Source organism: Giraffa tippelskirchi, chromosome 1 (genome assembly GCF_054371585.1).
Source record: "Giraffa tippelskirchi isolate mGirTip1 chromosome 1, T2T-mGirTip1v1.2.pri, whole genome shotgun sequence".
NCBI classification, from domain to species: domain Eukaryota; kingdom Metazoa; phylum Chordata; class Mammalia; order Artiodactyla; family Giraffidae; genus Giraffa; species Giraffa tippelskirchi.
The window spans coordinates 209,255,688-209,544,045 of NC_137275.1; the positions used below are offsets into that span (position 1 = coordinate 209,255,688).

Genomic DNA, 288,358 nt, shown 5'->3' on the forward strand with positions numbered 1-288,358 from the left:
TTCACAGTATTAAGGAAAGAAGACAAGGGGGGATGGAGGAGAGAGAGGTGACCTGGGGGAGAAGATGGAAAGTCAAAAGGGGAGAGAGCAATCAAGCCAGTAATCACACCCCTAAGTGATAATGAATCCTGAAGATTAGATTCTTAAAGGTTTAAAATCAATAACAAATACCAAAAAGCAAAGATTAAAAATCAAGAGTAGAAGTTAGACTCTCAAAAATACAATATTAAAAATACAAATCAAAATCAATTGCAAAAATTATAATATATATATATATGAAATTTGCTTTAAAAATGGGGTATTTTTGTTGCAAGGTAATAGTAAGTTATAAAAATGAAAATTAAAGGAGTAATAAAGAACTCAAAAATTAAAAAATTTAAAAATGATAAGAGTAAAAATATATCTAGGAATTTCTCTGGAGTTGTTGTGGACAGTGTGGGGTCAGTTCAATTTCAGATAGTTCCTTGTTCCAGCTTGTACTTCTTCTCAAGGTCTATAGGCCCCTTCCTATGCTTAATCAATGTTAACTAGAGTGTTTTAATCTGTTGCACCTGTCACTTCCAGAGCAGTTCCCTCTTCTTTGTTTATTTTGGCTTCCTCTGTTTCCAAGTTTCTTCAGTGTCTAATTTCTGCCCTGACACAAGGGGGCAAAAGTGGTCACTTATTTAGGCTCACTTGTTCAGTTCTGTTGCAGCTCTGGCTGTTGCCCGCCTGCCTCTCTGCCTCCAGCAGTGGGCAAGGGGCCTATATGCAGCCAGCTAGCTCTCCTTTGGTATTCCCTCAATCTTTTGTTCTGTGAGCAGGCCAGGCTGTGTGTTAGGTTAGAGCCTTTCATAGGAAACTTCACTCTCTTTTTTTTTCCTCTCTCTGGCTATCCCCCTTTGGGTTGCTATCTCATGTTAACTTCCTCAGGTTATCCTCAGGGCATTCAGGCCTGGTCCTTACCCTAAGCATGCAGCCCGCTCCTCCCTGTCCAGGCCCTGCTCGCTGGTGGAGGACATGAGTGTCTGGGCTACTTCTCCACTGCAGTTAGGCACGGATTCTGTGAGTTTTGTTTCTTTTCTTTTTTCTTTCTACCAGTTTGCCCTCTGAGATTCCAAAACTCCCCACAGACCCACCAGTGAGTGAGCTTTCTGATGTTTGGAAACTTCTCCTCCTTCGTGACTCCCTCGCCAGGACAGGTCTCCATTTCTAACTCTTTTGCCTCTCTTTTTGTCTTTTATATTTTGTCCTACCTCCTTTCAAAGAGAATGAGCTGCCTTTCTGGGTGCCTGGTGTCCTCCGCCAGCGTTCACAAGTTGTTTTGTGGAAGTTGCTCAGCATTCAAATGATATTTTGATGAATTTGTGGGGGAGAAAGTGGTCTACCCATCCTATTCCTCCACCATCTTGGGACCGTCCCCTGATATTCTTGTTAACGGACACAGAATCCATCAAAACCATTCTAATTCATTTACAAAACAGACAGGCACTTAACACATAGACCATTTCTCCTTATTCAAGAAATTTGGCACAAAATTTAGGTCTCAACTGAATCATTTGGAACTATTCTGCCACCTTCTAAACACCTTTATCTGCCCTTTGGCCACTATCAGGATACTTCTCCTTTCATTTTATGTTTTCCTTATTTCAATCAACCTAACCTGTCATGCTTTTGGATTCTTCTATACCCTAAAGATGCATGGTTCTTTTACTCTGAGTCCCATATTCACCTTCTTAATGGTAGGTGATAAAGAAAGGCACTCAAGTCCCAATTATCTGGTAAGTGATGAATGAGAAGCAGTTTTATTCTGTAAACTCACTTTCTTGGATAGAATATCCTTTTTTTTTTTTGGTATGAAGTTGAGATTTTTATAACATGCACATGTGCTTTAATATTTCTATAAAAGGATTCTTCAAACAACAGAAAACTTCTAGCATGAAGTCACAAGATATTAAAAATATTACATCACAATAAATATAACTACACTCTCCATAGCCTCAACCACAGAGAGGACTAGGCAGCTATCAAGTTTGGAGGGAAACATGCTTTGAGATGACCTTCACAGTGGACAGGCAGAAGTTCAAAGCACTACCAGAGCAGAGGACCTGTGGCAAGTCTGTGCTGCAGAAACAGCTACATGGGCCCCCATTTCTTGCTTCCCAGCTTTGTTGCTATTTTTGTTTAGTCGCTAAGTTAAGTCTGACTCTTCTGTGACCCCAGGGACTGTAGCCCATCAGGCTCCTCTGTCCACAGGATTTCCCAAGCAAGAATACTGGAGTGGGTTGCCATTTCCTTTTCCAGGGGAGCTTCTCGACCCAGGGATCAAACTCACATCTCTTGCATTGCAGGCAGATTCTTTACCACTGAACCACCTGGGAAACCCCTTTCCTAGCTTTATATTTTTCCAAATTTATCCCACCTGGTAGTGCACATCCACTAAAAGCTGTAGCTTCAATCCTGCTGCTCAACTCAGGCCTCACTGAAACCATCTTGTATGTGGACTGGATGGATAACAGGTCTCTGTCTTTGTGAAGAATATATGAACACACTCTATACATGATTTCCCTACGGATTAAGCCTGTTGCTGGCCAGAAGTGACCACAGGACTAGGGTCCTTCATCCATATCCTTTCTGCTAACAGGACCAGTTACTAACTATGTGATTTTGAACAAATAATTTTATATCTCAATATTCTCACCTACACCATGGAGATTTTTTTCTTTAACATATAATTTATTGATTTCTTCAATCCCCTAAATTTTATTGTCCAAAGTTGACTAAGATGATTAGCAGCTGAAGGATTTTCAGAGCAACCATTTTCAGGTGGCTAACACAGATAAAGAACAATATGAATTGTAAATATATTTTGGAATATTCAATTTTAGGTATTATATTGCCCTGCTGAATGTTACCATGGGGATTTCAAAGATAAAGTTTAAATGCATAAATGCATCTGGCACATGGTAAACACTATTTTGGTTTCCTTCATCTTCAATTGTTCATTTTTTCAAATTCTTTCATGTTTCCCCAGTTTCACATACCTACAAAGGTACCAGTAAATTTTTATCAATCAGACCTGTTCAGGTATATGTTCTCTCCTTACCCAACCAACCATGTATAATTTTCATCATACATGATATAATATTGATGCATGTTATATCAAACTTTCCTCACTTGGTGGTGAAGAGTGTATACCACTGTAGCAAAAGCCAACATCACTTAAAACAAGGAACTTACAGGTTGTTTTTTTAAAGCCTATCTCAATTCATTCTGTTAAATGTTAAATGAGTGTGTGTGTGTGCATCACAAACATCATGGTCTTGTGGGTTTGATCCCTGGTCTAACGTTTTCACAGGAACACATCACCAGCCACAACAACTACAAAAAAAATTTTTTTAATTTCTCAAAACAATTCCAAAAATACTCATGCACACATAACTATGAAAGTCAAAATTCTTTTCTGTTAGCCAAGGACTCATTGTTCCATTTCATTTTCACACAAATCAGAAAATGTATTCAAGAACAAGTAATAAAGTTTTCAAAATAGAGAGGCTGCAGGGTAGGGAATGGCTGTCTGTTCATAATTAGCACTGTAAAAAATGTTTGTAACCAAACCAAAGAAAACTGAATCGGTGCCATGAGGTAAACTGTTATAGAATCAGAACTCTTGTGACATCAGCCTAATTTATATTCTGGATAAGACTGCAAATCTGCTGCCTATTTCACAGGAACCTCACTGGACCAGTAAGAAATGACACCAGTAGACATGTACACACTTACATTGAACCAAAGACCAGGAAACTATATTCTGATTAAATGATGGATTCTTGACCTAATATACAGCTTTTGGGGATATTCAAATTACTTCAGATTTCAAATTGCTGTTTTGGTTCTATTTTTCATTTTTCTCCTCAGTATATTGAAGAAAATATTATCTTAGAATTTTTAAAATTCCTATTCCTTATAGATGCTTCATGATAAAAATATATTCTATCTCCAAAACACATGGCTTACTTTGACTCAGTTCAATATCCCCTTGGAAATATGTTTTCAGTACGTTCTCAGTTATTACCTTAAATGGAAGGTCAACTTTCCTCCTAGGTTGCAACACAGAGCACATTGCTTTGCACTGGTCTTCTATTTGTAGCTTATTGTACAAAATTTTCCACAAGGTTGATAAATTTCTGAAGGTATTACCACTGAGGAGCCATAATATCACAGGACTTCTCTGGAAAACATCGATAGCAAAGGCATTACTCCCAATTGTTTTAAAAGCTCCTATACATTAGAGCCAAATAACATTGTTTACAAAGGGAGTATATTTTGATTCTGCTAGTACAAAAGTAAGAGGGAAGTTAATATTTGAGAATATGGAAGATTTCATCTGCCCTTCAAACCCAAGTAGAAACACTGCCCCATTGTGCAGACCCAGGAATTTCTCTAAAGAATCTTCTCCAGACTCAGGAAGGCAATTTAAATATTTCTTGCTCCTAGGGATTCATGAAATTTTCTAAGCCATAAGTTTAAATTGATCAGGGGGAATATGTTTAAAACTTTTGAAAAATTCAAGAATAATGCCCTAAAGACTTAATTATATTAAACTCATTACTGTATTTCAAATAACCAATCAGGAGTATTGAGAATATGTCTTATCCCATTCTTAATCTTATGATATACTTCTGGAATTCTTAATCCAAACATATTTTAATATTTTTAACAAATATTAAAATTTGTTCATCCTACTGTGTCTTATTCATAATATTGCAAAAAGACCTCATTTAGCTACATGAACTCTTGGTTATTAAAAATAATAATAAAAAGACAAATTTCTAGGCACTGTTGTAAGAATTTTATATATATTACTTAATTCTAATTTGTTAATCAATTAGTGAGTAAAGAAAAAAGGGTTTTATTGTACAAAATAATTATTGCATCTGGCTCTGAAACTCAGAATTTATATGTGCTATGTGAATATGAGTGGCACTTTGAAATTCACAACAAATTCAGAAGTCTGAAATCATGTAATTGAAACCTACAAGCCACCACGCTATGCAGTTTTCTATTGTAACTCCACAACCTAACTTCTAACTCAATCCCATTCCATTATATAAGCATCTCCAAAGAATTTACTCAAAGAGATATACCCAAATTAACTGACATATAGTCACCATCTATCTAATTTACACAACTAAGAGGTAATGGTGAATATATACATATATTCCAAGTGACCTCGGGTGTTTTTTGTTTGTTTGTTTTACTTCTGCAGGCAGAACTCACCTTTCCTTGAACTGCTTCACCCAAATAGTGAACACAGTTTGTTTACCACAAACCACTAACATAGGTAAAACAAATTTTGACTAAAAGTCTGAAGATAATGGGGGGAAAAACAGCAATTGAACAGGGAAGTAGTTAAAACTGGGTATCCAACATCATTGTTTCTAAAGTTTATTGATCTGATTACAAGGAATTGCTTTCTGAACGTTATATTAGGTCCTGGTCTGTCACCATAAGATTAAGCGTCTCTCCAGGAACAGAGCTCTTCAACTATTTCTTCCTTTCTTCACCCCAAGTCACAAGGGGTCCTCAAAATCCTATGTCCAACATTACTTAAGTGAAGCACCCAAATAGGTAACATCAGAACAATGTTTCAAGCAAATTAAATTATTATTTTACATTTTTTGACAGAGATATTTTAGTTTCTATTTTTTAACCTATCTCATAACAGATATTTATTAAAAATGCAAATCATTCTTCCCTGCTTCAGATTTTGTGTATCACAGCCCCAGGAAATGGAATATAGCAGCCTGTATTTTTAATAAGTTACCAATGTTGCTCAGCTGTTTTATGCTCTAGAAGAGAAATCCCATGCGCTGATCTTATTGCTATTACCAATACTCCAGATAGTGCTCACATAGTTGTTAAATCTTCCACCCCAATTACCTCTTACTTTATGTAACATAAGACAACTCGTTTAACTTATGTGCTATTTCTTTTTCTGGATCATTTCAAGAAAGAAAAAGAAAATGCAAAGAACCATCTGGACAACTGAAATTGAATTCATTCTGAGAGACCTTTCTGAGTACCAAGGAACTGACAAATATTCATTTTTGTCATGTCTTAAGTAATGTGCCTGATAAATCCTGAAAACAGTACCTTAGTCATCTTCACCCTCTAAGAATCCCTCCTCCACATGCCATGAACACCATGGACTTCTTTTTTGGTAACCTCTCCTTCCTGGATATCTGGCACACGTTGTCTCTTGTCCCCCTTCCTATTATTTAAAAAAAAACAAAACTATCTCATTCATAACTTTAAAAATGTCTATCTCTTAATGTAATTTAGTCCACAGATTGTGCATTCCTGGCAGTGATGGCATGAGATTTCTACATGACCATAAATAAATTTCTGAGATAAAAGTGAAAGTGAAGTCACTCAGTCGTGTCTGACTCTTTGTGATCCTATGGACTGTAGCCTACCAGCCTCCTCCGTCCATGGGATTCTCCAGGCAAGCATACTGGAGTGGGTTGCCATTCCTTCTCCAGGGGATCTTCCCAACACAGGGATCAAACCCAGGTCTCCTGCATTGCAGGCCGACGCTTTACCCTATGAGCCACGAGGGAAGTTCCAAAACTACCATATGACCCAGCAATCCCACTGCTGGGCATATACCCTGAGAAACAATAATTCAAAAAGACAAACGTACACTAGTGTTCATTGCACAATTATTTACAATAGGCAGGACATGGAAGCAACATAGATGTCCATCGATATATGAATGGATAAAAAAGTTGTGGGATACATATATACAATAGAATACTACTCAGCCATAAAAAAGAATGCATTTGAGTCAATTCTAGTGAAGTGGATTAAACTAGAGCTTGTTATACACAGTGAAGTTAAATCAGAAAGAGAAAAACAAATATTGTATATTAACACATATATATGGAATCTAGAAAAATGGTACTGATGAAACTATTTGCAGGGCAGGAATAGAGACAGACAAAGAGAAGAGAGTTGTAGATACAGTGGGGGAATGAGAGGGTGGATGAATTGAGAGAGCAGCATTGAAACATACACATTACATTACCATATGTAAAACAGATAGCTAGCGGGAAGCAGTTGTATAACATAGGGAGTCCTATCCAGTGCTCTGTGACAACCTAGAGGGGTTGGATGGGGTGGGGGGTGGGAGGGCAGTTTAAGGGGAAAAGGAAACATGCATACATGTATACTTATGGCTGAGGCTTCCCATGTGACACAGTTGTCAAGAACTCGATTGCCAATGCAGAAGACTTAAGAGAACTTGGGTTTGATCCCTGGGTGGGGAGGATCCCCTGGAGGAGGGCATGGCAACCAATATTCTTGCCTGGGAAACTCCATGGACGGAGGAGCCTGGCGGCTTACAGTCTATGGGGTCACAAAGAGTCGGACACGACTAAGAGACTCAGGATGCATGCACTCGGGGTAAAAATCAATATAGCATTGTAAAGCAATTATCCTCCAATTAAATTTTTTTAAAAAAAAATTAGGGTTCAGAGAAAGACTGGCTAAAGAGGCCTTCTGATCACCAACTATAAGAGGCTCGAAAAAAGACTCTGATAGGGCCATAACTCCTGTGGCATAGGCAGTCCATGTCCCTGCACACTTGGCGCCGCCAGGGTCCCCGCAAGCCAAGCAGCTGTGCCACCTTCTCACTCAACTCTCACTGGAGCAGAGCTGCCACAGGCAAAAATAGTCTTGTGTCTATCCATGCAAGGTCGCTTCAGTCGTGTCCGACTCTTTACGACCCTGTAGACTGTGGCCTGCCAGGCTTCTCTGTCAGAGAGAGGCATTCTCCAGGCAAGAATACCGGAGTGTATTGGCTAATACTGGTTGTCATACCCTTCTAGAGCACTATATTTCCTGCTGCCCTAGCCGCCAACTCCCCTGAGTATCTGCTGCTGCCAGAACCCCTGCGACCCAAGCAGCTGCACCACCTCCACACCTGGCCCTCACAGGGGAAAACCCAAGTCCTCCAGGGCAGCCTCAGGAGCTAAACCCCAGAGGACGACTCACATGTAGGGGTGGAAATAAAACCACAATTGAAATCCGGGGGCAGTCTGGCTAAGGAAGAAGACCCAAAACCTTCCCACCAGCTGTATAAGCTGCAGATTTAAATCCACACGATCAACTAAGCAGACTCTGTGTCTATGGAATATATGAAAGGCCATTGAGAGCTCCCACAAAAGAGAAAACACTATTTCTGATAGCTGCGGACACTGGAGGTAGGAACACAGAGAGAGTAGGACCAGATTAGAATCTGAGCTGCCCCCACAGCAGGTCCAGAGATCACCACAGTGCTGGAGGGCACCCTAGGGAGGTAAGGTGGACTGTGACTCTCAGCAAGGGAAGGACACTGACAGCAGTGACTCAAAAAAACATTTATTATTCTTATTTTTTTACTTGTTCTGTAGATTCTTTTGGATTTTTTCCTCCCCCCCCCCCATTTTTTCCACCCTCTGTTGTACTTGTCGATTTTCTAGGCACTAAGAAATCCAGTTAAGCTTTTGAGCTTTTTTTTTCCCTCAGTCACATGTTTTATTGTTGTCATAAACCTCTGCCTCTACGTCATGTTTTTGCAGTTCTGGGAAGTTTTCCTCTTTTTTTTCTTTTCTCTTTTTTTAAATTTTAATTTTTTAAACCTATTATTATTTCTTCTACATTTATTCCTTTGTTTGCTTTTCCTACTGTTCTTTTCCCCTTGCAGTTAGTCTTTAATGTATATAATTCTTCTTTTTCTAACTCTATTTAACTTTGCATAGCTATCCTTTCTTTCTTTTCTTATTCTCCTTTCCTCTCAACATATTTGTTAGTTTTATTTTTATTGCTTTATTCACCAATTGGCACCTTGCTTTAGTTTTGTTTTCCAGCTTGTGCTTTAATTAGTTTTGTTCTGGTAGATATATTTGGTTTCCTTTCTTCACCAGGTCAATCTATTGTACTTTATTTTTGTTGGACTGTTTTGATTTTGCTTACGGGTATGTATTCAGTCACACTTTCTATTGTTATAAACCTCTGCCTCTACATTGGGCTTTTGAAGTTCTGTGGAGTTTTTCTTTTTTTAAACTTCTTCCATTTTTTTTTATCTTTTCTCTTTTTTATAATTTTAACTTTTAATTTTTTAAACCTATTATCCTTTTTCTACATTTATTCTACATTTATAAGAAGAATGGAGCTGGAGGAATCAACCTTCCTGACTTCAAATTATACTACAAAGTTACAGTCATCAAGACAGTATGGTACTGGCACAAAAACAGAAATATAGACAATGGAAAAAGATAGAAAGCCCAGAAATAAACCCATGCACCTTTGGGTACCTTGTTTTTGACAAAGGAGTCAAGAATATACAATGTGGCAAAGACAGCCTCTTCAATAAACTGTGCTGGGAAAACTGGACAGCTATGTGTAAAAGAATGAAATTAGAACACTTCTAACACCATACACAAGATAAAGTCAAAATGGATTAAAGACCTAAGTGTAAGACCAGAAACTAAAAAACGCTTGAGGAAAACATAGGCAGAACACTCAATGACATAAATCAAAGTAAGATCCTCTATGACCCACCTCCTAGAGTAGTGGTGGTTTAGTGGCTAGGTCGTGTCCAACTCGTATGATCCCATGGACTGTAGCCTGCCAGGCTCCTCTGTCCATGGGATTCTCCAGGCAAGAATACTGGAGTGGTTTGCCATTTCCTTCTCCAGGGGATCTTCCTGATCCAGGAGTCAAACCCAGGTGTCCTGCATTGCAGGCAGATGATTTACAAACTGAGTTATAAGGGAAACCCTCTCCTAGAGTAATAGAAATAAAAACAAAAGTAAACAAGTGGGACCTGATTAAACTTAAAAGCTTTTGCACAGCAAAGGAAATTATAAGGAAGGTGAAAAGACAACCCTCAGAATGGGAGAAAATAATAGCAAATGAAACAACTGAGAAAGGATTAATTTCCAAAATATACAAGCAGCTCATACAGCTCAATACCAGAAAAACAAACAACCCAATCAAAAAGTGGGAAAAAGACCTAAACAGACATTTCTCCAAAGAAGACTGACAGATGGCTAACAAACACATGATAAGATGCTCAACATCACTCATTATTAGAGAAATGCAAATCAAAACTACAATGAGGTTATCACCTAACACAGATCAGAATGGTCATCATCAGAAAGTCTACAAACAATAAATGCTGGAAAGGGTGTAGAGAAAAGGGAACACTCTTGCACTGTTGGTGGAAATGTAAACTGATACAGCCACTATGGAAGTCGGTATGGAGATTTATTTAAAAACTAGGAATAAAACCACCATGTGACCCAGAAATTCCACTCCTAGGCATATATCCTGAGGAAATAAAAACTGAAAGAGACACATGTATCCCATTGTTCATTGCAGCACTATTTACAATAGCTAGAACATCAAAGCAACTTAGATGTCCATTACAGGTGAATGGATAAAGAAGTTGTGGTGCCTATACATAATGGAATATTACTCAGCCATAAAAAGGAACTCATTTGAGTCAGTTCTGATGAGGTGGATGAACCTTGAATCTATTATACAGAGTGCAGTGAGTCAGAAAGAGAAAGATAAATACTGTATTCTAATACATATATATGGAATCTAGAAAAATGTTACTGAAGAATTTATTTACAGGGCAGCAATGGAGAAACAGACATAGAGAATAGACTTATGGACATGAGGAGAGGGAGGAGAGGGTGAGATGTATGAAAAGAGTAACATGGAAACTTATATTACCATATGTAAAACAGATAGCCAACAGGAATTTGCTGTATTGCTCAGGAAACTCAAACAGGGGCTCTGTGTCAGCCTGGAGGGGTGGGATGGGGAGGGAGGTGGGAGGGAGGTTCAAAAGGGAGGGCATGTATGTATACCTATGGCTGAGTCATGTTGTGGTCTGACAGAAAACAGCAAAATTCCATAAAGCAATTATCTTTCAATAAAAAATAAATAATTTTTTTTAAAAGTAGGGTTAAGTAATCTAAGAAATGTAAGTAAACTTAGGAGGACAAAACAAAAAATATATTTAAAATTGTCTTTCCCAGAAAATCCATCACATAAATATTTTCAGTAGCCTTTATCTGAAATATTTTTGATATATGTTTGCTTATTTTTTTTACCTAGAGACCTCATCTGTCCCAGCATACATTTTGAACCATATATTTCAACTTCGGGTTTCTGGCCAACGTTGCCCCCTTTCCTTATCATCTACTGTGCTGCACTCAGTGTGGTTACCCAATTATTTCATGTTCTTTCTCATGTAAGGACAATAATACACACAATTTCCTCTGCATTGTTACATTTCTCCTTCTCTGGTGAAATCTTAGCAACAATAGATGACACAGGTCAAATGTTACATCCCCTGTAGAGCCTTCTAAGATTCCCTTGAGTTAGCTACTCCCTCCTCTATGCTACCCTGACCCTTACCTACTCCAGAAACTTTTCTTTTATGCTATAACCACTTATTAGCTTCTGAAATCTTCCCAATGACATACTATCATCCACTGTTCTCTGTAAAAAGTCCAGTGCCAAGTTAATTAAAAATAGTGGGCCATCATTAACTGTTGAATTAGTTAAAATGAAAAAAATAGTGTAAGTATAAATCCAAGTATCTAAAATACTGCACAATAAGAAAAATTTATGCATTATTATATCCCCCAAACCACAACTCCAAATATTTTTGTAAAATAGAACATAATCTTTATATGTAGGGTAAAACAAGGGAAGATAAACAACTGAGTAGAATATGCTGAAGAACTTAAAAATTTTCCCTTTGATTGATGAGTTATAATACATGGTGGTGTTTCTTAAGATCCCATTGACCCTCTTATTTTATATTTTCACTCTAATTCTGCACTATAAACTCATGTTTTATTTTTAAGAACAAATTTTAAGTTAACTCCACATATATGCTGGTGATAAGTATGTTGTCAGAAGTCTATGGAAGATAAAGATTTTTTGTTGTTTTGTTTTGCCATGAAAGAAATTCAGTTTACAGCACAAATAGAAAGATTTCTCAGATTCAAAATAAAAATTAAGAATCAAAATTGTAATACTCCTTCAGAGAAGTGGCAGTAATATTAATAGACAACCTTTTTTTTTTCTTTTTAAGGATTCCTCAGAATTCTTCTTGTCTTCCTGAAATATTTGCTCATATTTAGCTTACTCCTCAAATATATTCTAAAAGTAATGTAGGGAATACAGGCATACAATGGGCTCAAGTCCTGGCCACCATGTATGACCTGTGTGATCTTTATTCAAGCCCAAGTTTTCTCATCTATCTTACAACATTATCTGGTGATAATCCTTAAGGGTAGGGAAAATGTCATATTTATAATGAATCCTTAGTCCACACAAGGCACACCCACAGTGTTGACTAAATTAAAGAAGAAATCAACCTCAAGTCAGCACTTACATTAACACTATCTATCATTATTAATTAATGAAACAAATTTTAAAAGATGTGTATCAACCTAGAGGGGTGGGATGGTGAAGGAGATGGGAGGGAGGTTCAAAAGGGAGGGGATATATGTATACCCTTGGCTGATTCATGTTGAGGTTTGACAGAAAACAACAAAATTCTGTAAAGTAATTATCCTTCAATTAAAAAATAAATAAATTTTTTAAAGATGGTGTATACAAGACACCTAGCACACCACAAAGATGTCTTATAAATTAATTAAATTATACTGCCTCTTCCACCTACTGCCTTCCTTATTTGCTCTCTGGTTTTTGAAAATAAAGAAGTTAAACAATGACTCATGGGTGACTGTACCTGAATGAGGCAGTGAGAGACAATCTTATGCTGCACTTTTCACTGTTATTACCTAATTAAAAGAAACATTAAGATAGTATAAATGAGCTTCCTATTATTTTTTTTTACCTAGTACATTTTATGTACATACCAATTATCTATTGTTCTCTGAGTTTGGTTCCATTTGAGTAAAGCACAAATCGGAGGAAGCACTAGTAGGAAGTGACTGAAGAGGAGGAGTTGACCAAAGGAAGTAAACTCTGGAGTTCAGCCTTCATTTTACCTGATCAAGAAAGGAAAGGGTGATGGGGAGGTTTGAGGTGGAAAGAGACTAACAACCTAGATAGAAAAAAAAGAGAAATACAAAATGTAATGAGGCCCTCCTATGAGCCAGATGCTTTCAAATAATGCCTCATTTAACCCTTAGTAAGATAACAATACATTCAAATTTGACTGCTAAGTTACTCTTAATAGTTTAACCCTTATGGTATTCTCAAATCTGGCCTCAAGAGAATTTCCTTATTCATTGTAGCATATTCTCCATTCCACATATCAGCATTACTTTCTTTTTGACATATACTAGGAAATGACATAAGTATGATTAATTAATGAATTAGGAAGAGGGCAATCTCAGAGAAAAGAAGAGGTGTAAAACTTCTTAGTCATAAAATATGTTGTGGGAGCTTCTAATTTTTCTATTGTTTTCACTGTGACTAAAAGAGTTCCTATAAAACTCAATATTCTCAGAGATGACAACTATAAACTTTGTACAAAGTATCAAAAGAGTTACTCAGAACAAGTAATGTTTTGATGTGAGTTTCACATTTATCGAGCTATTGGCTGAACTAGGCCTTGTATGGAATGGGAAAAACTTTGACATTAAACTAGCACTTTCTCTGGACAAGCCAGTTGTGTTCTGGGAAAACACAGCCACTGTAACTTAAGGAGAGAATTCCAGAAAGGAGCGATACAGAAAAAGCATCATGTTCTATGTTAAAATCTTAACCAGGTTCTCTGATTGACTCCTATGCTGTGTATGCACAACTAAAGATAAAAATGTATATTTAAGTAAAATATGAACAGTTAACAAAAAGACCACATTTACAGTTTGATTCAAACCAGGTTCATCACAAAACCAGCACACTAAAAGTAGACATAGGAATTTATTGGATCTACACCCTGGTCTTGGCGGTCGTAAAAGGAGGAATAGTAGTACTGAAACTGTGCTCGTGGTGTGTGCTGTACAGCATGTGGGCTAGTTTCAGACAAGGTTGAAGGAAAAAAAGAAAAAAAAAAAGGAATTTATTGTAATTCAGAGTCTCCAAATATCACATTGTCCAGGAAACGATCCAAAATTACTCATCATATAAAGAATCTGAAATAAGTGACACACTCTCAAGATAATGGGCAGTCAGTAGAAACTAAAACTCTGAGATAGCCCAAAAGTTGAAATTATAAGAAAGGATGATAAACAACTAGTATAACTATTTAGATAAAGTAAAGGAAAAAATATTCACAAACAAGGAAAAGATACCAAATCTCAGTGGAGAAATAACTACAGAAAGAACCAAATGGAAGTCTATAATTGGAAAGTATTACTATAATATGAGAAATTTAAAATTCATGGAATGGGTTTAACAAAAGAATACAGGTGATCCAACTGATCTATCAGGGAAGCCCAAATAGAGGTGATAAAGAATCCAAAACCATGTCCAATTCTCTGCAACCCCATGGACTGCAGCATGCCAGGCTTCCCTGTCCATCACCAACTCCCAGAGCTTGTTCAAACTCATGTCCATCGAGTTAGTGATGCCATCCAACCATCTCATCCTCTGTCATCCCCTTCTCCTCTTGCCTTCAATCTTTCCCAACATCAGGGTCTTTTCAAATGAGTCAGTTCTTCGCTTCAGGTGGCCGAAGTATTGGAGTTTCAGATTCAGCATCAGTCCTTCCAATGAATATTCAGGACTGATTTCCTTTAGGATGGACTGGTTGGATTTCCTTGCAGTCTTCCAACACCACAGTTCAAAAGCATCAATTCTTCAGAGCTCAGCTTTCTTTCTGGAGAAGGAAATGGCAACCCACTCCAGTACTCTTGCCTGGAAAGTTCCATGGACTGAGGAGCCTGGTAGGCTACACTCCATGGGGTTGCAAAGAGTCGGACACGACTGAGCGACTTCACTCACCCACTCACTCAGCTCTCTTTATGGTCCAGCTCTCACATCTATACATGACTACTGGAAAAACCATAGCTTTGATTATACAGACCTTTGTCAGAAAGGTAATGTCTCTGCCTTTTAATATGCTGTCTAAGTTTTTCGACTGTTACTGTCCCATATATGGGCTTCCCAGGTAACTCAGATGGTAAAGAATCTGCCTGCAATGCAGGAAACCCAGGCTTGATCCCTGGGTCGGGAGGATACCCTCAGGAAGGGAATGCAACCCACTCCAGTATTCTTGCCTGGAGAATTCCATGAACAGAGAAGCCTTGAGGGCTATAGTCCACAGGGTCACAAAGAGTTGGACACAACTGAAGCAAAATAGCAGCAGCAGCAGCATTGTCATATATAATATATATACATGCAATATACAAGATCTATGATAAGATATAAAGAGTGCAAATCTAGGCATAATATGTTCCAGAAGGAGAACAGAGAGATAAGGTGATTGAAAACATATATAAAGAAATTATGGCTGAAAACATCCCAAATCTAAAAAAAGGTTAGGTGAAGGAATCACAGAGGGTCCCAAACAAGATGAAATCAAACAGACTCACATCAAGACACATCACAACTAATTAAAATGGCAAAAAATAAAGAGAGGATTCTAAAGGTTTCAAGAGATAAATAGTTAGTTACAAGAGAACCTCCATAAGGCTATCAGTTGATTTCTCTGCAGAAACTTTTCAGGGCAGAAGGGAATGGCATGAGATATTCAAAATCCTGGAAGGAAAAAAACATGAACTCCAGGATACTCTCCTCAGCAAGATTCTCATTTAGAATAGGAGGACAAATAAAGGATTTCTCAGGCAAGCAAAAATTAAAAGATTACAGCAATACTAAACCTAACCTAAAAGAAATACTGAAATGTCCTCTCCAAACAGCAAAGAACCAAGAGTCTATAGGGAAGGGAAAAATACAAAAGGACTGAAGATCACTCTAAGCCAGTACATAGATTAAAAAAAAAAATTGTAAAAGCATTTATAGCTACAATGAATAGATAAACATGAACGTTTAAAGTAGCAAAGGAAAATCACAAAATTTGGGGGAGGGAAGTAAAAAAACGTAGATCTTTTAGAATGCATTTTAATTTATATGACTATTAGTCTGAAGCATGTAGATATTATTGTCGGTTAACATTCTTGAAAACTAGGGTAACCAGAAATCAGAAACGTACAATAGATTCACAAAAAAACAAACAAAAAAAAAAAATCAAGAAAAGTAACTCAAGCATAAAAATCAAAGAAAACCATCAAAATCAAAAGATAAAAAACAAAAAGAAGAAAAAATAAACAAAAATGAACTACAAAATCAACTGGAAAATGGGGTTAAAGTGGCAGTAAGTATATATCTATCAATAATTACTTTCAATGACACTGGACTAACTGCTCTAATCAAAACATATAGGGTGAAATTTAGAATGATGGCACTGATGAACAAAATTGCAGAGCAGCAAAGGAGACGCAGACATAAAGAACAGACTTTTGGACACAGTAGGGGAAAGGAGGAGGGGTAGGATATGAGATAGTAGTACTGAAATATATATATTACTGTCTGTAAAACAGATAGCCAGTAGAAATTCGCTGTATGATGCAGGGAAATCAAATCTGGTGCTCTGTGACAACCTAGAGGGGTACGGGGTAGGAGGTGGCAGGAATGTTCATGTTGATGTAGGGCAGAAACCAACACAATATTGAAATTATCCTCCAATTTAAAAAATTTTAAAGAGACAAACAAACAAAAAAGACACAATAGACCAGATAGACTTAATGTCACCGAAAGGACACTACATTCAAAAATATTACAACATACACATTCTTTTCAAGTGTGCATGAACCACATACTAGGACAGAACATAAGCCTCTACAAATTTGAGGACAGAAATTATTTTAAGTATCTTTTCTGACCCTAGCATTATGAAACTAGAAAATCAAACAGAAAGAAAAATAGGAAAAAACAAATACATGGAGACTAAACAAGATGATACTAAAAAAACCAATGAGCCCACAATGAAATAAATGAGGAAATCAGAAAATACCTCAATATAAATGACAATGAATAACAACCCTACAAAATTGATGGGATGCAGCAAAATTAGTTCTAATAGGGAAGTTCATAGTGATACAGGATCTGGTCTTGAGATCTGATCTGATATTGAGAAACTAATGAATAAAATAATCATATTTCCCATTTTTCTAGTACTTTAAAGTTTTCAAACATTTTCATATAAAGGATTGCATTCTATACTCACCTCACACTGATCAACTGATCCTTTTCAAGTTGAATTTTAATAACTGTAGAACTCAGAGAATGTGTGATTTCAGAGATGGTCTAACACCATACTATCTGACTCCAGGTTTCCTTAAAATGTTCTTTACATTTTCATATATGAATACATTTGTAAACACAAATGAACAAGGTAGAATAATATAAATACTGAACAGTTGAGGGGGAAATACTATAGAGCATAGTGTTAGTCAGTGACAAAAAAACATACAGTAAGTACTTAGTGAAGTTTAAAACCAAAAAAGGAACAGAAATACAAGGAAAGAATGAGGAAGGAAACTTGTATTCAGGAGTCAAATTGGTTCTCTTATATCAGAGCTAATTCTGGCAAAGTCTGGAAGATTTTTTAAACCTGTGGAATGTTCCCATTCATGTTACCTTCTTTTTTTTCTCTGTTGCCTCTATTAATTAAAGTAAAACTTTAAAGGAAAGACTCATGAAAGTTATGTGAGAAAACTTGTTCTGTAACCCATCAGGATGGGAATAAAAACTGCAAGGAAATGGATGCATCTCAGTACTCTGAAGCCTACACGAAGGAAAACAAGGTAAGGGCAAGTGGCTGGTCAAGAAATGTGAAAGTGAGCTGGGAATTTATCAGCAGGAGGTTTACCACTTCATCCTCTGCAGTTCCAAAATGACTCCTCTAAAACACCAATCCAAAAGTAACCAGTTCTTTCTTAAAACTCTTACTGGATTCTATAGTACACCATAGTAGTTTTTAAACTTTTCCCAGCAACTTTTATTTTTCCCAAATAAAATAGTATGAAGAAACACAGAGCGTATAAAACAAACAAAGGCAGAGGCAGCTAGAGGGTTAGGGGGTATCAGAGATCTGACTTCTTGGAATGTCCTATTCTACCCTCACTCCTTCGGGCAATAAAGATCCAACATACTATGAGTGCATTCCCTTTGAATGCAAACAAAGGAACCAGTTTAGGAAACAGTGGAGAAGGAAAATCTTTAATATTAAATATTCTTTATATTTTGTTCAAGTCAGTCTATATTCCACAAGATTGTGCACCCCTTGGTGATTTTTTGGTTTTTGTTTCCATGTTGTTTATATATATAGCTAACAGGTAGCATAATGCCTGAAACAAAGTAGATACTCAGTAAACACTGGTTGATTGAATAATTGAATTAAGGAAGAGATGACTCAATGAATGAATGGAAAGCTCATATTTTACAGGAAATTCATGTAACAGTAAAAACACCTAATCTGTGATACTTTAAATTCATTATTACAAAGTTCTCAGAGAACTGTACAACCAAGTTCTTCAGAAACTAAGTAATTTTTATGTCACTTAACAGTAATTATCATTTTCACTCAAAGTCACCGCTGCTCATCTGTTGAAACAAAATAGACCAAATTTCCTCATCAGTTGGGATGTATGCACAAAGCCTCACATTCCTTCAGACAGCTCTGTACAGAAGTATGCTTGCCAGATTGCAGGCAAGAGAATATCAGCCCTAGGAAAAATAGCATCATTTTTCTACTCTTTCCTATGATATACACACAGCCAGGTATCTAACATCCAAAAGTGGTCATCCCTCTCTAAGGTCAAACACTACCTCATTATGAATCATTTAGTGTTGAATTTATGTAGCACTCTGACCCTTAAAAGGCACTTTGTACTTTACCTTCCTAGGAAAGTTTTGAAACTAGAAAATTGATGCACATAGAAGACAAGAGGTTAAACTAGTTAAATGCTACTTCCATTTACATAAGATTATAGAACTCATCATTCTAGAGTAACACTAACTGTGGTTTGGATGAGAATCTTTTCTACCTATAGATTTCTTTCCCTTTTCTCTTTAAGAGTCATGAAGAACGTAGGCCTTAGATTTCCCTCACATTTAGACCCTAGGTACAGAAAAATGAGAATTTCAAGAATCAGTGGTGCTATCAATCCTTACATTTATTTTGGAACTTACAGGTGAGAACTAGTCCTGCATTCTGAGTAAATAAATTTTTTAAAGCAACATTCCCTTTCCCCCTGAGAAGCATTTCTGACAGAGTATATTCTTCACAGCTGCCTTCACATCTTTGTTCCTCAAACTGTAGATGAGGGGATTGAGCATAGGAGTCACAACTCCATAGAAGAGAGAGATGATTTTGTCTATGCCTTGGACTTTGTCTGCACCAGAGGAATCTTTAGCCTTGGGCTTTGCATACATGAAGAGGATGGTTCCATAGAATATAATCACCACTGTTAAGTGGGCAGAGCAGGTGGAGAAGGCTTTGTGTCTTCCCTCTGAAGAAGGAATCCTCAGGATGGTGGAGAGAATGAAAACATAGGAAATGAAAATAAAAAGTACTGGGACCACAAGAAAAATCATATTAGCAACAACCATGCTAATAACATTTATGGAGATATCAGCACAGGCCAATTTTAAGACAGCTAAGATTTCACAAGTAAAATGATTAATGACATTATCCCCACAGAAAGGAAGCCTCATCGCAAGAGAAGTTTGCAACATAGAATTGACACCCCCTGCAATCCAGGACCCTGCAGCCATAGGCACATACGAATTCTTGCTCATAATGATGGGGTATCTCAGAGGATTGCAGATGGCCACATAGCGGTCAAATGCCATCATGCTTAGAAGGACACACTCTGTGGCTCCCATAGCAAAGGAGAGAAACATTTGCACTCCACATCCAGAGAAGGAAATGGTCTTCTTTGAAGTTAAGAAGCTGCTGAGAAATAAGGGGATAGAAGAACTGGTGTAGCAAATATCCAAGAATGATAAGTTACTGAGGAAAAAGTACATGGGAGTGTGCAGGTGAGAGTCACAGACACTTACAGTGATGATGACTCCATTTCCCAGCAGGATCACCAGGTACATAAATAACACCAGCACGAAATAAATGGCTTCAAGCTCTGGGTAGCCAGAAAGCCCCACTAGGACAAATTCTGTAACAGAAGACTGATTGGTCTTTCCCATGTTAACAGTCTTTCCATTAACTAATGGTCTTTCCCATTTTCTTTCAACAAAAGAAATTATGCAGCAGTTGGAATACATGTGGATCTGTTATCGAAGTGTTTGTAAGAGTTGTTTGCATCCTTAAGTGGCTTTCCTTATGGGTAATGTGAACCTATAATTGGATACACAGATAGCATAAGAATATGCCAAAATCCTCTAAGCTAAAATCAGTTAGACTTTCAGAACTCGTGAAGAAGGCTTAAATTCAAAGAAAAAAAAATGTGCCCTTTTTAGAAGAGATTCAGAACAAATACAGCTGGGTTAGAATTATGTCTCACATTATGAGTTTGAAATTATTTTGAATGCAATGTTACCATAACATTTTAATCAAACATTCCAGAATACAACTAATGTTATCCGTAACAAAAATAATTGTTTTACAGCTACTAAAATAAAATGGTATGTGTTATCCTGCTTCAACAGTAATATAACCTCAGTTGCAAATAGATTGTGACTAGAAAAACAAACTGAAAAGATACATCTTTAGCAAAAGGATGTTTGGTAATTTCTAATTTGAGGATAAATGTATACCTATACTATCCTAAAATATTAATTAATGCATTAGTAACTTATAAAGGAAAATATTTTATATACAATTATTCTTCTTAGTCTCTTTTGGTACAAATTGGCAAATCTAGGTAACTCTATTGTCCTGCCAGATAAAGAATAACAAGTTGATCTCAGAAAACTTTAGTGCACCTGTCATAATCTCCAGTCGAAACAAATATATATATATATATATGAACTTAAAGATTTAAGGGACAGGGAATTTACTCTTTTACCTCCATGTTTAAGAAAATATAGATTAGCTTCTCCCTCCACAGAAATCTAGCAGCTTAACATCTGCTCTAAGAGCTGCTCTGCTGATGATCTTCTCACTGCATATTCGGAAAACCTATAATAAAGAGAGGTGAGTCATTCTAAAATAGTCTTAAGCATTAGCAATATGTTATAATTACTTGTATAATTACTTCTATATTAAAATAACAGAAACAGAAGTCGACTTACTTTTTTATGAGATTGCTAGTCTCATAACTTCCAACTCAGTAAATTCAGTACAATTCAGTAAATTCAGTAAAACAACTAAAAGAAGAACTATTTATCATTTTTTTCATTAATTTCAAGTAGCTGCCATTTCTACATTGTGGGAAAAAAGGCAACTAACCATTAGCAAAACAGAACTGACTTTCAGTAAAATGAAAACTGGAGCTTTTTACAGTCATTTATTTCACTAGTAAAGGATCCCTTAAAGGATCAGCCAATGGAGTATCAAAACAACTTAAGATCTTTGCTGCTTTGAGGATGTTTTTAATCCCAAAAGCAATTTAAACTTCACAGTCTTGTTTGAGTAGAATTTAGAAAATTCCTAGTACTTTGGGGATGAAGTCCCTTAGAAGCAATTAAAACAAAGTTGCTAACTAATATAATTTAATTAAGCTGTAACTCACTAGCCAGGTAAAATCATTGACATGAAAATTAGAATTGACTACATCTGATGAAAAGACATGGTAGTAATCTGTGACACTTAGGTCAAAATGAACTTATTATCTGGATACAAAGAAGATGGTAAGATACTGGAATGAAATAAGGAATGATATATAGTGATGAATGTTCTTGTATCTAAAACTACAATATTTTTAGAAACTGAAGTTCCAACAGGACATGCTACCTGTTGTGTGTGGAGAAGGTAAGAATATAACACAAAAATTAAATAGGAAGTACTGAGAAAGAGTTGTAAAGAGTCATTTCAGAGGAAGAAAGAGAAACAGAAATCATCGGTTCAGCTCAGCCGCTCAGTAGTGTTCGACACTTTGTGACCCCATGGACTGCAGCACGCCAGGCTTCCCCGTCCATCACCAACTCCCAGAGTTTACTCAAACTCCTGTCCATTGAGTCAGTGATGTCATCCAACCATCGCATCCTTTGTCGTCCCCTTGTCCTCCTCCCTTCAATATTTCCCAGAATCAGGGTCTTTTCAAACGAGTCAGTTCTTGGCATCAGGTGGCCAAAGTATTGGAGTTTCAGCTTCAGCATCAATCCTTCCAATGAATATTCAGGACTGATCTCCTTTAGGATGGACTGGTTGTATCTCCTTGCAGTCCAAGGGACTCTCAAGAGTCTTCTCCAACACCACTGTTCAAAAGCATCAATTCTTCGGTGCTCAGCTTTCTTCACAGTCCAACTCTCACATCCATACATGACCACTGGATAAACCATAGCCTTGACTAGACGGACCTTTGTTGGAAAAGTAATGTCTCTGCTTTTTAATATGCTATCTAGGTTGGTCATAACTTTCCTTCCAAGGAGTAAGCGTCTTTTAAGTTCATGGCTGCAATCACCATCTGCAGTGATTTTGGAGCCCAAAAAAATAAAGTCTGACACGGTTTCCACCGTTTCCCCATCTATTTCCCATGAAGTGACGGGATCAGATGCCATGATCTTAGTTTTCTGAATGTTGAGCTTTAAGCCAACTTTTTCACTCTCCTCTCTCACTTTCATCAAGAGGCTCTTTAGTTCTTCTTCACTTTCTGCCATAAGGGTGGTATCGTTTGCATATCTGAAGTTATTGATATTTCTCCCAGCAATCTTGATTCCAGCTTGTGTTTCTTCCAGCCCAGCGTTTCTCATGATGTACTCTGCATATAAGTTAAATAAGCAGGGTGACAATATACAGCCTTGACGGACTCCTTTTCCTATTTGGAACCAGTCTGTTGTTCCATGTCCAGTTCTAACTGTTGCTTTCTGACTTGCATACAGGTTTCTCAAGAGGTAGGTCAGGTGGTCTGGTATTCCGTACTCTGCATATAATTAAATAAGCAGGGTGACAATACACAGCCTTGACGTACTCCTCTCCCTATTTGGAACCAGTCTGTTGTTCCATGTCCAGTTCTAACTTTTGCTTCCTAACTTGTATACAGATTTCTCAAGAGGCAGGTCACATGGTCTGGTATTTCCATCTCTTTCAGAATTTTCCAGTTTGTTGCGATCTATACAGTCAAAGGCTTTGGCATAGTCAATAAAGCAGAAATAGATGTTTTTCTGGAACTCTCTTGCTTTTTCAATGATCCAGTGAATGTTGGCAATTTGATCTCTGGTTCCTCTGCATTTTCTAAATCCAGTTGAATATCTGGAAGTTCACAGTTCACGTACTATTGAAACCTGGCTTGGAGAATTTTGAGCATTACTTTTATTAGCATGTGAGATGAGTACAATTGTGTGGTAGTTGAGCATTCTTTGGCATTGTCTTTCCTTTGGATTTGAATGAAAACTGACCTTTTCCATTATTGTGGCCACTGCTGAGTTTTCCAAATTAGCTGGCATATTGAGTGAAGCACTTTTACAGCATCATCTTTTAGGATCATAAGTTTTAAATAATCGATTTTTAGATATTTTGAACTGATTTTAAATGTTTAAAAAATTTACAAAATTAATTCAAAGGCCCTTACATCTCTCAACTAAACTCTAATCTTAATATCTTACATAACCACAGTATAATTTCCAAGAGTGAGAAATTCAGCTTGCTTTGTTGTTGTTGTTTAGCTGCTAAGTCATGTCTGACTCATTTGCAACCCTGTGGACTGTAGCCCACCAGGCTCCTCTGTCCATGGGATTTCCCAGGCAAGGATACTGTCATGAGTTGCCATTACCTCTTACAGGGGACCTTTCTGACTCAGAAATCAAAGCCATGGCTCCTGCATTGGCAGGCAGATTCTTTGCTACTGAGCCACCAGGGAAGCCCTGGATCTGGACTGACAGTTATTAAATCCTGCTTCTAGCTATATGATCTTGAGCAAGCTACTTTAACTTCCCTTTATCTGTTTGCTCTGTAAAATAGGGATAATGATAGTTTCTCATACTATTATTATATATAACACTTACCGGCTTGCAGTGAAATGATAAATGACTTAATAAACTGCTTATCAAAGTATCTGGCACAGAGTTAGTTCTCAATATATTAGCTAGCTATCATTGATCCAGCCATACTAATACTTATCAGTATTCATAAGATTTTTGTGCCACACTGTGATAAGGACATTTTATATTTTATCAAAACTTCTATGTCATAAAATAAAAATACTATAGGAGATTTAGAGACATACTTCTGGGTATTCCTAAACTTACAGTAGGGCAACCCACTCCAGTATTCTTGAGAATCCCATGGACAGAGGAGCCTAGGGGGCTGCTGTCCATAGAGTCGCCCAGAGTCAGACATGACTGAAGCGACTTAGCATGCATGCATACCTTAGGGAAGGAAATGGCAACTCACTCCGGTATTTGTGCCTGGAGAATCCCAGGGACAGAGGAGTCTGGTGGGCTGCCATCTATAGGGTCACACAGAGTTGGACATGACTAAAGCAGCCTAGCAACACAACACCCAGTCTGCAGTCCATGGATTAAGGAATCATTTTCATTTTCAAGTTGTATTATTTAAGAAACACATTTCATAAGGCTATATCTGCTATGGATGGTGATTCCTCTGATGTATCTGGGCAAAGTCAACTGAAAATCTTCTGGAACTGATTCACTATTCTGGATGCCATTAAGAATATTCCTGATTCATGGGAAGAGTTCAAAATCTAAAAATTAACAAAAGTTTGGAAGAAGCTGGTTCCAACCTTCATGGATGACTTTGAGGGGTTCAAGAATTCAGAAGAATAAGAAACTGCAGATGTGGTATAAACAGCAAGAGAACTAGAATTAGAAGTGAGCTTGAAGATGTGACTGAATTGCTGCATTTTCATGATAAAACTATAAAGGATAAGGAGTTGCTTTTCAAGCATGAACAAAAAAAGTAGTTTCTTGACATGGAATCTACTTCTAGTGAAGATCTACTCCTATGAAAACTGTTAAAATGACAACAAAGGATTTAAAATATTACATAAACTTAGTTGATAAAGTAGTGGCAGGGTTGAGAGGTTTGACTCCAATTTTGAAAGAAGTTCTACTTTGGGTAAAATGGTACCAAACAGTATTGCATGCTACAGAGAAATCATTCATGAAAGGAAGAGTCCATCAATGTGGCAAGCTTCATTGTTGTCTTATTTGAAGAAATTGCCACACTCACCCCAAACTTCAGCAACAACACGATGATGGGTCATCAGCCAACAACATCAAGGCAAGACTCTCAACCAGCAAAACGATTATGAGTCACTGAAGACTCAGTTGATGGCAAGCATTTTTCAGTAACAAAAGTATTTTTAATTAAGTTATGTATGTCATCGAAGGTAGGGAATTTGAAAAGCTATGTTAAGTACAATGATGAAATCATAACAAATTCTAACGGGCTTCCCTCATAGCTCAGTTGGTGAAGAATCCGCCTGCAGTGCAAGAGACCCAAGTTCCAATCCTGGGTCCGGAAGATCCCCTGGAGAAAGAAATGGCAACCCACTCCAGCATTCTTGCCTGGAAAATACCACAAACAGAGGAGCCTGGAGGGCTACAGTCCATGGGGTTGTAGGAGTTGTACACGACTTAGCAACTAAACCACCCACTACCACATAATGATGTAACAGTAGAGTAATTAACATTATCTTTCAATAAGAATAATACTGATATAACCTGTCAGTATTTTCCCTTGACAACTATCCTCAGTTTTCAAAACAAAACACAGAATTTTTTTGACTTGCCTTTTACAAGACAGAGAGCAAAGTAACAAATCCTAGACTATGTTCTATATAGTTGCTACAAAGATGTCTTTCTGCATTTTCTTTTGTGTGCATCATACAGTCAACACCTTATGGTTTGGCAGGAACACTTACATTTCACATTTTAAAACATACATAAGAGTTTTTGTGCATGTGCTCAGTCATGTCCACTCTTTGTGGGATTCTTTGCAGGACTGTTTGCAACCCCAAGGACTGTAGGCAAGGCTCCTCTGCCCACCGAATTTTCCAGGTGAAACCTATCCAACCCAGGGATCGAACCAGTCTCTTTTCCTGCACTGGCAGGTGGATTCTTTACCACTAGTGCCACCTGGGAAGCCCCATAAGAGATTTTGTGTGTGCATGCTAAGTTGCTTCGTCATGTCCTACTCTGCGACCTTATGGACTGTAGCCTGCGAGGCTCCTCTTGATGAGATTCTCTAGGCAAGAATACTGGTGTGGGTTGCCATTTCCTTCTTGAGGGTATCTTCCCAACCCAGGAATCAACTGATACTAAATAAATGAGTACTAATATTTATAATAATAATGTAAAATATGTTAGCAGAGCTAGTGCAATAATAAACATGGAAGTTGGTCTAAAAAGAAGTCATAATGTTTTCTACACAACATTTGTTTAGATTTTTAAAAAGGAAGCACAATCTGTTTTTAATAACAAATAATTCTACATTATTTTATGAGTACTTATTATATACATAAAGAATAAAATATGTTATCAGCAAAATAGAATTCAAATGATAATGGAATCAAATCTTCAAATTACTGGAGCAAACTAACTGTAAACTGAAGTAACTAAACTATCTTTCAAGACTGAACAGAAATTACTTTTTAGACAAAAAAAGAGAGATGTTTATCATTCAAAGAGCATACTGAATGAACTATTAAACCATGTACCTAAGGAGGAAGTAAATTTAACCTAATGGAAAGAGTAGAATGAAAAAAGAAAGATAGCAAATAATAAACATTAACAAAAAATAGATAAATATATGAAGAAATATATAAAATTGCCTTTACAGAAAAACAAAGAAAACAAATTCTTGCCTGGAGAATCCCCATGGACAAAGGAGTCTGGCAGGCTATAGTCCATGGGGTCACAAAGAGTTGGACATGACTGAGCAACTAAGAACAGCACACGTGTCACACATACACATAATATGAAAATAAGAAAAAATTGATACTCTAAGCATTCAATTCAAACACTAAGAAAAAACAAAGGCAAGGAATTACTGAATAAGTTGCTTGAAAAATTGCCAGGCCAAAACAATTTCCCTTGAAAAGTCTAATAAAATTTAAAGAATAGAAAAACTCTATTATATGCATTTATTTCAGAAAATATAAAAATCGGAAGAGCATCTCAAACTAATATTTTGAGCCTAGTATAAAGTGAAACAAAAACTGCATAAGAATAATAAAAAGAAAAATATGTCATTCTACTATAAACATACATATAAAAATACTAAATATTATCAAGCATAATCCTGCAATATACTGAGTAATAATACCCAGTGTCTAAGTAAGAGTTATTCCAGGGATTCAAAAAAGTTTTAACATTAGAAAATGTTTTTATTTTCACACAATATCAATAATTCACAGTGTCAATTTAAGAAGAAAAAAATAACCATTTTAATAAATGCAGGAAAACCGTTTGACAAATTCAACATGCAATTATAATTTTTTTAATCTTGGTAGATTAGAACAGAAACAATCTTTTTCAATCTGATACAATACCCAGTCAAAATCCACAGCAAACATCATAGTTAATGATGAAATATTAAATATATTCATTTTAATCTTCAACATGAGATTTTAAACGTCTGGGTTTGCTTCTTCTATAACACTGGACTAGAATCAAATTTTAAAAAGAAGAAGAAATAAGATTAAGTATTACAAAGGCAGAAATGAAATTATCATTATCCCAGACAATACAATTATACACATAGAAAATGAAGAAAAATTATAAACAAATCATTTGGGTTAGTAATGGTTGCAAGTAAAAGATAAATGGGCTTCCCTTATAGCTCAGTTGGTAAAGAATCCACCTGTAATGCAAGAGACCTGGGTTCGATCCCTGGGTTAGGAAGATCCCCTGGAGAAGGGAAAGGCTACCCACTCCAGTATTCTGGCCTGGAGAATTCCACAGACTGTATAGTCCATGGGGTTGGAAGAGTCAGACACAACTGAGCGATAACCCATTATTATCTGGGTTTACCCAAAGGGTTTACCCAGATAACCCATTATTTTCTAGGTTAATAATGGTTGCAAATCAAAGATAGATATTCAACAATTGTGTCTCTGGTATCAGTCACAAAGGTCAAAAAATTATCTTAAATATAATCTCATTCACAGTAACAACATATATGTAAAAATGCCTATGAATAAATCTAATAAAAAGAGTACAAGTACTTTATGAGAAAAAATTGTAAATCTTTACTTTAAAAAAAAGACGAGAAAACCTGAGTATACAGGAAGCTATATTTTCTGTATAGTCAGGAAATTAAAAAATATTTATCCCCTAAAATCTCTCTATTAATGCAATTTCTTTTAAAAGTTAACAGACTGAGGTTTTCTTTCCCCTCTTTGGATATTAAGTTAATCCTAAAATTTACATAAAGAATAAAAGACTAAGAATCACCAAGAAAAAAAACTGCAGGATGAGAATATTGCAAAATAAGAACAGTAATCACTATACCAGATCTCATGACAGGATACAAATTTGTAGATATTTAAATAATATAGTATCGGTGAAGACAGAAAACAAAAGGATCAACAGAATAGGATAGAAAGTCTAAGAACATTCTAGGCATCTATAAGAGTTTGATAACATGTATTATCAGAGGGTTTGATGACTGATATGGCACTGTAAATCAGTACATATTAAGTGAACTGTCTGATAAATTGTGTCACGATGTTTATTCATGGGCTTCCCTGGTGGCTCAGACAGTAAAGAATCCGCTACAATGCTGGAGACCTGGATTCAATCCCTGGGTTGGGAAGATCCCCAGATCCCTTGGAGGAGGGCATGGCAACCCATTCCAGTATTCTTGCCTGGAGAATACCACAAACAGAGGAGCCTGGCGGGCTACAGTCCATGGGGTCACAAAGCGTCAGACACAACTAAGCAACTAAGCATACAGCACACACACTGATTATTTGTACTGACAAAAAAAGATAGCAATAGATGTCTACCTCATACTATACCACATGTAAATTTAGAAAGACTGAATAGCCAAGTTCTAAAAGTTAAATTCTAGAACTTCTATAGAAACTTATGGGAAAATATCACTATAGTATATGGGCAGGAATGGTATTTATTAAATAAGACACAAAACAAAAAGTAAGGGGACTTCCCTGGTGGTCCAGTGGTTAAGACTCCAGGCTCCCAATGCAGTGGCCAGGGTTTGATCCCTCATCAGGGAAGTAGATCCTGCATGCCACAACTAAGACCAGCACAGCCAAATTAAAAAAAAAAAAAAAAATCACCTATCCTCAGTTTAAAAAAAAATAGAAAAGTGAAAAGAATGACAAAATTAGCCTCCTTAAAATTAAAAGTTCTATATGACAAAAGACACCATTAAGAAAGTTTAAACATTAGACATAAATGAGAGAATTTATCTGTAGTAAACACACAAACATACACAAAGGTGGCTAGTACAGAATGTTTCTAAAAGTACAAGCTATCCAATAACAACTGTAAAGGAACCCCAATACAAACAAAAATATAAAAATAATCATATCACAACTTATCAAAGAAACAAAAAAAAATTAAAATAAGATACTGCATACCCCCAAAATAGTTAAATAGTAAATTATGACAATAATGTGGAGAAGCACAAAATCTAATTTATTGCCATGAGGAAAATGAATTGACATTCTGAATAGCAAATAAGCAAGATCAGGTAAAATTAATCCCGTAACCCCACATCCAGATATGTATGCAAAGAAAGAATGAAGAAAAAAGCTAGTCTATGCCACCATCTAGTGGTCTCAGAATATAATAAAAAATACAATTCCTTCAGCAATGTTTACAAAGGAATTCTGAAAGTACCTGCACAGGGATGCACCAACAACTTATAAACATGTAGAGCTCATATATGCAGTAACTTCCCTTAGTGACCTATTGGGCCAGCATTGGACTCCACCTATGCTGTTTCCCTCTCCAGATGTGCATGAACCTAACCTTGTGACAGGGCCTTCCTCATAGCTCAGTCAGTAAAGAATCTGCCTTCAATGCAGGAGACCTGGATTCAATTCCTGGGTCATGCAGATCCCCTGGAGAAGGAAATAGCACCCAACTTCAGTATTCTCGCCTAGAGAATCCCATGGACAGAGGAAAATCACAGGCTACAGTCCATGGCTTAGTGACTAAACCATCACCAACCTTGTGAAAACAACAAGTAGAAATACCTTCCTTAATGTCTATTGTTGCTATTGTCACTCAGTCATGTCCAACTCATTTAGACCCCATGGACTGCAGCATGTCAGGCTTCCCTGTCCTTCACAATCTCCCAGGGTTTGCTCAAATTCATGCCCATCGAGTCATTGATGTCATGCAACCATCTCATCCTCTGCCGTCCCCTTCTCCTCCTGCCTTCAATCCTTCCCAGCATCAGAGTCTTTTCCAATAAGTCAGCTCTTCACACAGGTGGCCAAAGTATTGGAGTTTAAGCTTCAGCATTAGTCCTTCCAAAGACTATTCAGGGTTGATTTCCTTTAGGATTGACTGGTTTGATCTCCTTGCAGTTCAAGGGACTCTCAAGAGTCTTCTCTAACATCACAGTTTGAAGACATCAATTCTTCAGCACTCAGCATTTTTTATTGTCCAGCTCTCACATTGCACATGACTACTGGAAAAACCATAGCTTTGACTACATGGACCTTTCTTGGCAAAGTGACGTCTCTGCTTCTTTAATATGCTGTCTGGGTTTGTCATTGTTTTTCTTCCAAGGAGCAAGTGTTTTTTAATTTCATGCCTGCAGTCACCATCTGCAGTGATTTTGGAGCCCAAGAAAATAAAGTCTCTCACTGTTTCCACTGTCTCCCCATCTATTTGCCATGAAGTGATAGTTCCCAATGCCATGATCTTGGTTTTTTGAATGTTGAGCTTTAAGCCAACTATTTCACGCTCTTCTTTCACCTTCAACAACAGGTTCTTTAGTTCCTCTTTGCTTTCTGCCATAAGGGTGGTGTTATCTGTATATCTGAGGCTATTGATATTTCTCCCCCAAATCTTGATTCCAGCTTGTGCTTCATCCAACCTGGCATTTCACATGATGTACTCTACATATAGGTTAAATAAGCAGGGTAACAATATACAGCCTTGACGTACTCCTTTCCTAATTTGGAACAAGTCCATTGTTCCATGTCCAGTTCTAACTGTTGCTTCTTGAGACCTGCATACAGGTTTTGCAGGAGGGAGTTAAGGTGGTCTGGTACTCCCATCTCTTTGTTGTGATCTACAAAGCCAAAGGCTTTGCTGTAGTCAATGAAGCAGAAGTAGATGTTTTTCTGGAATTCTCTTATTTTTTCTATGATCCAACGGGTTTTGGCAATTTGATCTTTGGCTCCTCTACCTTTTCTAAATGCAGCCTGTACATCTGAAAGTTCTCGGTTCACATACTGTTAAGTCTAGCTTGAAGGATTTTGAGCATTAGTTTGCTAGCACATGAAGAGAGTGCAATTGTGCAGTAGTTTGAACATTCTTTGGCATTGCCCTTCTTTGGAATTGGAATAAAAACTGACCTTTTCCAGTTTTCCTGTGGCTACTGCTGAATTTTTCAAATTTGCTGGCATATTGAGTGCAGCGCTTTAACATCATCTTTTAGGATTTGAAATAGCTCAGCTGGAATTCCACCACCTCCACTAGCTTTGTTCATAGTGATGGCCCACTTGACTTTGCACTCCAAGATGTCTGGCTCTAGGTGAGTGATCACACCATCATTGTTATACCAAAAAAAATTAAATAAAATCTTTTTTGTATAGTTCTTCTGTGTATTCTTGCCACCTCTTCTTAATATCTTCTGCTTCTGTTAGGTCCCTAACATTTCTGTCCTTTATCGAGCCCATTTTTACATGAAATATTCCCTTGGTATCTCTAATTTTCTTGAAGAGAACTCTAGTCTTTCCCATTCTATTGTTTTCCTCTATTTCTTTGCATTGTTCACTTAAGGAAGGCTTTCTTATCTCTCCTTGCTATTCTCTGGAACTCTGCATTCAGATGGGTATTCTTATTCTTATGTCTACCTTATATATTTCCAATACCCTTCAAATGATATCTCTTGTTCTGTAAGGCTGAAAGAATGCTTCTCCAAAATAACCAGACTAGATTGTATTGACAAGAATATGGTGCAAAAGGAGCCCTTATACACTTCTCTTAGGGTACAAATTTGGAAATTTAGTAAGGATAAATGTATATCCCAGAAGCAAATGAAAATAAAAGAAACAATTTTGACTATTAAAATTAACCAAAAAATTACAAAAAAAAAGATGAATATGTATATAAACCATGACACAGAAATTTCTCTCCTGGGTAGATTTTCTAGTCATAGTTCTTAATTCCAAAGGACATCTAAGAATTTAAAACTGTCAGACTCACAGAAGCAGACAATAGAATGGTGGTTGCTACAGGTTGAGAGGAGGAGTAAAGAGGAAATTGCTTTTTAGTATAAAATTTCAGATATCTAAGATGGGTAAGTTCTCCAGATCGGCTGAACAAATTGTGCTATAGTTAACAATACTGCACTGTACACTTAAAGTTTTGTTACACGGGGTTTATATTTCATTTTAGTTTTTAATCACAATAAAAAACAAAGCAAGACCTTCCTGAAGCAGCCAAAAATATCCAGAAAATGAACAAGGGCAGTCAACTTTTATAAGAAGGATTGGCACTGTATGAGTTTCCGTTTTAGAGATTTTAAGCTAAGGGAAGGACAGTCACCACCACAAAGTGCCTCAAATTCAGACAGAAAACTTCAGTCTTACTGACCCAAACAAACAGAGTGAGAGAGTCAATTCCTAGGCAGGTTGATAAGAAGTCCAGGGGTCCCCAAAGAGAGAGGGGTCTGGAATTCTCAAGGAGGAAGAAAGGACAAACATTTTTTCCTCTACATTTCTAGGATTATATAACAATAATGTATCCTGCTTGAGGACAGGGTCTGGAAAAAACCTTCTGGCTAATCCTGTTATCTTAAAATGTAAATTATGGGAGTGGGTCTAGTAAGGTCTTTACAACATCCAGACATTCTTTTGCTTCACTGTAATAAGTAATTAAAAAGTATATAATTCCATTGCTAACACTGGCAAGGGGGTACTCTTTCTGCCCCCTTCTGATGTCTATGTCAGAAGCTTTCTCTATCCCTTTTATACTTTAATAAAACTCTATTACACAAAAGCTCTAAGTGATCAAGCCTTGTCTCCGGCCCCCGATTGAATTCTTCTCCTCCGGAGGCCAAGAATCCCGGTGTCTTTCGTGGCTCAGCAACAACCTTTCATCTTGGGGGCTCATCCAGGATTCTTCAAGACAAGGTAAGGATGCTTGGGGCTCTAGCTCTTTGTTCTCCTAGCAAACACGTTTTCTGCTGTACTTTACTAACCCTACATTGTGTGAACGAATGACACGCCGTGCGCAAAACAAGTGAGGAGCCCGGCTTTGTGGTTCCGCAGTGACCTCATATGGCTTATGGCAGAAACCTGTCGGGGGTTTATATCGACCTGCCAATGCCAAGAGGCACTCAATGTCTCTCCTTCGGGGACCGAGCAGAAATGGGCAAAGTGTGTAGACCAAACTCTCCTTTCTTGGTCAAACTTCCCAGTCTCTTTGACCATTTCATAACTTCTTGGGAATTAGAACTACTAACCTATCTGTTGGATCATAGACTTTCAAGGGACTTGTGATCTATGCTGTTACTGTGTACTGTTACTTAGGTCCCAAACCTGGATTTGTAGTCAGGAAGTGCCTAGCCTCGCTAGGAGTCGAAAGTTCAGAAGTTAGATGGAGCTCTAGCTCCAAGAGCATCTCTGAGGTTAAAGGTTACTCAGATTGGAAGTGCAATGAGTTTCTTTCTTTGGTAACACTAGCTCTCAGTGGACCAGAGGAGGCTTTCCAGTGGCTTTTGTCCCATCTCTTTAGATATTCTTTCTGTGGAATCTGTGGGAATGAACTGGAAGGATTGGACCTAATAACTCGAGGACAAAAATCACTTTTTCCTCACTGGCCAGCCCTTCACTATCTCTTTTGCTATCACTTATACTGGTGTGGTGACGCTTGGAAGGAACATTTCAGTTTTGTTCGTACTGGTCTTACTGTGGTCAGGAATATACTCAGGGTCATGTACAGGCACTCAGGTGATGAATGTTTCCCCTGGGAGAAATATTAGCTTGGGAGACATTCCGGAAGGTTACTCTGATTGCACCCTGGGTGGCATCAGAGGCAAGCAAGGTTTTAATGGTGAGGAACTGGACATCAGTCTGTGATGCCATCAGGTCTACCCCTGGTGTATCTCCACCCCATCTCAGTGGTAGAACCAGGAGGGACGAGTATGGCACCTGCATAGGTAAGGGACAGACTAAGTCCGACCATGGAAGGAAAGCTTTGGTGTAAAGTCTGTCTACACCTCCATCTAGAGCAGGGAGAGACACCTCTGGTAGAAAGATGGTGCTTGTCACTTTTTTTCTCTCTTACAGATGGGAGTTAACAATTCCAGCCTCACATCTTTGAACTGTATCTTGAAAAACTGGGATAGATTTGATCCCTAGAGCTTAAATAAGCCACTCCTGATCTTCTTCTGTGACACTGAATGGTCACAGTATCCTTTAGAAGACAGGGAATAACTGACCTATTGAAAGATCTCAATTATTACTGTTTTACAATTAGGCCGGTTCTGTAGAAAACAAGGGAAATGGGTAGAAGTAGCATATGTGTTGCCCTTTTTCTCTCTTGGAGGTATGCCAGACTTATGTCCTAAGGGTATAGATTTGAGTGTGAAACCTTCAGCTCCCTCCTATCCTCCTACTTTGCCCCTGTACCCGGGGCTCCAAACTGAACAAACTGAAAGTCAGAGAAACACACCCCCCCACCCACCCAAGAAGGTTACCTTGGTCTCAGTAAAAACCCAAACTGAGACTCAAACTGCCCAAATAGAGATCCAAACAACTCCTGTCTCAGTACGACCTCAGACAGTCAAAGAGAAACTCAGACAATAGACGTAAGAGAAGCTCAGACAGCAAAAACTAAGGGTGAAATACAGGATGAGATGGAGGATAGGAGACAAAGAGATAAAGAAAAGTAGGTTTCTCCAATCTATCCCTGGGATTGTATGCGCAGAGCAGCCAGAGAAGCTGAGGAACAGCCACACAAGCTGTTGCCTCTTCATGAAGCACCCACTGGGAGAAATAATCAGTCTATGAGAGTTAATAAACCATTTTCTTATCAAGAAATACAAAGAATCAAGGAGGATCTGGGAGACTATTTAGAGGACCCAGAAAAATATATTAGAGCTTTTAAAGGCATTACTCTGCTTTATGACCTTACTTGGAAGGATGTGTTGTATATCTTGGGACAAAAACTGACTCCCAACTCAAAAAGTCGAGTTTTGGGGAAAGCTGTTGCTTATGGAGATGAATGGCTTGGTAATGAATCAGTAGGGAAAAGGGAGGACGAATAGCTGCCCTCCCCACTGGGAATCAGGAGGTCCCAACTATAGAACTAGCCTGGACTATAGTACAGCTAAAGGAAGATGGGATCAGAGTCATTTTGTCAGATGTATTCTTGAAGGACTCAGGCAAGCACGTGCTAAGACTTTAAACTATGCCAAACTGGCAAACATAGAACAGGAGAAGGAAGCTCCTGATAAATTCCTAGACAGACTGAAAGAAGCCCTTCACGGATTCATTGAGATTGATCCCAAAAGTGAAGAGGGAAGAGTGATCTTAAAAGATAGATTTCTCACTCAGTTGGCTCCAAATATCCGCTGTAAGCTATTAAAACAGGCGTATGGGCCAAATCAGTCTTCAGATAATCTGTTGCAACTGGTTCAAACAGTCTATTGTGGTAGGGAATATGAGGAAAAGAAAGAAAGGCAGAAAAAGACAAGGGAACAGGCGGAAGCCCTTGTAATGGCTGTAAGAACCGTTCTTAAACAGCCTGAGAAAAATGCCCAGAGGGACCCAGATGAAAAGGGGATGGGCTTGCTATTACTGTGGAAAGGAAGGACACCTCAAGCGGGATTGCCCTCAAGCATCTAAGCCGCCCCCGGCTCCATGTCTGGTCTGCAAGGGCCCACACTGGAGGAGAGATTGCGCCCAAGGCATGGGTTTCAGGAGTCGGACTCTCAAGACAATCAGGACTGAAGGTGCCCGGGGGTCCCCACACAAGCTCCCATCCTAATTACACCTGAGGATCAACGGGTATTAATAACTGTGGGGGGGTGGGGGGAAATCCGTCAATTTCCTTTTAGATACTGGGACAATTTACTCTGTGCTTACTGAAGCCCCTGGCCCACTTCTTCCCAATCCACTTCCATAATGGGACTGTCTGGACGAGCCAAAAGGTATTAATTCAGTTGTTCTTTAAGCTGTAACTGGAATTCTGTGTTATTTTTCACCCGAGTTTCTGATCTTGCCAGAGTCTCCCTCACCCCTTTTGGGGAGGGATATACTGAGCAAGGTCCATGCCTCTGTTTTCATGAATATGGAGCCCTCCCTTTCTCTCCCTTTAATTGAACAAAATGTAAATCCCAGAGTATGGGCTGATGGAAAATCTGTGGGTCAAGCACAAAGTGCTATTCCTGTAGTTGTCAAGCTCAAAGACCCACACTTAATCCCACATAAGAAGCAGTATCCGGGGGAGAGCAGAAGATGGCGGAGGAATAGGACGGGGAGACCACTCTCTCCTCCACAAATTTATCGAAAGAACATCTGAACGCTGACCAAACTTCACAAAACTACTTCTGAAGGCTGGCTGAGGACGTCAGGCTTTCACAAAAACTGCGCATTATCTTCAAAAGAGGTAGGAGAAATTATAAAAGATAAAAAGAGAGACAAAAGAGTTAGGGACGGAGACCCGTCCCGGGGAGGGAGTCGTAAAAGAGGAGGAATTTCCAAGCACCAGGAAACCCTCTCACCGGCGGGTGTGGGGGAGGATTTTTTATCTCGGAGGGCAACGTAACTGGGAGGAAAAAATAAATAAAATCGACAGATTACGTGCCTAAAGCAACTCCCAGCAAAGAACCCCAGACGCTCGCATCATCCGCCACCAGCAAGTGGGGGCTGAACGGAGAGGAGCGGGCGGCATTGCCTAGGGTAAGGACCGGGCCCGAGTGCCCCGAGGGCAATCTGAGGGAGCTAACGTGAGATAGTAACCTAAACTGTGGGACAGCGAGAGAGAGAGAGAACTATCCCGCGAAAAGCCCAACTCTAAGGCACTGCCGGCCCGCTCACAGAACAAAGGACTGAGCGATACCAGAGGAGAGCTAGCCGGCTGCGGACTGCGCCATCCCCCGCCGGACACAGCGGGCAGGCGGGGCCCGCCAGAGCCGGAAAGGGGCAAACTCGGCTCCAGAGAGGGCACCCCCTACCAAACTGCAAACAGGCTCCCAGTTTTTAAGCAAAGACTGCCTGAGATCCCGGAGGGTCGACAGCAGCCGGGAGGGTCGCAGCCAGAGACCAGCTCCCCAGAACCGACACAAAGCACACCGGAGCCGGGCGCGCCCGTAAACCGAGGCGGGGACCAGGGAGGTGATAAGCCGCACCGCCCCAACAGGGGACAGCGCCCTCGCCAAACTCCTGGCCGCCTGGGCAGCTCCGACCGGGAACGGCACAAGCCGCGGGCAAAATCGAGTCTGCGCCTTTGTGGAGTAACCGGGAGCCTGAACCTGAGCGGCTTAGTCCTGGGAAGTGCACGCAGCTCAGGGCCCGCTCCCCGGCCGAGTAACCTGAAGCCTGAGCAGGGTAGACGGGGAAAGCACACACGCCGTGAGCGGGGGCGAACCCAGTGCGGCCGAGACACTGCGAGCTTACCACACACACGCCAGAATTGCAGTGTTCCTTCCTCCCCACAGCACGATTGAACAAGCGAACCTAAAGAGATCACCTCCACCGCTTTGTTGCAGGGCGGAAATTAGATACTGAAGAGATCTCCAAACAGAAGCCAAATAAACAGAGGGAAGTGCTTTGGAAGGGACAGGCCAACAGATTAAGATCCCTGTAGCTAATACCGACTGCATTAAAAAGGACCTACAGATCTTGAAAAGTATAAGCAGGAATAAGGATCTATCTAAAACTGAGCAGATCCCACACTGCTCACAACAGCTCCAGAGAAAGTCCGGGATATATATATTTTTTACTATTATTATTTTTTTTAATTTTTTTTTTTAATTTTTTTTTAATTAAAAAAATTTTTTTTTCTCTTCTTTCCTTTTTCTTCAAGTCCTCTATTACACCTTTAACTTTCATTTTCATAACCCACTATTAACTTGCAAAAAAAAAAAAAAACCCCTATTTTTGAAGCAAACTACATACATATATCTTATACCTTTTGTGTTTTTTTTTTTTTAATGTTTTTTTCCTGTTCTACATTTTTTTACTGTTTCTTTTTTTACTGTTTTACTGTTTTTTTTTCTTTTTACACTGTTCCCTTTTTTCTTTTTTTTTTTTTTTTTTTTAGATTGTAAGTTTTATAAGAGTCTAACCTCTACTCTAGATTTTTAATCTGTGTTTTACATATTTGATATCAACTTTGTACATTTAAGAACCCAATCTTTAGGACCCATTTTTACTCAGGAGTGTGATCACTGGCCTGATCACTCTCTCCCCCTATTGATGCTCTTTCTTCTCCCCCAGGGAACCTCTATCTCCCACCCTCCTCCTTCTCTTCTCAACCCAATTCTGTGAATCTCTGAGGGTGTTCTGGGTACCGGAGAACACTTCAGGAACAGGATACTGCCCAGATCTCTCTCTCCCCTCTTAATTCCTCCCTTTCTACTCATGCTCACCTCTGTTACCTTCCTCCCCCCTCTCTATGTATCTCTGTGAATCACTCTGAGGGTTCCAAACTGTGGAAAGCACAGAGGGAAGTGCTTACTGGCTAGATTGCTCTCTCCACATTTGAATTCCCCTCTTCCCCTCCTGGTCACTACAACCCACCCCCCCCACCTCATCTCTCCATGTAACTCAGTGAACCTTTCTGGGTATCCCTCACTGTGGAGAATCTTTTCACCATTAACCTAAAAGTTTTATTATTGAGGCTGTATGGAAGGAGAAGTCTTGAGGCTACTGCAAGAATAAGACTGAAAGCCAGGGGAAACATTAATTAATAAGAGACCATCCAATAGCCTCCATAAATTCACTGAAACCAAGCTCCACCCAAGAGATAATAAGTTCCAGAGCAAGACATACCACGCAAATTCTCCAGCAACGCAGGAACATAGACCTGAGCATCAATATACAGGCTGCCCAGAGGCACACCAAATCCATAGACATCTCAAAAATTAATACTGGTCACTCCATTACACTCAAGAGAGCAGAAATCCAGCTCCACCCACCAGAACACCGACACAAGCTCCCCCAACCAGGAAACCTTGACAAGCCACCTGTCCAACCCCAACCGCAGTGAGGAACCTCCACAACAAAGAGGAACTTCATACTACCAGAATACAGAAGGGCCACGCCTAACACAGCAATCTAAACAAGATGAAAAGGCAGAGAAATACTCAGCAAGTAAAGGAAAATGAGAAATGCCCACAAAGCCAAACAAAAGAGGAGGAGATAGGGAATCTATCCGAAAAAGAATTTAGAATAAGGATAATAAAAATGATCCAAAATCTTGAAAGCAAAATGGAGTTACAGATAAATAGCCTGGAGACAAAGATTGAGAAGATGCAAGAAATGTTTATCAAGGACTTAGAAGAAATAAAAAGGAATCAATATAGAATGAATAATGAAATAAAGGAGATAAAAGACACTCTGGAGGGAACCAACAGTAGAATAACGGAGGCAGAAGATAGGATAAGTGAGGTAGAAGATAGAATGATGGAAATAAACGAAGCAGAGAGGAAAAAAGAAAAAAGAATCAAAAGAAATGAGGAAAACCTCCGGGACCTCTGGGACAATATGAAACGCCCCAACATTCGAATCATAGGAGTCCCAGAAGAAGAAGATAAAAGGAAAGGCCATGAAAAAATACTCGAGGAGATAATAGTTGAGAATTTCCCTAAATTGAGGAAAGAAATAGTCACAGAAGTCCAAGAAACCCAGAGAGTTCCAAACAGGATAAACCCAAGGCGAAACACCCCAAGACACATATTAATCAAATTAACAAAGATCAAACACAAAGAACAAATATTAAAAGCAGCAAGGGAAAAACAACAAATAACACACAAGGGGATCCCCATAAGGATAACAGCTGATCTTTCAATAGAAACCCTTCAGGCTAGAAGGGAATGGCAGGACATACTTAAAGTAATGAAAGAGAATAATCTACAACCCAGATTACTGTACCCAGCAAGGATCTCATTCAGATATGAAGGAGAATTCAAAAGCTTTACAGACAAGCAAGAGCTGAGGGAATTCAGCACCACCAAACCAGCTCTCCAGCAAATGCTAAAGGATCTTCTCTAAACAGGAAACACAGAAAGGATGTTTCAACACGACCTCAAAACAACAAAGTAAATGGCAACGGGATCATACTTATCAATAATTACCTTAAATGTAAATGGGTTGAATGCCCCAACCAAAAGGCAAAGGGTTGCTGAATGGATACAAAAACAAGACCCCTATATATGCTGTCTACAAGAGACCCACCTCAAAACTAGGGACACACACAGGCTGAAAGTGAAAGGATGGAAAAACATATTCCATGCAAACGGAGACCAAAAGAAAGCAGGAGTCGCAATACTCATTTCAGATAAAATAGACTTTAAAATAAAGGATGTGAAAAGGGACAAAGAAGGACACTACATAAAGATCAAAGGATCAATTCAAGGAGAAGACGTAACAATCATAAATATATATGCACCCAACATAGGAGCACCACAATATATAAGGCAAATACTAACAAGTATGAAAGGGGAAATTAACAATAACACAATAATAGTGGGAGACTTTAATACTCCACTCACGCATATGGATAGATCAACTAAACAGAAAATTAACAAGGAAACACAAACTTTAAATGATACAATAGACAAATTAGATTTAATTGATATTTACAGGAGTTTCCACCCCAAAACAATCAATTTTACCTTTTTCTCAAGTGCACATGGAACTTTCTCCAGGATAGATCACATCCTGGGCCATAAATCTAGCCTTGGTAAATTCAAAAAAATTGAAATCATCCCAGCCATCTTCTCTGACCACAATGCAGTAAGATTAGACCTCAATTACAGGAAAAAAACTATTAAAAGTTCCAACATATGGAGGCTAAACAACACGCTTCTGAATAACCAACAAATCACAGAAGAAATCAAAAAAGAAATAAAATTATGCATAGAAACGAATGAAAATGAAAACACAACAACCCAAAACCTATGGGACACTGTAAAAGCAATACTAAGGGGAAGGTTCATAGCAATACAGGCGTACCTCAAGAAACAAGAAAAAAATCAAATAAATCAACTAACTCTACACCTAAAGCAACTAGAGAAGGAAGAAATGAAAAACCCCAGGGTCAGTAGAAGGAAAGAAATCTTAAAAATTAGGGCAGAAATAAATGCAAAAGAAACAAAAGAGACCATAGCAAAAATCAACAAAACTAAAAGCTGGTTTTTCGAGAAGATAAACAAAATTGATAAGCCATTAGCCAGACTCATCAAGAAACAAAGGGAGAAGAATCAGATCAACAAAATTAGAAATGAAAATGGAGAGATCACAACAGATTCCACAGAAATACAAAGGATCATAAGAGACTACTACCAACAGCTATATGCCAATAAAATGGACAACTTGGAAGAAATGGACAAATTCTTAGAAAAGTATAACTTTCCAAAACTGAACCAGGAAGAAATAGAAGATCTTAACAGACCCATCACAAGCACGGAAATCGAAAGTGTAATCAGAAATCTTCCAGCAAACAAAAGCCCAGGACCAGACGGCTTCACAGCGGAATTCTACCAAAAATTTAGAGAAGAGCTAACACCTATCCTGCTCAAACTCTTCCAGAAAATTGCAGAAGATGGTAAACTTCCAAACTCATTCTATGAGGCCACCATCACCCTAATTCCAAAACTAGACAAAGATGTCACAAAAAAGGAAAACTACAGGCCAATATCACTGATGAACATAGATGCAAAAATCCTTAATAAAATTCTAGCAAACAGAATCCAACATCATATTAAAAAGATCATACATCATGACCAAGTGGGCTTTATCCCAGGAATGCAAGGTTTTTTTAACATCCGCAAATCAATCAATGTAATACACCACATTAACAAATTGAAAGAAAAAAACCATATGGTTATCTCAATAGATGCAGAAAAAGCCTTTGACAAAATTCAGCATCCATTTATGATTAAAACCCTCCAGAAAGCAGGAATAGAAGGAACATATCTCAACATAATAAAAGCTATATATGACAAACCCACAGCAAACATTATCCTCAATGGTGAAAAATTGAAAGCATTTCCCCTAAAGTCAGGAACAAGGCAAGGATGCCCACTTTCACCACTACTATTCAACATAGTTTTGGAAGTTTTGGCCACAGCAATCAGAGCTGAAAAAGAAATAAAAGGAATACAGATAGGAAAAGAAGAAGTAAAACTCTCACTGTTTGCAGATGACATGATCCTCTACATAGAAAACCCTAAAGACTCTACTAGAAAATTACTAGAGTTGATCAATGAATATAGTAAAGTTGCAGGATATAAAATTAACACACAGAAATCCCTTGCATTCCTATACTCCAATCATGAGAAAACAGAAAGAGAAATTAAGGAAACAATACCATTCACCATTGCATCAAAAAGAATAAAATACTTAGGAATATATCTACCTAAAGAAACAAAAGACTTATATATAGAAAACTATAAAACACTGATGAAAGAAATCAAAGAGGACACAAACAGATGGAGAAATATACCGTGTTCATGGATTGGAAGAATTAATATAGTGAAAATGAGTATTCTACCCAAAGCAATCTACAGATTCAATGCAATCCCTATCAAGCTACCAATGGTATTTTTCACAGAACTAGAACAAATCATCTCACAATTTGTATGGAAATATAAGAAACCTCGAATAGCCAAAGCAATCTTGAGGAAGAAGAATGGAACTGGAGGAATCAACCTGCCTGACTTCAGACTCTACTACAAAGCCACAGTCATCAAGACAGTATGGTACTGGCACAAAGATAGAAATATAGATCAATGGAACAAAATAGAAAGCCCAGAGATAAACCCACGCACATATGGACACCTTATCTTCGACAAAGGAGGCAAGAATATACAATGGAGAAAAGACAACCTCTTTAACAAGTGGTGCTGGGAAAACTGGTCAACCACTTGTAAAAGAATGAAACTAGAACACTTCCTAACACCGTACACAAAAATAAACTCAAAATGGATTAAAGATCTAAACATAAGACCAGAAACAATAAAACTCCTAGAGGAAAACATAGGCAAAACACTCTCCGACATAAATCACAGCAGGATCCTCCATGACCCACCTCCCAGAATATTGGAAATAAAAGCAAAAATAAACAAATGGGACCTTATTAAAATTAAAAGCTTTTGCACAACAAAGGAAACTATAAACAAGGTGAAAAGACAGCCTTCAGAATGGGAGAAAATAATAGCAAATGAAGCAACAGACAAACAATTAATCTCAAAAATATACAAGCAACTTCTGCAGCTGAATTCCCGAAAAATAAATGACCCAATCAAAAAATGGGCCAAAGAACTAAACAGACATTTCTCCAAAGAAGACATACAGATGGCTAACAAACACATGAAAAGATGCTCAACATCACTCATTATTAGAGAAATGCAAATCAAAACCACAATGAGGTATCATTTCACACCAGTCAGAATGGCTGCTATCCAAAAGTCTACAAGCAATAAATGCTGGAGAGGGTGTGGAGAAAAGGGAACCCTCTTACACTGTTGGTGGGAATGCAAACTAGTACAGCCACTATGGAGAACAGTGTGGAGATTCCTTAAAAAACTGGGAATAGAACTGCCATATGACCCAGCAATCCCACTGCTGGGCATATACACCGAGGAAACCAGAATTGAAAGAGACGCGTGTACCCCAATGTTCATCGCAGCACTGTTTACAATAGCCAGGACATGGAAGCAACCTAGATGTCCATCAGCAGATGAATGGATAAGGAAGCTGTGGTACATATACACAATGGAATATTACTCAGCCATTAAAAAAAATACATTTGAACCGGTTCTACTGAGATGGATGAAACTGGAGCCCATTATACAGAGTGAAGTAAGCCAGAAAGAAAAACAACAATACAGTATACTAATGCATATATATGGAATCTGAAAGATGGTAACGATAACCCTATATGCGGGACAGAATGAGAGACACAGATGCATGGAACAATTTTATGGACTCTGAGGGAGAAGGTGAGGGTGGGACGTTCTGGGAGAATGGCATTGAGACATGTGTATTGTCATATGTGAAACAGAGCACCATTCCATGTTCGATGCATGTGACAAGGGCTCGGGGCCGGGGCAGTGGGATGATCCAGAGGGATGGGAGGGGGAGGGAGGTGGGTGGGGGGTTCGGGAAGGGGAACACATGTAAACCCATGGCTGATTCTTGTCAATGTATGGCAAAAACTATTACAATATTGTAAAGTAATTAGCCCCCAAGTAAAATAAATAAATTTATTAAAAAAAAAAAAAAAAAAAAAAAGAAGCAGTATCCACTGAAACCTGAGGTTAAGGAGGGGTTAAAACCCATCATTGAGAATTTAAAGGAGCAGGGATGGGAGTAAAGTAGCTGAAGGTAATCAGCTGGCTGACTGTCAATCCAGAAAAGAAACACTTTATGAAACCCCTTCACTGCAGACACCTTTGATCTGGACAGGTCCTGTGGAACAGGAAAAACCACAATATACTGAGGAAGAATTAGAAAGATATGAGAAAAGAGGAGCAAAGATTACTGATAAAGGATGGTTACGGTCTGTGGATGAACGATTACTAATTCCTGAAATTCCCCAATGGAAAAGTTTTCCTAAAGCCTTGGAATTAACTAATTATGTAACTCAGCTCTCAGCTTTTCAACAGGCCTTAAGGGAACACCGGGAGGGGACTCCTGACCCAGCCTCTGAGTCAAGCAAGCCTTTATTTGAGCCAGGAACCGAGGTCCTGATAAAAACATTGGGATCTGGGGGCCAATCCCTCGAGCCCCTCTGGGAAGGCCCTTACCAGTTATCCTTTTTACTCCCACAGCTGTCAAAGTGCCAGGAATTGATTCATGGGTACATCACACTCGAGTTAAGAGATGGCACCCTGACCAGAATTAAGTGATGTCATTTTATGTCTTTACTTTCTATGCTTTGACTTTGTACTTTTCAGATGGGCCTTATAATCTATGTGGGCCTACTTCTGCTGACTCCAAAAATCCTGGAGTCTTGACCCTCAAGACAACGCCTTCCTGTCCTGGGCTCATTCCTACCCCACATTCCACAATCAGTCTAATTGCAGGGCTTGTGGAGCACTCCCATCTTCATCAATTGAAGACTTCCCATGGTGGGTTTCTCTACTTCAAGGAAAGGACTTTCTTCAACTCTGTGATGACATCTAACAATCCTAAGACAGACTGATGTAACTATGGACATCATGTGACTTTTAATTTTGATTTTAACTTGGTTTAATGACTATTTTACCTTACATCTGTAACTGTAAAACAGGGTTTGCTTCTAGTCGCACGAAGGCTTTTAAGTTACAAATGGTTGTTCAGACTCAAATGCGTGCCTTAGCCTCCTCCAACTATTACTTGGGGTCCCTAGATCAGAGACCCTCAATATGAGGGTTAGAAGAATATGTTGCCTCAACAATTTAGGGACCATGCCCCTCAACAGCAGGAAGTAGTTATGGAATGAAAACGACACTCTTTTCCCTTGGCAACATAATTCTCCTAAAAGAAAAGGGGGGAATGAGAGAGTCAATTCCTAGGCAGGTTGATAAGAAGTCCAGGGGTCCCCAAGGAGAGACAGGTCTGGAATTCTCAAGGAGGAAGAAAGAACAAACATTTTTTTTCCTCTACGTTCCTTAGGATTATATAACAATAATATATCCTGCTTGAGGACACTCTCTGGAAAAAATCTTCTGGCTAATCCTGTTATCTTAAAATGTAAATTATGGGAGTGGGTCTAGTAAGGTCTTTACAACCTCCAGACATTCTTTTGATTCACTGTAATAAATAATTAAAAAGTATATAACTCCATTGCTAACACTAGCAAGGGGGTGCTCTTTCTGCCCTCTTCTGATGTCTATGTCAGAAGCTTTCTCTATCCCTTTTATACTTTAATAAAACTCAATTACACAAAAGCTCTGAGCGATCAAGCCTCATCTCTGGCCCCAGATTGAGTTCTCCTCCAGAGGCCAAGAATCCCAGCGTCTTTTGTGGTTCAGCAACAACATTTCAAGAGGATAGAGTTCAGGAAGATCAGAGCAATTGAAAATGTAGGCAAAAAACCATAGCCAGATACCACCAGAGAGTGGGAGCCCCATGTTTCCATATAAACTCTGCCCAAATAAATACTCACTGATCCCTAAACTACACATAAACAGAGTTAAGGCTAGAAGACCTGAACAGAGATTTCTGTTGCTGCCCACCTCAGAGAAGACAAGTCTGCAATTTGAATCCTGTCAAAGTGTTGCCTGCTAAAGTAAAACATCAATACTTGTGGAAAATTCCATTTCCACAAATAGTCACAGAAGTACTTTTACTCCAAGTTCTGAAATCATGCGAGTCCCCTGATCAGGAACTAGAGTCTTTTTCACCTATGACCATATCACAACATTGAGGGAACACATCTGGAATCAAAATTGAGCAAAAGGCCTGGCAAATATTTGGATCTTAAAATACAAATAGAACTGTGTTCTTCCAAGGCCTACCCAATTTTGGAGTGCTAGAAGAATGTAAGTGTGGATGGAGTTAAAACACTAAGACATGAAAGTGAGAGAGTCAATTCCTAGGCAGGTTGATAAGAAGTCTAGGGGTCCCCAAGGAGAGAGGTGTCTGGAATTCTCAAGGAGGCGGAAAGGACAAACTTTTTTTTTCCTCTACCTTCCTTAGGATTATATAACAATAATGTATCCTGCTTCAGAAGAGTCTCTGGAAAAAACCTTCTGGCTAATCCTGTTATCTTAAAAATGTAAATTATGGGGGTGATCTAGTAAGGTCTTTATAATCTCCAGAAATAATTATAAAGTATATAACTCTGTTGCTAACACTGGTGAGAGGGCACTCTTTCTGTCCCCTTCTGATGTCTATGTCAGAAGCTTTCTCTACCTCTTTTATACTTTAATAAAACTTTATTACACAGAAACTCTGAGCGATGAAGCCTCATCTCTGGCCCCGGATTGAATTCTCCTCTGGAGGCCAAGAATCCCGGCATCTTTCGTGGTTCAGCAACAACCTTTCAGATGTGCATGGTAGGATCAGGGGCCAGAAAGTCAACAGAAGACAAGTGGAGTGAGCAAGGACAGTTGGGAAGCAATGGCAGGAGGGTGCTGGACATCCTTGAGGCTGTGTATCCACAGGGTTGGTTATCATACCCTTATATCTGCTTCACCCCAAAAAGAAAAACTGCCTCACACTGATATTCCATTCCATAAAACTGGCTTTGTGATACGTTCTGACAATGAGAACCAGCTTTTACACACATGAAATAAAATGAAGGGAATCTCTGACCTCAGTCCTCCAACTTACAAAAAGCAAAAACAAAAAAAAGTGAAAAGTTGCTGAGAATCTAGCAAAAAACTCTTTAGTCTCCATTCTTACATGTTTTTGCTATTTATTATTTAAAGATATTAGGAAATTGATTAAAATTACTTAGTAATATGATAGTGGAAAATATATGCACTACATTGTTAATTATAAAAAAGCAGGTAGTAAATCAAGAAATACAATGTGCTCTCAGGTATGTAAATATGAAAATATTAATATTTATCCTATAATTATGTATGACTTCCATTTCTTCCTTTGGGTTTTCCTGAACATATCAAATTTTCTATACTGAATATGTATTGTTTGTATAATCAGGGAAGCAAAAATTCAGAGAAGGAAGATTAGTGTTAGTAATTTTGGTACAATTAGTTCTCTGAGCTATCAACCCTAATGCATCTGAAAGTTACTACTTTCTATATTATTTAAAAATTCAACTTTAAATCACTTCTGGGATTAGAGAGTCTCTTAGCAATTTAAAAGGATTTAAATTGGCTACCAGAACCACTGTGGGGCCTCTGTAAATATTTAAGGCTCAGAGGTAGGAAAGAATTCATGTGACATATTAGTTTACTACTGCAAGTTTATAACATGGCATTCTGTTTTGGCAGAAAGCTTTATTTTTTCCTTTCCTTTACCACTATTTATAGTTGTCTGTGACTGTGGTATACTTGAATGTGAGTCCCAGAGCATGACTATAGCTCTAGAAGGAACACTAAGAAGTCATTCATTGAGGAGGAGCAACTGTCAAAAGAAGTTAGTGAAACCCTGATGAAAAAGAATGTTTTCCCTGTTTTGAAAACTGAAACCTCAAATAGCCATGCTATCTTTTATAAATGAAGACGATGAAGATCCTATACTGAAGATTTAATAGGGAACATTAGAACACATTTAAGAAGAGATATTTCCAGAAAGGAAAAGATGAATGGGAACTGGGAATTATGAATAACTTATTTTATTTTTAAAGTGCTGAATATAGCAATGAAAAAAACTAAGGTATTATTGGGTGAAGAAAATATCATGATATACACGAACATAATTTAAATAAGTCACATTTATCATGGAAAATGAAAGAATAGCAGCCTAGGGGTACAGAATAAACTGACATCTATTGTGCACACAATCTATGTCAAGAACTTTCAGGTATGTTACATCAATCCTAAAAAAAACAAACAGACAAAAAAAAAAAAAAAAACCTCTAAAAATAAGTACCATTACCCCATTTTAAATGACACATCATGATGAGAGATTGTGTTTTGCCCAAGTTTATACAGCCAATATGCCAAGGAGCCAAGACTGAAGTTTAGGTCCTTCAAGCCAAGTGCTTTCATAATACATAGCTAAGGGGAAAATGGAGTAAGAGGACTGAGACACAACAGGCTTTCTGAGACACGAGACCACTGTACTCTAGCACAGCCCTAGAGGTGGTCAGAGCATGAAGAACACAATCCCAGGAGTGAGTCCAGCTCACTGAAGTTTCCAGCAACAAAGAAGTGTTCTTGGTTTCCACACAGAAATGTGAATGAGAAAACCCAATAAAATTCTCAAAACCATGTAGGAAAATGAGAAGATGCTTTGTTCTGACTAGAGCACTATTGCCTATTATTAGCAACTTTGGGGCTCAGAAATTTGGACACGCCCTCAAGATCTAGCACCTATCTGATCTTACAAAAAATACATTATTTTATAAGTAGAAGGAAAAAATAGCTGAAGTGGGAGATAGCAAGCAATACTTAGTGCATTGGATTTCCTTCTGAGGAGAATGGCACAGCTTGTTTCAAGAGGTTCCTTGCATTAAAATCAGGAAGTCAGGTAAGTACATGTGTTTTACAAACAACTACTACTTTCTTCTATCAGTAAACATAGCGAGAAGGGTGAATACTTTATGATCCAAGTCCTCAAGTGGAGTTTGCTTCCCTTCTGTAGGCAATATCCAAAGATGAATATCAAAAGCTTTTAATTTTAATTAGGTCCCATTTGTTTATTTTTGCTTTTATTTCCAATATTCTGGGAGGTGGGTCATGGAGGATCCTGCTGTGATTTATGTCAGAGAGAGTTTTGTCTATGTTTTCCTCTAGGAGTTTTATAGTTTCTGGTCTTACGTTTAGATCTTTAATCCATTTTGAGTTTATTTTTGTGTATGGTGTTAGGGAGTGTTCTAGTTTCATTCTTTTACAAGTGGTTGACCAGTTTTCCAAGCACCACTTGTTAAAGAGATTGTCTTTTCTCCATTGTATATTCTTGCCTCCTTTGTCGAAGATAAGGTGTCCATAGGTGCGTGGGTTTATCTCTGGGCTTTCTATTTTGTTCCATTGATCTATATTTCTGTCCTTGTGCCAGTACCATACTGTCTTGATGACTGTGGCTTTGTAGTAGAGCCTGAAGTCAGACAGGTTGATTCCTCCAGTTCCATTCTTCTTTCTCAAGATTGCTTTGGCTATTCGAGGTTTCTTATATTTCCCTACAAATTGTGAAACGATTTGTTCTAGTGAAAAATACCATTGGTAGCTTGCTAGGGATTGCATTGAATCTATAGATTGCTTTGGGTAGTATACTCATTTTCACTATATTTCACTATATTAATTCTTCCAATCCATGAACATGGTATATTTCTCCATCTGTTTGTGTCCTGTTTGATTTCTTTCATCAGTGTTTTATAGTTTTCTATATATAAGCTTTTGCACAACAAAGGAAACTATAAGCAAGGTGAAAATACAGCCTTCAGAATGGGAGAAAATAATAGCAAACGAAGCAACAGACAAACAATTAATCTCAAAAATATACAAGTAACTCCTGCAGCTCAATTCCAGAAAAATAAATGACCCAATCAAAACATGGGCCAAAGAACTAAACAGACATTTCTCCAAAGAAGACATACAGATGGCTAACAAACACATGAAAAGATGCTCAACATCACTCATTATTAGAGAAATGCAAATCAAAACCACAATGAGGTACCATTTCACACCAGTCAGAATGGCTGCTATCCAAAAGTCTACAAGCAATAAATGCTGGAGAGGGTGTGGAGAAAAGGGAACCCTCTTACACTGTTGGTGGGAATGCAAACTAGTACAGCCACTATGGAGAACAGTGTGGAGATTCCTTAAAAAACTGGGAATAGAACTGCCATATGACCCAGCAATCCCACTGCTGGGCATACACACCAAGGAAACCAGAATTGAAAGAGACACGTGTACCCCAATGTTCATCGCAGCACTGTTTACAATAGCCAGGACATGGAAGCAACCTAGATGTCCATCAGCAGACGAATGGATAAGGAAGCTGTGGTACATATACACAATGGACTATTACTCAGCCATTAAAAAAAATACATTTGAATCGGTTCTACTGAGATGGATGAAACTGGAGCCCATTATACAGAGTGAAGCCAGAAAGAAAAACACCAATACAGTATACCAATGCATATATATGGAATTTGAAAGATGGTAATGATAACCCTTTTCCATGGGGATTTTCTTGATCCCTGCCTCCTGTACAACGTCACGAACCTCTGTCCATAGTTCATCAGGCATTCTGTCTATCAGGTCTAGTCCCTTAAATCTATTTTTCACTTCCACTGTATACTCATAAGGGATTTGATCTAGGTCATACCTGAATGGTCTAGTGGTTTTCCCTACTTTCTTCAATTTCAGTCTGAATTTGAAAATAAACAGTTTATGATCTGAGCCACAGTCTGCTCCCGGTCTTGTTTTTGCTGACTGTATAGAGCTTCTCCATCTTTGGCTGCAAAGAATATAATCAATCTGATTTCGGTGTTGACCATCTGGTGATGTCCACGTGTAGAGTCTTCTCTTGTGTTGTTGGAATAGGGTGTTTGCTATTACCAGTGCGTTCTCGTGGCAAAACTCTATTAGCCTTTGCCCTGCTTCATTCTGTACTCCAAGGCCAAACCTGCCTGTTACGCCAGGTGTTTCTTGACTTCCTACTTTTGCATTCCAGTCCCCTATAATGAAAAGGACATCTTTTTTGGGTGTTAGTTCTAGAAGGTCTTGTAGGTCTTCATAGAATCATTCAACTTCAGCTTCTTCGGCGTTACTGGTCGGGGCATAGACTTAGATTACCGTGATATTGAACGGTTTGCCTTGGAAGCGAACAGAGATCATTCTGTCGTTTTTGAGATTGCATCCAAGTACTGCATTTCGGACTCTTCTGTTGACCATGATGGCTACTCCATTTCTTCTAAGGGATTCTTGCCCACAGTAGTAGATATAATGGTCATCTGAGTTAAATTCACCCATTCCAGTCCATCTTAGTTCGCTGATTCCTAGAATGTCAACGTTCACTCTTGCCATCTCCTGTTTGACCACTTCCAGTTTGAAAGCTGAGCGCCGCAGAATTGATGCTTTTGAACTGTGGTGTTGGAGAAGACTCTTGAGAGTTTCTTGGACTGCAAGGAGATCCAATCAATCCATCCTAAAAGAGATCAATCCTGGGTGTTCATTGGAAGGTCTGATGTTGAAGCTGAAGCTCCAATACTTTGGCCACCTCATGCGAAGGGTTGACTCATTGGAAAAGACCCTAATGCTGGGTAGGATTGGGGGCGGGAGGAGAAGGGGACGACAGAGGATGAGATGGTTGGATGGCATTACCGACTCGATGAACATGGGTTTGGGTAGACTCCGGGAGTTGGTGATGGACAGGGAGGCCTGGCGTGCTGCAATTCATGGGGTCGCAGAGAGTCGGACACGACTGAGCGACTGAACTGAACTGAATGATAACCCTATATGCGAGACAGAATAAGAGACAGAGATGCATAGAACAGTCTTATGGACTCTGAGGGAGAAGGTGAGGGTGGGACGTTCTGGGAGAATAGCATTGAAACATGTATATTATCATATGTGAAACAGAACACCATTCCAGGTTCGATGCATGAGACAAATGCTCAGGGCTGGGGCAATGGGATGACCCAGAGGGATGGGATGGGGAGGGAGGTGGGAGGGGGGTTCAGGATGGGGAACACATGTAAACCCATGGCTGATTCTTGTCAATGTATGGCAAAAACTACTACAATATTGTAAAGTAATTAGCCCCCAACTAAAATAAATAAATTTATTAAAAAAAAAGAAGACAAAGATGAATATCAACCTAATGTTTGATCCTTTGGAGAAAGATGCACAAAAAACAGAGAGCCAGAAAGCTGAAATTTTTACCTCCTTTTGGCAGAGATAAAGAAGCCAAGGTAATAGCTCTCACGAATATCCCTCACATTTCTCACCATGGGTATCTCCTCTGCCTAATCTTTTTACTGTGTAATACAATTGCATGCCTCATAAAATGCACCCCATATTGCCCACCCAGGCCATTCTAAATAGTAGACTCTAGAATTCTGTTCCAAGAGTTAAGACTATGACAGTGTGTCTGCTCAGGAGGTAATTCTGTGAAGCGATTACCTGAAATCAAAACATTAAATGGCATTAAGTCAGTCTATATAATAAATCAACAAAAAAAATTCTCCAATTTCCTTTCCATTAACTGTTTTTATCCTTTCTTGAGTGTTAATGAAAACTAGGGACAAGATTTGGCAAATCTTTGCCACTATTTCCTTCGAAGAAAAACTTTTTAATATTTCTTATGTTTACAGTCATATCCATTCCTTAAATTGAATATGGAGAATGAGAAAAAGTTAATAATAATTATTATTACCCAAGTCCCACATGCTAGAGAAAACAAGTTAACATTTTCCTGTGACTTTTTTCAGCCACATGTATATAAATTGTGATTGTTTTATAGATATGAAACTTCCATTTTAATACTATACCATGGCCATCTTCCTTTGTTTGTACTGTTCTCTAAGATTACAATTTTGTTTGTATGACACATAAGGATGTGTCTTCTCACATGTGTTGCATGACCCACAACCAACACAAACCAGAATTCCAGCAGTCTAGAGGAAAAAAGCAAAACAAAACTGTTTTAACTATTTAAATCATGATTGAACTTGAAACATGAAATGTCATTATTTTTTTCTTATTCTAGTCTATTGGATGGATCATTAAGGGGAAAAACTGTTAAGTAATAATAATAGTCTAATACCAATCTTTTGACTATTTTTATGCATATACTCCAGAGTTTCATTATTTTGAACTATGAGACCAAATAATTTTTTAAAAAGACAATCTTCATTATCTAAATTATGCATCCTCCTTTAACTATATTACTAAGAGATTTTCATTTTACCAAGAATGAGTACTGTATTTTATCAAATGTTTTTTGGCATCTTGTTAGTTATGTTTTATTAGTTAACAAAACCATGTGTTTTGCTTTGTTTTTTGCCTAGCTGTTTAGTACACTATATTAATAGATTTTCAGATAATAATTTGAAATTTCATGAATTCATAAAATAAATTATATCACTTTAGTATATAGTTTAGATATATTTATGATTCTTGCACATATATGCATAAGTAATGATAATTCCATAGTTTTATTCTACCCTTGACAATTTAGAATAACAGACTAGTTTAATAAAATGTTTTTGTAAAATATTCCATAATTTTTTCATATTGAAACATGCTATGTAGCACAGAAATTGTTTCTTAAAAGAACAAAATAACTCTCACAACATTCTGCATTCAGTACCCATTTTGAAAAACAAGACCTCACAATGGGATCCCTATTACCTACTACAGTATATATGGCATAGTTTGAAATGAATAAATGAATATATGAAAGACCTTACAAGAGATATAAAGTATGGAGTGCGTGACAGTGCATACAAGGGGCATCCTCCTTACAACAGAAAGTGGGAAAGCTTTCCATGAAAAGGTAATATCTAAGATAAGAGGGGCCCTTCTAACAAGAAAATACTTTGAACAAAGCATAAAGAAGAAAGAGGGTAGTAGTATAAGGAGACTGATAAGAAACTCAGCATGGTCATTGCAGAACATTTAGGGTGACAGTAGTGCATCCATAATTTCCACGTTAGAAGAATCTGGGAGTAACAATGTGATTGGATGAGGGGCTATAGACTTTGGTTGAAGTTGTACTGTATGGCCAGCACAGTTTTTACATAGATATTTCTCTGTTAGAATATTTTGCGGGGTTGCTGATGAAGATCATGGAGAAAAAAAAAAAAAACTTTCCTTAACAGTATCACAAAAGAAGAAATGGTGTATGTGAGAAAAAAGGTAACTGAAGAGGTTCGGATAAGCCTACATGATGGATTGATTCAGTGTTTTTGGTGATGTTACTATTTCCATTTTCTCTTATTTTGACCTAAATTCTGAAAAATAGTGTCCTTCACCTGGGACCTTTTTTGAACAGAAAGAAAAGGAGATGTTCTTCCTTCACCTTTATATGTATATGGAAATATACACTAATATTGCTATATTACAGAAAGTAAATATAATTATATATCACATATATATGCCATGTTGGAACCATTACTTTTAGGTACTTAACAGATTTTTATCAACTTTAATTCTAATGACAACTTGACAATTAAGTATTGCTTTTTCCTACTTTTCCATTTGAGACTTAAAAATTGAACAAATTACCAAAGTTATATCCAGGTTAAACGATATGGTAATATATTTATATAATCTTTTAAATAGAGGCCATCTTCATCAGAACACAGATTCAAAATTTCCTTAATGAAGGCATCTTGATACTCCTACACTGAAAAGTAGTTCCTCCTAAATCTTATCTGGCACTTCCCATAAGAACTCTTGGAACATTAGTAGCCTTGACTGTGCTGCTGTGTAGATCTGTGTTTTGGATTTCTTAAAGCCTTACATCTATCATCAATACAAGTAATATTAATATAATATCGCTGCCCTTTCTTATTCCTATTAAGTGTTCCAAGAGTCAAGCACATTGCTTCAGGATCTTGAGATGAAATCATCCTGGATTTAGACTGAGCCCTAAATCCAATGACTGAGGTCCTCGTAAAAGAGACACACAGAGAAGAAGCCGCATAAAGACAGAGGCAAAGGGAATTCCCTGGTGGTCCAGCAGCTAAGACGCTGTGCTCCAGCATAGGGGGCCTGGGTTCGATCCCTGGTCAGGGATCTAGATCCCACATGCTGCAACTGAGTTTGCATACTGCAACTAAAGATCCCACCCTACAACTAAGACCCAGTGCAGCCAAAAAATTAAATACACATTAAAAAAAAACAAAAAACAGAAGCAGAGACAGGAGAGCTGTGGCCACAAGCTAAGGAGCACCAGGCACCCCCAGAAGGTGGAAGGATCCTCCTCTATAGCCATAGGAGGGAGCACAAGCCTGCCAACATCTTTATCTCAGACTTCTGGCTTCCAGACTGCAAGAGAATCCATTTCTTTTGTTTTAAGCTACCAAGTTTGTGGTAATTTGGTTTGGCAGCACTAGGAAACTGATACAGTATGTCTGTGCTTCTATATTAAACATGGGATTTTTTTGTGTTCCCCTAATCCCTCCAAAACGAATCTGCAACCCCTTGAGGGTGGTGTGGTCCCTGTTAAACACGCTCTTGAGACTTTTAAACAAACAAACAAAACAAAACAAAAAAAGAGTCAAGCACAATACTGGAAGTGAAGGTGTGCTGAAAATCTACATTATAAATGTAAATTTTCCTGAGTCATGTCCTTTTCTAAACCATGAAGGTTAGTCACATGGACACAAAGAAATGGGAAATTACTCAGCTCTGACTGAATTCTTCCTGGTGGGGACTTCCCAATACCCAGCACTCCAGTTTTGTCTGTTCATGCTCTGCCTCATCACGTACATGATCATCTTCCTGGAAACAGCCTCCTCATTATCATCAGCATACTGGATTCTTGCCTCCACACTCCCCTGTATTTCTTCCTTGGGAACCTCCCATTCTTAGACACCTGTTACACGTCATCATCCATCCCCCCAGTGCTCATTATATTTAGGTCTGAGAGAAAATCCATCACTTTCATTGGCTGTGCTCTGCAGATGGTTGTCTCTCTTGGGTTAGGCTCCACTGAGTGTGTCCTCCTGGCTGTGATGACATATGATTGATATGTGGCCATCTGCAACCCCCTAAGGTACCCCACCATCATGAACAGGGTGCTATATGTGCACATGGCTACATGGTCTTGGATCATAGGTTGTCTGACTTCTCTATTACAATTATTACAATGATATTGCCTTTCTGTGGTAATAATATCATTGATCATATGACCTGTGAGATCTTGGCCCTTCTTAAAATCATCTGTTGGGATATCAATGTGATTATCATGACAGTGACAAATATTGTTATACTGGTGATTCCTGTCCTATTAATTTTCATCTCTTATGTTTTCATCCTCTCTTCCATCCTGAGAATTAATTCTGCTGAAGGGAGAAAAAAGCCTTTTCTATCCTGTTCAGCCCACCTGACTGTGGTCATCTTATTCTATGGTTCAGCCCTTTTTATGTACATGAAGCCCAAGTCAAAGGACACAAACAATTCTGATGAGATCATTGGACTGTCTTATGGAGTGGTAACTCCAATGTTGAACCCCATCATCTACATCTTGAGAAATAAGGAGGTGAAAGAAGCTGTGAAGAAAATACTAAGTCAACACTTGCATCCATGGAAAATGTGAAAGGACATGAGGTATATTATATCCTCAGTATGGGACCAGATCAGGTCTTCTGTATTCTGAGATGAAGTCATAGAACCTGGTGTCAAGAAAACTTACCAGCTTATAAGTACAAAGATGAGACTCCCATTCTTTTAAATACAGAATGTTCATGTAAACCTTCTGAACACTCTCTTGTTGGCAGAGTTTTTAGTTGTTTTCAGCTCAGGCAATTGGGCCCATATAAAGCACATGGCTTTTCTCTTCTCTCTCTTCCTTTCTCCTCTCTCTTTTCCCTATTTCCTCCTACTTCTTATCCTTTCCCCTCCTCCATCTACTTTCTTCCTCTCCCTTTCTTCCAGGAATGTTTACACTTCCCTAGTTTCTGGTTTTCATTTGGTGGCTCAGTGGTAAAGAATCCACCGGCCAAAGCAGAAGACACAGGTTTGATCCCTGGGTCAGAAAGATCCCCTGAAAAAGGAAATAGCCCCCCACTCCAGTATTCTTGCCTGGTAAGTCCCATGGACAGAGAAGCCTGGCGAGCTACAGTACATGGGGTCACTAAAGAGTTGGACACAACTTAGCAACTAAACAACAAGAACTTTTCTAAACTTTTCCATCATTCCTCTCTGATAATCTTTCACGCTTCTGTATTGCTTAAGCTCTCAATAGCACACTTTGCCCACAAATAATAGACATAAACCACACAAAGTTATTATAAACTATTAGCTATATTCCTTATACTGTATACATCCCTATGACTTGTTTATTTTATAACTTGTACTTTATACCTCTTAATGGTTGTTGCTACTCTTATCACCAGGAATATCCTATTGAAGTCATTCTTATCTAATATAATACTGACTTCAAAAAAAGAACAGACATAAAATCTCATAAATATCCATATTCAAAAGACCACTATATTTAAAACCTGTGTTTAGGCTTACAAATAATGTAAAGGTATTATGATCAGTAAGAAAAATAAACCAATATTAAATATTATTGCTCTTGGTATCTATTAGCCATTAACTTCACATGGGTCCTCTTAAGTCCATTTTCCTATTTAGTTCCTGTCCTGCTATAAGATTGATAGTATCTATTTACTTCCTTCTTCCATAAGAATACACACTTCTCTCAATAAAAATAAATGGACACCTAACTCAAAGTGCACTCCTAAACAGGATTCTCCCCAAAATGATGAGTGAGTGAGCTCCTCCTCAAAACTAACTACAGCTTCTACTCTTACAACCACAGGAAAGAAATTTCAAGAAGTTTTAAAAGACCAGCATTTCTTCACCAGCAATGATTTAGAAATACTGAAGTCTAATCCACAAGCACCTTGAGTGATATGTACCACTTGTGAAAATACATCAAACATAATCCTACTTTTGTTCTCCTATAATTTATTCTCTGCACAGTAACTAGAGTGTTGTTTCTAGAAAAGTATATACTGAAGTTCTAGAACACACAAAATTAACCTATGGTATTTTAAAAATCAGAATAGTGGTTGCCAATGTAGGTGAGTGGATAAAGCAAGAATCAACTGGGTCAGAACATGAAGGAACTTTTCTGAGGCTGTGTTTATGTCCTGTATTTTAATAGGAATTTGAGTGACACAGGTGTGCATTTGTTAAAACTATTAATATTACGTTAAGATTTGTGAATTTAATGTATGTGAATTTCAAATTAAAAGAAAAAACTGTGAACACATATAACTTTAAACTCTAGTTAATAATATATGCTGAAGTATTTAGGGGAAAGGGTAATGATTCCCACAGATTATTTTGAAATGCATCAAAAATCACATGGATTGAATAGAGGGACAGAGAGAGGAATAGACACACGGCATGAGACAAGCAAATCTAGCCAATATTTGTGGCACAATCTAGTTGGTGAGTATTTGATCTTCAATGTAAAATATTTCAATTTTACTTCATGTCTGAAATTTTCCATAATATGTATGGTGTTGGGAAAAAATTATACAAAAACTGTCAGGAATACAGCTCTTGACTAAATGTTGTATAAATGAATAAGGCAAAGGCAGAAATTGGATCAAATATACTGTCACTGTAAACTCTCTTAATTAATTTCTGAAAAAGTTCCACTATTCTAAAAAGGAAAACTTTTTAACAGGTTACTTACAACGCTTACAAGAGAGAAATTAAAAATAAATGTTCATGGTCCCAGTGAAACTTAATTTACTACAGTGAAGTCTTGTTAGGGTTCAGTTGCTATTCCTGGGGGATGGTGTAAGGGGAGGAGAATGAAAAGAAATATATCAGAAGATTTACCAGAATTAGGTTAAAGGTATAAGGAAAAAGAAAACAGCAAACTTTTTTGGCATGATGTGTTGTTTGCCATACTCCTTCATGTGCTCTTCAGTAATTTTGATTCCCCAGGAATATCAGATTGTATAGACCTTAACAAGAGAAAGCTCATTCTTTCTACAGCATTTATTCTGCAATTGCACAAAATTTTAGATGTTACTACCATATATTCACATGATAATCACTTAATAACACTGCTATTCTTAAAACAATCAATTTACATAATCATTCATATTTCCCAGAAACTTTTTGGTCTAGAACTTAACCAAATTAAGAAGTTGATGTTCATTCAAACACTGTAAATTGAGTAAACTATTTCTTTTCTATGCTATTAATTTTCCTACAACAGATGTGACACAAACAATGATTATAAATGTGAAGGCACTATAGGTTAAAGACAACATACATTAATAGTGGCTGTATTATAATAATGATTCAGGTGATTAGAGAATGCAAGTGTTAATACGTATGCTGAAATATGGTGGCTCAGGACAGTAAAAAATCTGCCTGCAGGGCGGCAGACCTGGGTTGGATCCCTTGGTTGGGAAGATCCTCTGAAGGAGGGCATGGCAACCGACTCCAGTATTCTTACCTGAAGAATCCCCATGGACAGAGGAGCCTGGCGGGCTGCAGTCACTGGGGTTGCAAAGAGTCGGACACAACTGAGTGACTAAGCACACACACAATACACAACATTATATAAAAATGGAGAATGAGACATTACTTGATATGATGAACACTATTGGTATTAGTGATAAAAGGACTATTAAAAATAAATCTTATGCTTCTGATCAAAAGGTTTGAATTTCAAAGCATTTTGAAAGATAAGTGTACAACTCAAAACTGAAGAAAAAATGAAACAAACTATTGAAGTAAATCAATCAACAATTACATGACAAAGTCTATGCATCACACTGATCCTGTTTCAGATGGAAATAGTGTCTTCATAAGAAATAAATGCACACAGACTTGGATATCTATGTGTTTAATGTCTTAGATTTTTTTCATACAGTAAAGTTCAAGAACATAAGCCACCCTCCTCCACCCCTCCCAACTTTCTGGCATAGGAAAAGAGACAAATATCAAAATAATTATATAAAGGCACAAAGCAAAACAGACTTTAAGAATCCTTGTGCTCTATATTTCTTAGCTTTGGGCTAGGCTAGGATAATTTATCAAATTTTAAAACTAGTTGTCTTATTTTAATTGTGAAATCATCTGAAGTCAAGAGAATGATTTGCAGTTTAAAGTGTGTGCAAAACTGCATTGTTTCAATATGTATGCACAGCATTAACATTTGTCTTAAATCTCTTCTCAAAGATATCAAATTATGAAATACAGACTTTCTTTCTTCTTTTTATACTGTAAAGAAGAGACTAGATAATCCCTTGAATAAGTTCTCGGTATAGACGCTACAGAAGATATTTTCCTCTCTGTTTTTTTGAACATACAATACAGTTTAAGTTTTTACAGTATGATTTGGATGGTACATTTAAATTTCAAAATCTACAATTTGTAAAAAGTAGTTTTGATCAATGTTTGTAGAATATGTAATAATGTTTATAATAAAGGAAAGGTGATTACAGAATAACATATAATAAATGCATAAAACGAAAGTGAAATCACTCAGTCGTGTCCGACTTTTTGCAACTCCATGGATCATACAGTCCATGGAATTCTCCAGACCAGAATACTAGAGTGGGTAGCCATTCCCTTCACCAGGGGATCTTCCCAACCCAGGTATTGAACCCAAGTCTCCCGTATTGCAGGCGGATTCTTTACCAGCTGAGCCACTAGGGAAGCCTATAATAAATGCATAAGCATGTTTATAATTAAACATAATGTAATAGCAAAATGAGGGTCTAAAAGGGTCCACAAAAGTTCATCTAAGAATGTCATGATGCTTTCCACATAGAATATTTATAGCAGTTTTTTAAAAAAAATGAAACAGTCTGTTCTTAATAATGAATGATCTCATTATATTTTAATATCATATAATATCATATAGCATTTATTTTTCTCAAATGCTTCAAAATTAAGAAGAGAGTAAAATGAAATCAGTGTACATGCACCCCAATGTTTATAGCAGCACTATTTACAATAGCCAAGACATGGAAGCAACCTCAATGTTCATGGAGAGATAAGCAGATAAAGAAGATGTGGCATGTCCCCCCACCCCCGACACACACACACACACAAACACACTGGAATACTATTCAGCCATAAAAAAGAATGAAATAATGCCATTTACAGCAACATGGATAGACCCAGAGATTATCATACTAGGTGAAGCAAATCAGACAAAGAAAGTCAGATACCAGATGATATGAATTATATGTGGAATATAAAATATGATATGAATGAACTTATTTTAAAACAGACACAGACTCACACACATAGAAAGTAAACTTATGGTTTCCAAAGGGCAAAGGGAGTGGGGGAGGGCTAAATTAGGAGTTTGCGATTAGCAGATATAAGCTATTATACATAACATAGGTAAATAACAAGGTCCTATAGTACAGCACATGGAATTATATTCAATATCATGTAATAAACCATAGTGGGGAAAAAATTTTTTAAACGACATCAGTGAAAATAGAGGCCCAAAGTCAATGAAATAATATATTCAAATTGTTCAAGCAAAACCAAAAACCTAGAATTCTATACTAAATTTAACCATCTTTCAAGAGAAAAGACAAAATAAAGACATTTTTATTAAAAAAAAACTAAAAGATTTTTCCATAAAGACAACTCTAGAAAGAAACTGTTTCTGAACGAAAGGAACAGAATGAAAAAGTAATAGTAAACAAAGAAATTAGTAAATATGTGAGTGGATCCAAATTGTCACTACATTAAATAGTAAGAGAGAGAGAGAATGCTCACAAATGGGGAACATAAAAATGAGATAAAAATGAAACCTGAGATATAATGAGAGGGATTAGAAATAAGAGATAAACATGTTAAGATCCTTGGTACTACTTAGGAGGATTGCTGAGATATTAGAAACTGTGTTAAGTCAAGCATCTTAAAAAATTACAGCAATTATACAATGTATGTATATGTGTGTATAACTTTGTACTTATAACTGCAAACAATGTTTTCAAATCCAATAAAATGTTTACAAAACTTATGCATTAGGAAAGAAAGTCTCAATAAATATCTAACAAGTAATATCATTCAAACCACAATCTATAGCCATAATGTAATAATAGGAATCAATATTGAAAAAAGAAACCCCCAAAATGTGTTTTAAACATGGAAATTTTAAAACATACTTTATATGTTTAAAAAATGATGAAAATTTCAACATATTTATTACTTAACAGGACTATCAAAATTGGTGAGATAAAAACATTTTTATAATTTTAAATAAATATATTGGAAAATAAGAAAGATTGAAAATTAATACACTAAGAATCCAACTCAAAGATTTATAAAAAGAAGAACTGAAAAAATCTAAAGACAGGTAAACCCAAATCAGTAGTTTAAAATTTTAACCAGGCCCAACCCATTTCCCTAAGTACTTTTAATACACTTCCCCAAAACAGGTAACCCTTATCATATTCAAATTGTTTCATAAAATACAAAAAGGAATGGAAACCTCCCCCAACTCTTTTCTATAAGCCTAAAATAACATTGAAATGGAAACTGAACAAGGACAATAGGAGAAAGGAAAACTTAAGAGCCAGTCTCACTTACAAACATAGAAAAACTCTATACAAAATACTAGCAAACAGAATCTAACAACATTCAAAATAATAATACCTAACATCCAGGTAGGATTTATACCTGGAAGGTAAGACTACCAAGGAAGTCTTAACATTATAAAAATATGTCACTGCAATTCACCACAATATCAATTACAGAATAAAAACAAATAATTTCAGCAAATTCAGGAAAAGTCTTGATAAAATTTTAATGGGCATTCACAAATTTTTAAAAATTAAAAACTGAGCAAACTAAAAACAAGAAAATTTCTTTAATCTAAAAAAGAATATTTATTAAAAAAATTTTTTATCTTTTTTTTTTAATACATTTATTTATTTTAGTTGGGGGCTAATTACTTTACAATATTGTAGTGGTTTTTGCCATACATTGACATGAATCAGCCATGGGTTTACATGTGTTACAAGTTCCCTTAAAGTTCCAAACAAACTCAACATTGCACAGAAATCCTATCCAGTTAGAGAGAGAGAGAGAAAGAAAGGAGAAAGGGAGGAAGCAAAGAAGGAAAGAAAGAAAAATTGGAAGGAAGGGGGAAACAAGGGCAGGAGAGAGGGGAGAAAGAATGGAAGGAAAGAGGGTATGAATATTGGAAAGCAAGAAACAAAATTTTCATTATTTTATGAAAATAAAGTTTTCTCACTAGAAAAAAATCTATAAAAGGAAAATCTTAAAATTTAAATTAATAAGAAAATCTAGCAAGGCTGCTAAAGACATGATCAATATACAAAGCTCAATAGTGTTCTGTGCAGAAGTTACAACTGGTTAGAAAATGCACTTTGGAAAGCATCTTACAATACCAACAAAAGTAAAGTTCTCACAAATAAATCTATGAAAGCTACATAAGAAATTTTTGAAGAAAAGTATTACTCTTCATTAAAACACATATAAGAAAACCTCCCACAAATTGGGAGCTTTATTTTGTTCATGTTAAGAAATTTAAGAATAACTATGTCAATTTATCCCAAATTTCTCTATAAAGTTAGTATAATTTCAATCAAAATGAAATTGAGAATTTTTTTATTTTCTGAAGTTTACCCCTAAATTCAACTTGAATAGTAAAGATCAAGAATAGCCAAGACAATGTAAGAATAAAAACTATAAATTTACTGTATCAAATGTCAAGATGGATGATAAAGCTACAATAATTCAGATAGCATAGCACTAGTATAAGTAAAGAAAAATACATCAAAGAAATAGGGTATTCAAAAATGGCCTGGGCATATGTGGAAGTTTATACCCTAAAAACATGGTATTTCTGTATAGAATGAATGAAGTATTTAATAAATTATGCTCTGGTAATGGACTACCAACATCAAACGGAAACATAAAAATCAAATTAAACCTCCATCTCACACTGTGAGCAAAATACATTTGAGACAAATCAAATACCTAAATGCCAAAAGCAAAACTGTAAATTATTATACAGGAAAATGTCTTCATACACAGGGATAGGAAAAGTATATCTCAAATGAGTCCAAAAAAGACATAAGAAACTACTAAAACATAAGGAACAACTAATTAAGAAACATCTATATGGCAAAAATGCATCATTAAGAAGGCTTAAATACTAGCACAAATGGAAGATTATGTCAGTAACAAATATAACAAAAGAGGATTATTATGCAAACTGTTCTTTTTTTTAAGTTATCAGATTACTAAGATAAACAACATAACAGAAAATAGGGCAGAGGATATAAACAGGGACCCAAAAGAAAATAAAATGGCATGACCTACAAAATTATGAGAAGATGCTTAATTCACATGAAATCAGAAAAAATGTAAATTAAATCAATGAGATATTTATCGGCCAAAAGATACAAAAATATTAAACTCTTAACAAGAATTGTTAAGAATATGGAGAAGAAGAAATCCTATTCACTGCCAGTGAGAGTATAATCAATTTAAAAATCAACAAAAAAATATGAAATTGACTCACTAATTCCACTTACAGTTATATGACCAAGGGGACCTGTACAGTTATTTACTGAAGCATTCTTTATAAAATAAGCATAAGGGAACACTTAAATACCAATATGGGAAAGAATAAGTTACATATTCTATAACACTGGATTATGAGAGAGCAATTAAAATGGGTGAGCCATTTCTAAACTACTCATTCTGTTACCCCTTGGCAGTCACTTGGCTTCTTTGAGCTTCTTGCTTGCTGTTTTTGTTTTACTCTAAAAATGGAAAATCAACCTAACAAGGTGAAATGAAAAAGAACAATTAAGAAATAAGTAAGAGACATAATATAACAGCTCCTATGTAATATAAGGTACATTAGAATCTAATGTTCTCTTGTCTGTGAAGAAAGCTGAGCGCCGAAGAATTGATGCTTTTGAACTGTGGTGTTGGAGAAGACTCTTGAGAGTCCCTTGGACTGCAAGGAGATCCAATCAATCCATCCTAAAAGAGATCAATCCTGGGTGTTCATTGGAAGGTCTGATGTTGAAGCTGAAACTCCAATACTTTGGCCACCTCATGCGAAGGGTTGACTCATTGGAAAAGACCCTAATGCTGGGTAGGATTGGGGGCAGGAGGAGAAGGGGACGACAGAGGATGAGATGGTTGGATGGCATCACCGACTCGATGGACATGGGTTGGGGTAGACTCCGGGAGTTGGTGATGGACAGGGAGGCCTGGCGTGCTGCAATTCATGGGGTCGCAAAGAGTCGGACACGACTGAGCGACTGAACTGAACTGAACTGTGAAATAGGTATCACCAACATTCTTTGGAAGAGTGACAGGTATACAATATAAGATTTGAGAACAATCAATGTTCATTAAAATCTCCTTAAAAACAAGAAAGGGAGCTAGATAGGAAAGAAAGTGAAGTCGCTCAGTCGTGTCCGACTCTTTGCGACCCCATGGACTGTAGCCTACCAGGCTCCTCCGTCCATGGGATTCTCCAGGCAGAGGGCCAACCAAATGAGGGCCTAGCTCTCACTGAAAAGCTAATCACAAATGAGACTCTAGTCATATGAATCTACCAACAGACCCCATTCCAAATCACTTACAGGCTCAGGATTACTATTCAAAGGGAAACACTATGAAACAGGAATTATACTGAAGCAGCCTGTAAAGTTATGACTTTTCACTCCTTTTGGTTTTGTGTGTGTATGTGTGTGTGTGCTGAATGGAAGCTTCTGAGACACCAAGGCAGTGGGGAAATTGGGGACCCTATTTCTTAATTTTCAGCATCTATACAAGATGAAAATCATCTTGAATCTGAAGGCCAACTTCAGTAATATTATTAAGCTATCTTGAGAAGTCAATTTACATTTTTTTCAGGAAAAATTTTAATCTAAATAGTGCTGATTTCCCATAAGCTATGAGTCTGTCAACTTTCATAAGAGATAGAGGGACATTTGAGCTTCAATCATAAAGTGTGCTTGGGAAAATCTTAGACTATATCCTGAAGGACTTGAAAAGGCGCAAAATAAACAACAGATCCCCTGGGTTTGGATATACTCTACAAGCCTCTTACATTAATGCTTTAGCCCTCAATACAATGTTGAGAATAAATTTTTAAAATAAAAAATTATAAAAATGCTGCAAAAGCAATTAAAGATGGTCAACTAAAGCTAAAACAGATTAAAAAATGTGTTGATTACTCAACTAGTAGGTGTCCATGACAATTTGCAAAGGTGAACAGAATTACATTAGAGAGTGTCAGATAATGCATATTCATTTGAAAGAGGAATTTCTTGGGGAAAAAAATGTGCCACAAACTAAGCATACTAGTCCCTGAAGGTAATGGGTGTAGTAGCTCAGACGGCTGCAATGCAGGAACCCGGGTTTGATCCTTGCTTCAAAAAGATCCCCTGGAGAAGGAAATGGCAACCTATTCCAGTATTTTTGCCTAGAGAATTCCACGGACAGAGGAGCCAGGCGGGCTACAGTACACGGGGTAGCAAAAAAGTCAGACACGACTAAGCGACTAACACATACACAGGAAAGAAATCAGCCATATTTTGTAATAAAAATCCGAAACAAGTAGCAAAAGGTCCAGAAATACCTCCCTCCCCTTTACCATTTTCCCCCAACTGCAGCTGTGAGGCACAAGGATTATTCAAAGCAATAGACTTGCAAAGCCTATCTTAGGAAATAATTGCTTCTTTATTGAGAGTTTTTAAAGGTCATTGGCACTAGAATTCACTTTCAAATACAAAACTTAAAGTCAATTAATTAAGGATTTCTTAAACTCATGTTTATATGTTTTAGTAATGAAAACAATTTATTTTATTAATAGAAATAATGTTAAATAAAATTCACATTATATGTAATTTTGAGCTTTCCACAAGTCTTTCCTGCTGCTTAGTCTAAGAATGCTAGCAGCAAAGAGGCTGATATAGAACCATCAAGACATTGACAAGCTCAAGAAAAGGCATCCAGTCTTCTTTCTTTCCCATAGCACTTAATTTAATACTCAACACACAACAGGTGCTTAATACATATTCACCAATATGAACAAAATATTTGCTAACAAACACCGCATGAAAATTTGTTACTTTATTACCGTTTATTTATATTTATAATAAAGCAACTCATAAAAAAAGTAATTCATCTTTCCTGAAGGTGTTCTCTTCAGTATATAATATCATATGACAAAAAAAGAACTGAGAGAACTCCACTCTAAATACCCATAGGTTAAGTTACAGGAACTCAAAAGTAACAAAAATAGCTCACACTATGCAAGGTCTAAAGAAAGAAACCAGTTTATACCACCACCTAGTGACCACAGAATGCAGCACAAAGAAAGTACTTACCAGGGACATCACCAGAGTTCAAGTATCTGGAGTTTACATGTAAAGCTACTGCCCTCCTATCCAGCTGGGCTAGTGTTGAATCCACCTCTCCCACTTCCTTTTGCAGATGTGATGAGCCTGACCTTTGGACGAAACCAAGTAGAGACATCATCAAGTGGACTGTTGCCTTTACCCACCTCATATAATTTCCTCCACCCTTTAACCGATAACTATTTGTTATGTACAGTGTAAAAAATGCACTTTCACACTCACTGAACCAGATGAGCAATAATTAAAAGTGGTACTGGCTGGGCCACTTAGCACTTAGCAGCAGTGAACCTGAGGAAATTATTTATCTCTCAAAATCGTACCATTTAGATAAAGTTTAAATATAGCACTTTGAGGACAATTAAAATCTGTGAGAAACTAAATAGGAGACTGTCTTGGGCCCCTAACAGTATTTAACAATGTTTATCTAATTCTAAGTTGTAGCCATAAATTTTACTCCTATCTTGTAAGCATTCTCCTCTTGGAAATATTCTTTGAGATTTCCTCTATCTTGCTCTTGGTTGGATGCACTTAATGATGAGACTAGCGGATGGTCAAGCCACAGCATTGAAGACATCTAGATCCTTATGTATGGAAGAGCTGCCTGCCATCTAAGTAAATGCACTCTGCTCATTTAAAAAAACAAAATTCATTAGTGTTTGAGTCACAATACACTTTTGGTGTCAATTTGTAACAGCAAATTAGCCCAGATTATACACATTACAATATATATGTAATATGTATTACAGCCTAAACTATATATCTGTATATATAGATGGCATATATATTAGCCTATATGGTATACATTAGCCTAGTGTATATATTTATGTATATATATGTGTGTATATATATATATATATGTATACACATATATGTGTGTGTGTGTATATATATATATATATATATATATATATATATATATATATATATGTTCTTGAAGTGTGAATGAGTGATAGTCACTCCATTGTGTCTGACTTCTGTGTGTGTCTTCTGCCCATGGAATTCTCCAGGCAAAGAATACTGGAGTGGACTGTCCTTTCTTTCTCTAAAGATACTGCCAAATATCGAGATCTCTGGCCTTCTCCTCTTTTTAGCCTCAAAAACTTGACAATAAAGATTAGACCTCACAGGTAGGACACCAGAAGTTTCCTCGCAGAGAAAGCTGACAAGGAATAGCTTATAGGTAATAACAGCTGGGGTGATGGATATCTAATGAAGGAAATTACACAGTCAGATCACCCTACAGTAAAGATCATGACTTGGCAAAACCCACCATACTCACAGAGCTTTCAAATTTTTTATAGTCTCACTTTAAAAAATGAGTTGACAGACAAATTTAAAAACATTTCAGGAAAAACTTTGGTACCAGAGAGAGGAAAAATAATAAAATACATAGAAAACAAAACTCAAATGAAGACTTGAAACCATTTTTCAGCCCCCAGAGAGACAGAAATATTAAACTGATGAAACAAAAAGATGATAATACTTCTGAAGACAGTAGGGGAAAAAAGCATTCTGGGAAAAAGAGGTTAAAAAGAGCTTTTGGAAATAAACTGAACATTTAAATTAGACATTTAAAAGTTTATTAGGTGAGTTACAAAATAAATGTGGAACATTTCATGACCCCCTCTCCCCCCAGAAAAAGCAAAAAAAAAAGATTAAAAACTTAGCAGGAATAAAGAAAATTAGAGGATCAAGTGGAGGCATGATGTTTGAATAACAAAAGTTCCAGAGATAGAGGAGGAAGAAAAAAATCCAAGAAACACAACAAATTTCTCATAATTTAAGAGTTTCCAGATTAGGGTGGGAGAGTGTTGGGAGAAAGCAAATTAGCCAAGATGTCATGGTTAGGCTCTCTCACCCCACGTTTTGTAAATAATGACTATGGAACAGATGAGATCACTTATAGCACTACACATGCAGTCATGAGCTTTATGTAACAGCTGAGATCATTTATGGCACGGCACATGTACGTCACAAGGTACTCACTTGATCATGGGCTACTTTGTGTAGCACACCTGTATAAGCTTCACCTGGAGAAGCCCTAAAGGTTGTGTGTGATTATGTTGTGTTATGTCTGCTGCTAAGGCTGCTATGCCAGCCAAGAGAGAATAAACCCATCTGCAGTTCCCACATCTCCTCACATTTTCTTCCAGCCTCCTAGCTTGCGCCTTGCCCACCACGGGTTCAGCAAGCAGTGAGCACAGGGAAATACAGTAAGGCAATCGGCATCACGAACAGGATCAGCAAGACAGCTGAATGAGACACATGGATGAAAAAAGATCTATCCCAAGGAATATCACTGTGAAATTTCAGAAAACTAGGGATGAGAAGAACATAAAAGCTTCCAGACAAGTCACATACAAAGGACCAAGAATTAAAATGGGATGAACATCTCACTGGAAGCTATAAGGCAGTGGAGCAGTACCTTAAAAAAAAAAAGGAAAAATTATTTCCAGTGTAGAAGTTTACATCCACCTAAACTATAAATTAAGGAGGTTAACAAATTTTTAGAGCTGAGAGCCTCAGAAGTTTAATTCCCATATACCTTCTCCTAAAATTAGGAGGGGGAAAAAAAAAGATATAAGATCCTGGAAAAAGGATATCCTCTCCAAGGCAAATGAGATTTCCCAGGAGATGAGTGAAAGGAGATTCAAGAATTACTACAGGGCCACTTTAGAGAACATTTAGTCCACACTGGACCAAGAGACCAAAAGATTCCTTAAAGATAACTCTAGAAGAGGAAGCTGAAAAGCTGATTAACAGTTTCAACCATTTTGAGTTTGGGCAAAGATTTTGGTAATTAACAAATAAAAGGAAAAGAAGAGAAACAAATGAAAAATAAATAAAAGAAACAATCACCTTTCTGTGATTAAGATCATAGGTATATGCCACACAGCAGTGGCTTAAACTAGAAGATGAATTCTCTCCTAAAATAAGTCCAGAGACAGGCAGGCCAGGGCTCCTAGTATTCCATGGTGTCAGAACCTAGGCTGCTGCTTTTGTTGTTCTGCCAACTCCAGCACCTGGCTTCTACCTCAAAGTCCAAGAACTCATTACTTTCACATTCCAGCAAGCAGAAATAAGAAAAAGACAAAGAGTGAAAAAAAACCCTCCTACATTATTTTAAGATGCTTACAGTAGGTCATAAATGTGCTAAAATATCCCACTGGCTAGGACTTAGTCACATGGCTGCACCACGCTGCCTGGGTTCTATTGGTATTTTTTTAAGGGGCTTTGGGAGAATGACTATTGGGAAATAGCCAGCAGTCTCTGCTACCTCCCTCCAGCACTCTCTATTCTCCCTATTCTACTCTGTTTTTCCTCATTTTAATCCCTGATATATTTTTCCTTCATTTGTCTGCCTCCCCTAACCTGGAAGTTCCAAGGACACACAGACTTTGTGTTTTGTTCACCTGTGAACCCCAGTTTCTGGAAAAGTGATTCAGTCAGCATAGAGGAAATTTAATTAATACAGGTTGAATGGGGGAAGGAATTGTTAATTCCAGCGTAGGGGAGGGAGGTCTAAGAAAATTAATTTAAACATAAAGATCCAATCTGGGCACAGATAATGCTTTGTTTTGTAAAAGCATCTTTTCCTCTGAAGGAATGATTCAAGTATTGCACAAGGCACAACTAACCCCCCTAGTCCTGATAATATAAGAAATATGACATTAATGTTTTCAATAATGTAACCATTAGCAAGAATAACATCAACATTAATATGATGTAGATAATGTAAATTAGTGATGTAATTAATTGATTTTTTTAGCAGAAACACAATTAGATGCAGAAAGGGAAATTAGTTGGGGGGAGTGCTATACTAGAGACGTAAATTCTCTTCTTCCATAGACAGTCAAAAGATGCTATCTAAACAGAAAAGAAAAAAATAAATAAACAGCAGAATATGCCTATTATTTTAAAATATAGAACCAGGCATTAGAAGAAACAGCTCGAAATGTTAGAAGGTAGTTATTCTGGTGAGCAATAATCAGAGATAAGAAAGACTAGACCAGAGGTTTTGCTTTTAAGGGTTACAGAATTTTGACAATGTATGTTTAGTTTTGAATTGTTCATATCTAGGCTGCAGTCTGTGGGGTCGCTAAGAGTCGGACACGACTGAGCTACTTCACTTTCACTTTTCACTTTTCTGCATTGGAGAAGGAAATGGCAACCCACTCCAGTGTTCTTGTCTGGAGAATCCCAGGGACGGGGGAGCCTGGTGGGCTGCCGTCTATGGGATCGCACAGAGTCGGACACGACTGAAGCGACTCAGCAGCAGCAGCAGCTCGGTACCCCTATTCCTCTGAGCTCCTGAAAAATGCAATGTAAATTATTTGGAGCCTTACAGCTTCACGCTGAGTAGGACGGGGAAGGAAAATGCACTGAGAAAAGTGATGGCTCCCTGGTCACACACTCGCCTTCCACACGCGCGCTTTTACGAATTAATTGTAAGCAGGTGCGCGAGACGAGGTGATGGGCCCAGACAGGTGGTATAGGAACGAGGACGTCAACATTCTACTAATTCTAATATCACTTCTGACGCTGAGGATAACCACGTTTTAGAGAACAAACGGAGAGGGTCAGAGCTGACACCAAATGCTCTGACGCTCGGCTTGAGGAGGATGCCTGGCTGACGGGGCGGTCCGCCCCACCCTCTGCCCCCTCAGGAGGAGGAGCCGACCCGCCCAGAGCCGGCCTCCCGCAGTTGTGCAGGCGCTACTCCCTGCCAGTCAGGAAGACACAAGAGGAGGAATTTAAGGAAGAGTACCGGCCGCTGCCTTTCTCAGCGCTCGAAGCCGCACCATGCTTGCCCTCCGCAGGAGCCTGACCAGGGCCCTGACCGCTCCAACGATGGCGCCTCAGGTACCGGCCGCCGGCACGCGCCCAAAACGTTTCCTGGGGGAGGGGAGGAGGGGGCGGGGGCGTCTGCGGGGCAGAGCGCGGGCCGCGCATGCGTCAGTGGGCCCAGACCAGCCCGCGTGGTGCTGCCCGAGAAGTTCTAGCCAGTCTCGGAATCCGGAGGCGGGGATCCCTGGGATGCGCGGAAGGAGGAAGGGTGCCATTAAGAGAAGACCCACGGCCAGGGTCGCCTAGCCTAGGTGCCCGTTGGTCGTGAGGACACGCCTGAAGCGCCAGCTGCTGCGTCTTTGCGGACCCGCGAGTTTGCTGTTGCCGCATTGGGGCCTGTACCAGGCACTGGTCCAGCCTATGTTTTGACAAGCCCCTCCAGACTGAAGGAGCAACAGAACAATTCTCCCCCTTTTAAATGAAATACACAACCTCCCAGCATTTTGCAGGCCGAGAACCTTAAATAGAGGGCCCAGGGTTCGGGTGGTGGAGCATCTGCCCAGCTGTCACTGTCTCCTGAGGTTAGTGCCCGAGTCAGCCACTGTCAGGAACCTCGTAGCAAATATGATGATGACAACTTCATTTAATCTGGATGAGAAATGTACAAAATAGATTACTGTGATTAAGCTTTAAGTGTCTGGGATTGGCCTGTTCTGTGAATCTAACATAGAGATTTTTCCTTTTGTTGTTCAGGCGTTTACTTCCTTCTCAAACTGACTGAGAAACCATGATGGCTCCTTCACCCGAGATTAGCATTACAGCCTTTATCCTGACTCTCTCTACTGGGGCAGGATCAAGAATTATTCCTTAGAATTTTATTCTGTACTTTGACGTTATTAAATGTCAACCAGATGTTCTCTTATAAATGAATTGGAAGTCACTGCTAAGGAGAATGAGCCCTAAGTTAGAGATAAGGAAGCACTCATGATCCCTTCCCCTGCAGTTCTAGTGGCCCTGCAACAAAAATCACTTCATGACTCCTCACAAACCACATACCCCTTGCTGTTAACCTTTCCCTGAGTTTTCCTACTGTATATTTCTTCTGCCAGTGATAATAAAATGTGTGCCGTTGATCACATATTTTGATCTCCAAATATGAATTCCCTGAAAAGTTGTTACAACTACTCCATTGACCCATTTTCTGATATCTGATATATTTTATTTATAATATTTTTAAACTATAAATAGTAGGCAGCTTTTATTTGCTTAACATTCTGTTAGTAAAGTTGGTAAAATGGCACCAAAAGAACATCTGCCAAATGCAGGGGCAGCTGCACTTGTTTTTGATGGCAAGCGTAGTCAATTGGGCAATAAGAATATGACTCATCATAGACTTGGAATGACCTCAAAAGAGATTATAATTAAGTCTTATACACAGTTTAGTAAAATATATGTATTATTGTGTTCAATAAACAAAATATATGTCACAGCATGAAGCATACTGCTTTCTTTGACATATCAGGTAGTCAAAATAAGGCCAAAATTCATCAATAGCTTTGTAAGTACCTAAACTAGTTTAATAGATAATTCTGGTATAATCAACTTCAGGAAATGTGCGCATGCTAACAAAACTTAAATAGGATGGATATGTAAACTAGAATACTATATGAGTGTATGTGTATATTCGTGTGTGTGTATATATATGTGTATATATATATATATATTATGTATTTGTATATACCTATGTATACACACAAACACATACAATACTCAAAGCATTTCCTACTGAAAGTTAAGTTCACTCAGAGAACCAAATTAGAAATTTACATTGTGAGCATTTGACTATTACAGAAGTAACTAATGGTTCTTAACTGATATTTATATCAACCTGCTATAATTGGGTGGATTAAATGCCCTTCTGCAGATTGCATCTGTAATTAAAACCTAGTAACTATTCAGACAATTCTGACACTGATTTTTTTTTTTCTTTTTCTAGGGTTTACACAGGATATCACCATATTATACAATACAATTGGCTAGGTCATAGTTTCCTATTACATTAGTTAAACTCCTGTCCTATTTTTGACCAGTGGTCTACTTCATTGGATTTAAAAAATACTTTGACCAGGAATTTCCGTTGTTTTAGGAATCTTAAAAAAATGAATTTTTGCCAGTAAACACATTTTCATTGTGCTAGCCAAAATATGTGTATATTTAGAAATTGTTTTAAATGTTTTAACTCTAACATATATACTATTCAATAAAGATGGAATATTGGCTAAATAAGAGGTAATAAACTATTTGTAAAGACTATTAGGATCCTAATTGTCCTTTGGTAAAGAAAGTGCCCCAGTGCTTTCCTGTGAGCAACTTCTCATGAAAAAGTGACTAATGGTGGACTCCCTCCTAGGGAACAGTAGCTATAGAATGTTTAAAAGTGGGCATCTTTATTGACATATCTCTAAAATTATACAGAGAGAGGAAAACAGAAGTCCAAATAGATTATAAATCTAATGCGTGTCTCTTGTTTCCAGACTCAGATTTGGTTGTAACATAATATTATAAACCCTTCTTTCCCAGAATATTTAAATTTTCCTTATCTTTCTTTAGGTGTGTTCATCTTTTGCTACAGGCCCCAGACAATATGATGGAACATTCTATGAATTTCGTACCTATTATCTTAAGCCCTCAAAGATGAATGAGTTCCTGGAAAATGTTAAGAAAAACATTCATCTTCGGACAGCTCACTCTGAATTGGTTGGATACTGGAATGTAGAATTTGGAGGCAGAGTGAATAAAGTGTTTCATATTTGGAAGTATGGTATGAGTCAATAGCTTGAAGCATTCAGTACAGATGTCCATTCTGTTAGATATTACATGAAACTTAGTTCTTGGATCTATGTTACTTTAAATACACACAGGTTAAGTAAAGCCTTTAAAAAGCAATACCAAAAATATATTCAGTGATTATTCTTCCCAAGAGTACACCTAACAGCCCATCACTGGAACCTTTATATTATGAACTAAACTTTAATTCTAAAAAAAAAAAAGTTTAGAGTGGCTTATTGTAAAGATTTTTTATGAAAAATTTAAAGCAGTGATTGCAAGAACCCAAGTGGGTTAGGGTCGTAAAGAAAAGAATAATTTTTCTTTATATTGACGCTGTATCTGGATATTAATGTTTTAGCAAAAATCATTCAAACATCTAGGGGACTTTAGGGAAATAGAAGTTGATAGGGGATTCCTGGACCTGTAAGATCCACTGGAGAAGGCATAGGCTACCCACTCCAGTATTCTTGGGCTTCCCTGGTGGCTCAGATGGTAAAGAATCCACCTGCAATGCAGGAGAACTGGGTTCGATCCCTGGGTTGGGAAGATCCCTTGGACAAGGGAACAGCTACCCACTCCAGTATTCTGGCCTGGAGAATTCCATGGACTCTATGGTCTATGGGGTCACAAAGAGTCAGACACAACTGAGTGACTTTCACTTTCAGGGGATGATAGTTAACTTCAAACCATTCATCCACCTGTAAGATTCAATAATTCTGTTGTTTTCAGGACCACTTTTGATTTTTTCTGCCCCCAGAGTTTCAAGGAATTCACTGTCATTATACTAGTCTATGGAGGTAAAGGAAAAGGGACTGAATGAGTTCTTCTGATACTGAAGCTGACCAACCACTGGCTTAGAAAAAGGAGAACGATTACAGGAATCTCCAGAATATTTATTACTGCAGTATCAGATCTTTGTGAAGTCACTTAAGAACTTGATGATACCTAAATAATTTTTGGAGAAGGAAATGGCAACCCACTCCAGAATTCTTGCCTGGGAAACCCTATGGGCTACAGTCCATGGGGTCATAGGAGTCAGACACAACTTAATTTCATTTAATGTCTGGTCATCAGTGTCCAAATAGTCATAAAGTAGTTTTATATGTAAAGGGCTTCCCAGGTGGTGCAGTGGTAAAGAATCCGCCTGCCAATGCAGGAGATGCAAGAGAATCGAGTTCCATTCCTGGGTCAGGAAGATCCCCTGGAGTAGGAAATGCCAACCCACTCCACTATTCTTGCTTGGAGAATTCCATGGACAGAGGAGCCTGATGGGCTACAGTCCATGGAGTCACAAAGTTGGACACGACTGAGCATTACTCATTCTGTATTTAACAAGGCCATAGTTTAGGGGCTCTCCCTCTTGTAATAGAACAAATCCCATCAAAATACAACTTATGCCTTTATGCACCACCAGTTGAATCGTGTCCCACTAAGAAAATTACTAGTAACATCTAATATAACTTACATTATCTCTAAGATAACTGTTATTCCTTATCTACACAGCATAAACCATAGAAAACTCTTTTACCATTAGTCTTAAAAGGTCCTATTACTAAATATAGTAGTACTAGGCCCATATGTTACTAACATATGGGTAACAAACAGGATAAATAGTACTGGGTAAAAAAGAATGGGTGACAAGTAAGAGAAGGAGCACTACTTCTTTAGAAGCTGTTTGTTCAGAGAGGCTGAAAAGCAAATCTTAACTTCATTTCATGTTAATTTAACTTCATGTTAAATTTAATTCAATTGTACTTTGACCTGACCACTCTTCACCGTCATCACTAACAAAGTGTTTTTCTAAACTGGCACTATAATTTAAATGCCTCAATAAAATTAATAAGTACAGTTAACGTATATTGAGTACTCACTAGGTATCAAACACTGTGCTGTGCTGAGCTCATTTCATGTACTAATTCATTTAATCCTCATGTCAGCCCTGGAATTAGACACAGAAAGAATCAATAACTTAACCTAACTCTCACAAATACCTATTAAGTGGTAGAGCATCTAAAGCTCATTACTGTATGACATTATCATTAATTGATTACATTGCTGCTCCCATTTTAAGACCATGAACAATTGGGAACAATGTTGGTATTTCCAGTAATATAGCACAGTTCTTATGTGGCCTCGATGAATGTTTATAAAATTGAATGAAACCCAGAAAAAGTAGAGGTAGTTTCAAATCAAACATTTTTATTTTTCTTACTCCTTCCTATAGACAATTTTGCTCATCGAACTGAAGTTCGGAAAGCCTTGGCCAAAAATAAGGAATGGCAAGAACAATTTCTCATTCCAAATTTGGCTCTTATTGATAAACAAGAGAGTGAAATCACTTATCTGGTGCCATGGTGCAAATTAGAAAAACCTCCAAAAGAAGGTAAGTCCCTCTGTCTTGTTCACTTTGAACTCTGATGGAGAAACTACTTAAGATTTTAAACTATAAAAACTAAACTTCTAATGGGAAAAATGAAGTTAATCTTTTGCTTAATATAGGAATATATGTTGATTGTTGAGATAAAAATAAATTGGAGCTCTTAATTTTAAAAATGAGCATTAAATAATGAAGTATTTTTCCAAATTAGTATTGTACTGATGCTTAAAATTTAGCTGTATTATAGAAAAAGTTGACATGGTCACTAAAGGTTGAGAATTTGGGCCTTGGGAACAAGGAACACGTGTGGGTAAAGGAGGGATAATGTATGATTTTTTATCATAATTTTAAAACAATATAAACTTTTAAAAGTATTTTCCATAAATCACTATCAATCTCAAATCATTAAGTATAAATTTGCTTATAAAATTGACTGTTTGGGGGGAATGAATTAACTGAAACTGCCAAGCTATATTACTATAGTCTAACGTTTGTGTCTTCCTCTTTCTTATTTCTCAGTTTGAAAATAATTCCTAAAGATTTGTCTTCTTCCTGATTTCACTTCTTGCTGACTTAAAGAAATTATTACCTCAATCCAGTTTTAACCAAAGGTCAGATTAGAAAAAGCATAAACTAAATGATATTTTATTCCCATTATTCCCAACTCTATAGTGCATTTTAGATTACAGGAGATTGAAAAGTCTTATTTAGATCCTTATCTGCCTAGATCCCCCTCAGCGTTTTGCACCATCTAAATGAACTACTGGACTTCAGAGATAATATCAAGTCTTGGTTCTCTTCCTCTGTGTTATTCATGATTCTTCAGTAACTTGCATGTTTTTCCTCTACTTCTTAAATCTACTGGTCCTGTGGTTTCTTTTTGTCCATCCACTCTATACTTCTATCCAAAGGTAAAATGCTTTTCAAGTATTTACCTGGATATTTAGGAATAATAAAAGCATCTGCTTTAGGGTTCATTTTCCCTCAAAAACTCTGAGGTCCATTGTTTGCCTGCTGTTGCTGGTAGAAATGCAAACCTATAGGAGGCAATTATATAAAGCAAAAAAGTAGTGAAAGTTGAAAAGATTAGTAGAGCTATAAGAAATTGGAAAATACTTTCTTATTCATTTCTATTATGAAAGTGTAGATGCAAGCAGCTAAAAAGTCCTATTATAAATTCTCACTATTTTATTAATAAATTTTATAGGTTAAAAATATTTTAGATAATAACTTACCTGTATCTTCTAGACCCTTTTTCTTTGTTCTGTACTTTAAGCTAAAACAACTCACCCTTAAACTAGAACAAAGACTTTCTAAACATAAAAGCACAGAAAAACAGTGCAAATTATTTTAAATATGTCTACATAAACATGTATACATGTATGATCCTCCAAATCTATATATGTAGATTAGCTTTTCACCAGAACCAAACTAGACAGGACAAACTGCTTGAATGTGTTCTGTAAAATATTTTTCTCCCTATTCTAGGAGTCTATGAACTGGCTACTTTTCAGATGAAACCTGGTGGGCCAGCTCTGTGGGGTGACCCATTTAAAAGGGCAGTTCATACTCACATCAATCAAGGCTACACAAAATTAGTTGGAGTGTTCCATGCAGAATATGGAGTACTCAACAGAGGTACAGATGTCCATCTCTCCTATGAATTTACAAAGTATACTATTGATCTACTGTTAAGCTCCTTGGGTCAGTTTGTTTCTGTTCTCATTATTGAGTGTATTTTACTTTTTATTGCCAAATTATTAGTTATTTTGTAATTTTAAGAGTTAAGTAAACCTGTTTTCAATCTTATTTAGAATATCAATACCTTATGAAGCATTTTTCAAATACTGAACTGCTCTTTTCTCTGATATATCAAAATGATAAAATTTTAAAAAACTAGAAATAATCTCAAGAAATCACCTGTTCATCATTTTTTTAATGTACTTTTACTATTTTTTTTAGCTTTATTGCAATATAATTGACATATAACCTTGTGTAAGTTTAAGGTGTAGAACATAATGATCTGATGTATGGATATATTGTGAAATGATTACCACAATAAATTTAGTTAACATCCATCACCTCACATAGTTACAAATTTTTTTTTCTTATGATGGAAACTTTTAAAATTTACTGTCTTAACAACTTATTTTTTTATACATGAAAGCTTGTACTATTTCTACCTTTTGTGATTTTTTTAAAAATAATATTACTTGACGTAGGGAGATTGTTTTGGGGTGAAAAGTAATATATAGTTATTATAATATTAAAAACACGGACAAACCCAAAGAAATAAATTAACCAATCTCTCACTACTTAGATACACATAGTATATATACCATACTGATTTATTTAATGAAAAACATCTGTTTGGTATACTGAACTTTTAAAGTTGAAAGATACTCCAATCAGAATTTGAGTGGGGTTTTTTTGTGGCAAACTCAGAAAATGTTTATAAAGTTTATCTGAAAGAATAAATGATTAAGACCTTTAATATTTGAAAACCCATAATATCCAGTTGCCTTATGTCTAATAGACATCTCAAACCTAAGATATCCAAAAACTGAGTTAATCATTCCCCAGAAATCTGATAATATATTGTAAAAAAAGAAATAAAAAGTTAGACTGTGCAAAAACACATGTTTGTCCCAGTTGAGAAATACATAAAGAAAAGAAAAATTATGATAATTATTAAATGCCCATCTCATACCATACACTGAAATAAAATCAAGATGGATTATATATCTCAGTTAAAAATTGAATTCATAGAATTACTGAAACAAAATATAGATAAATTTATTAATATGTGAAAACAACATTTGTAAGCCAAAAACAAATGAAGAAACTATGAAGGAAAAAAAGAATCAACTGATAATTTTATTATTCAAAGGCTCAAATTTTGTGCATTTATATGTGTGTGTGTATATATATATATGTGTGTGTGTGTGTGTGTATTTTTATATATATATAAATGAAATCCAAAAGAAAAGCTTATGCCAAGATGACACAGGTGACATATATATTAAAGAAGATGCAGATTAAAACAATAATGAGATGACCTTTTTTACCTAATAAAAATGTATTATAAAGATACAGTATTAGAGGGGCCAGGGAAAAACAAATACTGTCGTACTGTGTTAGGCTTAAGCTTGCCCCTCTCCAGTAGTTTGGCAAATAAGTATAAATAAAAAGCTTTAATATTTCAATGGTTTTTGCCTATATTGTAAGGAAACATGAATGTTTTCAGTTCTACGAGAAGGAAATTTGAAAGGACATAAAATACATAGTCATATTTAAATGATCACATTAAAGGTTTTTTAAATCTCTAATTTACTATAATGAATGTGTATACTTTTTTATTTAAAAAACTACTGAAATGTGTGTACACACATCTTTTAATCTTAAATTCATTCTCAGTGTACTAGGAGTATGATAATATGCTAACTATAAATCAGTACTTCACTTCTTGAGGATAGTGTATAATATATACACTGTATATTTGTGTGTATATATGTATATAAGATACTCTTCGCTTCTCTCAGTTTAAATTTTAGGAGTTTATATTAAGAAAATAATCAGATCCAGACTGCCTGGGTTTGAATCCCAGCTCCACCAATTAAAACTCTATGACCTTGAGTGAGTTACTTAACCTTATTGTGCCTTACTTATTTTCCTCATCCAAAAGTGATAATAACCTGCACCTAAGGTTATTATGAAAACTAAATGAGTTAACACATGCAAAATTTAAACCAGGCCCAGCACTGTAGCAAGCACCCAACAAATTTTAGTGGTAAATGTTCTTATCATAGATGTACATGTACTGCTGCTCTAATCAAGTTTATGTCAGCTGTTTATAGTAAGGAAACTTTGGAAACAATGTAGTATGACCTTTATGTAATACACATGTGATACATAAATAGATATATAAATATGTGTCATATATAATGTAATTATAACTATAAACATATATTCTTATACATGTTTATATGTATTGTTATTGTTTAGTCACTAAGTCATGTCTGACTCTTTTGCAACTCCATGGACTGTAGCCCACCGTGCTCCACTGTCCATGGGATTTCCCAGGCAAGAATACTGGAGTGGGTTGCCATTTCCTTATCCAGGGGATCTTCCTGACCCAAGGATTGAACCTGCATCTCCTTCCTTGGCAGGCGGGTTCTTTATCACAAAGCCACTAGGGAAGCGTGTGTGTGTGTGTGTGTGTGTGTGTGTGTGTGTGTGTGTGTGAAGCGTGTGTGTGTGTGTGTGTAAATACAAATATATATGCATAACTAGGGAAGCGTGTGTGTGTGTGTGTGTGTGTGTGTAAATACAAATATATATGCATAACTAGGGAAGCGTGTGTGTGTGTGTGTGTGTGTGTGTAAATACAAATATATATGCATAACTGTGGACAGAGTTACACCAGTCAGTATTAAAACGGTTTTTTCTGGGTGGTATAGAAATGCCTCGTACTTTCTCTGCATTTTCCTATATAGATAGTGTATATTATAAAAATTTATCCATAAGAACATTATCCCAGTATTTCAAAGAATATTGAATTAGTGAAAATAATTTAATTGGCTAATAATAAGGGGTTGGGATGAAATGTTGTTACAAGAAGGAATTCCCATAGCCATTAAAAATTAATGTTATTTCCAGAAGAAGTACAAATTGTTGATTTTTAAAAATCTGTTACTAAGCATAATATACAGCAAGATCCTAATGTGATTTTACTCCCATTTTTTTAAAGGAAATGCACTTAATAGAATTTTTCCTTGACGCTTAATATCCTCCATTTTTTTCTTTCCATCACCCAAATATTCAATAGTAAGCACAACTTTTTTATAATCTTGCTTTTTTAAAATAAAGTTAACATGTATTAGGAAGTCATACAATTTGGGTCTTGGCCTGATTATGTCTTTAGCTGCATTATTTTACTTCTCTTTTCCAGCTTTTTCTTTCTTCATCTACAAAACTAGGTTGACTAATTATAAATTTCTCTCCCAAATCTCTGTCCCCTCTGAAATCTTATCAGTAACATACTTAGCATTACCTGTGATAATCAGTATTTTGATTGAAAGAATAGAACTTTCAGTTTCTGGTTAATGTTTCTGTCTCTTATTGGTAGTAACGCCACAGTCTTGAACATCTATTTCTGGTTTATTTCTGCAGTTCATGTACTTTGGTGGAATGAGAGTGCAGACAGCCGTGCAGCTGGAAGACATCAGTCTCATGAGGATCCCAGGGTAGTGGCAGCTGGTAAGCTATTTCACTAGGAATGAGTTATTCTTACAACAAATCGGATTTAGTCAATAACTTTATATGCCTTCTTACAAATTTATTTCCAGTTCGGGAAAGTGTTAACTTCCTTGAGTCTCAGCAGAATATGCTTCTGATTCCTGCATCATTTTCACCATTGAAATAGTTTTCCAGTGATATACAGAGAATTTCATGAAATGCCATAAGATGTATCTGCTATTGGTGCTTAAATTCTCACAAGAGATTCTCACTTTATTTGAAGGAGGTGGTAAGTTAATTTGCTGTGTCCTTTGCATATTTAAAAGCTACATCTGTCCATTGTCACTACCACTTCAGGAAACAGTCTGTTCATTTTCCCCTTGGCATTTTAGTATCTGTCATATATTAAAAATACTTGCCTTTACTACCAGATCTTGATTTTTCATTTGTTTGAGAATATCTGTCATCCTCTCTTTTGATAACCCTCTGCTTTTGTAGCATTTTCTTACATTCAAATGATTATTACATTTCCATATCTATGATAATATCTTTAAATTATTTGTATACATTGTTACCTTTTTCACCATATCTGTTTTTCTGAGATTTTAAAAGTTTTTGTCCAGTCAGGTTTATTTTATAATACCAAACGGGGTACATAAAAATATTAAACATATTTCTTTACTATGGAAGAGTACAATGTTATCTGTGTCATCTGTATTAATAATGTTTTTCACATTAATTACTTACTTGGAAAATGTTATTAGCTCCTGGTATTAAACATCAGTGATGAATCATTGGTTTATATGCTGCAGTGTCTTCATTTAGAGTCAGTTTTACTATTTTTTACTTCATTTTGGATCACTTTTAATAAAGATATTTGATCATCTGTTTTAATGAGATATTTATGCTTATGGAAATGTTTGCCTTAATAAAAGTCTACCTATACAATCTGATTCTTTTTATTGTGTTTTATATTTTTATCCTCATTTCTGGAGCTGTTGTTGTATTGCCATAAGGTAATGAGACAATAATAATGTACTGTCTTTATTGTAAACGTTAAGTCACCTCAAGTAAATACCCTGCTAGTAACATTAAAAGAATTTCTTCATACCATCATAGATAATACAAGATCTTCCTACAAACAACTTCAGTTTTTAAGTTGAGTGCCTCAGCCTTCTTAAACTAGATTTGGTACTACCAACCTCTCCTGGTAATCTGTACTTACAGCTATGTTATTTAATGTTTCTAACACATTGCAAAAACAATATAGTAAGTTATGAATTAGCTCTCCGTGGGGAAACTGAAAAAACAGGGAGCTCGATCACCTCTCAGGTTACCTGGTCCTCAGGAATTTGGAGGACAGATGAGTTTCCTAGTAAATCAAAGAACACCTTGACTCTGGAGGTTCAAATCCATCAAACATATTAGAGGCATTAGCTTTGAGTTTTAACTGAGAGTCTTCCACCTCAGCTTCTTTGAAAGGTTCTCAGGGAATGAGGTGGTAGCTGTATTAACTGCCATCCATGTGGACATATTTGCTCTAGTGTGAGATCAGCTCTGTTTTTAATGCCATGTTTGGTGACGTGAAAGGATACAGCTCTGTCTGCCTTTTCTTCTTTCATTAATCTTTGGATAGCTAGAACACTTCCTGCTGAAGGCCAGAGGCTCTTTCATCCGTCCAATCTAGAGCCCTGAGGAGGTTTATGAAGCAGCAGCAGGCGGGTGGTCTTACCATGTCCCAGACAAAATTGGAGAGCCAGTCGATGACGGGCTTCACGCCACTGATGAACTGCAGGTGCTTCGCTTTGCTGACGAGCCCCTGGACTAGGAACACGACAAAGCTGGCTGGGAAGAAGGACGTCACAACGGTGACACAGATGGACATAAGCATGTCCACGGACGTGCTGTTCCTGCAAAGAGAAAATTAATGAGGATCTGAGGGATCACTGATGCAACTGAGGACTCACTAGAGGTGGACACACACATACACACATGCACACATATCTATCTGAAGAATATCCCAGGGATATTCTAAAAACACCTGTTCAATAAGTGAAATTATTTTATTCAGAGTTAAAACATCATTTTCAAGTCAAAAACCTGACAGCTTTTGCAAATGCAAAACTGACTTCTCTGAGTCCAGTACCAAAATGAAACTATTGAAAGAGGTCTGAGAGGGAATTCCCTGGGGGGTGCCCAGGTGCCATCCCTGGTCTGGGAATGGCCTAGCCAAAAGTGAATAAATAAATAAATAGAATAAAATTAAAAAGAAAGGTTTGAAAGTTTCAAAACTAACAGGTTTGAACCACCAATGCCTAATGGTGGTTCAGTTTGATTCACTATTTTTTACCTTGTAAGAGCAGTAATTTGTAAATTCTCAGACACAAAGGACTGCTTTGGTTTGAAAACTTAAATGTAGAAATATTAGTGTGAAATTACCCAAATAAGTTAAATTCTCCTGGCTGTAAGTAAACTGGGAAGCAACAACATATAGCATATTAATCAAACAGAAACAAAAATTCTAACATGCCTGTTATAAGAACAGTCTTATACACCCATTATGCATGGTCATATAAAATTCCTAGTGACCTACACTGATATTTTGTAGAAGATAAGCAGAAACAATAATTGCCATGCTCCACGAAGCAATATAGGATCTACAATTTCACGTATTAACTGGAGCTCAGTCTGGACTGGTATAAGATCACTAAATGCCAGTGATGACTTTCTACTTAAAGTCTTAAATAATAAACTGTTAGGTGATCCTGTTTACCTGTCAGCTACTCAGATGTACCATTTACTCACTGGAACAATACTTACATGGAAACACTCAAAAATCAGTGGGGAGAAATAAAAGTTATGGTACATATGTCCCTTGATATTTCAAAGGATTGGTTTCAGGACCCGGGAAGATACCCAAATCTGCAATGATCAAGTCCTTTATATAGAACAGTATACTATTTGCATACAGTCTATGTACATCCTCTTTAGATTTCATCATCTCTAGATTACTGATAATACCTACTAAAATGCAAATGCTATGGAATTAGTTGTATATAAAATGTAAATACCAGGTAAATAGTTGCCTGCAGGCAGCATATTCATGTTTTCCTTTTTTGAACTTTCTGGAATTATTTTTAAATGTTTCTGATCCGCAGGTAGAGAACCTGGTAAAGCGGAACACGCCAATGCATACCAACTGTCTACTCTAACACTGGATTACTGGGGAGTATTAAAATGAATGACCCATCTCTGAATGACTTAGCTACCTTTGGCTCTTAGCCTCTCTGAGTTTGTTGGTTGCTGTTTTTGTTTTAATCTGTAAAATGGAAATACCAACTTCACAAAGTGAAAGGAAAGAGAACAAGAAAAAACTAAGTACAAGTCATTAATACACATGACAGCTCCTACATGAATTTGATGTACTCTTATCTGTGAAACAGGTATCACTGATGTTCTCTGAAATAGAAGAATAAGATTATGATTTGAAAATAATCAATGTTTAAAAAAGAATGTTTATTAGAAACTCTTAAAATGAGAAGGGCAGCTAAATAGGAATGATGAAAGAATTAACCATTCTAATTAGGGCCTAGCTCTCATTGAAGAGGTAATCACAAATGAAACTCTAGTCACATGAACCTACTGACAGACCTCATTCCACACTAACAGGCTCAGGGCCCTTATTCAATGAGAAATACTATGAGGTAGAATTTATACTGAGGCAGCCTGTAAAGTTATTACTTTTCCCTACTTTCCATGTTTATTTGTACTAAGTGTGAACTTCCAATGATTCCAAAAACTTGGGTAAATTGGGAACTATATTTTTTAATATCCAGTGTCTGTATAAGAATAAAATTGTCTCAAATATAAAGACTACTTCAACTAATGCCATTAAGTTATCTTCAGAAGACAGCACAATGATTTTGAGGGAATTTTAATCTAAGTAGTGCTGCTTTGCTATAAACAATGTTTCTGCCAACCTTCACAAGAGATAGAAGGACATCTGAGCTTCAATCATAAAGTGTGTTTGAGAAAATTCTAGGCAATATCCTGAAGGATATAACAAGGGGCAAAAGAGACAGGTCCCATGGGTTTGGATACATCCTGTTGGCCCTTTGCATTATTAATACTCTCGTCCGCCATACAATGTTGAGAATAATAAAGCATGACAAATTATAAAGATGCTGTAAAAACAATCCATGATGGTCAAGTAAAGGTAAAACATTAAAAAGTTAATTGATTACTCAACTGATTTAAAATAAATGTAAACTGAACTAGGGTTTAAAATCTGGCCTTAAACCCTGGTTGTGCCACTTAGCAGCAGTCAACATGAGAAAATTACTGCTCTTTCAGAAATTCAGCTTTCTCACTTGGAGATAAAGCTTAACTCACAGGGTTTTGAGGATAATTAAAACCTGTGAGAAACGGAGGAAACTTTCTTAGCACTTAGCAATGTTTCCCTTCTATAATTTACAGTCATGGGTTTTACTCTTCAGTATCTGGTAAGTATTTTCTCCTTGGAAATTCTCTCTTCTTCTGCTGACTAGATGCAGTTGGCGATGGGGCTCTAAGGATGGAAGAGTCACAGAGTAGAGAATACTGGGTCATTAATTCACCATGTACAGAAGAGCTACCTGCCAACTAGGAAAACCCATTTTAGATCTTAAGGATCAAGAAATAAAATCCTGTTACGTTTGAGACATACATGTTGGTGTCTATTTGTTGTAGCAGTTTAGCATATCCTATTTAATACATTCTTGAAAGGCTGAACAACATTCCAGAATGCCAGATATAGCTGACAGTGTCAAAACTAGTCTTAAACAAGTCAATTATGTGAATAATTATCAACCAAATACTGAGATAGTCAGCAATTCTACCTTCCTCAGTCATAGGAAACTGGCAGTAAGGCTTAGAACTCACAGATGGGACCCTGGAAGATTCCTCATGGGGACAATTGGCTAGGCTAAGAGAAATGACTTACACATTGTAACAATGAGGCCATTTCCCGAGCACTGAAATGGTCCAGTCAGAAAACCCTACAGTGACGACCACTGTTTAACAGCCCCTTTCCTCCAGGTACTGAACGAGCTCTCAGCTTTCTTTTTGTCGCTGTCCAAAATGTGAACTGACAATCAAGGATCACAAACATAACAATATTATAGGAAAAACCCAGTATCAAGAGAGGAAAGAAATCAATGAGAAAATATAGTAAAACTTGAAAGAAAAAGAAATACTGCAGGAAGAAGGCCTTAAAGCAATGACTAAAATAAATACCTGTAATTAATGTCCAAGATACAAAAATATTTAAGCCATGAAAAAAATATTATTTCTAAAAAGAGAAAAATATTCTGGGGAATATCCAGAAAGTAGACATTTAGAATTCAGTAGACAACTCAGAAGATAAAATTGCAGTACGTAAAGTCAAAAAAGTAGAGATATAGTAGAAAAAGAAAAATGAGAAGATAAGTGGAGGCAGAATGTTTCAATCACAGAAGTTCCAGAGACTGGCAAGAGAAGGAAAAAACTCCAAGAAACACAAATATTTTGGGGACCTGTAGAGTGCCCAGATTAAGAGGGTACACTGAGTGAAGGATAGTGGGTCAGATCATAGGTTTAAACAACTAGAAAATGATTTGTCATGTAAAAAACAAGTACAGAGACAGGCAATACAGGGCTCCTAGCATGGTGTTCCACGGTGTCAGAACCTAGGCTGCTTCATCATTCTGCCATCTTCAGCATGTGGTTTCCCCTCATACTCCAAGAAGTCAAGACATTACATCCAATTTCAGCAAGCAGAAATAAGAAAGAGATGAAGAGGGCAACAACCAACACTGCTTTAAGATCGGTACAGTAGGTCATAAATGCATTTACATATCCCACTGTCCAGGACTTAGTCACATGGCTGCACTAAGCTGCATAAGTTCTGTTGCTAACTTTCAAAAAAGGTGGGGTGTGAGAAGAATTGCCGTTGAAAATAGGTACCAGTCTATGCTACCTCCCTTCAGCACTTTATATACTACTTGTTTTTTCTCATATCCTACTTGTTTTTCCTCATCATATTTAATAATACCTTCGCTGGTTCATCTGGAAAAAGAATCCACCTGCAATGCGGGAGACCTGTGTTCGATCCATGGGTTGGGAAGATCCCCTGGAGAAGGGAATGGCTACCCACTCTAGTATTCCGGCCTGGAGATTTTTATGGACTGTATAGCCCATGGGGCCGTCAAGAGTCGGACAGGATTGAGCGACTTTCACTTTCAACATATATTTCCTTCATTTGTTCATGTGTTTCCTCTAACTTGAGGAAACCAAGAGGACACTAACTTTGTCTTTTGTTCAACTCTGCACCCCAGTTTTTGGAAAAGTTCATGAAGAATAATAGAATTTAAGTAATACCGGTTGAATGAGAGAATTGAGAATTCTAGAGGGAAAAAGTCTAAGAAATTAAACTTAAAGATCCAGTCCAGGTACAGATGACACTTTTTATCTTGTTTGATTAGATATGGATGCCCATCAACTAGAAAACTGACCCACCACCTTTGGGATTACTAATTTTAAAAGCCTCCCTTCTTCTGAACACAAGATTCAAAAGTCTTTGAAAAGGCACAATCAATGCAACCACAAACCATAGCCTTGCAGTAATTCCTTAGCCTTAATAGTATAAGTAATATCACTTAGGTGTGTGCATAAATGTAATTATTGTGTAACTGGATTTAGTTATATATTATGTGTCTAGTTATGTGTGAAACAAGGTAATGTAATAATAAAAGTATAAACATCAATACAGTATAAAAGTAACTATTCTTAATGTAATTAATCAGATGAGGGAAAGGAAGTATTTTGGGTGGGGTGGTATGTAACAGACCTAAATCAATTTCCAGCAATAGGAAACATGTATAACTGAAAATATCAAGAAGCACCAGGAAGTGTATATAATTCATAAAAAGGGAAAGAGCATTGAAAAAACAGCTGAAAATTATGAAAGGGGTTACTCTGCGGGCCAATAACAGGAATAAGGACAGCATCACAGGTCTGCTCCTTTTTTTTTTTTTTTTTTTGCTTCTGTTTTTAAAGCTTACAAACTACTTGATTTCAAAATATGAATGTATTTTCATTATCTAGTTCGGTGCCCCCATTCCTCTGAGTAACTGAGAAATCCTCTCTGTAATTAGCCCTGAATAAGGTTAGACTCATCGAAAAAGCAAGAGAGTTCCAGAAAAACATCTATTTCTGCTTTATTGACTATGCCAAAGCCTTTGACTGTGTGGATCACAATAAACTGTGGAAAATTCTGAAAGAGATGGCAATACCAGACCATCTGACCTGCCTCTTGAGAAACCTGTATGCAGGTCAGGAATCAACAGTTAGAACTGGACATGGAACAACAGACTGGTTCCAAATAGGAAAGGTTCCAAGGAGTACATCAAGGCTGTATATTGTCACCCTGCTTATTTAAGTTATATATAGAGTACATCATGAGAAACGCTGGGCTGGATGAAGCCCAAGCTGGAATCAAGATTGCCGGGAGAAATATCAATAACCTCAGATATGCGGATGTCACCACCCTTATGGCAGAAAGCGAAGAAGAACTAAAGAGCCTCTTGATGAAGGTGAAAGAGGAGAGTGAAAAAGTTGGCTTAAAGCTCAACATTCAGAAAACTAAGATCATGGCATCCAGTCCCATCACTTCATGGCAGATAGATGGGGAAACAGTGGAAAAAGTGGCTGACTTCCTTTTTCTGGGTTCCAAAATCACTGCAGATGGTGATTGCAGCCATGAAATTCAAAGACACTTACTCCTTGGAAGGAAAGTTATGACCAACCTAGATAGCATATTAAAAAGCAGAGACATTACTTTGCCAACAAAGGTCCGTCTAGTCAAGCTATGTTTTTTCCAATAGTCATGTATGGATGTGAGAGATGGTCTATAAAGAAAGCTGAGCAATGAAGAATTGATGCTTTGAACTGTGGTGTTGGAGAAGACTCTTGAAAGCCCCATGGACAGAAAGGAGATTGAACCAGTCCATCCTAAAGGAAATCAGTCCTGAATATTCACTGGAAGGACTGATGCTGAAGCTGAAATTCCAATACTTTGGGCACCTGATGCAAAGAACTGATTCATTTGAAAAGACCCTGATGCTGGGAAAGATTGAAGGCGGGAGGAGAAGAGGATGACAGAGGATGAGATGGTTGGATGGGAGATGGTTGGACGGCATCACCGACTCAATGGACATGAGCTTGAGTAAACTCAGTGAGTTGGTGATAGCCAGGGAGGCCTGGTGTGCTGCAGTCCATGGGGTCGGGAAGAGTCCGACACGACTGAGCGATTGAACTGAACTGATGACACGCACAGGAATCCATACTACCTTCCCAGTCATCTTACACACTTGCATTTTACACACGAACTTTTACTAATTGTACACAGGTGAGCCAACTCTAAAGCCACACAGTTGACACTGGGGGTAAGACCCGTCGAAGAAACAAAAGGACACCAAGGGGTCAAGACCGACACCAAATTCCTGGCTCTGGGGCAGATGCAGATGCCTCCCTGACTAGGCTGACCTGCCGCCCAGTCCCCACAGGACGAGCGGACCCGCCCCGAAGCTTCATCTACCCTGATGCAGGGAGCACCCTGCCGGCCCGGAGGTCACAGGAGGAGGAACTTGAGGAAGCATACCAGCCGCTGCCCCCCTCAGAGCTCGAAGCGCCAACATGCGTGTCCTCTAGAGAAGCCTGACTAGGGCTCTGGTCGCTCAGACACCAGCGCCTCAGGTACCTGCCGCGGGGACGCCCACAGAGATTCCTGTAGGGGGAGGGGAGGGGCCGGGAGAGTCTTCTGACGTAAGCGCACGGGCCGCGCATGCGCTTACGGGCCAGCGGCCAGGAGTCTGCGAGCTCTGTTCACACGTGCAAGTTCTAGTGCAAGTCTCAACCTGGGGGTTAGGGACCCCAGGACGCCTGGGATGACAGAGGAAAGGGTGGCGTTAGAGGAAGACCCACTGCCAGAGTCGCCTCGGACCGGCTTGCAAACTGCCATGGACAAGAAGCTTTTCGAGCCTCGGTGCCCAGCGGCCCTGAGGACACCCCTGAAGCGGTAGCTGCTGCCTTCTTGCCAACCCTAGAGCGGGCTGTCGCCTCAGTGGCCTGAGACGTTTTCGTTCAGCCTCTTGTCTTTTGACAAGCCCCTCCAGACTGAAGGGGGAAGGAGAGAAAGGTCAGCCAGACGCTGGTAACAGAACTGGCCTCCCCGTTTTAAACGAAATACACAACCTCCCAGCATTTTGCAGACAGAGAACTTTAAAGAGGGGGCCCAGGGTACAGGGGATGGAGCATCTGCCCAGCTGCCCCTGTCTCCTGCTGTCAGTGCCCAAGTCAAGCAGGCTCAGGAACCTCACAGCACATAAGATGACAACCTCATTTAAACTTGATGAGAAATGTACAAAATACACAGCTTTAACTGTGGGGAATTGGACTTATGTGCGAATCTAACAGAGAGATTTTTCTTCTTTTGATGTTTAGGTTTGTAGTCCTTTCTCAAGGGATAGGGCAGGAAGAGATAACTTGCTGTAAAAACTGAAGCGGAGCCATCATGGTCCCTTCACTTAAGATTCACAATATAGTCTTTACCCTGAGTCTCTCTACTGGGGCAAAGCAAAAAAGTATCCCTCAAACGTTATTCTGAATTTGATTTTACTAAATGTTGATCACATACTATCTGACAGGTGACTTGGAAGTTACTGCTGCTGAAAATGAGCCCCAACCTGAATATAAGGGAACTTGAAGTACTCATGATTCTTCCTCCAGGACAGTCCTCATTCCTGCTGTGCAACAAAAATCACCTCCAGGCAAGCACACAGACTTACCTCACAGCTGTTAAAGCTTTCCCTGGGCTCGCCCTGTTGAAAGTAACAAAATTATGTGTGCCTTGTCCATGTATTTGTTTTCAAATACAAATTCCTGAAAGTCAACTGAAAAAGCAATAGTAACAAATAACCTACTAGCTCATTTTCTGATGTATTTTATTTATAATACCTGTTAAACTATTATACCAAGCAGTTGTGTATTTGTGTAACATTGTCTACTTTTATTTGGATAAAATGACACAGCAAACATGTCTACCAAATCAGGGAGTAGCTGCGGTTGTTTTGAGAGGAACACCTGCTTTCATTGTAAGCTTAGACACTTGGGCACTAGGAACATAGCTTGTAGCAGACACAAGCAGGATGAACTCATAATATAAATAGGACATCATACATAATTAAATCACACACATAGGCAATTGTGTGTCAAAACCAAAGATATATCAGTGAAAGGTGCCTACTGGTTTAATCTGACATATCATCTAGACAACATAAGCTCCAAATCGTCCATAGCTTTGTTTGTACCAACACTTGTAATAGACAAATCTGATTAATCAGCTTCAGAAATTGGCACAGGATATCCGAAACAATCAGACTTATAACCACAAATGCCATATGAGTGTGTATATATACACACACATAGGCATACATAGAAGATACTTTCTGGCAGGGCATTTCCTACCCAAAGTTAAGTTCACTAAGTCTCAGGATATTAAACAGAGCAAAGTTTATATAGTAAGCATCCATCTAATACAAAAAGAATTAATTATTCTTAAGAGTTATTTCCATCTACCTGGTATAATTGGATGGTTTAAATGTCCTTCATGTTGCATCTGTAATTAAACATAATAATAATAATAATGATTAGCAAGGACAGATAAGAAAGACTTCGTAAGAGATAAATGCAAAGAAATAGAGAAAAAAAATAGAATGGGAAAGACTAGAGATCTCAAGAAAATTAGAGATACCAAGGGAACATTTCATGCAAAGATGGGCACAATAAAGGACAGAAATGGTATGGATCTAACAGAAGCAGAAGATATTAAGAAGAGGTGGCAAGAATATAAAGAAAAACTATACAAAAAAGATCTTAGTGACTCATAACCATGATGATGTGATCACTCAGCTAGAGCCAGACATCCTGGAGTGCAAAGTCAAGTGGGACTTAGGAAGCATCACTACGAACAAAGCTAGTGGAGGTGATGGAATTCCAGTTGAGCTATTTCAAATCCTAAAAGATGGTTCTGTGAAAGTGCTGCACTCAATATGCCAGCAAATTTGGAAAATTCAGCAGTGGCCACAGGACTGGAAAAAGTCAGTTTTCATTCCAATCCCAAAGAAAGGCAATGCCAAAGAATTTTCAAACTAACGCACAATTGCACTCATCTTACTCACTAGCAAAGTAATGCTCAAAATTCTCCAAGATAGGCTTCAACAGTATGTGAACTGAGAACTTCCTGATGTTCAAACTGTATTTAGAAAAGGCAGAGGAACCAGAGATCAAATTGCCAACATTCATTGGATCATAGAAAAAGCAAGAGAGTTCCAGAAATACATCTACTTCTACTTCTACTTCATTGGCATCCAGTCGCATCACTTCATGGCAAATAGATGGGGAAACAATGGAAACAGTGACAGACTTTATATTCTTGGGCTCCAAAATCACTGCAGATGGTGACTGCAGCCATGAAATTAAAAGACGCTTGCTCCTTAGGAGAAAAGCTATGACAAACCTAGACAACATATTAAAAAGCAGAAACATTACTTTGCCAACAAAGGTCCGTCTAGTCAAGGCTATGGTTTTTCCAGTAGTCATGTATGGATGTGAGAGCTGGATCATAAAGAAGGCTGAGAGCCAAAGAATTGATGCTTTTGAACTATGGTATTGAAGAAGACTCTTGAGAGTTCCTTGGACTGCAAGGAGATCAAACCAGTAAATCCTAAAGAAATCAGTCCTGAAATTCATTGAAAGGACTGATGCTGAAACTGAAGCTCCAATACTTTGGCCACCGGATGTGAAGAACTGACTTCTTAAAAAAGATCCTGATACTGGGAAAGATTGAAGGCAGGAGGAGAAGGGAACGACAGAGGATGAGTTGATTGGGTGGCATCACCGATTCAATGGACATGAATTTGAGCAAGCTCCGGGAGTTGGTGATGGACAAGGAAGCCTGGCGTGCTGCAATCCATGGGGTCACAGAGTCAGACATGACTGAGTGACTGAACGGAACCAACTGCTTCATTGACTACACTAAAGCCTTTGTGGATCACAAAAAACCATGGAAAATTCTTAAAGAGATGGGAATACCAGACCACCTTGCCTGCTTCCTGAGAAATCTGCATGCAGGTCAATCTGCCTGCCAATGCAGGAGACATGGATTTGAACCCTAGTCCCAGAAGATCTCACATACTGTGAAGCAAGTAAGCCCAGGCACCACAACTACTGTGCCTGTGCTCCAGAGCCCAGAAGCCACAACTGTTGAGCCCACGTGCCACAGCTACTGAAACCCACATGCCCCAGAGCCCGTGCTGTGCAACAAGAGAAGCCACTGCAATGAGAAGCCCACGCACTGCAATAAGAGAGAAGCCCTCACTCACCACAACTAGAAAAAGGTGGCACAGCAACAAAGATCCAGCACAGCCAAAAATAAATAAAATTATTTTAAAAAGAAGGTGATAATGAGATGCCATTTTCACCAAGTAAGACATCAGTTCAGTTCAATTCAGTCGCTCAGTTGTGTCCAACTCTTTGTGACCCCATGGACTGCAGCACACCTGGCTTCCTTATCCATCACCAACTCCCAGAGTCCACAAAGAGTGTTCAGACATACTCATACATCATATATATCATGTATGTTATATAAGCATAAACATATATGCTCTGTGTACATAAGTATATAAACATATAAAATATATACACATATACATAAATATGGAAAGTGAAAGTCGCTCAGTTGTATCCGACTCTTTGTCACCCCACAGACTGTAGCCTGCCAGGCTCCTCTGTCAACGGAATCCTCCAGGCAAGAATACTGGAGTGGGTAGCCATTCCCTTCTCCCGGAGATCTTCCCAACCCAGGAATCAAACCCAGGTCTCCTGCATCGCGGGTGGATTCTTCACCATCTGAGCCACCAGGGAAACCCAAAATAGAAAAGTGGTAGGATTAATCCTGGGTGGTAGGATTAGAAACTATTCCTGCTTTCTCTTTTTGTTTATCTGCATTCTCCAAAATCTATACAAGTAACATGCGTTATATTATAAGTATTTTTAACTTTTTAAGTAATTTAAGTACAAGAACATGTATTTCAATCTTCTTTAGAATATCACACTATTTTGAAGAACACAAATAATAAACAATATGCAGTTGGGATAAAAAGATGTTATAGTTATGAGAAGAAATTCACATAAGTGCTAAAAACGAATATCATTGTTGCCATAGAGAATTTTCATTGTTGACTTTTTAGAATCTATTAATAAATATAACAGCAAGACCTTTATTTCCTACTTCTTATCTTTACAAAGAAATACAATAAATATTAATACAGGTTTTCCCTGGGAGGTTAAGTTTCGGCTACTTTTTAATTGCTTCTGGGCATCAGTCAAATATTCAGTAACTACAATTGTTTTATAATCTCGCTTTTTAAAAATAAAGTAAAAGCTTTCAGTTTCTTCATTTATAAAACCAGTTTGACTAATTCATTTATAAATTTCTCACCCAAATCTCTGACCTCTCTGAAATCTCGTCACCAGCATACTTAGTGCTACCTTTTTGATACTCATTATTTTCATTGAAAGAATATGACTTTCAGTTTTGGGTTAGTTTCTGTCTTTCTTATTGGTAGTAATGCCACAGTCTTTAGTATCTATTTCTGGTTTATTTCTGCAGTTCATGTGCCCTGGTGGACCTAGAGTGCAGACAGCCGTGCAGCTGGGAGACATCAGTCTCATGAGGACCCCAGAGTGGTGGCAGCTGGTAAGCTACTTCACTAGGCACAAGTTATTCTTACAACAAATCAGATTTAGTCAATAACTTTATATGCCTTCTTATGAATTTCTGTTTCAGTTCGAGAAAGTGTCAATTACCTAGTGTCTCAGCAGAATATGCTTCTGATTCCTACGTCATACTCACCATTGAAATAATTTTCCACTGATATAAGAAGCATTTTGTTAACTGTCATAAGATGTGTCTGCTAATCTGCTTCAATTCTTCAAAGAGATTCTCACTTTTGTTTGAAAAAAGTAGTAAGTTAATTTGCTATGCCTCTACATTTTTAAAGCCACCTCTGTCCTTTGTCACTACCACGTCAGGATAGTTCTGTTCATTTTCCCCTAGGCATTTCAGTATCTATTATATATTAGAAATATGTAGTTGCCACTACTTCTTGATCATGATTTTTCATTTGTTTCAGAATATTTCTTCTCATTTTAATAACCTTTTGTTCTATAGGATTTTCTTATATTCATATGATGATTTTACATTTCTGTGCCTGACAGTTTTTAATTTATATACAATGGCCATGTTTTTTTTTATCTTATCTGTGATATCTGAGCTTTTTAAAAAGATTTTTGCCCAGTAAAATTTATTTTATGATGTCAAATGGGATCCAGAAGAATATTACATCAAATATACTTCTTTACCTTGGGAAAGTACAGTATCACCTGTTTTAATTATGGTTTTCACATTATTTGTCACTTTCACTTGGAAAATAATTTTTTAAAAATTTTGGAAGACTTGTTTTATATCCTTAAATGCATTCAATTACAGTTTTATTAATTTTTGTTCATTTTGGATCACCATTTAATGATGATCTGTGGGACATCTATTTGTTTTAAAGATATCTTTATGTTTATGGGCTTCCCTGATAGCTCAGTTGGTAGAGAATCTGCCTGCAATGCGGGAGACCTGGGTTTGATCCCTGGGTTGGGAAGATCCCCTGGAAAAGGGAAAGGCTACCCACTCCAGTATTCTGGCCTGGAGAATTCCATGGACTGTATAGTCCATGGGGTCGCAAAGAGTCAAACATGACTGAGTGACTTTCACTTTCATGTTTATGGAAATGCTTGCTCTAATAAAAGCCTACATATCTGTTTTGTTTTTTCTTAATTTGCATTTTATGTTGATATTATCAACTCTGGAGGTTTTATTGTGTTACTATAGGATGGTGATGGGCTTCCCAGGTGGCACTAGTGGTAAAGAACCCGCCTGCCAATGCAGGAGACATAGAGATGCAACTTCACATGCACTCACCCATAGGATGCTAACACAGTGATAATTTACTAACTTTATTGTAAATGTTAAGTTACATCAAGAAAATAGCAGATAGTAATCCCAGAAGGAGGGTTTCTTTAGTACTACCACAGACATGCTAGAGTTTTCCTTGAAACACCTTTAATTTCCATTTTAGTTGTGTACCTCTGCTGCTAAAACTAGGTTTGGTAAATCCAAGCTCTTTTGATAGTCTATATTTATAGCTATATTATTTTAAATTTCTAAAACAGACTGTAAATGTAAAGTAGTATATAATGAATTAGCTAAGGGAGATTTGGAAAACAAGGTACAGTGTGTTAGGCTCCTGATATGTCTAAAGGATTAAAAAAATAATTAGAAAGGAATAGTGAGATGGTGTTCAGGTGCTATCAATACTATTAGCAGACAAGAAAAGAATCCAAAGAGAAGTTTTGTAATCCAAATATTGTCATGTTTTCTGTTTCCCTTCAGAGCAAAATCTCCTTTAGAGTTGTGTATACTCACCATCAGGCTTCCCTGGTGACTCATATGGTAAAGAATCTGCCTGCAATGCAGGAGACTGGGGTTCAATCCCTGGATCGGGAAGATCCCCTGGAGAAGGGAATGGCTACCCACTCTACTGTTCTTGCCTGGAGAATTCCATGGACAGAGGGATCTGGCAGCTACAGTCCATAGGGTTGCAAAGAGTCAGCCATGACTGAGCAACTAACACTTCACTTCATACTCACCATCTTCCCTTCCTTACCCCGTATTCTTTCTTGAACCAAATCCAATTAGGTGTGTATCTTTGTCAGTCTGCTGAAGTGATTGTTCTGAAGATCACCAAAGATCTCTTTCTTACCAAATTCAGTTGCCCTTACCTTGCTCATCTTCTCCGCAGTAATGGACACAGTTGACCACTTCTGCCTTCTTGAAAGTATTTGATTCTGGTATCTTCTGCAATGCCGGAGACCTGGGTTCGATCCCTGAGTTGGGAAGATACCCTGGAGAAAGGAAAGGCTACCCACTCCAGTATTCTGGCCTAGAGAATTCCATGGACTGTATAGTCCCTGGGGTCGCAAAGAGTCGGACACGACAGAGCAACTCTCACGTCTTCACATCTTACTCTTAGAGCTTCCTCCTCTTCACTGGCCAGTCCCTCTATTCTCTTTGCTGGCTTGTCTTCTAAATGTGGGTAGCATCTCAGACCTCAAGCATATTCTCTTCCTTCTCTCCAGGTAAGCTCCTTCAGTCCCAAGGCTTAATCATATAAGCCTTCACACATTTTTATCTTTTTTTCCATATTTGCCTCTGAGCTCTAGACTGAAATACGAACTGCCTTTTGAACACAACAAACTACGTAGTTTGACAAACTAGAAATCACTTTGATATCTCTCTTTCCCTCATCTCCTTCATGCAGCCTGTCAGCAGGTCCTGTTGGCTGTATCTCTAAACAGATCCTCAATGTTACCATTCCTCCCTCTGTTTGGACCCATCCTGGTCCAAACCACCATCATCTCCTACTTAGCACTCCCCCAACCACCACTGTCCTTTCTTCCCATGTAACCAACAAAGTTCTTTCTGAAACAAAGATTGGATCAAACCACTACTTTGTTTAAAACTCGCCAGTGGCTCCTCATTGCACTCATAATATAATCCAAGTACCTTAAAGACCTGGAAGATGAGGCCCCACAAGTTCTGGTTCCCACCATCTCTGATTCCATCCCCTATAACTCCAGAGACACTAAAATTCTCTCCAACTTGCCAAGCTCTTTCCCACTTGTGGTTTTTGCACAGAGTGTTCTTTCTTCTGGGAACATTCTTCCTCAGTTAACATTCTTCCTCAGTTCAGTTCGGTTCAGTCGCTCAGTTGTGTCTGACTCTCTGTGATCCCGTGGATTGCAGCACACCAGGCTTCCCTGTCCATCACCATTTCCTGGAGTGTTCTCAAGCTCATGTCTGTTGAGTCGGTGATGCCATCCAACCATCTCATCCTACATTCTTCCTACACACCTTCAAATGTTGGCTCCTGTTTGTTTTGTTTACATTTGAACTTATATGTCACTCTGCAGAAGCCTGACTCCTCTCTGTCAGCACGCGGTATTTTCTACTTAGCATTTAGTGCTATTACATTTTTTTGCCCACACATCCATTGTGACTATAACTTCTTCAGTGAAATTCAATCCATTAGAGCAGGAATTCTGTCTTCTTCAACACCATATCCCCAGAACTCTAAGGGTATCTGGTGCACGATAATGTTCAGTAAATATTTGTTATGTTATTGCAGAATGAGACTGAAGTGATTTTACAAGGACAATTTTAACTGGATATGGGGTAAACTCCGGAAGTTGGTGATGGACAGGGAGGCCTGGCGTGCTATGATTCATGGGGTTGCAAAGAGTCGGACACGACTGAGGACTGAACTGAGCTGAACTGACCTAACTTCACCAAAAGAATCCTCTGCTAATTACTAGCTGTGTCACTCTGGACAAGTTCCTTATTCTCTGAGCCACAGTCTACTCCTATGTCAAATGGTACTACTTACTTCATAGGGCAGGTCCTGAGGATTCAATGAAATATCTGACAACACAGTACAACACTTGAAAAGGGTAGCTAATCTTCTCAAGGTTTTTCGTATTCAATGTGCACATTAGCATTCCAAAGTTTCCAGAGCTTTTTTGAATCTGTAAATGTTTATATACAAAGAGGGTACACCCATGAGTCCTTGTACTTTTGTTTGAATAAACAAAAGTTCTGTTTTGCTGCCTTTGTGCTTCCTCAGTATCAAGAGAAACAATGAAGTTTTTGTTAAATGACTTAGCTACAGGGTAATCATGGAGATCTCTGCAGCTTCATAATCATTAAGCAAAATAAGTTTATCTAAAGCCTCTTAAACTGAACCATGAAAGTTCGAAACACCCTTTATTTTCAAGCAGTCCCCTTGATTCTCTTGTGATTAACAGGGCATTTAGTCTTTTCTAAATTTCTGCTTTTGATCCACGTATCTTCCCTTCTCCAAGCAGACACTTCTTACTTCTGTAATGACTTTATAAGCTCTAACAGTAGGTGGTGCTATGAATGCATGAAAATAAATTAGTATAGACCACAACAGAACCATCACAGGTTTATTTCGTGACTTATAACAACATAGAAATATGCCTTTTTTAATACTTTCTATAAAGTTATTGACAATACAAAATTTTTTTCTTTTTTTTCTTTTAATGAAAATGATATAACTTAGAAATCTATTGTGAAACTTTTGTCTAGTTTTGCAGTTCTCAGATATTCCAGTGCAAAAATAGATCCCATTACAGACAGCATAAAGTGCTTGGAATGAAGGGTCAATGATAAAGAAAAAGCACAAAAACATGGTTTCATCCTAGGGTATAAGAAGGGAGAACAGAATTCTTAAACCTTATGGAAGTATAAACATTCTATAAAAAGGGATACAACAATCCTGAAGAGAATTAGAACAATATTTCTATAATACTATATTACTAGTAAATGGTAACAAGAGTAGAAATTAATATCTCAATGTCAAAGTGGTTCAATATAATATGACACATGGCTCTTTGGAAAAAAAATTTTACCTGATATATACAACCACAAGAAGGAAACAGACAAATCCCTTTAGTCAATGATTACTATACAGTGAATGCTGTGCAACACTTAATAGTCACAATGCATATGCCTTCAGTACAGATAATGAAATACAGTAGCTTGAGGTTTGGTTATTGGTTTTTTAACAATGACCTATGCTGGGTATTTGTGTATAGAGGGCTTTGTTATTGTTTTCTTTTGTATTTTTTCATATTCACAGTTATATAAGGCTTTAGGTGTTCAAAAGGAACAAAAGCAGAAATCTCTGAACACTTAAAAAAAAATTTTTTTTTGTTAAACTCACATGGTTACATTTCCACAGGGATGATATAGAAATTTTACTTGACTGAGCAGAGAGTTGGTAAAAATCTCTACTATAATTAGGCTTACCCAGAAAAATTTTAAAGACTGCAATTTGGATATCTAATAACAGTACTAATGAAGTAGATGAGTAGCTGTAGATAGTTTCTAGCTTAAGATAGCCTTTAAATCTATATTGAAATGTTACATTTTTCAAAGTAGTTCACAGTATCTTTTGATTTTTTAAAATATGGCCTTGAAGTAGAATAATCAAAAAAAGGAGCTGCTCATGGTTTTAATACAATATAGATTTAGGACATAATTCTGCTGAAATGGGGAATCTAGCAGAAGCTTGATTTTGGAAAATGCTAAACAAGGAGAACAATCATTCTATGAATTTTATATCATTAAAGATAGCATAAAATATGAGTCTAGGCCAATAATTATTGGGAAAATGTCTTTATTACTTGTTTATCATTTTAGAAAATATTGGGAATAATCTCTAAAGGTCATTTTCTTTCCCCAAGCAACAAGCTGCATGATAGCATGCAGTAAATTTTAAAATAAAAAATTTATATTTGGAATAGATCTGAAATATTGTACTTTTAGAGTTAATATCTAATGTTTTAAAAGGAAAAGACATTAGTAATGATATTAAAAGATCACTTTAACTTCAAACAGTATTTCTCTCATAATTTTGTTGTCTCAAGACAGATATTATTTTTAACAAGTGTTTACTGACTAAAAACAATTAAATTGACTTGGAAAAGTCTGAAATAATTTTCATGTGGGGGCATTTGCTGTTTTTTTTCCCCTGATAGTGAAAAATTTGAGATTGTCAGAATGGGGTATCTAAGATTTTCAAAGCCAATATTCAAAGGTACTAAATGCCATAAGCACAAGTTTTATGTTATTCAACAAATTTTGAAGCTAATCTGGTGACCCTATGACATAAACTTTCTTGCCTTTTGCATTGTTGCTATTTTCAAAAAGTGGGCTGCCCAATATTCTTTCAGTGGGTTCCCACAACCACAACAAAACCTGTATTTGTAAACCAGTTATCTGATGAACATGGCACAGGAAATCTACTGAAACTTAATTTCTCCCCACGCCACCCATCCATACTCACTCAGTTATAACATACACTCAAAGAATACTTGACTAATGCACTGATACTAAATGTATGCTTAACAATCTTAAAGATACTTAAACATAATGTTGTCATGAGATCTTGGCCATCATACTGTTTTCAAGTCACTAGGCATTAGTCAGATAATCCATTTGCAAACATACGTGAAAAAATAAAGCTAGCGAGGCAGTGTGGCCATATTTCTCTGTGCCACAGGGTTCTACAAAGAGGCCACTCTAAGTTTTCAGAAGTCACTAATAGAACTTACAATTCCAAATAACATTAGAAGTACAAAGATTGTTCTCAAAATACAACTCCATCTTTTCATATTCTAGATTAATTCAAAAAGCCAGAAATAATACTATGCTTGTGTCAAACAACAAGATCTTGAGATGCACTGTACCGTGTTAGTAGACAAGCAGGACAAACGGACACAGACCTCCCTTGATTCCAAATACATCATCTCTTTCATCACATGCCATGGCCTCCCCAGCTTGCAGCCCCAACAATGTGGTTGCTGAGTCTTTGCTTCTTACCTGGATCTAAGTATACTTAGAGTCCCAGAAAGATAATCTTGGAGACTCATGGTTCCAAGCAAGGGACAACAATGAAACCAAGTTTTGCTTTTGCATGTCACCGTGCAGTTTTCATGTCACCATCACCAGAGCAGCTCAAAGAGGGAATCAAAGCAGGACTTTCCCCACACATGGCACCATTTCATCACCTGGTATTTGATGATGTCAACAGACTCTGAGTAGCGCAGCTTTCACAAAAGTGTGCAAGGCATACCATGGTGCTTCAGGCTTTCTGAGAAACTTGGCACTAGTAATTCTGGCACACTCAATGCCAGCAGTGGCTATGTCACCAGGAAGCCAGTCTCTTGGTATGGCACGGTGTAATGAATGAGCATGTGCATGCCTTTTGATTTGAAAAATAATCACTGGCCATGATTACTTGATGAATTATTGTTGCAACCCCAGTAAGAATACAAAGGAACAAAAAAAAGTATGTCAAACTCATATGTCCACTGGGTTCCATACTAGAGTTTCACATGAGTATAAGGTAATAAACTAAATTCAAGTCTTTTTCACTCGAGAGCCATATGAGACATAGGCTACAAAGGCACTGCCCTTGTAATGGAATTTTGTTTTCATTGCATTGAATTGCATTGCATTGAATAGTATCAGTACAGTATCCAGTTTACTTCTTCCCACAAAATCTTCTAGCTCATTCCTCTGGAACACTTCACGTGGTGCAAAGGAAGGGCTAGTTCCTCCTTTCTTCCAGCCACCCTATATGGACAAGATTCTTCATACATAACTTTCTTTCACTTTCTCATCCTGCAGGAAAGATGTGAGGACTGCAACATCCACTACTGTCTGGTTTTTGTGTAATGACAGGTCCTTTAAGTGGTCATCATCACTTTGGTCCTTGGCAAAGTTTACAAATACCTGTCAAAATAAAGATGGACCATTATAAACACCTCTAACTTGCTCTCTCTTTATTCAAGTTGTACTTTTCCCCATGTGGAAATTAGGTCATATAGAAGAATCTGAGATTGAATAAATAGATTAACTAGAAAACTTTGTGTAGGAAGGAGAAAGGAATGATTGAAAAAGCATTAATCATGAAAAAAAGTAAAAAACTGCCCTTATATATTGCCCCTCCAAATCAACCAACCGCTCAATCATCTATTTACTTTGACTCATACAGACTTGATTAAAGGGGATGAAAACAAACATTTGCTGAATATCTACTAAGTGCCAGGATCTCTTTCGTACCTGATGTCATTTAATTTAAATGGGATACTGCACTTGGCCTAATACCTGCCCATGGCAGATACTCAACAAATTGCAGTTTTTATGATTAGTAGGACAATTTATTCTCATAATAACCCTATGAAATCAGTAGCATCATCTCCTTTTTCAGATTTAGGGAGGTTAGGTAAAAAGTATAACTGACAGTAGATGATCAGGAGTTCACGCTCAGATAATCTATACTGTTCTAGGGCCCACAGTGAAGGCGGGGGGTGGGGGGGGGATCCTCATCCTGAAAAGCAAATCTACTTTTGACACTCAAAGCTTACTTGGTCAAGTGTTGTCTGAGAGACGGAGTAGTCTTCTATGTGGAGTCGCTTTTTGCTCTGGGAAAGGATGCTGAAGATCCTGGCCAGGGAAGACAGTGAAGACGGAAGCTGGTACTGCAGCATGTTCCGATGCTTCTCCTTCAGGACGCTTCCTGGAAAGGCGAGTTCAAAGAACTCCTGCACAGGCTTCAGGTCAGGGTTCGACCCTGCTATTCGTACGACTATTGTATAACCATCTCCAAACCTGAAAGCAGGAAAAAGAAAATCCTAAAAGCAGGGGAAAAAAATAATCCTGAAAGCAGGAAAAAGAAAATCAAATTGAAGACTCTGGGGAAACTTCTCAAAAGAATACTTAACTCTTGGGTCCTGAAAGAGAAAGTGGTCCCTGCCAGACCCAGAAATCAGTTTCAGAGAAAAGGAACCAGTTGTCAAATACTGAATACCTATTCTATTTGAGCTGCCTTGCTGAGGGCTTTAGACATGACTTCATTTAATCCACATTTGGACCTGTGAAATGTTACAGAGAAATTGAAACCTAGAGAGCTGGTCACTTGCTCCTGATACAAAACTCAGAAGTGGTAGGGCTGGGGTGTGGACCCAACACCAGTCAAATCAGCTGGTGTGTTTGACTCCAAAGTCTATGCTCCAACCTTACTGGCACGTATAAATCTTCCCATTACATCTCTGTAACAAAACCAGAAAGTAGCTATTCCTAGAATACTGACTCTCAGAGAGGTTAAATAACTTGCCCAAGTGCATACAACCAGTAAAAGGTAGAGAGAGAATTTGCACGCAGCTCTGTTGGACTTCAAAGTCCTCATTCTTTGCACTATACTGTTTTGTTCAGTTTATTTCCCTTTATTTTAGAACCACCATGTATACACTCACAAAAGAATAAATACACAATTTCTCATTATGTGGGATCCCAAAGAAATTGTCTTTGTTACCTATTTTTCAGATGTTGAACACTGCCAAGACACCTGAACCGTCCATTGACCATAATTGCCATCCTAGTGCAAAGAGCTTCACATTCTTCCATACTATGGGGAAACAGAATGAGGGTTAGTTTGAAGAAGATGCTCCTGTGACCATCAGAACATCACCATGACATCTGGCGTTTCAAAGAAACAGATTCTTAGCTTCCTAGCGTATAACTGCATCCTGCTAGAAATTTCATGAAGATGTAAGGAAAATAATGCTCACTGCCGTTTCGTTTACAATTGTCAAAAAGCTGAGAATGATCCAAGTGTCTACACAAGAGAGGAATGGTTAAATAAATTAGGGTATATCCTAATGGAATACTGTTCACTAATAGCTATAAGAAATGATGACACATCTAAATTAAACTGACTCGGAATATTGTTTTCAATATTGCTAAGTGAAAAAGAACTTGGTATATATGCCAAAGCTTGCATTTTTGCTTGTAAAAAACATATACACTGTGTATAGATTTGCAGAGGAAAACTCTGCAAAGATATATTGCCCAGTGATAATAATAGTTGTCTCCTGGTGATACATCAGGTGACCATAATTTTTTTTTCTTTGCCTTTCTGTGTTTTCTGTTTTTACACAGTGATCATATATACTACTTGGAAAACCTAAAAATTATACAACAACGAAGTCAAGCCAACTCTTCACTACAGACCTGTGAGAGGTAAGCACTACTGATCTCCCTTCCTTGATGATACTTAGGGCACAATTCCACAGGAAGCGCCGGGCTTTGGGGTCCATGCCTGTGGTTGGTTCATCCTGTAGACAGAATAAAATAAGTCCTATTATGTGTTGGAAAAAAATCAAAGATAGGTTTGGTCTTAAATGCAGAAGCATTTTAGAAATAGCCTAAGGTTTAACTTACCATTCTATTTATTTCTTGATGGATCAAAAAACCAGACCTTACATAAAAGAATATTTCATACTTGTTTATAACCAGTTCACTTTTATAACTGTCACTGAGGTAGAAAACTCAAATTTAATTTTTGTGAAATTAAATTTCTCCAAATAAGCAGAAAGGAAAAGGGAAAAGTCATTTAGTTTCAATCATCTTTTCATGACTGACAAGCATATACTAAAAATTATTTTTGTCTGAAATGCTACTGAAGTCAGTTCAAAAATTGAATAAATTTCTTTTTTTTTTATTCTAGTTCACTCTGGCTTAGCCTGTTATACTCTACTTGCTGGTCTTCAGTTCAGTTCAGTTCAGTTCCATCGTTCAGTTGGGTCCAACTCTTTGCGACCCCATGCATTGCAGCATGCCAGGCTTCCCTGTCCATCACCAACGCCCAGAGCTTACTCAAACTCATGTCCATCAAGTCTGTGATGCCATCCAAAGATCTTATCCTCTGTCATCCTCTTCTCCTCCTGTCTTAAATCTTTCCCAGAATCAGGGTATTTTCTAATGGGTCACTTCTTCGCATCAGGTGGCCAGAGTATTGGAGTTTCAGCTTCAGCATCAGTCCTTCCAATGAATATTCAGGACTGATTTCCTTTAGGATTGACTGGTTTGATCTCCTTGCAGTCCAAGGGAATCTCAAGAGTCTTCACCAACACACAGTTCAAAAGCATCAATTCTTTGGCACTCAATTTTGTTTATAGTCCAACTCTCACATTCATACACGACTACTGGAAAAACCACAGCTTTGACTAGATGCACCTTTGTCAGCAAAGTAATGTTTCTGCTTTTTAATATGCTGTCTAGGTTGGTCATAGATTTTCTTCCAAGGAGCAAGCATCTTTTAATTTCATGGCTACAGTAACCATCTGCAGTGATTTTGGAGCCCAAAAAAATAAAGGCTGTCAGTGTTTCCATTGTTTCCCCATCTATTTGCCATGAAGTGATGGGATCGGGTGCCATGATCTTAGACTTGCTGGTCTTAGAGAAACAAATTCTAAGTCTAAACACTCTGGATAACTTTAAAAGCCTCAGTCCAAGGCTTCTTCCTGTAATAACCTCAGTGCCCTCTCCTTTGCAGAAGAAAAAGGTCAAGGGCTACTGTTGGTCTGATCTTCTGTTTTCCATTTATCCATACGTAAGGAACTATGACCCAAAGGTGCTACTTAGGAATCCTGAAGCTGTATCAACACTCTCCATCTCCAGAGGATGAACACATAGATGGCATACAGAATGGTCCAGAGAAAGTTAAATCCTACACCCAGCCTCATTAACACTTGTTGGGATTCTCCATGCCAGAGAAACAAGGGCCCTGGAGTATCTCCCCTTCTGGAATATTGAGGGCAAGGCAGATACACCCCATGTGTGTTAAGAAGAGGGACAAGGGAGCTTCCCTCTGGTTCTCTGAGGCTATTCCTCATCGGGTGAGGTGGGGCTTGCCATTGCCGAGCCAGTCATGCACATCCTGGACATCCAGGACTTTAGAATAGAGATGCTTTCCATTCAGGCCAGAACAGGGTTTTCCATGCAATCACACTCACCAGAAACACCACTGGTGGCCCACCAATCAAAGCCATGGCTGTTGAGAGCTTGCGCTTATTGCCTCCACTGTAGTTCCCAGCATATTTTTCTCCATACTTCACAAGGCCCAGTTTCCGAATCGCCCACTCGCCAACCTAAGAGTGATAAAAAAAGCGCCTTGACCTTTGCTGGGTTTGGTAATTTTACCATGCTTTCTTACACTTGCATGTGAGAACTCTTTCACTGAGTAGGACCAGGTTCTATACAATCATGACCTGGATAGTGCCCACAGCACAGAGAGCAACAGTCCCTCTCTGCCCTCCAGAGTGAGCCTGATCTCACATCCCTACCCCACCGCCGCAACTTCCCACTTTGAAAGTAGCTGCAAAGAGCCAGCACTTCCTGTCGCTGCATCCATAAGGAAGAACCGCCTGAAGCCGATGGCCATGTGTGAAGGGCACAGCCATAAGCTAGGCTGTCAGGATGCCAAAGGAGGCAGGCTGGCTTTCCAGTGCTCACAGTACCTTGCCTACTTCTTTCTCCGGGACTCCTCTCAAAAGGGCAAAGAACTCCACGTGTTCTCTTCCAGTCAGCAGCTCTGTGATGGCATCAAACTGAGGGCAATAGCCCATGTTCTGATGGACTTCGTGGATGTCTGATAAGATACTGCAAAGAAAAACAAAACTGGTCAGGTTTTTAAGCATTTTGGTACTCTGGTCAGGCCATCTTGCCTAACATTCTATACAGTGTGCTTGTGCATGACAAACAGACCAGTGAGCATACTTGCTTATAGCTTCAAGGAACAGCCTTCCTGCCCTCAAGATGCCAGCCCCTCCCGTAAGTCAGGGTTCCTGCCTCCATCCTGCCCCATCCTTGCCCCTGGTTCCCCCAGCACCTCAATCTGCAGGCTTGGTCCCATTTCAGAATTCCCAAGTTCACCCCAACTGTGGCGCAATCTATATCAACAATCTCGGTCACGCTATCCAGGGGCTTTAACACGAAGTGTCCGTTCCTGACTTGATTCTGTGGCCTGTTGCTTCATCTAAGCCAGAGGAGGCCCAGCAATTTGGGTGACTTCCCTCTGCTTTTTGCTGCCTATACACTGACTTGGCCACAGCATGATCCAAACCCCATAGTCCTACTAGATATTCAACCCAGAAACTCCCCTGGTTTTGAAGGTTTTCATGATGAGAACCTGATGACAACAAAAAATGTAACTATGGACACAATTTTACATACAATGGTGGGGGCAGCTTTTAGGCCCCATGAAGCCAATCTGGGGTTAAGGATTCCTGATGTAGGAGGAAGCTCAGTGTCACATCCAGTCTGATGGCTGCACTTCAGTCACCTCTGGACAGCCATGGGTTTGGCCTGTCAGCAGTATTCATTCCTCTCTGCACATCAATTAGTAGGCCCAGGTCCAGTGTTTTCCAGAATTGAAGTGCTCACAGACCCTGTGCCTAGACCTCACAGCTACACTGCCCATACCAGTATTCAGAACCAGGCAATGTGATGAACCTTAGTTTGGATCAGTTATTGCTGCTATTGCTATATACCCCAGGAGCCTGGTACTAGAAACAAACCTGGGGAAGCAGGTATGTAGCCTCAGGCCTGCTATTCTAGAAATTCTGTTCTCTTAAACCTCCTTTACACTGTTACTTAAAAAAATGTAAGATGCAGAGAAAAGTCATGAGAACATTAAGTTCCTTGACGTTTTCAATTTTGTTGGCTAGTAGCCCTTTGTCCAAATTGTGAGTCATCCCCCATTTGTACATTATGAAATAAATTTAGTGGGTCACAACTAGTATTATTACAATGGCATGGTAGAGAGTGGAGTAAGAAATATCAAATGCACTACAAGCAGTAAGAGTAGGTAGTATTTTACAAAATTTTTATTTAAGCTGTATGCCTGTTTACATGTTTTTGTGTGTTTACTTGACTGAGAGGTAAAATGTATTTGCTATTATGGGACATGATCAAAAAGTTTGAAAGCCACAGAGTTGTACCATTTCTCCATAGAGAAGTTCCACATATTTAGAATGCTTGAGGGTTTCACTTTCAAGGTTGCCTAGCAGGACTGTACTGTAGGTATACTGTAGGCATACTCTACTCCTTAAGATCAGACTCCTCAGTGATCTCTGCATTCTCAAATAATACCCCAGTGGTGACATCCATTGCTGGCATACCCTTTAAAGAGGGCAATTTCATAAGTATATAACCTTTTATCTTGATGAAACAATCAAAATGAATACAAGGACATATTTAGTGAAAAACATAAACAAATATCCAACAATAAGGAATTTGTGAAATAAAAGTCCAACAATAAGGAAATAGTGAAATAAACTACAGGTACATGTACATAGAGGCATTTTATGCAACAATGTAAAATTCTACATTTTAGAATATGTAACCCATTGGGCGGAGAAGGCAATGGCACCCCACTCCAGTACTCTTGCCTGGAAAATCCCATGGACGGAGGAGCCTGATAGGCTACAGTCCATGGGGTCGCTAAGAGTCGGACACTACTGAGTGACTTTACTTTCACTTTTCCCTTTCATGCACTGGAGAAGGAAATGGCAACCCACTCCAGTATTCTTGCCTGGAGAATCCCAGGGACGGGGGAGCCTGGTGGGCTGCCGTCTATGGGGTCGCACAGAGTCGGACATGACTGAAGCGACTTAGCAGCAGCAGCAGCAGCAACCCATTGGGAAATAGTCATAATACAGTCATTAGCAACAAAAAACTGATTTAAAAATCTAGATCTAATATAATCTCAATTTTATAATATATTTATATGTGTATATAAAATAGAGATTTGGGTTGATGGGAATGTTGTAAAATTGTATTGTGATATCAGCTGTACAACTCTGCATATTGCTTAAAAGTCACTGAATTGTACTCTTAAAACAAGTAAACTGTATGGTACCTAAATTATACCTGAATAAACCTGTTAAAAAAATAAAGTGAGACTAAAAGGAAATGTAAATAGTAGTTATCTGTAGGTACTGGGATTATGGATTTTTATTTTCTTCTTTACAGTTTACTATATATCAACATTTTTAGAAACTATATAGTGCTGTTATATCAACAAAATCACAATATATTCATCTAAATAAAGTTTAAAAAAAGTCTCTGTGGCGAAATACAACTTGTTTTCTCACCTATTTTTGTTAAGGAAGGCATCTCCTCTGGTAACAGTGGTATCTCCCGTTAACATCTTGAAAGTTGATGATTTCCCAGCTCCATTAACACCCAGAAGTCCAAAGCACTGAAAATGATTGGGTCAGTAATATTAGCAAACTACTAAAAATCTGAATATAAATGACTCATAAATAGTCACCTCAGCTTCATTTTTATGTAACACGATCCTAAAATGTCACTATTAATGAAGAGTAAAATATTTTCTAGGTTTTCAGAAGTCATATGGATGCTTAATCATACATTTTATAATGGAACCATTTTAAATGTGGATGTATTTGTAAATATTCTTTGAGTAGTTGGGCTAAAGCCAAAGTTAATGAATGAAAAACAGTAATGAGAGCCAACAAGTCAAATTTCACCATTGAATCTAGCTAAAGGGCATACAAGAATACAAATATAAATAAAAAAGGAGAAAATCTTTTTTTAAATCTATTTGAATTTCATTATCATCTTAAATGGATCACAAAATCACTTTCTGGATGTACATACTTTTCTTAAATTGTTTGAGATTATCCAAAATTGTTGATACATGGAGCCACTACTTTTGACATATGGGGCCCTCAAACTTTCAATGACTGACTGCTACATGTAGATATAAATGGAGTAGCCTTTTTAAATCACTTTTAACTTTTTACAGACATTGTTGTTTGACTGGAGTAGAGACAGTCTGAATTAACAGGGGCAAACACAATGTAGATAAAGTGTCTTTACCTCACCAGGAGGAATGCCAACGCAAATCCTGTCAACAGCAGGTTTCCTCTTTCTCCTGTATACCTGCAACCAGCAAAATGCAAAAAGTCATGAGCTGCAGTGACTCACGGATGTCCCCGGCAACTGTGGAAGAGGGAATTATGACCTAAACACACCACGAAATTAGAAGACTCATCGATAAGACTAAGTCAGATATTTGATGTGCTAAAGCCTTGGTCTGTCTCTGTGGCAACTGGCTTCTGAATGACCCTGATGCTCAAAATATAAGTGAATTTCTTTGTATTTTTTAATCGAATATCAGACTTTAAAAAAATATATTTGTCATTAACATCTACATACTTTTATTTAATATAAAGACATTGTAGATATTTTAAAAATTGAATTCTATGGGATAAAAATTTGTTATCAAAACATTGCAAATATTGAACATATTATGAAAAAGTGAATTGTGATTCTGGCACCTAGAAAGGGCTGAAACAGATCCTCCTCTTAATCAATGGGGATTTATGAGCTTTTTTGAAATTCAAAATCAATTATTTATTCTCCCAACTTCAGCTTTGACTCGATATACAATATTAGATGTTTCAATAACTAACACATAAATGTAAAAGTGAAAAACAAACATACTCAAAAATGAGAATTCACATTACAGTTATGCTCAGTAGGATTTCTTTAATTAGAGAAATCTCCATAGTGCATTTTAAGTAAAGTTAAACTGACAGAAACTGGGTATAGATGCACATTTTAGGAAGCATGCTCCTTTTATGAAAAGGCAAAAAGATAGCACACTGAAAGATGAACTCCCCAGGTCAGTAGTTGCCCAATATGCTACTGGAGATCAGTGGAGAAATAACTCCAGAAAGAATGATGGGATGGAGCCAAATCAAAAACAATACCCAGCTGTGGATGTGACTGGTGATAGAAGCAAAGTCCGATGCTGTAAAGAGCAATATTGCATAAGAACCTGGAATGTTAGGTCCATGAATCAAGGCAAATTGGAAGTGGTCAAACAGGAGATGGCAAGAGTGAACGTCGACATTCTAGCAATCAGTGAACTATGATGGACTGGAATGGGTGAATTTAACTCAGATGACCATTATATCTACTACTGTGGACAGGAATCCCTTAGAAGAAATGGAGTAGCCTTCATGGTCAATAAAAGAATCCAAAATGCAGTACTTGGATGCAATCTCAAAAATGACAGAATGATCTCTGTTCGTTTCCAAGGCAAACCATTCAATATCACAGTAACCAAGACTATGCCCCGACCAGTAGCGCCGAAGAAGCTGAAGTTGAACAGTTCTATGAAGACCTACAAGACCTTTTAGAACTAACACCCAAAAAAGATGTCCTTTTAATTATAGGGGACTGGAATGCAAAAGTAGGAAGTCAGGAAACACCTGGCATAACAGGCAAATTTGGCCTTGGAGTAAAGAATGAAGCAGGGCAAAGGCTAATAGAGTTTTGCCAAGAGAACGCACTGGTCATAGCAAACACCCTCTTCCAACAATACAAGAGAAGACTCTACACATGGACATCACCAGATGGTCAACACCAAAATCAGATTGATTATATTCTTTGCAGCCAAAGATGGAGAAGCTCTATACAGTCAGCAAAAACAAGACCAGGAGCTGACTGGCTCAGATCATGAACTCCTTATTGCCAAATTCAGACTGAAATTGAAGAAAGTAGGGAAAACCACTACACCATTCAGGTATTACCTAAATCAAATCCCTTATGATTATACAGTGGAAGTGACAAATAGATTTAAGGGACTAGATCTGATAGAGTGCCTGATGAACTATGGACAGAGGTTCATGACATTGTACAGGAGACAGGGATCAAGACCATCCCCATGGAAAAGAAATGCAAAAAAGCAAAATGGCTGTCTGAGGAGGCATTACAGATAGCTGGGAAGAGAAGAGAAGTGAAAAGCAAAGGAGAAAAGGAAAGATATTCCCATCTGAATGCAGAGTTCCAAAGAATAGCAAGGAGAGATAAGAAAGCCTTCCTCAGCGATCAATGCAAAGAAATAGAGGAAAACAACAGAATGGGAAAGACTAGAGATCACTTCAAGAAAATCAGAGTTACCAAGGGAACATTTCATGCAAAGATGGGCTCGATAAAGGACAGAAATGATATGGACCTAACAGAAGCAGAAGATATTAAGAAGAGGTGGCAAGAATACACAGAAGAACTATACAGAAGAGATATTCACGACCCAGATAATCACGATGGTGTGATCACTCATCTAGAGCCAGACATCCTGGAATGTTCAAGTGGGCCTTAGAAAGCATCACTACGAACAAAGCTAGTGGAGGTGATGGAATTCCAGTTGAACTATTCCAAATCCTCAAAGATGATGCTCTGAAAGTGCTGAACTTGATATGCCAGCAAATCTGGAAAACTCAGCAGCGGCCACAGGACTGGAAGAGGTCAGTTTTCATTCCCATCCCAGAGAAAGGCAATGCCAAAGAATGCTCAAACTACCACACAATTGCACTCATCTCACACACTAGTAAGGACTTCCCTGGTGGCTCAGACGGTAAAAACGTCTGCCTACAATGCGAGAGACCCCGGTGCGATCCCTGGATTGGGAAGATCCCCTGGAGAAGGAAATGGCAATCCACTCCAGTACTCTTGCCTGGAAAATCCCATGGACGGAGGAGCCTGGTAGGCTACCGTCCATGGGGTCGCAAAGAGTCGGACACGACTGAGCAACTTCACTTCACACACTAGTAAAGTAATGCTCAAAATTCTCCAGGCCAGGCTTCAGCAATACGTGAACCATGAACTTCCAGATGTTCAAGCTGGTTTTACAAAAGGCAGAGGAACCAGAGATCAAATTGCCAACATCCGCTGGATCATCGAAAAAGAAAGAGAGTTCCAGAAAAACATCTATTTCTGCTTTATTGACTATGCCAAAGCCTTTGACTGTGTGGATCACAATAAACTGTGGAAAATTCTGAAAGAGATGGGAATACCAGACCACCTGACCTGCCTCTTGAGAAACCTGTATGCAGGTCAGGAAGCAACAGTTAGAACTGGACATGGAACAACAGACTGGTTCCAAATAGGAAAAGGAGTCCGTCAAGGCTGTATATTGTCATCCTGCTTATTTAACTTATATGCAGAGTACATCATGAGAAACGCTGGGCTGGAAGAAACACAAGCTGGAATCAAGATTGCCGGGAGAAACATCAATAACCTCAGATATGCGGATGACACCACCCTTATGGCAGAAAATGAAGAAGAACTAAAGAGCCTCTTGATGAAGGTGAAAGAGGAGAGTGAAAGAATTGGCTTAAATCTCAACATTCAGAAAACTAAGATCATGGCATCTGGTCCCATCAGTTCATGGGAAATAGATGGGGAAACCGTGGAAACAGTGTCAGGCTTTATTTTTTTGGGCTCCAAAATCACTGCTGATGGTGACTGCAGCCATGAAATTAAAAGACACTTACTCCTTGGAAGGAAGGTTATGGCCAACCTAGATAGCATATTGAAAAGCAGAGACATTACTTTGCCAACAAAAGTACGTCTAGTCAAGGCTATGGTTTTTCCAGTGGTCATGTATGGATGTGAGAGTTGGATGGTGAAGAAAGCTGAGCGCCGAAGAATTGATGCTTTTGAACTGTGGTGTTGGAGAAGACTCTTGAGAGTCCCTTGGACTGCAAGGAGATCCAATCAATCCATCCTAAAAGAGATCAATCCTGGGTGTTCATTGGAAGGTCTGATGTTGAAGCTGAAACTCCAATACTTTGGCAACCTCATGCGAAGGGTTAACTCATTGGAAAAGACCCTGATGCTGGGTAGGATTGGGGGTGGGAGGAGAAGGGGACGACAGAGGATGAGATGGTTGGATGGCATCACCGACTCGATGGACATGGGTTTGGGTAGACTCTGGGAGTTGGTGACGGACAGAGAGGCCTCGCGTGCTGCAATTCATGGGGTCGCAAAAAGTCGGACACGACTGAGCGACTGAACTGAACTGAACTGAACGACTGAACTGAACTGAACTGAATGTATAAAGCTGAAAAAATTGAAGGCAAGCTGTACCCTGTCTTCATTGTCTCACCTTAGTCAACTCCTTGATTTCCAAGATGTCATTCTGTCCTCCACCATCAAGAATTCTCTGTCTTTCCCTTCTCACATCTTCATCCTCATCATTCAGAGGAGGAAGCTTTCCCTTTACAGGTCTTAGGGGGAAGAAAATTATTTTCAAGTTATTTTCTAAGTCAAAGGCCCAGTTTCTACATCAGTCCTATAAAATCCATACTCCAGCACTGTCAGCACTGTTGGTCAGGGGATGCCCACATTAGGAGAACCAGTTTGATTATCTGCTTTGAGTTCAAGTCAGCCCAACCACCAGTGAGTGTTTCCCTGTGCTCCCTCCGCTGTGACCCTCAACCAAGTGCTCAGTGAGTTCTGCGAGAAAGCTCACCTGGGCCTGATGAAGAATCGGTACTGGATCAGCACAGTGATGAGGAAGAACACCACCCCTTCCACAGCCATGGCGAAGAGATTTCGTCCCACTAAGTCCCAAGACAGTGGTGAGACAAAGCGATTCTCCCCTGGACACAGTGCAGAGATCCAATCAGAATGGAGGCACTTACCAAACTCACCTATATTTTGAACCCAGGTCTCTTGCATTGCAAGTGGACTCTTTATGAGCTGAGCCACAAGGGAAGCCCAAGAATACTGAAGTGCGTAGCCTATCCCTTTTCCAGCGGATCTTCCTGACCCAGGAATCGAACCAGGGTCTCCTGTATTGCAGGCAGATTCTTTACCAACTGAGCTACCAGGGAAGCCCATTTCTACAAATACCAATGGTTATCACCCATGATAGGGATCTGGTCATGGCACTAATGGTAAAGAAACCGCCTGCGAATGCAGGAGATTTAAGAGACGTGGGTTCGACCCCTGAGTCAGGAAGATCCCCTGGAGAAGGGCATGGCAACCCACTCCAGTATTCTTGCCTGGAGAATCCCATGGACAGAGGAGGCTTGTGGGCTATACAGTCCATAGGCTTGCAAAGAGTTGGACACGACTGAAGCCACTTGGCACATCACCCACGATAAGGACAAAAAAATAAAGGAGTCGCCAGTTTCCAAGTCTGACTTAGGGCAAGGTTTTGGGGAAGCGTACTGCAATGCAGTATCAATCAGAATTTCAGAGTCAACATTATTAGATCTGTAACTTCATCTAAGAAATCTAATGCTTCCTTTTGAATTACACATGCCAAAAATTCTTTGTGAGAAGGCAAGCAATCCAGGGTAATTTTTAGGTTCAGTATTTTAACAAATTATTAGCTTCACTAAGAAAGATTAGAAAGCACATTAAAAGATGTTCCTTTCCGTAGCATATAATGTAATCTAGGGGCTTCCCTGGCAGCTCAGATGGTAAAGAATCACTTGCAATGCAGAAGACCTAGATTTGCCCCTGGGTTGGGAAGATCCCCCGGAGGAGGGCATAGCAACCTACTCCAGTATTCTTGCCTGGAGAATCCCCATGGACAGAGGAGCCTGGTGGGCTACTGTCCACGGGGTCACAGAGTCAAGACATGACTGAGCAACTAAGCACAGCACAATGTAATCTAGTAACTCAATTCACCTTGTTTTATATAAATAGTCCTTAAATTCCTTATATATTTCCTTTGTACCTCCAAGCTTAAAAAAATAGTCCCTCTTCTATACCCATTAAATAACATGGCCCATCTAACTATATGAGCAAGTCAATAAAGAATAGTAATGTGGGCACAGGAGAGATATTTTTAAAGACTCTAAAGGTAGAAAGAGCTGCAGTAAATTACCTTTTTATAGACTGTATAAAAGGTAACATATGACCCCATCTGCAGGTCCATGACTTTCCTAATAGAGCTAAAGTTTGCATCTTTCCTTTCGATTCTCTGGCCTGTATATAATTCTCAAAGCTATGGTTTGATTTTTCCAATGACTTTGACAAATGCCACCAGTGGTATCAGGCACTGGGTCCAAAAGCTAAAACTAGTATTTTCCCTACCTCCAATACTATGTTCTCACCTTTCAGACAAGTGGCTGTGTCAGACAAAACCCAAGCCACAGCCAACTGTACTGACATGAGCCCTATTCAGCAGAAGGAAGTCCTAGGCCCAGACACCAGCCTTTTTCCAAAATAAAGGCCAAAGTATCAGGACCCATACAAACACGCATCTCTATTAAAACATCCTGTAGCCACTGCTGTCACTCACCAAACCTTTCCAAGGCATCAGCCATTGCCTGGTTTTTCACCATGTCAATGAGCCCCCGTCCCAGGCAAAAATGTGGGAAGATCAAGAACACTGACTTCAGGATATCATTGATGTTATTCAGCTTCTAAAAAAATAAGAGAGAGACTGTATGTCTTTTGTGACTCAGGCTAAAAATTGACCAAAGTCTAAAACATGAGAGTGAAGAAAAAGTTTGATTCCTTGAGGTCAAACTGAATCTTTGATTCAGATACCAATAAATAGCAGCAGCCATGGCTAATGATATATAATGTAACAAAATTTTTGCTCTTTAGAAAATTTGGAATAATGCTACAAGCATGGAAGGAAAATGAGCAAAGTTTAGAAATATGATTGCATCTAATCAACAGCAAATCCAACACAAAACATTTGCTTAGCATTTTAAAAGCAAATTGGTCATGTCTGGGTCAATATATTTCAGTTTTAGGATTTTGTTGAAATTTAAATAATTCTTCTCAAATACGTCAATCCGGCAGTGGCCAAATACCTAACAACTAAGTAAGCTGCTAAGTGCTGGATGCACTGGGCTAGGGTAGAGGAGAGATAAAGACAAATAAAAAACAGTCTCTACTCTGAGGAAAAGAAATATGGAAACAGGAAATTATTACATAATTGGATGTGTTGTCCTGGAGGCATGAACTGTGTGAGTTTTGGAAGCACAGAGAAGAGAAAGAGTACCTCCTATACGGCAGGTAAGCAAAACTTCATGTTCAAGCTTAGTTTTGGCAAAGGAATCACAGAATTGGGTGGTAGCTCACATTGTTGGTGAAGAGCTACAGCAACAGAGTGGCCACACTGCCACTGACCCTGATGAAGAGCTTCACACTGGTGAGGACCATGTGGGCTGGGCTGAGGATCCTGAAGCAGGCCTGTGGGACTATAGAGGGTTTAAGGAACCATTCAGTCGAAGCCTACCATGTTGGGAAAGGGAGTGGTGGGGACTGTCCAGGAAGGATTATACGCCTCTGAAAGGTCTTGTGGGTTAAGGTGTCTGGACAAAAGCAATGACAACAGGAGTGGACAGGAAACCTTGTTTGAGAGATCTGTAACTGAAGGAGCTGGCAAGGTCACCAACTGAATGTGGGAGAAAGAAGCAAAAGCAAAGCACATAAATAGCTCTAATACTGCCAGCTGGGGTGACTAGGGGGATGGTAATGCCATCCAGTATGACAGGAATGGCAAGAGAAATACTGGGTTCTGAGGGGAAGATGACTGGGATGTGACCAGTCTAGGGTCTCTTTCAGTTAATCTAAATGGAGCCACCCACTGGACAAGTGAGACTATGGGGCGAGAGTTCAATGGAAGAGTCAGGGCTTAAGGCACAGATCTGAGAGAGATCAATGTGAGACACTGAGAGGCGGTGGTAAAAGCTTCCAGAATGAATGGCATCACCCAGAGACAGTATCTACAGTGGAAAACAAGACGGCAGAGGACCGAATGTTGGAGAAAGCAGCACTGAAACAGAAAGGAGTATAAAAGAACTTGTCAAAAGAAACAGAAAGATTTGATCAGAGACATATAAGGAAAAGGAGAAGCAAGAGATGCTATGCAAACCCAGGAAAGACAGACTGCAAAAGTTCAGACTGGTCCATGCGGTCTACGCCACAGGCAAGTAGAATACAATCATGATAAACACTATCCTCTGGCTCCAGAAATGGTCATCCCAGCATCTCTTTCCATAGAACTCACATTGTTGGTGAAGAGCTCCAGCACAAACGTGGCCACACTGCCATTGATGCCGATGAAGAGGTTCACGCTGGTGAGGACCACGTAGGCTGTGCTGGGGATCTTGAACACGAAGGAGGCTGGGTACATGAGAGGTGTGATGGACCACCTGGTGAGGCACAAAAACACATGTCCACTGGGTGTCCTCCACCTTCTTTCTGACATTGGATGCCATACGCCCCATCCAGAGGTGCCTTACCCATACAGCAAAAGTAGAAGAGCGAGCACAGGCAGGTTGGTAGAGGACACATAGGACTTCTGCTGGAAGCAGATGAAGATGATAATGACCAGCGTGGCAGGAACCACATAGTTGCACTAAAAGTGAAACAAGGAAATCAAGGTCACCCCTAAGTCAAAGACACAACACATCTCAAGGCTTCACCATCACTGGACAAGAAAGGGCAGATAAACAAATTGAAGAATAACTCTGAATTAATGAAGCCACAAAAACTATTAATCAAAATACTGGACAGTACATTTTGACAAGCCTTTTACCCCCAGCTGATTTTATAAACTGCATGTCCTTTCTGTCTTTCCAACAGATAAGCCAAGGTGTCACGCTCAGTAAACTTACTGAAGGATGGATTCCCAGTCAGAGTAATTTCAATTTCACAGGCAGCAAGTAAGCTGCCATTACTCTTCCCGAAGATGATTGTGTCTGTTTCATCATTAATGCTATATTACAGTCTGCCCAAGTTCAAGCTCTCTTGTAATCTATTTATGAGGTAAGCGCTTATAACATCAATGTCAGGACAGTTTCATCACACCAAGACTAATTTTAAAGTCTGTCCTGACAGTGTCTCAAGCATTAAAATGCAGAAATAAAGACTTGACCACAAGACAATTATAGGCATTCACAGCTGGCAGAGCACAGCACAGGCAGGGAGGTAGCAGCGGGCTTTCCAGCTGTTAGAAGAATTTGTAGCTTCAGACTACAGGGCTCTGTGCCTCAGTCCCATCCTACTCAACTGTGTTTTTCAACAACTTAGATGAAGACATGCTTACAGCAAATTTCAGAGGTTCTAGAGCAGGGAGAGATGGATAATATACAGGAAGATAATAGTGTTCCTGAGTCAGGGACTTGAACTTTCATCTCTGAATCTGTGATGCCGGCAGAGTTAGATACGTAGTGAGCAGTCAGTATGTATGTGCTTACTCAATAAAGCAATTATTGGATTAAGAAAAAAAATAAACAAATGGACATCCCGTAAAATTCAGTTTAACAGGGATAAAGTTTTATATGTGCTTTAAAAAACCTTTATGTTTATAAATAAAGCTATATATAAAGGTTGAAAAAAGTCAACTGCATGAGTAAACAGTGAAAGAGACCCCATTTAACAATACCTATGAAGCAGAGGTTTCAGTTCTCTACCAAGTTGCCAATAAGACCGTGCTACTTCCAAAATGTGGTACCCTTGGGCTAAGGAAGAGGAGTACAGGATAAAGATCAATTGCCTCTAGACCATAACCATTTGGATGACAGCCTGATTATAAGGCTAATTCTAGGCTTTGCTCTTCAAAGAGCACATTAACAATATGGAGTATGGGCCACAGAGAGGCAATCAGGTCAGAACAGTGACAAGTCTGAGAGGCTTGCTGTAACCAACACAGACACCATCATCATCACTCACACTTCTACGTGCTTTAGAGATTGCAAGGTGTGTTTTCATATATCATCTTATCTGGGGAAGATTTAAGTTAAATGATAGGTGTCTTCAAATATTTTAGGGGATATCCAATGGGAGAAGAATTAAATTTTCTGTGTGGCCTACAATTAATGGAACTCATAGGGAGATACATTTCAACTCTGCTGTATAAAAATAATTTGAACTTCAGAATTCTTTGACATCCTCCATATTGGTTCATACAGAAGCATTATATTACAGCTGACATGAAAACAGATTTGCAATGGATGGATAAGCTTCCAGTAGAACATAAGACATTTTCAAACAACAGATTGAGTTCATAGTAAGACAAAGAATATCCTGACTCTGGAGGTTAAAAATCTATCAGACGAGTTAGAGGCACTGACTTTAGAGGCACTGACTTAGAGTTCTGACTAAGAGTGTTCCACCTCAGTTCTTTCAAAGGTTGTCACTTAGGGAATGAGGTGGTGGTGGTGATCAGTTGCAGTCCCTTTGGACAGATTTTCTCTGGTGTAACATCGGCTGTGTGCTAAAGGTCATGTTTGGTGACATGAAAGTGTACAACTGTGCCTGCCTTACCCTCTTTCATTCATCTTTGATTAGCTAGAACACTTCCTGGTGAAGGCCAGAAGCCTTTTCATCCATCCAATCTAGAGCCCTGATGGAGGTTTTTGAAGCAGCAGCAGACGGGTGTTCTTACCATGTCCCAGACAAAATTGGAGAGCCAGTAGATGACGGGCTTCACGCCACTGATGAACTGCAGGTGCTTCGCTTTGCTGACGCGCTCCTGGATCAGGAACACGACAAAGCTAGCCGGGACGAAGGACATCGCAAAGATGACACAGATGGACACAAGGACATCCACTGATGTGGTCATCCTGAAAAAGACAGTGCAGCTGAGGGCACAATCAGAGGATACACACACACACATATACACACAGCAATATCTGAAGCATACCCCAGGGAAAAAGATCTGTTCACCACATATATTTTATTCAGGGTTAAAGATGATTATTTTCAAGCAAAAAAAAAAAAATCTTGATAATTCGAATGCAAAACTGCTTCTACTGAGGTCAAAAAGAGTCCAGAGCCAAAATGAAACTATTGAAGGAAGTCTAAGAGTGGCCTAATAGCATTCACTTTGTTCTACTGTTCTTGATCTTTTATGAGCAACAAGCTGTAAATTTTCACACATAAGGGAGTAGTGTAGCTTGAAAACTAAATAAAGCAGAAATATTAGTGTGAAACTATTCAAACAACAATTTCTGGCTGTAAATGAGTTTGACAACAAAAGCGCATGGCATATCAATCTAACACAAAAATTCCATCAGACCCTTATTATATGAAAAATAGTCTTATAAGCCCATTAAATGGGATATAATGTAAATTATTTCTTTATATAATTTTATATAAGCTTGGTATAAAGATCCTAGTGACATACATTGATACTCCATACAAGTGAAGCAGAAACTATAACTGTGCCATACTCCATAAACAAGAAAGGAACATAACATGTATTGAATATCAACCTTGCGCTGAAGGCCGGATTTGGCCATTTACATGAAATGCCTCACTTAATACCATGTATCTAGAAAGTTTAAAAAACCAGATTTAAACCCAGATCTCTATGATTTCAAAGGTTATACACTCTGAACTAGATCATACTGGCTTTAACTCCATACACACATACACACAGACATACATGCTGTCTCTCTCTCCTTCTCCAGGAATTAATAAACACACAAGCTGATAAAAGTGTGTTTCACTAAGTTTAAAAATAGTTGTTTCAAAACAAATGAAATTGATTTTTTAATTAAACATTGTGTTAAGAGTGAGTTAAAATATTTTAGAATCATATTAACAATTTGCTGCTGCTGCTGCTAAGTCGCTTCAGTCGTGTCCGACTCTGTGCGACCCCATAGACGGCAGCCCACCGGGCTCCCCCGTCCCTGGGATTCTCCAGGCAAGAATACTGGAGTGGGCTGCCATTTCCTTCTCCAGTGCATGAAAGTGAAAAGTGAAAGTGAAGTCGCTCAGTCGTGTCCGACCCCTAGCGACCCCATAGACTGCAGCCTACTAGGCTCCTCCGTCCATGGGATTTTCCAGGCAAGAGTACCGGAGTGGGGTGCCATTGCCTTCTCCGATTAACAATTTAACTTACTTTAAATGAATTCACTAAATGTAAAAATGGCTTTAACATATCAGAGGCATCTATCTTGTATAGTTTAATCTCTGCCCAGCCAACTCATAAACTGATCATTTTTTGTCCAGAGCCTGGACCAACCCAGACATACATAATGTACCTACTTTGCCAGCTGTTATTCTACAACCAGCCTCATACTTCTTTCCCCTGCACCACAATTCCCCAAAACACCCTCCCCTCTCCCAAACCAGACACAGTGACACTTACAGAGCCACTTCTGAGAGCTGCTGCTTGGTGAGGTTCAGCGGGTGATTGAAAGCAGTAATCCCATACTGGCTGGGGTTCGCTCCCTTCTGCAGATTGGCCCGGAGAATGGCATTGTTGATGACATTCAAGAAAGAGCTGATGGCATGCCAGCCCTTGTTGTTGAACCACACCTGAAATAAAACACAGCAGGTGCAAAGTACTGCTCCTAACTCCTGTTCCAGAAGGTAGGTGCACACACACAAAACATGCACATAAACTCCAGAAATTTCAGTCACACCTGAAGACAAAACATGATCAGAGAACATGGTAAAGAGGTAACAGGGGCCAGGGTGTGCCCAGCACTGACTGTGAGGTCAGGCAATATGCTGACTATCTTTAGTGTATTTAATCTTCACCAAAGCTTTGAGGTAGACATGATTATTGCCTCTATTTTATAGATTAGGAAACTGAGGCTTAAACAGGTTAAGTAACTCAGTCATGTTCATAATGGTTCCCCCGGTGTGACTGGCAGCAAAGTAAGTTCTTTTTACAGCCTCACCGATAAAGTTACTAGATTTTTCTGTCATGAATCAACATTATCATGAGCTGACACTTGGGGGCAACATAGGAATTATTGTTCATCAAAGAGCCACTGGAACAAAGGCCTTTACCTTGACGTTATTTTTCGTGTCCAGTCCTGTCATGAACCTTCCCAAGCTGCTGAGAAATCGGTCTGCAGAACTATCCTGTGAACAACAAAAAGCTGCCTCAGCTGGGATGGTTCACAGGGGAGGAGCAACAGGAAGTCTGGAGTCTGTGGACAGTGGGACAACCTTGTGAAGGGAAACACAGCTACTGCCTCATTCACTGAAATGCAACTTGAACCCTCTAAATAATAACTGGCTCCTGAAAAATAAGTGACTGGAAATCTAAAGCACTGATGTTGCCGTGAGTCATAGGTCTTAAAGGAACCAGAGGGAAACCCTGTGATTCAAAGTCCCAAGAGGCAGATGTCAGTCTGTAACTGGTGGTAAGGGCTCTTCACCATGTTCCCTTGACATCATCTGAAGGCCCCCAGCTACAATTAACATGAAGATGCATCAGATACGGGGTCTGTGCCTCAAGGGAGAGATTCTAGGACAATCCTTGCTGTCTGTGACCCTGGAATTCATATCATCTGACCCCCAATTCCAACTTAGAAATGGGAAACTTGGGATACAGATAAAGGAAGTGAATGTTTATCAGGTCCTAAAACTAGCTGCCAGTTTAAAGAAAGTGATTCATTTCCTGCTTAACCAATGATTGTTTTAGAAAAGTATGCTTGATGCCCAGTTTCTCTGTTCACTGGCTATGCTTAAGTTATTCTGAGAGATCTAAAATCTTTGAACTTGCTTTTTATCTCAAGCATTTTTGTTTGTTTTGGCTGCATTGGGTCTTACTTCCCTGACCAGGGACTGAACCCAGGCACCCCGCATTGGAAGTGCAGAGTCTTAACCACTGGACCACCAGGGAAGTCCCTGAACTTGTTTTTGACCTGCTCTTTCAAATAGTAAGTACACACTGGGTGACTCATTCCTGGCTGGCCCATGATCTCTAAGTGCTCGGTGATGGCTTTGTACTTGAAAATCTTAAACAATAAGCTACCAGGTAATCAGATCTACCTGTCAACTACTCCCATGTACCAGCAACTCATTTTCTGTCTGACATGTCTTGGGATGGGTACTGTACCTTGACCACCTTCAAGTGTTTCTTCATTTGCTTGATGGCATCATTAACTTCTTCACTCGGAGGAAGTGACTGAGAATTACTGGCACCCAGGGAAAATCCTCCGTACCTAAAAGAATAGCCTGACATTAAAACACAGGCAGTGTGGGGCCCATTGTCACTCAGCAGCAGACACTGCCTAAGGATGTAATGTTCAATTAGAGGAACTGTGTGTTCAAAGTAGGACCAAAATAGGACTCAGAGAAAGTTTCACCGTGGTCTCCTCTAATGGATCCTGGCAATCTCTTAATTCTTATAGCTTCTACCAAAGTGAGAGGGACCTGGGTCTGATTATACACAGGATGAGACATCTGGGATGTTGAGGAAAGAATGCTCATTCATCTCACAAATGCTCCTCCCACCCCTGGTGGCTCAGGCCTGAACATGGGTCTCAAGGCAAGCAGATGGGGAGTCAGGATGAGCAGGGAAGACATTGGCCAGAGAGGCCAGGGAGGGCTTATAGATGGGCTGTGGCCCTTTCATAGCAGGAGAACCACAGAAGGTTCTGCATCCACTCAACTCAGTTATTCAGTAGGTCCTGGCTCCTGGGAAAAAAAGGAAAAGAAGAAAGGTGGGAGATAGGGTCAAAAAACAAAGTTCTGAGGCAGCCATGTAAGGCACTTCATTCCTCATGAGTAATAATGGGCTTCAAGGATGCTTCCTTCATTTTTTTTCCCCAGTCCCATCTGCTTCTTCAAAACTCAGAGGGATATGGGCGGGGGTGGTGGTGGAGGGTGGAGAGGAGAGCGCCTGACTTCAGCAGAGGAGAAAACGATTCTTACTCTCCTGATGGAATTCTGGCCTTATTTCCTAACAGAAACATTGTTATTTTAAAAAACTCAGAAGGATAAATGAGTTGAAATGCAATGAACATAGATGGTTTTGAAGCCTCCTATTTCATCTAAGACCCTCTTGGTTATTACAAAGACCTGAAGAATTGTTCTTGAGCCCTTAGGACTCCTAGGAATCTGACTTGATAATTTTAATTAGCATAGATTTTTCCCTCACATCGTGCTTCCTGTCAAATCCCTAGAGACTCACAAGGAGCTTCTAAATCTCCTCAAGGAGATCAATATGCAAAAATTCCAAAGGCCTCTGAAGTGGCAGCTGGGTACTGAGCTAAGGGCAAAACCATCCCTAAACCAACAGCTTCCCAGGGTCCAAGAAAACTGCATCAAAAATCATCCTCATGAGCTTTAGGAGTCAAGGAAAACAGAAAAGCACAAAGGAATCAACTTACCTAAACTCATTCACCCAAATCTTGTTCTTTAAGCTGTAGTGAGGGCCAAAGACAAAGAAACCAGAAATCAGTCCAAACAAACATTGATCCTTTTCCTGATCATACAGAAGTTAGAAATATCTACCTGGGGATACAACAAAGGGACAGAAATAACTCACAATCAGGCTGGTGTTGTAGGGTTTTGCCAATGGAAAGAAGCCCTAATCAGCATGTCTTTTCTTCTCCCCATATTAAAACCTTATTATTTTTATGAAGGTCATGCCTTGTATTAAAACAATTAAAAAACCAACAAAGACATGATCAAACTACAAACTTTTTAAATTCAAAAATAATAGTTCAATTATGGCTAACATGTGGAAAGGTTATGCCTCTTTCTTGGAAACTAACAGTAACTGTCATTCAAGCATACCCTTGTCATTAAAAGTCACTAGAACTCCCAACTTAGGGGACCACATATAACCAAGCTGATGAGAATGAAGCTAGAACAAACATTTTCTGGGCATCAGCTAAGTACAGCAGTCCCCTCCTTAACTGGAGGGGACACACTCCAACACCCCCCAATGGATGCCTAAAACTATACATAATACCGACCCCTACGTATACTATTTTTTCCTATCACCTGACATTTTCTTTGAAGGTCAATAGGGCCACTATCACATAAAATAAAAGTTACTTGGACATAAGTTCTGTAATACTGTGACAGTCCATCTGATCACCAAAAGGGCCAGGGCAAGGAGCATTTATGATGTGTGGATATGCTGGACAGTGGGATGATTCCCATCCCAGGAGGGACACAGTGGGATGATTCCCATCACACCACTCAGAGAAGCATGCCATTTAAAACTTATGGATTGTCTATTACTAGAATTCTCCATTTAGTATTTTCTGACCACAGCTGATGATGGGTAACTGAAACTGAGGAAAGCAAAACTGCAAATAATGGGGGAGCTAATGCATTCAGGACTATGCAGTGATGCCCCAGGAAACTACGTGGCTCTTCTAAGCCTCCACAGAGAAGTCCTGAGAACTCAAGGCTCTCTTGATAATGCCATGTATTTATCACTCACTCCATCCATGAGAGGTACTTTACGTGTATCGTTTCATTTAATCCTTACAACAAAATACTGAGGGCAACATTATTTAAAGCCTAAGGCTTTAAAAGGATAACTGGTTGCCATGGTCAAACAGCTAATCAGTGGCAGAATTAGAATTTACATCCAGATTTCTTTTCATTCTGGAACACGGCAACCTCAGTCTTCAACCTGAATATTCACAATACTTCCCATTACCTTTTCTAATCTGAAAGAATATCCCTGAACTTCAAAAGGACAACATCAAACCAAACTGCGATGTTTCCCACCACTACTCAATCTCCTATTTTTTAGGACTTTAATTCCTCTAATCAGTAACAACTAAGCAGGGGCCAAGGATTGTAAATGATGACCTTTTGGCTATGATCTGCACGTATGTCTTCACCAGATAATCCGAAATGTTTCTTCCCGTGAGGTTCTGAAGGATATCAGCAGTACTCTGTTTTCTCTGTCATCAGAAAAACCAAGCACATGTGTCTTTATGGGCCAGAATTGGAATAGAAAACAAATCAAGAACAAAAATGACACATGTTCCTCAAACATGTACCACAGTGTGAGCAGACCCTGCCCACAGGGCCTGGATGCTGTCATCAGCCGATCACCAAGGCCCGGTCCATTCTGCCCTTTATGTCAAGTCAAGGTGATTCCCAGAAAATTACTCTGAACAGTTAAGCAACAGACCATGAAGTATCATTCTTCATGGTTACAAAAGATTTCTAGGGAGCAGCACCATTGACTATGCCTAGTGAATCTTCTTCATTGGAGTTACACTGATGAAGAGATGAAGTGCTATTTTAAGGAGCAGTAACCACTAAGGACTACTTTTTCAACACTATTTAAAATTCCTTGTCCTCATCCTGCAACCTGGATGCTGATAAGGCAGTGGAGAAGCATCACAAGCAAGCCTTTTCCTGAAATTCTCAGGGAAAAAGTGACTCAGAATTGCTTCTCTCACTCATAGTCTCAGAGGATGTCAGAGGTATAACCCTCACATAAGTTTTATGGGCCAGCCTCCCTAATTCAGCAGTGAGGAAACAGGCCCAGGGACTCAGAGTGACCCATCCAAGGTCACCAGCTCCTCCATGGCAGAGGTGGAGATGAAGCTGGGTCTGTCAGTCTGTCCTGGGACACCACTGCAGGAGAGGCTGCAGTGTGACTTCCACAGACCACTGATCCAGAGTGTTGTCTCTGGCTGAAGGACCTAGGCTGACTTCAAAATATGTCATCCATTCTCTCTTCCCAGCCCACCCTGCACCTCCCTTACTCAGTCACACCCTGAAAGGACTCACTTGAGGAGGAGGCAGCCCCCCTGCCCCCAGAGGGCACACAGGCAGCATCTTCTTGATTTTGTCGCTGCTACATTGGCAGGTGGGGGAGGGGTTCTCCATCGTCCAGTTTCCATTTCGGAAGAGGTCCTTGATGGTCTGGGGGACTGGGGCGGTGGTCCACTTCTCCTCTCCCACCAAGCAGGGCCTTTCTCTGCAAAGGGACACCAAGGATAGGATCGCCCAAGAGGGTCTGGCCTCTCCTGTCGCCTCAGAGAACAGGATCAATCAATAACAACTGCAAACACACATCCCCCCACCACTTGATTACTGATCCGTCCCACAGACTTGTCAGCTACAGACTCATTTTACAGTTAAATACCATGGAACACAGAGAAGGCCTAGGTGCTCATATACTGAACTCAAGTCAACCCAATCACCAGCATTCAATCACTCAACAAACATTCACTAAGCACCTACTATGCGCCAGACACTGTCCTGCATATTTGAGAATCTGGGGTGAAAAGACAAAGTCTCTGCCATCATGGAGTCTGTGTTCCCAGGAAAGATTAATTAACAAATAATATAATCTTTGATGGCCAAAATGGAAGCAAAATAAAGGGAGAATGACTGGTGAGAAAGGACCACCTGAAGAGGTCATATATTTCAGCCAAAACCTAAATGATGACAGAGAACAAGCCAGGCAGGGATTAGGGGGAAGAACATTACAAGCAGAAACAACAGAGCGCAGGTGAAAAGGTCCCCAGTGTCCTACGAATAAGGAACGATAGGAAGGCAGCGGGGCTGGAATATGATGAGCTATGAGGAAGAGTGATGGGAGATGAGGAGGGGAGGGAGGCAGAAGTCAGAAGACATTAGCTTCAGGAAAAGTCTATGTTTTATGCTGAAAATCTGGTGAAGAATGTCAAGATTCACTTTTACATGTTTTAAAACAAGTAAAGAATCTGGAGGTGTGAACCGAGGTGAGAGCTGTTGGCTCACGAAGAGTTAGGTTGTTTGCAAGCATCCCAGGTGACAAGTCAGGCATTTATGTCTGAGTTCTGAATTACTGTGAGACCATCAAGTCACTTGCCCTCTTGGAGCCTATTTTCTCCACAAAACTGTAAAATGACTTATTTCAATGGGTCACATTTCAACAAGGCATTTCTAATATCCATTACACTTTTAAAACTCTACCAAGTTTTGAAGCTGAGCCACAGTGTTTAGATGATTCTTACATCAAACGAACAATTTTGTGGATTGCTTTCTGGTTCCAAGTGGAATCTCATCACAAATCTTATGAAATCTGTCCTTCTCCACCTTGGTCATATTGTTCTTTAGGAACTGATATTGACTGTCAGGATTTACATTTATTAAGTACTAAATACTAGCGAATGTTCAGTAAGTCTCCAGAGTTAATTACAGCCAACAAGTACATAACAGCTATAGGTTTAATGAGCACACATTAGACCTTGCACACCCAGGTGGTGTGCTCACTGGTCTGTCACCTGCACGCTCACTATCTTCCCTTTAAAACCTGGAATTCAAGTTTGCCCTTCTCCAGTCTTCCTAAGCTTTCCCACACTCTCCATAATCCTTGAATCTGTGGTTAACAACCTCAAGTGCAAATTCTGCCCAACCCTGGAGACCTGAACCCGCTTCTACCTTCACTGAGCTCTCAGAAGCTCCTCACCACTCTTCACTGTCTTTACTCACAGAGATCTCTGGACATGCCTTCTCCCCATACACAATGACAGTCAAATGAGTATTCCACTGAATTTATTTATATGCTACCTACTTTAAAAAAAAAAAAAAGAAAGGACTTTGAAGGAGAATACGACAAAAATATGCAACTCTGAAAGAAGAAAATGTCCATTTTTATAAAAATGATGTCAACTTTTCAGGCTTTTAGAGTGAAGAAACTGATTAGCAAAACTGCAAATTATACATAATGGGAGCCTATCTCTGCAGTCAGGTATAGGAGCTGGGGGAAAGGGATCATTATGAAGTACCATTTAAATTAAATATTAATGTCTAAAGCAGAAAGCAAATGTCTATAGTCATTTTCCTGGCAGGATGCTAGAAGAGTCTACTGGTCTGTTATGTTTGTTCCTAGATGCTAGGGTTAAATCACTACATTAGCTCCTTTAAAATAAAAACTGTTTCTAAGGGTAAATGATGGTCATCACCAGGTGGCATACGAAAGCAGTGCAGAGATCAAACCAGGTGACAAGCACAAGAAGCCGTGGAGGGGCTCACAGCTCAAGTGGCACTCACGGGATCGGGCTTCCTTCCATACATCGGGTCCCAAAGCCAGGCGTTCTGGTGAGAGCATTTAAGAGTTCCTGGGTGCTCATATCCTCAGGTGCATCATTACTGTAGATATATGAGAGGCAGCCAGCTTAGCAACTCATTTAAACCATGAATGGGAGGAGAAAAGGCTTTTTTTTTTCCAAATTAAACACTTTATCAAGTACTCCCTGTGTGCCAAATCCTGCCAAGCTCTTAAATAGAAACATAGAACCCACCCACAAGTAACTCAGCCTTTGCTTGTTTATTTGGTGTCAAGATAACATACAGCACTCCAAAGTGGAACTTGTGTAAATAAGTGATAAATATGGAGGGGTGCACAAATGTGTGCCCACATACATTTACGTATGTATTTTCTAATGGGAAGTACATGAATTCATTAAAGATCAGTATTTCAAAAGTACTTTCACAATTAATCATTAGGCATAGACAAGAGGAGTTTTCTAGGAAAAGAAGGCAGATTTTATGGACTTATCATTTGCATGGACAACTGGAAAGCACAAATAATGATGGGCAAAAGTTATAAACACAAAACAAGTCCATGCTCCACAGCCCTGGGCAACACAAGGTCAGCAGCTGGGAAAGAAAAGAAGGAGGTAAATCTGCACTAAATAGAAAGGAAGAACGGAATTAGAGAAAAGGAGACTGATTTGCATGCTTATGTTTCTTTTTTCTTTTCTTTAAAGCTTCCCTGAAGCTTCCCTTGGACATCACTGGCACACTTCTCCATAGAGAGGTTTGCAAATACTGTGGGACTGAGGAAAACTCCTGCGTAAGGAGATGGAGAAATTCCTTTGTTCTTTTGTTTGAAGCACTGGATTGTTACAGAATAGCTGTATTTCTGTCTAAAAAAACCGGAACCTAAAAAATCTGTCTAAAAAAAATCTGTAACCTAAAGACTAAATAATAAATATGTGAATTGCACCATGCAGAAAACAAGAACTTGGAGGTGTGAGGGCCTGAGTCTATGGAAACCCTGTGTTCAACTGCAAAATAAAGACATAGTGTAAGAATCCAAGTATATTACAGCTCAAGCAGATTCTTCTGCAAGGGCAGATTATTTACATAAGACACGTATGTTCCTGACAACAGCGAATAGAGAAGAAAGGTGTTCAAAGCCCTGTTACTTCAGGTTTGGTTCACTGTTGTTCTCGCATCTAGCATGAGCTTGTGTGAGGGCTGTAGCCATCGATGATAAATCCATGCCTTTGTGTAACTGAGTCCCCCTCCCCTTGGCCCTCAGCACAGTAAACACTCTGGTCAGCCTGAGCCCTCCTCTCCCCCTGGGTGCAGAAGGCAAATGCATACCTGACAAATGTGTACTGTTCATTGTACATCCAGGGCTGAAGTTCCAGGTTGGGGTACTTGCCAAAGGGTGGCACAATCAAGCTGAACACCAGGGCGATGCAGACAAACACAGCTGGCAGGACAATCTATAACCAGAGGGCAAGGAGGGAGAAGAATTGCCAGAGAAGGACAAAGGTTAGAAAGAAGACCACTTCGAGTCCAGCTAGCCTCAGAATAGCCAGCACTGGGATGTGTGCAGGGCCAAGCTCCATCAAGATATTCTTGGTAGGCTGGAAGCAGGGGAGGCTGAAATCTAAACCCCTCCCCTTGGGTGAATTTCTGGAACCTGGCAATACAAGGCCTGAGTTTGTGGCCACCTGGCAGGGGCACAGAGCTGAGGACTTCACAGAGTGAACAGTAGTCACATGTCAGGGTGACTCAGAACGCTGGTCCCTCTTCTCCCTGAAAACCTAAGGAAGACCACACTGGCCATGAGCCCAGCTCAGCTCCGAGGAAAATCGAGAGCCCAAGCATGGACCAGAAGCCAGAAGAACTGCAGCTTCGTTCTGTCTCTCCTTCTTTCTGTCTCTCTCCTGTATCCATGTGAAGTCACAACACCTATGGCCTCAGTCTTCTTGTCTGTAATCTGCAGACAGACTAGGTTACCCATTCAGCTCCCAAACTCTGAGAAAATTACTATACAGCACTGCCTCCATGGAAAGGGAACAGCTGCCATTTCTTTATCTGATGGCCTCAAAAAGCACAATTAATCCTTACTAAATCACCTTAAGGGGGTTTCCCAAGTGGTGCTAGTGGTAAAGAACCCGCCTGCCAATGCAGGAGACATAAGAGATGCGGATTTGATCCCTGAATCGGGAAGATTCTCTGGAGGAGGGCATGGCAACCCACTCTACTATTCTTGCCTGGAGAATCCCATGGACAGAGGAGACTGGCAGGCTACAGGCTATGGGTTGCAACGAGTCGGTCACGATGGAAGTGACTTAGCGCATGAACAAACCACCTTAAACTTTACACTTGTACCTTTTCTGAAAACAACCTGTACATATTTTATAAGCAAACTCTAAGCTCTTTCCATTTATTCCTGAAAGATTTACCCTTTAAAAAAAAAAAAGAGTCAAATAATGCCCCTGGTTCTAATGTTCTCAAGTTTCAATGGAGAAAATTAAACATTATGTGATTAATTCTGTGGGAAAATACTGTATGAGCACTATCTCATTTAATTATCACTACAACCCTAACTAGTAATATAATTATCACCAATCAAAAAACAAGGTAACTGGGGTTCAGAAAGACTAAGCAGCTTGCCCAAGGCCACATAGCCAAGAAGTAGCAGAACTAGAATTCATACATAAATCTATATGGTCCAAACTCATATTCTTTGCATTACCCACATAGCCTGTGGGAAAGAATCTCTGTAACTTCTTTATACTTCTTGATTTTGTAGATTGGAATAATTTAATCCTCCCAACCCAACAAGTTAGCATGCAAACAGAGTATAATGAGTCTTTTCTGTTTACCATTTTTTCCTGACCCCCGGTTATCTTTTCTATCAGTTTGCAGTTAAACATCAACTTAGAGAAAAATCAAGTCTCTAATAAGTTCATATGTTGAGTGCATCTGGGCATATCATCTCTGGAGTTTTGAAAGTTTAATTTGCTCATCCAGTTTTTCTAGACTTTGTCCTTGTTACACTCTCCTCTAAGAGAAAATTAACACGCACAGAAATTTCTAATTTGAGACCCATTCCAAGTACTAACTCATAACATATCATAGGTACTATTATTATCATCCCCATTTTATGGATAAGGAGATTGAGGCTCAGAGGAGTAATCTGTCAACAGATACATAAGTGCAAGAAGCAAACTGGGATTGAAATACAGATAATCTGGCTCCAGTGTCCATCTTATAACAATGATGCTACCCTGCTTTCACTAGTTGGGAGCCTGTAGCCCACCAAGGAAGCCTGAGTCCTTGGCCAGGAACACACTTCTCACCTGAGCAAAGAATCCCTTCCGACTTCGTCTGGCAATCAGCAGTCTCTTCCACAAAAGGGCCACAAACTGCTGCTGTGTGAGCTTCCAGCCCTTCACCTGGTAGGAACCTTTACCATCCATCCCACTGAGCAGGTCTGTTTCTCTGGATTCTGCAGAAAGCCATCACTGGAGGTCATAGATTATATCAGGCATTTTTGACATCCCCAATCCCCTCCCTCCAGCATCTTCAGCAACCACCTTGGAGGCTCGTGTTTGGAGATAGAAGCAAAGGAGTGAAAGGCTTTTATGACAAATTCACGTCCATGGAAAAGGTATGACCCCAAATGTACCACAGTAGCAGTCTCTGCCTTTGGTTCTTGTCTGATGAGCACAGAAAAATGAAAGTGCCTTGAGAGAACTGAAGAGATGTGTTCACACATAATAGTTACATCAAGCCATTCAAGTGAATCAAGTCATCCTCAATTTCTTAAAGAATATTCTATAAAACAGGCCATGTCTGTAGGCTGACATACTTTGAGAACACATAACAGCAACTTGTCTCCCGCCTATTATATCTCTGGCTAAAAGGTGGACACACTCAGGTGATCTAAGTGCTGACAATGTATAAAGTTAGGGAGAACACGAGAGTTGCACATTCAACATGGCACAGGGACAGGAGAGCCAGGAAGGTTTCTGTTCAGAAAAGTTTTATAGAAATCCTCATCTGATACAAATGATTTCTAACTGCAGTGACCTGACATCTCACCAATATTTGCTTGATTTCCTGTCTCCCCTTCTGCATCCCAGTCAAACACACAGGGATACAGTCTTCGAAAATAGCTAAGTTGACGGGGACAATCAACTCTAGTAGCAAATTCATCTCACTCTTTCAAAATCATCCACCCATTCAAAGAACATTTATTCCACAATCAAACACCTAATGAATGTGAGAAAACTGGGATTCCATGGAAAAGATAATAAATGGATTCAGAGGAATAAAGGGCTGTCTTTTGATGTGTGTCTCGAGTGAGAGGTCTCAGTGCAGTGCAGAAGTGGGGAGGCAGGCTCTTTCAGGTCTGACCGTATGCACAGCACCAGAAAGGGGAAAGTGGCTTTTCTCATTCTCTCTCTTCTCTTTAGACCCTGTAGGCATCTATCATCCTGGTTCAAGGGCCTTGAAAGATAACACCAGAGAACACATGAGGGAAATTCACTTTCAAGCAACAAAACACAGATCTCGCCCAAACGGACCTGGATCTATGTCGGAATCATTTGGATCCACAGCATCGTCTTCAGTAAAAGGGCGAAGACAGCTCTGCTTGTCCCCAAAGACTCGTCTGTTTCGTCTTGCTGGTAAGGTGCCATCTGGAGACAAAAGGAAGGAACCCCATGTTTCATTTGTAATAAAACAAACTCTCTGAATCTTCAAAAGTCTGTACAGTAAAAGTAAGAATGTCATAAAACAATTTGAAGGGAAAGGCAAAACCCTGGTGAGCTAAGAGAGCCTCCAGGTGGCACAGCCCAGAGGGCGTGCAGCCCCTTTGGAGGGTTACCTGAAGTCTCAGCATCCACTCCACTCTCTTCAGCCACTTTGAGAAATATCTGAAACATGAGAATGAGAGGATTATAATAAGCACCACATTGTGAGAGCAACTGTCATGATTATTACATGACTGAACATGCTAGCCCCTAAAGACTTAACGTAAAAGCTTCATTTATTGATAACACTTTGTCAGAGTCACTTGGGAGAGAAGCCGTTTATACCAGAGAACATTTCCCCAGTGGTGACAGCTATCAATTCAGAAAGTCATTTTCAAATTAAAGCTATGACATCAGGACACTGCAGAAGGAGAAATTTGTTCTGAACCTACAGGGAATGAGCGAAGTGGCTTCTTCAAGTCTTTGGCCCGAAATCTTTGAGCAGGCTAGCACCAAAATAGGTTATCCAAGACAAGATGATCAGGAGAAGAGGTGTTCCCTTTCACTAGAAATGTTATGGCAGAGTTTCCAACATCAGAAGGCAACCTGAACTAGACAGGTGATTCCCAAACTCTGATCTACAGATGCTGCCCAGGAAGCATGCAATAAAAGCACAGACATTAAGGTCTTACCTCCAGGAATTCTGATTCAAAGACCCTGGAGTTGAGCCTTGACATTTTTAGAATATTCTCAAAGATTCTCCTGCACAGACTAACTTGGGGACTACTGGGCCAGACAACTTTTATATCCCTTCCAACCCTCAAGGTTTCTCTAAAGAGAGGCACTGCTTACACAGTAATAGAGAATGGGCTTTGAAGCTCAAAACCCCAGATCTGAATCCTAGCTCAGCATCCCTTCATGTCAATTTTCTCATCTTGTTATGAGGATTAAATGAGTTACAATGATTGAAATCCACAAAACAAAAACAAAACACACCCAGGTTAGCCCAAGACATAAGTAGGTTTTCCATAAAAGTTGGACTTTTCCTAGGTGTGGTCATGACCAGGAGCAATCCTCTTATTTCTTTCCTACCATCTCCCACTGAAATCTTAAAGGCTTAACTGGGACCAACACTGCCCAGATGCCTACGACCTAAGGGCTCAGTGTCTAGGTCCATGGTGATCCTGCTCCCAGTGGACATGCAGGCTGCCTGTCTGGCCCCGGGATTGTTGGCCCTACTCAATTCTGACAGTCAGTCACTGAACTTACTTCTTCCAGAGTAGTCTCTGAGATGCCGTAACTGGAGATGCCTAGGTCTGAGAGCCGGTCGTCAATTTCATGGAAGAGTTCTACAAAGGCTCCCTCTCTGGCAGCCTCGTAGGGCAGCACGTAGGTCAGCTCATGCCCAATGTCTTCCACCAGCCGGGCCTCTGCCACATGCTTCCTGATGAGGTTGGAGATCGCAGAGACATCTGTAGGGACCGCAGCACAAATATAATACGGCTTGGCCAGCTCAGAGGCCCCCTTCCTTCACCCTCTGCCTGCTCCTCAGAAGCCCACTGCCTGCACACCACAGCTGGCCAAGACACTGAAATCATTCCACAGGTTCATCTCTGGCCCAAGGGTTCCTGGGGGCGTGGACTGGGTCTTATTCACCTTTGCATCACCAAAGCCAGGCACAGTGTAGGCCCTCAGTTTATGGTGGGTAGGTGGGGGTGGCTGGCTGAATGACTTTCTGAGGTTGAAAGCCTAGTGTCTATTGCCAAAAAGCTAGGATTCTTCAATGGAAAACTTGACTAAAGGAACCTTAAGAGGTTCTTCATCTTTCTCTTAATCTATTCAAGGAGGCTTCTCTATTTATCTCAATAGAGGGTTAATCAAGCAGTTCATGGAAGGAGAGGTCTTCCTGGGAAGAGACAGTTGTTAGGGCAGAGCAGACTTGGCCACAGTAAAGGCTTCCGTTCCATATGTGTCACTGGGGACATTGGACTCCTAGACATCCCTCCTGAGGGAGGTGTCCAGTGTCCAGCCAGACCCATTCATCTCAGCTGAATGGGTGGGGAACCACCCCCCACCCCAATCATCTCAGCTCTCCGGGACACTGCCCTGCCGGCTCCCAGACCAAGCCCCAGGCTCCCCGGCAAGCGTTAGGCCAGTCGCCCACTAAGCTGCACCTGCTCCCGCAGCCACCCAGCCCCAGCCCAGCAGCAAACCTTGAGTCAGCGCCACCAGCCTCTGCACCTCTCCTCCTCTGCCTCCACTCTGCCCAGCTGGGGGAAGCTCAGACACCACCTGAATAAGAAACCCCAGAGTCCTTACCGATGGTCAGCGTGTCACTTTCATGGTCGCTGCCCAGGCCAGCATCAGAACTGCTCTGAGAAACACTGTCCTCCTGATGGCAAAGAAGGAGGTGAGAATGGGTCAGGCACCGAGCAAGGTACAGCCACCACCACCTTCACCAGGGCGGAGCTTCTGAGAGGCTCCTGTGTGTGAGAACTGGAGCAAAAAGTTTCTCCCAAGAGGCATGCAGCCAGTCAGTCTGGGCTTCTGAAGCCACTGTCTGATCTAACATGTGTGTGCTGTGTACACAGGAAGCAGAGCTCTCAAAAGAACTCTGCCCTGCCAATGTATGCTGTAGGGACCTCCCTGATGGTTCAGTGGTTAAGACTCTGTGCTTCCACTGCAGGGGGCATGGGTTCAATCCCTGGTCAAGGGATTAGATTCCATAAGCCATGTAGCATGGCCAAGAAACCCCCCACAAACCTATGAGTGCTGTAACCAGGCCCTCGCCAACAGCCTTGGGCATGGGATTTACCTGCCTGGTTGTGTAGTTTGGGGCTTCTCAAACTTTAATTTGTGTCTCTTCACCTCAGGACCTTGTTAAAATGCAGATTCTGATTTAGCAAGTCTGATTTGGGCCCATGTTTCTGCATTTCTCACAAGTTCTCAATTGATCCCAATGCTACTGGCCTCAGACTGTACTTTGACTCACCAGACACTAGTTAAAAGGTAAATAAGTGGACAGGAGGTCAAGGATGGGATATATTGATAAGTGTTTTGAGTGCCACTGTTGGAATACACAAATAAATCTCAGGCATGTACTGCAGTACAGGGGAGAATGTACCTTGTTATTGGGTTCTGGTCCCTCCTCTGTTATGCACTTGTTGGATGACCTTGAATGAACTAAATCCCTACAAGCCTCACTTCCGTCATCTAGGATAATAAGTACAATACCTTCTTCCCAGGGTTGCTTTGTACTCTGAGATGATGTAAAAAAAAAAAAAGCCTACAAATGATAACAATGCTACAACTATTATCATGATTTTCTTTTATGCCCAGAGTCTGCTGGATTGAGTGTTTGGCATGAAATCAGTGCTTAATAAATATTTGCTGTTTTGTAGCTTAAAAGTTTAGGTCAAGAAGATTTAAAGGGAATGAGCAGACACAGCAGGGCATTCTGCAGCCAAGGCTCTTAACTCTTGGCAAACCTCTCTTCTTCAACAACATTAAGTCTCTAAGGACCTTCTCCTACACTCACTGTGTCTCCATAAGAAAAAGGAAACAGGATTCAGCAGAGCTAACACGATGGGAACAGAAGTCTCTGTAGCTTTCCATGTAGGAGGTACAACATGACTCCACAGGGCGCAGAGCAGGGAACTGGTGGCCTCAAGGTGGCAGACTAGGGCAGGTATGGACAAGCCAGTCATCGCCAAAGAGTCCTGATTCCCTGGACACGGACCCGGCACCGGCCCAGCACTGAGACCGCAACTCACCTTTTTCAGGTATGACACAGTGCTACTGCTATTTCTGCATGAGCTGAGGGAAGACTCCACGTCCTTCTTGACCAGGGTCAGGTAGTAGCCTGTCCCCAGCTGGTTCTTCAGGAACAGGGAGGAGCCCACGCAGCAGAGCTTCCCGTGGGAAATGATGGCGATCCTGTCCCCCAGGATGTCCGCCTCATCCATGTGGTGCGTGGAGAGGATAATGGTGCGGCCTGCCAGACACAGACACAGGGACACGGCACAGGTGAGGCTGGCCATCCTCACTGCTCACAGGGGCCGAAGCTACAGAAATAAGAGCGGGGGGATGCCTGGGAAAAAGACCCCAAGGCTGCGTGCTTGTAACCCCCAGACTGGTAATGTGTGAGAACAGCTTCTGCATCCTCATAGAACAAAGGGCAGGAATGTTTATCTGGAACTAGCTTCAGGCCAGCAGCATGCTTGGTGGTCTATGTGTTAGTGTGCTAGGGCTCATTTAACTAAATCCTTCCTAAGGTAGGCTTCCCTGGTGGCTTAGTTGGTAAAAAAGATTCCACCTGCAATGTGGGAGACCTGGGTTCATTCCCTGGGTTGGGAAGATCCCCTGGAGAAGGGAATAGCTGCCCACTCCAGTATTCTTGCCTGGAGAATTCTATGGACAGAGGAGCCTGGCAGGCTACAGTCCATGGGGTCGCAAAGAGTCAGACTTCCACTTTTCATGAGGTTAGGAATTAACCACCATTATAGATAAAGACACTGAGGCAAGTTTAATGGCTTTTCCAAAGTCTTGGGCCAACTTGAGCTTACTCCAAACCTGTGCCCCTTGTACCATACCATCCTATGAATCTTCTACCCCAGTGGCTCAGGGGTAAACAATCTACCTGCAATGCAGGAGCCCCAGGGAGACGCGGATTCAAGCCCTGGGTTGGAAAGATCTCCTGGAGGAGTGCATGGCAACCCACTCCAGTATTCTTGCTTGGAGAATCCCACAGGTAGAGGAGCCTGGCAGGCTACAGTCCATGGGGGCACACAAATTGACTGCAACTCTCCCATCCACTAAAGTTTTCCTCTACTTTGTCAACATGCAAGCATAGTGCACCACGTGGGGACAGAGATATAGGACGACACAGCCTCGGCTCTCAGGAATCTGTCTGCAGGGGACCATGATTATACTAGGCAAGTGAAAGTTCTATGTTGGAGGGGGCCCAGGGGGCCCACAGAGGACGCCCTTTATCCTCATTTGTCTCCTCCATGCAGGCCCCTAGGGATTGAAGTGCACACTTGAAGTGTCTTATAAACCAGGCCTCCTACTTGCAGACCAGGGCTGAGCTCAGAGTTCAGCTCCATATTCTCCTTGAGAAGCAGTTTTGCTGCTCTAGTAGGAACAGTCCTGAGATACAGCCAGCCTTTGAGAGCCCCTCCCACCCTCCCTTCCTTCCCCCTCCCAGCCCAGAAGACAGAGTAAATACACATCAGTGACCTTGTCTGTATTTCAGCAGCAGCTCCCATATCCCCCTGCGGGAGTAAGGGTCCACACCGGCTGTGGGCTCATCCAGAATGACAACCTTGGATCCCCCAACAAAGGCCAAGGCCACAGACAGCTTTCTCTGCATTCCACCTACAGAGAGAGGAGACAGGCCTCAGACCAGCCCAGTGAATGACGGCAGAGGGGGCGAGAGACAAGTGGAGGCACCCCCCTGGGGACAAGTCCGGGACACGTTTCTGACCCACCCTTCCCCTCCCTCGAAGCAGGGGACCCTAGGGCAGCCATATTTTGTGTGTGTGTGTGTGTGTGTGTGTGTGTGTGTGTGTGTTTAGAAGGGGAGGTGGAGGAGGAAGGCAGCTCTGGGCCTCACCTGACAGCTGACTTGTTTTGCTTTTCAGTTTGCTGGGCGGCAAACCAACATCCAAGGCCATCTGCTCCATCTCAGCTTTCACATGCTTCTCAGAGAGCCCTTTCAGGCGGGCGTAGAACCAAATGTGCTCCTCGACAGTCAGCCTGGGGATGGAGAGGCAGGTCACTCTGGGCCCCCAGGACACACAGAACACAGTACCTCCTCACCCAGAACATGACAGGCACATTTTTCTTTCCCTGCTTTTTTTTTTTTAACTTTATCCATTTTTGCAAGATAATCTCCAGGAAGGATTCAAGGCAGAACCACAGTGAGCAGCCACATGAGCTGCTCGAGAAACAACACCAAAATTGTGACAGGTCACATCCACTCTATTCCCCGCAGGTCTAGTGGCCGCACATCAGGCAGCAGCAGGTCCTCAGAGAGCCTTTCTCCATGGTCCCTGCAACCACAGAGCTGCCTCGGCCTTAGCCTGGAGCAACTCCCTTGAAACTCAAAGGACCTCAGCCCTGACAGAAGAAGGACCCCTGTAGAGGACACAAGCCTGAGCTACTCACTTAGATAAGAGAAAACTGGGGCCCAGAAGGGGGTGCCCTTGCCCAAGGTCAAGTCTCTGTCTGCTCACCACAGGGGCTCCCTGACTGCTGATGGGCAGGCTGAATGGGAGCAAAGTTCTGAGCAGGAAACAAGGAGCCCACATACTGAGGGCCCTGGGGTATCACCAGGTGAAAGCTGTGGCAGCCTCAGGGAGGGTGTGTGGGAGAGAGGGTTCCTGACTCTAGAAGGACATAATAGACAGCACTACTTCCCCAGCCCCCATCCACCGGCTGGACCAATGTAACACCTCCCACCCCACAACTCACTTTTCCAAAACTGAAGGACAACCAGGTCTCAACATGTCCAAGAAGGTGAGGCCTGCCACCCCTAAAGGTGGTAAAAATGCTTAAGTCCAACTCTGCCCATCACTCCTGACACTCCTCCATAGAGGGCCTGCTGGTACTCACATGTCAAACAGCACATTATGCTGGGGACAGACCCCCAGGTTCTGCCGGATGGTGCTCATCTCGGAGCGGATGTCTTTCCCTAGGATGTACGCAGTGCCCGAGGTGGGAGGGAACAACCCAGTCAGGATGGACCTGAGGACAAAAATGTGAAAGTACAGGAGTCAGCGTTAGCCCTCCTGCCCTGGAGACACTCTATTCTAGGCTGCAGAGCCTGGGCAGAAAGCAGAGGCAGCCACCCTCCACCCTCTTTCCTTCCTAAGAGACCCCAAGGGACACCCACAAAGCACAAGACTCTTTGCCTCAGTGAACTGATAGGGGTGGGCCTATGTGTTGGAAATGGCAATTTCAGCATGCACATTTTTTAAATAAAGATTCCAATTTGCAATGAGAAGTAGACTTTAAAACACATATTTTGTATACCTAAAATCATGTTCAAGTCAAATGGAAAAGTAGAACCAATTATTTAAAGATGAAAATAATTTGTGTGTTAGGATTTTTTAGATTTTAAAGATTTTCTGCAATGTTCGCAATATATTAATTGTGCATTTAAAAAATGCATAACAGGAAAAAGAGGTTACCTCCCCCACTACCAACATACCCTCTGAAATGGTTGATGGGCTACACTGAAAGCCATTGAGGGTAACTCTGGTGTGTTTACGGCCCATGTTCCCTTCTGCAACTGATCATTATAAGGTTCTTATAGGTCCCAGAGAAGGCAGTCTTACAGCCAGCTGCCCAGCTGTTCCTCACATCTGCTTAGAGACAGAGTTTCCAGAAATTGCCTCCTCCCTCCAACACAGCCTATCTTCCTTTTCACATCCTTGCCTCCAAATCCTGACCAAACCAGCCCCAAAGAAACCCCTTCTCAGATGTGTCACAACGTCAGGTTCTAAAACACTGCAGAATTTTGAGAACCAAATGGGAAAGGTCATCAAAAGGTCCCCAGCCTATTTTGACCTGAAGAAATAGTATCTAGGAAAATCCAGCATTTGGAAAGCATTCTTGTGATAAGGTGATATTTTTACACTCATCGACTCCTCATGTGCCCTGCCCTTGCCTTAGGTATGAGTTTCTGACTGTAGGAAAGAACCTTCCTGCAGCTGATTCTGAGAGCGCCACGCCCTCTTCTTACATGGTGGTGGTCTTGCCGGCTCCATTGTGGCCCAGGAAGGAGGTGATCTGCCCCTCGTAGAAATTCAAGGCCAGGCCATCAACAGCCACCTTCATGCCATCTCGGTAAACCTTCATCAGGTTCTGAATGGACACACCCAGTTTCAGATGGGTGGGTTCCTCCTCCATGCAGACTGTGAGAAGACAGGACACAAATGAGCCCACAGAAGACACTAACAAGTGGAAGGTCAAGATGCAGGGTCTTGTAATTTTACAACTGTCCTCTTTCCATGGCTATTTCTGGTTTCTCAGGCAAGCAGGCAACAAACATTTATTTGGGGCCTAACTGGGCACTAGGGTTGGGGATCAGAATCCAGTGAGAAAGGTGCAGGGAGGCTGGGGAAGACGAGGAGGAATGGCAGGGGGAGCAGCCGGATCAGCAGGCAGGGGCGGGTGGTAAGGGATCTCGTGAGCCACACCAAGGACGTCACACGAAGAGAGCAGCAGAGGAGGGAGTTCTGAATGATTTAGGAAGCCATACCGAGCACAAAGTACATGTATACGTGTGGGGGAGACGGGTGGAGGTGAAGGGAGAGATCAAAAGTCATTTTTTTTTAATGAAGCCAAGAAAGCAAAGGAAATGTCCCTTAGGAACTCAGAGAACAACTCCCCCAGAAGTCAACAGCACTGGACACAAATGCAGTGAAGAATTTAGAAAGGGGCACCTCATGTGATGTCCCTGCCCCCAGGGCGGTTTTAGACTCTTCAGGGCGGGAGCCACCCCTTGCCCCCTCAAGGAGGGCCAGGAGGGGCAGCAGCATGGCAGTTGGGGGATGCACGTCAGCAAAACTCACTTTCTGATGCTCCCTTCTGGCTGGAACCAGGGTGGCTCTTCTCATCACATTTCTCGCCGAACCAGTAGGACTTAGTGCAAGGGAAATACCAGGGCCTGGGGATTCCATACTGGCCTGAAAGCCAAGCACAGATGTGAGCCAAACTCTGTGTAACAACCCAGCATCCCCCAGGTATCCCAGCCAGATACATCTTCCTTGGCGTCTCCCCCTGACACAGCCGTTGGGAGACAGGACAGAACGGAATGGAGGTGGGGGAGGAAGGGCTAACATTTGCTGAGCTCTACTATGTATGATAAACACCCTGCACTTCTCTGAATCTTTCCAGCAACCCCACGAGGCAGGTTATCATTCCCACTTTAGAGATGAGGAGATTGAGGGATTAGTGGCCCACTCAAGATCATTCAGCCAGCAAAGTGAAGGACTCAGAATCCGAATCCAGATCTGTACAATATAAAATTGCACATTCAGTGTGGGACATTCAGGTAGTTCAAGTAGGGATAGGTAATCAATATTTCACAGCCACTCCCTTGGAGAAAAATCAGAAAGTGAACCAGAAAGGGTTAAACCTCACTCTCTCAGAATTTGATCTTCTATGAAAATATATCCAAGGCAGGTCTCCGTCAAGAAGATTCATTAGGGAAGTATAAAAATCAACTTTTATGACTACTAATTAGATTAAAGCAAAGGCAAGGGTTTAGAGCCAATATGCATCTTGTTATTCACAAGCTGTACTCAGGAAACAGAACCTCTGCCGGTGGTAACTCGGGGGATACAGAATTTGAGACATGGTTCGGCTTGGGAGGACTCTCCTGGGCAAGCTGACTCAGTGTAACCCACTTGGGCTCACCTCCCAGCACCTACTCTTACCAGTTATGTGGCCACAGGTTAAGTTATTTAACTTCTTTGGGTCATACTCCTCTCATTAGCAAAAACTGGGTAGAACAGTAACTCCCTCACAGCAGTCTTATGAGGATTAAATTGAACCAAAGCATCATTTATAAGACACTGTGCAGGTACCTGACACACAGTGCTCAAGAAATAAGAGTTAGGTCAGTAGTAAAAGCTGTACTTTTAGCATCAGTAGCTTCTCAGAGATCATTTGTTTGCCGTAGGTCTAAAGCCCTAACCACTTTCCAAGGAGACCTGAGCCCTGCAGAAATTCTAGCATAAAAGAGAGGAAAGTGACACGGTTAGAAATTTCTTTTTCCTGGATGAAGACAAAAGCAGTGTGGAAGCCCAGTGTACCTGGAAACACAGCCTCGATGTACCACGTCATCACCCCATAGAGGAAGGTGTCAAACAGCATCATGGAGACAGAGGTAGTGAGGTTGAAGCGATCTTCCTTTGTGGGGCTTTCAAAGAGGTTGTCCCACTGTACCCCAACACCCTGCTCCTCAAAAAGGGCGAAGTACTCACAGCCGAACCCAAAAGCCACAGGAGACATCAGGCTCTGTGTAAAAGAGGCAAAATTCATTCATCCATCTCCTTGTCTCTCATTTTCCTATCACTGCTAATGTAAATGCCACCTGGAGAAATGTGAATTTGCAAAATGGATCAATTACAAGATATGGAAATATTCATCTACAGAGTCCCTTCAGGGGAGTGGGCTCCTTGACAGCATATAAAGTGATTCTATTTATAAGCACTCATTATGCACACGCATTTCAGAAATGCACATATGATGGCATATAAAACTTTTAGAATTTTATGCTTCTAAAAATGCCTCAAGGGCTCAGCAACTGTACCTTATACACACACATACACACACACACAGACACACACACAGGCATTTTTCAGGGTCCTCTCAAGCTCCCTGCTCGGTCAGCGATGGGCTCAGTCTGGGACTGCTGATGCCTAATGGGTCCAGACAGAAACACTTGGAGCATCTTATGGGAAACTCAGGAAACAACTCACTCTTACAGAGACTTGCGTACTTTCAAAGGTCTCTCCTCCTCTGTACAAGGGAAGGGAGTAAAGTCAGGGATTTGTGGGGAGATGGGGCACCTGTTCCTCAGTCTTGAAGTTTAGAAAATATAACTCAAGTTAAACTCCATACTGGGCACAAGGAAGATAAAGGTCCAGAACGAGACAGCTCTGACCTCAAGAACTTTCAGTTCTATCTGTGACTGTGACTTGTGGTGAGCTTAACATGGCCAGTAGAGCTGGGAGATAAAAGGCAGAACTGGCCTCTATGCTCTAAAGGGATTCCCCAGGGCCATTTACCCCCAGCTGGCCCATGGTGCAGTCTGGCTCCCTCAAAACTATCATTCTATTCAATTCAACCAGTGTTCACTCAGAGGCCTAAAGATAAACTACTGAGTAAGACCCAGTCCCTGCCTTCAAGGAGCATACAGTCTAGAATTGAGGTTCAAGTCCCCGTGGAAAGAGAATCTCTTATCTTCTGTTCTCAGCTTGGACTACAAAGCAGAGGTGAAATACCAGGGGTGGCTGTGACTGCAAGTACTGCCGAAGGGCCAGAGTGACTCACCATGAAGATCTTGAGGGTAAAGCCCACATAGTCTTGCCACGCCACACACAGGACGTACGGCAGGTACAGCATGAAGTAAATGATGCCCCCACAGGCAGCCGCCAGGTTGGCTCTGGAGAATAGCGTGCTGATTAAGAAGCACTGCAGGATGGTCACCATGGCGAACACAGACAGAAAGACAAACACCACGCTGGGGTCGCTGTAGGGCAGCAGGTTTCCTAACTGGGAAGAAAGAGACCGAGTAAGACTCTCAATAAGCAATGATCTATGGGAAGCAGCCAGGGCTTATTCCTAGTCATCTTAAAGACAATATAGAGAAATAGCGCTGTTCATTTTTCTGGTGAGTGAGCTGAAGTCTACAGAAGGGAAATGACCAGCCCAAGACCACACAGCAAAAGAACAGTAGAGTCAGAAACAGAACAAAGTCCAGGTTTGATATTCACCAAGGTTCATCTCAACATACAGTTCTGTTCATTGTTTCTCCAAGAAATAATATCACCGTTTATAAGGACTATGAGCACCAAGAAAGAATTGTAGGAGATAGCATCCTATGTGACCTCTCTCTCTCTGAAAGCCAAGGAAAATGGCCAGGCCATCTTAACACCCCCTGTGAGAATGTGCCATGGATTCTGGAGCCACATAACCATCCAAACTCTGTGGACCTGTCAGTTTCTCTCAAGTAGTTGGTTCTGTTTCACAAGGACCTACCAACACACAATTGGCAGAGCAGCTCACACCCACCAGCCACAGAACCCCCATCCCGGCCACAGAGCTCAGTCCTCGCAGTCAGATATCAAAGCTTGACTTCAGCAAGAACTGCTCTGCCATACTGCCGGGTGACCTCAGTGAAGTCCTTAACCTTCCTTGGCCTCATTTCCTTGTATGTTAAATGGGTCACTTAGTGAGGACGTCATAACACAGCATATGCGTGTGTTTTAAATACTGTTTGGCAATCAGTAAGTGCTCACTTGTAATGATTAGTAGCTAGTATTCAGAGGTCAGTCTTCGTTCCAATCCCAAAGAAAGGCAATGCCAAAGAATGCTCAAACTACCACACAATTGCACTCATCTCACATGCTAGTAAAGTAATGCTCAAAATTCTCCAGGCCAGGCTTCAGCAATACGTGAACCGTGAACTTCCAGATGTTCAAGCTGGTTTTACAAAAGGCAGAGGAACCAGAGATCAAATTGCCAATATCCGCTGGATCATCGAAAAAGCAAGAGAGTTCCAGAAAAACATGTATTTCTGCTTTATTGACTATGCCAAAGCCTTTGACTGTGTGGATCACAATAAACTGTGGAAAATTGTGAAAGAGATGGGAATACCAGACCATCTGACCTGTCTCTTGAGAAACCTGTATGCAGGTCAGGAAGCAACAGTTAGAACTGGACATGGAACAACAGACTGGTTCCAAATAGGAAAAGGAGTCCATCAAGGCTGTATATTGTCACCCTGCTTATTTAACTTATATGCAGAGTACATCATGAGAAATGCTGGGCTGGAAGAAACACAAGCTGGAATCAAGATTGCCGGGAGAAATATCAATAACCTCAGATATGCGGATGACACCACCCTTATGGCAGAAAGTGAAGAAGAACTAAAGAGACTCTTGATGAAGGTGAAAGAGGAGAGTGAAAAAGTTGGCTTAAAGCTCAACGTTCAGAAAACTAAGATCATGGCATCTGGTCCCATCACTTCATGGGAAATAGATGGGGACACAGTGGAAACAGTGTCAGACTTTATTTTTTTGGGCTCCAGAATCACTGCTGATGGTGACTGCAGCCATGAAATTAAAAGACGCTTACTCCTTGGAAGGAAGGTTATGGCCAACCTAGATAGCATATTGAAAAGCAGAGACATTACTTTGCCAACAAAAGTACGTCTAGTCAAGGCTATGGTTTTTCCAGTGGTCATGTATGGATGTGAGAATTGGACGGTGAAGAAAGCTGAGCGCCAAAGAATTGATGCTTTTGAACTGTGGTGTTGGAGAAGACTCTTGAGAGTCCCTTGGACTGCAAGGAGATCCAATCAATCCATCATAAAGGAGATCAATCCTGGGTGTTCATTGGAAGGTCTGATGTTGAAGCTGAAACTCCAATACTTTGGCCACCTCATGCTCATGCTCATGACTCATTGGAAAAGACCCTAATGCTGGGTAGGATTGGGGGCGGAAGGAGAAGGGGACTACAGAGGATGAGATGGTTGGATGGCATAACTGACTCGATGGACATGGGTTTGGGTGGACTCCGGGAGTTGGTGATGGACAGAGAGGCCTGGCGTGCTGCAATTCATGGGGTCGCAAAGAGTCGGAGACGACTGAGCGACTGAATTGAACTGATTCAATTAATTGTTAGTTCCTTTTCCTTGGTACTCCTCTGCTTTTAACAACGTTTATTTTTAAAAGATGCATTCTTTAATGAAACAATTGAGAAAAAATTGGCACATAAATCTATTAATGTAAGGGGTAGACACAGAACTGCGCTGTACAGAGTCCCCTTCATGGAAAGGCTTGCTGACTGGCTGTCAGTGGACAGCCTCAGGTGGCAACTGCTCTGGGTTTGTCCCAGCTGCAGAAAGTTATCCAGCCCTGGGGCACATCTTTCCAGTTACTAATTGAGAGGTCTAGGACTATGGATCGTCAGAGAGGGAAGCCTTGGGGTAACCTAAAGGGCTGGACATTTCATCTCCATGGCCAGAGTGCCCAGGGGCTCAGCCATGCACCACAGTTCACTTCTGTCTCTGCTCAATCCTGCATCCTCTCCATTCCTTGTATAGATATAGATCCTTAAGAAACAAACATACACCGAACTTCATCTTAGCCTCTGCTTCCAGAAAATCTTAACCTACAACAGTATCTATCCTTCTGATTATGGTTTTTAGAAATTCTGGCAGAATCGTCACCCAGTGCATACATCTAGGAAAATGAGTAACTCTCAGATACTGTCACAAGCCATTGCCAAGCAGATAGCATGGTGTAGATAAAAACACACTCACCTAGGACATGAGACTCCTAGGTTCAGTCCGGCTTAGCTACTAACCAGCGGGGTTGATACTGGGCAAGTTGCTGCCCTTCTTGGGTTCTCACCAAGTTTTATCACTTTTCCCAACTATAAAATGAAGGAATTGCAGGGACTGCACCTCTGACCCTATCCCTCCCAAACAATCTGTGCTTTTCTTCTGATCCGGTAGCCCAGGGGGCACAGGGAGGAGCCGGTGAAGCAGCCTTACTTTCAGGATGACCACCAGTAGGCCGGCGCTCACAAGCAGAGGGATGAGGCTGCTGATGAACCAGCTGAACCAGAGGATACCATTGTCCAGGCCCATGATGCGCATGGTCTCCTTCAGCCGTGCCTCCTTCTCGTACACAATGCCCTTGATGATCACAGCCACTGAGTAGATCCAGGCCAGTGTCATGAAGAGAGGCATGGACCGGCTCATGACCCGCAGGAAGCTGGAAGAGCAGGGGAGGATTAAAGGCAAGAGTGAGCCAGGCTCCTGGGCCAACAACTCTGGGCCTGCCTGCAAGAGAAATCACCAAGACCAAGCCCGAGCTGGGCAGACCTGTGCACCCTGACAGGAATGCTTTGTGAGCAGGGCAATGCAGTGATTAAAAACTATTAACAACGTGATGCCAAAGAAAACCTCTTTGAAGGCTTGCTTTAGTAACTAGATAACTATCAGAGGTCATTAAGCCTAAATGTGATTTTTTTTTTTCTTTTTTTTTTTTAATAAATTTATTTATTTTAGTTGGGGGCTAATTACTTTACAATATTGTAATAGTTTTTGCCATACATTGACATGAATCAGCCATGGGTTTACATGTGTTCCCCTTCCTGGACCCCCCACCCACCTCCCTCCCCATCCCATCCCTCTGGGTCATCCCATTGCCCCGGCCCTGAGCCCTTGTCTCATGCATCGAACATGGAATGGTGTTCTGTTTCACATATGATAATATACATATTTCAATGCTATTCTCCCAGAACGTCCCACCCTCACCTTCTCCCTCAGAGTCCATAAAATTGTTCTATGCATCTGTGTCTCTTATTCTGTCTCGCATATAGGGTTATCGTTACCATCTTTCAAATTCCATATATATGCATTAGTATACTGTATTGTTGTTTTTCTTTCTGGCTTACTTCACTCTGTATAATGGGCTCCAGTTTCATCCATCTCAGTAGAACCGATTCAAATGTATTTTTTTTAATGGCTGAGTAATGGTGTGGAGATTCCTTAAAAAATTGGGAATAGAACTGCCATATGACCCAGCAATCCCACTGCTGGGCATACACACCGAGGAAACCAGAATCGAAAGAGACGCGTGTACCCCAATGTTCATCGCAGCACTGTTTACAATAGCCTAAATGTGATTTTAAAGTACTAAAACAAAGCCAACAAAACCAAAAACCCAACTCTTTTCCTCATGAAAGTTCAACATCTTCAAGGTCATCTCACTATCAGCTTGCCTTGCACAACTGTTATGACAGATGGTGCAGAAACACACCTCAGGCAGCTCCTGTCAGTAACATTTCAGATTTCAGATTCCAAACTAGAAAATGAAATGCAGTGAAGTCAAAGGGACACAGAATCTAGACTCTGAAACTCAAGGTTCAAATCTCAGCTTTACCACTTATGCACTTACAGGGTATGTGACAACAGGCGTGGCCCCATCTTAATATGTCCTTTCTAGAGTAAACCCTGGCTTAGGGGGGTCTTGGAAAAATCTTCCTTTGGAAAATACTGACTAATCTTTCTGAAGGTGAAAAACAAGATAAATCCAGGTGACCTGGAAAAGCTAGAATGAACCCTGCAAGTAAAAGGGTGGTTCAATAAGAAGCTGGGAGAAATACAAGGAGAGTAACCCTGCTACTTCTGCAGTCTGATCTCTACACACCCACACACACTCACTCACCCTCACCCTCACACAACAGAGAATGAAAGAGTTTCCAGAATTTGGAAGAGACATGACATACTTCAGATGCCTGCAATAACTACACCTCTGCCCATTCTTGCCCTCTCACAAGAAATCATGAGCCATAGAGCCACAGTCCCCACTTGGCAGCACAATGACTAAGCACTAAAAGATTATCTATCTAGAAAGTCTAAGATAAAATGGACTTGTTCAGTTTTATTTGCATTGTTTGAAAATGTGGTTTACCACTTACTGAGAAGAAGAAAAATTGATGTGAAGTCAGCTTTTCGAGGTCCATAATACCATGCCTCTGTGTTTGGGGGACATGTGGATGTGTGTATGTATTTAGCATGTTCTTGTCATGACACATTTTAAACTTGGAGATTGGGCCAATTTTGACCAAAAGGATAGAGTGTGAAAAATAAAAGTTCTGGAAACTGTAGACCAGAAAGGAGTGAGGATTACTGTATGTGGTGTGTGTTCATGTGTGCCTGTGCCTCAAACTGTCAGCTACCTACATCTAGCATCTTATTTCCTGAAATCGCCACACAACTTCCAAAACAATTGTTTTGCAGTAGCCACAGTCTTGTTTTCATCAATTTTTTGACCAGTATCAACACACATATAAAATAAATTTAACCAAAGCTTCTGTTTCCTCTCTTGGCATGTGTGTGTGTGTGCATGTGTGTGTGTGTGTGTGTGTGTACACACCCCATGTGGCAACAGTGCTAACCAGTTAAGTAAAGGTGGCGGCTAACTTACATGTCATCAACGTAACAGGGGTAAGGCATCTGCTGCATGTACACGCCAGTTTTCTTCTCTGTGCCCGTCAGCACCCTGATGATTGCCTGCTCCACCACATCCTGCAAGTAAGCGAAGCCTCCCCAGACATACCGCATATCTTCAAAGGGGTCAGCCCGAGGACCGGGGTCCCAGTACCTTAAATCAAGCCACAGACGATTGAACATTTCTTAGAACACAACAAAAAATTCAATCACCCATAAGCCTACCACCACTACAGAGTCACTGTTTTTATTTCTGCATCATACTTTGTGGTCTCAGTGACACATGCATGCATGCTGAATTGCTTCAGTCTTGCCCGACTCTTAGGGATGCTATGGACTGTAGCCCACCAGGCTCCTCTGTCCATGGGATTCTCCAGGCAAGAATACTGGAGTGGGTTGCCGTGCCCTCCTCTAGGGGATCTTCCCGACCCAGGGATTGAACCTGTGTCTCTTATGTCTCCTGTACTGGCAGGTGGGTTATTTACCACTAGCACCACCTGGGAAGCCCTCAGTGATGTGTACATGTTTTTAAATAGATATAATCAGAATGAGCAAACACTTGTTGGTTTGGTTTTTTTTCCCTCCTCCATTGCTTCCTAACATTACTACAAGTGGACGTGTCAAAATTCACTTTATCATTTTTTATCTTGGTTATTTGCCCCCTTTTATAGAAATGGATAGCATTAGCACAGGGAACCTAATGTCTTTTCTTCTTTCTTTGTTCCAGTTGATTTAATTCCTTAGGACTAACTCCCTTGAATGGAAATGCAAAACGAAAAGACAAGGATATTTTATGACCTTTGAAACAGCTGTCTCCACAATGAATGTGCCAGTTACACCAAAATCATGCCACTGATTTATCTTTGTTTGAAACTTTTTACAAAATTATTAAAGTACCTCCAGTCACATTAGCTGCTCTTGACTTCTCTAAGACTGGCTGGTACAATGAGATTCCACTTACCCGTCCTTGATCTTATTTGTCCTCTCCACATTGTCAATGTCCATCCGGATCTTGTACTTGACATGATGCGGTAACTCGACACTGCCAGGAGCGATTCCAGTGAACACAACTCCAGCCCAGAACTTGCGCTCATCCAAGAGCTCCATGGACTTGTTGATGAGCAGAACCTCTGTCGCTACTGGTTCTAGCTTGTTCAGGTTCACACACTGAAGGAAGAACAGCCATCATGAGAATGCTGACGGCCAGGAAAACAAGCAGTGGCCAAGGCAGCGTCTATGCTAAGAAAGAAGTGCTAAGTGCGTGTCTTTGTTAATCCTCATCCTCTCACATCATTCTCCAATATTCAATTGAAAAGGGATTATTTGGGTTTTCATCTTAGCAATTTAAGAGAACTGTTGAACGTACTTTAGAGATAAGTTACTCATACTGATTTTTGTGGAGGGAAAGGGATTTAAACAATGATCAGGCATCATTTTCTTCTGCTTTCTTAGTAATTTTGAGTCATAACAACTAATCAAACAGACAAAACAAACTTTCATTTGTCCCTATTAAGTCACATCATTTTTAGGACTCAAGTTTTTTAAACGTAATCAGTCCTATTAGATTTTATGTAGGTTTCATAAGTAACACTTTTTTAAGGGAATGCTTTGTTGCCATTAGGTAGTTGGACATCAAAACATAGGAAAAACTAGAAGAAAATGGATAGAGATATTCTTGAGTCAGACAGAATAAAGCTAGATGTTAGGTCTGTTCCTGTCTGTCTGTCTCATTCATTCAACTAAAAATTTTTTGAGTGCCTTTTCATACACCACCTGTATATTTAAGTGTCTTTTCATACACAATATGTATTAGGTTGGAGGGATGCTACTGTAAATAAGACTACACAAAATTTCTAAACTACTCCAGTCTGAACCTTATTGCATCACCTCAGAGAAAGAAGCCAAAGCCTTTTCTAAATGGTCCAAGGAATAGTTCCTCACCTCCATGAAACGAGAGATGGTCTGGATTGCCTGGTTGGTCTCATTGAAGGCTTCCCTCCAGGTGTACACGGAGCCATTGGTGGACTGCACATCCTCTGGCTGCTTGGCCAGAAATGCCACAATATCTTTGGCCGTCCAGTCTAAGCCTTCCAATCGCTGTTCCCAAAAGTCATCATTGCCTCTGCTGTCCAACAGGGTCTGCCATTCCAATGACAAAGTACAACTAAGTCTTGATGAGCACTATATGATTTACAAAACCCTTTCACATACACTGTCATTTTTTTATCTTTATAAAAACTGTGAGGTAGGTAACAGTGTTTGCATTTTACAGGTGAGACCACTGAGGCTGAAAAAAATAACTTTTTATCAAGGATGAGTCATACACTAACAGGCATGGAATTGACCAGTCAATGTCAGTCCAGTCTGAATCCAGTTTCCAGTATAGCTTAACAGTAAACACTATTAACTACAGTAACAACAATAATCATACTTATACTCTATACAATTACTATGTTGGATTAAACACTTTACCTCATACAACTTCATAAGGAAAGTATGTCTATTAGTTTCCATTTCACAGATGAGAAAACAGGTTCATAGAAGTTAAGTCCCTAACCATAAGGCCACACAGCTAATAAGTAACAAAGCCAGGATATGAGACATGGGCTCTCAGATTGTATTGCACCTTCCCCCTGCATTATATCATCTTCTTCTTTTGAGACCCAAGCTGATAACTCCTCATAAAGACCCTTATTTCTAGACTGAATTAAGACAAACCTGTTTAGCTTAGGGAAAGAATGCTGCTGTTAAACCAAGTGAAACCTGATCCTTCCCAATTACAGGATGCTTGGGTCATGATGAAAAGGAAGCCTATCTTCCATTTCTTTTTCCTTGGCTGGCTGGCTCTCCACACAGGTCAACGTGGAAGAGCAGGAAAATCAATCAGGCGCTCAACCAGCAGGTGCAGAGGACCGGGGCAGAGGCCTGCAAAGATATGCTGCCAGAAAAATGGGTCTGTTTCAACCTCGGCTCATGGAAAAGAGAATCAGCCACAACTCCTGTCATACCTTCAAGAAGGCAGATGAAACTGACTCTGCTGAAATGGAATCTCTAAAGGCCAAACTCTGCTATTCTTAAAACCAGTCTCATTGCTACTAACATTATAAGCTTTTCCCCATGTGGCTTCATATTTATTATTTTAATGGGAGCATAATAGTTTTTATAGGGTATATAAACTATAATTTCATTAACTATTCCCATACTGCAAAACATTTAGTCTATTTCTAATTTTTCACAAAAAACAATTATTATAGCAATAACATTCTGTTTTGTAGGGTGACTTCTTTCTTTAAAATTATTTCTGCATGGCATACATCCCTGAGGGTGTGTAGAATGGAAGTACACAGGATAGCACACTTTTTATGGTTCTTACAATTTTCATTCCAAATTGCTTTCCTATAGGGAATAACAAATTATATTGTCATCAGTTAGGATATATATTTTTATTAACATAACAGATACAAAATTGTATCTCACAAAGGTGCACAGGGGAATGGGTTAGCGATTCTGAAATGATTTGATTTGAGACTTGAACTGAACAAATAAAACCTGAGTGAAGACATGCAGTATTTGAGGTGAGGTCCGCCCTGCCCAGTGCGGCTTCTGAGCAATACAGCCAAGGAGAGAAGCAAGGCCTAAGAGACGTGCACAGTGGGATCACTGACTACATGACTCTAGGGTATGAAGAGCACCCTCAGGAGCAGTGTCCGTGGAGAAAGCAGAGACTGAAGGTGAAGGGAAGAAATAGCAGCTCAGAAAGAATAGTTGAGCATCAATGGGTTCCATGCCTCAACAAAGAAGTGCCTCCAGATTTGTGGGTGCCTCTGGATAGAACAGGGGCAGACAGAACCAGACAGAGCAGAAGATAAGAGCTACCATAGAGTAGAGGGGTGTTTGCCGGGGGGCTGGGGAAACACAGAGGTAAAGGGTATGATGTTCCCATTATTAGATCTGAGAATCTGATGTATAGCATGGTGACACAGTTAATGATACCATCCTGTACACTTGACACTTGTGAAGAGGTAACTAGGTGAAGGAAGGGACATGTTACTTAGCTCCAATGTGGTGATCATTTCACAGTGCACACATATATCAAAACACCAAGTTGTATACGTTAAATACATACAGTTTTAATTTGTCAATTGCACCTCAATAAAGTTGAAAAAAAAAAGAGCTACCCCAAGAGAACCAGAAGTCTCAGGCACTGACTCATGTACCAGATGTGAGGCTACAGGGGGTGCAGAGGACTGAGAAGCCCAAGCTTGTGGAGGGAAATAAACACTCCTCAGTAGAGAAAAGAAAGCAGTTGGAGGAAGCTCCTTCGACTTCCACCCACAGGCTGATGAGTCCCTAACTGCTGTCTCCAGCCTAACCAACCAGTTACACTCCAAGCCCTAGTACCCACTTACTTGTTGGACATCCCTACCATCCATCAGCTAGAAATTAAGAATCACTCCGAAACTGCCCTCTCTTTCACCCCTCCACAACCAATCAGTCACCAGGCTTTACCCCACCAGGGTAGCCTCTGCCCTAGTCTCTGCTTTCCATCTTTCCTCTCTTCAACCCACCTGTCAAACCAGAGTAATGCATACATTGCCAAAAACCCTTCCATGGGTTTGGTAATGGTGTGTCAGAGCTTAAAGTAAAAGTCCTTGGCTTGACCCTCAAGGCCCTCTCAACCACACACTGTGCCTTTTTCCCCAGCCACAGCTCCTACATTCCCTACTGCACATCCTGGGCTCTCCAGCAGGATTCCCAATGAATGCCACGGCCATGTTGACAAGGGCCTCGTCCCACAAGAACTGACAGCCTGTGACCTGCTGGAGCATCCAAGTCAAACTCTCTATTTAAGAGCAGGGGAAGCATCTATCTGCCTACAAACTAAAATTCATGGAGCTCCTTCAACATGGCCCCTCATCACCTTCTGAGACTCAGAAGGAGAGAAGTCCAACAAGTAGGAATGTAGATTCTAAGGAGAGGACCAGAATAAGACGTCTGAGACCACATCAAGATCTATGACACTGTGTTTTTGTGGCTGGACCACATGAATTCCTTTTGGAGGAGAGACTGGACCCAACAGAGATCATCACTGAGGGGCATAAGTTGTTGTTGTTATTATTAGTCAGGAATATTCACTCAATCCATACAAATTATTGTTCATGCTTCCCTGACTCAAGTCCCTTGGTTTTTAAAGGCTCCCAATTCAAGAATTAAATTGCAGGACCAGTGCAACAAAGATGACTCAGCTTTCCCATCACTGGAAGGCCCCCAGGATATGGTCCCTCCTAGGGCATCTCGGGAGGGTCCTCAGCCTGTGAGAGTACCTCTCAGGGTAGATATACCACCCGTAACACCCAGCTGCCCTTCTGATCAATGACGTGCCAAGACAAGAAACCTGGCAAAATCCATTCGTGCTTCTTAATAGCAGCAGGAACAAAAAGGAAGAGGCCTCGCTCACCATGGAGACAGGAAATAGTCTAATGATTCTCTGACTCAGCCCAAGGCAGGATGATGTGATTAAATGGCACTCAGGCTCAAACAAAGGAGACATTTCGTTCTTGCTCAGACTCCTCTGCTTCTGAATCCAATTGTCTTTAGAGCACTTATCCCTTGTCAAGTGGTTCTGAAGCACTAAGTGAAATTCCCCTCCACGTAGTAACAGCGGCTCCTCACTCACACGGCGCCTCAGGGAGCAAGTATCTGTGATGAGTCTGCAGGTCAGAACAGGCTTTTGCTCACACAGCTCTGTCCAAGACCTACCAGGACACAGTAGGGCTGAGTAAGGTGCTGTGGCTCTACAGCCAGAAAATAGTCAAGGTCTTGTAATCACCAAACTCTTCCTCCAAATACCAGTCCTAAGTTTCTTGGAACTCTGATTTTGACTATCAGATGCCTTGATGCTGATGTGCCTGAGATGGTGTAATCTGTGCACCATCACCTATACCTCTGCCAAGTGACAGCCCTGGGGCTTGAGCTGTGCTCAGCCCCTCTGTACTGGGTTCAATGTAAACAACTCTCCTCTCAGTCACTTCTTGGGAAGTAAAGAGCATCAAGCAGGCACACAGTAATCAGAGGGACACTCACCCGGACAAGGTCCATTTCTGAGCTGCTCTCCATAAAGGTCCAGAACTTGGGGCTGAGCTCTTGCCACATGCCTTCTAGATCATGAAACACAGCCAGTTCCTGGAAGGTCTTATTCACCTGGAGTCAACCAGGAAGCCAGGAGCAGAAAAAAATAAAAGAGGGGCAGAGACATGAGAAACTCAGCTACTCCCTAAAAAGACACCCCATCACAGAAGCCCTTTTCCTGTGCTTCCCATCCCCAAGAAGTGCCTGCCTGCAGTGGGGATTCAAACACCCAAGACTGGAGAGCTGGCCCTCAACAGTTAGCTGGGGCCTAGGTCAGATTGGAGGTCCTCATTCTTTGGAAATCCCAGAAAAGTATACTCAATATACTCCATCTGAAGCCACCTTTATATTTTTGTTCTTAATTCTAGGAAGAGTCTGTTGAGGGCCTCTTGGGCCCAGGTGGCTTACCTCAGTCATAAGCTGCCTTGTAACTGGAGTGTCAGGTGTATACAGGATCTTTCCAACAAGCAGGGGCTTGAGAGCTTTCCATATGATGCGGGAAAGAGGACTGGACTCCAGATTCTTCATCAAATCATTGCAATAAGGAGCTGTGAAAAGGATGAAAGGCAAATATTTGTATGCATGGTCATATATTTGTAGAAGCTAACAAAAGCTTTAGAACCAGCTGGTCAGTCATAGGTTTAAATCTCAGCTCTGCCACTTAATGGTTATGTAACAACTTCAGATTTGTGCCTCAGTTGACTCCTCTGTAAAATTAAAGTTAATGACATCTGCTTAGCAGAGATGTGGAGAGGATTAACTGAGATGATATTGGTGGAGCCCCTAGAACAATGCTAGATAAATAATCAAAGTTTATTATAACACTGATGATGTCACAACTGAGACAATATAGAAAAATACCTTTTACTATGCACAAGCCTAGAGTTGTAACTCTAGATGACTTAACACTAGCCTTCAACACTTTGTTTCCACTGGAAACAGAGGGTTGAATTTCAGACTCTAGTTTTCAAGCAGAAATAAAAAATCTCCCTTCAATTACTAAGTCTCATAACAAGTACCTGTAATAAATGTAATGAATATCTCAAAGTGAAAAATCCGAAGTCATAATAGATAGCAAGGTCTGATTATCCAGAAAGATTCCCAAATTTTTAAAAAATTTCACTCTGGGTTCTTTTAGATTCCAAGTATCCTCTACATGCTGCAAAGATAATATTTAAAAACAAAAACAAAAAAGAGGACTTGCTCACAGTTGTAGCTGTTGTGAAAATGAAGGCTCCCTCAGGTTGGCTTACAAAGCGAGGGAGCAGAGGGGATGGCATTTCAGAAAACTGCCTACAGCGCCCTTCCCTTCAGGCTCACAAAGCAACCTGCCACGGCTGGAGTGCTTCACTCCAGAGAAGAATAAAAGGTTCTTATGTTACAGTAATGCACTAAAAGCCACCTCACTCAGTGTCTGAAAGACACACCTGTGGTTAGAAATGGAGAAAGGCTCACTTGCATCATGTTTTCAAGGAAAACAATGCCGTTGTCTACAGCTGTAACACTGGCTCCTCGCTGCCACAGGCATAGGACACACATCCCCACAAAACTGCCCAAGCGTGGGGAGCAGATATGGTGTAAAAAGGTTCTCTAATGACACCTTGTAGCTAAGAACCAAAAACAAACTGCAGATCAAATGCCCGAGTCTGATGGCACACATGCCACCATGAACAGGTATTCTGGAGGTCATGTGTTGTTTATGGACAAAAAGCATGGAGCCACGCAGACCTGGTTTAATCCGGATTCTTGTGGATTAGCTACAGTGTGACTGTGACCAAGTCACTGAACCTCTCCAAGCCTATAAAATGTGGGGCTATAAAACCTTCCTTGCAAGGAATTCCCCGCCAGAGGTCAAGGTTCCATCCCTGGTTGGGGAACTAAGATCCCACAAGCTGTGGTCCTGCACAGCCAAAAAAAGAAAAAAACACAAAAAACCTTCCTTGCAGGGTTAAATGAATTAACTTAAAAAAAAAAAATCCAAAGGACACAGGAAATGTTCCCTAAATGCTATCTTTCATTATTGTTGTTATTGTTAAATTTTTATTATAAAGCATATCTCAAGGAGGAAAAGGAAAGGGAGACAGGGAAAATGAGAAGAACCTTGATCACTCTGGGAACCACCTTCAGACATACCCCAGAAAACTGGAGAGAGTGACGTTCAATCATCCATTCACTTGATAAAAACACTGTATGCCTGGGACATGCAAGGCCCCTTTCACACAAATGGGGACAATTCACTGATTAGAAAAAGATTCCCTCCTCTAGGAGCTCTGTCTGGGTGGCAAACAGACATGTAAACAAGCACTCACTGCTGCTATGTAGGATGAGGGTAAGCACGAGAGAGGGGGTCCACAGGGCTGAGTCTGGGATGGAGGTGGTGCCAGGGCCTGGCTGTGCAGACACTCACACGTAGAGTTATCATAGAGGGTGCCAGCGTCGTCCTCCGTGCCATTGCCCCCGAAGAGGGCTTTGTAGTTGTTGTCCTCGTACCAGTTCAGGGACTTGATCTTCAGGCCCCCGCCCTCGGGATGGCCGCAGATGATGCGGGACACAGCCTGGTAGATCTGGGTGGAGGAGCTGGAGCTGTTCACGTTGGTCAGAAACACCACCTCCTGCCGCATGTCACTCCAGCTCCTCATGCTGAACAGCTGGGGGAGGGAGCAGGTGGAAAAGGAAAGGAAAGAGGGGGGAAGGTTGAAGACACAGAAGACAAAGATAACAGGTTAGTTTCCTCACCTCTGCAAAGCCTTCTCCCAGCACATAACTTGTCTGACGTCCCCTCTCAGAAGCCTTGTGATGGGACCGCCAGAGCCATGCTCCTCGTCTGTGGTAGAGGTAATGGCGTCATCTGAGAGACTGAGATGGAGATTCTGGTCTATCTAGAGTTCAAATCCTCATTGTCACCGGGTGCCCAGGTGATTCCCATACACATGAAAGACTGAAGTACAGCCTAGAAGTTGGTGGAGCCCCTGGTGATGGGCTTTATCTCATTCACATTATCGGGTTTATAGACGAGGATGCTTCCCTTGAAGAATTATGTGTTCACATGTGTACATCGGGAACTGCTCACATTCTCGGTCATGGCCTCATTTCTAAAACACCTCAAACTTCAGTGTGGAAACTGAGGTACCCTCTGCCCCTTGGCAGAAAAGGCACCGTGTAGGAAATCCCCACCCTCGTCTCAGCTAAGCGCCAGGCACTGGGAAGGAGCACACGATGGGAGCTCGACTTTGAATCTCATCCACGTCCTCACTGGCTCACAACCTTCAGAAAGTCACTTCTCTGAGGCCCCACTTCTGATCAAGACGACGAAGCTAAAACAGAGCGTGGCGAGAAGAACATCACACAATATCCGATCTCCAAGAAGGCCCTGCACAGAACAGCCCCTGCCTGGAAGAGGCAGGGGCCCCAGGCAGCCAGGGGCTGAGTCTGGGACTTACATGTGACCAGCGCTTTGTCTCACACACAAATGTACTCCAGCACCACGTGGGCTTCTTGGCCCAGTGGCTCTTATGATTAACTATTCACGGAGCACTTTGTATTTCCACACACTTCACAATAAATCATTAATATACCCTTCCATTCCTTGCCCTATCACTGCGTGTCCAGGCTGAGGTGCGGCAAGCAGAGGGGAGGGGTTGCGGGACGCCACTCTTGCTTTGGAGGCAGTCTAGGCTCAGACTCCACGACCCAGTTTTCTGTCTCACAGAGCCCGCTGATCCCTGTGAGTGAGAAGGTCCTGGGTGCCACAGACCCTGCCTCTGCCTTCAGCCTGCAAAGGGGAACCAGGTGCTCCAGGGATGGTCAGAGGTCACAAAGATTCTTCCCTCCAGAGAGGGCGACTTTGACACCCAGAAGACACAATTAGGTGACTAGCTTTTCCTGACTTTATCTTCTGACTCCAGTACTCTTGCCTGGAAAATCCCATGGACGGAGGAGCCTGATAGGCTACAGTCCATGGGGTCGCTAAGAGTCGGACACGACTGAGCGACTTCACTTTCACTTTTCCCTTTCATGCACTGGAGAAGGAAATGGCAACACACTCCAGTATTCTTGCCTGGAGAATCCTAGGGATGGCGGAGCCTGGTGGGCTGCCGTCTATGGGATCGCACAGAGTCGGACACGACTGAAGCGACTTAGCAGCAGTAGCAGCAGCATACAGACAGGAGGGGGATAGGCAGGCAGGCCATCTTTCCTTTTGCTGGTGAGTGCAACAGCCCTAGAGATTTTTGAAGGACAGCACAAAAGCCACTCACTTCTCTTTCTCGCCACCACCATCCTACCATCCCCTGATCGAAAGGACAAATCTCTTCCCACATAAAGTCAGCACATCGTTGGACAGAAGCACTGTAAGCAACTGAGTCATTCCAAATTCTTGGCTCTTCCCAGAACCTGCCTAAGGGGCAGACTCCTACTTGTTCTAACTTCAGCTCCTGCCCCAAACCTCCCCATGAAGTGCTTCCCACCACAGGGAAGGCAGCCCACAGAAGGTGGCATCTGATCATCATCTATGGAGCAAATGAAATACTGATGCTTTCTCAATCCACTGCCACGGCTTTCTCCTGCCCTTGCCCCATCACAGTCTCGTCTCAGCCTAACAATGAATCGTAAACAACTCTCATCCTCTCAGTCACACCAGACGCCCCTGATCCAGACCCTCCACTGGCCTCCCATCTTACTGAGTGTAAATCCAGCCTTACCAGGTCTGCACGGCACTCACCTCCTGCTCTAACCTCATCTCTGACTCCCCTCGCACTTGTTCTCTTTGTTCTGGCCACCCTGGCCTCCTCCCTGGTCTTCACAGCTCTTGATCATGTCCTACATCAGTGTCTTTGGATCTACGGTTCCTCCTGCTTGCATTGGAGGCCCTACTGTCATTTCCTCCATGTTCAGATGTCACCTGACTAGACAGGACTTCATGAATCACCCTCCCCTTTAAAATACCACCTCATCCCCCTCCATCCCTCTTACCCAGCTTTGTTTTCCTTCACTGCAGGCATCCCTGCTGCCCCATTATACATAGACCAGTTTATTTCTGTCTCCTGCCTCATGGCAGTCCCACAACAACAGAGAAGTTAGTGTGCTCACTGCTGAGTCCCTAGCACCCAGCTGTGCCAGGGTCCTGGTGGGTATGGGCAGATAACCAAATGCTGCTCCCTACCCTGCCTCCCCAGGCTCACTTTCCAGAAGTGAAGCTCATGCCCACTTTTATCCCTTTGGCTCTGGAAGTCCCCACTCCCTCACAACTTCCAGCCCTGTTAGTCCATAGTTTCTTTTTCTGAATAGCCTCCTTCCGACTCTATTCCAGTTACCATGACGGTTCAGACAAAAAGTGCTAAAGCTGCAGGAATATGGGCTTTGGAGGCCAACCATCCTGGGTTCAAAACCCAGTCTTGCCAATTAACCTACTAGGTGACTGTGGGCAAACTGTCTAGCTTTTCTGAGCCTCAGTGTCACCTGTGCAATAGGCATAGTAGGCCTCATCACATTTGTCATGTGAATCACACAGGAAAACCGGGGGAAGCTGCAGGAAACGTGGCAGCTTACCTCCCTTTTCCTTTCAAGGGTTGTGCTTTAGTCAAAACAACCAACTTTCTTTCCAAACGCTGAGCAGATCAACAAGTGCACTTATTTATTTATTTTCTCCCATTTGTCCCAGAGAAACGGTTAGACAATGAGTCACTGGTGGCAAAAGCGACTTGACTTTGTGTTCCACTGAGAGGAGTGGGCGGCCCTTGCTGCCCAGGACCAGGGAACAAGCAGGACACGAGGAAGCAGCTGCCAAGAAAAATGTATATTGTTCAGCTGGAGAGTTTCTACCATGTGAGCAACAGAACATCACATGCTTTCAATTATTTTTTAACCCTAGACAAAAGGCAGGCCAGTGATGTAAGAGGAAACAGCTATAACCAGACCCTGAGTTTAGAGGCAGCTTCCAATGTTTGATCCCTGCTCTGCCTTTTCTAGGGCTGGCAGGGACCTGCAGAGAGCACGGGGCAAGTCACTGTCTGCTAACGGGACTCAAGAGAGATGGCAGTGGACTTGCAGGGCAGTTTCTGTTTCCCATTCTGCCTCCTGGAAGAACCCCAGGAGACCCAACTTCTCCATCTACAGAGAGGTCACCAGCGTTCATAACCAGAGTAACAGATGGCAGCCTGGAAGAGGGCTTCTCCTCCTGAAAGGAACCTGAAAGCCAGTCCTCTTCAGTCAGACACACAGCAGCAGAATTGAAAAAGAACAGAATCAAAAGTAACACACTAGGTAACATGTTGACAGAGCTGAACCTCAGTGCTTTCTGTACTTTCCAAATATTCTGCATTTTCCTTTGTGAACATACAATACTTTATTTTTTCTGTTGTTCAGTCGCTAAGTCATGTCCAACTCTTTGCGACCCCATGAACTCCAGCATGCCAGGCTTTTCTATCCATTACTATCTCCCTAAGTTTGCTCAAACTCATGTCCACTGAGTCAGTGATGCCATCCAACCATCTCATCCTCTGTCGTCCCCTTCTCCTGCTACCCTCACTCTTTCCCAGCATCAGGGTCTCTTCCAATGAGTCAGCTCTTTGCATCAGGTGGCCAAAGTATTCTAAGTATTTGTTCTTAGAAGACATAGAGTGAGCTTTGATATTTGAGAAAAATCATACAAACACCAAAAAATGAGTTAAAGAAGCAGTTCATAATAAGGCTGGACCAAGTCTGAGAAAATTTTGCCACAAATTATTCCCAATGTCTTAAGGCCTGTGTGGTTTCTGACCATCACTCCCTGGCTCAGCTCTCTACACAATGGGCTCCAGACCACTGGTTCCTCTTTTCCAAGTCTACTCAGAAACAAGGCTGGGTGTCAGAAAGGCAAGCACATGCTGACTGGGAGGCAGAGAAGTGCTTACCTGCTAATTTTGTAAGTCAGGCCCTCTGATCTTATGACAAAGGTGATTCTGTTAAGTAGGAAGTTAGGTAATTCTAATACACTTGTAAACATGTGGACCCAAAAGGCAAACTCAACATTTATCAGGAGACTCTATTCCTAAAGTTGAACTCAGGGGCCAGAAGTTCACAAAGCAAAGATCCAAATTAGGGGTACCAGGTTCTCCCCTTCAGTTAGTCAACAAACGTTCTGGTAAAAAGACTGTCCAGCTTTATTACTGAAGAAGAAATAAGGAGAAGTTGCTGTAAGACAAACACACTACGTGGAGGACGAGGGGGAATCATCTCCTCTACTAATGAGTCATTAACTCGGGACCAAGAGTAACAATCGGAGAAAGTCCTAGGCTAGACATCAGGCCTTTAGCTACTAGCTAATTAACCCTGAGACATCCATGAGTCTTGGTTTCTTCACCTTTAAAGTAAGGAGATCAAACCAAGTAATTTTAAGATCACAGATGCTTCTAAAGTTGATTTTACATTTTTTATGACATTCATATCAAATAGACTCTCTGAACCAAACTCAGGGTGTCAAAAAGTCATAGCGGATGGTCTGCCCACTCGGACTGAAAAGATATGACTCACCTCTTGGGCCAGATTCCCGAGACTATCCAGCAAAGCTTTCGTGGCTTCAGCCAGCTCCTCGCTCGGGAAGAGAGATGTAGAGTTCAGTTTTGTCTGCAACGAGAAATAAATAAATAACTGTTTCTAAACTCAATGTAAACCTGAAATCTCTATTTAAAAATAAACAAGTTGATTAAAACTATTCATAATTTTCCATTTGAAACACAAGAAACCCACTCCTAACCAAAATAAGACACTAAAATTATTCTAACTATATGTTTGTAGGTTATTCATCTCAGATAAGAATTACTAATTCTTTGATGAATGCTTTTAAATGGTGTGTGAATATGTATTTCAAACTAGTTGATTACACAATACATAAAAATGTCTGATGTGTATGGGCCCAGTATAAAGCTGGCCATAAATTCCCAACTCTGTCTATGGTTTTGCTAGAAAGGCAACATGCAAATGGCCTTGAGAAACAAGTTTGTGATGGTTCACAAGAAAGGAAGAAAGGATAACATTTAAAACTGCCAAAAGCATGGGAAGAAGGAATTCTCTCTTATTCCACTCAAGTCAGCACTGTCTCTAACACTGGAAATTCATCATTTACTGCTAAACATATTAAAACTTATTTTAATATATTAAAATGTATTGTTTTCATATATATTAAAATTAATTTAAAATAATTTAAAAGTACCTGCTTTATGTTTAGTTTGAGTCAAATCACTATATTTACTCATTTATATATTGCTATTATATGCCACTTAGCAGCATAGCCAATATAAGAAAATAATTAACTGAGGCCCAAGGTAAGGTAGGATAGGACAGAAAGTCTAAGCTAGAGAAAAAAAAGAAAAATGATGCACAGACTCTGAGGCCAGAACTGGTTCTGAAGTTTTCAGGCTTCCAAAGAAAAAAAGACGCAGGATCAGTTTCATCACTCTTATTTGTCCAATAGGAAAAAAAAATCTCAGAGAAAAGCCCATCTTTCTTTGGCAGTTCTATAAGCTTCATTTTGCTCAATATCAAATCCTTGGATATCCAAAGAAAACTGAACTATTTTAATACTTGTCTTATCTCAGAGATAGCCGTGAAATCCTATGGCAGATGACACAAAAGACGGCTAAAAGTATGAATAGATGGAGTTCATCATTAGCTCTGGGAAACAGCAGATGCAGAAGCCTAAGTATCATGATCATCATAATATCCTAGCATAACCCCAAATGTTCCTTTCTGATAAAATCTGTCTAAAAGTTCTATGGATAATTTTGTCCAGCACGATCAGTAAGCTCTCCTACAACGGCTCACTCGCCAGAGACCAGCCTTCCCACACTCTCAGTCCTGATGGCCCCAGGCTTTCCTTTAAATGCCACACTCCGGCAGGTCTCTGTGACACAGCTCACAGGCTGTGTTAATGTTCATTCCTTTCATGAAGCAATCATGAGCAAAACCAGGTGGCGGGCTTTTGGTTTGCTTTGCCTTTCTCTCTTCAAGTTCACATTATACCTAAAGGCTACCACACTGAAAGCTGAACCTACACAGAGACCTTGGTAAGAAAAACTTACAAACTGAGAAGTCTTAATTGGGAGACATAGGAGGTAAAAACTATTGCCTTTCACTTTTAGGGGCTTGGATATTATAAAATACAGAGAGGAGACTGATGTAAATCAGATTTAATATTACAATAATAAGGAAAGATAGGCTATTCAACCAGTGTTACTGAGACAAGTAGTTACTCATCTAAGAGAGTAATTTTCTCATCTCACATCACTATATGAAATTAAATTCTTGGTAGACTGAATAGCTAAAATGAAAAATGAAAGTTTAAAAGTTATAGAGGAGAAAATGCATTTATGAACTTGGAGTAAGGAAGGTCTTCTTAAAATACAGAAGTCCAAATCAAAAATGGGAATTAAACATCTGAAAGTAAAAACTACGCACCAAAGACACCATCAACAAAGTGAAAAAACAAGCCAAAGACTAGAAGAATGGAATTTTTTTAAAAAAATTTAGAATAAAAGTGGAATACCAAGTTCAGTTAAAATTAACCAGATGCCACATTTATCAACATAGATAAATCTCAAAAACATAACATTGGGTGAAAAAGACAAGTTGCAGATCAACATGCACACATATATAATGTGAACACATGCAAACCAATACAGTATATTGTTATTAACTGAATGTGAGTCAGACACGATTGAGTGACTGAACTTAACTGAACTGAACTGAATACATATACAGTTGGATAAAAATATGCAACTCCAGGATACCAGCTATCTTTGAGGAAAGAGGGGAATATACAGATGACAACAGCTATATCTGTAGTGTCTTATTTCTTGAAAGGAACTATTTCATAATTTTCTTTTTAATTCAAGGAAAAATAAGAAAAAAGGAAGAGGGAAGGAGATTGGCAGGAATGAAGGATAGGAATATAGGTTAGGTTGAATACATATCAGATTCGAAAGATGTCTACCTTCCTTGAACAAAACTAACCCCAGGCAATATGCCTTGAAACAAGGCCACACAATGAAGTCTGAGAACCAAGTGCCTGCACCAACTATTAACTGTGGTCTCTTGCTCATATTTACTTGACAAAGGCACACAAAGCTTGCCAATAGTATTTCCAAAGAGCTCCAGTAAGCCATTCACAGTTTGGAATTTCTACTACTATTTTTCTTAACCGAAAGCATTCCCTTGTCTATAAATTCATAGAGGTCCCATTGAGCTCCCCTGCACAGGAGGCAAGATTTTCTTGTATGAAGGAAAACAGGGAAAAGGGGAAAAATTAAATCTTTAGTGAAGACTGTACATTCTGTGTTAAGCTAACAGGAATTCATGTATTATTCAATATTTTTAGATCATAACTAAATACTATACTATCATTATAAGAAGAACAGACAAATGAGTATTATATTACTCAAAGTCCCTACCCATTTCTGTAATATGTGTTAATCACAACATTGCAATATTTCCTGAAACCATGACTTTCTGGAGCACTGGCTCCATAATGACAAAAGCCATTATGCCATCCTTTCTGGGTCTAATAGATGACTTCTTTATATTCTTTTTATCCTCCCTAAGTTTTTCCTTCCACATGAATTCTCTTCTTCTTTTCTAAAATTGAGGTAACAATGGTTTATAATATTATATGAATTTCATGTGTTCAATATTATATTTCTATTTCTGTTTATGCTGCAGCATGTGCCCCACCAAAAATTTAGTTTAAATTGTAAAAGACTGAATTTTTTTTAAAAGGCAATAACTTATCAAAGTCAATTGGATTTTAATTTCTGAGTTGGTGTTTTATTTCAACTCACTGTCCAGCACAGTTCCTGGCACATAATAACTAGGCACCCAATAAATGTGGAAGAAAAGTAAAAAGCAAAGGAAAGAGCACATTAGGAGGGTGAGAAATGGACTGGTGTGAGTCCTGCTTCAAAGGTTATTCAAATTCACAAATATACTGTTCCATATTCACCTCATCAAGTCACTCACATCTGCAGCCTTATGGTGCTCCCCTTGCTCCAAGGATGTGGCCCAATAGCCTACAAAGGCTAAATGAACATTTCCCTCAGCACCTCTATAAGGTCATGTCTTATCATTCCTCTCCCCATCAAATTCCTTGTAGCTACATCTAATCCACTCTGAACTATTCAATCATACACAGATCCTCTAAATGCCACCTTCTCTTGCCTCTTTCCTCTAAGCCCCATGCACACATCATGTCCTCTGCATGGCTAACCTCTATTCTTTAGGTTCCAACTTAGAGGATATTTCTTTCCTAATCCTCAAAGACTAGGTTAGGACACCCCATCAGAGGTCTCCTGATGCACAGCACCCAGCTGAGAGGCTATCATTCTGAATAGCATCTCTTCCTTTCTTTGTCCCTCCTCTCCCCAACAGCAGAGAACACAGATCTATACCTTGTTTACCACTGCCTCCCTGACCCATTGTGTAGGGGCTCAACAAATATTTGCTGAACAAATGAAGTGTTTGTTTACAGATGACAGCTATACAAAGGGACAAGTGGGAGAGATGACTATTAATGCAGCCAGACAGAAATACAAGACAGAGCATATGTGAAATTAAAATGTAATTGGAAATCCTTTTAAGTTTAAAAAAAATCTTATCCACACTCAAAATTTTGCAGGGACTCCACTACTACAATGAGATGTGCTTGTACATATATTTGAATAGTACTCTCAATATAAGACACAATTTTGTTTTCTCCCTGCAAATGCATGTTTTAATGTGTTCATTGGTACATTTCAAACTTACTACAATCTCTGCTTCACTTTGCCCATATTCAGAAAAGCCAACCCAGGGCTGGGATTTCTATGTTTTACTTCAAATTGAAAATAAGTAAGCCACATACCAGATACAAAGACTATCATCACCCAAAGCAATTATTGTCTCTTTGCAGTCATCTACATGACAATAAAAATTGTCCTTTGAGGAACATTTTAATAATTTTTATTGAAGTAGGGAATTATAACTCATGTCTAAGGACAGTACTAATCTTTTAAAAGCAATTCAACAATTTAAATATTAAATTTTAAATTACATGTGATTAATGCATTAAAATGTTTCATTTTTGCTGTTTCTAAACATAGTTAAATATACCTACTACCACATAATTCAGGATCAAAAATCAAGCCTTTATCTTAGACATGGCAAGAAAGAAATTATACTATTTCAAGTAAACTAATTATACTATTTCAATGAAAAAATAGTATATTTGAGGCAAAAACATCTGTCTAGATGGAGTTGAGTCATCATATTAACACACTGCTTAGTTCAGTAATTTATCCCCACTTCTGTGCTTCCCCTGTTCTCCCAGGAATTAGGTGAACAGAGTCTAAAAGAGTAAATCCCTGAGACGTGTCATTCTACAATTTACCAAATGATAGCAATTGCAACTGCTTGTCAGGCAAAAACACATGTTGTAAACAGGTGGGCAGTAAAATTATACAAAACCAAACAAAACCTGATACTTCCCACAAGAGTCTGTGTTCCAGGCAGGAGGAGAGGGAAAACCAAGTGTTTTCTCCTGCAAAACATTGTAGGTGCAAAACACCTACACAAATGCTTTAAAGACTGCATGTGACAAACTGAGAAATATCTAATCCTCAAAAGCTATGAGCCAAGCTGAGTCCTTATCAAAGGGTCACGAAGATGCTAAACAAAGACCCTTCAAGACAAGAATGACTGTTCACTCCTCTTCTGCCTGCTCCTTCCATCCCTGCACGGTCCAGCTGTGAGCTCACTAGTCCTCTGGGCACTTTAGGGCACCGCTCACCTTACCTCCTTTGTCCCATGAACAGAGTTCCACCTTTGCAAGAGCAGACTACACACATCAGAAGATACAGAAACAGAATACTTTGTTTCATGGAGACAGAACTTTCTGTTTTCAGGTGAAGGTACCACCAGAAGTCAAGACAATCTAGTCACATGGTTGTGCAGTGTCTAAGTTGTTACTGAAATAAAGGTCAGTCTGTACGCCTGTCCTTGCTAACGCAAATCAGACACTGTTTCCCTCGCCACAAGGACCAGACACCATCTTCACATCACTGAGACAGGACGAGAGCCCAAGTCTACTTAACCACACAGACTTTCACTGGGGATCACGGTGTTCCATGTTGAACAAGACTGTTGTCAGAGAGCTGCTCAGTCCTCACTTTACAGAACCCAGAACCTGTGAAGAATTCCTCAAATTCCCAATCTCAGCCTTAAAGTTGGTTCTCAGTGTCCACTGGAATGAAAGTGCCACGTGGACCTTATCTGCCTTGTTCATGGCTGAAACTTCAGCGCCTTCAACCAGTAACTGGTACAAAGCAGACAGACAGTAAATATGTGTTAGTTTTATTGATGAATATCTCATGCCTTGTTTAGAGATGCTCTGCTTCCCAAAGTTACTGCTCTATTTGGTTATGCATGACAAACTTTAATGGGTAGTGTTTACTGTGCTTTAGAGTCACTCTCAGAATACAAGCAAGAAAGTACACAGGGCTGGAATAGGACTAGTAAAAAAAGCCAAGGGCACTGAAGAAACACTTCAAAGACTTAATGAAATATTGTTCCAAGGTATGTTCCAATCCAAAGGCAATTATGGCAGAATGAACACTCTCCCTGAAGCTGTCCACATGCTAATCTCTAGACTATGTCAATCAGTTCTAACATACAATAAAATGCACTTTCAGTTCAGTTCAGTTATTCAGTCGTGTCTGACTCTTTGTGATCCCATGGACTGCAGCATTCCAGGCTTCCCTGTCTATCACCAATTCCCGAGCTTGCTCAAACTCATGTCCATCAAGTCGGTGATGCCATCCAACCATCTCATCCTGTCATCCCCTTCTCCTCCCACCTTCAATCTTGCCTAGCATCAGGTCTTTTCCAATGAGTCAGTTCTCTGCATCAGGTGGCCAAAGTATTGGAGTTTTGGCTTCTGCATCAGTCCCTCCAATGAATATTCAAGACTGATTTCCCTTAGGATTGACTAGTTTGATCTCCTTGAAGTCCAATGGACTTGCAAGAGTCTTCTCCAACACCACAATTCAAAAGCATCGATTCTTTGGTGATCAGCTTTCTTTGTAGTCCAACTCTCACATGCATCCATACATGACTACTAGAAAAACCATAGCTTTGACTAGATGGACCTTTGTTGGCAAAGTAACGTCTCTGCCTTTTAATATGCTAAGTTGTCATAGCTTTTCTTCCAAGGAGCAAGCATCTTTTAATTTCATGGCTGCAGTCACCATCTGCAGTGATTTTGGAGCCCCCAAAAATAAAGTCTCTCATTGTTTCTCCATCTATTTGCCATGAAGTGATGAGACCAGATGCCATGATCTTCGTTTTTTGAATGTTGAGTTTTAAGCCAACTTTTTCACTCTCCTCTTTCACTTTTATCAAGAGGCTCTTTAGTTCTTCTTCTCTTTCTGCCATAAGGGTGGTATCCAGATGTAAAAAGTAATGAACATTAATGACTGATTCCTAGCACTGATCTACAGAAGAAAATGTCTACATTATCAGGCACTGTTTTCAAGCACATAATTTATATTATTCACATAAATTAAATTATTCACTTCTTTTTATTGAGCATCTAATGTGTACTAGCCCTGTGCCAGGCTCTTCATATATGTGAGCAATAATCACAGTAAAGGGCAAACTACATTATCACTATGTGAAAGAATAGGAAACTGAGGCTTAATTTATCTAAGCTAACACAACTGGTAAAATGCTGCGGCAGTATTTGAACCCAGAAACAGCTGACCCCAAGCCTACACCCTTTCTACCCTGCCACACTTCCCCACTGTTGTCAAAATACTGTGGTCCAAGTGGTCATCATAGGACAGAAGGAGACCCAGGAGAAAGAATCAGAATATCTTGGCTGAAAAACAGAGAAATAGCCACATCAAAAAACAGAGAGAGAGAGCGATCAGAAATGTTTCAAAGCATGTCTCTCCTCGAAATCCGCTTTTGGTGCAGAAATACATATTGACAGAACAGTTTCTCTCTCTCCCACCCCCTAATGTTGGTTGCTGCTCCTATTGTATTTCTTGGCACAATTAACTGCCTGTGTACAAGGAGGTCTCACAGCACACCCATCTACCATCACCAATATCAAAATTCCAACCAAGTGGCAGAAGCAAAAGGCTGCTTAATATAAATCAAACATCAATTCCAGTGCTCCAATTAAGGTACTGCTATAAGAGTCACATTTCAAAATGTTTGGAAGTCATTTCATCCCAACGGTATCTCCTCAAACATCTTTACACAGAGCCATCCTGGCCACTCACCATGTTCTAATTCAAAAGCCCCATTTTCTGATTTTAGGAAGAGAGATCTCACAATAACAGCTGACAGGCAGGAGCAGAACCTGAGATGCTCCTATGCCCAAGAGATGTGCAGGAAGCATATGGCAGCCACCCTAATCAACACCTGCCGTGAACCAACTGGTCTACAAGGCTCCACCACAACACAACAGGATGGGTTGTGAAGTAGCTGACAGTTCTGACAGTACATTTCCACACTCCCAATCACACTAATTTTCCCAACTAGGGAGAGATTTTTCAAGTCAAACCATAAGCTGTTGACTGTCAGATTATGATGGCTTTGCTGTCTTTCTACTTAGAGCATAATTCAGAAATTACATAATTGGAGGGATTTGACTGGGCTGTGCACACAACAGGTGTTTAATGAGTAAACAGAAATGAAACAATGAATGGGCACCAGAATAAATTTATTCTGTCTTCTAAAAACACCCATCTTTCCAAAGCTCAAATCATCCCAGCTGAAAGGGTGAACATTTCTGTCTTGTAGTGAAGCAAAGCAAAACAACCAAAATAGTCCAAGGAAATGGGCTAGTATTTAAAACAACCTTTGACTCTGACTCACGATGCAGAAAGTGCCAGCAGGCTGCAAATGTCTTCACAGGTGAGCTTATCTGACTATTTAGGCCAGTTATCTGGGGCTGCAAACAACTCTGTAAATTATACTACAGAATCACAGACCACTGGAAAAAAACAACTCAGTACATTTTTTAAACACTGAAATAGAAAATACTATTTCTGGAAGAGAAAAAAAACAGATCTTGAGCATTGGGGCTAAGCCCTTCACACTGATTGGGGCCACAATAAAACCTGCCATGGAAGCATCAGAATTCAGTTTTACTACCTCCTTCACTTCAGGCAGAAGCTGTTAGCACCAGAGAATCAAGCAGGATACAAGGACTCTTCGATGATCAGTCAAGAGTGTAAACTCTGGGATGTGTTTCTAAGGAACATTCTAGGAGATGATCCAGGTACAGGGTCTAGAAACCGAACCTTCTTAGTACCCCCAGGAGGGCCCATCTTTCTCTAGAGAAATCATGGTGTGCAAAGTCCCAGAAGTTTCCAATGTCTTTCTGTTATAACGAGGAACATCTCTTTCCAGGCATGTTCTTCTTCCAGGGCTTTTCCCCTGGTTTTAAAAGAGCCTACTGACAATCAGGGAGCTGTCGGATAAACAGGAAACCTGAACGCTGGATGGATGCTAAAGGATGTTGTTCACAAGGCATTTCACCAGAGCTCCCAGAAAACCTAAAGAAAGAAAATTACTCTGGAACTAGACATAGCACTGACAGCCAGAATGCTCAGACTTAGCCCTATTCTTGGATTAGAAATGATTGTGTATTCTCATGGACTGCTTCTTTGAACTAGTGATTCCCAACTGATGATCAGACTTTGTTGGTATTTTTTAACCCCTGAAAGCAATTTTGTCATTTTTTAAGTTAATCATTGCATGTGCTCCCATTCAATCCCAGGGTTTTCCCACTGAGATATCTCAGTGTTTCCTTTCTGATAGGCTTTTTAAAATGGACATCCATCTTCCCATTAATGGTTTTAAGGCTTTTTTAATCTAGAGAACTCTTTCTTCAAATGAACCCTTACAACATTAAAAACCATAAAAAAAAGTAGGTCTTTTCTGAAACAGGCACCAGGGACCTCAGACTTGGACTCAGAGCCACACCCAACTCACTCTTCCCTCACTGACTCTTGGGGAGGTGGCTGAGAATTTGAAAGGACAGTTAGAATACCACTGAGCCAATCATATCTCCAATTCCCAGCCAGCCCTATGTTTCCACAAAAACAGAGTCATGCTGTCCAGGGAAAAATGTCACATTCCAAAAGCATTAGTACTCAAAGTAGGCGACACAGCAAGGCTACTCACCAGGACTGGCTTCAGGATATCCAGGTTGGCACGAAGCACCTGCTGTGCTGCATTCAGCTTCTCCCCTGGCAGGCTGCAAAGCCTAGAAACTTCTTGGTCACCAAGTCGAATCACCTCTCCCAATTTTGATCCATTGCACAGATTGGTCAAATGTAACTGGTAACCTTGCAAAAATACCTATAAACATTTCATGCAAAGAGAGAAGTAAAACTAGATTACAAAGACGGGAAGCAGGGTCCTTGAAGCCTCTTGGGAGAACTTCATATCAATATCGCTTTGAGGAATGGACACTACTATACCCTGTCCAGAGCACTGGATCTCTACCGAACTTCAAGATGAAGCAAGGCATGATGCTACAGGACATTTAAAATCAGAATGTGGCATTTGACTCACCACCTCCACACTCTTCTCCTTGTGAAGGGAAATCCTGAGTTCAACTCTTTTTCTCAAAAGTGGGACACATGACTCAGCAAATAGGAATCTGGAGTCTGAACTCCTCAAACCACTCTTATTAGAGAAGATTGAAAGTTCTCATTATTTTGAAATAAATGATATCTTAAACCGCGGTTGGGCTAAATTGTGGGGGAAAATGTGTTTATACGATTTATTTGTAGATAAAGATATTTAACTAATGCAAAGAACTATGTTCAAACAACTTCAGAATGTGAAACTCTTCCTTTTACTTGTATCAAAGCAGAGTACTAGAAAGTCAAGCTTCTTATCTCATGACAGATAAGAATGGCTTAGAACTGGCCTATTCATTATAGCAAAGAACTTCTCCTTGGCCATATCTTATGTAACTAGCTTTACTGGACCTAAATAAACACTTCACATATGGCCCTTACTGTCCATTAGGCAAAAGTTCAATAAGATGAGAGACCTTGTTTTTTCATGTTCCTTTTGTGTCCTCAGTGCTGGAACATGTGGACAATAAATATTTGTGGATCGAATGAATGAACAATTCAGACTCTATTACTCTGTTACAACATTCTCTGTTTGTTTCAATTAAGGCAGCCTGACCTGCTCATAGTACAATCTCATAGGAGTGATGGACCAGAAGCTTCTCAAGACCCACGCAGCTTTCTAACACTGCAGAGCACTTGGTCTGTCACGGTTTCCATTAAGTTTCCACCTACTGCCAGATACTCAAGTACACTTTGCTTTTCCTCCTTTCTCTAACTAGCTCTTGCTGCCAGCCGACCTTTAGTATTTGTGTTTAAGACAGTGACAACAGTGACTACAGAGCTAATTACCTTGCAAGGACCACTTCCATATTTAGGATGCCCCTTATTTTAAACTGGTGGGATGTGACAGATAAGAAATTGGCAGGGGGCAATGGAAATCATGCTAACGATTTTTATAAGCCTGCTGCCTTTGGCTCATCTCCCAACCGCACAACTGGTAAACACAGGCATATTTTCCTAGACTCATAAGGGCAAGCAGTAAGAACATTTTTCTAATTTTAAAAATTCTATATCATGGAAAGCAAAGATTTTATTTTGGGGCATAAACAGTTCCACTACTGCTTATGGCAAAGTCAAGCTAGTATGTAGACATGAGACAGGGTAAGGAAGCAGTTCCCCTTTCTGCCAGAGAATGAACTTGAGAAGGTCCTCTGGAAATCAATAACTATGCAGTCTGGGCCTGCTGCCCACTGCATAGGAGCCGTATGATTATCTAATAATGCCAGAGGAAGGTTCTTTAAAATCTAAGGTTAAAATTTCACATAAACACTAATATTGCTTCCTGATTTTATAAACTTAAAAAAAATTAATCATTTTCTCCTTAATAATAGGTATCTTTCCATTTATTTTATTTATTTAATTTTAAATATTTTTATTTCTTTTTATTTATTTTCTATTTATTTATTTATTATTTCTATTCTATATTTTCTAGATATCTTTCTCATCTATCTTTAAAGGAAACATTACAAATAGATAGCCAGTGGGGATTTGCTATTCTGATGCAGGGAGCTCAAATCTGGTGCTCTGTGGCAATATAGAGGGGTGGGAAGTAGGAAGGAGGTTCAAGAGGGAGGGACATATGTATACGTATGGTGGATTCATGCTGATATATGGAAGAAACCAACACAATATTGTAAAGAGTTATCCTCCAATTAAAAAGAAATAAATTTAAATTTTACAAAATTTAAATTTAAATTTTAAATTTTAAAAAAGAAAGCACTACATTTTTAAAATCTGTTTTAGACTTTATAGACAAGAGACACTTTCGGTGACAATCCTCAACCCAAGTTATTATTTCAGAACTGTGAGGTTTTTTTTAATGCTTAATTCATCTTACATTCATCTCCCCTTTAGGAAGACGTTATCAACACATGCCTGGGCTTCTCTTGTGGCTCAGCTGGTGAAGAATCCTCCTGCAATGCAGGAGATCTGGGCTCGATCCCTGGGTTGGGAAGATCCCCTGGAGAAGGGAAAGGCTACCCACTCCAGTATTCTGGCCAGGAGAATTCCACGGACTGAAGAGTCCATGGGGTCTCAAAGAGTCGGACACAACTGAGGGACTTTCATAAACAAACAAAATAAAAAAGCAAAATCAACACGTGCCAACTGACAGGCAGGAAATCAGTTTTATTTCAACCAGTTGGCTCATGATGCGAGGTTGCACCTTCCACTCTTTGGATGGTGTGGCAGGGCCAGCCTGAGCAGGGAGGTAAAAACAGGCGACGCTGCGTTGGAGCTGCCAACCTCCTTCAGCACCGTTACAAAGACAGGAGTTTATTCATTTCCTTCCAGGTGCTCTCATATAATGTCATTGCCATGAGCCCCACCAGGGAAGGTGAAGATCACAGCTTACCTTGCGGAGACTGACATCAGCCCCCAGCATCTTGTCCACCGTTGGCCTTGGCAGAGAGAGGTTGTGATGCAGGAATCCAGAGAAGGTTTCATTGTCTACCAGAAAGTCCTGAAGTTTCAAGCCTGCGGGAGAAAGAGTGTTTCATTTTCATTTCATGAGTAACTAAAGAGAAAAAAAAAAAAAGCACAATGGAGCAAAATATCCTAATATTGATTGCCTCATTTTAAACCAATTGACCACACATAGAAATGAGGTTCAGGGAGTTTTGCTTCAACAGCAGAGACATGAAAAGAGTGCTTTCTGAAGCTGTGAAGTGCGACACTGCTGTACACATACACACACATAGTCTTTTCTTGCTTTTCCAAGAATAAGGAAGCAAATCTGAGATTTGTGACCCTGACCCCACAGCTGCTATCTCCCCAATGCCCTCTCAGACAGCTAAACTCAAGAAATATTTAAAACCTTATTCCCACAAGCCCAAAGGGCTGGTTTCTTCTTGATGCAAAACAGTGGTTCTGAAACTTGAAGAGGCATCAGAATCACCTGCAGGGCTTGTGAAAACTGGTCTCCTAACCGCCAGAGTTTCTGATTCAGTGGCCTGGGGTAAGGCTGGATAATTTGCATTTCTAACAAGCTTCCAGGCGATGCTGTCACCCGCTGGTCTGGAGCCCACCCTTAGAGAACCACGGGGCAAAGCATTATGCATATCAAAGTGCTTTCACAGGCCTGGTCTCCTTTCAATTTCAGACGTGGAACACATGATACAGAGCTCCCACACCCAGGCCAGCCCCTGCTTTAAGAAAATACACATGCAAACGGTTAAAAAAAATCAACACTACTAAATGATTGTATTGCTGCAGGGTTTCCTACAGAGTCACTTTAAATAATAAGCCCTCCAGGTACATTTAGAAAAGGTTCTAATCCAGTGTAGTGAAGCAGAAAAAGCACTAGCCAGAAATCCAATTTTAGTCCCTAGAGTTGGAGGCTGCGCCCAAGTGGTATCACTTCAATATTTCATATCATCTTTCCGAATTTCAGCTTCTTTATCTCCAAAATGTGAGGTGACGAGATGCTTCGCAGGTCCCCCTTACTGAAATGTTCTCATTTTCTCTGCCATATTTCATTTGAGTGTCCACTTCTCCTTCTGCCCCTCTCTTTTAATAACCCAACTTCATTCAATAAAGAGAAGGCCGGCTCATCAAGACCTCATGACTGGCCAGACATCACTGAGAGACTGCAGCCCACAGGCCCTGGCATGAGCCAACCTCTAGGGGGCAAACCTAGCAAACCCAAATCACTTAACTGATGAGAAACAGATGTCTGATCTGAAAACAGGGCTGTGAGGTGAGGCTTAAAAAGATGACAGGAGTTAATCCCGGGAGCTAAGGGAGTGATGTGCAGAGATAAACTAGAAGGAGGTCTCAAAATCCAGCCAGACTCTCATCAGTGCTGTCTGATTCAGGCATGTTCTGCTCAGGTAAACTTTTAATAATCTCAGTTGGTAAAGAATCTGCCTGCAACGCAAGAGACCCGGGTTCAATCCCCGGGTCAGGAAGATCCCCTGGAGAAGAAAATGGCAACCCATTCAGTACTGTTGCCTGGGAAATCCCATGGACAGAGGAGCCTGGTGGGCTACAGTCCATGGGGTTACAAGAGTTGGACACGATTTAGCGACTAAACCACCACCGCAGAAGGGTACGCTGAGCATGACTCACATCTCTAGAGAAACAGTTCTCTGGCTACACCTTATTTGGCTAACTCCCAGTTATTCCCCATGACACATTTTAAGAAGTGGTCCTGGCCGAGTGAGTGTCCCTCCTGAGAAAAGATGCTCCTGCAGGCTGCCACCTGCCTGGTGCTCCCCATCACATATAGATACTGCCTTCTCACCATCGTATTCACTTCTGTAGCTGCCAAACCTCAGAGCATTGAAGATTCACCTAGGGACATGCTAAAAGGTAATTTCCTGGGCGGGATTCCCAAAGATCTTGAAATAGTAGCTCTAGAGTGGGGCCTAAGAATCTACATTTTAATAAGCATCTTCTGTATTTCTAACGCAAGGGTTCTGAGGACCATCCTTTTAGGACTGTTGTTTTATTTGCATATTAACTCCCCTAGACTATGCCTCTGGGAGACAGAATATGTCTTTTATCCTTGCATCTCACTGCCCAGATTAGGCAAAGAATTACTGATCAATGAATGGACTGGAAAATAATTACCAGGAGATGGGATCAGGGCTGGGAAGATTTCAGAAGTATCAGAGAAGCATCAAAGAAGATTTCCTTTCAGCTGTACAGGTCCAAGAATAGCTCGCAGATATTGGGGCAATCCCCAGGCTGCACCCCAAGAGTAAACAGGACCCCTGGTCACTAGAACTGTATTCCCAGAGACACAAAGTACACCCCAGGTGTCCCAGTATCCCAAAGGTAGAGGTAAACAGGAAGAAGACAGGAAAGTTAGTGGCTTCAACTGCAGTCTGACCTGGAAAGCCTGACACTAACTGTTGTGGAACAATGAAAGAAGTACCACACTGAGGGGTGAGAAAACTTGGGTTCCGCATCCATTTACTTGCCAGGTCATCTCACCTAGCTGTGTCTCCACTGACTCATCTGTAAAGGAAGGGGTGAAAAAAAAAAACTTCCCTGAGACCCAGGCAGAACAGAATATGCACATGAGCTAACCTGGTCCGTGACCCAGGCAGGCCACTCCTGAGAGTGAAAAGCCAGAGAAGGAATCGACACTGTGCTAGGCAAATTCAGAATATCCTCCTCCCTCCAGAGCAAGGCTGCTGAAAGGTGGAAGGCTGACCCCACTGCACATGCAATGGATCTAGGTCACAAGCAACACGCTTTAGTCAAAGGAGCATGCGCATTGCGTTTACATGACGTTTCAGTTAAGTCAACAGGCTCTGCTGATGAGAACATTTGGATGTGATCAAACCCCAACCACCTATCAGTGAATCCTCTGGATGAGCCAGAAGAGCCAAGAGGCTGATTAAACAGTCAACAACCTTTGGCAGTGCACGTGAGGCAGCCATGTGGGGTAGCAGCAGGGAATGCCAAAGATCCCTGGCTACGAAGAACCTGCATTCTGGTCACATGGATACCACACAAGTGGATTCAGATTTACACGCCACCAACAACAAGCTGCAGCCAGCATGGGGGCAGGAAGGCAGTACAGTGCACACGGGTTCTCAACCTCAGCTCCCATGAGACTCCTGAGTGGGCTTTACAAAAATCCCAATGCCCAGGCCACACCCCCTAACAACGTCTATGTGATCAGAACTTCTGGAGCTAAGACACAGGCATCAGAATTTTATAAAACTCCACCATGATGATTCCAGCCAAGTTTGGGAAACATTAGTGAAATGAAAAGTTCAGGGGTATGGGGACAGAATAACTTAACTTTGATGCTGGACTCTGCTGTTTACGAATTGCATGGCTTTGAGAAACTCATTTTGCCTTCCTGAGCCCAAGATTTCTGACCTAGGAGGTAAGGGTAACAGTACCCACTTTTCAAAGGTATGAGGATTAGAGATATTTCATGTAATGCATGAATGCTTCCCTGGTGGCTCAGATGGTAAAGAATCCGCCTGCAATATAGGAGACCTGGGTTCGATCCTTGGGTTGGGGAGATTCCCTGGAGGAGGACATGGCAACTCACTCCAGTATTCTTGCTTGGAGAATCCCCATGGACAGAGAAGCCTGGAGGGCTTACAGTCCATGGGGTCACAAAGAGTCGGACACAACTGAGCGAATTTCACTAACACTAGCTAATGCATGAATAGTGAGCAAGGGGTTCATGGTAGTTGCTCAAAAAATGATTGTGATTATTGAAAAGGGTTTACTTTACTCACCTTGCCCAGTGTACCACAATGATGTATAGAGAAAAGGTAGGGATACAGACACTTCCCTCAAGGAACTTCCAAGGATGATAAGGGTGATGAAGAGGCAAATCAATAGAAAAAGCAGAGCAAGGGATGACAGAGCCACTGGAAGGCAACTCACGGAAGCATTTGACCCAGATGAGGCTTATCTGTTTCAAGGGGGGAGTTAGGCTGAACAGACTGAGGCCAGGTTCTGGAAAAGAACAGAGAGCCAGAAATCTCCAGAGGCTGTGGCTGATGAGGAGAGGGTAAGGAAGACCTCCCATGATGCAGGGACCAGGACACCCTGTAGACATAGTGCTATGTACACATGGTTCTCAATGTTTCTGAGTGAATAAATAAACACACAAGCAGATAAGCAGAGAAGAGCTTCCTCAGAACCTAAGATTTGGGGAGTAGGATGGGAGAAGGAAGAGGACGAGGTACAATGTGAGGCGAGAGTAGGGTGATTTTGTACCTGTGGTCTCAAGTTTTCTCCATTTTTTTTCTTGGCAGGAAAATGAGTGGAGAAGCCAATAATATCAAGAAAGCCTGATATCTGAAATGGCCCTTCTCCTCTTGCCCTAGCTATCTCCTACCCTTCTTTAAGATTTGGGCCATGAGTCATCTCCTCCAGGAAGCCTGTCCTGACATGACGCCCTCAAGCTGGGTCCGGTGGCCACTCCTCCATACCCTAATAGCCTCCTATGTGTGCTTCCCCCGAGCTACAGTTGTCTGAGACCACATCATTTTCTCCAGAAGAACAGAAGTGCTTGAGGGCCAGGACTTACTCGAAAGGACAGCAGTGCCTGGCACTAAGGAGGCATCCTATCAGTGGTGGGTGATGAAGGAGTGGATGAACACATAAGAGTGAATCAAGTAATGAACTGAGATGACCTGCTGTGGGTAGGGAAGGGTGAAACAGGACATGAGTGTGAGACAAACTAGGTCAAGATAGTGCTAGAGTTTTCCTAACCTCCTCAGATGCATCAGCCCAGGGCCAGGAAGACAGGCATGTGGGAGCTGGAAGCAGGGCATGAGAAGTGTCCATAACAGGATAAATGAGGATGACAAGCATCTACCTCAATATACTGAGATGAGGTTAAAAGAGAAACGTACCTGAAGTCCCAGTGTAAGGCCTAGAACCAAGAAAGGTCCTCAATAAAGATGGCTAATACCATCATCACTTTCAGGAAAGACACCTCATTAGCTTCAGTGCTATTCTGATCCTAAAGTATATGCTTTCAGAATAGATAAGAACACAGAAGTGACTTTGCCAACCAAGTCAATATTGAATTTATGATCCAAGGTATGTGTGTGTGTATGTGTGCGCTATGTATTTGCCTGGCTGAGTTCCTGAGTCAGAGAGAATTACGAATTCTTTCTGCTGACACTGTTATAAGGTGAAGAAAAGGTTGAAACTGACTGGTTTGTCTAATCAGAACTTTAGAAAAGAATAAAGAAATCTAGCATTTTACAGAGAATCAATGGTAATGATCACCTCTACAACATCACTGGAGGAATGGGCATAGATAGAAGATGATTAGTAAGAAAAACCAGTCATTGGATACTAGATAGAAAACACTCAATGGAAAAGACAGTCACTTACTTGGCCATTTAACTCTTTCCACGTGAGCTGACGCGACCTTGATTTTCCTATCTGTAATGTGTGGGTTATAGAAGATCTCAGGGATCATCTTACTGTTGGTACTAAAAGGTACACTTGGGATTAAACTAAATCGGCATTGGACTTGGCATCAGAAAATCTGAATTCAGGTCCCAGCTCAGCTGTTTCCTAACTGTGCAATTGTGAACCTCACTTTTCTCCGTTTCTGAACCTCTGGGTCTCAGTTTCCTTAGATGTAAGATGGGCTAGTAACATTCACAGGTTGTTGTGAAAACAAAGATCAAGAAAGTGAAAGTAGTCTTTTGGAGGGAAAGAGCCTCAGGAGTTTACGAGGGTAACTGAGAGGCTATAAATACTGTCACAGAATATGGTCAACAGGGAACTGGACCGGTCACTAAATTAAACATGGGTCTCTGCTGCCTGAAGAGAAAATTGAAAGTCACCATCCAGCAAAAGGCCCCAAGAGCTCTCCTGTTGCCATATCTCCAATGTGGACCAAAATACTTGATCAGCTGAAATCAGCCTCCTTGGTTTTGCCTGGAGAAGCCAGCAGTGGTCTGTCCTTTTCCAGAGAGCTTTGCTTTGTATGCAAGGAGGTGGGGCAAAGAAACGGGGAAAAAAAATAAGAAACCAATTCAGGAGCTTGGAGACCAAAGAACAAAACAAGTGAAATGTGTGTTTGTGGGCTGAGGACAAACAGGACAGAATCCTCAGTTCCTTGCCAGTCCTCAGGGCCCGGCCTCTCTGAGCAGGCTAAGGAAACACTTTCACGGCAGGGGAGAAGGGTGTGGCAGGGAGGATCACTGCACCAGGAGGATACATGGGGTGGGCGTGGGGGGATGCTCTCATGGCCACTTAGTGTTCCTTCTGCCTCTTCCCAGCCTGCCTGAGCACAGCGGAGAAACAGAGAGGAGAGACGAGGGAGCGCAGCAGCCCGGGAAGGCGGAGGAGGGCAGTCCTCAGCAGAGCCTGCAGCGGGGTTACTCTCGGTCAGTGCCCTCCAGTCCCCGGCTCCAGTTTCAAGATCGCTGTAGTCTCTTTTGTTTAACATGAAAAGAAACCACAGTGATCAGCTGCTTGAGAAGTGGGTGGAAGAGGCAAACGAAAAAAAAGAGAGAGAGAATTAGAGAAAGATCATGTCAGCTTCCAAGGCCCAGATACTCATCTTAAAAGGACCCAAGGAGGGTCTCCAGCCCTGACCCTGTTCCAGGGGCAATGGCCTAGAGAAACTGCGGCCAGATTCTCACTCCTGGCTTTACTCGGCTTAAGCAGGACCTTGTATAAACAAGACTGCGAAACGTCTCTCTGCCAGAAAAGAGCTGGAAACAAACGTACTCAGGTGTCTTCTGGGTTATTTTTTGTTGTTTCAATTTGTTTTCCTGATGCTAGGGCTCCACTTTCTTCTTCAAGGATAACTCCCACCTGCTTCACTGAGACAGCTGGACCCTTCCCAGGAAAACCAGGGCTTCCCTGGGAAATTCAGGGTTCTGGAGAAGGGGGTAAGACAGGGTGACCTGGCTGCCCCCTAGGGTAACTCCTTAGAGCAGATGAGAGGAGGCTGGGAGCCGGGGTGCACACAGCCTCAGGAAATCCTGCTGTGCATCTGGGCCAGGGTTCCCAACCCAGAAGTTTCCTTCTCTACAGTGAGGGCTTGCCAAGGATACCGATACACCCTTGAAAGATCCCAAGTTCTGGAGTCTGGCTAACCTGGTTCCTATCTCAGTTCCAGAATTTTCCAGTTATGTGCCCTTGGAGGCTTAGACTCTCTGACTCTACATTTTTCTGTAAATGGAGATCAGCTATACTAGGGGGTGGATTAGATAAACAGTAATGACAGTATAGAATGCCCTGAATACTGACTCACACATACTGCAAGAGAATATTTGTTGTTGCTCAGTTGCTCAGTCATATCCAACTCTTTGTGACCCCATGGACTGCAGCATGCCAGGCCTCCCTGTCCCTCACTATCTCCTGGAATTTGCTCAAACAGAAAATACAAGTGGAGAAATTAAACAAGTTCAAAACAAAACAAATGTTGATAAAGTCTTAGATGACACAAGTGAAGAGTTCCTTAGAGAAACCACAATATTTAGGGTTGTGCTTCCTGATCCCTTTATGGCAAGTCCTGGGGAAAACAGAGTCTTCTGAGACCCGTGGAACCCTCACAGCTCCAGGAAAAACACAGTCCTTATTCTACATAGAATGGAATTTGATTAATTTGATTAATTAATTACTCAACAAATTTCTACACAGCTACTTAAGTCAAAACACTAGAGCAGTAGTTCCAAGTAGTAATATTTCTTGGAGCTCCCTGAAGGTAGGAATCTGTAATAAAACAGACGCTGTACAAAGACAGGATCCCTGCCCTTGCCTCCCAAGAGGAGAGGGACAGAAGGTCAGGAGAACAGAGCTGTGACCCTCCCAGCCTGCTCTACTACTCCAGAATCAGTCAACACTGAAATCAGGGTTGAGAAGAGACCTGACGCATCTTTCCTGGATCCACCTGCTAAGGCAACAGCATACCTGTCTTACTGAGAAGTGGACAAGGTGGAAGAAGTGGTCAGGAGCCCCTGGAACAAGGATTCATGACAGCTGATAAGAAGCTGAATGGTAAGCGGGCCCCCAAACAGCCAATGGAGACTGTGGCCCCAGAGGGAGCCGAGTGGGTGAGCTGTTCACACTGGTCAGGAGCTCTGTAAATGCAGTGGGGATGGGAGGCACAGTCAGGCTGGCTTGGGAAGCCCAGAAGGAAAAGAAAGATAACACTGGGGAGGTAGCAATAGCCCAAGTGAGTTCCAGACCTAAAGAGAAAGAGAAGAGACTAGAAGTCATCATTAGACAAAGCAAGAAAACAGCTGGGTGAACACTGTGTGGAGGCCCCTTTGAAGGCGAGGGAGGTAGAAAGGAAGGGGAGGATGCCCAGGAAAGGCAAGGAACAGAGAGAAGGTGAGATCAAAATAGAAGGAAACAGAGTCCAGAAACAGAAAGACCAAATCAAGCAGAATGGGCCAACAGAAAATGATCTGGGAAGAAAGAGAAGAGTTGGAGGAATTCAGGTGTTGCTGACGAGCCGCTTTCTGCCTAAAAATGAGACCAGAGGCTCTTCACCATGAGTTAGAGATCAGAATCAGCCTGCAGGGCCCTGGGAAGCCAGGGAACAGGGGAAAGGAAGATAAGTTTATGAATTAGGGGCTGAGAATGGGTTCTTTCCAGGACTGGATTAAGGAAGAACTGTTCACATATAATGCATAAATTGCTTAAGTTTCTCTTATTTTTAAAATTAATAAAATGTCTTAAGGGATGTGGTAGTGCCTTGTTGGCAGAGGAAGGGGACTAACATGTATCGAGCATCAGACACATTATATGTATTATTTTCTACAATCCTTAAAACAAGCTTATGGGTAAGGTATTATTTTCCCCATTTTTCAAATAAGGAAACAGACCCAAAGATGTTAACATCCTCCTCAAGGCCACAGAGCAAGCAAGTGGTAAATTTGAACCCAATCAGCTCTGGCTTACAAACCTTTGGCTCTTTCAACTACATAGGAATTAAGTAAATCATTTTATTCTTTTAAAATGCTTTATAACGATTTTGCCATCAAAAGCTGGCTATGCCACTTGTGGAATAAGGCAATGTGGCAATATGAGATGGTGCAAAGATGCTGAACCTTGAGATCAGACAGACACTGATTCAATTCACAGCTTTACTCAGTCACCTTGGGCAAAAGACATAACCTATGAGTCTCAGTTTCCTCATCAATAAAATGGGGATAATAATACCAAGGTGTTGTAAGACTTGAATGTAATAACATATTTAAATGTAAAATGGCATCACTACCTGGTACAACTTAGTCTGTTGGACAAAGTGTCGCTCTAAGATTGCCCCTCTATACCTAAACGCAACAGTGATGAGAACGCTAGAAATGGAAAGATTTCAAGGAGAAACAAACTGGAGTTCCATATTGCTCTTTGCCACCCACAGGGTAAATAAACCTCATACTGGAAAAGCAAGAGACATGAAACACTATTCTTGATGTTAACAATACAAACTCTCTAAAGGCAGTCTGATATCGTGTGGTACATGCTATTCAGGAGTCGAGTACAATTGTGTTTTCTATTCTTGTCTGGGCAGAGCTGACCTTTGATTCAATTTAGTTTGAGCAATACTTCCATACAGCAGTGCAGCACCGCATCCCCCTGATGGCAGCCCAAGCTGGGGCCAGACCCTGCCCTGGATGCAAACCAGCAGGCTGGGTTTTGAGATGCTGCCTGGCTTTAACAGGTCTGGGGAATTTCCACACTGTGACACTCTAAGGTCTCAAGTCAGAACTTCTGATAAGTGCATATGGACGTGAACTGCAATCACCCAAAAATTTCAAGGATTTCCAGTCTGATGATATAATGTTGACACACGGGTCATCTGATCTCCCGAGATGACCCATGAGGGGCCCCACAAGGACAGAAAACAAAGTTTGAGGCTACAGCCTCAACTTCAGCAGCTGCTCATATGGAAGGAAAGGGGTTAGGCAGGGAAGGAGAAGTGGCTGTGAGTCACAGGATGTTCTTTCTACACAGGCCTTGGGGAACATTCCACCCATGTCTATTACCATGAAGCCAGGAAGAGGAGGAAGTCTGGCATTTCTCTCGGAAGCCCTCTTGTCTCTGCTCTGATCCCAGTCCATCCATGCCCAGTATCCTGTGACCTGAGAAATTTTCTGGCTGCCCTGGGCTGCTCTCTATAGACTGTAATAACGTACTAGCAGAGAGTGTAAGTCTGGAGTTCTGGTCCTCTTCTTGCCCTTTGCCAGCTGTGCTTCCTTAGGAAAATAACTTAGCCTCTCTGAACTTTAGCTCCTTTGTGTACACAAAGAGGAACAAAATTCCCTATCTCACACGATGGTCATACAATGAACTGAAGTATAAATGAGGTGCTTATGATGTGCCAAATATTGTGCTAAATGCTTTATGCTTATTACCTCATGATTCCCCATGATAGCCCTAAGAGAGGACTGTTAACTCCATTTGAGAAAACTGAGACACAAAGATACAGAATTATCCAAGGTCACACAGTCACTAAGCAGCAAAGCCGGGATCTGGACCAAGGCAGTCTGGCTGCCAACTGGATGTTTACAAGATGATAATTTTACAACATCCTTCCCTCAACTCCCTGCCACAGCCAGCTACCTTGCCATGTCACCAAAGCCTGCCCTGCCCTCAGGGGATCAGGTCTTTCGGACTTTCAAAGATTAAAGTAGAATTAAAGGTCTATGCAGTGAGTTTTCAGTATTACCTGTAAACCCAACAGCCAGAAAGTTATGATCCATTTCCCTAAGTAAACTCTAGCATAACCCTCAGGACTTATTTCACAAGATTCTTGGTCAGAGCCACATCAAAAAGGCCAAACAAGCCATATTTGTAACATGAATACATAGCAAATAACAGCCAGACCATTGACACTCAGAAGTCTTGCCGAAAGGATGGACAGACTCAAAAGCCAGGTCAGGATCAGTGCTGCCCCAGGCCTCCCCTCCAGTCCTTTCCTCTTCGGACCCTTGACCTCAACAATACGGGATGTCTTCCAAAGGGACATCTCCAGTGCAGCAACAAAAGTGCCCAAAGTTCTTCCTTGCTCTTCTTTCCTGGCAAAGTTCTCATGAGCTTCAGAGGTTACTGTGTTCTGGAGAGAATGCATTACAGAAGCCCTTGAATCAGGAGCTGTGGGAAGCCATTTGCAAACCTAGTTCTCATCACGGGAAGCTGAGCTAAGGCACCCAACTTCATGGAGCACTGTTCTTATGGAAGTGCCATTCACATGGACTGCGGTATACATGGCATCCTCAGAAATGTGTGACCTAGCAGCCTAAGTAAAGCCTGAAAGCCCTCCCTTAACTGTCCCCACCTACCTCACCTGGCCCAATTCAGGAGGTTCAGAAAAATGATCTTCTGAAGTCCCACATGGCACCTACTGAGTGAGTGTGTGAAAGTGCTCAGTTGCGTCTGACTCTTTGCGACCCCATGGACTATACAGTCCTTGGAATTCTCTAGGCCAGAACACTGGAATGGTAGCTTTTCCCTTCTCCAGGGGATATTCCCAACCCAGGGATCGAACCCAGATCTCCCACATTGCAGGCGGATTCTTTACCAGCTGAGCCATAACGGAAGCCTTAGCTCCAACTGGGCTTCTGTTAAAAGGACTGCTGTGGCTATAATGTGAGACAGGGCCAGACCCATAGAGACCTAAGATCCTGGCTGAGAATGAAAGCTGCTGAGTCCCATGCACAGGGGAGACTGGGGATCTGGCCCTCCAGCTACACGACAGAACCCACAGCCCTGTCCACTGCACCAGGCTACAGTGGATAACAATAGAAAAACGACAGTGCCTCCTCAAGCCAAGGAGACTCTTGAGAGTTCCTTGAACTGTAAGGAGATCAAACCAGTCAATCCTAAAGGAAATCAACCCTGAATATTCATAGGAAGGACTGATGCTGAAACTGAAGCTCCAATACTTTGGCTACCTGATGTGAAGAACTGACTCATTAGAAAAGACCCTGATGCTGAGAAAGATTACGGGCATGAGGAGAAAGGGTCGACAGAGGATGAGATGGTTGGATGGCATCACCGAGTCAATAGACATGAGTTTGAGCAAACTCCGGAAGATAGTGAAGGATAGGGAAGCCTGGTGTGCTGCAGTCCATGCGGTCACGAAGAGTTGGACACAACTGAGTGACTGAACAACAACTTCAAGCCAAGGAATTATCCCTGGACCAGCACAAGAAATGGGGAGGCTGAGGGAGCATCCAGGGTTAAGAGAAGAGACAAGAGCCCAGGAGATAAGAGCCCAGCTGTGTATGAAAATGAGGGACAGTGGGGAGCTGGGGAACTTTTTGCAAGAGACATGAGGGTGGCCCACCCCAGGAGGTGCCCCTCCCAACTTCCAGCCAAGTAGGAAGCCCTAACCACTACATATGGTATAAAATCGAGAGGGGCCAACCCCATGTTGTCATAGAGATGAAGGAAAGCTGTAGTCTGGATGCCAGGATTTGAGAAAGGCGCTGGAGCAAAATCAATGTTTGAGCAGAAACATCCAGCAGGAAGCAAGCTAATGAGCCCATTAGGTATCAGTGAGCAACACATTTTAAGTAGTTCTAAAGGAAATAAGGTCTTCCCTCGTGGCTCAGATGGTAAAGAATCTGCCTGCAATGTGGGAGACCTGGGTTTGATCCCTGGGTTGGAAAGATCCCCTGGAGGAGGGCATGGCAACCCACTCCAGTATTCTTGCCTAGAGAATCCCCATGGACAGAGGAGCCTGGCTGGCTACACTCCATGGGATCACAAAGAGTTGCACACAACTGAGCAACTAAGCACAGCACAGAACCAAGGAAATAAACATTAAAGACAAAGAAGAAAGCAAAGGGACACCTCCTTCCCCAGCCCAGTCCTGATCTGAGTAGCTCTGGCCCCATCGAAAAGGCCTTAGTTCTGGCCAGCCTGCTGGTCATCCCACTGGAAAATGCCAGATTCGCAAGAGGAGGCAGTGGACTGGAGTGGTGCACAAGCCTGGAGGGTGGTGTGGAGGAAGAGGCCAAGGAAGAAGACAGCCCTTCCTGTCCCCCCAGGTCTCTGGAGGGGCAGATGCTACTGTGTGAAGCCTGAGGCTGACACAGTTTGGAGGGCTCTCTCTAAGAAAAAGAATATTTTTTAAACATCCTCCTTCAGCAAGTTTTGATTGCTGAGACCCCTACCAGGGCCTTGGAAGGGGGTTCTGAAAGTGAAACTCCTTTCAGTTCAGTTCAGTTCAGTCACTCAGTAGTGTCTGACTCTCCGCGACCCCATGAATAGCAGCACGCCAGGCCTCCCTGTCCATCACCAACTCCCGGAGTCTACCCAAACCCATGTCCATCGAGTCAGTGATGCCATCCAACCATCTCATCCTCTGTGGTCCCCTTCTCCTCCTGCCCCCAATCCTACCCAGCATTAGGGTCTTTTCCAAAGAGTCAACTCTTTGCATGAGGTGGCCAAAGTATTGGAGTTTCAGCTTCAACATCAGTCCTTCCAATGAACACCCAGGACTGATCTCCTTTAGCTTCTCAGTAAATCCACTTCAAGCCTCTACACTCATAGCAGGCTTTCCAGGAAATGGCAACTCACTCCAGTATTCTTGCCTGGAGAATCCCATGGACAGAGGAGGAGTCCATGGGATCACAGCTGGACACAACTGAGCAACTTCACTTTTTCTGGAAAGTAAACCTTGTAGAAGAAAGCAAGCCAAGACAAAAATGTTCTTAAGACTTTTTTGTCATTATTATTAATTGAAACCCCTGGGGACCTGGGTTCACACAATGGATCAAGGTGAAAATGACATGTGCTGGGATTTTATGCTTTTCAAGGTGCTTTCATTTGACTCTCAAAATACTCTGTGAAGGAGAAAGGACAGATATCATCTCTCACCTTCATTCCGCAAAGATTCACTGGCTCCTTGCCATGTGCCTGTTTGCACTGTGCTATCTTGCTGATGCTTGGGACAGAGTTACAAACAAGGCCCAGCCCTGCCCTCCAGGGGCCACAAGCAGGGGCCAGCCCACAGTACTAGTCAGTCCCAGGTGATCCCCCACCCAAGCACCAAGTTTCCAAGAGGCAACACGTTCATGTTATTTCACCAAAGTCCCAATTTCAAGGCAAGGAAAGCTGAGACCCAGAGAAAAGTAACAAATTGACAAAGCCAAACAGGTAGCCAGAAACAGATGGGGAAGTAAACTAACTCAGATTAATTGCATGTCAGCTGTGTGCTATGACCTTGCTATCAGTCATCCATCCACACAATGACATCTGATTTAACGTTCAACAACCCACAGGGCTTCCCCAGTGGCTCAGATAGTAAAGAATCCACCCGCAAGGCAGGAGACATGGTTTCAATCCCTGGTTTGGGAGGATCCCCTGGAGGAGAGCATGGCAACCCACTCCAGTATTCTTGCCTAGAGAATTCCCATGGACAGAGGAGCCTGGCGGGCTACAGTCCGTGGGGTTGAAAAGAATCGGACACGACTGAGTAACTAAACACAACCCACAGAATACCTGATCTCCATTTTTCAGGTAAACTGAGGGTCAGAATAAATCAAATCATGCCCAAGTTTCACACTTAATGAGGGACAGAGCCTGATGTTGTTCCCCAAAGGAATCTTTTTGTGGGGGGAGGAAAGTCAGCAAAGATCTATTTTTACCATCTTGGTGACATCACTCCTCCCAAACAAATCTTAATACAAAACCCAAAATGCTTTCTCTTACAGCAGCAATTTACAATCTTCCATCTCTACGAAACTACTCACACAAGTTTCACCACACCCACAGAAAATGATACCATCTTTAAATTAACTTTAAGTAATTTTCCCCTATTTAACAGCCTCCTAAGCAATAATACCATGAAATTATTTTGAGGTGGGTTAAAATTAAAAGTTGTCATCCGTGTACTGCTCAAAACCATCTCAGATATCATACAAGATTCACTTAAAGAAATGCTCTTTCTTGCCAGACTGCATCTCACAGAGACAGAATCTAGACCTGTCACTTTTTCTGGAGCTTTTGAGAATTTGTGCAACTTTTACATTTCCACCGGGTTGGAGTCATGATGGTGTCTTAAGAAGAGTGAATGCTCCTCACCTAGACTCCTAAACATTAATTTAACCCCTGTCCAACCTGGACGGGTATACATTTAGGCAGAAAACAAAATGTCCAAAAAGTTCCAATGATGAGAAAACTGAGTGAAGTCCCTCTATAAAGCTTCCTACATGTGCTTATTAGGATGGTTTCAAGGATATGTAGGCTTGACTATGACCTAACTCTTGAACTGGAGGTCTTCCCAGCTGGGAGATTAATGGAACAGCTAGAGCAGCACAAGAGAGCACTGTAGAAAGAGCACTGCTTGGAGCAGCAGAGGTTTAGCTGTATTCCATTCCCAGAATATCCCTCTGGTGGCTATGCAAACTTGGGAAAGTCCCTCCCCCACCCCTGGCTGGATCACAGTCTTTTTTCTAGAATAGAAGTTCTGTATGGACAGGGGCCATATTTGTTCTGTACACCTCTATGTCCCAGCACCTAGAACAGAGGTTGGGACATGTTAGTGTTCAACAAATACTGGCTGAACATTTGACTCAATTAACCCATCTGTCTATAAATGAACTAACGGACGTCTAAGGTCTCATCCAACAAGTGGAAATAAAACAATGCCCTGGCCCAGCAAACCATGGGACTAGAAAAGAGTATTTGAGCAGACATTCCTCTATCCACAAATTATCTGTGGATGTATCAATGGAGTTAGCAGGTGAAGTGAAAAGGAAGAACAAGATAAGTCCTCTAACCAGATCACAGGAGCCTGGTGGCCCAGTACAAAGACAACATGGGTTGGTAGGTCTGTAACAGCCTGAATGGCACTGTCCAAAGGGGCCGTTAGTCTCCAGTGGACTGATCCAAACCTCCAACGCTGGTCCCACAATCACCAACAACTCGGATAAGAACAAAGAGAGCTATCTATCAAATTTCTACATGACAGGGAACAAGCAGCACTAGTAAATATAATACATGGCAAAAACAGAATCTGAAACAGTTTGAGTAGGAAGAGATGACATAGGGAATCTAAAATAGTAAAATAGAAAAGAGATAGATATTCTCCCTTTTAGGTTCAAAAAGCCAACAGCACGATTCAGAAAAGGAGAACAAGCAACTTGCAATACTCTGTATTTAAAAGGCTCTGCAGCTCAGGTTGACTGCACATGGAGAATGAGTCAACTGTATGACATGGATGCCAAAAAGCGTCATGCAATCCCAGGCTACATTAACAGAAATATGGTGCTCAGAGCAAGGGAGTGAAAGTCCCTTTCTGCTCTGTGCTGGAAGACTGTTGTAATTTCTGATAAACTTCAAGAAACACAAAGAAACACTGAAACACAACCAACCAGAGGAGAGGCAGAAATCAGGAAGTGGGGGGTGCGGTAGGCTTTCCAGAAGAGGAATGGAGGACTTTTAGCCTAAAAAGACAACAGATTTCAGGAAGAGAGGGAAAGAAACACAAGGGTTGTCTATAAACACTTCAAGGGAAATAGGTTAGCCTCTTTCTCTGGGAGGTACAGCAGACCAGTGAATATATTCTGATAATTAGAATACCAATATTCTAATATTGGGTATTCTGCCAATACCCGAAATGAGCTGCCGTGCGAGAGTCAGGTCCCTGCCCCCTGCCACCCTTGGGGTAGGCAGAGAAGGTTGATGAGGGGAGGACTCCAACCAAAGATCCTTTCCATCTGCAGAGTGACAGCACAAGAGGGCTGAGCCCATCATGCTCTGAGTAGGGGTTTCACTGCAGAGAAACAGAGGTCTCCAAGTCAGGACCCACACTGATATACCCCAGCCTTGGACTCTCTGAAATCTAGTGCATGCATGTGTGCGTGCCAAGTCACTTCAGTCGTGTCTGATTCTTTGTGACCCTATGGACTGTAGCCCTCCAGGCCCCTCCAGGCTCCTCTGTCCATGGGATTCTCCAGGCTGGAATATTGGAGTAGGCTGCTATGCCCTCCTCCAAGGGATCTTCCTGACCCAGGGATCAAACCCACATCTCTTACATCTCCTGCATTGGCAGGCGGGTTCTTTACCACTAGTGGTCCACCTGAGAAGCCCCTCTGAAATCTAGAGTGTTATTCAAATTCAGCAAAAAGTTACTGATTCCACCTTGGAAGAAGCAACATTTCTCTACATCTCCCTCTGGACTGAGGCCAGGCTCAGTGCTACAAGACAGCCAAGAAAGGTGGAAGCTGCAGGGCAGAAGTGGCCCTAATAAGTAGCTGCAGGGCAGACAAGGGTGAACGGAGAGATAAGCTTTGACGGGAGACAACCATAATCAGAGATCTCTCTCCAGAGCTGTGGAGAGAAACTTGTTTGAATGCAGGTTTGGCTTCTCTTCTCAACCCTGACTCATGTCTGTAGTTTATCTGTGTCTGAGGAAGCACCCCCCGAGATCTGAAACTACTCCCCGCCCTGTCCCCTATTCACAGTCCGTTTCTCCAGCCATGCAGTGGAAAGCAGAAGAACAAGGCCAGGTGCTCAGAAATACATCACTGATGCACAGGAGTAAAATCGGCTCCCGTTTATTGAACATCTACTATGCGCCAGACACTGTGTGAGGGTTCACATTTCACACTGCAAGTTACCTATTATTCGTAGCTGAAGAAATCAAGGCTTGGAGAGGTTAAACAGCTTGGCCAAGATAGCACCCCAAAATCATCATAGCTCATATTCACTAAGTGTTTCCTTGGAGACAGATGTAGTTTTTAAGCAGTTAAATGTTTCAACTCCTCTACTCCTGACAACAGTCCTATGAGCTAAAGTTCTCCTACTGGCTCCATTTTACAGATGAGAAGTGTGGTCCCAAAAGGTCCGAAAGGACTTATTCACAGAGTCACCAAACTACAAAATAATACACTGTAGCTCTCTTTCCTCTGGATCACACTGTCTCTGCAGTAGAAGAAATAACCCTGACTGTCTCTGGTCTACCAGGCAGGGGGCCCCCAGCAGATCAGGAAAGACAAATGCCTTGACTAATGGTGGTTGTCTCTCTGTGTCCTGTGCTGGGACAGACAGGTGTGCAGGATGGGGACCTACAGGGCAAGGAAATGGCATCCAGATGGCCTGGCTGTGCACCTAGGAGCAGAGCAGCTGGGAGCTCCTCGGAGCTGACCCGGAGCCCAGGCACGGTCACACCTGTTTTTCTTGTGAAATGACACCTCCCCCTCACCACCTCCCACACAGTTTGCCTCCAGGTAAAGCACAGTCCAGCCACCCAGGAGAAAGCCCCAATACAAGCCTGGTTTAAACTCTAGCACTTTACACTATTTCTGTTTTCACCAAGTAGATAGCAAACTGGGAGGCCTCTCAGCAAAAGCCAGCCGACCTATTCCTCCCAAACACCGAACTAAGAAAAAAGCACTTTCCTGCAGCAGTGGTGGCAGCTGACTGGTGATGGGGTAATTTATCACTCACACTGTTTAGAACCACCAGTGCATGGAGATGATAAAAAGCAACTGACTCTTGGTCAGCTTCATTACTGCTTCTGAATTCTCTACAGACCACGCAGGCCATTACCACCTGCATCTGGGGGCATGTTCCCACCACCCCCTGCCCCGCTGGTCAGCCACTGCCTGGGAGGCTGCTCCATGGTGACTTATGCAGCCAGCACCTCGGCCAGCAAGCTGCCTGCTCTCAGCCACTTCCTAGATGGCAATAAACTGCCCGGGCCCTCACCGGATCAGAGATAAGGATGTCACTTTTTAGAGATCAGAGGTTCAAATGCTCATTGACTAAATCAAATGACTAGGGGCATGATGAACTGCATTTTTCTTTTAGAAGTGAATGCTTAACTTTCACGTATCCATATCAAGTTGCAACTTTATCGGCTCTTATATGCACAGAAGCATCCCCTGTCTACACATCTGCCCATTCACAGCAACCATATGGCCAACTCCATAAAATGAGGTTGGCAGCAACCTGCACCCCTAACTGCCCTTAAGCCAGGCCAGTACCATTCCTCTCTAGGGGGTTTTCTTTTATGTCCCCAGAGGAGGCCAGGCACTCATAATCTCCGTACTTTCTTCTCAAATACATCCTGCAGAGAGGCCTTACAGCCTAGCCACCAGGAGGAAAACCCCACAGGGAAGAGCTGAAAGGAACAAGTGCCAGGACGTGTCAGCTGCTGTCTCTCCCTGGTGCAGGTTCATTTCCAATTACAAGCCGATTCACAGACGGTTTTTGCTTACGTGAGCTGGAACGCTCGAGCTGGTATAACGTCTTCAAAACTTTGCGTATGTCCTTCATGCTGGTGTCTCTGTGGCTGTACAAGAGAAGCCGCCGAGCGTCGGAGAACAGGCGAGACACACTGCAGGGGCAGCAAGAAAAGCAGAAATGCCCTGGTTAGACCAGCTGTCTCTCCACTTTGAACAAAGTACCTGCCGGGAACACCCAGCTTGGCTGCAGGGACCCCATGGGCCACCCCTGACTCACTCCAGCTGCCCCCTCACCCAACCTCTGAGACGCTATGCTCCCACCCGCCCTGCCCCAAACACTCATCCTCATGTATCCGCACAACCAAACCTTACCAGCCTTCAAGGCCCAGTCCACATGCTGCCTCTGCAGGAAGCTCTCCCTCACATGCACGTGCGCACACACACACAAGCCCCCAGGACCAACTCATCCATGAAACACAGCAGACACAGTGCCTAGGGCCCAGGATACACTTAGGGGTAGACAGCATTTTTAAATTTCTTTTAAAATCAGGAAAAAATCTCAGAATGAATGCATATAATTAATTTAGCCTGGAATATACTCATCTTTATACCCAACACAGTTAATAAATAAAATTTTTAATGCTGCTGCACAGGAAAAGGGGTTCATGAAAGTCACGAAGTCTAAGGCCCATGAACGTTTTAATGGCGCCCTGCCTGCCTGGCAGCAGTTTCCTCAGAACTGTCCTGCTAAGTCTCCTGCAATCTTTAGTCCTTTCTAACTCCTGCCATGTTTCTGTGTCTTCCAAGAATCTTCAGTGGCTCATCTGGCAAACACTTACTCAGCCCTACTTATGTCTGTTGTTGAAACCATGAGCCAGGAATACAAAAGTGATGAAAGATGGCCTTCAGGGACCTTACACCCAGGGCCAAGAAAGAACTGTAGACAGAAGAACGGACATTGCAGTGTGATAGGGCACACATGAAGGAAGAAAGGTGATCTGAGAGCAGAAAGGACCAAGCTCCCTGAGCCTTGGCTGTGAGCTCCTTGAAGACAGGCCACATCCTCTGCACACCTCTATATCCCCAACTTCTGGACCAGCCATTTCCTACACACAATAAACGTTTGCTAAATAAGTGTTTGCTCATTAATGCATGAGGCTGATGTGCTGTGTCTCCCTTCTCTACTTACCTGCCAGTTTTTTTTTTAATTAATTTATTTTATTGAAGGATAATTGCTTTACAGAATTTTGCTGTTTTCTGTCAAACCACAACATGAATCAGCCATAAGTATACATATATCCCCTCACTTTTGAACCTCCCTCCCATCTCCCTCCCCACTCCACCCCTCCAGGTTGATACAGAGCCCCTGTTTGAGTTTCCTGAGCCATACAGCAAATTCCCATTGGCTAACTGTTTTACATATGGTAATGGAAGTTTCCATGTTACTCTACATACATCTCACCCTCTCCTCCCCTCTCCCCACCTCTCTACCTGCCAGTTTTTTAAGGAAAGGCCCCCAACCACAGAACTGTCAGCTAAATAAAAAATGCACCAAAATGAGCTTACAAGGTTTTAAATTTTGGCAGCAATTCTCCCTGGTCTCATTCTTTGGACTTTATCACACAAACCTTCATAAAAGCACCTTCACTCAAACCCAACCATTTAAAATTCCCCGGAGTCTGAGAAAGGAAAGAAAAAGTATTAACTGACAAGTTTGGGAAAGAAAACCTGATCCGGTACTTACATAGACTTGTTAAAGTTTCCAACAACTCCTGGAGCCTCACCAGGAGTTGGATAACGGAAACAGGGGTTATTGGCATTACAGATAATCCCCTGAACCCAAGGAAGTGTTCCTGCAGAGGGCATGGCTTTGTTTGGAAAGTGGCCTGTTGAAATTGAAGAAGAGAAAAACACAAGGAGAAACATTAATGCTTTGAAGGATTTGGCACTTGATAGCAACCTTTTTCTCTTGGTTCCACCCAAACATTGTTCCATCCCAAACCTGTCCCATTCTCTGAATCCCAGAAATCTGCCACCCTTGACTGATCATGAGTTGGAAATGTGGCATCAGATAGCAGTTCTTAATCTACCTGACATCATCTGTAGAGTTGGATTCATGACACCAGCCTTGGGGAAGTGACCAGATCACACACAGAAGGTGCCTGGAGGGCAGCAAGTGATGAGATCCTCATTCCTTCACCTTCTGCCACCCACTTCACCCTTTCGAGACACAGAGAGGCCCTGGTGATGACTTAATCCTCTTCCTTCATATTTGAAAGAGGAAGCCATGGTGAGATAAAGTGGCTGATGAAGAACACTCAGGGAGTCAGTGGGCAGGACCAGGGGTAGAACCCACGCTTCTGTGATCTCAGTCATGTTCATTCCCTTACACCTGTGGCCTCCTTTAAAACTCAACATTAAAAAACAAGAACTAAGATCATGGCATCCAGTCCCATCACTTTATGGCAAATAGAAGGGGAAACAATGGAAGCAGTGACAGATTTTATTTTCTTGGGCTCCAAAATCACTGTGGATGGTGACTGCAGCCATGAAATTAAAAGATGCTTGCTCCTTGGAAGAAAAGCTACGACAAACCTAGACATTATATTAGAAAGTAGAGACATCATTTTGCTGACAAAGGTCCATATAGTCAGAGCTATGGTTTTTCCAGTAGTCATGGATGTGAGAGCTGGACCATAAAGAAGGCTGAGCGCCTTCATAAAGAATTGATGCTTTCAAACTGTGGTGCTGGAGAAGACTCCTAAGAGTCCCTTGGACAGCAAGGAGATCAAACCAGTCAATCCTAAAGGAAATCAACCCTAAATATTCATTGGAAGAACTGATGCTGAAGTTGAAGCTCCAATACTCTGATCACCTGATGTGAAGAGCTGACTCATTGCAAAAGACTCTGATCCTTGGAAAGATTGAGGGCAGGAGGAGAAGGAGCAACAGAGGATGAGATGGTTGGATGGCATCACCAACTTAATGGACACGAATTTGAGCAAACTCCAGGAGACAGTGAAAGACAGAGGAGCCTGGTGTGCTGCAATCCATAGGGTCACAAAGAGTTGGACATGACTTAGCAACTGAACAACAACTCCTTTATTTGTTGGCTCTTCTCAATACCCCCATTACTGTCCTCTGTGGACCTCTGTTCACCTTCTCCACTAGCTCCCAAGCTCCTCAAAGGCACTCGATGAAGGTGCTGACATAGGATCAAATGTCATCTGTGAAGCTACATTAGTTGCTGTTGCTGCTTCTCTATTCACCAAAACAACAAGCCCCATCTTGCAGGCCATCTCCTCTCTTTCCTTTCCCTTCACTACAGAGGAGCTTCTTACAAACAGCAGGACTGCATGTACAGGGACTGGTGAGGGGCATCAAAGTACAGTTTGGTTCATGGACATGAGCCATGGAGCTGCTTAAGCAGATCAAGATAAATGTGCCCTGGAACCTGGGTCTCTTAACTTGAGACCAAGAATGTGTGGATTCCTGTGACAGAAAGGCTGAGGCTCCAGCACTCATCATATTCTCAGGATTACCTGTGACCCCCAAAGAGTTAACAATCATTAAGAACCAAGGCTCTAGGTGGTGAAGAGTCACAGTGCTTCACAGGGTTTAGGGTCAGACCAACTGGGATATACATCCAGTCTCTGCAACTTGCTGAACAGTGACTTTGGTCAAGTCAGTGACCCCTTAAACGCTCAACTTCTTCATCTATAAAATGATGATAACAATAGAACCCATGTCGCAGAGCCATAGTAAGTATTACATGAGTTTTTATAGGCAAAGTATGAGTCCCTGGCACAGTGTAAGGATCAGTGAATGGGCCCTCTAGAGTTACTGCAGCGCTTGGTGGCCAGCCTACAACAGTACTTCCTCAGCTCCTGCCCAGCTAGGAGCACTCCTTCCATCTCACAGCCCCCACTTCCCTCTAAGGCATAAACCCATTTTTTTCAGTTTACATTTCCATGCAAATGGGCTAACAGAGTCTCCCCAGAAGTTCACCCATAGCCAGGACTTGCGACACTTTGCATTTCAATACTGGGGTCCTTTTTATCTGTCTTTTTCTTCTGTCCACATACCAACCAGAGAAGCAACATCCAAAACAAGGATGAAATAAGATCTGGTCCCTGCAACCACCCTCGGCAGGGACTCTGGCCTGTTGAGCATTTACTCAGTTAATCCCCTTATCTCCCTGTTAATAGTTCAAGGAAAACCAAACAAGGTCCCTTGCCTAAGTCAGCTGCTCCTCATTCAGGGGAGATTTATGTAACCCAACCAAATACTCGAAGGACCAAGGGATTGTCCCCTTTAACCTCCAGGAAATGCTGGCACCAAAAGCAGGGTGGTGTTGGTCCAGCACACTGACAAGGTGCTTCACGCTATAGTCCAGTGAGTGTGGGCACACCCTTCCCCATGTGCCATGTCCCATCTGATTTGCAGACAAGACCAGGATGAGGATTTGGCATCAGGTGCACAGTATGATGGACTCTCATGATCCAGGGAAGTGATTAGGATCTTCATGGGTCTGGGTCAAACTGGGAAAGATTAATGCTGAAGAATTATATACCAACCCCTTGCTTCCAGAGACAAGACACCTCTGCAAGCATCAGCTTAACTCTCTGCCCTTCCAGCCAGGTCCCTAGAAGGTGCTGAGAACAGGAAGTAAGCTTGCAAGAACTGCATTGATGGAGGGCAAAAGTCTTATCTTAGGTATAGGAATTTCACAACATTTCTGAGAATCGATGGTCTGGATTCAAAGAGATCTGGGTCAAAATTCAACAACTTGCCCAAGATCACAACCTCAGCAAGTGGCAGAGCCAGAATCCAAACAAATCCCAATTTTTCTGATACTACACTCTGTGTGATTTCCACTACACTGCCTTGCTTGCTTGTGATAATTCCAGAGAAAGACTAGCCTAGCAGATGAAAAAGCTGAGTTTTCCCTAAAATGGTTACATCAGCAGGGCTTAGAGTAATATTTATATAAAATCAAATATGCATTTGCTCATCAACCTTTGAGGTTCCAAACAAAAAAGCAGAATTACCTCCCAGGCCCACAAATTGAGGGTTTATTTCACTGTATGTGCCTGTCCTTTTTGGTAAAATCAGAAAATCACATCTGGTAGAATGTTTTCAGGTGTTTTTAACTTGAATATGTATAATGTGTACTAGCAAATTAGCAGATGAATAACTGTCCGTCCGTATTTTCCTTGAAAGACATGGGATCAGATCAGGAACACAATTCAAATGTGACCCCAGCCCCACCACTTCCCTGAAGAACTATATCTTGTACACTTATGGGCCTGGTTCTTTACCAGCTGAGCTACTAGAGAAGCTGCTTGCTCCTTGGAAGAAAAGCTATGACCAACCTAGACAGAATATTAAAAAGCAGAGACATTACTTTGCCAACAAAGGTCCATCTATTCAAAGCTATGGTTTTTCCAGTAGTCATGAATAGATGTGAGAGTTGGACCATAAAGAAAGCTGAGTGCCAAAGAATTGATGCTTTTGAACTGTGGTGTTTGAGAAGACTCTTGAGAGTCCCTTGGACTGAAAGGAGATCAAACCAATCTATCCTAAAGGAAATCAGTCCTGAATATTCATTGGAAGGACTGATGCTGAAGCTGAAGCTCCAATACTTTGGCCACCTGATGTGAAGAACTGACTCATTGGAAAAGACCCTGATGCTGGGAAAGACTGAAGGCGGGAGGAGAAGGGGACGACAGAGAATGAGATGGTTGGATGGCATCACCAACTCAACGAACATGAGTTTGAGCAAGCTCTGGAAGTTGGTGATGGACAGGGAAACCTGGAATGCTGCAGTCCATGAGGTCACAAAGAGTCAGACACGACTGAGAGACTGAACTGAACTGAACTTATGGGGCTGGTGGGCTGTGGGTAGGGCTGGGTAATGACAGGAGAAGTCACTGGGGCCATGGAATAAAGGTCCCAGCTAAACTCCCCCACAAATGCTGATCTTTTAGATTGGGGCATTTTTTCAGTGTTAATCCATCTAGCAAGCTCAGCCAGGAAAGATTGAGATTGTGGGATAACACTCACAACAACCATGAAAAAATAAAATGAAAGTATTAGTCGCTTAGTCATGTTGGATTCTTTGCAACCCCATAGACTGTTGCCTACCAGGCTTCACTGTCCATGGAATTCTCCAGGCAAGAATACTGGAGTGGGTAACCATTCCTTTCCCCTGGGAATCTCCCCGACCCAGGGATTAAACCTAGGTCTCCTGCGTTGCAGGCAGATTCTTTACTGTCTGAGCCATCAGGGAAGCCCCACAACAAACATATGGGGTAAGCATTATTCCCCTTTTATAGAGACGAGTAAGCTCAGTAAAAAGAACCTCAGTCACTTGCCCAAGGTGACTACCTGTGTTGAAGCCAAGATTCAAACCAGGTAACCTGACATCTAGAGCATGTGTTCTTAGCCACTATTGTATTCTCTATGCTCACTAAAAAGGCCATCATCCAAACACATGCTTGGGAGTCAGATGACCTGAGTTTTATTGCATCGCTGTCACTTGATAGATATGTGACCTCAGGCAAGCCCCTGAACTTTTCTGAGTCCCTATTTACTTATTAAGAAATTAAAGCAAATGATCACAATGATAAAGTCCATTATACAAGAGAATCATTATACATTATACATGAGAATCAAATGGAATAATATTAGTCAATCTGAGATATTCTACACAAATGCTGCTTAAAATGCTGTTCCATTATTTGCAACTGTGTGACAAAAACATAATGTATGTGAAAAAGCCTGGCAGGGACCAGATGACAGTGATGCTAAGGTATTGCCTTAGGGAGCTTTTTTAATCACCCCTCTCTGAGCTATCAGTAAGATTATTTTATTTTCATGATTGAAAATGTATGAAACAGATGTCGGCTATTATTATAATTACTATTATCACCATTCACTAGGGCTGAAAATGGTTTCCTGAGTTGATGCCTTATCAAATAATCGGAAGCCTAGCTGTTCTGTTCCAAACCATTTTCCGTGTTTCCTAAAGACAGAGTCATGGGAAAGGTCACATTTAGTCCCTGCCCTTTGCCTGAATTTTGCTTGCCAGTGGTGAGCCTCAGGCAGGATGCTCAGATACTCACATTCATGTTGTTCATAGGGGGGGTAGCTCAGCCGCACGGAGATCAGGATCAGGAAGATGAATAGAGGCCAGGCCACTTCCAGAAACAGCTGACACTGAGTGGGAAACAAGACAAAGCACTGTGAATTAAACACACATGGATGCCTAACACTATTGAGCTTTGGGAAATCCATGAAAAGATGAACTAAACAATGAACCTACTTATCCGGCCTCTCTTACCACTCTCTAAGCTTTAATGATACTGAACTGTTTGTAGTTCTCACCTTAGACACCTTACTATTATTCCATACTTCTGTGTTTTCTCTAAGAAAGGAAAGAGGCCTCCCATCCTGCTTCATCTGGCTCACTTCCACTCACCCTTCAAGACTCAACCAGGCACAATTTCCTTGACTAAAATCTCAGGTAGAGCAGGAAGCCCTTCTGCTGTGCTCCCAGAGTAACCCATGAATCCTCCTCCCATAACAGTTTCCCTGAGCCCTTGAAATCGTGTTTTTGTTACTGGCTTCCTCACTACAATATGAGCACCCTGAAAGCAAGCACTGGATCAACTCATCTTTGTACCTCCACAGCCTTAGCACAGTGTCAGGTATGTTACAACCATTTGGTGAAAGAAGACAGCCTGTGCAAACTGCTGCGCTAAATACACACCACCTCAGCTCTCAAGAAACAAATGAAGTTGCCCCCTGTGGGGCTGAGAAGAAGGCTCCAGAGGACAGTGGAAATTCACACTCAGTTCTATGTTGACCCATGTGCCATCAGGGCTGGAAATATCCAGGAAGAGCGCAAAGTCCTTCCCCATCTGTCAAGATCTGGTCACCATCTTCTCCAGTGGGTTAGATGACCACTGAACATAATAAGTGTTATTCACTGGTTAAAGCAATGGGGTTTCTCTAAAGGAAAAATCTGCTTCAGTGAGCTGCTACTGCTGCTAAGTCGCTTCAGTCGTGTCCGACTTTGCGTGACCCCATAGACGGCAGCCCAACAGGCTCCCCCGTCCCTGGGATTCTCCAGGCAAGAACACTGGAGTGGGTTGCCATTTCCTTCTCCAATGCATGTCAGTGAGCTACCAGGGGATAAATAAGCACAGGGACAGGATAGAAATCATGAGACACAATCTAACTGAACCTGTGGGTTCAGACAACTAGTTCCACTGCCTGAAGCCTCACCTTTATCAGTCCTTTCAGCTCTAGACTCCGATGTTCTAATTAGGAAGAACACCAAAAGCCCAGAAGAGTCTCGGGCCCTTGTGGATGAGGGTAACTACAACCGTGTCTTCAGAGCCATAAAGCCAAGAGAACACAGATATGAAATCTTTCCTTTTATTTAAATAGATTTTTTTTGATCCCCAAGTCCATATATTTTTATTGTGGAAAATTTGAAATTAAAAACATACAGAAAAGTGGAAAAAAATAAATATTAATCACTGTTAATCCTACTTCCTGGAGACAATCCCTAGTAAATTAAGCTAATAATGGTTCTCCATTAATATTTTTGTCTTTCTTTTCTATTCATACATAAATAATATTTTTTCTCTACAAAATTAAGATTATACAGCATATATAATTTTGTGTTTTGCTTTTTCATTGAATATCATACTGGGAGTGTTCCCCATGACATACAATATTCTCTTAAAATATGGATTTTAATGGCCACTTGATACTCCACACTATGAATAGATCATAATTAATTTAACCTTGCTTCAGCTTGGTTTTGTTTTTTGTTTATTATTTGTTGTTGGATTTCTGGCATTTTATATTCCAAAGACCTTGATATGGTTCTACATTAAATTCTTTTTTAAATCTTCTTTACAGAAGGAAATACAAGGATGAGAGCAGTGGATGTCCTAGGATGATAAGAATATGCATGGGTGATTTTTTTTTTTAAATACTTGAGTGTGTTTTCTAAATTTTCCATAATGAGCATGTATTACCTTTTTTGTAGAACAAAAAACACTGCTACCATATAACTATGAAGAATAATTTGCTCTAGATAGCACATCAGGAAAACACAGACACACGGGTCCTTCTTTGGAAGAAAGCATGCTATCAGTGGGATTTCCAAAACCAAAGTCGGGGCTGGTCTTGCTAAGTATTTCTGTAAATAATCCCAAAGAAGCAGCACTCAGTGCTGCTTTCAAATGACCTTCTACCAACTGAGCTGCAGGTCCCTTCTTGGGCTCCCCAGGTACCCTGAGCCTCTATCAGCACTTGGCACAGCAGGAGTTTCTCCCCTAGTGTCACCTTCTTCTCACTAAGCCTGCCTCAAGATAAGGGCTTTAAAATGTATGTTGAGTGAGAGAATGAACTGAAGTTTACAAAACAATAAGGATGGAAATGTAAGTCAGTTGAGCCCCTTAGGAAAGCAACTTAGCCATATGTATTCAAAAGACATGTTTATCCCCTTTGACCAAAAAATATTCCTAGGAATTCATCCCACAGAACTAAGTTTAAAATGTCAAAAAGCTACATACATTTAGTTATTCGTTCATTTAGACAGAATAATTGGAAAATATTGGAAACAACCTAATTGCACAGCAATAGGGAACTGATTAAATTATGGCACATCTACTTAACATTATACAGTTATTACAACAATGTTTATGAAACACAGATACTATTAAACATATAATATTAAGTGAACAAAGCAGAACACAAAATTGTATGCATTCCAAGCTTACAGCTAAGTAAAATCACTTACAAATATTAACAAAAGGGAGTACAACTTTTAAAAAGCAGTTTAACTGTGAATAAATTCAGAAAAGAACTCCAAAAAATAAAACCAAAATTAAATAAAGAGTATGAGTAAGATGGTCATCAACCGTGAAGCTCTGAAACTACCAGGTACACTTTTGGGATAAATAGTAGCTACCATTTATTGAGAGTCCAGTGTGTAACAGGCACATTATAAATGGATTCTTTCATTTAATCCTGCAAACAACCCTGAGATGTAGGAAGCATGATCATCTCCATTTTATATGTGACGAGGCTAAAGCTCAAGGAAGGGTAAGTCACACAGTCAGTGGCAGGGTTGAGAGGAACAGCTAGTTTTGCCCAACTTAGGAAACCAGTGGCTCAGCTGAGAAATAACCCCACTAAGTCATGATCAAAGCATATCAACAGGTTCCATAGAGGTAAAATGAGCTTATGGCCTACAGATTTATAATAGTGACAGTCAATATTGAGCACCTACTCTGCACCGGGGATTTACATACACCTTGTCTCTAATATTTAATATTCACAATAACTCTGTGAGGTAGCTGGTATCATTAGATTGGGGCAGGTTCTGAGCCATAGCCTTGTAAGAGAGTGCACCAGAGTTTGAACCCAGATCTACTGACTCCTACATGCTTTTGCACCCCTTATGCTGCCTGTCATAGAGCTATGTTTGGGACATATACCTTTCAAGATAGCCACTTAAAAGGAGTCCGGTGTTCACCAGCCATCCTAGGCACTGATCTGACTCAATGAATCAAGTCTTAGGTTCCTGGACATCTCTGCAGTCCAACACTTAGGACGCTGCAGAGGAACCGACCCTCAAAATATGTTGATTGATTGGGAAAAAAAAAAAAAAGAATGGATCTTTCCCACGGTACTGACAGCAAAGAGTACAAAGTATATCTTGCAAATCATTCCCAGCAACTGGGTGTAAGCAGATTAGGGAAAGAGATAAGAAAAAGACTGACAATAATAATGATAGCTAACACTTAAATAGGTCTTACCATGATGCATCAGTGCAGGGCTTCCCAGGTGGTGCTAGAGGTAAAGAACTTGCTTGCCAATGTAACAGATGTTAAGAAAGGCCAGTTTGATCCCTGGGTTGGGAAGATCCCCTGGAGCAGGGCATGGCAACCCACTGCAGTATTCTTGTCTGGAGAGTCCCATGGAGAGAGGAGCCTGGTGGGCTACTGTCCATAGGGTAGCAAAGAGTCACAGACAACTGAAGTGACTCAGCATGCATGTATCAGTGTTCTGCGTGCTTTACATAGATGAACTCATTTAATCATCAAATAACCCTGTTAATACTATTATAATACCCATTTTGCAGATGAGGCTCAAGGAGTTAATAAATTTGGATACCAATTTGGTAAATGTCACTGCCAGAATTCAAAACCAGTCCAACTCAAGGGTGTGTTTTAAACCACTATGTACCCCAACCTCCTTATCCCCTGCCCCATTACCAGAGTATCTAGATTCTTGATCCTTATAAGCCTTACTGAGCTGAGACACTAACATGTATTAATGAAGAGACTGCCTCCAAGAGAGAGCACTCAAACCAGAGAACTCATAAAAGACACAATTCTACCCATGCACTTTTACTCTGAACTTCTAAAATGATTTTTGTCACTGAAGACAGAATTTGCCTTCTAAACTCAGGGAGATGTGCCAGGTATTTCTTTACCAGCAGCTTCCCTCTAGAAACCTAATTTGACTTCTGGTTCCACTTATGGAATGCCATTTTGGTTGCACTTATTATCAAAATAAGATTTCATCCCCCCATCTCTAAACTTAGCATTTTTACTTCAACTAGGCTCTCATAAATAGCTTGGAAATAAGACTGACACTTTATGGTTCAGTTCAGTTCAGTTCAATCATTCAGTCGTGTCCGACTCTTTGCAACCCCCTGGCAGCACGCCAGGCTTCTGCAACTCCCAGAGCTTACTCAAACTCACGTCCGTTGAGTCGGTGATGCCATCCAGCCATCTCATCCTCTGTCGTCCCCTTCCCCTCCGACCTTCAATCTTTCCCAGCATCAGGATCTTTCCAAATGAGTCAGTGCTTTGCATCAGGTGGTCAAAGTATAGGAGTTTCAGCTTAAACATCAGTCCTTCCAATGAATATTCAGGATTGCTTTCCTCTAGGATTGACTGGTTGGATCTCCTTGGTGTCCAATGGACTCTCAAGCGTCTCCTCCAATACCACAGTTGAAAAGCATCAATTCTTCACCGCTCAGCTTTCTTTATAGTCCAACTCTCACATCCATACAGGACTACTGGAAAAACCATAGCTTTGACTAGACGGACCATTGTTAGCAAAGTAACGTCTCTGCTTTTTAATATGTTGTCTAAGTTGGTCATAGCTTTTCTTTCAAGGAGCAAGTGTCTTTTAATTTCATGGCTGTAATCACCATCTGCAGTGATTTTGGAGCCCAAGAAAATAAAGTCTGTCACTGTTTCCATTGTTGCCCCATCTATTTGCCATGAAGTGATGGGACCAGATGCCATGATCTTAGTTTTCTGAACGTTAAGCTTTAAGCCAACTTTTTCCCTCTCCTCTTTCACTTTTATCAAGAGGCTCTTTAGTTCTTCTTCACTTTCAGGCATAAGGGTGGTGTTACCTGCATATCTGAGGTTATTGATATTTCTCCCAGCATCTTGATTCCAGCTTGTGCTTCATCCAGTCCAGCATTTTTCATCATGTACTCTGCATATAAGTTAAATAAGCAGGGTGACAATATGCAGCCTTGACATACTCCTTTCCTGATTTGGAACCAGTCTGCTGTTCCATGTACAGTTTTAACTGTTGCTTCTTGACCTGCATACAGATTTCTCAGGAGGTAGGTCAGGTGGCCTGGTATTCTCATCTCTTTCAGAATTTTCCACAGTTTGTGGTGATCCACTGCTTTGGCGTACTCAATAAAGCAGATGTTTTTCTGGAACTCTCTTGCTTTTTTGATGACCCAACAGATGTTGGCAATTTGATCTCTGGTTCCTCTGCCTTTCCTAAATCCAGCTTGAACATCTGGAAGTTTACGGTTCACATACTGTTGAAACCTGGCTTGGAGAATTTTGAGCATTACTTTGCTAGCATGTGAGATGAGTGCAATTGTGCGGCAGTTTGAGCATTTTTTGGCATTGTCTTTCTTTGGGATTGGAATGAAAACTGACCTTTTCCAGTCCTGTGGCCACTGCTGAGTTTTCCAAATTCGCTGGCATATTGAGTGCAGCACTTTCAGAGCATCATCTTTCAGGATTTGAAATAGTTCAACTGGAATTCCATCACCTCCACTAGCTTTGTTTGTAGTGATGCTTTCTAAGGCCCACTTGACTTCGCATTTCAGGATGTCTGGCTCTAGATGAGTGATCACATCATTGTGATTATCTGGATCGTGAAGATCTTTTTTGTATAGTTCTTCTGTGTATTCTTGCCACCTCTTCTTAATATTTTCTGCTTCTGTTAGATCCATACCATTTCTGTCCTTTATTGTGCTCATCTTTGCATAATATGTTCCCTTGGTATCTCTAATTTTCTTGAAGAGATCTCTAGTCTTTCCCATTCTCTTGTTTTCCTCTATTTCTTTGCATTGATCACTTAGGAAGGCTTTCTTATCTCTCCTTGCTATTCTTTGGAACTCTGCATTCAAATGGGTATATCTTTCCTTTTCTCCTTTGCCTTTCACTTCTCTTCTTTGCATAGTTATTTGTAAGCCCTCCTCAGACAACGATTTTGCCTTTTTGCATTTCTTTTTCTTGGGGATGGTCTTGATCACTGCCTCCTGTACAATGTCACAAACCTCCGTCCATAGTTGTTCAGGCACTCTGTCTATCAGATCTAATCCCTTGAATCTATTTCTCACTTCCACTATATAATTGTAAGGGATTTCATTTAGGTCATACCTGAATGGTCTAGTGGTTTTCCCTACTTTCTTCAATTTAAGTCTGAATTTGGCAATAAGGAGTTCATGATCTGAGCCACAGTCAGCTCTCAATCTTGTTTTTGCTTACTGTGTAGAGCTTCTCCATCTTTGGCTGCAAAGAATATAATCAATCTGATTTCGGTGGTGACCATCTGGTGATGTCCATGTGTACAGTCTTCTCTTGTGTTGTTGGAAGAGGGTGTTTGCTATGACCAGTGTGTTCTCTTGGCAAAACTCTATTAGCCTTTGCCCTGCTTCATTCTGTACTCCAAGGCCAAATTTGCTTGTTACTCCAGGTATGTCTTGACTTCCTACTTTTGCATTCCAGTCCCCTATAATGAAAAGGACATCTTTTTTGAGTGTTAGTTCTAGAAGGTCTTGCAGGTCTTCCTAGAACCATTCAACTTCAGCTTCTTCAGCATTACTGGTTGGGGCATAGACTTGGATTACTGTGATATTGAATGGTTTGCCTTGGAAACAAACAGAGATCATTCTGTCGTTTTTGAGATTACATCCAAGTAATGCATTTCAGACTCTTTTGTTGATTATGATGGCTACTCCATTTCTTCTAAGGGATTCTTGCCCAAAGTAGTAGATATAATGGTCATCTGAGTTAAATTCACCCACACTTTTGTTACAGACACACTATGGTTACACACTTTCGAATCTTACTCTGTTACGTATTCACCTCCCTCCATGCCTGCCCCCACCACAGAGTGGAAGAAATCGAGAGGAACACTGTTTTGGTAATGGTGTTTCTTAACAAAGTCAGAAACTCAGAAGCCCTATTTCAGGTTGGGTATTAGAATTAAAATTCTGATGTTTAAGTAAATAGCTACACTGAGTTGCTCTGGGGACTTGCCCTCTCATTACTGCTCAGCAACAACATGGGGATATAATGCACAAGCATTTCTAGAGCAGGGTTCTTCTCAATTCTTGACATGGGGGGCCAGATAATGGTTGTGAGGGGCTCCCATACGAATGGTATAATGTTTCCCCCATCCCTGGCCTCTACCAGTGGATACCAACCACCCCTGCCCAGGACTGTTAACAACCAAACAATGTCTCTAGACATTATCCAATGTCCCTGGTACATTAAAATAGCACTAGGCTACTTTTAGAATTTGATAAGGTAACAGGATTTAATGGGGAAAAGAAACTGATGAAAATATGGAAGACTATTCTGAGAGGTAAAGAAGTAAACATGAGACAGTGAGTGTCCCAAGATAACAGAAAATTCATCAAACCAATGGCACACTATAGGCTCTGTCAGCATCACAATGAACACTTATCAACATACACTTCAATTAAATTAAACTGAAATCTTAAAGATCAAATCAGAGAAATGCTGAAGGGAAAAACAAATCTGAAACCCAGGCCTACCCTCCCAGAACCGTAAAGCCTCATGCAGTGACAGTAGATTTTTCAACTGGTTTGATCTTTGGAAGGACATCTGACCATGTATGTCAAGGGCCACTTCCCTTTGACCTAGGAATCATACTCCTGAGATTCTGGCCTAAGGAAATAATATAAAAATAAGAAAAGGCTATATGTATAAAATCCTTATAGTAACTTACTTATAATGGCAAACACGAGAAATATCTCAATGTTGGCAATAATGTATGGGGTTATAAAATGAAAACTGCAAGGAATGTCACTGGCATTATCCCATGGCAGATTTGGGATCTCTTAACCAAAGTCCAGTCCCTCCTCTTACTAATGTACTAATTTACAATACTTCCTTCATCTATGAAACAGAAATTATAATGAATACCTCTCAGAATTGCTGTGAAAATCAAGAAGATAACAGGTACAAGAGTACTTTCAAAAATATAAAACACGACCTACACATCAAGAATCATAATTATTATAATATGAAGATCATTTGGAAATACATAACATACATGCCATGCTAAGTCGCTTCAGTCATGTCCGACTCTTTGCGACCCCATAGGCCGTAGCCCGTCAGGCTCCTCTGTCCATGGAATTTTCCAGGCAAGAATACTGGGATGGATTGCCATGCCCTGCTCCAGGAGATCTTCCCGACCCAAGGATCGAACCCGAGTTTCTTATGTCTCCTGGACTGGCATGAGCGTTCTCTATGGCTAGGCCACCTGGGAGGCCCAAACACAGAGCACAGAATGGCACGTGTGACAGCTTAGGCTGTCATGCTCCAAGTCCCCTCAATGCCAAGGACACACAATCTGACCCCCGTCATCATGACCCACCTACCTCAGGGACTCGTTTTGCACGTTATATAAAATTCAACTGTCCTTCGCCAGCTCCATGATCTGACCCTGCTGACTTCCAATTCACCCCCAGCCAGTCTTCCTTCAGTACCACTGGTGCTCCTGTCCCTTGACTCCAGGACACGCATTAGGCACGTGGCCTTCACACCCTGTCTGCCTGGAAGCCAGTGCCCCTGATGGCTGAGCTCCTGATCTTCCCCTGGCTAACTGCTGCTTGAACATCAAGGCTCTCAGCTTAAATGACACGACCTTTCATTCTAAATTAAATCCCTATCCACAGCCTAGTGGTAACTGACATAGTAGGACAGTTGTTTTTTTTTTTTCCTTCATAGCACTTACCACAGCTATGATATTTCTACTTATGTGACAACATGCTTCATATCTGCTTTCCTGGATGAACTGTAAGCTCTATGAGGGCAGGGATCCTGCCTGTCTGTCCCACTGTACACCCAACACACTGTCTTACATGCAGTAGATGTTTAGTAAATATTTATTCAAATGAAACAATAAATGGCTATTTGTGCTAACTGTCCTCATTCCATAGAAGGGGAAACTAAAGGTCAGGGAAAATGAGTTTCCCTAAGCCATTAAGGTATATAGTAGCCAAGCTGGAATTAGAATTGAATTAGAATCAGATAATAATTAGAATTACTAGCTGGATTTGAACCAGCACTGCCAGGCCGGGACTAAGGTCAGGGAAGAAATGTATCAGGTGAAACTGGAAGCTGGGAGGGAATGCTGAAAGTTTGCATCTACACTGTAAAATTCTCCAGTGGCTCTTAAATGAGGACTCAATTTGTATTTATTTGATTGCTTATTCCTTGTCACTAAATAGTGACCAAATATTGATACTCTAAAATATGCAGAAATTAAAATTATCTATTTCCTCAGCCACATGGCTAAACAGATCTAAGTGAGAAAATTAACAGCAAAGGGAAAAAAGAAAGGCCATACGGCCATACTCTGTCCCATCTGTTCCACAGGGACCTCGGTCTCTGGCTCAGCCTAAAACCAGACGGGGATCCGGAGAACTCCGAAGCCCCTCGCCTTTCCTGTCCCAAGCCCTGTTTGTGCTCACTGACCACCATCCACACAAGTTAACTGTTACTTTGGACCCAAACTGAGCTTTGCACCCAACTTACGCAACTCATTTTCAATGTATTCTTTGCCCAACAGGTGCAGCAGAAAGCTATCCCTGCCTGATGGTCCCCATGAGTCTGCATAATGGGGGCACAAGAGAAGAAGTCCCCCAAACTCATTAGCAAATGAAGACACAGAGTAAAAGAGCAAATGGCCACCTTTCAAGAAGGTTGCTCTGGGGTTTACTGTTCAGCACCCAGCTCTTACATCTTCCTGTCTCCCTGCACATGCAGCTCCTCTAGCAGGGGCAGCTCCTCAAGATCTATAAACTAATGGCCCATTTAACACATTCACCCCTCATTGAGCAAATGCCTGTTAAGCATATCCCCAGTGCCAGGCTATGGAGCCAAGCAAGTACATCCAGGATCTCTGAAGGGGGAAATTAAGCAAGGATTCTGTACACTGTAGGTGAGAACTGTCATGGAGCTGCTAACTCCTTCCCCTGCCTACAGGGCAGGGCATGTCCTAAGCTAACAATGTGGAACCAAGACCCTAAACAGGTTTCACTGTCTACAATCAATATATCTATAGATCCAAGCCATTTGGACTGGGAAGTAGCTACAGCCAGCACTTGAGACCCATGGGCATTAAACCTCCTGTGCAGATAAGGCAAAGCCTGCTCAAAAGAACTTGTGCCTCTAGGGCCATCAGGAAATTGATTCTGGTGCTACTTCCATGCCTGATCCACTCTGGACCCCCTGCCCCACACCTGAAACCCCATTCCCATCAACTGTACAAGGGTCAGGTCAGATCTTTCCAACCCTGACAACCTAAACTTCTGCAACCTGAAATAAACCACCTTTTTTTTTTCTCTAGTTCGGCAAAACACATTTCCTGTAGAAATCAGGAAGGAAGGTAAGGCAAACAAGCTAGCAGATCATAGGTGTATATCTAAAAAAGTTCTTCTGTGTCAGGATGCTGTGTCTTACTTCCCCTTCAATAAGAACTCTGACACAGGGCCAAAAATTGCCTTTTATGAAGCCCGCCTATCTCTCTAATTGTAGCTCTTTTTAAACTGATAAGCAATATTGAGCAAGAAGCAGCAAAACTAATAGACACTAGCCCAGTCTGAATGGCCCAATCCCAAGTCCCGTTCTGGGACACTGTGCTCCTGATTCCTTAGTTGACCTTGGGGAAATCCCTTCCCTGCTTTATCTGTAAAATGACAGGTTTGGGCTGGATTACCCTTGAGACCTTGCATAACTAAGATGATATTGTTCTTTCCACTACTCACTGGCTAACAGACACATAACAGCAAAGACAGTTCTCCATCACACGGGCTGCTGCCAACATGATAAGAAGAGACTGGGGACCTGGACCACAGAGTAGCTAAGAAATGAGATTAGGAAATGAATGTATAGGTCTTGGGAACACCAGGGCCTGGGCACAGCTGTGGGAGGCAGGGACAAAGGTAAGGAGGAATAGGTTAGAAACTTCAAGAGGTTGAGACTGAAGACAGGAAAAAATAATAATACCACTGAAGAGCAATCTGACATAGTGGTTTAGAGAACCAACTCTAGAGTCAGATTATTTAGAACTGAACACTACATATGCCCCGACTAGCAGCGTGAACCTCAGACAAATTACTTAAATTCTCTCTGTGCTTTAAGTTCCCCAGTTATAACACAATAGCATTTTGTGTTATAAGGAAACAATAGTACTTTGTGGATCTTAAAAGGATTAATGTAGTTAAAAATTCACTTTAGTGCCTAGTACATGGAAGCGCAATCTAAGTGTTTGCTTTTATTATATTATATATTATATAAAATTGTTATATTTTAGTATCATTATTATTATTATCAAGACAGATAGGATACATAAATTCTAGTTCCTACTCTCTCATTAAGTGACCTTGGGATTCAGCTCCCCACATGTAATTTGAGGGACTGAAAAAAGAGTCAGTGTTTCTCAAACTAGTATATATATATATACAAATAATATATATAATTCCATGAAGGATTATATGAGTTCTCTGTCAGGATTTTAAATACTTTGTGTTTTCATTTCAATGGTCATCTAAGGAAATATGAATAAACATACCTGGATTTTCTGAATGCCTACTTTACAACCAAATTCTGGCACAAGATCACAAGTCTAAGTTTCTATTTGTGTTTGCCATTGTGTTAGCACCAATATTCCCTGGTGGCTCAGGTGGTAAACGCATCTGCCTACAATGCAGGAGACCCGGGTTCGATCCCTGGGTTGGGAAGATCCCCTTGTGAAGAAAATGGCAACCCATTCCAGTACTCTTGCCTGGAAAATCCCATGGATGGAGGAGCCTGGGAGGTTACAGTCCGTGGGGGTTGCAAAGAGTCGGACATGACTGAGCGACTTCACTTTAGCACCAATATAATTGCAATAGACCAATGAGAAAGGCACAGATGCAGAAGCAATTTGTGAATGATGAGACTGGATCAAATGAAAGCAAATGATATCCAATGAAAGTCACTAGAAAAATGATTGGAAAACTGAATCATTAGCACATGTAATGACTGTCCAAACTCAAACAAATAAGTGTTCACTACCATAGTCACACTGCTGCCTTCAAACAGTGTCAAATATGGCTTCAAACAGTGTCAGTAGCCTTACTACATTAACAGTGTTAATTTGAACTGTACTGCTTCTGCAATTTTGTTTGCACTTAATGTATAAGTCTGTATGGGTCATATGTTTGCATGACAGTCTATAACAATAACGGGTTTATATCTAGTTTCACATATGTACATGTTCACGTAACATTATAATAAAAAATATGTTTAGTGAACATGACCTTGACATATTTGTTCTTTTAAAGAAGGGCCAGCATTAGTCTAGTTTCAGAAACAGTTAATTAAGTTATCTCCAAGATCCCTTATGGCTCTTTGAGTCTAAAGAGGATGGTCATTTCTGTTGCAGATGTGTTAAGCTTCATAAAAACAGCCAAAAGGGAATGTAGGCTTAGAATTCAGGAAAAAATACAGGGCAGGAAACAGACATTTAGAAGTCAACTATAGAAAGTTGTGGCTAAATGCAGGAGACCAGACAGGATCTCTAGGGGTGTTCAGGGAGGCAGAAGCCAAGAGCTGATATCAGAGCTTCAGAGAAATCTCGGGCCTTATAGTTTGTACCTTCTCACAGAAAAATATCATTTACCGAGTGTTAAAGATGGTATTCTCAGGGTTCTTGAAAGGATCACTGTCTCATCCAGAAGTGAATGGCACAGGACCCTTCACAGAAACAAATCTGTTTTGTATTCCTCCAGACTCGCAGTCCAAGCTGAAAGGGGAGAGTCCATACTAAAAGATTCAGTCTCTGACCTCTAAGAGCTGGGCCATGAACTCACTTCAACTCCACCACCCAGACCATTAGGAGCTCTTGGAGAGCCAGGCAGCCCCCAAGGCTGCAGCAAAAGTTAGGAGTAAGATGGCCAAGGGGCAATGTGTGCCAGATTCCAGGGGTCTGAACTTAGGCCTCGGCACTAGCACAAACCAGAGCTATGATTGCCACCTGGTTGCAAATCTGCCTCCTATGATAAGAGACAGGGCTTGCTAACTCAGGACCCAACACAGTCCTGGGTCCACCAGGTCCAGACACATTCAATCACTTTAAGAAAACCAAGAAGAACAATACTGTAAAGGAATTATCCTCCAATTAAATAAATTAAAAAAAAAAAACCAAGAAGAATCTCTTTTCCGCCCCCTTCTTCACCCCCAACTCAAAATCAGGAAGAAAAGCAGGGAAGAACCCCCGGAGAAACCCAGGCTTACTGTTTGTCTTCTTCTGAAGGTGAGGTTCTTCCACAGCAGCAATCTCAGCTGAGGCCAATAAGCCATGTTACCTCAGCCAGCACCACAGCAGCCTGCGTGTGGCTCCGGAGCCTGGGAAGGAAGTGGCTGGAGCTCACAGCAGGGACGCTGTGGCTGGTCATTAACTGAAAGATAAAGCAAGAGGGGATGTTAGTTTTTGCTGCAAAGCCATACGCCAGTGAGGGCTGTTGCACCAGCCCCCTCACCTGAGCCCTCAACACCCAGCTCTGTCTCATGACTGCTTCTCCATAAGGCATGAGTCCCCAACTTCCAGCCTTGGGTCTCTGGTAAACAGGGAAGCTGGAGCTTTTCTGGCATTAGCCTGCAAGTAAGTCATTATTATCTGAATCACTTGAGCTCCACTGATGTGACCATTGGGAATGAAAAATTGAAAAAAAATGAAAAATTGAAGGCAGACCTAAGTGATCAATCTTATGTGCCCAAAACACCAGAGCTGCAAATGGCATACTGGAATCCCAGAGACCTGCCTCCCTTCTCTAAGAAAATGCCTTCCTTCTCAGAAAATGTCAGCAGCATTTATAAATTTTGCCTTGTACCTGTAGTGACTTACACTATTGTCTGAAATTTGCTGCAGACTACATTTTCATCTCGCCACAAAGTTGAGTCCTTCCAATGATAAATGGCACCACTGATAGAGCAGTTTTCCTAATCTGAAAAGTCACAGCGTGTCTTAGATGACGGTGAGTAAACACCAAGGAAATGCCACAGACACCTGGCTCCTAAGTGAGGAGGACAACCCCAAGTGTTCTCTGTGTGGAGAGCAAACAATATCCCATGGAGTGAAACAAGGCAGCCAAGGCAGGCAGAGAGCACCACCTGTGAAACTGACAAGTTCCCACCGTCTGGACATATGCACACTTCTGTCCTTGCTCCACCTGTACCTGCACACAGGGCCCACCTACTCCTCGTCAGGTGTCACAGATGCCTCCTTGGAGGACTGTTTTGCCATGCTAGGGGAAGGGGAGGCTCTCATAAACAGGGGATACAACCTTCTGGGTGTCCCTGCTGCCCCTCAACAAGAGTATTGATTTAATGCTGGAGTAATTCCAGTAGTCATAGTAAAATTAAAGCTGGGGAAAAGGCAGAAAATGAAAACTGGAAGAAGGGAGGGATACACAGGTCAAAGCTAGGCCCTGATACCACTTCACAGCCAGGAACTCTTAGCAGAAATCAGAAACCAGCTTTACTTCTAAAATGGCTCATTTAATCATTGTGGTCTCTGGTGGAATGGAGGTGGGGATGGGAGATTAGACAGGAGGAACAAACAGCAGAATGGGCTAAGAATGTAGTGACCACCTGTGGATACAAAACTAAGTACTGGACTAAAAGTCTGTGAGTCCAAACGGACCTCAATGCAAAGGTCAACCTCTAGCAGGACTTTACCCTCTTAGCCCCAACCCCACAAGGACTTGGATTAAAAACTTCTACAAAAGAAAAGGGAATGTAAGCAGTCTACAGTGTCTGAGAAGAAGCACTGACTCGACTATTATGTATTTTAATTCACTCAATGATGAGCCAACAAATCAAGGATTCCTCTGAAAGAGTCAAGCCTTAGGACCTTTCTTTTCTTTATCATTTGCTCAGCAAACCTGTAGATGGACACAGATGCCCCTCCCCCAAAAAATTCTTACTCAAAATAATTAAAGCAGCACTGTGTCCATCCACAATTTGTTTTTTAAAGATGGCCATTGGTCTCTGAGTGCTGAGAGCCAGAATTTGGTTGTGAGCTTCGTGCTTGTAATCCTAAATCATTAAGTGGCCTGGGACAGGGCTTGCATTCCAGAAACACTGAAATAAATAATTAGCTAGATTTTTCTGATGCAAAAGCTTCTCTGCAGGAATCACTCAGTTGATTTAGAAGCTACACAAATCTTTTTCAGGTCCCCAAGGTAACAATGAGGAGGCTGGAACGTTAAGTTTATAATTTAAAAAGGAAAGAGAGTTTAGACAGAAATTAGGCCCAGCTTCTCAACTATGTGCCCTTAGCCAAAAAACTTTATGCCCTCTGAGCATTAATTTTCTCAGTGTAAAATGGGGGTAACAATACCTACCTTGCAGGATGTTCAATGGATATTCATCAATGAGACAATATAAATAAATACATAAGTTCCCCAGCAAAGTACACGGCACACTCTAAGTGGCAAAGAAATGAGCTCCCTCCTCCCTACTTTTCTTTCTCTGGTCCATCCCTACCTCTTACAGAGAAATGGTTATCTCTTGTCCAAACATTCTTTTCTACTCCATTATTTTTAGCAAACCCATCATGGGTTTCCGACAAGGTAGGAGGGGCAAAGTAGGAAGGATGCAATCAGAATGACCTAGTGTTAAAGACCCTCAGGCTCAAACCAGGACACAGAATCCCCTAAATCTGAATGGAGAATCTCAGAAGAAAAGAAGACACACCTTTGCAGAATGTTCACGAGAAGAGAACGGCCAGGAGGAAGCTTTTTGGAGAGTATTTTCTTAAAGCGGGGTTTCTGCATTTCCAGACACGGATCCTAGCTTCAGAGACCCTCCAGGAGACACGCAGAGACGTCAGCAAGAAGTAGCCTATGCAGCAGTAGAAGGTTTTGCTCTGGCTTCGCTGGGTACTTGCCCTACTTTCCTACCCACCTTGGCATAGCCCTGGGCCTCTTGCATAATTCCCTCCTCCCACCTCAGAACATGGTGACCACTGCTGGGAGCAATTTTATCCAAAGAGGAGGTTTTGGCAATGCCCAAATCCTCTGCTCAGGTAACTGAGGCCAAAGGGACATTTCTACATCAGTTTTCCAAGGAAGCAAACAAACAAACCAAAACCAAAAAGAAAGCCGTACTATGTATTGACTAGATTTCTCAATGCTTCAAAGCTAGTAGCAACTCATTTATGCCCCTGTGCACATTTCCAGTTACTGGTTGGAAAGCGTCCCACTTCACAATCATGGCCAGCAATAGGCCACTCTCTTCCGGCTCCTGGATGACCACAACAGCCACTTTCCTGAACTCCTTGCCTCCAGTCTTGCCCCCTCCATCCCTTTATCACAGAGAAACCAAAGTGATGCCACTAAACCAAAGCTCCAAACAAGCCACTCTCCCACTTAAAACTGCCTTTGTCAGCACCCCGCTGCCCTGGGGATACAGTGCAGTCCTCACCTTGGCTTAGCTGGTCTCCCCAACGACTCCAGCCTCCTCTCTCACCACGCCCCACTTTCTAAACCAAGCCCCAGAAAACTACTCACGGCTCCAAATGGGGAGCCCTCTCTCCCACCACTGGGCCTCCTGCATGTTTCCTGTCCTGAACTGCTGCTTCCAGCACTGTCAGCTGGCCAAATCTTCCTCAACCATAGGATCCTGTCCTGATACCTCCCCTACACTGACATCTGGTTAAAAACCCCTCCTAGGTACATTCACGGCAGCCTCTGTTTTCCCTTGCATCGTTTCTGCCACTTTCTGAGTCCACAGGATCATTTCTCTTTCTTAATCGCAGTTTTCCCCAGCATGCAAAACAGTATAAGACATAGAGTAAGCCCTCAGGGAATATCTACTTAATTAATTAACTATGAGATGGACGTGAGAAATAGGGATTCAGGATGGAAGGGTGGTGTCACTCTTGGGCCTGTGGTAACCGATTTCTCAAGCTTCATTAACTGATGAAGGCAAATTATCCCCAGGGAGGGGCTCTATGTTCACCACACACTGGGGACAGCCGCGAGGATTGCTGGTGACTCCTGGGATATCCAGGAAAGTGTCACTGAATCTAGGTTGGCTTCCCACAAACACAGGTTTACCTAAGGATGGAGCAGGCCCTCCCAAGGACAGAGGAGCCAAGAAACCTGCTTTTTCTCCACCTTCATGCCAAGTCCTAGGCATGTCCTCCCCAGGTCTCCACATCAGTCACCCAGGTGAATCACCCTTTGCCAAAATTTAACATAGTTTCCACACCCCAACCTTTTTTGTGCAGTATGACCTCATGGAAGTGACCAATTACATCTTTGGCCAATTTTTTAAAAGAAATTTTCACTTCAAATGCCACTGATATTTTAAAATTATTAAATACCTAGAGAATACCACAGCCTGCTGAACCATGACTTTCTCAAATAAGCAATTATTAGTTGCAGAGAAATGAAAATTAAAGCCACAATGATATACCACTACATACCCATTGGAACTACTACAATTTTTTAAATTTTAAAGTATTAGTATGAGTAGTAACTGGCATTATCATACAGTACTTGTAGTAATGAAAATGGAACAGCCACTTTGTTAAATACTCTGGTGGTTTCTTATAAAATTACACACAGACTTATGATACAGCCCAACCATCCTGTCCTAGGTATTTGCCTGAAAGAAATGATAGCATACATTCACACAAAGACCTGTATGGGAACATCCACGGAAGTCTTATACAGAATAGTCCAAACTGGAAGCAATCCAAAGATCCATAAATCAGTGAAAAAATTAAAATGGAATACTACTCAGCAATAAAAAAGGACCACACTACTAATACATTCAACAGTATGGGAGAAATCTCAAAAGCCTTATGCTAAGAGAAAAAAGTCAGACACAAAAGACTACATACTGTATGAATCTACTTATATGACATTCTGGAAAGGTGAAACAATGGGGACAGAAATCAGATCTGTGGCTGCCAGTGGGTAGGGGAGAGGACAGACTGCAAGGAGCACTGAGTGATAGAAATACTCCACACCATGGTTGTGGCAGTGGTTATACATATACTCTATAGATGTATCAAAACTCTTCAAACCATACATGTAAAAAAGGCTAAATTTAACTGCATGTAAATTATATGTCAATGATCTCCTCTGCCCCCCACAAAAAAAAACATGTGTTCTATGATAATAATTAACATATTCCACAAGTCAAATCATGCCTTGGAAGAAATAAGAACTGTATGGTGTAAAGCTTGACTATTGTGTGATTCTCTAGGAAAGTAAATGAGGAATAAAATCTTCAACTCCTGTTCATTCCACAAACCCACAAACAACTGCAGCCTTAAGTCTGCAAGGCTTCCATTAGCCACAGCAATATTTATTGAATATCTATTATGTGCAGGTTGCTGTCCCAGACATTGGAGATTCAGCAATGAACAAAAGTGTTCTCATGGAACTTCTATAGCAAGGTGGAAGAAGACCTGACAAATAACAGTGTATTGTTAAGGCAGTGGGTGATAAGAATAATGAAGAAAAATAAAGCAGAGCAAAGAGAGTAATGATAGGTGGGTAATTCTTTTCTTTAGGTCAGTGAAATGAGAATGTGCCATATGTTACTGGCAAAGGGGTCACCAAGTGACAGCTGGGATTGTGAATTGTTTTAACTTTTCCCTAAACCAAAATATGAAATGCCAGGCAGACTCAGCAATGGTGGCAAATGAAAAAGAGTAGAGGTTCACAGGAAGCCTGGTGCCAAGGGGGAAATGAAGACCCCAGTCAGCAGCGACTGCACTGCTCCTCCAACCCCCATCCTCACCAAAATGTTCAGCCCTTTTGAACTTCACACGGAAGTTTCAAAGAGCGATGAGAGAAGAAGAAAGGAAGCGAGAGAAAGAAGCAGACATGCTAAAAAGACAAGGTGGGAGGATTTTTTCCCACTTACTGACGTCAAAAGGAAAACAGGAGCTATATCCCGTGACTGCCTTCTACCCTTCCAAAACATTATATCTGTCTACAGAAATGCAGTAAGGAAAAAACCGCACATGTTTTCAGTACTATTCAAAACTCTTAGTTTGTGCAGTAACAAAAGGTTGGTTGGTCTTTTTCCTTCCTACAAGAACACTGCAAGCACACGAGGCTGAGCTTCCATCTAAGGGGGGCAGTGAACCTCCTACCTGCTCGCTCTGAGAAAGACCAGTCTCCACTGGGAACCACACAACTGCCATTTCTCACTGGAGCTGAGAAGTCAGCCCCTGGAAGCAGAAGAGGACAACCTTGCACAAGGCCAACCCCCAGCTGATAGAAAGAAGTCATTGCAGCTTTGGAGACCCACTCCCACCCCACCCCAATCTTACAGAAAAGCCTCATGGCATCTGGTCCCATCACTTCATGGGAAATAGATGGGGAAACAGTGGAAACAGTGTCAGACTTCATTTTGGGGGGCTCCAAAATCACTGCTGATGCTGACTGCAGCCATGAAATTAAAAGACGCTTACTCCTTGGAAGGAAGGTTATGGCCAACCTAGATAGCATATTTAAAAGCAGAGACATTACTTTGCCAACAAAAGTCTGTCTAGTCAAGGCTATGGTTTTTCCAATGGTCGTGTATGGATGTGAGAGTTGGACGGTGAAGAAAGCTGAGTGCCGCAGAATTGATGCTTTTGAACTGTGGTGTTGGAGAAGACTCTTGAGAGTCCCTTGGACTGCAAGGAGATCCAATCAATCCATCCTAAAAGAGATCAATCCTGGGTGTTCATTGGAAGGACTGATGTTGAAGCTGAAACTCCAATACTTTGGCCACCTCATGTGAACAGCTGACTCATTGGAAAAGACCGTGATGCTGGGTAGGGTTGGGGGCAGGAGGAGAAGGGGACGACAGAGGATGAGATGGTTGGATGGCATCACTGACTCAATGGACATGGGTTTGGGTAGACTCCGGGAGTTGGTGATGGACAGAGAGGGCTGGTGTGCTGCAATTCATGGGGGCGCAAAGAGTCGGACACGACTGAGGAACTGAACTGAACTGAACTGAACCAAGAGCAAGGGGCTTGCCCAGACTCACCCCCAAGAGTTGGAACTGGCCTCCAGGCTTCTCCAGAAATAACTTTGTCAACAACTGCTCCTACTTTCCCACTACTATATTCCTCCTACAACTCTGTTTATTCTTCTGAACACACTTTTCCTATCAGTTCTACCCAAATAGCTCATATACACAGAATATGTAGCCAGCAACTGACTTTCATCTTTCAAAAACAGTAGTTTTATGACAGCTCTTTCTCTAAACAAACAAACAAATTAATAAGCAAGTATGTGTGTGTTCTTTGTTAGACAAATTTCCCCATAGTTTCCAGAAGTGAGACAGAAGTTGAAATCTCTCCTGATGAAACTGTTTCTGGATGTCTTACGTCAATAAATAACTAGCCAGTAACAAAAGCAAGAGGTCGATTTAAGGCAGGATATAACTATATAACATATGAACTGTAGTAAATGTGTTGGCGCTAAAGCTCAACTAATGACCTCTTCCTCAGATGCTGATGCAAATACAAGGATCACAGGTACTGCTGCATCTCATCTCCAGAGAGATGTAGAGGTTTCTGTAGAATTGAAGATCTGAAACCTGTAAGACCAGCAGAGTATGCTTCTTTGGAAGAGGTCTGTTTTTTAATTGTCTCTCTGAGTGTATGTCTCCAGATCAGTAGCCACATTTATGGAAAATGATAGTGAGGTTAAAACCAGGCTGGAACAGGCTCTTTGCACCCATGGCTGATGACAGGGCATGGCTGCCGTGGTGGAAGAAGGCGACTTGGAATGTCTCCCCATGATTTCTCCCAAGATAGCGATCAACTGAAGTTATTTTAACTGCCTCAGTTACTTTTCTGGCCTCCAGTTGTCACTGAGCTCTCTACCAGTAAGGCCACTCATGCTAATTCTTAAATTCTATCCCCTCGCACTCTTCAGACATACTATAGACTCACAACTCAGGGAAACTGTCCTTAGTTGCCACTAAACCCTTAGAGGCCTGCAGAAAGGTCATGGGCTGGTACTTGGTGACCCCTGAAACGATGTTCCTACTTATACTATAACATCTTAATACTCAAATTTAAGGAGAAAAAATGATGTAAGAAATCCTCCAAGATAAAAGTCACAGATAAAAGGAAGCCATTCTATCATTCTAGAAGACTCCTGTCATTCTAGAAGAGGCTCTGCTATCACAAGACCTGATTTAAAAATACAGATCCAGGACTTTCCTGGTGGTCGAGTGGCTAAGATTCTACATTCCTGATCCCTGGTCAGGGAACTCAATCTCACATATCTCAACTAAGATCAAGTATAGCCAAATAAATAAATATCTTAAAAATATATAGATCTAATGAATTTTATTAATTCTAACAATTTGTAACTCAAGGGGAATTTTAAGTACCAAATGTATCATACTTGATTATTAGTAACAGTAAGTTTATACATAACTGCACATTCTTGTTTCACCCTGGAATATATATTCAATCTCCTGGATGAAAGTATTTGCTAATGGCTAATTTTCAAAATAAGGGCTATGACAGGAATACACAAAAATTGAAAAATTAGAAGAGATACATGAATATTGTACATGAATATATATACATGTACATGAATATGAATACATGAATATTGTAATTAGTTAAAGCCTTTGAGAAGCACAACTCCTCATGCTGTCAACAATTCTATTTTAAAGGGGATTCAAAAAATTTAAATCTATTTCTATCATATTGCTGATATTTGGACAACCAAAAATCCTATTTATCACTCTCAACAGTCCAGTTGCTAGCAGCTAAAACAGTCTCAGGACTTCTAAAACTGACAAGAACCAGAGTTTCCGAAAGCAAATCCATCCTGTCCTCAAGTTCTTGTTTCATCACTGTAGAATTATGGAGAAATTCTGACAAAATGTTAGCGACAGCCCTTCTTATGCTGCTGCTTTCCACTAGACAAACACAGAGCAACCCTGAAAGGAAGACTTCGGCCAACAATATGACTGTTTGCTTTTTCCCTGGTTGTGGGTGGGTAGCATATAGGAAAAAGGAACCTTTCCCCTAGAAATGAAATACCTGTCAACATTACATGACATAGAAAACAACTTTTTTCTCAATCACAATCATAATGCCAAAGTTAGAGGATCCCACAGGGAAGGAACTATAAAACTGACAAACATCCTGAGTGATACAGAAACACAAGCAAGTCTGCCTCCATGAGCAATCCTTTATTTGCAGAAAACTTTGACTGGATAATGTTCCCTGTTGTTGGAGGAGGGCTTTCCAAGAGCATTTTAGGATAAAAGGCTTAGTGACTATATCAGCAAAAACCATTTTGTTTGCTTTACATCTCAGAAGGGTCAACATCTTCAGATGTTCAACCTTCTCTCAGCCTAAAAAGTTTATTTTTATGAAAGTGCTCAAAGGACTTGGGGACAGACAAACCCAAATCCCTTCACTGCCTTCCCCTTCCTGTGGACCGATGCCGCTGTGCAGCAAGCTTCCCCAGATGTCCTTAATTATTTTCCTGAATTAAATGGCCTGGTAGACAGAAGGGAGGTTTTGGAGTCAGAGGAGGTAGGGTTTGAATCCTGACTCTGCTACTCACCAGCTCAGGGACCTTAGGCATTGAGTCCCTGTATTCTCTCCATAAAATAGAACAAATAATGTATATAAAATATTATTTGGGACAAAAGAAGTATCCACTAAATGGCAGCTATGATTAGTGCGGTTGACTTCACAGTGTACTCACTGTGTATGTTATCTCCGACTCTTTGGGACCCCATGAACTGTAGCCCACCAGGCTCCTCTGTCCATGGGATTTTCCAGCAAGAATACTGGAGTGGGTTGTCATTTCCTCCTCCAAGGGATCTTTCCGAACCCATGTCTCCTGCGTCTCCTGTATTGGCAGGTGAATTCTTTACCACTAAGCCACCTGGGCTTCCCCAAAGCACTCAGGTGGGGCATGAAGTGGGCAGTTTATTAATATTAAAGCAATCTCTCTTCTTCCTTCTCTGTCCACAGAAGGGACTATTTCCCCAACAGCCTTTCCAGAACACACTGGAACTCTCTGCATGCCCAGATCGGTGGGAGATGTGAAAGGGTTTTGCTGGTATCCTGGTACCATTTCTACCAGTGTCTTATCATAACCCCCCCATTTGGGGACCCCTACCACCCATAACTCCAATACTTTTGCCACCTCATGCGAAGAGTTGACTCATTGGAAAGGACCCTAATGCTGGGAAGGATTGGGGGCAGGAGGAGAAGGGGACGACAGAGGATGAGATGGTTGGATGGCATCACCGACTCGATGGACATGGGTTTGGATAAACTCTGGGAGTTGGTGATGGACAGGGAGGCCTGGCGTGCTGTGATTCATGGGGTCGCAAAGAATTGGACACGACTGAGCGACTGAACTGAACTGAACCACCCATGTATACTATTCTTCCGCTCTGGGAGCAGTCAGCTCTTCTGTTCCACATAGGCTGCCTTCCTCCATGTCTTCAGCACCTTGCTCAGTTTTGTTCTCCAGACTACTTCCTCCAGCTTCCAGGTCAATTACCTATTTGCAATCTGGGCCTTATATTTATTCCTCCATCTCTTCAGCTCTCCTGCCATCTCCTCCAGTGTACTAAGGGCTCCGATGGTCCCTGCTACACACTAAATCAGGCCACAGGCTACCATTTCTCAACATCTTACTGTCCTATGCCACCCTGAGCCCAGAGCCACTTGGTGCTCGTACACATTCGTGCAGTGAAGGCTTCTGAAGTTAGACCCCAGGGATGAGAAAAATTAGTTAAAGCAGGTTCCCCACAGTAGCAAATCAGAAATGTCATAAAGGACAAGTTCAGGTAGCCCAAAACCATGACAAATTTTCCAGCTGCATTCAAAGAAATTCAGATTAAACAGGAGTGCATCTAATTTGGTCTTCCCCAAAGTCACTCAAATTTGTTGGTAAGGGCATTCATTTTCATGGACTTCTTGTGAGCAAAGGAGAATCTGTAATTTGCCAGACTGAGGCTCCAAACGCCTGTAAACATCCAACTAACAAGAACACCTCCCCTAGGGGCTCAACCATGAATACAAAACTGTCAACATTGGTCAGGAGCCTCAAACTCTAAACTCATAGGCTCAAGTCAAGAACTCACTCAATGAAGCTTATCAAAACCTGCATACAATTTTTCAACCTCAACACTTTATTCCTTTTACTTTTGCCAAAACAAGTAATCTCACTTGTGGCTCTTTTCCAGTTCTAGCTCATATGTGACCAAACCCAGCAACCTTCTCCAGAACCTCCCCTTTCACCAACCAGCTCTTGAGACAGTGCTAGCACAGGTCATTTGTCCAAGATGCCTCATGTGTCCGAGACACAACCCAGTGAGAACCAGCTGACCAGCTAGGTGAGGATGTAGTTGGGGCTCCAGGACAGGCACAGAGGCACAGGGTTGAAGCCCTGCCCTCCTGACTTCAAAACTGAACTCCTTCTCTTGAACTAACAAGCCACTTTGTTGACTGCCTTGCTAAATTACAGAGGAATAAGATCACAAGTTGACCTGAAAAACAAAAAATGAAGGATGTTAGCCTTTAAAAAGAAAACATACTGGCAACATGAGCTCCATTATTTGAGGTCTGGAAGGATGCTCCCAGTGGAAATTGATCTGAATTATTTCAATGTTATCATGATTCTGAGAACTCCTTCTTGAAAGTGCTACTGTCATTAAGATCTTCACAAATCAAACATTTTATGTGCCAGATAACAAAATGCTCAAGGAAAGATGCAACTAAACTATTGGGTGGAACTCCTGCTGGCCTCTTTTATCAACTGCAGTTGACAGTGGCATTTTAAAATGCACATACTCTCATCTCCCAAGCAACTGTATGCTAAGTGTCTACATCACTTGAGCAGGGAGTCCCCAGTGGAGTTCCACCTGAGGACAGTGTGCCTTGCTGGTCTTTGCAGCCTCCAGGGGCACATCCACTCTCCTCAATGGAGGCCATTGGAACCTACTGTCGGACAGCCAAGGAGAAAGCCATGCTAAGATGATGCGAAATGGGACTGGAGTTGGAAATGGGAAAATGGCACTAATTCCACTAAATTTGCAAGTCCTGTAACAGGACTGACAACTGAAGAAACACTACTTAACCGAAGGCTTTCCTTATCTTGAACTCGAGGTACTTCCTATAATGAACACAATCATTAAAGTCAAAAGAAAACTAAAAAGCTAAAAAACTGCCTGTAATCACAATTAATCCTAAACAGCCAAAATTAGCACAAGGTTTTTCTACTTTTGCATGAAGACAATGGTCCCGGGGAAAGACTCAGCCGTTGGGACTTGGTAAGAGACTGATTCGCAAGTGTCCCTGGCTTTCATCGCTGACAGGGCCAGCCACTGTGGCTTACTCAGAAGCAAGGGTGTGGAGGGAAATCCAAGGAAGAGGGGATATACTTATACATGTGACTGATTGATTTTGCTGTACAGCAGAAATTAGCACAACATTGTAAAGCAACTCTACTCCAATTTTTCTAAAATGCTATTGAAAAATAAAGAAGCAGAGGCATATAATTGAATAATAAGAGGCTAAATCTTTAGGCAGTAAAAATTGGAGGGAATTTGATAGAGGTTATAAATCCTTTTAATCTATAGCTTTCTACCTTCTGCTAGCATACACTTAAAATACTTTTTAGCAATATCTTAGCCCTAACCATGAAGCTACAATAAAACAGTTTTAAGAAAATATTTTGCTTTATAAAAGTTGTGGCAAGATGGATGTACTATTTATTTTTATAGAAATCAAGGTTGAAAAGGAACCTAGAGAAATCTGTTATCATCTCTAATTTTTAGACACAACGGAGGGCGGTAAACCATCCATTCACTGTAAGACAGCTTTTGCGATTTTCTTTTAGGGCACCTGAAGGTAATTTTATCAGGACAAAGCATTATATCATATCCACAAATGTCCTCCTTTCTCATTAATATGTGTCTGCTCATTAAATCTATAAATAAATCAGGAATAAGAATCTATTCCCCCAAATCAAGGGCCATTTTAAAGAGATTATATTCTAATTAAATATTTTCTAAAAATTCACACATGCATATAGCACCGTTTCTCCTTTATATTTTAAAACAGTGAAAGCCTTTGTCTAAGACCTTTGCACAGATGTACTAACTTTCCATTGAAATGAGAGTGTCTAGTATTATGTAAGAAGGCTTTCTTCATTTATTCATTTAACAAATATTTCTGGAGCTCCTACTAGGTATCAGGTAAGCAATCGAGATCTAGTATTTAATAATTCGAAATAGGTCTGTGATTAGGTCATCATGGTGTTTATGTGTACGGGGGTACCCAAGAAATAAATAGGTAAACAAAGTAAAAAATTACGTCCAAATTCTGGGGGGTTTAACTCTTGCTTCCTGATCTGCACAGAGATTTCTCAAGAGGCAGGTCAGGTGGTCTGGTATGCCCATCTCTTTCAGAATTTTCCACAGTTTATTGTGATCCACACAGTCAAAGGCTTTGGCATAGTCAATAAAGCAGAAATAGATGTTTTTCTGGAACTCTCTTGCTTTTTTGATGATTCAACGGATATTGGCAATTTGATTTCTGGTTCCTCTGCCTTTTCTAAAACCAGCTTGAACATCTGGAAGTTCACGGTTCACATATTGCTGAAGCCGGGCTTGGAGAATTTTGAGCATTACTTTACTAGCGTGTGAGATGAGTGCAATTGTGCAGTAGTTTGAGCATTCTTTGGCATTGCCTTTCTTTGGGATTGGAATGAAAACTGACCTTTTCCAGTCCTGTGGCCACTGCTGAGTTGTCCAGATTTGCTGGCATATTGAGTACAGCACTTTCACAGCATCATCTTTGAGGATTTGAAATAGCTCAACTAGAATTCCATCACCTCCACTAGCTTTGTTCATAGTGATGCTTTCTAAGGCCCACTTGACTTCACATTCCAGGATGTCTGGCTCTAGGTGAGTGATCACACCATCGTGATTATCTGGGTCGTGAAGATCTTTTTTGTATAGTTCTTCTGTGTATTCTTGCCATCTCTTCTTAATATCTTCTGCTTCTGTTAGGTCTATATCATTTCTGTCCTTTATCGAGCCCATCTTCTCATGAAATGTTCCCTTTGTACCTCTAATTTTCTTGAAGAGATCTCTAGTCTTTCCCATTCTGTTGTTTTCCTCTATTTCTCTGCATTGATCACTGAGAAAGGCTTTCTTATCTCTCCTTGCTATTCTTTGGAACTCTGCATTCAGATGGAAATATCTTTCCTTTTCTCCTTTGCTTTTCACTTCTCTTCTTTTCCCAGCTATTTGTAAGGCCTCCTCAGACAGCCATTTTGCTTTTTTGCATTTCTTTTCCATGGGGATGGTCTTGACCCCTGTCTCCTGTACAATGTCATGAACCTCTCTGTCCATAGTTCATCAGGCACTCTGTCTATCAGATCTAACCCCTTAAATCTATTTGTCACTTCCACTGTATAATCATAAGGGATTTGATTTAGGTCATACCTGAATGGTCTAGTGGTTTTCCCCACTTTCTTCAATTTAAGTCTGAATTTGGCAATAAGCAGTTCATGATCTGAGCCACAGGCTGCTTCTGGTCTTGTTTTTGCTGACTGTATAGAGCTTCTCCATCTTTGGCTGCAAAGAATATAATCAATCTGATTTCGGTGGTGACCATCTGGTGATGTCCATGTGTACAGTCTTCTCTTGTGTTGTTGGAAGAGAGTGTTTGCTATGACCAGTGCGTTCTCTTGGCAAAACTCTATTAGCCTTTGCCCTGCTTCATTCTGTACTCCAAGGCCAAATTTGCCTGTTACACCAGGTGTTTTCTGACTTCCTACTTTTGCATTCCAGTCGCCTATAATGAAAAGGACATCTTTTTTGGGTGTTAATTCTAAAAGGTCTTGTAGGTCTTCATAGAACCATTCAACTTCAGCTTCTTCAGCGTTACTGCTCGGGGCATAGACTTGGATTACCGTGATATTGAATGCTTTGCCTTGGAAACGAACAGAGATCATTCTGTCGTTTTTGAGATTGCATCCAAGTACTGCATTTTGGACTCTTTTGTTGACCATGAAGGCTACTCCATTTCTTCTAAGGGATTCCTGCCCACAGTAGTAGATAAAATGGTCATCTGAGTTAAATTCACCCATTCCAGTCCATCTTAGTTCGCTGATTCCTAGAATGTCGACGTTCACTCTTGCCATCTCCTGTTTGACCACTTACATTCCAGGTTCCTATGCAATATTGCTCTTTACAGCATCGGACTTTGCTTCTATCACCAGTCACATCCACAGCTGGGTATTGTTTTTGCTTTGGCTCCATCCCATCATTCTTTCTGGAGGTATTTCTCCACTGATCTCCAGTAGAATATTGGGCACCTACCAACCTGGGGAGTTCATCTTTCAGTGTCCTATCTTTTTGCCTTTTCATACTGTTCATGGGGTTCTCAAGGCAAGAATATTGAAGTGGTTTGCCATGCCCTTCTCCAGCGGACCACATTCTGTCAGACCTCTTCACCATGACTCATCCGTCTTGGGTGGCCCCACACGGCATGGCTTAGTTTCATTGAGATAGACAAGACTGTGGTCCGTGTGATCAGATTAGCTAGTTTTCTGTGATTGTAGTTTCAGTGTGTCTGCCCTCTGATGCCCTCTCGCAACACCTACCGTCTTACTTGGGTTTCTCTTACCTTGGATGTGGGGTATCTCTTCACGGCTGTTCCAGCAAAGTGCAGCCGTATTAGCCATAGACAAATAGATACACACACATTTTAAAAATATGATATCTTCCTCTTCCCTCCTTCCAATACCAGAAATCACACCTCACTCCAGCTAAAGTAAACTGCCACTTCCATCCCAAAGCCTTTCATCGAGGAGTGGAGAAGAGTCTACAGATCAGTCTAAAAGCCATTATTCCGGGCCTTTACATCCTCTCCGTCTTTCCAAGGAAAGCTGCTGCTTCCATTAGTGTTACCTTTATGTCAAACTTGGATCATCTAAATACCAGATCCAATCAAATTCAAGCTGCCATACCCTTGAGGACTTGCTTCTTCCAGAAAACAAGCTTGGTTTGACTCTTAACAAAAACTATTCCTAACCTGGCATCCTTCAGAAATTTTGCAAAGCAAGAGTAAACAGGGATATGAAACCCAAACAACTTCTTAGCAGTTCCTTCCCTCTTCCCATGCCTGTTTCAATCATGAAATCTCTTGCTCCTTTTTTTTTCCCTTCTGGTTCCTTCCAGTCCTAATTTGTTATGATCTTTGAAACAACTAAAGAAAACTTAGTGTCTTGCCCATCTGCCCCCAGTGAGTCTTCTGAGATATTTAGAAATATCCTTATAAGGTTAGTCTATTTCTCATCCTTTCTTGGAAGATGAACATATCTCAAAAATCAGTTAGCTTTCTATTATATATTGGCTTAATAGGATTGTACCATAAGAAACAAAATCTATACTCAAAATGGAGATGCCCAGAATGGAGAGTCCAAATGAATATTTTTTTTCAGAGAGAATCTCCAGATAGTGAGTCGGAAATGAGACAAATGTCTCATCATGTCTTATTCCATCATGTTTGCTCCATTGAAACTTACTGAGATCACCAACCACTTTTTCCTTTGCATTTAAGATAAAATTCTTCTTTGGGTTCTATGAATCAAGTCTTCATCCACCTAATGCGGATAAATAGGTAATTTCAACTCTGTCTCACTTCTTCGTCCTCTCTTCCCACCATCTTCTTTTCTTCTGTCATCATGCTCATCAAAACACTCCTATGTATTCCATGGGTATTTCCACTCTACCTCTCAAAACCCACACAATCTGTTACACTAATACTGCGACTGTCCCTCAGGACATTTCTCTGGGCAGCTCCTATCAAAGAATCACTCTTTTTCCTAAATACACATCTAGAGAATATAAAAGCTTGAATGGCTCTTTAAAAGTCATGTACTCAGCCTCTTTCATTTCATCAAGAAACTAAATCTTAGAAAAGTAAAATGACTTGCCCAGGGTCACATGACTGCTTAGTAGGTTTCTGGAATTACATGTAGAATATAATTACATCAAATTGTATGTAATTTTTTCTGAAAAGAGAATCCATAGCTTTCAGCATATTCTCCATGTAGTCCAGAATACTGTCCCAATAAATAATAACCACTGATTGGTTTTATATATACAAAGTTCTTCCCAAAAAGTGTCTGGTACTAAACACCAGTTATCATAAAACATTTTGACTTCAAGAGTAGCCAAATAAAATGTTTTGATTTCCAAATGCTTCTTGGAAGTTGGATTTAGCATAGAAAATGTTGCAATTCTAAACAAATACACATATACACATACAGACACACACACATAAAGAATGATTAAAAGAAAAGTTCCTATACATAAAAGGTTATTTTGATTTTTTAAGTAATTAAATTCTTTAAATTCTAAATTACTTAGTGAATTATCTCATTCTTATCTTTTAAAAAATAAATTAATGTGCAAATAAAAGTAGTTCAATGTGAAATGTAACAGACTAGATCACTTTTTTCAAAGCACAGCTGCCTCAAAAAAGAGAAATGAAACTGAGTGGAATCAGAATTGTTTATTCTACAAAAAGTAAGCTGGTCTAAGTACATACTAATATTTCTCAACCTATCATAAACCTAACCTTAACTAGTTATTTCTCATATAATTCTACTTCTAATGCTTTTCTGTGACTATCACATCATTTTAATTCATCTTTCAGAATATAGAAAACCAACATTAGTTTCCCATTCTCTTTGACTTATTCAAGATAGCATTTATTGAATCCCCTTCCATATCAAGGAGAGTAAATTAAGGACTGGGACCTTAATCCTAGAGAATCAGATTCTAGGACCTTAATCCTAGAAGAATCCTAGACCTTCTCCTAGAGAAGCATATACTCAAGAAGACAAATAAATGTTAACTATAACCAAAAAAAAAAAAAAAACCCATGCAATTAAACCCATGACATGAATAGTGCTGTGATCCAATACTATGGGAGCAAAAAAGAAAGGGATAATTAATTTTAACTCAGTGTTGGCAGGAAGGTGTGAATCCAGGAGAGCTTATGAGAAGGATGGCATTTAAATCAGGTCTTAGAGGAAATTTTCAAAATGGAAAAAGACAGGATTTCAAGTTTTCTTTTGTTTTAGGAACCAAGTCTGATGCTCCTCGGAGTAAATGCTCTTTGCTTTACAACAGCTTACTGTCTCAACAGAATGCAGAATAACCAAAGGCTCTACCTGAAAACAATTTTACATACAAGATTTTCTTACTCTGGCTTCAGATATTTCTAAAATGTGCCTCTCTAACAACATCTATTCTGGTTACCTATCCAGGGAACTATTTTCAGTCGTAAATACCCAAATGAAAAGTGAGACTCATTCTTTGCCTTTAGCGAGTATTTCATTTGTCAAAAGTCAATATTTTAACAAAGCCCTTACCCTGTTATTGGTAAATTCATGGAAACCAGATTGCCTGGGATGCAACCTCAGCTTCACTACTTACTTACAAAATCCATGGTCAGGCTACTTACCCTGTCCATACCTCAGTTTCCCTGTCTGTAAAATGAAAATAGTAACAGAACCCACCTCATGTAGTTCTCAACAGAATGAACTAAATTATTACATGTAAAATGCTTGAAACACCCAGCATAAGGTAAATCAATAATAAGCATAACTTTTTACCAAGAAAAATCTTTTCTAAGAGTTTATGTCTAAGGTGCTACATCAATTTAATAAGAAAAAGTCTCCCATTCTGTCTCACCTTTATTTAAGCTGACTTTTAAAATATATTTGCTCAGAGAAAGATGCTGTAAGATAAAAGATAAATTTGATTCCTAGACAGTAACGGCAGCAACAGAAAAACAGGTTATTCAGAAGGTCTCTGACATATTGAGGGATAAAACAAACAGAAATCATATTGTACAACAAGCAATTTTAAAAATTCACCAAAGATTGACAGCTAAGCTAATAGTTCCCTTCCCTTTTTCTTTCGTTCCTTTTACAACTAAACCTTCTATCCATTTTTTATGTATTACATGGAAAGATTTGGAGATCACTATAGACTTACAAACATTTGACTGAAACAACAGTCAATTTTTTATTTTAAACCAAGAGCTAGAGTTGAGCAAATTTTACTGTCTGTCCTTTCCATGGTGTTGCAATCCCTACGCAATCAATGTCCCAACAAGCTGAAGAGAATTTGGCTGGCCCACTCACAGCAACAAGGGAAATAAGATACAGGCTGTAGATTCCATTAAGGACTAGAGCAGATGTATGTACCGGAACTCAGTGAGCATCCTCGCAGAGTCCTCTGCCCACAGCAACCGAAACTGTACCACCTCACTGCTGAGTGTGGGAGTCAAATCTGGGGCTCACTGGATAGGTTCAAAACTCAGCTGTGCCAATTGCAAGGTGTGTGGCCAGAAACCCTCTCTGTTTCTTAGTCTGCAAAATAGGGACAACAGGTGGATTTGTGGTTAAAATTAAAATCGTATTTGAAAAGCATTTGTAATAGTATTTGGCACCTGGTGCTATTTAACAGTGTCTATTAAATAAATATTGCAGTAACTTCCACACTTATGATTATTTCCACATGCAGATATGAAGAAGGTTTCAGTTTTAGTGTAAGCCCTCCCCTAGAACAGTTAAATTAAAACAAATTTTCAGCAAGATCTTTAAAATTTGATATGGAAGTAATTGACCATAAAGAGCATTAAATTTCCATTATTTCCTTACCATCTAGATAGTAAATAAAAATGTATTTGGAATTTAGAGTATTTTATAAATGTGAAAATGACATCTATTGGAATTTTCTAGACTGTCAGAGGTTCAGGAATTAAGGAAGAAGTTACTAAGGAATCTAAGGCAATGTCCATTTAATTTTTTAGGAGCTGAAAAAAAAATAGCAAAGATATTAACAATTTACAATCATGCTGAATATAGCATAAGCAACTTAGCTTATGGGAAGGAAGATGCCCTAAAAAAAATTTTAACGAAAAATACTACAACTCTCTCCATATAAGATAAATATTACAGAAGATAAAAAACTATGTCACTAAGTTTCATTTGGTTTCATTCATTTTTAATAATGTAAGCATTAAGACTTTTTATTGTAAGCATTAAGAGCAGAGGTTGGAAACAATCAAACCCTAATCACCCTTTTCCATTCTAAGCTAGTCTCACATGAACTGTAAATATGCCCGAAGTCAAAAGGTGTCCAGGGTTTATTATAGGTCTCTATTTAGATGTAAATTGAGAGCTGAGATTTTAAATGCTCATCTGAAGGGGAGACACATTTCACAAGTGTCCATTTCACAATCAGATACATCATTCTGGAACACCAGGCTGGTCCCTGCAAGGGGGCTCAAGAATTACTCTGACTGCAGTAGCAATTCCTACCCCTTGAACTGTGGTCATCGAAGGCTGGTCACTCTGATTCTACTGCTTTTTCTCAAGCAAATACCAGTGTGCTCTGTGTATCTAATGTTTTCCCAAAACTCTATCATGAATTAACTTAATGCATAAAGCATTAAAGCTCCTATAAAAGGAGCATTTGGGAATGGATACATGAGTGTGTGACTAAGTTCCTTTGTTGTCACCTGAAACTATCAAATATTGTTAATCAATTATACTTTAATGTAAAATTAAAAGTTAAAAAAAAAAAGGAGTACTTGGGGAACAGGAAAACTCTGTACTTGAAAATTATTTACCATGAGAAGAGTTTCTACTCCAGAACTTTCTCCTTTGCTCTCACACTTTCTTTGATTTAGGATAAGTGTCTCAAGAGAATGACATGAACAACAGAAAGACTCCATTAATTTCGTAGTAAGTATGAGGAAAATGGGCTGAAATAAAAGGGGAGATAAAAAACCAAGTACTTCTTTAGTTGCGTTTTAAATTTTGTCTGAAAAGATCGAAACTTAGGTTTGGGTCCCAAACTATTGTTTAAAGAACCATTAAAACTCTGCTTTTGAACTTGCAAAATTTTATGAGGTGTTCTTTGATGGGAGGTGAGAATCGATCCTTAGAAAGTGACTTGCTGATTTTTATCACCAAGGAATTTTTTAAAATATCAAATTTATCGTCTATTATATGAATGCATATACCACGCACTCACTTCGTTATTTCACTGAAAAGTCCTGGTTTTAAAAGCTGATAGTATCGCTTTTGCAAAAGACAAGGGCCAATTATTTCCAGTGCCACATTTCTTTCTCTCCCTTTTTCCTTCTCTCTCTCTGTTTTCTTTTATCTTGTTTATTCCCTTCTTTTTGATGAGTGCTGAAAAAGAGGCACCTACACACAACCCTAGCACTGGCCCACGCCCCAAGAACCCTCCATTTAGCAACTCTCTGGGAGTTGGGAACCATTCGAAAACACAAGCAGAAGCGCTGTCGCCTGATCCCCCAGGTTTCCTCCCAGTCTACAACCACCCGTCTTCATCGGATCTCGGTCGGAACCATAGCAGGCGACAAAGCCTCTTACAGCCTGGCCTCACTCCGGCCAAGGAGCCGATTCCCAGGCCACCCGGCCAGGAGGCGCTGTGGATCAGTCCCCCTCGTGGCCACCGGCAGCCGGCGCCCAGCCTTCCCTCCCCCCACCACGAAGCGCAGCCCGCCCGCGGAGCTGCGAGTTCTGCACCGCCCGCCGGGGTTACTCTCGGTCATTCTGCTGCACCGTCTCGCCCCAGCTTCCCCATCCGTGCCCTGTCTGAAGCTGCTCCAAGAGACACGCAGCAAAGGGCAGGAAGATGGGGGAGCAGGGGAATGGTCACCTCAGCTCCAGATTTCCGCAGCCTCCCCCCCACCCCCTTCTAACGTTTGTTAAAGAAACAAAACTCTTGTCCCTCCGCCCCGCCCGTCTCCCCCACCCCCAACCCAGCCTCCCACAGCGTCAAGGACAGCAGCTCCTGGAAGCGTATAGAGACTATGGAACAGGAACCCCCTGATCAAACAAAGTCCCCGAGGCCTCAAAAGAGCACTAGCGTTAAGGACTCTGTTTGGGACACCTCCCACTCGCATTCTTGGTGAGCCAGAAAGCGCTGTTCCAGTCCGGGGGCGCAGGGGACCTATCCTCAGATCAGAGCCCAACCCGGACTAGCTCCTTAGGAACAGAGGGGATTCTGACGGCTGGCATTTTTCCGGGTGGGCGCCGGCCGACCCGCAGCCAGAGAGGGTTCCAACCGGCTCAGGCGCTTCCAAACAAAGGGAATAGCTCAGTGCCAGACCCGCCACTCTCCCTATTCCGGCAGCAGCGCCTCCAGCACCACCAGGAGCCCCCGATTCCACTGCGCCCCAGCTACTGCGCTCGGGTCTCCGCGTGCCCAGAGATGCTCCCCGAGCTCCACCGCCGGGCGAACCCTGAGCGCAGCGATGTCGCGTCTTTGGGTCGCCAGAGCTCCTCCTAGGACGTCCTCTCCACATTTACAAGCCCCTGTTTGCGCTGCAGGAGGTGGGGATGTGGGGGTTCGGACTAAAGTCCCCGAAACCCAGCGCTTCCCAAAGTCCCCTCGGCCCGAAACAAAACAATAACGTCCAAGTCGCTGGAGAGACTCTTACCTGTTTTCCACTTTTGTGTTTGTGGCTCTTTCCCCAACCCCTTGAAAAACCCTTCAGGAAAGAAGGCAGGTAAAGGGAGCAAAGCGCCCCGAGAAATTGGCTGTGGCGGCGCTGGTTGCACGGCGCCCCCTGTTCTGCCCACCTGCGCCCGGGGAGAGAGAGGTGTCGGCGCGTCTCTGCCGGCCCCGGCAGCACTCACTCTGCCTCGGAATTACCGGGGTTTTGCCGCGACTAGTTCCTTTTATAGATTCGGCGGCGCTGAGCGCTGGGGTTACTATCGGTCAAAGCCTGTTCTCTCCCTCCTTCCCCGCCCCCTTCCCGGCCTCTGTTTATGTAGTTCAGTCACTCAGCAGAACGCACGTGGAGCCGCGTCCCGCCCCTTAAACGGGCGACGTCCAGCGGCGCGCGGGGCTGGGGGCGGAGAGCGCCAGTGGGGTGCAGCCGGCCTACCCTAGGCGTAGGTCCGCGCCCCTCGCCCCAGCCCGGCCCGCCAGCGCAGGAACAGGGGCAAACGCCGGTCCTGGGACTGTGCTCGCCAGAGACTCTCATCCAGGTTCAGGGCAGCCAACAGCACGAGTGAAAATCGCTTTCTCTAAACTAGTTCTTTCAGCAACTTTTGTTTCCTTTGTTAATTTACTCAGCTGGAGGGACTTGGGGGGCGGAGAGAGGAGGGGGAAGGGGAAGAGAAAGCGAGGCTAAAACCGCTAGGGATGTCAACCCTTTAGTCTTTTTTTTCCCTTAAACGCCCAGAGTGGGGAGAAGATGGACAGTCCTCTGGACAATTGGCTGGTTTTGTTTTCCACCACAAACCCTGACTTTGGAATTCAAGAGCCTATGGGGTTCCCAATTTGGGGCCTCCGAAGTCCCAGGAGGACCCCTGAAAACTGTCTTGCTCCTTCCCTTGGCAAACTGGGAGGAGGAGCGAGGCCACAGAAAACCGAGCAATGTGAATTAATCTCCTTTTTATTTTCACCATGTCAGTCAGCAGTGATAGATAAATACACGTGGGCTTGTATTTAGGTTTCTACAGGTTCACAAAGCATCGCTAGAGAATCGCAGTCTTGTAAAATTACATAACCATTCCAATTCTCCAGCTTCTTCCTCTGACTTTGGTTTTGACAGTCAAGAGCAAGAGGGCCCATAACATTTGAGGAACAGAAGCAAGTGTACAAATGGAGGCCCACATACTTGAAGTCTCAATAATTAACTCATAAATAAAGCTGCTGCTGCTGCTGCTAAGACGCTTCAGTGGTGTCCGACTCTGTGCGACCCCATAGATGGCAGCCCACCAGGCTCCGCCATCCCTGGGATTCTCCAGGCAAGAATACTGGAGTGGGTTGCCATTTCCTTCTCCAGTGCATGAAAGGGAAAAGTGAAAGTGAAGTCGCTCAGTCCTGTCCGACTCTTAGTGACCCCATGGACTGTAGCCTACCAGGCTCCTCCGTCCATGGGATTGTCCAGGCAAGAATACTGGAGTGGGGTGCCATTGCCTTCTCTGCATAAATAAAGCTAACAAACTGTAAAATAAGTTCCTCCTACTTGATAGAGATAACTTTGGAGCAACTGGGAAGGGTGGATTCACGACCAGACTCCTTAGGCATTGACTTGAATTTTGACAAGAAAGTGGCAGAGCAGGAGAGCAGGCTCCCAGACAGCTTTGTTTCCCATCTCCAGCTCCATCATATTCCAGAAGAACCTGCACGTGTGCCTCTGGGCCCCCAGCTGCACCAGCCCCTCCAGACCATGATTTGAACCCAGGTCCACTTGTCAGTGGTTCTGTCAACACTGAGGATGGATCCAGTGAGGAGGCCCATGCAGGCCCTGAAAGAGCACTTAAGGGCCTTAGGACAATTTTGGGATCTCAGCTACACATAACTTGGTGACCTAGCCCCTGGGTCCTGTGGACCATTCATCCTTAGGAAGGGATGAGGTTTGAGGTGGGCCAGAGTCAAACCTTCTGAAGCCCAGGGCCCACAAGAGGAGACCCTGGTCCCTAGGTTTCAGGGTCAAATCTGACAACCACATGATCCACTAACTTTCTGCCTCCATTTCTTTATCCATAAAAGATACTATATATACGCTCTCCCTACCTGACTGGGGTTTTCTGAAAGGTTCATTTGAGCTCCTGGGAAGAATGGCTCTGTAAAACTAAGAGTCTGTTGATAGCTGCTTATTAATGTCATTTTCTGGTACCAACCATGGCCTATAAAGAATTTTCCATGCCAAAATTTTAAAATTCCAAGCCTAGCAAAGAGTTCAAAGTAATTTCCCTGACGTCTAGATATAAAGGAAAGCTCCTGGAGGAGGTGTTACCACTCCAAGTGTGATTTGTGGAAGTGATTATGTCTCTCTGACTCTCCATCCCCTGCCCCACCCCACCCCACCACCCACCTATCACGGTGCTTAAAATCCCACCACCAGAATCATTCTTTCTGAAACTGAAGGCTGTAGTTTCCAAGAGCACCCTACTAAAGTAACCCCTCAGATTGTTCTCCTGGGGAATGAGTGACAGTAAGTCCTGTACAATGAGACAAGGATAGGCTGTTGGAGAAAGGAGATGAGGCCAAGAAGGAGATGAAAGCACCAGAGAAGACAGCCATTGATTCTAAATACACAGGTCTATGGCCTCAAGAGAAGGCAATGGCACCCCACTCCAGTACTCTTGCCTGGAAAATCCCAGGGACGGAGGAGCCTGGTGGGCTGCCGTCTATGGGGAAGCACAGAGTCGGACACGACTGAAGTGACTTAGCAGCAGCAGCATGGCCTCAAAGTCAAATGTAATCATTTCTGAGAACAACCTATGGGATCAAGAATCTGCTCATCTCTGCACACACTGTAATGTCTGAAATAAGCTTATCAGTTGTGTTCATTTCTACCAATAAAAGAGCCTAAATCCCCAAAGAGACTAAGAGTTTTGACCAAGGGATGCAAGCACCTAATTCAGCCTTCATCATGCCCACACTTTGCGAGTATGACAGGTTCATATGAAAAAAATACTGAATTCCAAAAGTTAGAGGTTAAAAGAATGTGCCCCTTGGGAGAGTATAAAAGTGTGAATTTCTCTCCCTCGAACGTCACAGGTGGATTTGTTCCTGAGTATGCTTCAGTGAGCTTCCCCCCAAGTCCTTCAGTTCCTGCTAACACCGACACCAACACTCCAGGGCTCCACCTAGGTGACTTTTCCCAAACAAGCAGAATGGCCCTTCTTTGTTGCTGTCTCCGGAGAAGCTGATTCTGTCAGTGCAGCCTGAGTGTCTTGAAGTTCTACTCTGAGATGACCCTGGCATCTTTTAATTACAGAATTCAGGTAGCTATGGCCTTAGAGACCCTGGTAGAGGTCATGGCACTAGAGATTATCATTCTGTTGAGACATTTTAAATTAGGAATTATCCAAAAGGCTTTGCTTGGAAATTGCTTTGATATATAACACTCGTTAGCTGGTTCCCACCAGTTTTGAGGCCACAGACCTGTGTATTTAGAATCAATGGCTGTCTTCTCTGGTGCTTTCATCTCCTTCTTGGCCTCATCTCCTTTCTCCAACAGCCTATCCTTGTCTCATTGTACAGGACTTACTGTCACTCATTCCCCAGGAGAACAATCTGAGGGGTTACTTTAGTAGGGTGCTCTTGGAAACTACAGCCTTCAGTTTCAGAAAGAATGATTCTGGTGGTGGGATTTTAAATGTGCTTAGTCACTCAGTTGTGTCCAACTCTTTGCAAACCCCATGGCTTGTAACCTGCCCGGCTTCTCTGTCCATGGGTATTCTCCAGACAAGAATACTGGAGTGGGTTGCCATGACCTTCTCCAGGGGATCTTCCCAACCCAGGTATCGAACCCAGGGATCGAACCCAGGTCTCCCACGTTGCAGGAGGATTCTTTCCCAGCTGAGCTACTAGGGAAGCCCCTACATAAATGTACATGTACAAATTATTTAAAATATAAATTATTTTCACTACACATGTATTTTTGGTATGCATACCATACTGTTTGATTCCTAGAAACTCTGAAAAAAAAAAAGAGTATTATAGGAAGTCAATGAAGAATAAAACAGAAAGTATTCTAAAAATAATTTCCTTAGCAGAACTTGTTACAATTAAGAAGACCTGATAGCTGGGCTTTTTGAGAATTCCTAAAGAATGACAGGTGTCTCAAAATTAATGAAGAAAAAAGACAATTCTTCTTTTATGTAAAGTGGAATTAAAGGACCTACAATTCATATTTGAATCAATTTAATTCCAATACATGGTTAGAAACAAATTTTCAAGCTAAAGATAGTAAAAAAAAAAGGGGGGGGGGAATGAGCATTATTTGTGGAGTAAACCAGGTATTGCATAAGCTTTCAATATTACAAGTTCAACATAATCAGACCAGTGCAATCCCCTTCTTTATTAATGTGACTCTTATTGACACATGCAAGATTCAAAACCATTACTGCTTCTGGTCCTGAGTTTGTTCTGCTTGTCATTGGGATGAACCAGTTAGTCTGGGTTATAGAGAGATATATTCCCCTGATTTACTGGTTGATCAATGAGCTATAATTCTTTTCAAAAGCCATCGTTCTAACCTTTCTCCCTTCAAGCTCTCCTGCTTTTAAGAGCCAAACTGCTGAAAAAATTTCTTCTGTAATCCCTCTCTTTTATTCAGTCTCCAGCCCATTTCAGGCAAACTCTGGCCCCTACCACTCTGCAGATCCATTAATGACCTCCTTAAAGAGAGAGAGAGGGGTATATGTGCTTTCATTCTTATCATTATAAAACATTTTCATGTAGAAAAATAGAAAATACCTCAAGCACAGAAAGACCACTGAATGGGTAATGCTGATGACCTCCTTTAAGTCCCTGGGCTGCCTGATCTCTGGTATCCGACACTACTGACCACATCTTCCTGCCTGAATCTAGTTCTTCTCTTGAATTTCCTGAATCTGGTTATCTTCTGACTCTCCTGTCTCTTTAATAACTCTTTCCCTGACTTTCTCTGTCCTTATATAATGTCTCCTAATACCGGTTTTCTCTCTCTCTTTTTTAACACAATCCACTCCCTTGGCTTCAGGTAAAGTGGGTATCCCCAGCTCTCACCTCCTTGCTGTGCTCTGGGACGGTACCCCCCCCCATACAGAGTGGAGCATCCAGCAAGACCAGCTCATTCCAACTCATAATTGCTGACTGTGTATGTATATCTCTTCCCGACTCTGCAATAAGTAACTTTCACAGAGTGAACTTACAATCAGCCCATCGTGGGAATATTAACACCCTGAAATCTGATACAATCAGGGCTTTCTTTTCTTCCTGTCTTTCTGTCTCTCTCTCTTTTTTTTTTTTTTTGGAAAGCCAGTTTTAACATTTACCAGCACAACACTGAACAAGACATTCTGCAACTAAATCTCAAACCAATTTTTTAATCTTCCCTTTAAATCTCCCTCCTCCATATGCGTCTTGTGTTTTAATTTCATTTAATGATCGATTCACATATTGACTGTGGGAAATTATAGTCATACTTGTTTGACTTTTCCTCTCTCTGTCCCCATCTTTTTCTTCTCATTCTAAAAAGCACCCAAGCCAATTGAATCTCCTAAATATCTCTTTAATCTGCCCTGTCCTCTTCATCCTCACTTGTCTAAAACCAAGCCAAAGTTCTGGGTAACCTCCAAATTGCTATCCCTGCCTTTAGTTTCTTCTTCTTCCTATTCATCTTTCCTACCATGATGGAGTGATTTCTGCTTGAAGGGAAAAATCTAATCAAATCAACACAAAGCCAAAAAGTATCTAATCAAATCTCCCCTCCAAAACAACTTCCTAAGGTTCTCCATTGCTTACAAAGAAGCAATCCCTCAAAGTTTCTTTAGAAAACCTACAAAGACTTTTGCAAACATTACACAGAAGGCCTTTGGATCTTCTCCATCTCCCCATTCCTTTCTCCCCTCTGCCCACTCCCCACTCCACAAACCCTGCATCTCATGTAGTTCCCCTACTTGAAAATCTTTCTTCTCATCTCCATCCCTGTCTTCCTGTGTAAGATTATTGAAGGAGAGTGATGGGATTAAAGAACTAACTCTGCTGTGCTATTTTTCAAGAAGCAGGAGACAAAAGGGACAGAGAAGAGAGAGGATTACAATTCATTAGATTAAAAATGTATGGGGTAGAGAGTAGATGAAAGAGAAAGAGAGAAATACTATAGATAGATATTTTTTAAGTACTCAAATTAATAGGCAACTACCCTCTTGATGAAAGTGAAAGAGGAGAGTGAAAAAGTTGTCTTAAAACTCAACATTCAGAAAACTAAGATCATGGCATCTTGTCCCATCACTTCATGGCAAACAGATGGGGAAACAGTGGAAACAGTGGCTGACTTTATTTTGGGGGGCTCCAAAATCACTGCAGATGGTGCCTGCAGCCATGAAATTAAAAGACGCTTACTCCTTGGAAGAAAAGTTATAACAACCTACACAGCATATTAAAAAGCAGAGATATTACTTTGTCAACAAAGGTCTGTCTAGTCAAGGCTATGGTTTTTCCAGTGGTCACGTATGGATGTGAGAGTTGGACTATAAAGAAAGCTGAGCGCTGAAGAATTGATGCTTTTGAACTGTGGTGTTGGAGAAGACTCTTGAGAGTCCCTTGGACAGCAAGGACATCCAACCAGTCCATCCTAAAGCAGATCAGTCCTGGGTGTTCATTGGAAGGACTGATGTTGAAGCTGAAACTCCAATACTTTGGCCACCTGATGCGAAGAGCTGACTCATTTGAAAAGACCCTGATGCTGGGAAAGATTGAGGGCAGGAGAAGAAGGGGACGACAGAGGATAAGATGGTTGGATGGCATCACCGACTCAATGGACATGGGTTTGGGTAGACTCCAGCAGTTGGTGATGGACAGGGAGGCCTGGCATGCTGCCACTCACGGGGTCGCAAAGAGTCGGACATGACTGAGCGACTGAACTAAACTGAACTGAACCCTTAATTAATAGTGCAGACAGTACCCTTAAATTTGAAAAGAAAATAATTGGACTCTGGGGATTAAAAGAAATCAAGCATTTTTTATAACAGAAGTGAGGTATCTGTATTCTTCTCTCCTCATTCAAAGTGCTTTTTTGACACTTGTTAAGAATCCATATTGCTGGCTGTGATTTTTGGGATTAGGGGCCATCATTTCTTGGCCAGGAGCTTTTTTTCTCTCTGACATATTAAGAAGAGAATAAGTCATTAAAAAACAAAGAAATCCTAGGAACTGTTCCAGACTACCATTTTCTTTTGCGCTGCTGAGAGGCAAGCCTCTTTTTCCACTTCAGCATTTTGAAGACCGTTCTTTTAGGAGTGCAAGGTCTTCCCTTTATTGTCCCCTTGGTGGTCTTGTGTTGGTTTGACTTGTCCTTGCACCAGTGCCTTTCATAGCTTCTGAAGTTGTTTAGACAGAAGGAATGTTTGTGCCTCTTCAAAGACAACACTGTCCAGATGTTGTGCTGTGACCAGGCCATGGAAGCAGACCTTTGTTTCCCTTCTTTGTTGCCATGCTTCTGGTGACTGATGTTGTCCAGTGAAATCTGGGCATTTTCTTAGCTCAGTTAACTTGTTCTAGAAACCTCCCCTTGCAGAATTATCCACAATATGTAAGTTAGTGGGGGATGAGCTCCATTACCAGATGCCTGGGGCTTCCCACAGAGCTGAGCCTAAAGCTGGTTCCTCTGGATTGAATCCTTTGCCCTACAGAGCTCAGCAGCAGGAAGTCCCCACATCTGTCTACTTACTGCTGGAGATGGGAGGCCCTCAGCACACTGCTAGGATGAGAAAGGAAAGCTCAGTGGAGGGTCCAGTTCTGACAAATAAGGAAATAAACTCCGAGGTTAAGGAAACAGGAAAGTGCTGCAAAAGTGAAGATCATAAAAACTTAGTGTGGCATGTGAATTGGCCCAACATTCTGACAGGCAATGTAGCAACATGTGTTAAGAACTACTGACCCATTAATTTTACTTGGAGGAATTTACCCTAGGGAAATGTCCAAAAATCCGGTTAGAGACTTATGTTTGTCACTATGTTTTCTCCAGAAGTGAGCATTTAAAAAAAAAAAAAAAAATTGGTTATTTCTTTGGCTGCACTGGGTCTTACTTGCAGAACTTGGGATATTCAATCTTTGTTGTGGCATATTGGAACTTTGTATTCGCAGCATGCAGAATCTTAGTTGCGGCATGCCAACTCTTAGCTGGGCATGTGGGATCTAGTTCCCTGATCAAAGATTGAACCCTAGCCCCTTGCATTGGGAGTGGAGAGTCTTAGCTCCTGGACTACCAGTGAAGATCACCATGAGTGAGTATTTTTAAAATATTTAATCATCTAATGGTGAAAAGATTCTAAAATAAATTCTGATAAACTCATATGATAGAATCCTATGTAGCCATTAAAACTAAAAATAATGTTTTCAAACATAGAGATAAGGGAAATTGTGACAAATGTTAACTGAAAAAAGCAAAGCTAATAGTTATGTGTATATATGATTTATAGTCTGTAAAAAATAGTAGTATATTTGTAGTCATTTTTATTGAATATATGTGCATAGAAAAGAATGGAAAGAATGCCACCTAAAGGTAAACAGCAATTTCCTGTGGATGGGGGGATTAGGAGAAATTTTTTCATACGTGTCTGTATTTTACAAAATTTCTAGGATAAGTGTATGCTATTTTTTACCTAAGGAAAATGACATTAAAGACAGAGTCTGTAGATTAGCAGTGAGGAGATAGTTTACAACTGTGGAAAGGCAAACCACAAATTACCATATGGAAACAGTAAACTCTAATGTATTTTAGAAGAATGTACACACAGTAATGAAGAACAGAAGAGAATATGGAGAGATGAAATGGTTAAGACAGAACTTTTTGGTGAGTAACTTTATAAATAAGTGAGAGGATTTTAAACCAGTCCTAGGAGTACAGTGCTAAGTGAAAACTCCTTATTTGTATAATGTGTCTGTATGTCCTTGGGAATGTTACTTCACTTCTCTGTGTCTCAGTTTACTTATCTGTCAATGGTAGATAATAATAGTAGAACCTACCTCTTACAGTTTCTATGGGTATTAGGTGAGTTAGTACACGTGAAGTGCTTGTACTGTGCCTGGCACATGGTAAGAGCTCAAAAAAGACAACTATTATTGGGAATTCCCTGGCAGTCCAGTGGTTAGGACTCCCTGCTTCCACTGCAGGGGGCACCAGGTTTGATCCCTGGTCGGAACTAAGATCCCACATGCTCCAAGGTGAAACTAAATTAATAAAAGACAGCTGTTGTTATTATTAATACCATTTGTTATATTACACTATTATTATTTCAAATAACAATATAACTTTCTGCAATGTTCAATAATAACTAAATAAATATGACTTCTTTCCAAAATCCCAATCTGTGGATTTTTAAATTGATATTTTCAATTAGATTAACCAGTATAAACTACTTAGCCAGCCTGCAGTTCAAATACGATCATATCTCTTTTTCATCTTTTATTTAATCACTCAAATCCCCACTTGCCTATTAGCAGGAAGTCCAATATCTTTTTCTTGAGATTTCCTTCCTCTCCTCCCTCCCCTAGAACTGCCTAAGAGCCCTGGGGGCTTCCTCTGGGATCTAAAAAAGCCAATTAGGTTATAATTTTCAGCATCCAATAGCCCTGTCCACTAGCACACAGCAGTACCACTGAAGTACCACTGATTTGTGCCTCAAAGTCCCATGTTACTCTTGTTCACTGCTGGGATTGTATCTGTGCTGGTCCTGACCTTGGAACAGCCTCCATCAGTACCCTGCTTTTGGATGCCCAAAGTTTATGCACTTTAGTTTTTATCGGAAGTTGCACACTGGCAGCCCATAGTCACATCCAGCTCTCAGACACATGGTTTGGCCTAAAGTGTGTTGGTATTTTATTGGAAATGGTTGATGAGATTCGAAACATCACACAAAAATCTTTATTTCTTGCTTCTGTTGAAAAGGTGGAAGCTCTGATCACCCAAGGCCTATTCCCACATAGCAACAACTGGCTGATACTGAGAAAAGGTTTTCTCGAGGACTTCCCCAGTGGTCTAGTGCTTAAGGATCTGCCTGCCAATTCAGGCATTTATTATGTTAGATTCCTGGTCCGGGAAGATCCCACATGCCATGGAGCAACTAAATCTGTGCACCACAGCTACTGAGCCCATGTCCCCCGACTACTGAAGCCCACATGCCTAGAGGCCGGACTCTGCAACAAGAGAAGCCACCGCAGTAAGAAGCCCAAGCACTACAATTAAGAGTAGCCCCTGCTTGCTGCAACTAGAGAAAGACTACATGTAGCAACAAAGACCTAGCACAGTCAAAAATTAAATAAATAAATCTTCAAAAAAAAAAAAGAGGTTTCTCTATAGGTGGAACATGCTGTCTCTACCTTGGCCAAATCCCCACTAATTCCTGTTTTTCTTAAACAGTCTGATTTACTCTTCTGTGCTACCTTCACAGCTCCTATAGGCTTCTGAGTTTGTGGCCACTTGGCCTGGAAGTTCTTGGGGGAGTATGATGGAGGGGAGACGCTAGTCCACTGTACACCCTGAGAATGTGTTGGGAGAAGTGGCAGAGCTTGTCAGTGTAGTAGGCAACGAATGACCTAAATCTGGGCAAAATGAAAGCTAGATGAGGGTTCTTATTTGCTATCTTTGCATCAGTAATGAGTCACATGGTTCCTTAAAGATCAAAACCTTGGTTTCTACTTTTGCTACTTTTAATTTGATTTTTTAACACCTTTGCGATTGTAACTGAACACAATTTGAGTCACAAAGCAATAAAAGGCAGTACCATCTCTAACAAAAGCAAGACCACCTCCTCAAAAATCTCACCCTATACTAGTATCAAAGGCCTAGTAAAATCAGCAGGGAAGAGTCAAAGAGGTCAGAAACAACACTCCCTTTTGGTAACTAAAACTGAGACCAAAGAACACATTCCAAACCCATGAGAGCCCAAAGTTTGATCCAAACCACTTTGTTTATTGAAGTAAACCCTGGAGATAAACATAGAAAGCAAGATGAAAAATAGTCAGCACTGCACTGGAGGTGGTCAAGAAGGCAAAGCTGGAGAAGAGGGCAGCTGAGGAAACAAAAGCATTCCCAAACGAATCTGCAGTATGTGGGACACGGCTCTGAATGACTTAAGATTCAATGAGGTAATGACAATTACTTCTTCAGCAATTTGTTTGTCACCTTATATTTCTATGAAATGACCACAGTGGGTCATATAAAATATGATACAATGAAAATTAAATGCACATTTTTCACTCTTCATTTTCTTAAAACCATACAAAGGCAAACAGAAATTTGAGACTTATGAGACTTCAAGGAAACTGTAGAGTCATAGTAATTCGATTCTAAAAACAGATGCTTGACAAGTTATATTTAAATCAATCATCAATCTATCAGGACATAATTTCTAAATTTAGTAACAGATAATCTTTCCATTTTATCCTCCCAATTACCATATACATAGAATCATACTTTATATTAAACAAGATGCATTATTTGATTTTTAACCATATAAACACCTTGAGGTTATGTTCCTTGAGTCTAAGAATTACATTTTAAATATCAAAGACAACTCTTCAAGATGAGGAAGTGTGTTAGTGACCCACACATATCTGGAGGGTGAGAAGTTCAACACTGTAAATAATATTGCTAGTGTCAGCAGTTCTAGCAATAAACAGCCAAATGCTCCCTCGTTTATAGTAGATTTGGGCAGGATACATTTGTGGAGTATGTAATGTTTGAATACGTCTGCTTTGACTTGGGAAAATTTTGTCATGATCTAAAACTAAAACCTTAAAACTTTGCATGAGTTTTTGTAAAAGTCAAAATAAATGTTAAAAGTACATAATACATGCTCATAGTCAAATGTTCAGGCTATAAAAAGTATAAAGATTAAAAGACTGTGAAAAAGGTACAAAGAAGAGAGTTAGAATCACTATAATCCCACTACCCAGAGATGACTTCTATCAATGTGTCTGGTGTACATTCTTCCAGATATTTTTTCAGTGAATAAATGTGTATTTGGACGTACATTGGGTTGGCCAGAAACTTCGTTTGGGTTTTTCTGTAAGATATTATAGAAAAACTCAAACGAACTTTCTGACCAACCCAATATTTCTCATTTTGCAGAACAGTTTCATGCCATATATATTATTTGTAAATGATTTTTACATAAACATACTTTTATAAACATGTAGGAAATGGCCACCCACTCCAGTATACTTCCCTGGAAAATTCCATGGACAGAGAAGCCTGGCAGGCTATAGTCCATGGGTTTGCAAAGAGTCAGACATGACTGAGCGCGCGTGCGTGCACACGCGCGCACACACACACACACACACACACACACACATATTTGCATGTATATTTGACATGTATGTCAAATGTATATGTCAAACATATATTTGACACCACCCTTATGGCAAGAAGAACTAAAGAGCCTCTTGATGAAAGTAAAAGAGGAAAGTGAAAAAGTTGGCTTAAAACTTAACATTCAGAAAGCTAAGGTCATGGCATCTGGTCCCATCACTTCACGGCAAATAGATGGGGAAACAATGGAAACAGTGACAGACTTTATTTTGGGGGGCTGCAAAATCACTGCAGATGGTGATTGCAGCCATGAAATTGAAAGATGCTTGCTCCTTGGAAGAAAAGTTATGACCAACCTACACAGCATATTAAAAAGCAGAGACAATACTTTGCCAACAAAGGTCCATCTATGGTTTTTCCAGTAGTCACGTATGGATGTGAGAGACGGACTATGAAGAAAGCTGAGCGCAGAAGAATTGATGCTTTTGAACTGTGGTGTTGGAGAAGACTCTTGAGAGTTCCTTGGACTCCAAAGACATCAAACCAGTACATTGTAAAGGAAATCAGTCCTGAATATTCATTGGAAGGACTGATGCTGAAGCTGAAACTCCAATACTTTGGGCACCTGATATGAAGAACTGACTCATTGGAAAAGACCCTGATGCTGGGAAAGATTGAAGGTGGGAGGAGAAGGGGACGACAGAGGATGAGATGGGTGGATGGCATCACCGACTCAATGGACATGAGTTTGAGCAAACTCAAAGAGTGGGTGGTGATGGACAGGGAGGCCTGGCATGCTACAGTCCATGGAGTCACAAACAGTCGGACATGACTGAGTGACTGAACTGACTGAACTGATATATTTGCATATTACTAATAATTTGGAAATTATTTTCACTAAGTAATATGCTATGGACATTTTGATTATACCATTTTAAATGTATATATTCCACTCTATTAGGAGGGGAAGCACTAGATAATGTCAGAATTTTTTACTTTAGGCTTTCTAATAGGTGTATATTGGTATGAATATGCCTAGTTCTTCATCTTTTTATCAACATTTTTATCAGTGTTAAAATTAAATCCAATCTAATTTACTATTGTTTTGATTTATATTTTCTTTGATTACTAATAAGATTGAACATCTTTTCATACATTTATTGACCTTTTTTTATCCAAGTGTTCATCTTTTTCTTCTTTGTTTAGCTCTTATAAACCAAGTGTTTTAACTCCTCAAATGCGACTCATATTACAAATATTTTTCCAAGATTGTCATCTTTTTTTTTTACTTTGTTAACTCTATAAATCTTTTTCTTTAGGGTTTTTGGCTCTGGTGTTTATAGATTCCTTCTACATTTCAAGATTATAGAAAGAGTCAGTAAAATTTCTTCAAACACTCACATAAATTACTAAACATTTGCCAGTCTCCTTCACCCCAGCCATGTGGGGAGAGGCTCAGAAGCGGGGTAAAGGTCAGGGCAGCCAGTTTACGCTCATTGTTTGAAAATGAAAACTTTTTTTCAAAAATATTTCTCTATCAGCAGGGATCAATTTTCTACAGCCACACCAAAACATTACGTAAAGTGTTCTGCTGAGCTTTAAAGTAAAACAGCCAAGACATTTCATGGGTAAGGAGATTGTTCTGATTGGAGAAGGACAGAGGTGAGAGTGGAGACAGGCTCTCCCTGGTGAAACTTTGCTAAGAATTCCATCTCCTTCCCAAAAAAAACCCCAACCCCAAGAGCAAGAAAATGACCTTTTAAATTAAATCAAGACTTAATGACTAGAAGTCCTGATTTAGATGCTGCATACCTCAAAGAACAGTTTTAGTGACTAAATAGGATTAACGCTGAGCTAAGCAGAAATGGCCTTAAAGGTGATCTGAAGGATAAACACAAAGATGGTTCCAAGGCAGGGGGTCCAGTGTTGGGGAGAACTAAGGAAACAAACTATAGAAGAGAAAAATATTAATATGCAAGAGAGTAAACTGAACATAGTAAAGAAAAACTATGATTGAAGAAGGAGTCTATAAGGATCTGCAGCAAAGCAGATGACCAACTATGAAAGCATTGCAGCAGGGGATGGTAAGCTCTCTGATGGAGGAGAAGGAAAGAAAAACTAAGTTTAGGGGCCTGAGTCACAAGGAGCCAAGCGTCCTTGATGAGGTCAGCAACCGTTTAGGAAGAGAGTAGAGCTATACTTCGAGCAAAGGCAGAAATTATAATCAGTTGTCATTTTCACTCTTTAGTAAAATCAAGCAATGGTTTCTCTATATTTTATAAATTATGCTCAAATCTCTTTTTTAAAGATTCTAAGAACCTCCAAGTCTCATTATTTATGTAAAAAAATTCCAAACTCCTGTCAAGTCCAGGATAGGAACAGCATATCTTCCAGCAGATTTTACCTGAATACCTGCCTACCTGGTAGAATGAAAAGGGAGGGTGTTACAGTTGACCCAGAAAATAAGGGTGTTACTTGTGTGTGTGTATATATATATATATATATATATATGCTTTATCATCAACATCACCATCGTTAGAGTCACTGCTTAACTTGTATATTAGCATAATCTCATTATCAAAGAGTCAAATATTTATAAAATGTCAATAATTTATGCAAACAAGCCAAAATAGGTGAAAGGATTGACAAAATTATTAGGATAATCAGAACCAAAAATAAAGTTCTTTACATAAGCCTGAAGACAGAATCTCTGAATGCCCATTGTTATCTAATGATGGGAATGTTACCTGAAAACTGGGTTCACCTCTTAGTGAGTATCAAGCCAAAAAAGTGAAGATGGATTTATTACTTGCAGCAAATAAGGAGAACACCAGGGATCTTTCCCATAGCAGAACTGGGGAAGTTTTAAGCTAATGGTACATGCACCTTCATGAAGGGGTTTGGACAGAGGAGACTTCAGCTTAGAACTGGGGCAAAGGTCGACAGAGTACAAGTTTTAGTTGACTGAAGTCAGGAGGGTCAGAATAGATCAGCATCATTATTCCTCAGGTTCTGACCAGTCTAGGATCTCAACATGTTGTTAGCAATCTTCACTCAGGTGGGAGCCTTAATTCCTGCAGAACTCAAAGATGTGTATCAGATTCTGATGTATGTCCTTTGAGGAGGAACTAGAGTGAGAGAGAATGTTAGTCACTCAGTTGTCATTCTGATGCTTTGCAACCCCATGGGCTGTAGCCCATCCATGGAATTCTCCAGGAATGGAGAATACTGGAGTGAGTAGCCATTTCCTCCTCCAGGGGATCTTCCTGACCCAGGGATTGAACCTGGGTCTCCTGCACTGCAGGCAGATTATTTACCATCTGAGCCATCTAGGGCTCTGTTTTATGCCTAAATTCTGGTTTCTTGACTGTTTTTCCTTTGTTCCAGTATTCCTCACTTTCCTTTAGATTATTATTTATTGAGACTAGTTCAAGGGCAAACACTGTGGCCAGGTTTAGATCACAAAATGGCTTAGGCCAAAATTGGCTTATATTATGTAAAGAAAGTCATGCTTGATTCTCTTTCTCTGGGATCTCCTACCCTATTTGCTTATAGAAATATTTGCTTTAGACTTTTTTTTTCAAGAAACATTTATAGCACACATTTTGCTACATGATACCATGCTTTGAAGGAGCCCGCTAAGCTCTTTTCAGAGAAGGCAATGGCACCCCACTCCAGTCCTCTTGCCTGGGAAACCCCATGGACGGAGGAGCCTGGTAGGCTGCAGCCCATGGGGTCGCAAAGAGTCAGACACGACTGAGCGACTTCACTTTCATTTTTCACTTTCATGCACTGGAGAAGGAAATGGCAACCCACTCCAGTATTCTTGCCTGGAGAATCCCAGGGACGGAGGAGCCTGGTGGGCTGCTGTCTATGGGGTCGCACAGAGTCGGACACGACTGGCGCGACTTAGCAGCAGCAGCAGCAGCAGTAGCAGCAGCAGCTAAGCTCTTTTAAGCAGTTTAGTGAGGAGAGAGAAAACAAGTACAGCATTACCTGAAACAAACTATTAATAAAGAACCAAAATCAAACAACAAAAAAAAACACAGGCCCAAATGGTGTTACTTGTGCCCATGATACCAAACCTAGATTTAACATCTAACCTAACTGCAGTTTCAACTTACACCAGAAATGTAATCAATCAACCAGTCCGGAGTTTTCTATTCAGCACCAGTGAAGTAATCTACCACTTTGGTCCTCTCTACACCTAAGAGGGAGAAGAGTCAGTCTGCATGATAAAACCTTTGCTGTTCCCTTTCCACATGCCACCAAAAGACTTCCTATCCAAAAAATAATTCTTTCTTTCCTTTTGCTAATAGCTCCCTTGCCCCACCCTTCTTCCTATAAAAGGCTTCTATTCTGTATAATGGGCACCCCTCGGAGTGCCCATCTATTTGCTAGATGGGATGCAGCCCCATTCATGAATTGCCCAATAAAATCAATTAGATCTTCATAATTACTCAGTTGAACTTTTGCTTTTTAACAAGCTTTGATAAAGGGATAAGCAAGGTGATGAGGAAGCACAAACAAGCAACAACCTAGAATAAAAAGTGCTAAGTCACTTCAATCATGAGCAACCCTTTGCAACACTATGGACTGTAACACACCAGGCTCCTCTGTCCATGGGATTCTCCAGGCAATGGGTTGCAATGGGTTGCCGTGCCCTCCTCCAGGGAATCTTCCCAACCCAAGGATTGAACCCACGTCTCTCATGTCTCCTGCACTGGCAGGCAGGTTCTTTGGCACCACTTGGGTACTTTGTGCTACTATGAAAAGTCTGAGAAAGTTTCAAAAAGGAGTTAACATTTGAGCTGAGTCTAAAAAGCTGACGATTTCACCAAGCGTAGATGGAAGAAAAGCTTTCCAGGGAGGGTGTATAAAGGCATAAAAGTACCGGGAGTTGAACAGATCAATATGGGTGCAGACAGTTTCCTATCATGGCTGGAGCTCAGGAAAGTCACCCAGTGGGGAGGCAGCACACAAGGCATAGAGGCTGGACAAGACCAGCTCAGGAGGGCTGAGAAGCCATGCCACAAGGCTTGGTTCACCGGAGCCTTCACTTGGTTCACCTCTCTTCCTCTTTTTTCCTTCGTTCTTTCAGTTTTATTAAAATATAACTGACATGCAGCATTGCATAAGTTTAAGGTGTATCCCTAGTGGCTCAGATGGTAAAGAATCTGCCTGCAATGCAGGAGACTCAGGGTCGATCCCTGGGTAGGGAAGATACCCTGGAGAAGGGAATAGCAACCCACTGCAGTCTTCTTTCCTGGGAAATTCCATGGACAGAGGAGCCTGGCAGGCTATACATGGGGTCACAAAGAGTCAGACACAACTGAGCAACTAATACATCACATAACAAAGTCTACAACATAATGACTTGACTTACACATACTGTGAAATGATTACCACAATAAGTTTAGTTTACTGCCATCATCCCATATAAATACAAAAGAAAAAAGAAAAGACATGTTTTTTTCCTTATATCTCCTCCACTTCTAATGTGGCCTGAAATAGTTAAAATGAACAACATTCCTTTCTACATTTGCGAAACAGACAAAAACATTCTTGTTCTTAAAGAAGTATAGCAATTAGTGTGAACATTGAAACTAAATGGTCTGGTTTCAAATCCCAGTTTTGACCCTTCAGCAGCTGGATGGTCAAGTTATTTTCCATTTCTGTGGCTGGGTTTTGTCATTTACAAAGTGAGGAAAACAATAGTACCTGCCCTGGTTTGTGCTAAGGATTAGTGAGTTAATATACATTGAGATAACTTGGAACATAGCTGATAAATAGTCAGCATTCAATAAGTATTAGATATTATTGGGTTATTAGGTTGTACTGGCATATTCAAAAATTAGTAATATGCTTTTAAAAGTTTCTTTTTCATCTTGTGCCTTCCCACTGATCCTCTGATTAGACCACATGTGATTTTTGTTTGCTTTCAGCATCCATGCTGGGCAGCCTCAGGACAACATCCTTCCTTAAAAATTACTTCTGAAACAGAGCATTCTCTTGTATCGTCAGACTGGTCTTGTTTGATCACTGTCCAGCCTGGCTGCCAGTAAAAAATGAATGGAGAGTTCACAGTCAGTTCAGCTGTACCACCCAGATCCAAACCTGGGCCAGAAGAGCTGCTCGCTTGGAGAAGTCTCAACCTAAGGCCCCCAGGTCATGGCATGGTGGAGGTGGACTTTCTACTTTCAAAAGCAGTGACACCATGACGTCATAACTACACTGGAGGCACGACATTTAACTTTCTGAAACAACAGTTGGTCAACTCTGTGGGGAGTAAAAATAGTAAAAAGGTGTCAGCACAGGATAGAAATGAGTCAGAGGGTGCACAGGGAATAAGCAGATAGCTATAAAAGGCATTTTTGAGTTTGTTCCAGTTCAGTTCAGTTCATTTCAGTTGCTCAGTCGTGTCCAACTCTTTGTGAGCCCATGGACTGCAGCATGCCAGACTTTCCTGTCCATCACCAACTCCCAGAGCTTGCTCATACTCATGTCTGTTGAGTCGGTGATGCCATCCAACCATCTCATCCTCTGTTGTCCTGTCTTCAATCTTTCCCAGCTTCAGAGTCTTTGTAAATGAGTCAGTTCTTTGCATCAGATGGCCAAAGTATTGGAGTTTCAGCTTTAGCATCAGTCCTTCCAATGAATATTCAGGACTGATTTCCTTTAGGATGGCCTGGTTTGATGTCTTTGCAGTGCAAGGGACTCTCAAGAGTCTTCTCCAACACCACAGCTCAAAGGCATAAGTTCTTGGGCACTCAGCTTTCTTTATGGTCCAACTCTCACATCCATACATGACTACTGGAAAAACCATAGCTTTGACTAGACAGACCTTTGTCGGCGAAGTAATATCTCTGCTCTTTAATATGCTGTCTAGGTTGGTCATAGCTTTCCTTCCAAGGAGCAAGCATCTTTTAATTTCATGGCTGCACTCACCATCTGCAGTGATTTTGAAGTGCAAAAAAATAAAGTCAGCCACTGTTTCCATTGTTTCCCCACCTATTTGCCATGAAATGATGGGACCGGATGCCATGATCTTAGTTTTCTGAATGTTGAGTTTTAAAACAGCTTTTTCACTCTCCTCTTTCACTTTCATCAAGAGACTCTTTAGTTCTCTTCACTTTCTGCCATAAGGGTGGTGTCATCTGCATATCTGAGGTTATTGATATTTCTCTCAACAATCTTGATTCCAGCTTGTGCTTCATCTAGCCCAGCATTTTGCATAATGCACTCTACATTTAGTTAAATAAACAGGGCGACAGTATACAGCCTTGAAGGACTCCTTTCCCAATTTGGAACCAGTCTGTTGTTCCATGTCCAGTTTTAACTGTTGCTTCTTGACCTGCATACAGATTTCTCAGGAGGCAGGTAAAGTGGTCTGGTGTTCCCATCTCTTGAAGAATTTTTCAGTTTGCTGTGATCCACACAGTCAAAGGCTTTGGTTTAGTGAATAAAGCAGAAGTAGATGTTTTTCTGGAACTTCCTGGCTTTTTCTGTGATCCAGTGGATGTTGGCAATTTGATCTCCGGTTCCTCTGCCTTTTCTAAATCCAGCTTGAACATCTGGAAGTTCTTGGTTCATGTACTATTGAAGCCTGTCTTGGAGAATTTTGAGAATTACTTTACTAGAGTGTGAGATGAGTGCAATTGTGCAGTAGTTTTAACATTCATTGGAATTTCCTTTCTTTGGGATTTGAATGAAAACTGACCTTTTCCAGTCCTGTGGCCACTGCTGAGTTTTCCAAATTTGCTGGCATATTGAGTGCAGCACTTTCACAGCATCATCTTTTGGGATTTCAAATAGCTCAGCTGGAATTCCATCCCCTCCACTAGCTTTGTTCGTAGTGATGCTAACCACAAATGGGTGTAGTTAGTTGCCACTTTGGCAACCTATGTTTCATGCTCAAATGTATGATTTACAATGAACTCAATAAAGGTGTGGTGTCCCAAAGACAATAAAATATCAATTTAAGAGTTGTCTCTTAAACATTTAAAATAAAGTCCCAAAGTAGACATTCACAAAAGCTGCAGCTGACACTCCTTTTGAATTCCACCATATCTGGCCATAACCTGACATTTTATCCAAGAGTGCTGTAAGAGAAAGAGGATCCCAGGCTCACGGGCCACTTCTGAACTCCAAGACAGGAGCCACATTGTGCAACATTCTCTAGGACTCTGTGTGATCAACAGTAATTTCTGGAGGAAGAACTCTGGTTTTCTCAATATTTAAAAGAACTTCAGCATTCATCTTTCCCAATGAGGTCATTTAAGATGAAGGAAACTGAAGCACAGAGAAGTCAAGTGACTTGCCCAAGGTTATTATCGGTGACAGGGCTAGAGCCCAAGATAATTGACTCAAGGGCTTTTTGCGGGACAGGTTGATTAAATCACATGGGTGCCAGCAAACTTATAGCAAACATTATTTAGCTAAATAGCCCAGGCTTCAACTGCCTGTGAGTACCAACTAGATCATATGGACACAGTCTCCTAAACTTTGTCAGTCCCATTCCTCTACCTGTTCATTCAGGAATTTAACCCCCTCCCAAAGGGTCCTTTGCTTTGTCCTGCTCATAGACAGACTGCAGTGCACCAGCCCCTTAGGGGAGACATAGGCTCTCTGTTAGTCCAGCTGCCCTGCCCTGGGCCTTCCCTGATGCTCCACTGGTTCTGTGTATTTCTGCAGACTGGTCTCTGATACAGAATGAACACTGTGGTCTGGGGGGACTGGGGTGGGGCTGAAGTGGGAAAGGAGGGCACAGGCCATGTGTAGCTCAATATGTGCTGCCTTTGGCCACCTTTGTCCTAAAGCAGGACTGTGTGTACCCCAAGCTTCCAATCTGTCTGAACAAGGACTCTGTTACTTGCTCTGGCATCAGTCCCACAGGGGCTCACAGCCAGGCCCTCAGCCATAGGCCAAAGTGAAGGGAAAGTCTGAAGCAATTATCCAGCCAATTCTTGCCTTCTTATCCTTCCATAGACTTTATCTTCCCTCACACCTCTCCACCAGAAACAAAACAGGAGCAACAACATTCAACATCTCCTTCCTCAATCACCCCAAAACAAAAAGTGCCCACATGTATGTGTTTGAACTTGTACAATGAGGTCTTTGCAAGGATGTAATTGCCTAACCCTGAGCACCAGAACATCTGAGTCCCAGATCTGTCTCAGAGAAGATAAACCTCTACAGCTAATGGAATGATATCATAAGCTGATCATAAGCTTAAATAAATCACTGGTGGAGTGGGGGTGGGGAGAGGAAACACCATTTTAAGAGATGCTTGTCTTAGCTTACATTCCCTCAGGAGTTGAAGTTGAGGAGAAAATGGGTGAAAGGCAATCCCAGAATGCACCAGCGAGAAAGTATGATGACAAAGAAAAGAGAAAAAACAGTAAAAGGTATGTTAATAAGTAGGTTATTATCTGTGAGCTACGAGGGCTCAGTTTTGCTGAAAACTCTCTCAAAAACTATGAGGAACTTGCCTCAGAATCAGAGCCAGGACAAGGGAGGAATGAATGAGGCAGTTAAGGTGCAAAATTTAAGGAGAGCAATCACTCTTGTTGAAGAGGAATATTTTCCCCCCACCCTTCTAGGTTCCTCTGGATGACCTATAAGTAAATTGACATAAGACAAATGAACAGGAGAACACCCAAATTAATGTATGTACAGGAACTCCTTAAGAATATAAGGCCCAAGGACAAGTTAGGCAATCAAGACTTACATGCCATCTGAGAGGAAGAGAAGAGGGTAGAGGTTTGGGGCTTCAGAGGGAAGGAAAATGATATACAGGAAGATGGGGAAAACAAATGTTTGGTAAACAAATGTTTGCTCTGCCATGCAGACAATAGGACACAGAGAAGACTTTGCTCACCAGGCCCTGCCAAGTTCCCCCTGTAATCCTGAGCCCATATTTGTAGATACCTCTACTGGTAGTGCCCAGTCTGGATTGGTTCCTTTAACTTCTTTCAGGTGGTTAAGAGGGAGGCAAAAACAACTTCCAGTATTCTGTTTCTTAAAACAACCATCCTAAAATAATCCTCCTGTCAAAGAGACACATCTTAGGAGTGGGGAAGGATATTTTCTTCCCCTATAGTCCCACCACTGCAAGTTCCCCAAGAAGTTTCACAGTCCAAAAGTTGAATTGGTAGACTGTTTCATCTTATTGAATCAGTCTCTTAGTCATGACAATAAGTTAGTTCAGTTAAACTCATTTCAGGAGGCTGTGATGCAGTGAGGTTCCCAAGATAGGCCTATGGTAGAAGCAATCAAGTATTTAATTAGAGGCATTTCTATGGAAACAAAAGAAAAACAATGGTTAATGTTTGGAGCAGATCATAATCTTATCTTCAAACTTCTGAAGACAACCAGTTGAGAAAATTTCTAGATGTCCAGTTCAAAGCATTTAGATGAAATGAGGGCAGGCAGTGACAATCAGATTTCCCTGGTTTGTAGATTGATTGAATGTCTCTTATGATGTTATCAGGCATACTGGTAAACATTCTGACTGACTCACACAGCAACAGGCACAAAGAAAATTGTCTAAACATGAAGAATTATTTACAACAGCCACGGCATGGAAGCAACCTAAATGTCCATCAACAGAGGAATGGATAAAGAAGATGTGGTACATATATACACAAATATTACTCAGCAATAAAAAGGAATGAAATAGTGTCATTTGCAGAGACATGGATGGATCCACAGATTGTCATACATGAAGTAAGTCAGAAAGAGAAAAATATCTAGATATAGAAAAGTGGTACAAATGAACCTATTTACAAAACATAAATAAAGTCACAGATGTAGAGAACTAACTTATGGTTCCCAAGGGTGGGGTGGGTAATGGGACGAATTGGGAGATTGGGATTGACATACATACACTATAATGTATAAAATAGATAAGTAATGAGAACTTGCTGTGTAGCACAGGGAACTCTACTCAACGATCCGTGGTGACCTAAATGGGAAGGAAATCTAAAAAGTAGTGGATGCATGTATATGTATAACTGATTCACCTTGCTATATAGCAGCAGAAACTAACACATTGTAAAGCACTATATTCCAATAAAAATAACAATAATAATAAACATGAAGTATTGTGATGATTTCTCTGAAGTTGATAGCTTTGACTAGCTTCAGTTTGTAGGACTTCAGGAAAAGGGAAATTTTAGTTCTCAGTGATTTCAAGTCAAAAGGATGGGAGAAATTGGGAATGTTAACTTGGAAACTTATAGCCAAATATGAGACAACTAGAATAATCCTCAGGATCTAGAACAGTTCACATGTAGGAAACAAACCTCAAAGACAATGGACAATATTAGAATTTAATATCTACAAATGTATCACTGAAACATAATTTTTCTCTCTAAAATGACAGCCAAATTAAGACTAATTTGTTTGCAAAAATAGGTCTAGCTTCAATACACATGGCCTAGTCATTTACAAAAGTGAAGCAAGAATAGTAATTGATCATATAGACTTTTATATTTACTTTGCTGGTATTTTTCATAAGGAATTTCACATTGCACATGCCTTAGTGACTGAACAACAGCAATGCTAGGAAGCCAAGCCAAGAATTTGCCACTAGACTTACCTGCAATACCTATAGATTTGGATGAATTTCTTTCTTCTTGAGGTGCTCAAAACAGCTTGCAGTTCCTGCACCTCCCAGGAAGTAACCTTCTTTACTCACCTGGTGAGACTGCTGGGAACCCTAAGCAAGGTCCTAGGCTGTTTTTCCAAGGGGCTTTTAATTGGCGTCATAAAGTCAACTTTAGTTCCTTAAGGCTGTCTGGTAATATCTAAGTCTAAGCATGCTCTCTCAAACAGGACATCGCAGTCAGAGCCCTGGCGATACAACCAATGTTTCTTATTGTGTCCTATTTCAAGAAGAACAGACTCTTATTGAACTTATGCAAATAACTACATTGCCATGAAAATAAGAATACTCATGGGGAGTTTCTGAATTCTGGAGGAATCAGGTAGGGAGAAAAAGATAGATGTTTCTATTCTACTTATAAAGATATAATTTACCAAATTACTCTAGGTCATAGTTAGCTTCTTTATAGTTAGCTTAAGAGGAAAGGCTTTCTTATATTTGGAAAACAAAATATTTTTAAAAATCAGCAATGTTTCAAATAAAAAGAAATTGCAAAAAAATTACAATCATCTTTATCAGTTCCTTTAGTCCCATGTAATTAATTATTATTGATCTTGATCTTTTATTACCAGATTTATGAAGTTATCAATTTCTCCATCAGGATTCTGTAAATTCTTACCCAGTTCAGTGATACAATCTGAAAGTTTAGACTTCCCTGGTGGTATAGAATCCACCTGCCTATACAGAGGACACAGATTTGATCCCTGGTCAGGGAAGATTCCACATTTTGTGGAGCAACTAAGCCTGTGTGCCACAACTGAGCCTGCACGCTGCAACTACTGAAGCCAGTGTGCTCAGAGCCTGCACTCTGCAACATGAGAAGCCACCACCACGAGAAGCCCGTGCACCACAGCTAGGGAGCAGCCTCCACTCTCTGCAACTAGAGAAAGACCCTGCGTCACAACAAAACCACAGCAAAACCAAAAATAAAATCAATTAATTAATTTTTAAAAATCTGAAAGTTTATCAGAAACTTGTATTCTGGAATATGTATGAGAAGTCCTTTCCATGAATCTCTTTGAAGATGAAGCATATTTGCAAAAGTATCAGAGTAAAATGACTCCTGTCTATAGATTATAGTGAAAGTGAAGTTGCTCAGTCGTGTTCGACTCTTTGCGACCCCATGGACTATAGACTACCCGGCTCCTCCGTCCATGGGATTTTCCAGGCAAGAGTACTGGAGTGGGTTGCCATTTCCTTCTCCAGGGGATCTTCCTAACCCAGGGATCAAACCCAGGTCTCCTGCATTGTAGGCAGACGCTTTTACTGTCTGAGCCACCAGGGAAGCCGTCTATAAATTGTAAAAGACCTTAAATGCCTATTGTTAGAGTTCATTTGATAAGGAAGTGTAGTTGTTTTTGTGATGTACCACATTTTAAGATAACTGAACTTATGATGACAACACTACACCAGGACACACTGGATTTTTAGTAATTTCACATAATTTTTGAAACACTTGTAATGTATACTTATAGAGATACAACATACAGAAGGCTTAGTATTACTTCTTATTTGACAATGGTTTCCATGTAATTTAACATACATACATAAGATGTCTTACATAAATAAGGTTAATTAGCTTAATGTCTCCCTTTTTACAAAGAGAGAGAACACATATTTCAAAATGTTCCAGGAAAATTCTTGAAAATTTCAAAGTTAATCTGAGATCAAAAATAACTTCATTTAGAATTTGGTTTTGGGAAGTCTGTCAAAAACATCAAAGATTTTAAAACAGTTGGTCAAACAGAATCATAGATGACTGTGAAAAATACTTAGTTATCCACTTAATCATACTAAGATTTTATAGGCAAATACAGAAAGTTACATAGTTCCAAGCAAACTTACTCTTAATATCAAGAAGATTTGATTTACTTAAGTAATCAAAGACTTGATGAAGACAGAAAGCACAGGAAATTATTTTGACAAAACATAGTATCCTTGTTTTCTAGGCAGACTGTTTTTAAAAATAAAGAAAATCCTTTTACATTTCTTATCAAGAGCAAGCCAATAGTTCAATAACATTTTATCCTTTTAACAGAAAAAACCCAGTTCTAATTTTGCACTAGATTACCTCTGATATTAACATTCATATACTTAAATAAATTCATTCCAATTTTATCTAGCCCTGACCACACATACAATTTCTTTCCAAATACTCCTTTTTCCACAAAACTTCTACAACTTTCTGTGTCTATTTTAGTCTGTTGCTTGTTTTCCTTTCCACTTAGATATAATCAGTTTTAGGACAAAATCACTTTCATATCACCCAAGAAAGAAGGTATCTCCATACCTCACACTTTTTATTACCCCAAAATATATTCTACTTTCCATGTATGCAGAATTGCTTACTGCATCATTTCTAGTAGCTTTAATCATGTATTAGAATACTTAACCCTCAGAAACCTTAATTTATAATAAAAACTAAGATGTAAGCAATTGTGAATATACAAGCATTCTTTTTATTGACAAATGTATGAATACATTTAGAAATTTCTAAAAACATATGTTTTCTCATAACAATGTTTTCAAATTGGCCCAAAATAGGTTTACAAACATCTTTAGTTCCTCTGTAATAAGAGGTCAAAAGTAGGTAAACTTAGACTTGTTCAGCAATTAATGTTTCAGTGTTTTATCTTATTTGGAAGTGATTTAGATATTCAAGGAACTTAACTCATTAAGTTCCTTAATTTAACTCAACTTAGCAGAACACTAAGGTTTCTAGTAACCAAAAAGATTTTGGAAGCTATTTTAAAGTATATATACAATGATATGTAGTTATTATTTAAAACATTGATCCTATTTATATCTATTTAATTTTATTTATTCTAAATGATTATATTTAGATTACCTACAGAAAAAATACTTCATGAGACATTAAACAAAGTCAACCATCAACACAAGCTTTTTTTTCTGGCTGACAAATTTTGTAATAGAGATAACATTTATTTGACTTTTAGTAAACCTAAGTAGAATAAAAGTAACAAAGCACTGGTAATGCTAAAGACATGCTTGTTTTCATGAAATCAATAATCTTAAACTTGCTTTTATTTTCTAAAGATTAATCCTAGATCACAAGAACTTGAAAAACATCTGATTCATGTTGATGTATGGTAGAAACCAACACAATATTGTAAAGCAAATATCTTCCAATTAAAAATAAATAAATTAAAAAAAAGAATCACTTCCCTAGGCATTCCCTGGTGATCCAGTGGTTAGGAATCTGCAAGGGGCATGAGTTCAGACTCTAGTCAGGGAGCTAAAATCCTGCAAACTGTGCAGCATGGCCAAGGGGGAAAAAAGAGAATTTACCTCCCTGAAGTTTGTAGAACATTTACATCTCAGAGGCACAGGGAAGAAATGTAGGTTCTCCGAGAAAGGCTTTGGTTTCCTAAAACCAGAATACTTAGAAGCCTTTCCAATAAATCTGCAAGTTGCTTACGAAAGGACAGACCTATCTATTCACTTATGTTGTAATGCTTTTCTTTCTCTTTGGGGGCATTTAACTAAGGGGATCCAACTAGTCTATCCTAAAGGAAATCAGTCCTGAATATTCATTGGAAGGACTGATGCTGAAGCTGAAACTCCAGTACTTTGGCCACCTGATGGGAAGAACTGACTCATTGGAATAGACCCTGATGCTGGGAAAGATTGAAGGTGGGAGGAGAAGGGGATGGCAGAGGATGAGATGCTTGGATGGCATCACCGAACGATGGACAAGAGTGTGAGAAAGCTCTGGGAGGTGGTGATGGACAGGGAAGTCTAGTGTGCTGCAGTCCATAGGTCGCAAGGAGTCAGACATGACTGAGCGACTGAACTGAGCTGAACTGAACTTAGGGGATGAGCCGTAAAATTTTCTTATTAGGCTCTGAATGTCAGCTGTGGTCATGAGTTCAGTCAGATCAATTGTCTTCTATTTTGTTTTCTTCCTTTTATAACAAATCTTTCAACAAAGCTATTTTGGAATTTAGAAGGCTTTTGAAGTTTCCTGCATACCAATTAAAATAGGTATCCTTTTCTCTTTGTTTGATTTGGGAGCCCTTGCTTTTAAGTGCACTCTTTAAACGATCTTATCTAATTGGAATGTTCCTCAAAATGGCCATTGTAATTCTAGGTTGTAATTTCCTTGAGGGCTGGCTGCAGTTTGGTAGGGCCCTAGTTGCAACTGGGGTTTAACTCACATTTTCTGTTCAGCTATATCTAGCTACAAACAGGGTGGAACCCACATTTTTGTCTGGCCATCTTTTTTTTTGTTTTTGGTAGAACTAAACCACAGTTCTTAACATTTAAAATTATTTTTATTTGCCCAATTTCCAAATAGTTCCTCTTGTTCCTTCTCCTTCTTATTCTTAAGTGCAGGACAATTGTAATTCCAATGTTCTGATTTTTCACAGTATCTGCAAATATCTGAAGGCAAATAGGAACAGGTCTAAGTAAACTTTTATTCTAATTTATTTCCTTCCACCTTATTAAGGATGTCCCTTAGGCTAGCTGTTATATAAGGTGATTATATAAGACAACGGTTTACAATGAGAGGTCTCTAATTTTTTTTTTCTTTCAAATATAGCCAAACCATAGGATCCATCATCTGGCCATTGATGAGTTACAGGACCTCTGAAATAGTGACTCAAACTAATAAATCTTTTTATAGTTTAAACAAAGATGCAAGAGGCATCCCACACAAGATTGCAAAAGATGCAGCCCTTAAAAATCCAGAAAGTTCACTCCCAGAATTAGTCTAAGAAAGCAAAGACCTTGTTGTCACGTGAGCTAAGAACGGTGCAGTGCAGATGGTATCTCTAGTTTCCCACAAGAATATAAGACATCTCCAGTCACAGACCCACTAATCTATGGCAGCAGGCAGGCACTATTTGACTCTTCCAGCACTAATAAGACAACAGAGGTTGGAAAGACAAGGTCCCTCATTGGACTTATACAAATTCCCCCTGAGAGCTAGCACCGGAGCAAAGAGACACCAGTTGCAAGCCCAGGTTGTTAACTGTGCTTCTGACAAACTGGCTACAGCTGTTTGGAATCTCAGTCCACTACACTGACCACAAAATACATGCTGGAACATGTACCTTTCAGCTGGTGGAGATCAGAGTACTCTCACTGGTCATAAAGCTAAGATCTCAACATACAGAACAAGACAAACAATACAACAGACAAAAGAAAAGCAGTGACCATCTTTGGGATGAAAAGTATCAATAAAAATCAAGAGTAGTCATTAACCAAACTTTCACCAGGGTCACTGTGACTTAAGGAACTAGTTCCACAAATATTTTCTCCTGCTAATCTAAATTTAGAAAAAGAAAATAAAGGACTCTTACCATTATGGCTTTCAATAGACCCTGCAGGCAGAGATTTGGGAGATTGATGTGGTAAGAATCTTACATTATGTTGGCTGAATCTCTTAGCAGTAATAGCCTCAGAGCAAGTAGTGTCAGTGAACAAAGTTAATCCTGCCAACTATGCCAACTGTTGGGGAGAAAAACTTTTCCTATACCTTTCTAGGTCCTTCTGGCTGGCCTAACAACTAAATTGACACAAGACACATTAACAGGAGAAAAACCAAATTTATGTGCCTATGGGAACTCCATGAGAATTTGAGATCCAAGGACAAGTTAGGTAACTGAATTTACATGCCATCTGAGAGAAGAAGAGGGTAGGAGGCTGGGACTTCAAAGGGAAGAAAAACAATTTAAAGGAAGATGTGAAAAACAAATGTTTGGTAAACACATGCTTGTTATGCCCCTCAGGGACAATGGGACAACTTAGAGGATTTTTTTCCCCAAAGCCCTACCACACGTGGCCCATATTCTTTGTAGATATCTCTGGCGCTAGTGCTCTTCCTGGAGCCAGGACTTTTATCTAAATTCTTTTAGTCAGTTAAGGGGGAGGTAAACAAAAAACAAAACAAAATTTCCTATATCATCTGCATTTCCTAAAAACAACCGACCTAAAATAAATCTCATGCCAAAGAGACACATTTTGTGGTGGCAAATTTTGCTCCCTTACACCCAAGGTCAGCCAACTTCAAGTCATGCAAAAGCAGAGATAGCCCTGCCCAGAATCATTCCACAGGTTGATGGGAAGACTGGTTTTATCCACTGATTTCCATCTCCCATTGCTTGAGAATTGCCCTGTGCCCCATGGGTGCTGATGCCCCTGGACTTCTGGGCTGAGCCAGTTTGAGGCTCTGCAAGCTCTTCATGGTGCCAAGAAAGCCCCTACACAGAGAAAAGAGAATCAGGTGCTTGGGTGGGAATCTGTCTATGTTGTGGAAACTCTCTTCAGCAGGAATCAGCGAGCATGGATGGACAGAGGGGATAGAAGCATGGCATCAGTTGCATCTGCAACATGCCTTACAAGTACCAGCAGCTTCTTAAATACACATCAAAATTATGAAGCTCATGTGCAGACCCCAATATTGTTAAATATTTGGGCCACCTATAACTCAGACAATCTCTCAAGCCCAAATCAGGTTGAAGGCAAAAATATTCTGCACTTAGAGGTACAGGATTTCAAATATACGAGCTTTAGAAAATTAATACGACTTGCAGCATCACTTGGGTCTTAATAGTTTCCCTGGAGGAAAGAGGTCATTTTTAAAGTCCCATTCTTCAGGACTTTGGCACATGTAGTGGGTTCCATATTCATATCAAAGGATATGTGTGCATATACCTATGTTATACAAAATCCAGAGTGGGAGAAATCCCTTTATCTACATTTTTTTTTTTCCTTTTTCAAACTAGACCTTGACCTCAGGGAAAGGAAGGCTTAACAAAAACACAAAGAAAAGAAAATAATTGTTCACACTTATTTTTTCCCCATTATTTCTCTTCAAATTCAACTATACTATAGTGGGCACTCAATAAGTGAATGAGTTAATACATTATTTGTAACTAAGGAAATTATTGGACCAGGTCATTACAATAGTGGATTGATAGCAAGGGATTTAGACAAAAAAAAAAGAATTGTGTAAGAATTAGGGTCTCAAATTTTCAATGCTGTAACTGGACAAAGGGGAGTCTAAGTTGTTGGTAGCAGAGGGAGGCTTCTGATGTGTCTAATGTGTGAGTTAACTGGAGGCCTCTAAATACAGAGACTCACATCTTTCCTGTATTGGGTTAGGTTACACTTGGTTACCTCTTTCTTAGCTTATTCACTTCTGGAGCTTCTTGAGAAAACTTGCATCAAAAGCACATTTTTAAGGATCTTATATAACTTTATTCCAAATTTTATTGGTAGTTTGATTAAGTATAGCATTTAAGATTGGAAAACATTTTTTCTAAAAATGTGGAAAGATTGCTTTTATCGTTTTCTAAAGTCTAGGGTTGCCATTGAGATGTTAGATGGCATTCTGGTTCCTAATGCTTTGTGTATGATTGGTATCTTGTTCTTTCTCCTCTCCTTCTCCCACTGGAAGATTTTAGGAGCTTCTCTTTGAGCCAATGTTCTGAAATTTCACAAAAATGTGCCTTGGTACAGGTCTTTTTTTAATTCATTGTGTTGGCCATTCATTTGACCCTTTTATCCTGGAGTCATAGACTTCAACTCTGGGACATTATCTCCTATTTGATAATGCCCATATCCTCCTCCTCCTTATTTCTTTTCTTTCTTTTTTGCTCTTTTTCTGGAAGCTGCTTTTACTCAAATTTGAACTTTTTGGACTGATCTTCCCAATTTTTTGCTTATTTTTTCCCATTTTAATCTCATTGACATTTTGTGTTACTTTAATGGATATTTCCACAATTTTATTCATCGAACTGTCTGCTTAATTTTTTCTGCCTTCATATTTTTAATATTTTGTTTATTTTCTGTTTATTTTTTATAGAGTTTTATTTTTGTTTCATGGTTACAAAACAACTCATTTCTCTGAACGCAGTAACTGAAAGGTTTATCTATACCTGTTTCTCCAGCCACTGTCTTGTTTCTCTTTTCCTTTGACTTGCTTTTATCTTTTCTGTTTGTCTATGTCTTTTAGAGAGTCAGTATATGGACTGGTGGATTTCACTATATGATGATTGTACCTGTCGATGGCGATTGTGTTGGGGGGGGACTCCAAAAGATGATATCACTTGTTATTTTCTTTGGGGTAGACCAGAGAAAAGTTCTTTAATTTCCCACCTGGGAGGTATATTAATTACTATGGCTATTGACATTCTGAGATCCTTTCTTAAGGAGAAGGCTGCCAGTTGCTAGAGACTGGGGGAGTTCACAGCAGCTCATAGACTTGCAGTTAATCACCCTTCCACTGTGTCTGGTGTTCCCAAGACTGGCATCTTCAGTCTCCTTACAGGAGAGGTAGTTCACTTGGATTCTGGTCATGAAAGAAGGCATCTGGTGTAGACTTTTCAACCAATTTCTTCATATTTTCAGCCTTACCTCAGTGCTTTATGCCTCACTTCTTGAGCCTTTGGAAGACTGCAACTCACGTCAGCTCCCGTCTTGTTGGCCAGCCCCTCTGTGGGACCTAGGTTTCTCCTTGGAAAGACTGTTACCTTTCATCTACCAACTTTTCATCTTTCAGAATTTTGTCGCTATTTCTCTCCTGCTGTCATCTTATCTCCTTTTCCTGCTGAATTTCTACCTTTCTAAATTTATAATTGTGTTAGTTTGGGTCCTTTGAGAAGCAGATGTCAAGATTGGATTATACATACAAGAGGTTTATTTAGAGGAAAGGCGGGCAGCAGAGGCTTCCAACTGCCATGAAATTTGGATGTCTGCAGGAGAAAGGAGGGAAAGAATTGAGGATTGTGTAGGAAGAATCTAGAACTACATTGTCATTCTAAGAAAGATTTGATTAGGCCAGGGAGGAGCCGTCAAACCAGTATCTTGCCACTGGAGGAGTCTCGTAGTAATGAGGTTGCATTGTGCTGTTGTGCTTAGTCACTCAGTTGTGTCCAACTCTTTGCGACCTGATGGATTGTAGCCCACCAGGCTCCTCTGTCCACGGGGATTCTCTAGGCAAGAATACTGAAGTGGGTTGCCATGCCCTCCTCCAGGGGATCTTCCCAACCCATGGGTCGAACCCAGGTCTCCTGCATTGCAGGCAGATTCTTTACCATCTGAGCCACCAGGGAAGCATCATAGCTGTTGTTCAGTCACCCATGGACTGCAGCACACCAGGCCTCCCTGTCCCTTACCATCTCCTGGAGTTTGCCCAAGTTGATGTCCATTGCATCAGTGATGCCATCCAGCCATCTCATCCTCTGATGCCCTCTTCTCCTTCTGCCCTCAATCCTTCCCAGCATCAGGGTCTTCTCCAATCCTATTTACCCTAATAACCCTACCATGTACCATCAGGAACAGCTCACAGAAAGTGTGGCCTTGGCATCAAGGCAGTGGTAGCAACTAAGGGGTAGAAACTAAGGCCACTGGTGAGTCCTAAGAGCAGGGAATCTGAGGAGCCCATTTTCCTGGAAGCCATAATTGTCATTTTAGTGAGGTTTGAAAAGGGAATGGAGATAAAAGTATATGGTTAGTCTAACACGCTTAACAAGAAGTCTAACTTATTTTTAACACCTACAATGTGCCTCCCATCCCCATCACTACATTAAAATTGTTCTTGGCCTAATTAGCTTTGAAACACCAGGTTGCTAAACACAACTGTTATACTTCTAAAACTGTTTATTACTAATGGCCCTACAAAGTGCAAAGGGGAAAGTGAACAAGATAAGAAAAGAAATAAAATATTGAAGAATGGTGGTACTGAAGAAGCTAGAGAAAGAGGCTTGTGCACAAAGAAAGGAGAAGAGGTAAAGGAAGAGAAATTTTGGAGAAAGAACAGAGATGGGTAAAGATTTTCATCAAGTTTCAGTAGGTAGTATATAACTACATCCCCACTTGCCCACAAAATCTTCAGTTACGTTCCATATTACTTATCAGTTGATTTTCACAGTTACATGGGACACTCTATTGCTCTGAGATTAACTTCATAAAAGGTACAGGAGAAAAAGAGGATGTCAGGGGCCCAGTTGTCTTAGTTACCCAGGGGCCTCTTTAACTCTCAAGCTACTTGACTTCTCTACAGCCTCTATTATTGTTCACTGTTCTTGAAACATTCTTCCTTTGGCTTCCATGATGCCACACTTCCTGGCTATCTGGCAACTTGCTTAACTTATTTTATCATTCATTTTGTGGGGTTCTCTTCCTCTTCCTCATTCTTTCAAAAACTGGTGCAATTCAGGTTTCTTTTTTGCTTTCTTTTGATTCTGTTCACCCAAGTCTGCAATTGCCATTTACAAATTCAGTATACTGATGACCCCTGAATCTTTTTTTCAAAGCCCAGTCTTCCTGTATAAGTTCTATTCACATATCCAACAGCCCAATGAATAGTCCCACTTGAATGTCCCACAATCACACCAAATTCAAAAGAAAATTTATCAGCATCCCATAATCCTGTCTCCCAAAACTGTTCCTCATGTCCCATAAAAGAGTAAATGATATCACCTGCTTATGCAAGGCAAAAGTCTTATTCTTACCCTTGACTCCTCTCTCTCTCTCCCAACAACCAACCATTAATCACCAAGTCCCTTCAATTCTAACTCTTCAGATCTCCTGGCTTTGCATCTTCTTCCCAACCCTATCATGACTTTAACCTACTCCATGATCATCTCTTATTTGGATACTCCAGCAGCTTTTGAACTAGTCATCTACTGCCTGTCTTACCCCAAGCTCTTCTCTACGATAAGTTCTCTATACTACAGCTGAGTGAGTTTGTTTTTTTTAATAAAATGCAAATCTGATCATATCATTCTCTACTTAAAACACTTCAATGACTCCTTCATTTGCCTGCAGGATAAAGTCCAGACCCATAAAATTATTTACAAGGCTTTTTGCAGCCACCTCTTCAGCTTCATACCGTGTTACTCTTTCTCATACTTTACATCTGGTTCTCCCAAACTACTTGCAATTATTCCAGCTTGCTCAGTTTTTATTACTATTATTATTACTTTCCTCTACATGTACCACTCTTCCCATCATGCTGTCCCATTTTCCTGACTAATCTCAACTAACTCCCCAGGAATTAGGTTTATATAATTTATTTTAGGAAGTCTTTTCTGCTCCCCACCACTGAACTAACCCTGGGTTTTACCCAAGCCCAGTGCTTACCCTTTCTACTTTTCCATTTCATGGTAATTGTCTATTTTCTTGTTGTAGTTTTAAACCATGTTTCCATATTGACACTTGTCCTATTCAGAGGTGGAGTCTAATTCTCCTCTTATTGAACAAGAGTGAGCTTTTGTCACTGCCTGGAGGAATGGAATGCACTAGAAGTGATGCTGTGTGACTTCTGAAGCAAGGCCAGAAACTGCAATTTCTCCTGGTTTCTCTTGGGTTACTCATTCTTGGCCCTTGATCACCGTACAGTGAAGAAGTGGGAGGACTATACTGATGGGTCATATTGCATATGTTATAGCCATAGCCACAGCTAGGATGTCAGCCTACAGCCAGCATCAACCTCCAGACAGGTTAGTGAAGCAAGCCTTCATGTGATCCCTGCCCCCTTTGAATTTCCCCAAAAGATGTGGAACAGAGATGAGCTCATGCTCTGCTCTCTGCCAAAATTAGGGATTTGTGAGCAAAATAAATCGTTGATTTTGTTTTCAGCATTAGGTTTGGGTAGTTTCTTAGGCAGTAACATATACTAGAAACACTTGTGCCTCTTCCCAGTAACTCTTGAAGATAAGGGCAAGTGGCCAGTTAACTAATGTATCGCACAACCTGTCATATGATACGTGCTCTGTATGTAATGAATGTGGATGAAGAATAAGATATGGATCCACCTTCTGAAAAGCAATTTCAGAGGATGGACTTCACTGACAAGATGGAGGCCATCTTTTGAGATGGGATTATTTTGAGGAAAACAAGTACAACTGACATAAATCTCATGTCTAAAAGTGGGTTTCTGCTTCCTGCACCATTTCACATTCATAAGAGAGGAAGCAATATGCTCCAGCTACACTTGATTACAAGGTTTGTCTCAGTGTCCTTAGCTATAGAACTCAGTTATCCAGAATGAGGAAAATTACATTCTCCTATAAAGTCATGGTCTCCAAATATAAGTCTAAAGAACAATTTGTAAAGTTACTCCATTTACTCTAGATAAGAGAGGTGCCTTAAAGGACCATAGAAAATGTAAGAGTTATGAATTGTTAATCAAAAGCAGGGCTCTTAATCACTCCCATATCTTCAGGAGACTTCCCTGGTTTTCCTGGGATAATTCATAGCTACTGCTTGTCAACTCCCTGCTGAGAATACCATCCTCCCCTTCTTGGTCTACATAAAACCCTGGTTTCCATTCTTTACTAAAGATTCTTTCCATGAATACGTCAGTGTGTGTGTGTGTGTGTGTGTGTGTGTGTATGCACTAGTAGCCAGCTTTACAGGTTAACGCTTATGGTAAAAATGAGGAAAGCACCCTCTCCACACACTATCTAGTAGTGCTTTGTTCATTGCACACCCAGCATGCACCTTCTCTGAGGAGAACCAGTGTCCAGGCTTCGGTCTGGCCAAACCCAAGCCAGATAGTCATGTATCAGCTGGTTACCAAGTACCTCTGGGACGGGTCTGAATGCTTCCAGCCTACACTCAGAAATGGCTGCAGGAATCCTGAAGATTTTATATTTGCCTGAAAGTCTGACCAGAGAGAACAAAAGCTGTTGTTAATTGGAATTCATAAGTGTAGCTGTTTCGTGAGTCAGTGCATCACAGGAAAAGAAGTTACATATCCCTCCTGTGAGAAATATCTTTGGCAGAATTCTGTCATTATTTATAACTTAGATTCCAGGATTCACTAGGAAGGGATGGGAGACTGGGTGCTCATAGATGAAAGAAAAGACACTGCTTCAGAATCAAATGTTCAGTCTTCTCCGACACCAATCAATATGTAGTTTGATTGCTATAGTTATTACTAATGCAGTATAATATGTGTGTATATATGTTTTTTCAGCTTAATAGGTTATTGAAAATTTAATGAGGTTTCAGAGTTTTATTTTATTTTTCCATAACCAGTTAGAAGATCTGTTCTGCGTCCAATTAATACATTAATTTAATTCCTTCCTTATACATTCAGCAAACATTTGGAACACCCGTAAGTATCAGGCACAGTGTTACTCATTTGAGAAACAGAAATGAATAGGGCAAAGTCTTGCCCTCAGGGAGTCTGAAGTCCCATGAAAAAGCTAAACATCTGAAGGAAAATCTTAGGATGATTTTAGAAGCACACGGGATCTTAGCTTATCAGGTATTTCAATAGCCACTGAATGAATAGTCTTTATAAACATATAATAGGTATAAAACTAAAACATTTTAATTGCATCAAACAAATTCTAATACATTTTGGCCACTGTTCCCTCTTCCCCTGCATGGCCTTAGAGTATGGTTAAATGCTTAGCAGTAGCAGTACCCTTTCTTCAAGTTAATTCATCTGTGTATAATGAAAAAATAAAACAGAAGTAGAACTGCTCTGCTTAAAATGTGAGTAAGGGAGGATCTCTGACATCTTCTGATTTGATCTCCTCCTTACAAGTAGGGGAAAGGGCATGGCAACCCACTCTATCATTCTTGTCTGGAGAATCCCGTGGACAGAGGAGCCTGGTGGGCTACATTCCATAGGGTTGCAAAGAGTCGGACACAACTGAAGTGACTTAGCATGCACTTGTACATAGCAACCCCTAAGAAAGCTTCACAAGAGCCCAAAGATTCCACAAGGCACTGTCTGAAAACCATACACTAAGCAGATGTCCAAAATCCCCTCCAGCTATGAAAGTCTGTGCAGTTGACACTTAGTCACTGCACTGATGACTGAGTGACTCTAGATTCCTAGCTTCATTTCTCAATTCTCAGCAGGCCGACTTGCAGGTTCAATGCCCATTTGTCCCCTCCAGACTGTGAGCTCAATTTATGTAGAAAATGGATTTATTCAACCTTGTGTCTTCAATTCCTACAATGAGGCTTGGTACTAAATTAGCGACAACAGTGAACATGGAATGATAAGGACAAACTGGATTGTCCCGGCGGAAGGCATGGTGGGAGTAGGGGGAGAAGGAGCACATGCTGCTATGGGCTGGATGTCTGTGTCTACCCCCACCCCAAAACACGTTGAAATCCTAACCCTAAATGTGACGGTGTTAGGAGGTGGGACCTCTGGGAGGTAATTAAGTCATGATGGTGCAGCCCTCTCTATACCATACTTATAAAAGGGACTCCAGAGAATTCTCTCATCCTCTCTCTGCCATGGGAGAATACACTAAAAAGACAGCAGTCTGCAACTTGGCAGAGGCCCCTCACCAAAACCTGTCCATGCTGGCACCCTGATTGCAAACTTTTAGCTTCCAAAACTATGAGAAATAAATTTCTGTTGTTTATAAGCCACCCAGTCTGTGTTATTTTGTTATAGCAGCACAAACTGCCTAAGACATACTCTTTGATCACCACCTAGCTACCTACTTATCTGAACATACACACACGCACACATAAGTACACATGCACACACTCTTCACCCTTATTCAGAACAAGAGAGGGGTAGAATGCCCTGCTTGACTCTTTCCCTATCCGATATAACTTGTGTTCTGGAGCCATTTCCTACACATTTACTAATTGTTTAAACCCCTAGGAAACTCACTATTCTTATTTCATCCTCCTAGTCACCTCCAACCTTTTCATCTTCTCTCTTATGCTCTAACTAGACATTCAGTACATGTTGTTCCTTCCCCCCTATTTGTCCCATGATGGAATCTTCAGACTCAAATCAGCACAGTCAGACCCTCAGAAACAGCTTCAGTTTGTTAATGCCTTTCCTAAAATTAGACATGTGGTTCTAGAAACAATTATACTGATGGATGTGACCAATTGAAACTACAGTGGGATGACCATTTTCATCTGATACAGATACTATTCTATTATTCAGCACCCACTTTATACAGTTGACTCACATTACTTTTGAAATCCTTTCATTCTTTCTGAGGTTATTTCTCCACTGATCTCCAGCAGCATATTGGGCACCTACCAACCTGGGGAGTCCATCTTTCAGTGTCTTACCTTTTTGCCTTTTCATACTGTTCATGGGGTTCTCAAGGCAAGAATACTGAAGCGGTTTGCCATTCCCTTCTCCAGTGGACCACATTCTGTCAGACCTCTTCACCATGACCCGTCCGTCTTGGGTGGCCCCACACAGGATGGCTTAGTTTCATTGAGTTAGACAAGGCTGTGGTCCATGTGATCAGATTGGCTAGTTGTCTGTGATTGTGGTTTCAGTCTGTCTGCCTCTGATGCCCTCTCTCAGCACCTACCGTCTTACTTGGGTTTCTCTTACCTTGGACATGGGGTATCTCTTCACGGCTGCTTGAGCAAAGCGCAGCTGCTGCTCTTTACCTTGGACGTGGAGTATCTCCTCACAGCAGCCTCCTGATCGTGGATGTGGGGTATCCCCTCACAGCTGCCGCCCCTGACCTTGAACGCTGCTCCTGACCTTGGACACCGGGTAGCTCCTCTCGGCCGCTCCTGCGTCACGCAGCTGCCGCTCCTGTGCCGCGCACCAGTCCATCCTAAAGGAGATCAGTCCTGGGTGTTCATTGGAAGGACTGATGTTGAAGCTGAAACTCCAATACTTTGGACACTTGATGCGAAGAGCTGACTCATTTGAAAAGACCCTGATGCTGGGAGAGATTGAGGGCGGGAGGAGAAGGGGATGACAGAGGATAAGATGGTTGGATGGCATCACCGACTCAATGGACATGAGTTTGGGTAAACTCCGGGAGTTGGTGATGGACAGGGAGGCCTGGTGTGCTGCGGTTCATGGGGTCGCAAAGAGTCGGACACAACTGAGCGACTGAACTGACTGACTGATTGACTTTTGAAATTGATTTAAATATCCATGTCTTCTCTTCATGAACTAACAAGAAGTCGATTACACTGTTCTATATGTGTACGTTTTTTAAGGCACAGATTTAGGACTTTACATCTGTCTTTATTAAAAATCTTTTATTAGTTTGGGTATTGTTCCAGTCTGCTTTTTTATCTTCTTAAAAAAACTTGATTTTGATATTCATTGTATTCAATATCTCTCAAAAAAAATGCAGATTTCATTCAGGTTATTGATAAAATGAAGGAACAATTAGAGTCCTCTGACATACCATTGTATACCTCCCTCAAGGTTGTCCTGGTGCATAAACCACTTGTTTAAATAGCAACAAATCGACTGCATTACCATTTCAGTGTGTTTTCTCCATCTTATCCTCAAGGACTATTTTAACCTTACGGAAATTAAGATGAACTGATTTTAAGGAATTTCTTTTTTCTATCAGTGTCAATCCTATCACAATCATAATGGGAAACAACGTTAGTTTAGCATGACTTGCTCTTAGTAAACCCATGCTGTTTTCTTTGCTATGTGCTTACAAACCATCTGTTTCACCATCTGATGCCAGAGATTGTATATCAAACCCATCATTTTCATGAATTTACTTTTTCCTATATAAAAGTTAGATTTATTGCATGCAGAATTGAATTTTATTTTTATTAACAAATCATAACATATTTGGGTAAGACTTTGGATATAATGTATTTGCAAACAAAAATATTAATGTCTTTTCAGGACCTTGATTTTATCACAAATTGAGAGTTGAGAAAATACAGGATCTCATGCATATGCTGTTCCCATAGGTTACCATGCCACTGTCTCCATCCCTCTGTTTATATAATGTAATTGTCAGCGCCCCTTGACTAGTCCTCTAATACTGGTGACAAGCACAGTGGCGAACCCCAAACCAGCAAGCATACACAGCGATTTGATAAAATGATTTAACAACTGGCTGGGAAAGCAAGGTGACATAATAGGAAGAAGCTAACTCTACTAATATAGCACCAGCCAAACAGCAACTACTCTAGTCCAGAGTGGATGCACAATAAATGCTACCAGTGAAGGTGAAGGAGGCAGGAAGCAGCCTGTATTTCACCCCATCCTTATCCCTGACAGGCAACATTATCAATTCCATACTTCATGAAACGGAACAAAACAAATCCATATCCCCAAACCCATTGTTAAAAAACCAATAATAACCAAGGGAAATTAAAGGTAAAATCCAGCTCTCCTACTATCTATTTTGATAGTTAATGTGTTCTGGGTCACGAAGAGCAGGAGTAGAAAGGGCAATAGAGTTAGGCAATGAATTCATGCTGCACCTATAGCTGGCTTGTCTGCCTCACGGCATTTGTGTGCATCCCAACAAACCCACAGGTGTTGGCTTCCCTTCGTATGCCTCACTGTTTTATGTTTCAGGAATTTTATGCTCCTTTATGTATGAAGTTGACCTTTATAAAAGAGGATGCTTAGAGTTTTTCTCATTTTTATGTGCTTCACTGTACTTCCCACACTCTAGTTGTCTGTTCTCTTTCAGGGAAATCCTAATTGAACTCCTTGAAATAAGTTCTTCTCTTTAGTTCAGATTTTATAAAATTCCTAAAAAAAAATGCCTCTTTCCCAGACAGAATATTGCGAAGCAAGTCTCCTGTGTAGAGTCAGACTCATGATCATCACCAAACAGAAAACACTTGCAAAGCTACCCCTAAAATTCTTAAGCAACTGAGGGTTAGGACCCAGAGAAAGAAAAACAAAAGTTGCTTTAATCAGAAAAAATATTTTGAGGGATATTAGAAAGATGTGAGGAGTCTGGCACAGTAAATTTTACTTGACTAGAATATTCAGGGAATAGGCTCTGGTTTTGTTCTTGCTCACTCACTTCGCTTTAAAACCTCTAATTTAAAAGTTGCTATATAATTCCACTTGCATGTCGTTTTGGAAAAGACTGAAGAGGCAGAGACAAGATCACTGGTTTCTAGGGTTAAAGATGGGAGGAAGGGTTGACTACAAGGGGGAAGCACAGGCTACTCTGAGGGGCGATAGAACAGTTCTGCATCTTAACTCTGGTGATGCTGCATGACTCAGGTCATTTTTCAGAACCTGTAGAACTGAACACCAAAATGAGTGAATTTAGATGAGTATGAAAACGAATGAAGTAGAAGTTTAAGTCGCTGTATGAAGCAGAAGGAAGACTGCTGGGTTGGGATTCTAGTGATTTACCATCCACTTCTGTTAGCTGCATTTCCCTTTCTAGGTATTTTTGTTTTTATTTACTAGAAATCATTCTAAAATTACTCTAGGAGACATGCCTGCCTTAGGAAGTAGAACATGCAGAGGGAGAATGTCAGCTCTCTTTGGCAAGCATCAATGTCTGGGCCACATCCCGGGACACTACCCTTCCCAGCTGAATATTCTCCCTTCCCCGTCCTCCTCTGGTGCTTTCACCTCCACCAGCCATCATATTTTAACAGATTTTACTATAGTATTAATGCACTTATTTATTCATGCATTTCATTATAAGCAAAATTAACAATTATGTTCTTAGATGCACTTAATAAGTTCAATAATCAGGCTCTTGAGAGAGCAACATATGGTTGTTTGTGATTAGATTCAGCCACACAGAGATGTTGGTACAGAGCTGTCCTCCTCTACATACTCTCTGAGCTCTGCCTGTGTCTCCTGTAAAAGCTCTTGTGATAGAGTAGATGTCTCAAGCAGAGAGGCCAGAGGAATCCTCCTACCATGATAATCTTTAGAGTGTATTTTTAACTCCTGCACTAAAGAGCTCTTTGTAACAAGAATATTTATTGCTTTTCCATCGTCATTAATGATTTGCCCTCAGTATTTCTATCTGACTAGTCTCAGCAAATTTTTATGTCTCATTTCCAATACCTTTTCTCTGCCATCAATGTTCTCAGTCTTTAGTTGGTCTCCTGGACTATCCGACTGTTCTGTAATATTTCACTAGTTTTTCTTATATGACTTTGGAGGTTCAAAACTTTATTTAAAATTTATACTCTTCAGCCATGTAAGCTTCTTCTAACTCTTAATAATGTAAGCTGATACACAGTCACTATGTGGTAGCATATCAAGTGAAACCTTGCCCAGCAGAAGCTTGAGGCAGCAAGTCTAAGTACTATAAATTATATGTAGAAAGACTGCAGTACTTATCATATTTTGTTTGTTTCAGGTGGTACCCAAGTTCCAGAGCTCCTGGCAGAGACTGTAGAACTCTGCAAAATGGGAGGAGAAAAAACCTCCAATGAGGAGCTGTCTTTGACTTCTCCATCATCATCCTTCACCTCCCGCTGGGTCTCATGTCTTGTCAACTCCCTCACTTTTCTGCTCTACTCTCTATCCCCACTGCTCTGCCCTTGAACAGGCCTCCACTCTCTCTATTCCCGGATCATAGCTACTAGTCTAAGGAGCTTGGCACATAGAAAGTACTCAGGAAATATTGGGTGGATGGATGGATGGATGGATGGATGGATGGGTGATGGATGATGATTAGGTGAATGAGAAGGAAAATGAGAGGGAAGTAGGGGAAAGGAAAAAGTGGAAAGAAAGAAGGAAAGAGTTCTTTCTTATATCATGTGGATGGATTGCTTGCAAACCAGAAATGGTCATGCTGTGAAGCACATTTAATTTCCTGGCTCTCTAAATGGGAGAATGAAACCAAAGACATAAATTCTCCCCACCCCCATTCACCTAGGATTGCACTATGCATGTGAATAGTTGGCATCTGATGATTAATAATACTTTACATTCCACCAGCAAAAAAAAGAAAATAGAGAAACAACCACATTCTAACATCTCCCTGGGAAGATGTTGAGGCATCTGGTGCAGTTTGTTGACAGGCCCCCTCTATCCACACACATGGCTGCACGAGTCACCATGACCCTCAGTATCAGTTGCCTGACTTCCTGTTCTTTCAAACTAGAAAGTTCCCCCATATCACCTCTTTGAGAGGGCTAAGTCCTTCTCCTAAATCTCCTGAGAGTCTGAAACTGTGAAAGCCATCCTCACCAAGAAAGAGGCAGCCTGGGCTGTAAATTGACTAACTAATGTAACAAGCTAGAAGATAGAAACCCACTCTTAAGACAATCACTCTCCTGTTTTGGTGAAAATTGAATCCTCACATTAAACTGTGTTGATCACATCTCTATTAACCAAGAACTTCTTTCTCTAAACTGCTGCTATTTATTTCAGTTGTATGACACTAGAACTTTATCATGTTTACACAGGTGAATGCTTTTGGCTTCATTCCTTACAGGAAAAAGAGTCGTGTCCAACTCTTTGCGGCCCTATGGACTATACAGTCCATGGAATTCTCCAGGCCAGAACACTGGAGTGGGTAGCCTGTCCCTTCTCCAGGGGATCTTCCCAACCCAGTGATCGAACCCAGGTCTCCCACATTGCAGGCGGACTCTTTACCAGCTGAGCCACAAGGGAAGCCCTTACAGGAAAAAGCCCCATAAAAATGAACTCAAGTATGTACATGAGTGGGTGTTATTAGCTCCCGATACTGCCTTGGGGATTTTTGATTGGTAGAGCTCTACACTGTGGGCTAAAATGAACTACTTCCCCTTTCCTGAATGCAACTCTAATGAAACAAGCTTCCCAGGTGGTCGCAGTTGGTAAAGAATCCACCTACCAATGCAGGAGACCAAAGAGACACAGGTTTGATCCCTGGGTCAGTAAGACACCCTGACGCAGGACACAGCAACCTGATTCAGTATTCTTGCTTGGAAATCCCATAGACAGAGGATCCTGGCAGGCTCAGTCCATGGAGTCTCAAATAGTTGGGACACAACTGAGCACACACACTTCCCCTTTCCAGGGTGAAAGTCTATTGAAACAAGTTACAGCTAGCTTTTTGCCCATAGAAAACCATGTGATTAAAACTAGCTGAGAAGGTGGGAGAGGGCAAAACAGGTGAAGGAGGTAGAAACTTTCAGTTAGGAAATAAATAAGTCATGGGGATGTCATGTACAGCATAGGGAATGTAGTCAATAATATTGTATTAACACTAACTTTGTATGGTGACAGATGGTTACTAGACTTGTGATAGTCAGTTTTTAATGCATATAAATGTCAAATCACTAATATATTGTCTGTCATCTTTACTTTAAAAATTAGAAAAAACTAAGTACAAAAAATTAGAAAGAAAAACAAACAACTGAGACGTTAAAAAGCCAACTGCCCATGGCAAAGGCTTATTAGACTTTTCCTAAAGACAGAGAAACTCTTTGCTACCACCTTCAGCCAAAGCATGTAGTGAATACCCACTGCATGGCCCATGGAGGTGGTGGAGACCCTACAGTCCTGGATTCAAACAGCTCCAACAATCTGGAGGTTAGGAAGGTGTGAACAGTGTAGCCAAAGATGAAGACCCAACAGCCTGTACAACTGGCACTACTTGAGTTTAAGCCATTGGGGCAAAGACAGTCCTTTAAAAACTTATCTGTCAGGTTCTCAATAGAGCATTGTATCAATGTAGGTGTCAATGCGGGTGTCTAATTAATAAGATGTGTTTACTCATAAATATAAAAGCATTCCAAGGTCATTCACATCACTTGAGAATCCAGGAGGACCTGTGAGTCAAGGCATAAAGGTGAAGGTGGTGAAGAGTCACTATGTCCTACCAAGTGTTCATTCCAAATGCTCTTGTTTTAGGGAGAAAAAGACTGGATGCACTTTTCAGTAGCCAATGATTGTGACTTGTGCTGCCCAAATAATAAGAAAGCAAGAATTAAAAATTTTCAGCCAAATTAAATTTTCAC

The 288,358-nt window shown here is 40.8% G+C and overlaps 4 protein-coding genes and 3 long non-coding RNA genes across 16 annotated transcripts; 3 read left to right on the forward strand and 4 right to left on the reverse strand.

Moving 5' to 3' along the window:
* Window positions 1-1,049: 1,049 nt before the first annotated feature.
* On the reverse strand, window positions 1,050-73,082 carry LOC145519858 (uncharacterized). Its single transcript, XR_014063973.1, has 5 exons — window positions 72,983-73,082; window positions 68,185-68,306; window positions 21,057-21,169; window positions 12,936-13,067; window positions 1,050-4,210 (listed from the first exon to the last, which is right to left on the reverse strand). It is a non-coding gene; the product is annotated as an uncharacterized LOC145519858 (long non-coding RNA).
* LOC145519815 (olfactory receptor 13C7-like) lies at window positions 15,919-20,718 on the reverse strand. The gene has a single exon (XM_081524609.1). It carries the CDS (start codon window positions 20,311-20,313, stop codon window positions 19,261-19,263), a length of 1,053 nt encoding a protein of 350 aa, XP_081380735.1. The 5' UTR covers window positions 20,314-20,718; the 3' UTR covers window positions 15,919-19,260.
* OR13D1 (olfactory receptor family 13 subfamily D member 1) lies at window positions 56,459-59,456 on the forward strand. Its single transcript, XM_081524681.1, is given in 3 exon segments — window positions 56,459-56,567; window positions 56,570-56,926; window positions 56,929-59,456. Coding segments are annotated over 3 exon segments (924 nt in total). The 3' UTR covers window positions 57,387-59,456.
* NIPSNAP3A (nipsnap homolog 3A) lies at window positions 72,898-84,399 on the forward strand. 5 transcript variants are annotated; one of them, XM_081524696.1, is made up of 6 exons: window positions 72,898-73,077; window positions 75,613-75,823; window positions 78,056-78,214; window positions 79,697-79,912; window positions 83,381-83,467; window positions 83,557-84,399. In XM_081524696.1, exons 1-6 carry the CDS (start codon window positions 73,018-73,020, stop codon window positions 83,631-83,633), a joined length of 810 nt encoding a protein of 269 aa, XP_081380822.1. In that variant the 5' UTR covers window positions 72,898-73,017; the 3' UTR covers window positions 83,634-84,399. The 5 variants fall into 5 exon arrangements, with proteins under 5 accessions (XP_081380822.1, XP_081380833.1, XP_081380856.1 ...); XM_081524707.1 differs by having other exon boundaries at window positions 79,697-79,846; XM_081524719.1 differs by lacking the exon at window positions 72,898-73,077 and adding an exon at window positions 73,256-73,583.
* LOC145519879 (uncharacterized) lies at window positions 83,556-92,260 on the reverse strand. Its single transcript, XR_014063995.1, has 2 exons — window positions 92,124-92,260; window positions 83,556-85,356 (listed from the first exon to the last, which is right to left on the reverse strand). It is a non-coding gene; the product is annotated as an uncharacterized LOC145519879 (long non-coding RNA).
* Window positions 92,261-101,645: 9,385 nt separating this feature from the next.
* Window positions 101,646-243,115, reverse strand: ABCA1 (ATP binding cassette subfamily A member 1). 6 transcript variants are annotated; one of them, XM_081524458.1, is made up of 50 exons: window positions 242,719-243,115; window positions 220,425-220,588; window positions 206,658-206,751; window positions 201,275-201,416; window positions 199,564-199,682; window positions 180,276-180,397; window positions 177,459-177,635; window positions 167,766-167,858; window positions 162,664-162,904; window positions 160,665-160,804; window positions 160,212-160,328; window positions 156,069-156,266; window positions 155,089-155,294; window positions 154,105-154,281; window positions 151,662-151,884; window positions 148,433-148,654; window positions 147,190-147,394; window positions 145,945-146,058; window positions 145,113-145,284; window positions 143,981-144,112; window positions 142,980-143,122; window positions 142,604-142,741; window positions 141,139-141,359; window positions 139,685-139,757; window positions 138,635-138,837; window positions 137,500-137,548; window positions 137,198-137,311; window positions 135,968-136,116; window positions 133,974-134,098; window positions 132,633-132,731; window positions 130,380-130,569; window positions 129,444-129,538; window positions 128,000-128,032; window positions 126,724-126,829; window positions 125,667-125,741; window positions 125,017-125,186; window positions 123,307-123,484; window positions 121,160-121,275; window positions 120,925-121,069; window positions 119,200-119,323; window positions 117,415-117,544; window positions 117,049-117,169; window positions 112,971-113,033; window positions 112,220-112,326; window positions 109,583-109,724; window positions 109,079-109,213; window positions 107,295-107,398; window positions 106,597-106,689; window positions 105,650-105,893; window positions 101,646-105,014 (listed from the first exon to the last, which is right to left on the reverse strand). In XM_081524458.1, the coding sequence occupies exons 2-50, from the start codon at window positions 220,488-220,490 to the stop codon at window positions 104,874-104,876; spliced, it is 6,786 nt and encodes a 2,261-aa protein (XP_081380584.1). In that variant the 5' UTR covers window positions 220,491-220,588; window positions 242,719-243,115; the 3' UTR covers window positions 101,646-104,873. The 6 variants fall into 6 exon arrangements, 4 of the variants coding, with proteins under 4 accessions (XP_081380584.1, XP_081380593.1, XP_081380595.1 ...); XR_014063903.1 differs by lacking the exons at window positions 199,564-199,682; window positions 201,275-201,416; window positions 206,658-206,751; window positions 220,425-220,588; window positions 242,719-243,115 and adding an exon at window positions 183,286-183,518 and having other exon boundaries at window positions 101,646-101,913; window positions 104,100-105,014; XR_014063908.1 differs by lacking the exons at window positions 128,000-128,032; window positions 199,564-199,682; window positions 201,275-201,416; ... (1 more) ...; window positions 220,425-220,588; window positions 242,719-243,115 and adding an exon at window positions 183,286-183,518 and having other exon boundaries at window positions 101,646-101,913; window positions 104,100-105,014; window positions 126,724-126,842; window positions 129,424-129,538.
* LOC145519860 (uncharacterized) lies at window positions 183,621-190,714 on the forward strand. The gene is made up of 5 exons (XR_014063975.1): window positions 183,621-183,767; window positions 184,657-184,977; window positions 186,649-186,756; window positions 188,211-188,377; window positions 190,343-190,714. It is a non-coding gene; the product is annotated as an uncharacterized LOC145519860 (long non-coding RNA).
* Window positions 243,116-288,358: the final 45,243 nt, after the last annotated feature.

Excerpts from the sequence above, each read along its gene's own strand:
- LOC145519815 (XM_081524609.1), bottom strand. The coding sequence starts at position 20,313 with ATGTATTCCAACTGCTGCATAATTTCTTTTGTTGAAAGAAAATGGGAA.
- NIPSNAP3A (XM_081524696.1), top strand. The coding sequence starts at position 73,018 with ATGCTTGCCCTCCGCAGGAGCCTGACCAGGGCCCTGACCGCTCCAACG. Across the intron at positions 78,215-79,696 it reads AGAAAAACCTCCAAAAGAAG|GAGTCTATGAACTGGCTACT; the intron begins GTAAGTCCCTCT and ends TCCCTATTCTAG. Across the intron at positions 79,913-83,380 it reads TCTACTGTTAAGCTCCTTGG|TTCATGTACTTTGGTGGAAT; the intron begins GTCAGTTTGTTT and ends TTATTTCTGCAG.
- ABCA1 (XM_081524458.1), bottom strand. The coding sequence starts at position 220,490 with ATGGCTTATTGGCCTCAGCTGAGATTGCTGCTGTGGAAGAACCTCACC. Across the intron at positions 154,282-155,088 it reads ACAAATAAGATCAAGGACGG|GTACTGGGACCCCGGTCCTC; the intron begins GTAAGTGGAATC and ends GCTTGATTTAAG. Across the intron at positions 137,549-138,634 it reads CAGAGACTACTCTGGAAGAA|ATATTTCTCAAAGTGGCTGA; the intron begins GTAAGTTCAGTG and ends CTCATGTTTCAG.